General features: G+C 39.3%; 1 protein-coding gene across 1 annotated transcript; it reads right to left on the bottom strand.

The window, feature by feature from the left end:
* Positions 1 to 11,825: 11,825 nt before the first annotated feature.
* PRDM5 (PR/SET domain 5) lies at positions 11,826 to 197,849 on the bottom strand. Its single transcript, XM_070504691.1, is given in 17 exon segments — positions 11,826 to 13,738; positions 26,905 to 27,009; positions 62,151 to 62,236; positions 81,598 to 81,691; positions 84,683 to 84,843; positions 88,120 to 88,213; positions 96,280 to 96,442; positions 96,444 to 96,468; positions 97,973 to 98,057; positions 102,341 to 102,420; positions 106,297 to 106,418; positions 106,682 to 106,774; positions 108,248 to 108,422; positions 110,851 to 111,025; positions 133,876 to 133,998; positions 177,414 to 177,497; positions 197,382 to 197,849. Coding segments are annotated over 17 exon segments (1,923 nt in total). The 5' UTR covers positions 197,475 to 197,849; the 3' UTR covers positions 11,826 to 13,573.
* Positions 197,850 to 276,313: the final 78,464 nt, after the last annotated feature.

The raw sequence follows: 276,313 nt of genomic DNA on the forward strand, positions 1-276,313 counted from the left end.
CATCAGAGGTGTCCTGAGGCTCACTGGAAGGGCCTCTGTTAGTGCTCCCACAGTTGGCTTGAGAAGCATGGCTTCAGCATGAAAGCAGTGGAGGATCCAAAGGGGCAATAGCCAGAGCCACCATTCAACTGCCTCCCCACAGCAGAAGCTCCGAGTAGTGCATTTTCATGGCTGCCACAGCCCCAGTAATTCATGTTCCTTCCATCATCAAAATGCATTTACTCTCTCTCAAGACTCCAAAGTCTCATCCAGTCATGGCATTGGGCTTAGAGGCCATAATTTCAAAATTGGCATCAGGTCCAGGTGTGATTGAGGATCCTCAGATGTAGCTCTCCTTTATCTACACATCTGAAAAAGACAAGTTATCTGCTCCCATTAACCCAATATATAATGGTGAGACGGAGATGGATAACGGCAATAGATACTGCCCTTCAAAAAGAGGAATGGGGACCCACTTTTGAGAAAAATAGAATGGGAGTGTCTCTTCCACCGAATATAGCTATCAAACCTGGACAGAATGCATGGAGCAGCTATTTGAGAAATCTGAAAAGTAAATAACAGAAAGTGGATGGGGGCAGAAGATCAGAATTCAAGTCCAAACAAACCCATCGTAAGTATACCGCTTTCTTTCCCTCTGGTATCCCCGAGTGAACTGTAAGTGGGCATAGAGGGCAAGTAGAAAGAAGCCCACTAGTTCTGGTGCAAAAGCAGGAAAATAAATATATAAGACTCAGCAAGAGTATGTAAATCTGCCCCCCCTTTTTTTCCTCTATTCTCTGTTCTCTCACACTCCGACCCTTAAGTAATCCCATGGCGATGAGACACAGCCAGAAACAGGAGGCTGCACAAGCCAAAACCCTGAAGGAGTAAAAATGTGCTCCCTGTTCAGGGTGCTGCCATAGAGGGTGATCCAACCTCCATGGTTTTTCCCCCCTGTCCTGCTGATTAATCGTGGATGCAGATGACTTTGCAGAAGTCTACAGCAGAGCAGGCTAATATTGAGCTGGAAGATCAAAATGAGGAACTCTAAGGAACTGAAAAGAACCAGAAAGATTGTGGAGAGGAAAGAACTGAGAAAAGCAACCTCATGAAGTTATTTATGAACTCTTGGGCCCACCCTAAGCTGTACATGTGTAGATCCCATCCTACTTAGCATGACAAAGATTTTAAGAACCGAACTAATGATATGTCACTACCCAGCTCCAAGACTGACCACTAGGTGGCACACATATGGGATAGATCCAAACAGCACTGAGAAGACATTGAAAACTCAATTGGAACTGACATTGGAACTACAACCTACAGAAGAAAGACTGGAACTTGTGACCTGAACCCAATCAATTCAACTGACTGCTAGAACAAAAGTATCAACATTCTCCACAGGATTTCAACAAGACCCAAAGTCTCATAATATTAAAAATGTCCAGAATACAATCCAAAATTAAAAAACAAAGGACCAGGAAAATCACATGGGAAAAGAAAATGAATCAATGTCAATGCGTACAGGACAGAGATGTTGGGATTATCTTATGGCAAGCAATCAGGAACACTCCTGAAGTGAACAGAAAAACAGAAATCCTTAGCAAAGAAATAGAATATCGTATTGTTCTCCAGAGAAACAGAACCAAGAGGAGACTTTTCTCTCTCTCTTTCTCTAATCTAGTAAGAGATTTATTATAAAGTATTGGCTCATGCAATTATGGAGACTGAGAAGTCCCACAATCTGCCGTCTGCAAGCTGGAGACCCAGAAAAGCTGGCGGCGTAGTTCTAAGGGATAAAGAGGGATATCACATAATAATAAAAGGGCCAATTCACAAAAACCCCACAACATTCTTAAGTGAGTATGTACCCAACAACAGGACTTCAAAATATATAAAGCAAAAACTGACAGAATGGAAAGAAGAAATCGACAAGTCCATGCTAATAATTGGAGACATCAACACTCCCCTCTCAGTAATACATACAAGTAGTACAGAAAAACTGAGCAAGGCTACAGAAGAACTGAACAACATCATCAGGCAAAGGATCTAACTAGGGACTCTATAGAACATGCCACCCAACAACAGAATATTCTTTTCAAGTGCACGTGGAACATTCCTCAAGATACACCATATTCTGGATCATAAAACAAACATTACAAATTTTAAAAATTAAAATCATACAAAGCATTTTTCTGACTATAATGGAATTAAACAAGAAATCGACAACAGAAAGATAACAGGAAAGTCTTCAAGTACTTGGAAATTAATCAATACACTTCTAAATAACCCATTGAACAAAAAGTAAGTCTCAAGGGAAATTAGCAGACGTTTTGAACTGAATAAAAGTACAACATATCAAAATCTGTGGGATGCAGCTAAAGTAGTATTCAGAGGGAAATTTACAGCATTAAATGCTTATATTAGAAAAAAAAAGTCTCAAATCAGAAATTTAAGCTTCTACTAGAAGCAAATAGAAAAAGAAGAGCAAAACTACAAAGCAAGAAGGAAGGAAATAATAAAGGTAAAAGTAGAAATCAATGAAATAGAATACAGAAAATCAATAGTGAAAATCAATAAAACCAAAAGCTGGTTCTTTGAAAAGATCAATAAAATAGATAACCTTCTACCAAGACTGACCAAGAAAAAAAAAGAGAAAATAATTATCAATATCAGGAATGAAAGAGAAGATACCATTACCACTCCCCAAAACATTAAAAGTTATAAAAGAATACTATCAACAACTATGCACATAAATTTGACAACTTAAATGAAATTGTCCAATTGATTAGTTATTCAAAACCCACAAACTACCAATTCATCCAAGATGAAATAGATAACTTGAACAGTCTCATAAGGAAATAAAACTGTCCCTATTTACAGATGACAAATAGGAGGAATGAGAGGCACATAGCAGGTCCATGGAAATTCTAAAATCCTTGATTAGAACCCAGGTCTGTTCCATAGAAATGGTTCTCATCCATTCTTCTCTTTGGTTCCATCCTCAGGGAGGTCTTGCCATTTCCATAAGAAATAGCCTGTATCTGAATATTTTGGAATAGCAGAATAATTTTTCCAGTCTGCTTCCTTCGTTGGGGCCCAGATGCTTTTTCATTTTGAAGTGACTTAGTCCCTTTTAGTCCAAGCCAATGCTCTTTGGGTATTCTATGCATATAACTGGGGCTTACTCCATGTCCCAAATGCCATATCCATAATTCTTTCTCAGATAGACATCTTTGTACTTTGCATGGAATGACAGAGTGTCATGGAACAACACCCTTAATATTCCCAGAAATATTTTTGTCTAGCTGAACTGGGGGTCTACCAGGTACCACTTCCAGTCTTTCTGGGGTCTTAACAAAGGCTTTTGTAGACAACATCCCTGATTTTGTTTTCTCCCTGAGGCTGTTTCTCACTTTGAGAATCTATTGTCTGGAGAGATAAGCCTGGCTAGAGAGATTGGAAATGTAAAACTATTCAGTTTTCCTCAACCCAATAAGACTTGGGTCATACATATTTCTAAATTCTGTTTGCAAACTGAATTATCCTTTCTTAGTTCATCTCTTTCCATATCTTATCACACACAGCTAAAAGAAGTCAACCGTAGTGTCATCATTCTCTGGGGCAATTTCCTTAGCTAAATCCACAAGTTCATTAGGTACAAATTCTCTAATCCCATTTTACTACAGGCACAGTTATGCAATTGTTTCATGATGACAAAGCACTATTTCTCAAACCTCCAACAGCAGTTTCCTCCACACTTTTTCAGCATTCACTAAAATTTGCCATTCCTCCAGCCTCTGTCAACAGCTCACTTGCCATTTTTTCCAGCCTATATATCTGCTGCCTAGTCTCAAAGCCAATGTCATATATTGTAGGTTTTTCTTAAAGTAGAAACCCTTTTCTGTGTACTAATTTCTGTATTTGTTATCTGTCACTTTATAACAACCCACCTTAAACTTAAGGATTTACGACAATGACAATGTGTTATTTCTCAGGATTCTGTAGGTTGAGGGGGCGGTTTCTACTGGTCTTGCCTATGCTCACTCACGCGGCTGTGTTCAGCTAGGTTGGCTGAGAGCTGGCTTAGAAAGGACAGCTAGGCCTCTCTCTTCACGTGTGTTCTCACCCTTAAAGATGCTTACTTGTCTTCTTTACATGATTGAGGTTGGCAACCTTCCAAGAAGCAAGCCATATCTGCTTCATCATGTTTGTAGAAGTCCCACTGGCCAAAGTATGTGACAGGCCAAGGCAGAGTCAATTTGCGAAGAGATGTCACAAGGGCATGGATGCCAGGAGCCATGATTCACTGACATTCATTAATGTAACGATCTACCACAGGCATGTTGTGTGGAGAAAGAGCAGTTAATGCCCGACATTTTGGTGCAGAAAATTCCTTCTGAAAACATGTTGTAACAACAATTAAAAACACAAAAACTTTAGACCCAGTGAGCTTTAAGATTTGGCATCCATAACCAAGTAGAGCTTTTTATATCAGAGGTTCCAAAGCATCCAATATTTCTCTTTATAGAAGATATTTTGATTGATGAGACATCTCCTGTTAGATAACCACACCCTTGTCAGCAAGAGAGAAGGGCATACACTAACTGGTTTCATGAATATATGTAATTTACAAGGTATGAGACCCAAACAAATGGTAAGGAAAACAAATTGCTCCGGGAGCTTATAATGACAGCAACACCAAAGAAAATATGAAAAACCAGTTTTTTCCAGAGATGCTAACATATCCTCGTATTCAGAGCCCGTGGAGGCTATCGAATGCAAAACTGAAAGTATGGAAGAGACATTCCTGTTGCTTATTTCTAGCTGTTCAGGTGCCCTGTATCAGCCACAGGGACGCACTTCTCGATAATGCTTCGCTGTTGTGGTTTGTCTAGTCTGCAATGGTACTCACGTCTGACTAACATACTGTGCGATTAAGTAGTTGAAATATTAATTATATTTGTGGTATAAGCTCCAGAAAACAAGTGAAGAAAGTTGAAAGAGTAAAAGTATTATTTTGTCTTTTACCAACGTATCTCAGGATCTTTATTTGCAATAATTTCTCTATAAACTCTGGATTCTGTAAAAGAACTTACCCTTAATTGTAGGATATTTCACTACTGTTCCCTTGCTTAAGAAAATCAGCATTCAAAAATTATCTCAAAGAATCATTATATGAAAAAAAGGCCTGCTTTATATCATTTTTCAAAACATGACGTTTTTCATCTCATGGTATATTGTTTTACCTTATTTTTTCCATTCAAACTATCAGCTGAATTTAGCCATAATAAGTGAATTACTCATTTTTCTATTTTTTAATCTTCTCAGAACATTCCTTCCTTCTCTTTCAATGTGTCTAAAGAGAAAAGATGCGTTTATGTTCATTCACATGTACTTGACTTACTCCACGGGTTTTAATGCAATTAAATTATTTTGAACACCTGGTTTTTGTTACTTGATCTAACAGCAGAGTTTCATTTTGATATGAGCTACGTTATTTAAGATATGAACAATATAATAAGATTGTTCCCTTTTTTGAACATTTGGGTACTACTTTTTTTTTTTTGAGGAAGATTAGCCCTGAGCTAACTACTGCCAGTCCTCCTCTTTTTGCTGAGGAAGCCTGGCCCTGAGCTAACATCCATGCCCATCTTCCTCTACTTTGTATGTGGGACACCTACCACAGCATGGCGTGCCAAGTGGTGCCATGTCTGCACCCGGGATCTGAACCGGTAAACCCCAGGCCGCCAAGAAGTGGAACATGCGAACTTAACCGCTGCGCCACAGGGCCGGCCCCTGGGTACTACTATTTTGTTAATGAAGAGGTAGGTAGCCCAAGTTTTATAAAATCATAATTATTATTTGGATTATGTTTTAAGATAAGAGCAAAATGTAGTTTCAGCATAGTAAAAAACACCTGATGATCTAGGCATTGACAAAAATATCTTATTTATATACTCAAGTTAAAAGAATAGATAATTTTGTTAATGTATGATGTGCTAAACTGATAAATATAATATTTAAGTATTTTCAAAACATCCCAAATGAAATGCTTCTATCACTATAATAACGTCACTATATACAATTTAAATCTTGCCTATTTGACTTGTGGCAGGTTTGCTTCAAGGTATGAGCTGGAATGCTGGGCAGCAGCGGAAGTTTCTGAAAAGCATACATAGGACAACAAGGGAAATGCCTGGAGGAACACGAGGGGACTGTCATTTCCTGAGCTCCAGTTATGCGCCCGGCATCCTCTACAGAATTAAACACAGTTTCTGATTTACTTCTCACAGCAAAAGCAACAAGTTGATACTATTAAATCCATTTCACTGTTAAGGAAGTTGGCATTGCTCAGATGATCAATGGTGTTACACGTATATCATCTTTCCAAATTCACGATCCTTTCATCCATTTTCTTATGTCCATCCTTCCACTTCAATAAAGGGGAAAATAGATAGTTGTTTTCACCTCAATGATTTTCCATGTCTGAAAGAAGCTTAATTTCTTTCTTTTAATCCTTTCTCCCTTCCTTTCTCCTTTCCTCTTTCCTTACTTTCTTCTTTCCAAGTATGAGAGAATTGCAGACGTACATAGCTTTGAGTTTCAGGTAAAATATATTTTGTAACTAAATTCTCAGTGCTTTGTTACACTGTAGTACCCTTGTTAAAGTACTTCCTTAGTCAAAGCAGGAGTGTATAGGATATTTTGTGCCTATAACTGATTATTTTATGTCTAATTAAAACATGAAATTTGGTTATGTACTGTTCATTTCAATTTTGTATGTGTATTTTAAATTCCCATGTGTGTGTACATTTGCAACAGACCATCTAGGAAACAGGCTAAAAATGTTACTTATAAAGGAGGTGAAATGTACAAAAATGTGTAAATATGCTATTAATGATATTTAAATAAGCTTTTAAAGATTTGTCTCTGATTATTAACTTTATGTAACAAACATCTCAAATTCAGTCATTTTGGTCAAAGTTGGTAACAATTGCCCAGACCAATCCCTTTCCCCAAAATATCTTAATTATTTTTCTGATACAGCTAACTTTAGTCTAATTGAAAGTAAGTTTTAACTTACTCACTAAATATGATTATGCACCATCATATGTTCTTATTCATGTTTCCATATATACAGATAGATAGATGTATGTAAAATTCAGACTCAGAATTGGTGTTGTAGAAGTGTAACGTAATTGATCTCCAGTAGGAGAAGAAAGAGAGAAGTCAGGAAATGGAAGTTTAATCTCAACTCTGTCTATAAAACATAAACATTAGGAAAGACATTTGAATTCCTAAACTGCAACACTATTATCTGAAATGTTAATTCCAACATATCTATTTTTAGAAGGGTGGTGTTGTAGTCCTGTCTGTAGGACATACGCGTTGAATTCCTCTTTTAATCCTCATGACTCTGTGCCACCCTCTCTCTCAGGATTCATCATAAGCAACAAGCTACAAGCCCTTTACTGGGTCAGCATCCTTAGGGGTGAGATCTGGGACTCAGAAAACTATGGAATCGTTTTTCTCATATAAAGCCAGTTGGCTCAACTCACATATGTATTGTAATAATACCCTAATCAACTAAATTTGTCTGCCCCAATTTCATAGTTTATAGTCAGAGCAGAAAGGATACAACTTAATATCCTAAATATCATAATTTTAGTCCGGGAACAATACCAACTTGTCACTCTCAAAACCCAGCTGAAGGTGAAACTGGAGAAACCCCAGATTCACGCAGCAGCAGAAGGAGCACAAGAAATGAATTCCATGGAGAAGAGGACAGGCTGAAGTGACACTCAGAGTGTTGCACTTGACACGGCTTTATCCTATTTTCTATTCTGGAGAAGCTGTGCACCCTACTTGCCAGATAGAAGATGAACTGCAGTTACTTGACTTACGTGGTAAATCTGATTACCAAAAAGTAAGATCAGGAGAGGATTTCCTACATTCCAATAATTAGGCTAGACTTAAGACAGTCAAAAGCAGTGATTGGTTAATTTCCTAAAAATATAATATTAATAATTAACTAGTAATCCTACATACTATATGTAATATTCCATAAAAGACTCATCAGTTTGCCAATTTAAACGAAAGTTTTCGAATCAATTAAATGTGGTATCACACCCCATCTCCATACTTTCATGTTCCTACTTAGCAGAGGAACAATACAGTTTGCTTCGACTTCATAAATGTCAATTTCAGACCTTCTTTTGTCTGTAAGGCAACTTCAGCTCTCGAGATGCTAACACTTACTTTAGAAGAGAAAAAATGTAGAGTTGGAAGTCAATGCACTTCCCTTTTCATGGGTTGCGTTATCAAATATCAAAGAATGAACAGAGAATATATTGTTCCAACAACTAGATCCCAGTAAAGGTGGTGTATTCATTCAGATTTCAGCAGTCACACCTGTGTCCATGGTCTCGAAACCCTGGGAATGCTTGTTAAGGAATCTATTGCTTTCAGGTCTGCATCAGCAGCTACCTTGGGTCAGCAAGAACCATACAGAAAAGGGTCTTGGATTGTGTCTACACTGTCAAGCTTTTATCAGATTTACACGTTGGTGATGGTGAATTTCCTATGTTGGGGTAAGGAGCATGTTTCTGAGTACAGACTCCAATACAAGCCCAGTCAGCCATCCAAAGGAGGCTGCATGAGGCTGTGGGGAAGGCAGGACAAATCCATCATCACGGACTGCAAAGCACACAGGATTGTGAGACAAGATAAGAAATGGGAAGTCTTATCACAGGTTGTTTATTAGAAACATATCTAAAATTTACATATACTCACAGAACAGCCTCTAGTAGAAGAATCGGGCGGGGGGGGGAGGAGATATGCCAGTCAAACATTATATAAAAGATGTCAGAGAAAATTAACGTTAAGGAAAAAAGCATTATGTGATATTCTCCAAGTAGACAAAATATAAAAACAAAATAATGAAATGTTTTAGGTGTCACTTTGAGCTCAGATTCTTTCCATTTTTATACTGTTTTGCAGAGGCAAATGGCTTCTTTGGTGCTTTCTAAGTGTAATTAACTCCTAGTAAGTCTACAGTGTTTCTTGTCAGAAACAGTGATATTTTATACGAACTCCTTTACGTTAATCTAGATGATCAAGTTTCACTGGTCTTATGACGTTTCTCAATTTACAACATATGAATTATCAATATTACTTAAAATCTTAGATCAGTTTCCTCCTGCCATGTAATATGCCAAGGTGGCATGGACCTAAGGAATAAACACTTGTTCTAATTGCCTAAATGTTTGCAGGATTAGGCAATCAAATATGCCATCAAATATTTAGGTAGCCTATCCTGTAACAAATATAAACATTTGTTTTATAGTATCGTGTTAAGTATTTTTTAAAAAGGAAGAAAATAAACTTGGACACTGGATCAGAAGCACCATTTTAGTCTAAGATAGCTGCTGCATTCTGTATTACTTCATGGACCCAGGAAATTGAGAATATTCTGACATGGCCCAGAAAAAAGGCTCCAGAGTTCTTTTTTATTCTGTCACACAACAAGGCAACAACCTCTAGTGATAACAGTTTTGAGGCCAAGGCTGTGTGAGTGGGCTCCAAAGGACTAGCCGATCCTGAGAAATCCAGTTCAACAAATGCATCATTTCCAAATCCACTCCTGGGAGACACAGAATGATGAGGATGTTTGGTATCAGAGAAATCTCACAAGGGTGGGGCAACAGCAAAACGATGAAACACGCCTTTTTTAAAAGAAGAGTACCTAAAATATTAGCCATAACTTTTATCACTCTTAAATTATATTTGCCAACATGAGGATATTTTCGCTCAGAGATGCTACTATAACTCAGGTTTCTTTCATTCTGAGTAACGTTCCTCCTCACTGCTGTTTATCTGTGACCAAGAGGAGAGGAAGGGACGCAGTTCTCTCTTACTGTCCGGAGACCAACCTGGCTTAACTTGAGAGAGATTTCCCAGATCTAGAAATGCTGAGTAAACTAGAAAAGCATGAGGCCTGGGAGTAATGGCAGTTATATTTCCTTCTTTCATCAAAAACAACTTTAAAACATCCATTTGGATTTTACTGTAGAACTGTGTTAGTTATAGCTCTATAGTGAAATATGCTGCTAACACCAACTGTTTCAGAGATTCATATAGATCGATTATAGATTTATAATAAAATAAAAATTCTATTGAAGTTCTTCTATATTTACAAATGCTACATTTATATACATGTAACTCAGCCTCAACATTAACAGTAACATCGGAGGGTTTCAAAGAGGCACATTTCCTCTATCCATGCACCTGCTTACATTCCCAACCCCAAGGTGAGTTTTCATAAGCAATGTTTAAATTTGTGAAGAAAAAAATAAGTATTTCCAGGACCCATCCTCTCTCCCCCCCTCCCTCGTTTCCAGCTTTGGAAGAGGTGATAACACAAAGACACTAATTCACACACCAAGGCAGGAAGACCCTCTGTGATCCACGTTCACACCCACCCAGTGAGGGCTGTGCAAGGGCAGAGGGGTTTTGAGCAAAGTAATGCGTTTGCATATATAAGCATTGCATGAAAGCGATCCCCTGCAGACAGACAGAAAGACAGACACACAGAGGATATAAGAAATATGCTTTTTAAAAGTTAAGGCATTTTAACTATTGTATGTAACCACAAGAATGAATCACCAATGAATACTATTTTTTATTTTGTGAGGAAGATTGGCTCTGAGCTAACATCTGTTGCCAATCTTCCCTTTTTTTTTTCCTCCCCAAAGCCCCAGTGCACAGCCGTCTATCCTAGTTGTAGGTCATTCTAGTTCCTCTATGTGGGACACCGCCACAGCATGGTGTGATGAGTGGTGTGTAGGTCTGCACCCAGGATCTGAACCTGCGAACCCCGGGCTGCTGAAGACAAATGAGCGAACTTAACCACTCAGCCATGGACTGGCCTCAACCAACGAATACTTTTATGCTGCATCTGTTGATCATGAGTAATCAATAAAAGCTTCTATATGGCCAACATCAACCAAAACAAAACAAAAAAACAAACAAAGAAAAGGAAAAGAAAATAATATAGGCCAGTGGTTATGAAACAAGAAGGAATTCAAGATATACAAATATCTGGAATGTTAATATACAAAGATAAAAATTATAGAAGGATATCTGAACCTATCTGCATTACTGTATTATTGGACACCTCTTAAAATGACTTAGCCCTGACTTCATGGACCCCTAAGAGTTTGGCCTTTTCCCAAGAAAGTACTTGAGCCAAATCTTCTACAGCAGGGAAGAAGAGAAAGACACTTCCAAGTGGGTACCTATACTCCAGCCTGCCTGGAAGACTTTTCCTCTATGACTGACTATGTTCTTAATTTCTCAATCAAACATTAAAAAAATAAATTTTCATCTTTTGTTATTGTTGAGTGATTTAAAAGTTGCAGCACGCAAAGGCTAACATATCTGAAATGCTTATAAATAATCATCTTTTAGATAAAAGATTGCAGTAAACCAATAGACTTCCAAGGACCTGTTTTGGTTTCAGTGCATTGAAAGGCATTATGGGGGCCAAGCAGGTCTTCCGACACCAGTGCTTAAAGTTTTCCTTGACTACAGACCTTCAGCCTGACAAGGCCCAGCACCTCTTCCTCGTCAGTTTACTCCACAGCATGGTGACAACACGCTTTTAAGGGTAATTTCCGCAGCAGCCCCGTAAGTTGTGAATCACTGAGATTACACAAAATTGATACTTGGCTTCTTTTCAAGTTTCACATTCATCACATAATCGGGATATGAAGCATCCCTTACAGAGAAGGCAGCATCCAAAGGAATGAGCAGAACGTGTTTAAATAATACACACTCCCAAATTTTACAGCTGTCCTTTTATATTCAAATGATATTAAGCACAGTGTCATGTCAAATTGAAAACACTTTAAATCTAAAAATATATTGTTGAAACAGATGACATAGCGAGAAACAAGAACAAAATCTATTTTTATAAAATAAAGTCTATAATTTCAGATACAAAATGCTACATATAACCACACTTAGATATCTTCTAAATTATAATCTGGGGATTTATATTTTTTAAAGTTATCTCTGGTAAGTTTCAAATTTAGTATTTTTACAGAGTTTAAATATCTATATTGAACCTTCATGTTTCTTTTAAAAACTAGAACTGAGCATCAATATAATCTTAAAACGAGATTCCTCACTTGAAAGAACTGTGCCTTCAGATAACCTTTCTCCTTAAATCATTAGAACAAATAAATTCCTTAAAATTATACTTGCTCTCTTTTGAGTGGGCTCCACGTACAGAAGTTCATGATTTAGGCTTCATTCTAATTTCTTTCTGGTTTTTGGATTCCTCTATGCTCTTTTGAGATCGCCTTTACATTTTATCATATCTTCTCCCCAAACAAGCTGTTCATTGTATGCTGCTCTCCAGTATTTTACTGAAATAGTAAAGGAAGAAATTATGCTTATTGCTTCAATTTCCCTTAAGCTTCAGTGATAATTTCAATCATGACAATTGCCAGGTTTGTATTTTTTATTCTGGATTCCTAATTATATAGGATGATTGAGGGTAATTTAAAAGTGTTTCAGAATCACCTACTGCCAAGATTCTGGAAAACGGCTTTTGCAAAACAGAATGTCAATGCTCTGAGGGCTCTCTTATGTCTGCACTAGCATGTTCTGCGCACTTTCATGGGACGAGGGGAAATAGCTAGGCTCCTCATAACGGATGTCGTAACGCCACTATTCTGCTGCCGCTCTGTCAGTCAACAAATATTGAGAGTCTATTCTGTTTCCATTTTTAGTTGTACACATTCGTATATTGTTAATTCCTAAAGACAACTAGCATAAACTCGGGAACACCAGCTTGATGAATATTTAAGTGTTATGGCCATATTTATGTAGATTTTATAAAAGTATTCCAGATCATGAATGTCTGCATCTGAATGATGACAGGAAATAACGTTTCCTAAGAATTGCCTAAAATGAGCAATATTTTAATAGATGCTTTAGTTCTTAAATATGTCTTTACTTTAAACTGACCTGCTGTAGGGAGCTACTAAATAAGATCAACTTTTGGTCTGTTTCCCAAAACAGCAGTTTTATCCTGTTATGCTAAAAACTTTGAAAACTCTTGCTCTTATCCTTATCTGCAATGAAATAGTTGGATATCTTGATTTCTTTCTAGCTAAATTAGTAATAACCAGTTGCAATAACCAGCATGTGCACATGTGTGCGCACACACCCGCAAAGATAACAATAAAATAAAAAGGCCTAATATGGAGTATGTTAATAAACTTCTTTACAGAGAGATGGCCGAGGAGAGCCACGACTCCTGTTTCCATTTTCATAAGACAGAGCACAAGTAGTATTTGACAAGGCTACCAAGTTATATTTTTTCCATTTGTACCATTTCTTGCTCAGAGTAGGCTTGTTTTCTTCATTTGCATATGCACCCACAGACTCTAAAGGTAGGCAAGTAAGAACTGCGAGACCAGTGAATTGCTTTTGGCTACTTCTGCTATGCTAATCAGGTGCAAGAAATCTGGGTTTCATATTAGGAGCCCTTCTGAATGGTTCGATTCCTTCACAGCTCCCATTAGCTGTCAGCTTCGCCATGGATATTGTCCATGTGCACTTTGAGGTAGTCATTCCTTGTAAACTTCTTATGGCAAAACTGGCATTCTGCCAGTGGACGATTGGGATTATGAGTCATCTTGTGTCGGATCAGCATTTTCTTCAAGCTAAAAGCCAAGTCACAAACCTAGAAAAGACCCAAAGATACCAATCATATTATACTGAAAAACCTGAGATACTAAGTTATCATTTATACAATATACATGATGCAAATTTCTATTATAAAGTACGTACTGACAGGAATCAGAACAAAAAGTGCTCTTGAAATAAATGCAATTTAGCACTCAAGTTAAAGGGTGAAGAAAATTAACTATAGTTCCCAAGAGTTATTTGCATTTAGTGTGTGTCCCTCTGCACCCCAGCTGCTGTATTTAAACAGCTCTAGAGAAACAACTCTCTGGAAACAATACCTTTTCTCACCATAACGGGGTGTATTGACAAAGTCATATTAAACCTCTTAAACAAAAAAAATGCCTCATGGTCTAGATAGCATCTCTTTATATGGCATAAACAGCACAAGACATTTCTCACCAGTGATCCCTTCGATTTAGTCCCATTTTTGAAGTAAAAGGTTAACACTGCTTTAAGCATTCTAAGTTTATTACCCACTATTCCAATTTTTTCTTTCTTATTATATATACTCCATTTAACTAAGGAATGTAAAAGTTTACTTCATATAAGCTCCGCTAAATTGCCACCTGGCTCAACACATATTAAACAGCCTGATAATTAAAAATATTAAATTAACACAGAAGATGTAAGGTATAATTATTCAGGAAATGAAATGGAATTTCTTTTACCACAAATTTTCCTTCAAGGTTTTGGAGTTATTTGCAAAAATTCCATTTATACAAAACTCTATTTAATAAAATAAGGCATACTTAATGTGAAAATACCATGAAAAATGTAAAGAGTATAATGAAAGAGGAAATGGCTTGTAAAAATACTGGAAAGAAAACTGAAGTTCTGAATGAGGTGAGGCTTGTGAAAATGCTAAAGCAAATAAAAACTTGCTCTCTCTCCTTATGGGGGCAGGAGGATTTACACCCAAGAAACTCAGAAAGACACAGGCCTCAATACAGTAAGGGGAGGGAGTAATCCAATAATAACGTATTTCGATATATACATAAGTAGCAGCACAGTGTGATGGAAAGAAAATAAGCTTTAGAGTCTGCCACGGACTGGATGCTTGTGTCCTCCCCAGATTCATAGATTGCAGTCCTAATCCTCAATGTGACAGTATTTGGAGGTGGAGCCTTTGGGAGATAATTAGGTTTAGATGAGGTCACGAAAGTAGAGGCCCCATGCGGGATAAAGCCCTTATAAAAATAGGAAGAGATGCAGATGTCTCGCTCGCTCTCTCTGCATGCATAACACCAAGGAAGGCCTGTGAGAACATCACCAGGAGGGCCCTCACCAAGAACCCGACTGACTGGCACCCTGACCCAGATCTAGGAGGGCAGGGACCTCTGCATGTTTTACCCACTCATATATCCTAAGGGGTAAGACAGCGCCTACAGAGTAAGCACTCACTAAGTATTTCTTGAATTAACCAACTTGGGTTTGAATTCTATCACCTACTAAGGAAGTTTAAATGGACAAACTATGCCTTTTAACTTCAATTGCTTCACCTGTAAAATGACCATAATGATAGTTATCTCACAAGATTAATACAAAGATGAAATGAGGTAATCTATGTAAACAGATATTATACTGCAGACACTCAATAAATGTTAGTGCCTAGTTTTTCTCTTTCATCTTCTCTGGCAAGAAGAATCATCAGCAGATTTGAAAGAAGAAACTAATGTTAATAAAAGGAAGCCAACAGCCACCACAGGTGGGATTCGAGTGAAAACACAGCTATTCTACAGAGTCCCAGTTCCCTGTAATGTACAGGTGATTGTGGAAGCAAGCAGGATAGTTTTCCAGAACAAACGCAACGCATCCAATCAATCTGGGGAAAGGACATTTTTGTTTTGAAATAACTTTGTAAACATGAGCTCTCTAATCATAATTAATTAAAAACAGACTATCTACCTTTAAAGCCAGTGAAAAACAAGGCCAAGTCCACGTAGCAAAAATCAGGGGATAAAAAAATAAAGACCAGGAAATGTGAAAAGCACAAAATACAACGACAGACCACATAACATACAAGTTATGATAACTGACACGAAAGTATAAAGCACCCTTTCTAAAATACAAGATTCTGAAATTAGGGTAAAAAGGAAAATGCACACACACGCTATTCTCAAGAAATACACTTGAAACAAAATAATGCATACACCCAAACATAATTTAAAAAGGGGTCAGAATGTGCATAAAAGTGTACAAAATGATGCTGATAAGAGGATAACTGGGAGAGTAGACAGTATTATATTAGCATTTTCACAAGCCTTAAAAGAACCAGGAGTGCCATCTGTATGATGAATATCTCCTAGTCAAAGCTGTATATACAAGATGTTCAATGCAGAATTATTTATTAAAGTGAAGTATTATAAATCACTTACTTGCCCAGTTAAAGTTAATGGGTATATTCAATTTGATATACACAGATGAAGAAATACTTTTCAGCTGTTAAAAAAGATCATACTTCAAAAAATTTTTAAAGGCAAGAGAAAATGTAAAGGGAAGAAAACAGTTATAAGATTAATAATGCATGATTTAATCTACAATATTGAAATAAAGTTTGGAACTCTATCTGTATAAATAAGTCTATGAGGAAATGTCAATAGATTAACATTAATATTAGTTGACATTAGTTGGAAAATTTGGGACTGTTTTATTTCTGTCTTCATTCCCTTCTGTACTTCCTAATTTTTCTGGAGTAAAAAAGAATGCTTTTATAATTAGACAGCAAATATTATTTTGGAATGAAAAAATATGGTTGGTTGAATGAAGGTTCCATGTCCTCATCTTGCATCCACGCCTCCTGCCCACTCCTATCACACTTCTGTCTTGAGAGTTCTGCCTCTCCAAACCGCTCTGACAGGTCACTGACAACCTCCAACATGCTAAAGCCAATGGGACCTCCTGAATCTTCTCTTAACATGATTTCTCAGCTCCACTGACATATCTGACCACCTTTGGCTTCAGTAATGACCTCCTCTCTTTGTTTTCCTTCCACTTTCCTGGCATTTTGCCCCTCATTTTCCTGTACAGACTCCCTCTCCACCCTAAACTTGAAGTTCGGATGTCAGTACCTGTTCTTTAGGCCCCTTCCCCATTCACTAGGTATGTTCTCCTCCAGTGATCTTAACCACATTCATGCCTTTTGCACCATTTATATGGAGATCTCCTCCACATGTCTCTCTCTTTTATAATCCTCTCTTCTCATCTCCACAGTGGACTACCTAACTGACCACTCAGATAGCTCACTGGTACTCCAAATTTAATATGTCTAAAATTGAACTAAGAATCTTTGTCTCCCAAATCTAATTCTCAAAAAAAGTTCCGCCATCCACTTGGCACCTGCTGCAAATCTGGCAGTCAGCTTGGACCCAATGTGTCCCTCATCCCCACTTCACCTAATCAATTACCACTTCTTCCTTCTATACATTTCTCAAAGACGTGTGTCTCCATCTCCACTGTCATGTACGACCTGAGTGAAAACACTATCTGCCTAGACCAATGCTTCTCTATCGATACGAACATGTTCAGCAAGCACTTATTACTTGTATTTTTTTATTTTGAGGAAGATCAGCCCTGAGCTGACATCTGTGCCCATCTTCCTCTTTTTTATATGTGGGACACCTGCCACAGCGTGGCTTGATAAGTGGTGGACAGGGCCACACCCTGGATCCGAACTGGTGAACCCCAGGCTGCTGAAGTGGAGCACGTGAACCTAACTGCTACGCCACTGGGCTGGCCCCTATTATTTGTATTTTTAAATAAAATATACCAAATGTGTTAATGTATTTATATATTATATTAAAGACAGATAAATAAAATTTTAAGAGAATATGAAGAAGATGGAATAATATTTTTGTGTTAATAATACTGACTTCATATTTTCACTAGGCAATATTTTTTTTCATTTTTTTAAGTTTTTTTTTACCTGGGCTAACAACTGTTGCCAATCTTTTTTTTTTCTGCTTTATCTCCCCAAACCCCCCTGTACATAGTTGTATATCTTAGTTGCAGGTCCTTCCAGTTGTGGGATGTGGGACGCCACCTCAACGTGGCCTGACGAGCGGTGCCATGTCTGTGCCCAGAATCCAAACCCTGGGCCGCCGCAGCAGAGCGCGCAAACTTAACCACTCAGCCACGGAGCCGGCCCCGCAATATTTTAAGATAGATATTTAGAGTCAGTCACCTTTAACAAAAATATTGGCAAATATATATTTCAAGTGTATTCTTGATAACGACCGTTTTCTGGCATACTACTTTCCAGATACTACGGTGTCATTTTTTATCTCAAATTATCACTGACTGGTAGTATTAACTCTGCCATTTTCTTTTTGTTACCTTGTGTCTGTGTTATTAATATTATTTTCAATCTGTGGTTTCTGTACAGGCCTCTTTTAAGCCACTTGTACAGGATTACTTTATTTAAGAACAGATAACAGAATCATGTCTCCACTTAACTGAGAACACATAAAATGCAGTCCTAACGGTGTGCTGAAAACAGACCAGTGACTTGGGATTGTCAGCCAATGTCAGCACCATGGAAGTGCCACGCTTCCCTCAGGTCACATTTAGTTCTATCCATCACAAGAGACCAGCTGACAACAGCCAAGTGAGGGCAGCAAAGTCAAGCCCTCTATTCAATGATAATAAAGTTTAACTTGGTTCTTATTTTTTAAACACACAATAAGCAGGAATCAAAGCTGTAATCTTTCCGTCCCACATCCCAATGATGTGTTGTACTCCTCTTGGGATGTGCAGCTCCTCACTCTGGAAACCAAAGCTAGCTTCCGAGGTTCTCAGATGGGGGTGGTACAATTTCCCCTCCCTGCAGGAAATGTTTGGAAGTCTGGGGGTGCTACTTGCATTTTGTATGGGGGCATGCATGCAAATACCCTGTCATGTGTGGGACAATCTCACATAATGCCAAAAGGGTCCAGTTGATAAATATTATCTAAATCTCCCTGTATTCATCCTCACTCCCTCTGTCCATGTTCCACACAGTGGTTTGAAGGATTTTTTAAAAATAGAAATGTCATATTGTTACCTAAGATTCTTCCATGGATCCTTACTCTTTTTAGGGTAACTCACTGAGTTCTGGACAAACTCATCAGCTTTCCTGCAGACTCCTGCATACCACGGTCTTCTTGCCTCAGCACTTCCCCACTTCGCTTCATCTAGCTTCCGCCTGCTCTTTCCTCAGGGAAGCTCACCTGATCTGTCTGCCAGGAGAAAGCTTCTGTTAAATGCTCACATAGCAGCCTTTACTTTGCCTTCATAACACTTACCTCCAGTGTAATTAATTATGTGTGACATTTTCTAATGTATGTCTCCTCACAAGTCTTAGGAAGATGAGGGCAAGAGTGGTCATTCCGTAAACACTTGTTGAATTAGAGAAAGAATGAAAGGTAGACGGATGATTGCTAGGTGGATAAAATCCCCATGAGTAATGTAAGTACCCCAAAGGCTGTGGAATAACTCAGGGGAAATCAAAGATGTCTACAGAGATTATTTTTAAAGAACTCTAAGTTGTTTTTATAAGTATAAATTAAAGTTTGTGATCATAAATAAATAGAATTAAAATTCATCCCCCATTTTCTATTTCCCTGGCCCCTTCTCTAAACCCCACATAAAAATGAACAACAGATATCAAATTCTTCAACGGCTTCCCATTGAAACTAGATTCAAAATAAACTCCTTAATGTGGCTGAAAGGCCACCAATTTGCTTTCCAACTTTACCCTGTGCCCCTTTCTCTCTCTCTCTGCTCCAGCCTCACTTGTCTTCTTACTTGCCCTAAATCCCCTGGTTCTTTCCCACCTACAGGCCTTGATTTATGCTGTTCCCTGAGCATGGACTGCTCTTTTCCCCTTGGCTAACTCCTCATCCTTCAGGTTACTTACAGTCTCTCTCTCAGAGAATTCTTCTCTACTACTCTTTCACTCTACTTACTTTTTTCCTTTCCCAGTCTTTATCATAAAATGCAACTAGATATTTATTCCTGTTCATTTGTTTAAGGTCTATACTCCACAAGAACATGAGCTCTGTGAGGGGAGGGGACATGGCATCTTGCTCCCTGTTTTATTTCCGGGTCTGGCAGAGGAACTAGGTTCAAGGGCTAACATCAGCTTTCACTATGTGCCAAGAACCACTCCTGGCAATTTCTAAGCATTAGTGTATTTAATCCTCATAACCACCGTTTTAAGTAGATATTAGTACTATTATCCCTATTTTATAGAAAGAAACTGACACATACACTTCTATGTCTCAACCAGTTTGCCCAAGGTCACTGAACCAGGAACTGGTTTCCAGGATTTAAATCCAGGAAGCCTGGGTTCAGAGTCTATACCACCCTCTCAAGGACCAACTGTCACTAAAGGCTCTAAATTCAAACAGAGATATGTGAGCTGACCATACTCTTTCCACTTGCCTGGCTGATACCATATATAACAAATAAAAAGCTTTTTGAAAAAATAAAGGAGGTTCTCAGACAGTTCAGCTCACCAGTGTGCTGTGAGGGATACAAAGTGTAAATCCACTGATGTGGTCACCACGGGAAAACTGCAGCAGCAGATGCAGGAGAAATGGAAGGGAAGCTGAGCAAGATGCTGAAGTCATTGACAATGGCTCTGAATTAAGGAGACCTAGAAGCTCCACACAGGAGATGGCATGGGAATAATCCAACACATTGTCGAATGGGGGCCAGCAGAGAGGATTCAATGTCAGCAGAGAGTAGCTGATGTCACAGCTGTGAAGCTGACGACCTAGACATTAAAAGCTACATTTTCATGAACTTAAATGCAGTCACTAAGAGACGTCAAATTGATGCTCTGAATAAATCAGGCAAATGCGAGGACATTTGTAGTCACTTTAAAAATAGGAGAGAGCAAGAAAAAGTTCAAATAGTGCCACAAGGATGCTTCCTTTTCTTTCCTTCTACCCGTGAGTCTCATCCAACCCTTTGACCTACTTCAACTTAGTATTAATTCACATGATAAAGAATGGGAAGATATTTAATTCTTACTGTAGGCTGGAGGTAAAACTGATTTTGTTTTAAAATAAATGAAGCAACATTTTTACCATAAAGTATCTTGAGACAAGAATTAGAATTCTACACAAATATTTTCAGCTAACAAATATTTATCACATACAATGTGCCTATCACTTAAGTGAAGAACAAATAGTTTTAGAGAGAAATATTTGCAATGCTATGAATTTAGTGCTTAGAGAAGCACAGAGGGGAGCACAATCAACTCTGCCTGGATGCTTGGGTCTATCCGTCCTAAGGTCGGGAAGGACATTCCAGGGAGAGAGAAAAAGGCGGGCAAAAGGCAGAGGTGTGAAGAGCCACGCTGACGTGGGGAAGCACAAACAGTTCACTAAGGCTGAAGAACAGATGCCATTAGATAAATATCCTGAAAAAGAAACTAGAGTTGAAGGCTGGAGTCAAATCCTGGAGATCATGATGACCAAAATGAGAAACTGGAAGTAGATTCTGCAAGTGGTGGGAATTCGTCAAAGGATTCTGAACAGAGACTGAAACAAAAATATCATTTAGTCAGCAAGCTAGAGAGTATGAAACTGGAGTCAGGGAGGCCAATAGTAGTGTTCCACTCCAAGCCAGAAAGGATCCGGATGTACACAAAGACAGTGGGCGTTAACTCATTTATTCGTTCCTTTAAAAATATTCATTGAATGCTTCTTATATGCCAGGCAGTTTTCTAGGCCTGGGGATAGAGCAATGAATAATAAAGGAAAAATTCTTGCATCATAGAGCTTATAATAGATGAAAAATGATTATGCAAACAAATACATAATATTTCAGGTGGATATAAGCACCATGATGAAGAACAGGGAGTGAGGGTTAAGAAAGTAATGGAAATAAGAGGGAAAGTAATTTGAGCAGAGAACGGAAAGAAGCGCAGGAGCAGGCCATAAAGACATCTGACAAGAGTGTTCCAGGCCAGGGAAACAGCACATACAGAGACCTATTCACAGGAGTACATTTAGTGTGCCCGAAGAACAGCAAGGAAGCCATGTGGCCAGAGCGAGCTGGAGGGTGGCGGTGAAGTCAGGGAGGTTGGGGCGGGGAGGTGGGGTGTAGATCATGTGGGGACTTTCAGACCATGGTAAAACTTCGATTTTTCACTCTAAAGGAGATTAGCAGTCATTGAAGGGTTTGAGTAAATGAGTATAATACATACTATGTATATATCTGACTCAGGTTCTAGACAGATCACTCTGGGTGACAAGTTTAGGACAGACTGTTGGGAGCAAAACAGAAGGAGAGAAATCAATTAAGAAGCTATTCCACTATTCTAGGAGACTAAGATGGTAGCTGTCAAGATGTGAGAAGTGTTCAGACTCTCAATTTATTTTCAATGTAGAGCCAATCAGATCTGCTACTGGATTAGATGTGAGGAGTGAGGGAAAGAGAAGAGTGAAAGTGACAATGGGAATTAAGAGAAGGCAATAGGCTTGAGAAATATACAGAAGCGAGAAGTGTTGGGAATTGCTGGACTGAGAGGAAGTTGCATGGGTTTGAACCCTAGAATCCCGACTTGGCCAGTTCTAAGTGGTGGATGATAGGCAAGTCACTCAACCTCAGTGAGCCTCAGTTGCTTCACGTAGGTGGAAATATCACCTATATATTTCCGGGCTGTAGTGAACATCAGAGAGAATATACACAAACTGTGGATCACTGTGTCTTTCCCACAATAGAAGCTCAACCAGATGATGCTATTGGTCATGGCTTAGGGAAAAAGAGGTGCTTGGCATGGGGCTCAGATCTTCGGTTTGGGTGATTTGAAGACGGTGGAGTCCTCAGAGAGATGAGTAGTTGAAGGGAACATTTTGAGCGATAGAGAAGGCTGGGGAGCATGATTTCAGTTTGGAATATAGGAGAAGTGCCTTATATGCAGCTCAAAATAGCTGCCTAGAGTTCAGAAAAGAGATCTATGCACAAGAAAAAAAGATTTGGAAGTTGTCGCCACATAGATAGAAGCTAAAGATACTTAGAGGTCAATAGGTATGGCATCCTAGGGGAGCTGCACAGCATGGGACGACAGCGCCTAAGGGGTTAGAGTACTGTTGATGAGTGAAGCGGCACTTGAGAAAAACTGTAAAGAAGTGAGATAGATAGATAGCAGTTTTTTCTTTACAAATTTACTGAAATACCACTCAAGTGCCACTCAAATGTCATGTGTGTGTGTGTGCGTGTGCATACAGACATATATATATCTCAGACAATGGGAACAAGAGATGAAGAGGACTTTCTAGGCAGAGGAAATAGAGCATGCAAGCCACAGGGAACACGGTACTTAGATGTGAAATAGCATCACTGTTTCAGGAAACTCTAAATGTTAGTACAAACGAAATGCAGAGTACTGACAGACAAGAGATTATTAAGTCATAAAATAATGAGAATTGACAAAGACTAGAATAACTTTTCAGTCAAGTAGGAAGGTGGATTTTATCCTATAGGTTGTGAGAAGTTACCATAGAGAAGCACATGATTGAGTTTACATTGAAAAAGTGACAGAGGTACATTACCACTGACCCCACAGAAATAAAAAGAATTATAAGAGAATACTATGAACTATATGCCAACAAATTAGATAATCTGGATGAAAAGGACAAATTTCTAGAAACACAATTATCAAAACTGTATTTATGAAGAAAAAGAAAAACCTGAGCGATCTATAACTAGAGATTGAATCAAATAAAAAACCTCCCAACAAAGAAAAGTTCAGAATCAAACGGGTTCACTGATGAATTCTACCAAACATGTAAAAAAGAATTAATACTAATCCTTTCTAACTCTCCCAAAACATAGAAGAGGCGGGAACACTACCTAACTCATTCTGTGAGGCCTGCATTACCCTAATACCAAAGCCAGATAAAGACATTACAAGGAAAGAAAACTGTAGACCAATATCTTTCATGAATATAAATGCAAAAAAATCTTCAAATAAGCAAAAAAGAAAACAAAACAAAACATCCCTAACAAGCCAAATTAAAAGGATTATAAGCCATGACTAAGTGGGATTTATCCCAGGACTGGAAATGGTAGTTCAACATAAGAAAATTAAACAATGTAATACACCATGTTCATAGAACAAAAGGACAAAAAAACACAAAACATGATCATCTCAATTGACACAGAAAAGCATGTGACAAAATCCAACACCTTGGCTTGATAAAAATACTCATAAAACTAGGATAAAAGGGAACTTTCTCAACATAACAAAGGGCATTCATGAAAAACCCATAGCTAACATCATATTCAATGGTGAAAGACTGAAAAATAACGCAAAAGTATGGAGCCCTACTTCACACCATATACAGAAAATGAACTCAAAATGGATCAAAGACCTAAATGTAAGAGTTAAAACTATAAAACACTTAGATAAAAACATATGGGTAAATCTTCATAACATTAAATTTGGCAATGGATTCTTAGATATGACCTCAAAAGCATGAGGAGAAAAAGAAAAAAATACATTGAAACGTTTTGTGCATCAAAGAGTATTATCAAGAAAGTGAAGAGAGCCCACTGAGTGAGAGAAAATATTTGCATATCATACATCTCAGAAAGGTCTAGTATCCAGAATACATAAGAAACTCTTACCCTCAACAACAAAAAGACAAACAACACAATTTTAAAATGGACAAAGGACTTGAATAGACATTTCTCCAAAGAAGATACACAAATGGCCAACAAATAAGTACGTGGAAAGATGCTCAGTTTCATTAATCCTTTAGGAAATGTAAATCAAAACCACAGTGAGATACCACATCACATCCACCTAGATGACTATAATTTTAAAAAATGGAAAATAACAAGTCAACAAGGACGTGCTGCATTGCTGATGGGAATACAGAATGGTGCAGCTACTGTGAAAAACAGTATGGCAGTTCCTCAAAAAGTCAAACACAGAATCATCATATGACACAGCAATTCCACTCCAAGGTATATATCCAAAAGAATTGAAAACAGGAACTCAGATACTTGTATACACATTTTTGTTACAGCACTATTCACAATAGTAGAAACAACTCTAATGTTCATCAGTGGATGAAAGGATAAACAATCGTGGTATATACATACCACAGAATATCATTCAGCCATAAAAAAGAATGATGTACTGACACATGTACAACGTAGATGAACCTTGAAAACATTATGCTAAGTGAAAGCCAGTCACAAAAGGTCACATATTGTATGAATCATTTATATGAGATATCCAGAATAACTAAATCTATAGAAATGAAAGCAGATTAGTGGTTGCCAGGGTCCGGGAAGAATAGAGAATAATTGTTTAACAGGTAATGGGTGTGAAATTTTATTTTGGGATGATAAAAATATTCTGGAAGCAGACAGAGGTGATGGTTGCAGAACATTGTCAAGGAACTTAACGCCGCTGTTTACTTTAAAATGGTTAACCTTTTGTGAATTTCAACTCAATTAAAAAAAAACCCACCTTGCCAGACTAGAGAACATATACATTGGAGATTGGATGTAAGGGTCCAGGCTATGCACTTCTAGTGAGAATGGAAACTGAGAGGAAGTCATGGATTTGAGAACTATTCAGAAGGAGACCGACTGGAAGAGGAGTAAGAAAGGATGACTTCTCTCTGGTATGAGTAGGTTAAGAAGGAAAAGATTTTGGAGCAAAGACAGCCAGTTCTCTACTGAGCAGGCTGCATTTCAGGGAAGTTTGAGAGGCATTAAACTTGGATCTCTATCTGCAGACCAGCCTGGGCTGCAGATAAGGATCAGAGAGTTTTGAACATATGATAGAAGTAAATGGGATAGAGGCAGAGAGAAAAAATCAGGCTTGGAACATTATAGTTTTAAAAAAGTAACATCATGGTCCAGTTTATCTAGGAAGAAGTCAACAAAAACATTTAGCATAAAGTCAGGTCGAAGGTGACAGCAGGCAGATGTCCATACACAGTTAATATTGTATTTTTATCTCCCATCAGTCATTTGTGTAGTTGTACAATTAAATAATCTAAATAGGTTTTGCCTTTATGAAAATACTCCAATAAAAGCACCAATAAATTAAACCAATTGAAATGATTAAGCTGGAGCTGGACCTCTAGTTCAGGATAGAGCTCTAGAAGTGTACATTTCTTTCTCTACAAGAAGTTCTTTCCTTAAATAAGTTCACTGTTGATAAAAGTGTTTGATGAGTAGGCCCACTGGGAGAACATTGTTGCCTTAACTCTAAAACACAGTTTCATGGAAGGACAAGGAAGACATCTTGTGTTTGTGAGTTTCCTTTCATATGGACTGCTTACCTCAGGTCTTGTCCATTGGGATACACCATTGGGAATCAGTACTCAAGTTTCTCACATTTAAAGAGAATTCTGTACTGTGCAACTTCACACAATACAACTTTGATGTTTCTTCTTACATTGAGCTATATTAATATTCTTTTTGCTATTTTTGTGTTAGAAGTAAGCTTCCAAGTGTTTTCCTTAACACCTGTGTCAATTTTCTGTCAATTGTCAATCTTACACAGGAGAATGGTGACACTGTTCATTGAGAAACGAAGTTTTTTCCCTAAATTAATCAATGCTCAGATTAATTTTACTGACAATGGTAGGATTTTTTCCTTTCACAAATAAGGTAAACAACTATGTTGATAATTTCCTTTCAATTCAAATGTCATAAGTGGAAAATCTACACAATTAGCAATAGTGTTATTTAAACAAAGGATTTTATGCATGTTTTAGAAATTCATTATTTGGCTTTAACAAAATAAATCACATCTATGAACAGTTAAATCTCTGCTTTAACTGTCATTAACCTGTCAAAAGACTTGGGCAGACACATGAAAGCTGCCTTGAATCATCATGCATTTATACTTGGAAGAACAACTCAATTGCATTAAAACAGGATGTAAGTATATCTTAAAGAAAATCAGAATTTATTTGCTGCCAATAAACCAGAATGAATAAAATTACAACAATGTGTTACATGGATTATGCAATCAAAAGGTATAAACAGCACAAGACTAACAGACACAGACGAGTGCTGCAAAACACACATTCATACATACACACACACATGCACAGGTGCACACACGCACACGTGCGCACAGACACACACCACTCCTGTTATTGGAGGACACTAGGAAGAGAAAAGAGAAGCCAAACTCACATCACATTGGAAAGGCTTTTCTCCGGTGTGCGTCCTCTTGTGCTCATCCAGGCCTCGCTTCTGGCTGAAGGCCTTGCTGCACTCTGAGCACTTGTATGGCTTCTCCTGCAGTCAGAGAAAAGAGACATGATGAATTCGAGTGAATGGGTATGTGGGGTATTTTATCTAGTTCTGCAGGATGCTGCAGCAAATTCACAGGGGTGCTGTGAGTTATTTTAAATTTTCAGGGGAAAACAGTGACACTCCCAATCTCTGTAGGACAGTCTGAAAACTACCAGCTCAAGGTAGTCCACACTTCCAACATTAGATTATGGTACATTTCTTCCCATGAGGTCCTATCTTGGCAAAGCTGGATTCTGAATGATTGCCTGCTCTAGCTACTTAATGAACTGAACGCTCAGGTTGCTTTTGGTCCTAGGGAGCCATAAAAATTTAGTGAGATATTAATGGCATTATGGACCAAGGAAGTTTGGGACCCCTAATCTAGATGGTGCAAATTATTAACTGTCTCAGAAGGATTCCCAGGAACGAAAACTTCAGAACCAAATTTTCAACAGATTTTGGGTGGTAAGTTTAAAAAGCTAGAGCTGAAGTGTGATTTAAGTATTTTCATTTCTATTGTCCACTTCTCTTTTCCTAAGTAGGATGTTCTTTTATAAAATCTAAATTACTTTTTAAAATGAGGCAATTTTTTTTATCGTTGGTTACAGACACTTAAGAAAACGAAACATCTACCATAAGAAAAGAAAAAAAATGTCCAAATTCCTTAGCCATCTTTGATACCAAGAACTTATGGCACCATCTTTTTAGCTTGGAATGAATTGTAAAATAAGTCAATTAACATTGTTCCCTTAAAACAGCTGGCCAGTTACGAAATAGTGTATCAATAAAAAGATTTGTTTAAAGGAAAGTTGCAATGAGTTCTTTTTTAAATATATCTTCAAAAATATTGTTATAAACACTTATTTGGATTGAGGTAGTATATATAAACGTTTTTAATTTCATGTTAGATAGACAAGTTCTATTTATATTTTCTTAGTATTTAAAAGAATATTAAAATTTTTAGACATACAAAACAATATGAAAATAACCAAAGAGAAGTGCGTGTGCCCACCAGCTGCCTTAAGAAATCGAACATTACCAGTACAGATGTACCTCTCAATGCACCCACCACTCGACAGGTGCAGCACCCTCCCACCTCCGCAGAGATGACCACTGCCCTGGATGTGGGACTTACCGTCCCCCTGCCTTTCTCTACATTGTTACTGCATATGTATGGAGGGATCTCTAAGCAGACACAGTATTGTTTTGCCTTTTGAAATTATGTAAACAGTATTATACTGTATGTATTCTTTGTGAGTTCTTTTCGAATTAGTTTTGCTCAGCATCATCTTTATGAGCGTCTAGTCCCCTTCTCCATTTTGTGAACACATGTAGCTCCTACTCATTCCTTTTAACGCTGTACAGTATCACACTCAATGGCTCTACCATAATTTGCTTATATACATTCTCCAGTGATGGACAGTTAAGTGTTTTCCAATTGTTCACTCTTACAAGCAATGTTGCTCTGAGCATTCTTGTACACGTACACTTGAGCACAGATGAGTATAATCCCCTACCGCACGCATACCTAGAAGTGGGACGGCAGCTTCGACTTTTCTAGGAATGGTCACACAGCTCTACAAAGTGAATAAACCATTTTACACTCCAATATCCAGTGGATTCTTGTAATTCTATCACTGTATTTTACAAACTTTGAGACTCTCATTAGGTACATGATGAGTGTATTTAAGTTTAAAACTATTATGTGCCTGGAAAATAGGACTTTTTGTCATTTCAAAGCGACCTTCTTTATCTGTAATAATCCTTTTTAGCTTAAAATTATTTTGGTCCTAATACAGCTATAAAAGCTTTTTAAAAACAGTATTTGCTGGGGGGTGGGGGAATTGGGGAGACGTTGGTCAAAAGGTACAAATTTGCAGTTAGAAGATGAATAAGTTCTGGGGATCTAACGCACAGCACTGTGATCATAGTTAACAACCCTGCAGTATATTCTTCAATGTTGCTAAGAGACTAGATCTTAAATATCCTCACCACAAAAAATAAATGATAATTACTTGACATGATGGAGGTGTTGGCTAACACTGTGTGGGGCAATCATATTCAATTTACAAATGTATCAAATCAACATATTACATAGTGTAAACTTATACAATGTTATATGTCAATTTGATCTCAATTTTTAAAAAGAGGTCAAAAAATAAACAAAATAAAATTATTAGTTGTCTGGTATATCCATCGTTTTAATTTCAAATAGTCTATATCCTGAGGTATGAGCAGGATCTCTTGGTTAACCACACACATCTGGGTTTTTTTAACCCAAACATATCACTTTTTTTGAGACATCAAGTTGCGCTTCTTAATATTTATTGACATTTATTATATTGTTATAACAGAATAAAATTTTTATCATTTATTAATAATATATTTTAATATATTTCTAACATTTTATTTTACCCATTGCTTTGATCTTGCTTGTTTCCTAAGTTTTTACCCCCAATACTTTGCATGTTTTGAACATTTTCCCCCTGTACCATTACAGAAGTTATGAACTCTATTTCTATCCTTTTAGCAATTATCCTTAAAGTTTTTGACCATGTACATTTAACACAATCTAAAGTTCATCTATGTTTTCCCTTCTACTGAGTAATACATCCTGTAGAATGCTCCTGCCTCACACATTATATGTAGCAGTATTTTACTTGTATCTTGATTTTTAATGCCCAGTATGGAATCATTATTATTTTACATAATCAGTGTGGTTTACCTTTACACATGTCTAACAATTTCTTTACTTTTCATGCTTTCTTACATATCTGACCTTCCAAGGATCTGTTGATGGTAAATTCTGTTTTTATTTAACTGAAAATGACTTTGTCTAAAGTCTACAAATCCAATTAGATATATAATAGACTCTATTTTTCACGTCTCTTAAGCTCTCTTAACCATTTCCATCTCTTTGTATTGCACTTTATGTAATTTCTTTAGGATCAATTGATTAATTCTCTTCAGCTATGAATAACCTGCTACTTAATATGATCATTTGAGTTTTTAATTTCCATTATCACATTTTTAATTTCTAGAAGTTGGGGTTTTTTTTTTATTCTTTTCCATTCTGCTTAATTTTTTGATATAATCTTAGTTTCTAGTCATGTTGCTTATGCCCATTTAAAAATATTCTAGGCATTTATATAATTTTCTTCATTTGATAAATCATTACCTTAAGTTTTTTGGAAGTCTAGTTCCGCTATTTGCGGTTTCTCCTGTCTCCTGCTCATGGCTTTTGTTTCCATGCCTGTTTCTGGAATCTGGAATCAAGAGCTCATATTTGGTGGTCTTTATCTGTTAAAACCCTGTGACCCCTGGGTTGAGGGTAAGTCCCTCCAGAGAGCCTTTGTGTTTGCTTCTGCCAGGCACTCTGGGATGCCATCAATCAAAGACCATTTTAAGTTTATTTCTTGCCTTAGGTTTTTCTGGTCAGGCAAGTATTTTACGTCTGAACTCCAAACACACTTGAGGGAAGGACTGTGGTTGCAAAGTCTAAAGAGAACTCTCTTCCTAGCCAGCAATTATTCCCAGACAGTTAAATGTCCCAAGCGAGCATCTCTGTTTGCCAAAGGTAGATTACTTCCAGTCCCTGATTTCATTTTGAGGATAGCCCTTCGAGGGTCCCAGTATTATGGTGGGATGTGCTTTCCATCTAGCCCTATAACCTGAGCCCAGAGCTTGTCTCTTTTTCCGTCACCTTTAAAAATCAAGTCTTGGGGGGGCTGGCCCCGCGACCGAGTGGTTAAGTTCACATGCTCCGCTGCAGGTGGCCCAGTGTTTCGTTGGTTCGAATCCTGGGCGCGGACATGGCACTGCTCATCAAACCACGCTGAGGCAGCGTCCCACATGCCACAACTAGAAGGACTCACACCGGAGAATATACAACTATGCACCAGGGGGCTTTGGGGAGAAAAAGGAAAAAATAAAATCTTCAAAAAAAAACAAAAAACAAAAAACAAGTCTTGGAGCTGGTCCTGTGGCCAAGTGGTTAAATTTGTGTGCTCCACTTCAGTGGCCCAGGGTTTCACCTGTTGGGATCCTGGGCAGTACATGGAGATTCTGGTGGTGCATAAGGGCTTTGTAGTTATCATAAGAGGTTCAAAAACCCAAATGTGTATTATGCATTGGCTTGCATTAAATAAATAATGTCTGATACACACATACATTCACCAACTCACATACTGAGATTTTTCAAATGCTTACAGATACTATTGGTGATTAATTCAATATATTTCATTTACTAACTTCACTCAAACTATATTCCCTTCACTTATTTATATTCTCCTATAAAAGTCACTAAAAATACAACAATCATTGTGTGTTTCTACGTATGTTGGCAGGAAAGTGAAGGGTGAAATTTATAAAGTTAGAAAGGTCGCTCCACTTCAAAAAGTTCCAGAAGCACAGTCAGAAAGGGACTCATTTGATGAAGTAGTGCTGTATTTGCCTGCATCCCCTCTTCTCTACCAGAGCCATTTGAAGCCAGGAATTCCCCCGGGGTTTTGCTCTAAGACAAGCTCACAGAGGACTCCACAATCACAATTCTACACCAGTCTAGAAAGAAAGGTTCTCTGAGCCCTAAGCCGTGGTGAAGTGCAGCAAGAAGAAACTGCCTTCAAATGTCTGTCTGCCTCCTGCATCCCCAGATCTCACACAGTCTACACTTTTCCTGAAGATATCGCAAGGAAGGATAGAATTCCTGACAGAAATTGGTCAGAGTGCCTTACGGCACTCCTTGGAAGGCCCTTTAAGGTCCACCCTGGAAGGGATTCCAATTTACAGTGGACGGGGCCAAAGCCGGGGGAACTGCTGCTCCAGGAAACAGCTTTTACCCGAGGCAGAGCCAGGAGGTCACAGGGCACTCGTCCCCAATTTAAGAAAACCAAATGAACTGAAATAAGAGGAAATGAACGAATTTTCTTTCTCAGAAAGGAAACCCTCAACCCCCTTCCTTACTAATTTCTTCCCATTACTCCTAATCAGTCATGTTAAAGAAATACCACCCCTCACATGGTAAACACACTGTGGCAGAGAGTAAGCTGAGTGGTAAGGGGTATGCTATTACAAAGACACCTACACCTCTTCCTGTCCCTTTCTCAGACAATTGTGAAAAAATCTTTGTTGCCTCTAGCACATTCCTGAGCACACTTAGCCCTAACTTCCCAGTCCAGAAGAATCCATGCTTGTGCGCAACGGTGCAAGAGAACTTTAGTGTCTAATCTTCACTGCCTGCCCTCACCATAAGCTTCACCGAGGATGACGGTTTTTAAGGAATTACATAGTGGTTGATACAGCAAGGGACATGTGACAAAGAAAGCTCAGGAGGCCATAATAGGCTCTGACTTCTTACTGTCAGGTTAGGCGGCGGAGCTGAGGTGGAGCTATCTGCTACCTTCCAAGGTCACATAGGATACAATCGGCAGGCTGGTGTGGCTGGAGTGTGTCAGCAAGTCTGCATACTGCCGGACTTCCAAACCCCATCACCCCACCCCCACAAAGAACTCACACACCATCATCATTTTACCATTAATCATATCCTAACTCCCTTAATTCTCTTCCTCTATCTTTCCCTCCATCACAAAATCTTTAATATGGACACAAAATCTGATTCAATAAAGCATTATTGAAATTATTTATAACACTGTTTCAGAGTGGAATATGTAGTATACATTACACATTTTAACTCATTAGCTGGCTCTAACTAGAGACAAAATGATTAGGTTCTTGATTAATTCTGTTCCTGAATGATTACATAGTTTAACTGACAAACAGCTTGTCCTTTGTCATCATAACTGGGGAACCATTACTAAATGGAGGCAATCTATTTGTCGGTTACACTGTGTAATCTATCAACAGCAGAGTTCATCAGCGGTCTAATCAGTCCAGCTCTAATCAGATGGCATTTGGTAGAATTCATTCAGATGGTCGGGTTTCTAGAGCTCTACGCCCTGCACCTTGTGATGGAGCTTTTAATAAAAAGTCCTATTTTTATGCAGTTAATGCCCATCTATATAAACGAACAGTAACTTCAAATGTTATATTTTTTGCCAGAAAAAACTGAAATAATAAATCTCAGCATCATTTGAGAGGGCTCTGTAGAAACAAAGTCACATTTTTTATAAATCTTGGAGGGATCTGAATGCTGAAGTTCTTTGTAATAGAAATCTATTGGAGGCTTCTGATTAGTTTAGCTAAGGATTGCTTGCCAGGAAGTAAAGAAGCATGCCCCCCATCACGCAGACGACCAAGGACAAGGACGGATCATGGGTAGATTAACTACACGCCCCAGGTACATAATCCAAAGATTCCCTATGGCGGTTTTCATGTTAAGCCACGACCAACAGAAACAGAAAATATAACAAATGAGTTTCTTCCCCTGTAGTCAGGGGTCAAGGTAAACGGTGTCAGGAAGTCACAGAATGATGGTCAATAAATGTTCTTTCATAACAATAGTAGCCTGACCCCAATAAAATTAAGAAAAAAAGTAGTCAGCAATTGAAAGAAACCAGGCAGACTAGCGTGCGTGGTGCGGACTGTCAGAGCCTGCAGGATTGTGAAGATACAGAAACACGGTTTGCTTATGAGAAGGTTCAACTTGTGACTGAAACACTGGCTTGAGTGGTTCTAACTTACATGAATGCACTTTATGGACAAACCTTTTCTCGATTTGTCTTGCTCAAAGCTATAACAAGACCAGAATGTCTGGGCTGGTAATGAAATAACTTCCATGTGAGCAGCTTGGATATCAAACACAGTTTGAGAGAAGGAACTCACCAAAGAGGAATCAGATACAGAACAAGTCTCTTTGACTCTCTCACATACACACACAAAAGTGTGTTAGGATGTAAAAGTCATGTTTTGTTCCAAATTAATTTCATTTGATTACTTTTTCTAAAGTATTTCATAGCTATTAACATTTGCCCTATTCATCAAAAAAAGATGGCTTTTGCTGGATGATCGTTTCTTATTTCTAAATTCAAAAGAAAATCTTAAAAACCTCATGAGGCAGAGATTCGGTATGAATTTCCTAAATATGAAATTTCTAAATAAACAGAAATTTTATGAATTTCCAGTTTCCCATTTTCTCAGGGCTACTGCGGTGGTTCCTCCTGTTGGACACACTACAAACTTTGGCAGAGATGAAATGGGCAACTTGTAACTAAAAGGGCTGCATTATATTTTTAAAGGATTTGGGCAAAGTCATTTAACCTTCAAACATTTCCATCTGCAAAATGTCTCACTAATTTCCAAAGTGGAATACGGAGGCTCAGGTGTAAGGAAAGATCACATACAGACAGTCTCAGACTCTTTCCAGCCTGCACCCTGGCAAGACCCATTTGCCAAACCTTCCTTAGACAAGGCACAGAGCAGCCTAAACCCTCCACTGTGGCCCAGAGCAGAGTTTCTCAACCTCAGCACTACTGCTATTTAGGGCCACATAACTCTCTGTTTTGGGGAGCTGCCCTGTGCACCCACTAGATGTCAGCAGCATACCCCGCTCCCCCACCAAGTTGTGATGACTCAAAATATCTCCAGACACTGCCCAATGTCCCCTGAGGAGTCAAATTCCAGAAGCACGGTACACAAGAATGCTGCTCCAACTATCTGTAGCCACAGATCCCATTTCCCCCAATGTGTTGCTAACTGATCCTTTTGTAAAATACAATAAAAATGAATTACTAAGAAAAACGATCATGCACTTAGATGCGCAGCAAGGCCAAAATGCTACAAAAGTTCTAAACGCTTCCTCACAATTTCTGTCATTATCTCATCACAGACCAGAAACAAAAGCATCTGCCGGCTGGTACTGTTCTTTGAGCCACACTGAACAGCAGTGGTCTAGAATAAAAATGTCTTTGATCACAGGATGTCCGTGATTCAATTTTATCATCATCTAGGTGAACAAATTCTATAATACACCTTATATAAAGGATACTTACAACAGAATTACACCTAAATCTTGAGTTAAATATTATTTTAATATTATATATAAATATTCCAAGTGTTCTGGTTGGGGGTAGTGGGGAGGTTATAAACAGAAGAACTGATACTTGCTAAACCTAGGTGAGGGTACACAGAGATTCATTAGCCTATTCTGCTTCGGTAGGTTTGAAATTTTCCATATAAAAAGTTCAAAGAAATTTTTTAAAAATTGTTTTCATGTTATTCTAAAACTTAAAATATCACCATTCTCTTTCTGCTTCAAAGATCTTATCCTTTTTTAGGGAAACCATTTCTGATATGAGGAAGGTGCATTGTGTAAACAGTAATCGGTCTCAGAAACTAGAAACACTGTCTCAGAAATGCCCGCTCAGAGATGACTCGGGACTCCAGTGACTGGCCCTGCTGTCAGCCCCAAAAATGCAGCCTGGTGAGCAGCGGATTTCTGAAACCCAGCTCCTCTCTCTCCCAGCCCAGCAGCCCCGGGCTGTTCACTCAGATGAGTGTCCAGAGCAGGGGGTTTCTTGTGCTCCTGTATAACGGGGTCATCTGTTTAATTGAGTCAGCATCTGTACCTCACATGGCACCTCACATGATAGATCCTCCGAGAATAAAAGCGAGCTCCAGGCAGCATCCTGAGGTGGCCCTGACCACTGACCAGAGGTCAGCCTTGACATGTGCTCCTCAGTGTGGCAGAGACTGTGAAGCCCATGCAATGTTTCCAGATTTTTTCATGTTCCTAGGAGCCAGCCACTTCTCTTAGTAAGACTGGCTTTGTGACCAAAAGATGACTACCTGGTTCTATAAAACATCCAATTCGCAACAGACCTGCAGATGAAATTGGAGGAGGGTTTGTGAGCGTGGCCGCCTGGGTTGCCATTACACACAGCTAAGGGGATCTACAGCCCACAGGACAGCACGCCATATATCTAACAGTTCCTCTTAACGGCCCCGTTTCTGAAAGTGCATGTGCCACCAGCTGCACACCATCAAAATGCACCGAGTTTCCCTCTAACAAGGAGCCTTGCCTAGAAAACTTCTTTTACAGATGTTTATAGCTTTTGTGGCTCTTTACTCACCGTCTTATTTTTATAGCTGATGTGATCTTTCAACATATGACAAAACATAACCATGGCCTAGTAAACAATGCACCTAAAAATTATAACTCTTAGGGAGGCCGACAGAAAGCTAGGGGAATATTTAAGGCAGGTTTCTACATAACACATCCATAATTGGTTTTACATTGTAGCTAATGGAAAACACACTTTCTATAAACTGGAAAATGAATTGCACAATTCACATACAGAAAACTAAAAATAAGCACAGCAAATAGCATATAATTTTTATATTAAAGTATTGTATACAGACTTTAAATAGAAACAAGAAGATGCTCGGTCCCTTTATAATTAACCCACTCTTGAGGCCCACAGAATAATGTGTAGAAGAGAAACGGCTGGAAGACAGTCCTGCCACTTGCACAGAGGGGGCGAAGTGCTTGTCTGGCATAAAGCAAGCACAGAATCTCCCAAACTAGCTCAAAAACTTCGTTTTCCTGGGGCTACAGGGGTGACTCAAACTGGTCCATTGGGAAGAGTCAGGTAAACTGACCAAACCAAACTTTCCTTCATATTCTCCTAATCTCTAACCCAGTGGCTTTCACTCCTGCCTGCACATCTGAATCACTGGGGAATGTTTTTGAAAATACTTATGTTGGGGCCAGCCCAGTGGCATAGTGGTTAAGTCCACACGCTCTGCTTCAGTGACCCAGGCTTTGCGGGTTTGGATCCTGGGCACTGAGCTGCACACCATGCTTATCAAGCCATGCTATGGTGGCATCCCACATATAAAAAAAGAGAGAAAGACTGGCATGGATGTTAGCTCAGCAACAATTTTCCTCAAGTAAAAAGAGGAAGATTGGTAATGGATGCTAGCTCCAGCACAATCTTTCTCACTAAGAAAATAAATAAATTAAAATATTGATGCCTGGGTCCCACCCCAGAGAGTCTGATTTAACTGGTCTGGGCTCCCAAGATTCTAATGCGCAACCAGGACGAGAACTTCTGATCTGTCCACCATCCTCTCAAGTAACAGTTGTAATAATAATACTAATTACAACAACAGCGACAATAACTTCTATTTCTCCTCCTCCTATTCCTTTACCTCCACGGCACTACTGCGCGTGCTAACAGACTGTCTACTTCGTACTGGCTGGCAAAGTGCTAGAAACTTTTAAGGATTTTTTTTTCCATTTAATTGTTAAGCAATGCTGCAAATTTGGTATGGTTATTCTCACTTTGCAGATGGAGAAACATAAATTTAAAAATATGACCAAGGTTACAAAATCAGTAGAGAAGGCAGACCTCAAAATAAGGCACTCTTACTTCAAGGCCTGTGTCGGAAGTTACTTTGTGGCTTCCTACCCACCCCAACACCTTCCCTTTTCTCCGAGGTCCCTGCTGGCACAACCCTGACTCCGGGCACATACCTTCCACCTGGTCAAGCACCCTGGAAGAGGAGACCCCCAGCTCAGTCCCAAGAGGGAATCCTGATCAGGCCAATAAGCCTTGGCTCCCAAACCTGCCTGCACATGGAATCACCTGGGAGCTTCGAAAACAGCTGATGCTGGTGACTCACCCCCACAGAGAATGCGATTTCACCACTTTGGGGTGTGGCTGAGGCCTTAGCATTTTTAAAACATCCCCAGGTGATTCTAATATACAGAGCTGTTTTGGAACCACTGGGCTCAGCCAGTGATGGCAACTGCATTTCCTTTGCAGTGATGGGTTTAGATGAGAGCACGTGACGTGACTATGGTTACTGAGAAGAGAAAGTAAGTCTATGGGGATTCTGGAAGAGGATTCTTCTGCCTGTTGAGGCAGACCATGTACAGAGGACGCGTGAGCTGCTGCAGGCAAGTGGTGAGCATATGAGGAGCTGACTCAGGACGGCAGGAGAGATGAGAGGAACCTGGCCATGGAAGACATTGTTGAGATACTGCATTAACCAACCATGGGATGGGTCTACCTCTGAAATTCTTATTATGTGACAATAAATATCATCACATAAGCCCCTTTTAATTAGGCTTCCAGTCACTTAGGCATGAAAGCATTCTACTGTCTCTATCTTCCCAATCATCACGCTATATTCCAATGGCCTATTCTAACGAAAGAAAATATCTCTAGCTACAATGGAAGCATAACACCAGGACAATGAATAAAAAACCCAAAGTCAGTGGCTGGCTATTAAAACGATAATGTATATCACAGTCTAAGCACCCCACTCAAAAATAGGAATGAGTGCTCTTTTGGACAGCAGCATTTTTCTTAAGACGCATAAAGGGAGTTAAAAAGGAGCTGAAAATATATTTGCTGATAAGAATTCTGAGAACAGTGAGAATTGTGCATTGTAAAGAATGTTCTTTCTAATTCTTAGAAGAAAAGGAAGGCTGGTTAAGTGAAAGAGTGTTATTATTTAAATTATCTAAAGGAAAACTACTTCCCTGCATAATAACTAATTGTTTAGATATTTTTTCTCAAAAATCTTAACAAAAGAAGACTAATTGTATGAACAGGAAAATTTTATAATAAGGAAAACATTATGCTCACCATCTTAAAAAAGTGAGAAATCAAACTTTGAAACATAAATGTAAATTATAATGAAAATAGAAGGGAAATAAATATGATCAAAATTATAGAGAATATAAGGACAAGATAAAAACATATATATACACACAGACATATATATAGCGTCCAAGGCAAAAATGTGGAGTTTCAAATAATAATCGGAATGGAAGCCAATTAGGGAAACAAATCGTCTGAGTTGTGAAAGCACAGGTTGCTAATGCAACTGCCTTATTCTCTTGTCATATACCGTCTTCAACATTTTTGTTTGTTGTATCCTAAAAACTTGCTAATGAAAATCAAAGTAAGTCTTACAAGTTTAAGACAGCCTAAACTTCTTTTGTATGTTCCAGGGAGCTTTATTTACCAACGGAATGTTCTTGAAAAATCTGTAATCTCAGACACAGTAAACCACCACCCAAGGCACTGAGGAAGAAAAATATTAATTACTTCCTCTAAAAAGGTCCATTCCTAGACTTGAACTAGTACTTTAAGCTTACAAACCAATTGATTTAAATGTTTCAAGTTCTATTTACAAGCGAGCTGACAGCAATCAAGATAATTCCCACAATTAGATGATGACGTAATTGAAGGTAAATTCAGGAGCAAGTCTCCATGGGTATTGAGCAGGACATTGCGTCAGGAACTGTGGGAAACACAGCAAGGCTTAAGACGTGGCTCTTATCCTAAAGAAGAGTCCAACAGATTTGAAAAGCAAAGACAGGGCAGATGGAGTCAGGGTATACTTCTTCACCAACCTTAGCTTTCACGGCTGCACAATTTGAAAAATGGTATGTGGCACATACCAAATATCCCTGTCGATTTAGGGGGCATTATATAGCGGTACAAAGAAGGATGTGAAAGGAGAACTCAATATAGTCACAGACTCTTACATGTAGGAGGCAGATCCAATCAGTCCACAGGGAATTGATTTAATTCAACTTGTCTACTTCCAAAAATAACAAGCATGCTTCCTGACATATGTGATGGTGGCAAGCGTAATCCATCTTTGAATAAAACCATAAAGTTTATTCGGAGGTCTGTAGGAGAAAGGAATTATGGAAATGTAAAGCCTTAGAAAAGGGATATCTAATTCTAAAGAAATAACATACTTATCCCATTACACAATTTTGAAAATAATAAGAACGTAGCAGAAAGGTGCTATCACATGTGCAACTAATTCAGCCACGGCCAATGGAGCATTCACTTCAGCCAAGTTCATGTCAACAGGTGAAACACAACCATCATGGAGCGGGCAGAAGTCAGAGGAAACCGTATCATCAACATAAATTACATCTCTGCATCAACACACTGCACAGATGGCAGGGAGCTAGTAGCATAAACCTGCCCTCTTCAGACCTCAAACATGCTGGAAAAAAACATCCTGTCTATTTGCACAGGTGAGGATTCCACGCACAGTTGTCCTGGCAGAGATCTTGCTAGATCTGAATGTGCTCAAGTCATAGAATGTTTGACAAAAGGTCAGTCAGCATAAAAGGTTAAAAAAAAGAAGATGACACAACAGGATTACTGTAATAAATGGGGACATTTTTGTTTTCCAGATTTGAATATCATTAACCTCTTTTAATCCCAAAGGTAACTACAGAATATTATTTTTATTCATAAAATTAGCATCTTCACTCTTTACCCCTTTCATCCGATACAGTTTTGTTCTGAAAGTAAATTTGAGCTCAATCTTCTTTCACAAATGGGTGAGGGTTTTTTGTAATCTCTGGTGGTACTACACAGACTCCAGCAGGCCGATGTATACTTCAAACCTTCTGCCAAATACCATTCCCACCCCGCCAAATAAACCCACATACTATCATCAGCAGTAACCAGCAACAAATCAGATTTCACTTTTTTGGGTAAATAACGGTGACTTTTTACCTACTAGCTTCTGATTCTTTTGGGATCAGCATGATCCTTGAGAAGGTACTTCTCAGTAATTTATTTCAAGAACCATTACTAGTATGACCAACCATCCTCATTTACCTGGGATCAGCCCTGTTTTAGCTCTCAATGTCCCACATCCCAGGAAACTCAGTGTGGGGCAAAAAGACAAGATAACGCCACGTTGGTTTCTATATTAAATAGCAACACCTGAATTTAGAAATAACAGCCCATTGTAATGTCCCATTTAGACACCATCCAGGGAACTCTATGGACCATCCCTGTAAATTTACTCAGCAGTCACGTGATAGGGCAATATACTAAAGAGGAAAGATTCTACCAACAGGAGGCCGCCTAAACTCCCCCGTCCTCTCTCCTGGTCTCCCATACCACCTACAAAGTCAGTCTATATTCTCACTGGCAGAATGAACTCGGCTACCCAGGAAAAGGACTGACGATCCCCACTGAGAAGAGTGGCTTCCCCCCCCAGCTGACAGCAGTTATGAGTCCTGGCGGCACAAGGACGAAGGATGGAAGGGAGGCTAAGAAAACCAGGGCTTCAGGGGGAAGGGCCAGGTTTTTGCTCAAGCCAAACAAAATGCTTTTTCCCTCAAGAAAGTGGTTTTTGTTTTGTTGTTTTGTTTAAAGGAAGAACACTTTGACAGAGAGAGCTACTTAGGAACTGTCAAAGTTACTCAGAAATTGTCCAACTCACTCCCTCAGAATATAGTAGGTAAAAGAAAAGACTCTTTGAATTGAGGCAATTTCCTTGTTTTTACTAAACTCCAAGTCACAGAGAAACTAATGGAATCACAGATCTCAATTCTGAACCATTCCTTTGCATACTGAGATGACCATGTTTTATTGTTTTGATTCTTTACATTTATTCCTTGGTGTAGATATACCAATCATTCAAACATGTAAGAAAAGAACTGCAGTATACTCTGAGAAATTTGTTCTCTCTCTTTCTATAACTGCAGTGACATGGCTTTTCTACTAGTAGCCGATATCCTCTAATCAAATCAACATAAATAATACACTTGGCAGAAGACTCAGTTAACATAATTCTAATTTTGCACACAAAGGAACTAAGCCACAATGAGGCCCAAATGCTCAGAGCAAGCTCAGTGAGTGCATGTGTTTTTTTTCCTATCAAATAAAGCACAGAACCAATCTCCAAAGACCTCTCTCCAGACAGGGATGAAAGGACATACACTGGTCATCTCAAGACACAAAAATGAGAGTGGGAATGGGGACTAAAGCAGGTCTCTGGGGCCTCAAGCCCAGAACTGCACGAAAGAGAACAGACATTTCACAGGCAGCAGCCACAGCCCTGGCAACAGCTCTTAACAGGACAGATGTTGGAGAACTCACTCATGTCCTGCCAATGGGGAAATAGAAACAGAATTTAATACTTAAAAAATTCGAAAGTCAGCCATTGAGTCATAGATTTCTTGGTGATAAACCGTCCCGTATGTTAAAGACTATATTGTAGATGGTATGTCATTTTTTGGGCAATGACTTGGTACACTGTTTACATGTCTAAAAACACATGTTAATCTTAGTTCTTTCCCTTCTGTTGCCTTTACAAAGCTAAATATATATAATAGATCCAAAGCAGTCAGGCACATCACTTTCCAGCAAAATGCTAATTTTAACTTATACTGGCACAGTGAACCAAATACGTCCATTCACTGAATAGAAGGAGTAGCTGGAACAGCAAACCACACACATGAGAAAGGTGCATGTATATTTGTATATGTATATATATGTGTGACATATATATATATGTGTGACATATATATATATATAGATTTGATATATATGATAATGACAAAAATTTGAGTTAAATGGAATTAATTTACTGTAACGCATATTTATTGAGACCAGTCCTTGGGAAACCTCTAGAATTGTCCCCAGTGATGTGCCAAGTTCTGGGGCTGGGATCCAGCCTGCATCTAGCATGAATATTCGGGGACGTTTGAGACCTGGGTCAAGTCCAGTGCCATAGGCTTTAGGGCCGGGCAGCCAGGCACTCAGGGGGCCTCAAGGGTAGTCCTAACACTTAAGAAGGTTCTCAAATGTCTATCACTTCTTACTGAAGCAGAAAGTGCTTTACACTCTGAAAGTACCACTGAGGAACCTCAGACCATCAGTTTTCCATCATGGTAAGGATTGGTCCTTGGATGAGTGGTTTATGTCACTCACAACTTGCCCAAGCTCAACCACTGACCCAGGAGTGAAAAGCTTCAGATCTGATTACCAGTCCCCAAAGGCTCTTGCCCATTCCTCCTGCTTCATGATCTCCAGAACACCACGTCTCGAATCAGTAATCCATCCCATGCATCTGTTACAATCCCACATCAAGGTCACAAGCAATCAGCACTATCATAATCACTGTAAATCAGAGTTTTATAAAGGAAAAGAAAAACCCTAGGAACACAAGCCATCTGTCTGATATGTCCTTAAAGTATAAATAACATTTAGTGACAAAACGTATTTGAGAAATTGCTCTCAATTCTGGTTTATATTATTTCTACTTACAATCTTGAGCATAGAATGATATAGGAAACTAAATTGAAAAAAATAAATATACGTAAATATTATATATTTATATATTTTATATATTTATAAAGTTATATAATGTTAAATATTTATTTTATATTTAATTATATATAAACTATATCTTATACAATTATATACTTATCTTCTTTCTGATTCTGATTCCACACAATAATGATTTCAGAGAACACTTAGTTACATTTAATGGTATGCAAATATTCATAAAAATAAAAAGACCGACTGGTTTTTTCTTTAAGTGAATGTCTGCTTTCATTTTGCTAGGACATGATATCACAGAACTTGGTATATTCATTTCTTTTGTACAAACTCTTATCTTTCACTTTCCCGCCAAGCAACATGCACGCCATGGACATATTCTGTCTAGTGTTGCGTTAGAGGCATGGCATTAACCCTTGAATATTCATCCTTAAATACCTTCTAGAAGAACTGAAGGCACAAGAAAGGGGAGCATCCTCATTACAGATTTCCCATAATGAGGAGATCAACTAACTAAATAGAAAATATACACGAGAAAAACGATTTAACTGGAGCATACCTAAATCTGTGACTACAAAAAAAAATTCACAATTGAGAATAGAACTGAAGGTAAGATGAGAACAAAGGTAAAGAGTGGAATTTTACAAGTACGTGTTTAAAGATTCCTCTGAAGCAGCGGAGCTCAAGCCTGCCCGGAAGCTATGACTCTAGGACCCAGAAAGGGGATTTTCTCTCCAGTGAGTCGGGATTGTCACCAAGCATAAGGATTTAGTCTTAAGCACAAACTGAAGAAAGAGACAGTCTCCACGTTTCTTGGGTAAGCAGGTTTTTACTTCAATATAAGTACAGTTTGGGTCAGTCAAACTGTAAATGATATTCACATTCTTAGAAGCACTAACTGTCTCTTTTGAAGTGAAAAAATAAAGAAATCAAAGAATAAAGCTTCTTTTATGGAGAAAAAGGGAAAATCCATAACTATAACTTAAACTGAAACCAAAATAAACGACCTCTATCCTAAAGGCCCTCTGTTTCTTTCAAGAATTTAAGAATATTTTTCACTATAATACCCAGAAATATTGAAATCAAAGCATTTAAAAAACAGTCACAACCTCCTTGAGATGAAGGCAATATGACTGAAAGGCCCGATAGCTCCTTCGAAGCCACAGTTCACACGGCCTGACCGCTGACCTTGATATCAACCTGCCATGTGACCTACTGTGAGTCCTGCTTGGCCTAGATGTATCTTCCTGGAAAAGAATTATACCTAAAATAGCCATCTTCAAGGATCTGAAACATTCTTACACTGAAAATGCTGTTTTAATCCCAATGATGCAGAGAAACTGCAATATGAGGGATTTAGGTAAAATGTGAGGAGCGAATCTCTCTCTACAGTGAAATTTCACTTATTAAAACGGATTCCAAGGGATAAGAAATATCCCTCCCTGTTGGCTTTCAAAATATTAACAATATTTTACTGAAAATAGCTTAAAAAATGCAAGTGAAGGGAAAATGCCTGTAGAGGTCATACTGGTACTGCTGAATAATTTTCTATGAGGGGTGTCTCTGTGACAGTCGTCTTGGAGCATTCTCCGGTAAGACACTTCACAGCATGGATCCTGGGGACCCTGCAGTGGGGGGCGGGGCAGGTGGGGTCCAGTGGACTCAGGTGGTGCTGCAGCAACAAAGAGTTGTTTTTGAACTGAATGAGAAATCAACACCAGCTTTCTTAGAATTCTCGTAAAAGATTTGTTCATACAATATGGGACATAATCCTTTGGAACTTCTGAATAGCTATTTACAAAATAATAAAGAATATGGTCTTTAGTTATGAAGAGATCTAACTTCCAATCTGTGTGCTGCCCATTACTAGCTGTATGACTCTGGACAAGCTGCTTCACCTCTCCCAGCCTTACTCTCATGTGTAACGTGAGATATTATACCTATGTCGTAGGATTTTGCTTATCATAATGCTTGGCCATAATAAGAATTCAATAAGCATATTTTATATATTATATTAACCTGCCTTCTTTTAGGTATTATCAAAATATGCATAGGAATAATACAATTCAAAATTGAAAAAGGCACACAAATTTTGAAAACTTAACTGGGGTGATTTTATGAAGAAAGGAAATTATGTATGAACCTCAATACAGCATTGTTCTTGAAATCTATTAATGAGACCTTCATAAAAACAGGGTCCTTTATTTCAAGAGTCTTATGATACTTCAGTAATTAAATCTCCTGAATAGAGTGCAAGATGAATATAAAATTCTCTGAGAGAAAATAGTATAGAAAATATATTACTTTTCTAAGAAGAATGGTCCTACTTCTTTTAAAAATTAATTGTATATTGCCTATCTTAAAAACAAAGAAAAATTCTCTTTATTCATTTCAAACAGCACGTACTTTCCTCTAAATCCTGAAGTATATTATTAAAGTCTAAAGATAATATTGTGGTGGCAAAGCAGCAATCAGCTTAAATGCTAAATATTTATAGAGATTTATTTTAGCTAAATCTGAAACTGCTCTACATATCCTCTTTGTTGATATACCAAGTTCACAAAGGGGTTCAGCAGACATCTCTGAAACAACTACATTATTACTACAAATAGGGCTACCCAAGCCAGGAGATGACACCACCCAATGCCAGCCCTTACAGGAACAGGTTCAACTGGATATAGGAACCCCCAGACAATGTATCAAGTTTTCACTGCAGGTGCCATGGGAAATGAAGAGACAGTTGGACTAAAATGCCACTGATTTAAAGTCCCATGATTTGCACTTATTGAATTGACACTGAATAGTCAGTTCAATAAATACCTAATGAGTTCTTACTGTGTGTCGACTAGGCCCTGCAGTTCCACCAAGGCGCGAGACATTTTCTCAAGGGCTGGGTAATCTGAGGGAGAAAGTGACACAGAGGCAAGCATAGTACAAGGTGGAACATACAATGACAGTACATAGGAGCCCTTGGTCATCCAGCTATGGGATGGATGGTCAGAAAATGAGGGAGGGGTCAATTCAACCAAGCAGAGATCTTTTTAAAAAATCTATTTACGAGTAGAAAGCCAGGTGACAAAGCAGACATTCCAGTCAGAACAAGCGTAAAAGCACTGCATCGAGAAAGAGAACGGCATGAAATTTGGGATGGTAGGTAACATTGGGAAACACTCTGCCTTGTATTTATTCCCCTTTTTTAGTAATAGAAACTAATTTTATTTAGTGTGGCAACAAGCTCAAGAGAAGAAGATAGCTCCAGAATCCCTCATAGCTATGTGTGGTCATGCGACATAATTCTGGCCAGTAAGAGGCAAGTGGAAGTTGAATGGGACTTCAAGAAAGCTCGTAAATGGAGGTGAAATCAGCTTGGCCACATCCCCAGGTCCCTCCCTGCCTCCTCTTTCCTGTCGCCTGGAATGAGGATGTGACAGTAGGAGGACCAACAGACATCCTGAACCTCGGATCCTTGACATTGGAAGCCACGTGCTGTGAACGGAGAAGCAGAAAAACTAAGGCAGCCCTGATGATTTTGCGAAAGCTGCCAAACTACCAAACTAGTTCAGGACTGCCTACCTCTGGACATTATGAAGAGACCCCTACTTGTTTAATTAAGACACCGGAGTTGGGTCTCTGTGACCAGCAATGGAAGCAATTCCTGAACCGAGGTTGCTGAAACAGTAAGAGAATAATTCTGTGAGTGGGAGGTTGAAGCTGTAATGGTCACTACAGCTGAGACATTCAAGAAACTGACTACATGCGTATGTGTGATGAGGTATTCAGATTGATTTTCAACTGTCTGAAAACAAGGGTAGGAGTGAGTGAATTAAGAGGAACTTCTCAAGTCTTCCATGAACTCATAGAGATTATCTAAAGATTGGTAGCTGAAATTAAAAAGGTAGAAGTTACATAGTCTATTTTCTATTCTTAATACTAAGTATATCATACATAGTTTACATGATTATTGGGAAGATTTCAAGATTAGAGTACAAATATCTAAGTATCCAACTCAGTGTACAGTATATAATGGTCAATAGTCATTCATTCTAAAATGTACTTATTTAGTAATTACACGATTTATGTTTTATATATTTTTAGAAACTTCATCCTTCCCACATTAATAAAGACTTATTTACAAGGTTTCCAATCTTTACAGAGAAGATACATTCCAATAATAATAATAATAAACAATACGCAGGTCATTTCACAATAAGATATTTTTAAAAGAGGTAATAATTTTATATGAAATATTACTAAAACCCAAAATATAACAACTGTAAAATGATATACTATACCTACTCTATGACCGAAACCATTACTGTTTCCCTTTAATTTCATGACCAAATGGATTTGAAGCAGGATAACGTCAAAAAAGACCTCAGAGAGAGAGAGGTTTCTGGACTTGTGGATAACTAGCTATACCAATCTGACTTAAATTTGCTTATTTCTAAATGAGAGAGTTGGATCACGGCTTTCCAGCCATAATATTCTGTGATTCCAGACTGTACTAAAAATAAGTCACGAACTGCGAAGGAATTTCAGACATGTTGTGCCCTATATTTTGTTCTCACAGTAACAACTACAGCCTTAGCAATTAAGTTATAATTTATTAGTCTTAACCTGCAAGATAGTTTTTGTAATGTATAAAAAGTGAAAAAAGATGTTAGTTCAGGGGATAGAGTTGCTTGGAGTGAACATCTGTCTTTATTTCACAGTTTTGTATTTCTAATAAGCAGGAGATGCCCAGGATATTTTTGTTTCTCTTCTTCCTTCATTCCCTCACTGGGGAAAAAGAAAAGCCTGTGCTGACTCATTACGACCCACAGCATCAATGGTACCTCCCTGTCTCAGCACAGAAAGCTCCTCACTCTCTTATGCAACCTGCCTACGCCCAACCTACGCTCCCACTCTGTCCAACACACACACTGGGTTCCACACTGAGTTTCTCAGCAACTCACACATCACAACTTCACAACTTTGCACATTGCACTCAGCTGATCTGGCACGGCCCACCCCCAACTCTGTTGCTTTTCCTAGAAAACTCATAATCACGCTTTCTGACCCAATTCAAACTTCTCCAGTGAACTCTCCCTGCTCTCCCCGGGGAAAGTTAGCTGCTGTGTTGTCCATGTTCCAATGTTCCCATCACACATTGTGCCTCTCTCTGAAAGAAGGTCTAATTTAATCATGTAAGTGTCCGTCTCCCTTCCTCGGTACGCACGGAACTCCTGGCGGCTGAGACCAGGTCTTAGAAATTTTGTCCTTTCAACATCAGGGAAGGTCTATTTAGAAAGTCCATTGTGACAGGAAAGATACAGAAATACTAATAAGGATAAGTGTACAATTATAAGACGTACAATTACATTGCTGAATGACTGAATGAATAATGAATGAACTAACTAAGGAAAAAAGAACATGAAAACTATGACACAAAAGTGAAAAAACTGAGCTAATATAGTATAATTAAGGTATCAGTAAAAGTCCATGGCAGAGGTGGCAGCGAAGGCTGCACAGAAAGTGATGGCTGACTAGCTCTAAGGAGAGCCAGATCTTCACAAGAGGAAGAGGGAGAGGATTAAAAAAAAAGAGGCCAGGAAACAGGATTATGTTATGTGTACCCTTAGGAAATACTGAAGCAGATGTTCAAAAACGTGGCAAGCTTTGGGAGGACACGTGCTCCAGCCTGGCTGAAGCCCAGAGTGTGTGTGTGCTCACGGAGAGAAGGGCGGACATGGGCAGGCGGCCCGGCCAGGAGGGCACCGGGCACTTCAGGCTACGCCGTCTGGGCGCCAGTCTGCAGGCCTTGAGGAGCCACTCTGGGGTTGCTTCTGTTTGTTTCGTTTTCTTTAGTAACTGAGACACATCAAAGTCGACCTTTTTAAGTATTATTGTGGCAGCCGGACATGGGATGGATTAGACTAGGATTTCTTAAATTGTGTTTTGTAGACACTAGACCCAGTGAGATGTAGAAGAACGAACACACACACACACACACATACACACACTCATATACTCGCTCTGCTGAAATTATCTTGGCAAATACTAGGTTACACAAACTGTGAGAGCTGTCTTTTCTGCTGGACTTCTCCAAACCTGTAACATGCTTATAGACTGCGGGCCTCCAAGAGGAAGACGGCGCGTGTGACCTTCCGCGAAATGCTGCAATTCTTCCTCCCCCTTGGCTTTGGTGCCACCTCTTTCCCTTGGTTCTCCTTCAGCCTCTCGGCTGCTCCTTGGTTTCCTTTTGAAGCATCTTCTGCTGCTCAGCCATTTTCTGTTCATTCGGTGGAGACTTCACGAGTGAGCTTTCTCCTCCCGCGGAATACCTCTCATCCCTGTCTCTCCTGACAGCTTTCTCGGCCTGCGTCTGTCTCCTACAGCGAGGCAGGTGCCCTGCTCTGTGGGTTTACAGCTCCCTTGGGTCACTTCTCTCAGGGTCCTTGCCAGGCGCTATCTGATCAGCTTCTCCCCCCAAATCCTTCAGGGCCAGAACTTTTTCTAAACCCTTCCTTGAATACACAGCACGTAACACAGAAGTTGACTCAATAAAATTATTTGGCTAACTGAGCTCAGTAGCTCGTCGAAATCTTAAAAAGTTGTAATTAGAAACACACCACATTACTCAAAGTTTCTTTAATCAGGAGTTCTCTACATATGCAACAACTGTTTGAAGTCACTGTTAAGCAAAGTTAAATAAAAACTGTCACAGAGTTCCCTAACAGAAATTCTTTTTTTAGATTTTTAGACATTATGTGAGATTATCAAGAAAGGCCAGATGTCATCATAAGTATTTGCAACTTACAACACAGGGATCTGATTTCATTTCTATTGTTCAGGATAACAGCAACATAAGTTAACCCAATATTCCATAAATAATCCCTTCAAATGAAATTGTCTGAATTTTACATTGCTCATAAACGCAAATGATAAGCAGCTCAAAGCTTCACCAACACTTCAGTTAAAATATCATGTTGATCCCAGCTGTGGTGATAGTCCCTGAGGACTTGTGACAGATGACAATAAAAAAGGGCACTTACATGATATTCATCTTTGTGTTACTGTACCCTACTGGAGGAGGAAAGAGTGGATCACTTAAGTTTGGAAGAGCCCTCCAGTCAGGTCTGGAAGGTAGGTGGGAGATAGAGCCTTCTGATTTTAGACACAGATTTTTTTTTTTTTTGCATTTTGGTGAGGAAGATTGGCCCTGAGCTAACATCTGTTGCCAATCTTCCTCTTTTTGCTTAAGGAATATTGTCTCTGAGCTAACATCTGTGCCAATCTTCCTCACTCCTTTTATCTCCCCAAAGCCCCAGCACATAGTTGTATATCCTAGTTGCAAGACTTTAGGCACAGTTATTTAATTCCTTGCTCTAAAGCAATGGGAAAAAGAAGGCAGACCAAATGCTGACTAAGAAAAGGCCACTGGAAAAGTCTTCACTGTTTCTCCAGGGATGGTTTGCCTGGGAGTATTTTCCTGAAACACTCTCTTATCCCTGCCCCAAACTACCTGGGCAGAAAAATCAAGAGTTATCAGCAGGCTGAGGAGAGTCCAAGGGACCACTGAGCGCTGAGGAGAACCAAAGAACAGAAAAATCTCTAAGACGGAAGAGCAAAGTTACTTGATGATCAGAGTGGGGCTGGAACTGGCCAGTAGTCAGCGAGAAGCAAAGAACTTAGCAGGACCTGAAAAAGCCAGAACTCTGAGGCCCCTGACCTTCAAGGGCTTCTCAACAGCCCTGACAGTTAAGTCCAAACACTTTCCTCCTGCAGCCAAAGAGCCGTCATCGTGTGTCCTCTGCTCACCTTGAAAGCCTCTTTTTTCACTACATCCTCTATATACACCGAGGTCCATCACATGAAATTACCTGAAACTCACAGGCACCTTGTACTATATATATTCCACCATGTACCCCTGCTGCCTCATACAGCCCTGGCACACGGTACGCTTCATAAATACCCAGGATCTAAGAGGGACAGCTTTAGATCTAGGGTCACAACCTCAAAGCCTTGGCATAGCGATATACTGTGAATAGCTGTAAAGTGATTTCTCATTAATAATAAAGTACAACAGCTTGTAAATGATCTACTTCCTTTTCTACAAATGAGTTGGGTTTTCATGTTAGCCTCTAACAAAATCATACTCACTCATTTCCGCCCCAGATGCTGTCCTGTGTGAGCAATAAGCAGCAGCAGTTAAGGCTGGAGCTTGAAGAAGTGCAGGGTCCATGTGTGGCCTGAGGCACACGGCCCACCTGAGCTTCGTCTGTCAGGTGTGTCAGGGCAGATAAACTGAGTGGGAACGGCTCCATCAGAGGACCACAGACCTCTGAGAACAAAGTCTTTACAGCCAGATGACAAGAACAGCCAAAGAAGGTAACAAGGGAAAAGTGGGCCCAGTGCACACGGAACGTCAAGCACAGAGCAACAGGCGTGCAGTCACCTATTCCTGGCCCGACAGAGAGAACTGCCTCCCTCTCATGGTGACGTGGAGACGTGCAGAGGAGCAGATGTGACAGAAGAAGACAACCAGCGCAACAAAGAAGAACCACTGTGAGACAGGAGAGGGCCATGCCAAAGGCCCCAGCACCTCAGGACTGGTTTGGTGTCCGGTTGGATACTGGGGACCCAGTACTTTCCCGCTTCATCACTTGGCACACTTGTTATAATTTATTATTTAAAATAATGTCTTTAGTGTTCATCTCTGCTGATGGATTCAAGGCAGGGCCTCGGACACTCAGTCTCCGGCACAGAATGGGCACATCACAAATATGTGCTGAACGCACCCACTCTTGTCTTCTCACAGCTTCTGAGCAAGGGAAGGAATAGCTGATGAAGCAAGAATTACACTTACTGTGATAAACAGACTGTGAGCTCCACTGAGGGCAGGGACAAGGTTAGGTCTGTTTATCACTATATTCAGCTTGTTGTGCACTGCAGTCATTCAATAAATGTTTGTTGAATAAATGAATGAGTGAATTCATACACCTTACTTAGCTATATTTAGGTATATATTTGCTGAGTTAATTTGGTAAACTTAATATAGTTTACTTCGGATATAATTCCACTTCATTCACTCAAAAAATCTGATAGCCCACTAGGTGCCAGGCACACAGATGCTGGGGGAAAGGAGGTGTAAGAATCCTGTCCACATGGAAGGCAAACCTAAAAAGCAGGAACATAACAACAAACCATAACAATAAATTTATTAAATTCACAAACAGAGTATTTAAACACTTAAACCCATGATTGCATTTGCCAGACCACTAGCCCCCGCAATAAGAATTACACACCAAAGGGCCCCAAACAGGTCTCATTCCTGATTTTAATTCTGATGGATAACTCAGTTTTAGACTTTCTGGTTGTCATTTAACCTTCTAAAAAGTACTGAAGAGACATTGTTATGATGGTGATGAGACTATTTGCTTCAGCCATCCCAATATCACACCAATTATAAGGCCTACTATTTAAAAAGACAGCTCTTAATTGACCTCCTTTATACAAATTAGTGGTACACAAGCAAATCTACCATCAGACTTTGGATCTATGAATTCAATAGTATATAAAGTATCACGAGAGCCTTAAAGTTCACACGTTTCCAGGTCTCTAGAATCTTTTTCAGAACAGCATATGCCTTTCTAAACAATTGTTAGTAGTATTTTTTAAACTGAATCTTAAGAATTACATTTTTCCAGTCACAAAATCCAGCTCCAATTGCTCCAGGATGACGTCATGATCCAACAGCTAGCTTCTGTTTAGGAACATTACGTAAGTGCTTGCTTTAACACTTTGTCCAGAAACGTCAACCACTTTAAAATACAGGAGCACATTACACACTGAAAATTGTACTTATTGAGTATTGTGCAATATTGAGCACTTGTTCGAGTTACCTCCTGCTGCATAATAAGCCACCCCAAAACTGAGTGACCTAAATAAGTTACTATTTTTCAAGGTTTTGTGGATTGATTATGTATTTTTTTGGTGGGGGGTAGTGTTTATGGGTTTGTGGACTGACTGTTACAGAGGCATCAATTCTCTCTCTGAGTCTCTCTAGTAGTTGCAGTCTGTTGGCTGCAGCTGAAGCCATCTGAAGCCTCAACTGCCTTGGTGTCCAAAAAGGTTTATTCACATAGCTGGCGGTTTGTATTGGCTGTTGCGTGGAGTGCAAATCTGTGGCCTCTCCGCATGACTTGGGGTCCTCACAGCATGGTGGCTGGTTCCAAGAGATGCAGGTAAAAGCTGCAAGGTTTCTTATAACCTAGCCTCTGAGGTCCTAGACTATCACCTCTGCTGCATTCTACTAGTCAAGCAAGTCACTGTGGCCAGCCCAGACTCAAGGAAGGGAAGCCAGGCTCTACCTGTTGATTCGGAGAGCAGCAGGTGCATATAAGGAGGGAAGAAACTGATGACAACCATTTTGGAGACGACCTTATCACTCCACTATTATAACTAACGCACATTCTGTTTTAGATGGATAGCACTAGCTTTTTTTTCCCCCCCAAAATCAAGTTAAGCATAAAAAATATAGAATGAAAATCTAAGTGCCATTAAAAAACTCTGCAGAAAAATCACATTTGATGCTTAGGTCCAGTTCAATCCTTCACATCAATGTAACTCTACTCTTGTAACCCTAAAGATAGTGAAACAGAATTTAACTCCACAAAAGACTTTTGTCTATATTCCTATAGGATAATTTACCTACCCAATAAATTTGTCGAGAGTATGAAATCTAATTTATTTTAAGTTTTCACCTCTTTCTCTCAAAGCCTATGCAAATTCAGGGAACCACTCATCACATTTAGAATGCCTGGACCAGAAGTCCTAATCTTAGGAATGTTATTTGGTGTGCCAGGAAAGTATTCGTAACCAGGGACCTGAAAACTTCTTTGCTGGTGATTTTAATAGCGCTGACTAGCTCAAGAGCACAGTTGCACAGAGAATAGGAAGAGGGGCACTCTGCCAAGTGGGTTGATGACCATCAAAAAGAATTTTCACAAAGAAGAAAATGGGAAAAGAAAAGGAGAAAATGATGCTGTCAATCCCCAAAAAGGAAGTTATTTTTCAAATGGTCTGATTTCCCCTTTTACAAAGGAAAGGCAGCTTACTGTGATAGAATAAGAATGTTCAGTTTCATGCAGGTATAGTTCCTGAGCCAAATAAAACACAATGGGATCTTAAAGCCATTTATCTTAAATGATTTGTTTGCAAGGCATATAAAATTCCCCAAGAAACATGCAAGTTCTAGAAACAATAAAAGTTTTATTAATTCCAAAACCAAATTAAAGATGTTTACAAAATAGTGGCAATGAGCCACATCCTCTTGTTCCCACAGCACAAAAGCTGACGAAGTTTAGAAAAATAAGAAATGAAAACAAATTTCAAAGTTTCCTCTAAAATCCTAAGAAGCTTTTGAAGGAAGTTACTAAATTTGTTTTAATCTCTTCCTCTTATCTAGATGTAAAAAATAGCTGAGCATGCTCCTCAGGCACTTGACCTATGCAAGCGCGACCCCAGCGCCCCCTCCTCCTCTCCCTCGACCTCTCTCTAAATCTACTAGCTACTCTTCCTGTCTCTAGTGCAGCATCACCATCCCCTGAAGAGCCCCTTCTAGGCATCCCAAGATCATCCGGGACTCCTCCCTATCCTCCACCACCTGTATGCACCACCCGTCCAAACCTCATCAGTACTATTTCAAAGGTGTCCCTCACATCTGTACCCTTCTTTCAAATCCCATTGCCACCTAGTATGGGCTCCTATCTAGCTCACTTGGCTCCAGCACGCCTCCTGACTGAGTGTCCCTGCCTTTAGTCCTGCCTCCTTCAACTCACCCTCGAGGAGGATGACTTCAGAGCAACCTTGCCAAAAGAGAGCTGATCATGTCACTCCCCTGCTCAAAACAAAACACAACACACGAAACGGAACGTGCTTCCAGGATTCATACCAACTCCTCAGTCCTAGCCTGTCTCAACTGCAGTCAGACTTCAACACGCATCCTCAGACAGTCACAGGGACCGGGTCCCCCTGACTGCATCGGGAGGTACCTCTTTCACTTTGCCCCTGTGGTTATGAGCACCCAGCATGCCCTCCTCCATATTTCTGAAAGCTCAACTCAAATACTACCCACTCTCTCTAGCATTTCCCAGAATCAACTCACCCACCCCCTACCTGATTCAACAGACTCGCTTCTGCATCTGTCTCCTAAGTTTTATGTGCCAGCCTCATAACGTGTTCATGGGGATTCCACGCTGATTGCCGCACTTAAAAGGCCTCTTTCAATTCTCAACCAAGGCTACAGAAATCCTACACAATGTCTGGTAGCTGGGGAAACTCTTCTTCCCGCTTCCCTTAGCATCCACTCCTCGCTCCTCCTCCTCCAACATACTCACCCATAATGAATTAGCTCTTTTCTTTTTCCTTCAATATCTTGCTCACATTGCACCCACAGGATTCACGAGGTGGATGCTCTGGTTAGATTTTTTTTGCATAGTTTACAAATCGCTCCATCAGTACACCCCTCGAAAGCCTCCGGCTAAATCCAGCAGTGCCCGAGGCCTAGGAAATCGGAGACTACCCCCTACCCGCAGTCTGGGCTTAAGGACCGGGGTCTCGCTGCCTGGTGTCAGAAGAAAGTGCAAAACGCACAGGTTTGTTAATCCCACCAAAGATCTGAACTACCTGAGGGTCGGGGACAGGAAGTTTCATGAAAGAAAATTAACAAAATACAAAACAACACAAAAGACTTGCTGTTCCTTTTAACCACTGGCATTTAATGTATTTAATTAATTGCATTTTAATGTTTGTAAGAACTAATCTGGCTGTTCCCATAAACAAGGCTGGAGAGACAGCTGTGATCTTAGAACTCTGAAACTTGTGTAACCTAATTTGGTTTTTTAAGTGGTGTTCAAAAGGCAGAGTTTCTGAAATAACTTTCTAATTGGTGCAGGTGTTTTCCATGTCGACAATCAAAAGTCATTAAACAAGACATGAAGCTTTCTGTGGTAAATGGTTACAAACGATAATTTCTTTTGAACCTAATGTTTACAAAACAGATATTTACGAGCATGTGCCCCAACTCACTAAGAATGAGTGTTTTGGTTCAATGTGTCTAAGACAATAAAAACCTAAAGTCTGTAATTTCCAGATGATCTATTGTTCCCAAGTATAATATCCTAAAATGGACTTGAGACATTACACACAGAGAGTTAAGCAACTTACATTTATCTCCCTTAGACAGATTTTGGGTGGTCAAAAAGACCTTTTAGACAAAAGACAACAGAGATAAGGAGGGGAAGGTCTGGCAGTATGCCAGGAGGATCTCCAAGCCTAAAAGCCCTGGGAAAACTCTTATTTCCTTTTAAGGTTATTTTAAAAAGTCTTGGTTTGAAGCCACAGTGTCCAAAGTAAGAAGATTGTCCCCAGAGAGGCCCTGTTCCCTCCAAAAAGCTGTTTCCTCCATCACCCAAGCAAGAAAAAAAGCCCGTGAGTGGGAAGGAGAGAAGGTGAAGGAGAGAGAACCTGGACCGAGATGAGCAATGGCTCACGGCACAATGCCCTGAGCAGAGCTGGCCAAGCCCAGCCCGACGCCAACTGAGCTCTCACCCTGGGAAACAGTCCCTTTGTAGAAACCTAACATATTGGCCTGGACCACATGGGGCCTGTAAACATGGATGCTTCCCTGACTGAATGGAGGTGCTAATTGGACAGGGAGTGTAAGAATTTCTGTTTTTATCAGCTCCCAAGCGGAAAATGAATCTACAGCCATTAAGCAGAAGAAGTTGTCCTAATAAACTTAGACAGCTAACAATAAATTACTGCTGTTAGGACGTGGAAAGCGACAAAGAACGTCACCCCTACCCTAACAATGGGAAAAAGCTGGATAATCGACATCATCGTTTTGAACCTAAAGTCATACGATAGTTTGTGAACTGAGGTCATCAGACAACCGGGTGAACCGAATGTCACAAAGATGGAACACAAGAGCTGTTTCATCTTTGTCAGAGAACAGAGGAAGAGGCAGCTGCCACAAAAGGGGGTGGGAAGAAAACAAGCAAAAGTTTAAAGAATTCTCAAAGGTCCACTGTAGTTTACAGGGACAGTTTAGAATTATGGGGACCCAGATACACTGGAAGTCCACGTCATCCACCACCTCTTTTCCACTGGCTCCACCGGGTGCTCTTGACAAAGATGGGGCAGGCCAGGAGACCTGAGGGAGCTCCCTCAGCGACACAGAGGAGCAGGGCCTGACAAGGGGTGATGGCGGAACAGGAGGACGAGAAGGAACCCATCTGCATACTGGTCCCCACGTGAGTATAAGGCGGCGACTGGCCACCACCAGGGAATAAGCACAAAACCACAGAGGCCACAGACCCTTCCAACACAGGAAACAAATGCCTTCTGCCTCTGAGTGAGGAGCAAGACACCTGCCATGCCCGACATCTGACCTCCTGTCAGGAAGCAAAAGTCATGTGCTGCTGGGGGTGAGGCAGGAAAGCCTCGGGTGCTCTGGCCCAGGCAAAGGCCTCTGCCTCTAGATAGGGGCAGAACTTTGCCCACAGCCCACACCCTGCACTGACACGCAGTGGAAGGGCTCTCACCCAAGATCTGCTGCCGCTCAAAGAGAAGCAGGACCCTCCACTGGTACAAAGCCGAGTTCAGCCTCCTGGCCTCTAGACTTACACTGTATAACAGAACTTTCTGTGACAAAGGAAATGTTCTATGTGTTTGCTGTCCAATATGGTAGCCACAAGTCACATGTCCTATTAAGCACTTGCAAAGTGGCCAGTGTGCATGAAAAAGTGAATTTTTATTTAACTTCAATTAAATTTTAAATAGCCACATGTGGCTAGTGGCTAGGACACTGCATCTCTAGACCCTGAACTGAGGCAGAGGCAGAAGTTGCCTGCCACCAGGGTAGGGGTAGGATGCCGAGAAAGCCCCATCCTAGAGGCTCAGGCACACAGCACCTGCCTCGTTCTAACACTAGAGCAGGAGAATCAAGAAAGCCCTCTGCCCCACTCAAGTCTCGTGCTGAGTAACAAGCACCAGATGACCATACCTGGCAGAGGGGCAAAAGCAGAGGCAGAGAGAAAAACTTCTTCCGTAGCAAGGGCATGAAGGTCTGCTAAAATCAGACAGAGCAGAATTACTGTGGAAAACCCCTGGCCATGAGAACATGGAAACAGCAGTCCACCACCAGAGCCCACCCAACTCTAGCTCAACTGCTGGCTAGATTAGTTCAACCCCTTACATTAATGGCCTGGCAGAAGAGGTGTACCAATTTCCAGGCATCAATAGTATCTACCTCAGTCTCTATCATTCTTTTACACACAATAACAGCATCAAATCAAAATTTTATGTGACATCCAAACAGCAAACCCTCCCAAACCCATTATCAAGAGACAGAATAGACGACACAACGAGATAGAAAGATGGCCCAGATGGGGAACTACCAGGGAATTTTAAACAACTATAACTAACGTCAAAGAATTCAGTGAAAGGTGGACAACATGCAGGAACAAATGGGAAATTTCAACAGAGACATGGAAACCATTAAAAAAAAGCCAAATGGAAATACTAGAAATGAAAAACTATCAAAGATGAACTTCTTCAAATAGGCCAACTGGGCATAACAGAGGAAAGATCAGTGAAATGGAAAATTTGTCAATAGAAATTAGAAACACAAAGATACAAAGAGAAAAACACCACGATTAGAAAACAGAAGGCAACTAAAACAAAATAAAAATGAACAAGAACTACCAAGAGCTATGGAACAATACCAACCAATGTAACATATGTAATTGGCATCCCATGAGAAGAAGAGAGAAAGAAAGGGACCAAAGAAATAGGTGAAAAAGAAACAGCTGAGGATTTTCCCAAAATTTAACTAATAATAACAAACCACAGATATAAACAGGATGAATATATAAAAAGACACGTCTGGCACAACACAGTCAACATGCTAAAAATCAAAAATACAGAAAATATATTGAAGGAAATAAAGAAATTACCAGCGTTGGCCTCTCCATAAAAGACCAACAACTGTTTAGCCTTTTAGCAAAATTAGGATTTTAGCAAAATTATCTCCCACACTTGGGGCCCTTGCTAGACCCAATGAACAATGCCCAAGGGGAAAGGACTTTGTGTTCCTTCTCAGAAGTGTCCATGCAGTAACCACAGAATGCAAACCTGGGGACGCAGGCATAGCACGGCATTTTACGTAGACCCACCAAAACTTCTTAAAAATGTAACTGGCTGGATGATATAGTATTTGTTATTGTTGTTGTAATCGAATTAAAATTTTCTTTTGAAATAGGATAAAAACTGTCTGGAATTAGAGCTATCTAAATACTAAACATTTAATATGAATAGAAAATTAAAACTGAAATGTGTTACAGTCCAGATGTACTGGTATCTTTTTTGAATTGATATTTATAAAACCCAAATAATACTGAGAAAATAGGAACTTGCAGAGATTGTTCCTCTAGAACTTTCTTCAAAAAGTCTCTTGGTTCTTGATATCACTCTGATTGCATTCGCTGATAATCAGCTTTCGAAAAGTTGCAGTAATATGCACAGAAAAATCTCTATTTATCCAATGCTTAGAAAAAAGGATTTTGAAACTAAAGCTGTCTGGGATAAAATATAAATATTGCATGAGAAAGAAAAATTAAGGAAGAGTTTGAGGCAAAACTTGAAAGGCTTGTATCTATTACTCTGTTCCTTTGCTAGTGCTCTCCATGAACTGTGTGGGATTCCATCTAAAACCCTGGGTCCTTCCAGCCGCACTCTCTCTGCCGTCCCCTTAGTCAAGCCTGGGGTTTGTCTTCTCTGTGCAGGCAGGACTGCTGGAGAGCTGCCGACAAGGTTCCACCTGCACCCAGACACCTCGAGGCAGCTTCAGGATCCTCGAACAAGGCTCAAATAGTCACATGAACATGAGACTTTGGGGTCATTGCTGCAGTTCGTTTAGTTTGAAAATACACAGGAAAGTATATCAGAACCAGTGGGATTAGGAAACCTTTGAATGAATGAAAGGCAAATGTGTGTAGTGAGGGGTGTGGTCTCTGCAGCCACCATCCAGGTCTCCGCCTGGCTCCCATGCCGACGGTGCTGCTCACTTGCTTGTACCTCAGTTTCTCACTTTTTAAAAAGGGATCATAATAAGACCTACCTCACAGAGACTTAAGTGAATAGTTAAGTTCATCAATGAATTGGTGTGAGGCTTCTTGAACGAATGGACAGACGTGAAGGTCCAGAATAGCACCTGGCATGTAATTAGTGGTCTTTGCATTTATTTTAAGTATTTGTATTAGGCTCATTAATAAATTTTATATTAAAACAAAGTAAAAAACAAATTAGCTGAATTGGAAATATCACACTTTCTTGAGAAACCCTAAAAGGTATTTTCTTCCTGCAGTGATTTAAGCAGCCTCCTCTGTGGTGTGGTCACGACCGTCATCAGGAATCACGGGAAACAATATAATATGCACCCATAACGCCCAGATTTGGGTTAACATCACTAGTTTCGATGAGAAGAACCAGGGTTCCTCTGCCTGTAAGTTGGCATCTTTAAAACGCATTATTGACACCTCTGTAACAATTGTATACATATAACATAACCTTCTAAACTACACTAAAACTAACTTAAAACTCCTTAATAATGCCATTATGACATAAATATTTTAAATATGTACATTTAAGTCATATTATTATGAGCAGTAATATCTGTCTAATCCTTTATTGCTTATGAAGTAATTTTATATTTAGTAAATACAGTCATGCGCTGTTTAATGACGTTTTGGTCAACAAGGGACCGCATATATGACGGTGGCCCCATAAGATCAGTAGCATACAGCCTAGGTGTGTAGTAAGCTATACCATCTAGGTTTGTGTAAACACACGCTATGATGTTCACACGATGAAACTGCCTAAGGACGCGTTTCTCAGAACGTATCCCCTTAGTTAAGCAACGCATCACTGTACTCCAGTTCCTAATATTCCAGTAGGACGACTATGACGGTATAAACCACACAAGAAATCTGCTCTCAATTTGCTTAAATGAGAAGTTGCCTCTCTCCTCCATCGCAAAGACAGAAGAGCATTTTCTTAACAGGCCCTCGGAGGGTGTCTTTCATGGCCCACAGAACTGAAGCAGAGGCTAGAAGACTATTATGCTGGAATGGATATGAGTATTACATGCTGTCTCTAATGTCTTTATTTTATAGCTAAGGTAAAAAGGGAAATCCAGGAGAGACTGAAATAAGAATTGCTCTTAAGGAGATTAGGTATGTCTCTTAAAATTTGAAAAAATACATCCTTTATATACAGACCATAAGCACTTTTAAATGCCAAACTGAAAAGGAACCGTGTGAAAGATAATGCAGTGAAAAGATGAAGAGAACAAAATCAAGCAGCTATTCAAAACAACATATTTCCAAATGGAAAGTTCATATAAAGTGTCTAATTGTGCCGTAAACTAGAAATGTATCTGGATGGAGTGTGAGCTGCTCACATTTTCTGGCAGATGCTTGAGTCTGGAAAAGTCTCTTATACCAGAATGACAATAGTCCAGTGAGAGGTGTTGACAGCAGAGGAACAAGGGGCTCCCTCGGCAAAAGAATGAAAGCAGCGCCAGGCACACCCTGTAAAGCAATGAGCTGTCCTACTTGTTTTCCATCGCTCCCAATAATTTACACTATTTTCAATGTCTTTCTTGCAAATATACTTGCTCATATGTATTAATTAATGGTCACATGCTGACGGACTTGCCTCTGTTCAAGAATGTTCCTTTTACTAGACAATACTCTGCAAGACAGCATCTTGACATTTTTTAGAATTCAGACATTACAACCTATTTATTTGACAGTTTGTATTTTATAACACCTATTATGTCACTTATAACACCTAAAAACTGACTCACAATTCAGAGGATGGGGACCCTTTTTTGGTTCGGATTTTTGTTTCTTTCATTGTCTTGTCTTTAAAAAAAATTTTATCCCCAAATGTCTATCACAAATATAAACAAAATTTCGGATACATCACCTTTATTTTCTCATGTAAAGTTAAATGTCTTTTTAAAAAAATAAGTATGGTTTTCATAATCGGTGTTAATGAGACAGAATATCATCTTACCCTGGTGTGAGTACGAATGTGCATCTTCAGTCCGTCATTTTTACTGAATCCTTTTTCACAGTAAGGGCATTGATAGGGACGCTCACCTACAAATAAAGGAAGCCACCAAGTCAGAAACAGAAAGCAGTAAAGCAGGCAGTGCGCCACCACTCCTCCCATCCATCACCACGCACGCTCCACGAACGCCAAGGACAGGCTCCGGGCACAGCTGGGCCACCACCTCAGGGGCAGTCCAGGGCAGTAGACCCACGCGCCCTCTTGTGGGGAGGGCCTGGGCCTGGAGCACTTCTGGTAGCGGACACAAACAACATTCGCCAGCGGCCGGCTTGCCTCATTTTCCTTTTAATACCTGAATCCAAATTACATCTCCTAATTTTAAGAATTTGTTGAAAGGATTTTATATTAATCAATTTGTTCTGTCACTGTACTGCTCATTATGGAGGTCTTTATTTAATTGGCTTACTGATTCCTTGTTCTAAAAAAAGATTTCGGGGTGGCCTGTGACACAATGGTTAAGTCTGGCGTGCTCTGCTTTGGCAGCTCGGGTTTGTGGGTTCAGATCCCAGTTGCAGACCTACACCACTTGTCAGCCATGCTATAGGGGTGACTCATATACAAAATAAAGGAAGATTGGCACACATGTTAGCTCAGGGCGAATCTGCCTCAGGAAAAAAAGAAAAAAGATTTCATATTCTTTCTCAGGGTGATGAGTTTCAAAAGAATTTCATAAAGTTGGTGTATGTTAAACAGAACCATGTGTAGTTAAGCTAAATAATAATTGATCCATACTTTCTGATATAACAGAGTACCTGTCATCTAGAGGTTATTATTTAGAAAACAGCCAAACAATTTTTTTAAAACAAGCAAGCATACATATATACTTCACATTTAAAAGAATTTCTACTGTGAAATGACAAAAATGTGACAAAACTTACTCTCCAGGAGGAATGTGAAGCTGCCGTCTGGTCAAAGCTTAATTATAGAATGGACAGTAACTCAAAATGACTAATTTATTTATTCTTTCATTTAACAATGCATTTACATAGCAGGATGCTAAACCCTAAGTGCAATCAAAGATCAATTCAATAAAATATCTGCCTTCAGCAAATGTAAACCTCCTCTCCATCCTTCCTTCACCTCAGAGACGGGCCTTTGGACGAGTAGTGTGTGCTCGTCCTCTCCTCTCTTGTCCTGATTCTCACTCTCATTCAGTCAGGTACCACCTGCATTAGTCCAGTGACCTCCCTTCTCAGGTCAACAATGAGTCCTTGGCGCTCAAACCAAAGGTGACTTTTCATCACGGCCTTCCCTGCCCCCTCCCCAGTCCCTGACACTGCTTCATGAAATGGACAGCTTCGTTCCTGGTTTGGAGCCCCTGTGGCACAGGGGGCCTTGCTCTGGGCTATGAACTTTGTGTTTTCAGCAGTAACACAATGTGGGAGCAACCGCAGCAATGCGCGCCCCGCTCCGGTCCACCCAATTCATATGCTGAAGTCCTAACCCACAGCACCTCAGAATGTGACCTTACTTGAAAACAGGGTCATTGAAAATGTTATGGAATAGTGTGGGCCCCTCACCCAATGTGACCGGTGCTCTTATAAGAAGGTGGCCATGCGAAGACAGACACACAGGGAAAATGCCATGTGAGGCGTGGAATTATCCTGCCACAAGGCAAGGAACTACCAGAAGCCAGTTGAGAGGCCTGGAACAGCTCCTTCCCTAGCTCCTTCAGAAGGAGTGTTTCCCTCTTGACACCTTGATCTTGGACTTCTAGCCTCCAGAACTGTTGGACAGCAATTTTTTATTGTTTAAGTTCCTCAGTTTCTGGGACTTAGCTGGAGGAGCCCTAGCAAACTAATAAATCCAACAACTCCTAACAGCTGGCAATTATTGTTCTCGCTGATGACTATCTATCTGCTTCCCTTGAGGATTGTGTAGACTGCTCAGAATAGACACTGGGCCTCTAGAGGGTTAGTATTTCTCTCCCCCATCCCCAAGACAACCCTGAGATCCAGGATACTGAACTGATACATTTAGAAAAGTTGGCTAAGTTCAGCTCCACTCATTTATTCTACCATCCCAGAATATAACTCCAGTTTTAAAGGATGTCACTGGGTAAATGCTTTGATAAACAGAATGTATCTGAAAACTACAGTGTGTGGTTTGCAAATCAGCTTAGACTCTACATTTATCTGCTATTCTGTCTACTCCTTTGGCTGGAGCCCATTTAGGGCAATGCTGCCTTTCCTAGACTCTGCGGACAAAGCCATCTGCTGTCCCACACAACGCGAAGCTGAAGTTTACCTGTGCAAGTTAATATGTTAGTAACTATTAAAGTCATGTGCCCCATTCGCACATTTAAGCAAGCTGTTATTCTTAGGGTTTTTTCTCATTATGCATAGGATACCTTCCTTATTTCAAGTTATTGTGACGAGTATGTTTCCAGGAAATACTTCTGTCCATATAGAAAATTATCCTGGTATGAACAGGAACTTTCAACTTGAGTTAACTCTCAGAACACAGATCTTTCCTTCTTACTTGAACGCTGCCAGTGCATTGGTTCTGATGTACAACATGATGCAAATCCAAATAGCTACTATTTTTTAACTTTGCTGGTAGATTTAGGGGCTGTTTTCATTTTGCTTACGCTAATCACAGTGTTCAAATTCTGACACATAAAAATCAGCTAATCTGAAAACTAGCTAATCTGAAAATTAGCTAAAAACATGGAGCTAAAAACAAATCTAAATGAAAATAATAATAACAAAGGCCGAAACACATAAAGCCTACCACTATTAGGCTCTGCTCTACTGTTCACAATGCTTAATGCACATCAGCAATTTTAATTCTTGCAGCAACATCTGATCTAGGCATTCATTTCCCTAACTTACAAATGGGGAAAATAAGGCACAGAAAAAAAAAGCAATTTGCTTAACATGACACAGCTATTAAATGGTGGAATCAGAATTTTAACCCGTGACTCACACTGTCACATAAATTAATAATATGACTAGTATTTTGTGTAAATTAGGTTAGACTTTCTAAAGTTATTGACAAAAACTCTGCTGCTTGCAATAACAGTTAACATTAACCAGATCTTTCTGGCTGGCAGATTCAGGCATTCTTTTAGTTATCAAAGCTCATCAGGAAAAGGTAGGAGGCAGGTTAGGCATGTGTTGTGTCTCAAAGCAGATCCCAAGTGAACGCAAACACTGACATAATATTAAACAGCACCTTGAGAACTACATATAGGTAACCACCTTCAGTATTTAGAGGGGAACACAGTATCGACAAGTGTCACATACTACACTCTGAGAGTTAGCTACCAATAGTCAGATTTACCGAGCGTAGTAGCATAAATAATACTGAAGTGGCCATAACAGTGAAATACTTTTCACTGAACTAAGGAAAATAGATGAGTTCTTTGCATCTGCTTCTTTCTTTGAATCATATTCTGACACTGATGAACATTAAAATCCACTTGTGTTTTCTTCAAACACATCAAGGAAAAAACAAATGTAATGGCAACTGTAAAAGGTTGACTTCAGGTTGACTTTAAAAGGTGCCACAAAGTGGATATTCCATGAAGTGAGTTCATTCATTAAACAGATTTTTTTCTGAGCACACACCATCTTTTAGTGACTGTCCTAGGCTTTAGGAATGCAGTTGCCAATAGATTCACAAAATCACTGTCTCTTCAATGTTACTAGTGTAATGAGAAAGACAAGAAAACATTAAAGAAAAGACACAAGATAATTTCAGATACTGATAAATTATACAAAGAAAATAAAGCAAGGAGATAGGTTTCAGAAAGACCTCCGTGGGAGTGGGCAGGAGAAGGACTTCACTAAGGTCATCAGGAAAGGCAAAAACTGAATGAACACCGTCCCTGCCTGTCAATCTAGCATCATTCAAGCACACTTTTCTGTAGCGCTTCAGCTTTGAATTAAAAGCATTTTAGCTCACTGGGCTTGAAAGAAGCCTGCTTATTTCACTGCTGGCACACCTGAGATGGAAGCAGGTTAAAAGTATTTGAAATCTGTAGGCCAGGGAAATATTCAGAAAAGAGCACCAGAGAACTGGAGATGGCTTTCCAAAGTCAGCTCGTGGTAATGAAAGGGGACGTCGGATGCCACCTGAAAGAACTTAACAGAGTCTAGCCTGGTCCCCCAAAAAGTTACCCTGAGGTTTTGACAAAGAAAATACATTATGACTACAACTATGCACTGGCAAGTATGGCTAAAAACAATAGGAAAAAATCAGATTCTAGTTTAATATATGCCACTAGGATTATAATTTATTGGCATTATCTTTATTTTATGCAATATAATTTTAAAGACATCAGAAGAACTCTAACCCTCACCAAAGGATTAAAAGACTAATATTAAAACAGCATCTTAAAATTTGTGACCTTTCAGGTTAGCATGCATCTTCATGATAAAAGGATCCTAAAGCTGCTAATATCCATCTATTGCTACATAACCACCTCAATGTCCAACATCCTGACACAAATGCTTTCTAAAGATCTATGTTTACACAACATGAAACTAATAAAGAAAAACCTTGCCAACTTTGATATTCTTAAATTAGACCACGGATTTAACTGAAAAAAAGCACTTGACCAGTCTATCAGAGGGCTCAGTGATCAAATTTTATTTCATGCTACTAAACACATCGAATGCAAAAGACTTAATAATAATGGCCACTATTGGCTAAACAAAACGGCTAACAGATTGTATGTTATATTTTAGCACAAGTAATATAAATTTTATCTTATATTTTACCACAATTTTTTTTAAAAAGTGTACAGCCAATGAGCCCTATGCTTTGAAATATTTTTAAACAAGCAGGAAAGTTTTATAATATATATGTTTTAAGAGATTTTGATTAAAATGAAAATAGCCTATTATCAGAAACTATTTTAATAATTTTCCCTTTTATTTTGTCCATATATTTTCAAAACCTATGTAGATTTCACAGAATTCTCATAATTCTCTGAAAAAATGAGAAGATGTATGCACATAGAAAATGTAATTTAAGATGGAATAAAGTCAAACTTTTATTTTCAATGAATCCAAACTAAACAATGTCTAAATAATTAAATTAGTTAATGTTTAAAGATTTTGGAGCCATAGTTTTACTTTTTCCTTTAAGTTTTCTAACAAAAATCAGTTTTGGAGGTACCAACTTTCAAATGAAAAAGCAAACCTCAAAAGGGCATGTTTCATGAAAAGTTAAGATGGTTCCACAATTGAGCTTTAAAATACATGTGTTATATGGGAATTGTTTAGAAGAACTTTATATTTGTTTTCCACAAATATTATGAGACTAGCTTATTTTGCTTTTGTGACTAAGGAAATTATTACAAAACATCAAAGTGACTCATTCTAAGTGCAAATTAAACCAAAAGATATAATTGTGCAAGCACCACCCAATCACTTTTCCAGTTTCACCATACCAATCCCCTCAGCTTATGGAGCATCTAATAAATTAGAAGTATACCGCAGAGAGAAGTGAAACACTACACCGACAAATGGGAGTAGCTCAAGTTCATTCCTGGCACTTTTCTGTGAATTGAAATAGGTTTTTTTTTTTCCTGCAGCAAAAAGAGCCCTGAAACCCCACTGATCTCACTGAAGCCCACAGTGTTACTCTTGGAGAGCTCTTATTAATCAAATCCTGCGAAATCTTACTTGATCTAAACAAGTTAAACGCGAGGACAGTACCTCTGAAAGACAGACAGCAAAAATCTGAACTTGACATTTACTCCTTGAATATTTCAGAGATACTCTCTCTTTTAAAAGTTGAAAAAGTTTACTATTCTAAGGAAGTGGGCAATAAAATGTAAAAATCAAAGGGTGACTCAAGGAGAGGTCCTTCTCAAAATACTTTTTGAATCAAAACAAATTCAGTCTTTTTGTTTAAGCAAGGTTCTATGGAGCTACAAAAAAAGTAAAAGATGTATCCTTTTCCTTAAAAATCTCAGTTACAGTATCCCTCCCTCATTTCTGAGGAGATGCCAAATAAAATGTGGTGAGGTTCACTGGGATGCAGAAAAACGGGGAAGCCATGTGCTCACTAACTTTCTAGTCTGAAATAATAAAGATCCAGACCTATTTATGGATTGAGGGCAAAACAAACAGTGAATTTTACTGAGGCAAACAAAACAGAATATGAGATACAGAATAAAAAAGGACAAGAGTTAAAGAATAATTTTAAAATAACGAGCTAGGAAGAGAACATAAAATATTCTCTACTCAGGATGCCCTTGCTTCGGCCAACCAGGTGTATAAATGCCGCCATTATATGTGACTTGTCTCAAGGGAGCAAGACACCTACGAGAGGTCCTTGATGTGAGTGCTGACAGAAGCAAAGGGGATTGTGTCACAAATGGAGAAACATCTGAACAATCCAGACACTGGCAAAGTTTAATGGTTCTGAGCAAGAAAGAAAACCTCCTACGTGAGTTTTCTGCACTGCTATGTTAAAGGACACCCTAAAGTGAGATGGGTAAGCTAAGTAAGGTAAAGTAATTACATGCTGACTGTGTGTTGTTGTTAGGGAGTCAGACTTTGGTGGGAAAATCATTACTCTTTTCCCCCAGCAGTTTCCTGGTTTCAGGAATTCCTACCTGGAGTTTTATTTAACCCAGCATTTACGAGCATTGTTCATGAACAGTGGTGGTGGAGTGAGGAAGCAGCTACACCTCAGGTGCCTGAACACAGAGGGGTTTTCCTGTAAATAGTGCCAGCAAGGAAGAATCAAGCGTATATACCTTTGATCAGCAAGAAACCTAGAAAATAATTCTCTTTACCCCAAAACTAGAGTAGCTAGAAAATCTTCACCAGGCCTGGAGCACAATCCAGAGCTGCAGAAAAACACAGAAGTTGTTCTTGGAGGGAAATGAGAGTAAGGGTAGAAGAAAGCACACATCAGAGAAATCAGATCTCCTTTAGCTTTCCTAAACAAAAGGAAAATGTTGGTGTTCCAAGGTTAACAGAGGCAGCTATTAATAATATTATCCAATAATTCACCAATACATAAAGCTGTTGAAATACACTTAATGAAAACTGTTGCCTAGGCCACTTCCATTTTTGAGGATTGCAGTATACCAAAAAAATTGGAAAAACAAGGCACTGGCCCTGTAGCTGAGTGGTTAAAGTTCCATGTGCTCTGCTTCAGTGGCCCAAAATCACAGGTTCAGATACCGGGTGTGGACCTACATCACTCACCAGCCATGCTGTGGTGGCACCCCACAAACAAAATAGAGGAAGATTGGCAAAGATGTTAGCTCAGGGCTACTCTTCCTCAAGCAAAAAAAAGAGGAAGATTGGCAACAAATGCCAGTGAAGGGCAAATCTTCCTCAGCAAAAAAAAGAAAGAAAGAAAGAAATGATGAAAAGAAATTTACCTAAATGACAGTAAATTTTAAACGACCCATTTATTAGTGTCTCTGTGATTATATTATTAATTCATTTGGTGATTATTCATAACACTATATTCCAAAACAAATGTTACTCCCTCACTGTTACCCTCTGTGCCTCATATCCCAGCCTATGACTAACCTTAATGTAAGAACTGTAATTTCTGCATTGAAAACTAGGGCCCTTGATATTTTTGAAAAAAGAAAAAAGTAGATAATTATACTACCAATGAAAATCAAAATGAATGTTTCTCTCTCTTAAGTTGCTATATATGCTCATCACTACCCCAAAATCAACAGGGAGGAGCTGACTACAGCAAAAAAAATAAATAAATAAAAGAGGACGAAATAGTACGTTCCACCAATGTGGCTGGTGATCAGAAATCATTTGAATTGTCAAAATAACACTTAGCAAACAAGAATTATACAGTTCAAGACTTTACCTACGAATAAACTTCTTAGGGAAAACCTAAAGCTCTTCAGTGTGATGCTCAGGAAATCACTTATTTCTATGCAAATTCTGCACTCACCTACTCTGCTAACTCTTACATTATCTGTAGGCAAAAGACCATTTGATTTGACCCAATTAGTAATTAACTACTTAGCAAATAAATATGGCAAAATAAATTCCGTCTCAACATATAAAGGTTATCAAATTCTTAAAAAAATGTGAAAAACTGCTTTAAATTTTCACTTGTTTATAATTACTTTGCTGTCTATTTTTATTAATAATGTCATTATCGTCATACAGCTATTTCTAATTATTTATAGCTACTATTTTTATAACTTTGAACAAATATTCTAAAAACAATGAATAAATTCATTTAGAAAAAGTACTGGAGAAGGAAGAAAAACAGTGGATAGATCTGAGTATAACCAAGTTATAATATACCAACCGTTTATTTCTAAGCTGATCACAGGTATTTACCAAAAAATTAAATATTTCCTAAGACAGTGATTTATTACTACATTCAAGTAACAGTGTGCAAGCAAGCCTAGAACAGAAGGGCCAACACAGCCGGTATCTATTAACACAGAAAGTTGGTTGGAACTGTAGGCAAGTAATTAACCTTCTGGCCCAGAGCTTTAAAACCCCAAAAGCAGTTCCTAGAATTTCTTTCATAATTTATGAACAACTGATGGAATTCATGTCACAGTCCGTGGATTCTCTTGCGGAATTAACCCCAGCTCTCACTGACCCTAACAAGCCATAAACCAACTGGAGAATGTGCTCTACCATTTCAGCTGACCCACAGAGTGCCATCTCTGTCATGCTAGCCTAGGAAATGGATGATAAATTACAGAGCTGCCTGCCAGGCACAGACCTAAGCATTCACCTTCATTGATGCTGACAGCAACACACAGTACATGCACCCTCATTCACCCCAAACCAGCCCTGTTTGACTGCAAACCCTCATCTATGTTCTATAGATGATCTATACTCTGCTGCTAAAGGTTATAAAAAGATGATAATGATGACACTGGGAATGGAGGGTCAAGCTGTATATTAAGGCAGTATGAATACCTGTGATTAAATACCGACTGCAATAAGAAAAACAAAACACACGGCAACATCGGCAGCAAGGCTCACGTGATCGCACGCTTACCCTGTGCTAACACCATGCAAAGTACTTTACACACACCTTCGTTTCTTCCTCGAAACAACACGAGAAGTTGGGACTATTATTACATAGCCTGTTTTGCAGGTGAGGAAACCAAGCTTTGAAGAAGTTAAGCAACTTACTAAAGCTCATGCAGGGAGGAAATAAATAAAATGGAGTCTGAAAGCCTGAAATCCGACGCTAGGATCCATACTCTGGATATGAAGCAGGTATTAAATAATAAGATATTATAGATAGGCGATTTTGTGGTGGGAAGTTTCTCCATATCTGGAGTTCAGTTCTCAGTTAGACCGTAAGTAACAAACTACAAACTCTCAAGCTTCCAAGTCGAGATTATTGTCCTCAACTGGTTGATGTATCAACATGGCAACATCATCCAACATTACGGAAGGAATGTATGGGATTCTATGGTGAGTTCAAGAGTAACAGTAAGTGTTAGGAGGGATGTTAAAGAATAAGAAGCAAAAATACCAGCAATGTGATATACTGGAAAAAGTTTAAGCTTAGTTTAGTTCTAGATGAACCACATAGGAGTTGTGTACCTTGGCAAATCACTCTATTTTACTGGGCATTAGTTTAACTAAGAGGCTTGAACTAGATAATTTCTAAAATTCCTTTCTAAAAGTCAAGAATATTACTTTTTAACAATCTTTAAAAGCAGCTGTCTTCTGCATACTTGCCCTGCATGCCCTTCACCTAATCATCTAATTATGAAGAATAAGTGGACTTGAGAAGGTGGATACGAGGGTTATGAAACCTAACATTTTCAAAGTTCATGGAAAAAATGAAGTTTTGTCAAACTTCTCCCCAGCAGTACAGATGGTGGTAACGGGAGTAGAGAAGGGAGAGGAGTAGACAGAGGAGAAAGATGGTGAGCAAGAACACAACCAGCTGGTTATTTAAGGTAGCAAAGGATAAAATAAATCAAAATGTGAAGGAACTGGAGAGATTCAAAAAAGAATTTTTTAAACACTGTTAAAAAAAAAGTTACAACACAGACATAAATACTAAGATTTCTCCGCGAAATAAGATACAGGTAGTAATCCAATAGCTAAGTTATCACTGTCTTATAAAATGACCATTAGTCATGAGCCAATAAAATAAGACCTGTTCTGAGAAAAGTAATACGAAGGAAACTGCCTTTAATGCTACACAAACAATACTGTCACTATACTAGATAGGAAATGATGAAAGACACCAATTGGCATACTGGAAGGAAGAAACATAAACTGGAGTTATATTTCCTCTTCATAAAACTTAGTGTCATCTGATGTTATAAAAAAGAGAACTGACTTCACAAAGTATTGATGGACAGTTTGAATACCATAAGAGCCAAATGAAATTGACTCTTTCAACATAATGGGAAAACAATGAAGAGACTATTAACCCCATAAAAATCTCATCACATTGCACTCTAACGTAGATGCACCTCACTAAAAGGCCCAACCATCAACTAATTACCATTTCCTATAAATAAGAAAAGTAATCTCTCCAACTATGATGTTCTGGAAAACAAAAATTTATGGAGATAGGAAACAGATCAGTGATTGTGAGGGGTTGAGGGTCAGGGTATGAACAGGCAGAGCACAAAGGAATTTGAGAGCAGTGAAAATACTTTGTATGATACCATAATGATGGATATATGTCATTACACATTTGTTCAGACTCAGAGAATGTACAACATCAAGAGTGAACTGCAATGAAACAGTGGAGTTTGGGTGACTATAATGTGCTAATGTGGGTTCACCAACTGTAACAAACATACCACTCTGGACGAAGACATTGATAATGGGGGAGGCTATGCATGAGTGTGGGGAGGGGTATTTGAGGAAATCTCTGTACCCTCCCCTCAATTTTTCTGTGAATCTAAAAATAAAGTCAATTTAAGAAAAACAGAATCGGGTGAAACTAAATTTAATCACCATTTTCTCTGTATGCTATTGCCCACTATAAAGACGACGCAGGAGTAAAAGAACCAGTAAATGCTAAAAACCAAATAAAATAAAACAAAATAAAACAAAAACAAAGGACCTTTCATTTGGCTCTAAAGCATAAAACTTTCATACTAGTGAAATAATACAAGCCTTTTAAAATTCTATTGCTCATCTTTTATCCTGGGTAACTTACAGAATTTTTGCAATTCTTGTAGTAGTTATAATAGCTGTGTAGCTGTGTACCAAAAAAGAAGAGATAAGACAATAATAAAAAAGAATGTGAAGTCAAAAGTTTTGGGTCTTACTACCTTGACTGGATAGGTCATTTCCTTCTCTGAATCTCAGCTTCCTCATATAGAAAATGAGAACGGTCTTGGAAAGCTATCACACTGGCTGCAAAAGGGTTAACTTAGTATCTGAGAGAGCGTCCCTCCTTCAATAAACTTGACTAAAAACCTGAGCCTGATTTGCCCTACCTGCCAGCTTGAAGTCTAGTTGTGGAACACATAAACAAAGTAAATATAGCGTCATAACTGAGAAGAAATAGTTATATATAATAAACAACGGCAGGCCCCCAACCTCCACTAGATGAGAGGCTACAGAGGGCAAGAGAGCATAATGTACGACATAACGGTTTGTAATTATTTCAGTTCCTATAGACTCGACCGCGTCAAACAAAATGGATGTGGCATTTGTTGAAACTGTTTCCTCTACCTTTTTTCTAATGAGGATTTTAACAACTAGGCAACTCCAAGCGAAAAGCAATCCTAGTCAATCTGAGTGCTGGTGGCCAAATATTGATCTTTATTCCTTCATTTGAGCAGTATAATTTTACAGGCATTGGTAAGCTAGATCTTGAAACATGCTGTTACCTATGTTTGGTTATGCAGTCTGCTATGCCACCAATTGTGTGATGAGCAAGGAGGTGAAGGAAGGAAAGCAAAGCAAAAGGTCTAACTTTACATTGTGGATGGGCCCAGCTGATAAATTGTGGACTTCAGAAATTTGATTCTTTGATGCTAGCATTTCTCAAAGTGAATTCCACAGATTTTTTTTGTAGGTATTATATGAAAAAGTGATTTTATTGTCAATGCAATTTGGATTCCAATCCAGGACTTCTCACTATGAAGCCAGCGTACTTTTTATAATCCCACAGCTACTGCAAAGTATTTGTAGGTTCTTTTATTCATTCAAGAAGCATTTGCTGGGTTTTTTCTCTATGCCCGGCAGTGATCTGAATAGAAAACAAGTAAGCTATCAGGTATGGCACAGCTCTAAGGGAAGAGAACCTACAAACCACTGAAGAAGTGCAAGCGCTCGGACGGGTGCTGTGTTGAGAGAAGAACAAGGCAGAGCATGGTGGCCTCCCGTGGTCGGGGTAGGGGACAGTCAGGTAACAAGCATGGAGAAAATCAATTTAACTGGCGGCCAGAGGAAAGTGAAAGAAGCCCAGTAAACCAGCCTGGGGTTGGCAGTTGATGAGTCTCCTGAGACAGGCAAGGGCCAGGCATTCTGCACAAGGGGAGGGGAAAACACTGAAAGGTTTGTAAGGAGGATAATAACACGACTGGGTGATCCTCCTCAATTCTTTACACCTTCTTTTATAAAGAATACATATACTTTCCAACATATGTCAAAGAAAACTACTGAAAAATCCATGAGAATAGCAAATTTCATGGAATTCCTTTTTCAAGAAGACTAAGCATAAAGCAATGACACTCAGCTTCTTCAGAAGAATCTGCATTTTCTCTGAGCAGTATAACTGTAAGAAAATAAAACAAGACAATGAAAAGTCTGTATAGATTTAAAGAATGTAAGTCTTTCGGTTGAAGAACTAGGCTCTGAGGGGCACATGCACGAGACGCAGCTACGACGCTGGACGTTCAGGAAACAGTTTCCAGCCGCACTTAGGGGGCATCTGTGTCCACTCAGTTGTTCTCAGTGGAAGAAAACACTCCCACTTTTAACATGAAAATTTTCAAACATGAAGAAAAACTGGAAAAATATTACAATGAAATTATATACCCTAACTTGAGTTTAATGTTACCATATTTGCTTTCTCATTCTCTTTTCTCTCTTTCCCAACACATATTTTTATCTGCACTTCTTCTTCTAGGCTCTATGAGAATAAGACGCAGAGACATGTTACCCCTAAATAATTTAGCATGAATCTTCTAATAATAACATTTACCTGCATAGTCACAATATGAGGTTAATACACTTTAAATATTTTATTATACAAGCAAGTTATTATAGAAAAATTAGAAAACACAGAAAATCATGAAGAAAATTAAAACTATCCATAGTTACAATACAAAGAAATAGCCAAGTTAATAATTTAATATTTAACCATTAAGATCTTAATATATAAATGTTTTATCCCTACAAAAATATACCACTTTGTTTTTGTAACTTATCTTTCTGATTTCTTTCCATGTTAATTAATATAAATTTCAATGTTGTTTTTATGGTCTACATAATATTCCAACTCATAGATATACCACAATTTAAGCAACATCCTCAATGTTGGATATGCAGGCTCTATTTCCAATTTATTGATATTATAAACAGGTTTTCAAGGAACAGGACAATATTTCTTTTTAATAAATTTTATTGCCTATAATCTCTTTTTGGACTTAGAAATCAAGCATACTTTCAGTTTATGCCTAATAAAGAAGGTAGTAATAACTTAAAAAGTCAAGGACAAATTTTGATGTGACAAGGCAAACTAAATTTGTGAAAGGTTATTTGGAGGTCATTGTGATTTAATTTCAAGATGAAATTAGTGAGAAATACATAGTTCAGAATTTGAAATACCACCAAAAATGATTTTTCCAACTGAGTTCTCCTTTAAACATTTATTAGAAAGTAAAGCTTAATCAGGAACGTAGCCATCTAAAATGCATTTTCCAAAGGTTTACATTAAGAAAACCCATGATTATCATTATGCCGGACACCAGGGTATCAAAATAGCTCCTCATCAATAGTCAATCGAGACTGTGTTTATAAACTAAGTTATCAAACTTTCAGCATAGTCAACATTTTAGGATCTTGATAAAGTTGGAAGAAAGAAAAAGAAAAGATATTGAACATAAAATTCTAAAAATGGTATCCTGTAAGAAAGAAAACCTAAGGAGAAAATGATAATATAAGAAATTATATCATTCAATAAAGCCTTGACACCCAAGGTTAATGAGTACAGTTCATTTAACTTTGGAAATGTAGTCTTAAGTGGCAATATTAGAGAAGAATTTCAGAGATTATACTTCTGACTATTAACTGACCATCTACTATGACCCAGGACTAAGTATTTTACAGACATGAATTTATTCTTCACAAAGGGCCTATGAAGTAAAATGGGGCTGAGAGAGGTTAAGCAATTTTCTCAAAAGTGCACAGCGAGTAAGTGGTGGGGCCAGAATCTGACCTTGAGGCAGTTGTCTCCAAGGCCCCTGTCCTTTCCATTATGTAAGGCTGAGTCCCCCGGCAGAGGAAGGTAGAGTAGGAAACACACTGACACAAGCTTCTACTATGCAGAGCAACTCTCTACGTGGGAAAAGTTATTTAATTCATTATAACTCAGACTTCTCTAAACTTCAACTACATGATTTCAAAGATCAGTAAAGATCTTACTGACAGGATAACCTTTCAGCAAGGTTCCATCTTTTGGTATCTGCAGGCAAATTTTAGAGATAAGTCCTGCAGTATACCCACAAATATGCCTAAATTTGGAAAACCTTAAATGTTTTTCTATTTACAATCATAAACATAACACTATCAGCCCGACAACGAACGTACCCATGAAAGCACAGCACTGGCAAACATCCTACGCATCAAGTGCCTTTTTAAAATCCAGAGTCCAGCAAAGGCAATGAAGATAGACACGAACATGTCTCAGTAGCAGCAGCAGCAGCAGCGGAAGCTAGAGAATTTACTATCGAGAAGTCAGAGTAACAGCTGGAAGCAACAGTGGTCTGAGCAATCAGGAGAGCGATGGTCCCAGTTAAACAGGGCAGCCTCTATCAGCTGGGTCCTTATTCACGTGGGACATTCTTCTCTGCCCCTTCTACCTCACCTGGCTCCAAAACACACATATGCACATGTGTGCACAAGCGCACACACACACACACACTTCTATTTTCCTAGACACTCATCATTGACTAGACTAGGCTAGGGGGTCCACTTAGAGCATTATTTCCCAAAATATGATGTGTGCACTCCTCGGGATCCCCAAGACTCTGTCATAAGGTCTGCAAGGTCAAAACTACTTTCAGAATAATACTGTCAGGCTACTGACCTTTTTCACCATGTTGATTTTGCCCTACTGGTACAAAAGGAATGGTGGGTAAAACTGCTGGGCCTCGCTATAGATCAAGACAGTGGCATTAGATTGTACCAGCAGTCACTGTATTCTTCCCAGGCACACACTCACAGCAGAAATATATGCCAGGTTCACCTAAAAGTCTTTGATGAAGTAAAAATTATTAATTTTATTAAATTCTCACTCTTGAGTGCCATCTTTTTAATCACCTTTGTGATAAAATGGGAAGTAAGTACTTGTAATGCATTCTGATGTATGAGAGTTGTCTCAGTGAGAAGCACTTGTGTGACTGAGTTGCAAGCTAAACTGGCAGCTTTTTTCATGGAATACCATTTCTACTTGAAACAAAATAAGTGACAAATTATGGTCATTTAGACTTGGTATTTTGTGAACATTTGTTTTTCGAAAATAGAAGTGAGTGTGTCATTTCCAAAAAAAAAAAAAGAAGAAGAAATAAAGAAATGATAGTATTTCTTACCAAATTTAGAATTTTGAAAACTTCTATCTGCTACCACGTGCTTGAAGGTTTCCAAATACTTAGACTTGCCTGATAAGATCAGTGATGACATCAACAGAGGAGGAAGACCTGTGGTCACTCAGGGAGCCAACACTGCCCAAAAGATCTGTGCATCGTGGTGCAGAATCGTGCATGGGTACAAGACCACTCTCAAAGTTCAGGACACACCAGTGGATTTTAACATGACAAAATAGAAAAAGTTCATTGAGATGATTTTAGGTTCCCCATGACAGTGCTTTAAAAAAAAAAAAAAAGACTACCACCTTGTGAGTTTCAGTATAGTAACACATAATATCTAGAATTGTTTGACAAAAGCTATTAAGAAACTCTCTTCTTCTAACTATATATCTATCTGCATGAGGCCAGGTTTTCTTCAAATTCTGAAACCAAAAGAACATACTGAAGGAGGATGAATGAGGAAACAGATAGGAGAATCCAGCTGTTTCCTCTTGAACCAGAGCTTAAAAAGGGATTTTCAGAAATGTGAAACAAAGTCTCCCTTCTCACTAAATTATTTCTATTCAGGAAACGTAGTTATTGTATGTAAAAATAAGTTGTTTATGTTAATATGTAATGGGCTTATTATTTTTTAACAAATATTTTTTAATGTTCTCAGCTTTACTTTTTAATATAGTAAACAGCTACAGATATAACACATATTAAAAAAAGCTTCCCAGGGTCCTCAATTATTTTTAAGATGATATGGAGTGTTGAGGCCAAAACGTGAGCACAATAATCCAGAGGGCCCTGTTCCAGAATCTACATCAGCTGTCTGTCCTGACCGTCCCCACTCCATCTTCACTCACGGTCTTCCCACTTCACTGTGCACGCTCTAACAGTTCTGCAGAATAGGTCTCAACCCCTTACCTATGTCATGCGATAGCACCAACAAAAACTGCTAAATCTAATGTGAGAAAGGGCCGAATAAAATCACACAATTTAAGAAGGAAAAATGATAAAGAGAGAGAAAAAAACGAATTTATAGAACTCAAAAATAATGACAGTTCTACTGTCAAAGTAGCAAAATAACTACATAACCCATCTCATCACTGAGCCAGGCTCTAGCTTGGGAGGGCAAACGGATATATATGATTTCTGGGACAGGACAAAGCAGATAAAGGAGAAGCAAAGCATCATTTGACCCTGTGGGAAAAGAAACCCATTCTAGGACCATGGGGAAGCCCAGAGAGCAGCAACCAGCCAGGTCTCTGTAGTCACCACCACTGCTTGGCACCTACCAGTTCAAATACAAACCCAGCCATGCTGCCAGGCAGTGTCACCAAGGACATAGGCTTGACATCAAAATAACCCAAAGAAGAACTGTGAAATGTGAAAATGAAATAAGTCTGAATTTAAACAAAGAAATCTAGTTATAAGTAAATAACAACCATAAAGAAACAATTATACAATTATTTGTATGGACATATGCAAACACATATACCACCTTTATATTTTTATTTTATTTATTTAAATGTATGTGTTGGCTGACTGTACCTCGGCATTGTTGTCTGAATTTCGATGGCCAGTTCTCTTGATCAGAAACCACATTCAAAAGGCTAGAATCTGTACAACATTTGGCACAGATTCATGCATACGATAAATAACCAAATCATACACAAAATGACTAGAAGTTTAGAATATTTTTTAAATGATATATAATACAGAACATAATACATGACAACAACAGAAAACCACTACACGTATTTAATATTTTTATCATAGAGACTTCTTGGAACTCAAAAAAATAATCTTATCATTACAACTTTGTAGAGAATAACAATTAAATTTTAGGGGCAATTACTAGTTTAAGTACTTTATTCTCCTCCACTGCCCATCCTTCCTTCAAGTAAAATAAAATGTAGGCAGCACACAGGATTCTCAAGGATGGAATTATTTTGAATAATCAAGTGTTCCACTTGATTGAATTCATCTTTTCTGTGCTAGAATACATTTTAATGCATTCTGAACAATATAATCCTTGTCTTTTAAAAACACACTATACCGAGCATAATTCAATTACATCATGATGTCTAGGGCACCACTATAAACTTATTACCATGACATGCAGAAATAATACTCTTTTGCCATTTCCTACCTGCCCTCTTTCCATACACAAATTCTATGCACAGACATACAGACAGGAAATCTGCTCTGCAAATTGTAAGTTCTGTTTCCAGGGTGGCACAAAGACATTTTCCAAGAATTACGATCCAGACCGGAAGGCTGACTTCACCCTTGTCCTCACCCTGCGCCACCACAACCCCACAGAGGAGCGTGGTGCCCGGTGAAGTCAAAGCCCATGCTGTTAGGTCGCAGGGCTGGCCCAGACTTCAGAACTCTCTCCTCCCCCTTCATCACTGACCTGCTTCTCTGTGCCGTCAGGACATGGTGCTCACAGCGTCTGGCACTATTTGAAGTCCACCTGCCCTCAACATGGCTCTCTGCTGCCCTTTTCCGTTTGCTTCTCTCTACTTTCCTTTTTGTTGTTCTCTGCTTCTCTTACACATATTGGACTTTATCCTGACAACCTCACTCTCTCTAGATACTTCTAAGCAAGAAGATCTCCTCTCTTTCTTCAGGGCACTCATTATTCCAGAGCCATCATGTACAACGGTTGATCTGTTCTTTGCTATATGTTCCATTTAGAAGTATTTAAGAGGCTATTCTAAGATAACAAATACTGTTAGCACTATGCCTTTTAACTTTAGCCAGAAATTTTCTAATATAAGAAAGTATGCTCCACTGCTGTCCTTCCCTCTACTTATAATAACCATGGTATTGATTCTTCAGTCTGCTTAAACTAAAGATTCTTCATCCACAAAAGAGTTAGTGTGCTAGACACTGCCCTAGGTGCTGGGGATACAACGGTAAAGACTCAAATACTTTGGGTCTTGAATAGGAAGCCTCAGCAATATAATCCAGTTACACAGTTGACCATACACAGGCCAGCTACCGAAAACCATTTAAGATTCATGTAAAATCAGCCGGCTATGAAAATTAGGAGTATTCTTTCAAGTCTTTTCAAGTGCTTCTCTACGTGATAGATAAAATCTAGGCAAGGTTCTTTCAAGAATATTTAGCTGTTCATTCACTCTCCACAAGGGCACAGCCCTCTTTCATGGGAGAAATGACACAGGAAGTCATAGGAAATGGAGGGAACCCTGTAGGAAGCAGTCCACAGTGTAACACATATTATGGGCATATCACTCTCGCATCCAATAAAATCCTATAGTGTTCAAGCAACATTCCAAAGACATTCTAAATTTTAAAAGGCCACATTTGATGTGAGTCACAGGTGGGATTTTTAAGAGGAGGCCCTTAGCCTTTTATAAAAAGTGAAACTGCTATTCCCTATTGCCTCCATTAGAATCATGTACAGAGTAAACCACAGTTATAGCACAACTAAACATTAATCAAATTATTTCCACTTTACAAATTTAATCTAGTTTTGGAAAGTATACTTATTCAAGATTTTTCTGGAGTAAGGAACTGGATGTTATAAAACTTTGAGAGAAAACAGTCAAGACTAATTCCTAACCTGGGAGATATTTTGTAACATTACGATATTCTCGGTCTTGGAAGAACTTGATTTCTCTAGGTCGTTTATATCCCCAATTACAATCTACATACCTGTGTGGCTACGGATATGAACTCTCAGGGTCCCACTGCTGGCAAATTTCTGGCCACAATATGGGCAGATTTTCTCCTTTTCTCCTGTATGTGTCTAAATGGAATGGAATAAAACGGGTTCAGGATAAATATAAAGAATTAGGTGAAAATGATTAAGTGCCTCTGACCATGGTAAATCCTTTTTTCCCAGGATTATGTTTCATTAAAATGATTTAATATCACAACGAGATCTTAAACCATTTATCATGGGTATTCCCACTGGTTCAAAAAAACCTTAAAATCATGCATTAGTGTTAATTTGAAAATAATTGTATGGTTTACTTTTTAAGCCTTTATGGAGCCCCCATGTAAAAATGATTAAGTTATCCAAAACCAGCATATGCTAGCAAAACCACATAATCAAAATGAGGCTACAACTGCCCTTTACTGCTGCCAAGAAATATTTCCTTAGAAGCATTTTTCACATTCTTTGCGTGTACTTAACTCTTGAGAACAGAATTAGGCTAAATAAGGTGATCTGTTACTTGCATTATCCTTGTCTGATTGGACTGATTTTGCTGCACAGCAAAAGGAAATATATTTGATTTGACCTTTAAAATCAGCAGGTGTTAATTGAGGCCTCCATTTGAAAGGGCATTCCTGCCCTCAACATACCTTTAATCTGGGCATAAAACTGCCACATAAGGAAGGGTGAATGAGTATCATCAAAAGCGAGTTTTGACAAAATGTTAAAGAAAACAGTGATCTCCAAAAAGAGGACACAGCTGGAGTGTTTTAAAAACCTGTCTCATAATCTCATCAGGAGACCAGTTATTGCATCAACATCGAAAGCGGTCACTCCAATCAATGAGGGTCAGAGTCACCTTTCAAGCTCCTTTGTTTTTCAAACTTACGATAAGGGAAAAAGAAGGGAGAAGCAGGCAATTACTTCAGGTATCTGCACATTCTCTATGAAACTGCTTTTAGAATTTTTTTTATTTCAATGATAATCTAAAAATTGATAAAAGCATACAGTATGTCATCTGGGTTACCATCACAAAACAGAGCTCCAAGGGCCTGTGTTTACCTTTGTTTTTATGTAAATTACTGGCAAGTATTATTATTTGAATTGTCATGGGCTAATGGAAAAAAAATAGGAAAGGTTTTTTAAAAATTATCCATTCCTAGAAGGGAAAGACACACTGACTGGAATAAAGAAAAAAAGGGTAGGGCAATTACTTTCTCACCTGACAACCTGAAAGAACCACCAACTCAGCAAATGTTCTCCTCACCCAGGTTAAATTGTTAACGTGACTATAATCGGTGTCACAGCCTTATTGGGATTGAATTTGTAAATGTTCATATTTGAATTACAATCTGTATTTGGATATTACTACTGTATTTGTAATTTTTAAAAGAGCTAGAAACTAAATATCTTAGTCAACACAGTTAGATTTTTTCCCTTGGAAAGGATTTATATTATATCCAAGTTTGAGAAATATAGCCTAATCAATTGCCGCTCTACCCAGTGACCCTCCCTGTAACAGACATCTCCTTGATTCCACATTTGGCAGCCACTTAACTTTCCATTTTCACTGCAAGTTCTTATACAAAACAGTTCCACATTCTTTACACCTCAGTAAGAGCCGTTACTCCCGTGGTCCACATTATGGCACAATTTAAAGGAAATGGCATAACATTTTAACATATAACAGACCTATATTCTTCTCATTCCCTGACAGAAAGGGCAAAATATGGCAATTCTTTCTCGATTCATGTAAGGTTGTTTAGAAATTGTATATCCATTATTACAGCACTGGATTACTCCAAACAGGCAACTACCCATTTATTTGTAATATCTTTATAAAATCCACAGGATTTCTTTTGCTGCTACATAAGCATTTCACTACTTACTGACATGGCCTAAGTTACTTGTCAGTGGCACAAGTTTCAAACTAAAGGACATTAAGGCTATATGAACTGAAAAGAATTTAAAAATTCCCTTGGCTTAATTCAAGAACATATCTTATTATTAGGTACAGAATTTGGTTAGCTGGCTTTAAAAGATATTGAAGGTATAATACTAAAATGTCTTAAATATGGATAACAAAGCATGGAAACATCACTATAAGAACAATATTGGATAAATATAAGAGATGAAAACAACGCACGGCAAAATATACTCTGTGACAATCTGTTCTTGATTTGAAAACTCACTATACTTTTCCATCATTGACTAAAACACAACAAATATTTATTAAATACATGCAAAAAAGTCATTCAAAATTCAGTTTTAAAACAGCTAAATAAGGATAGGTAGCAAAATAAAAGTCACAGTGAAGCAGGAGTCACTTCCCCGCATTCACTGAGCAGCGCACACTAAGCAGCAGAAAATGACCACACTGCACAGTCATTTCTAATGTCAACCTTAAAACCTTGACCTCCGTTTCTTACCATATGAGTTTTGCTATTTAAAAATATACTTAAAATGGATTTACTCAACAAATAAAAATAACCTGTTGATTTGTTTGACGTCATTAGCATAACACAAAAAAGATAACCTGCAAATCACCCTCAGTAAGAATATTTTATTTGAGTTGAGCGAACACTTATGAAGCCCCTGATCTGCACAGGAACGTCCCCGGCCCTGGAGAGGCAGGATGAAGACGGACCACTCCAATCCTGCAAGAGCGCAGTCTAAGACCTTGTCAATAAACACCTGAATGAGCTTTGAGAAATAAAATTATTAAGGCATATTCATATGTGTTTTAAAAAGAAAACCTATGTTAATCCAAAAATGTATAAAAATTGATAAGCTCCCACTCCTCAAGTACACTGTATGGCCCACCTATCAGCTTAGCGAGGGCTGTGCAGAGTCCACGTCTAACTCCAGGTTCCCTTTCATATGAAAAATATGTTTCTTCTGAAAAAATGAAGAAAACAGACATTCTCTGAAGAGCTGATATAAATCATGCATTCCTTATTCGTCACCTTGAGTAAATAAATGTAAATAATTTAACGTAAAGTTGATTATCACATGATAATCAACATATATGCCCACACTGCATATGGAATCTATTCAAACTCGCGGGAGGGTTCCACTTACTTTCTTATGACTTCTAAGCACGGAAGGTGTAACAAACGCCTTATTGCAGAGCTCACATCTGTATTTCTTGTGTCTTTCATGGACCACCTGGACATGAACATTCAATGTATCCTTCCTTTTAAAGGTAGCATCACAGTGATGACACTTGAAAGTTCTCTCACCTTAGAGATGAAAAAGTCAAATAAGAGAAATGTAAGTTGCACTAGCAGGGTCCTCTTAACTCCCTCATGTACGCCAGATTTAGCATTGTTTTCTCCAAAAAGTTAGTTTTATAACTCAGCCAATTTATCATAACCAAAAAAGGTAATTTTTCCCAAGAAATTTCATCTTCATATTTGCTAACTCACTGTATGACCAGGAGGAAGTCCTTTAACCTTACATTCTCAGTCTCTTTAACTAGAAAATGTGGGGATTGAATTAGCTAGATTTTCTAAAGGTCCTGTGAACTTTAGCAGTATGTGTTTCTACGGCAGTGGCTGGAGTTTGAGCTAAGTGCACTCTTGTAGTGACAGAGCCTCTGTCAAGCAAAGTGAGTTGCCTTTGGGACTCCTCCTGAACCCCCCTCAATTCCACCATTAGCCCCCCTGCCTTCGGTGGACAGGGCAGAGGCAGAACTGGATGACAGGCAGCAAGATGGGGAGGAAGCCCCAGGGGGCAGACAGAATGAGTGTGAGCTGGCCCTCCCATCCCGGGACCGCGGAGAGGTAAAACCGCCCCCCCTTCCTTCCTCAGCACCAGCTCAGGACCTTGGACTGGAGGCTCCCTAATGCAGACCCTGGTCTGCTCTGAAACACCTCCCAGGCTCTCAGGCAGTACAGGCGCTGCCTCTCAGAGAGGCAGTTGGATTGGGGCGGGCGGCCCTGAGGGCAGCTACCCTTTCTACCCTGGAGCTCCTGGGTACCTGTGAAGGTCTTCGCCTTCTTCTCAGATACCACCTAGGCCTGCAGGGAAGGCAACTCTAGGAATGATGCTTAGGGAGCTTATGGCACTTGTTAAACTTGCATACAACGCTATCTTTGTAGCTCTTCTTAACACGCACACTTTGTATGTTGCCTTTGTGCATTTTTGTTGCAGGGTGTTACTGCTGTCATCTAGTCTGTCTTTATATATCTTTTTAGATTTATTTAAACATTTTATTTGTAGGAAATGTATAACCAGTGAGAGTAAAAGGAAATATCAACTGACACAAGGTTGTAAATGTTAATGATACCAAATCTACCAAGGCACTGAAGGAAATTAAAACAAAAAACAATCCTCCAACCTTGCTCCTATCGAAGCATTTCCATTAAACTATCAAGTGAATCAAAACACTGGTTCCTGCGCAAACACTTCACCCAGCTATAGCAAGGGAGGCCTTACCTTTCTTCTTTCATATTTTAATTTCAGATTTCTTTGCTTCAAGTTTATCAGAATTTTTGATATCTGATATGAGATTTTATCTGATTTTATCAGATTTCTTTGCCTTAAATTTATCAGGATTTTCTCCTTTCTTAAAACAAAGAAGCTAGCTAGCAACCTGCCTTTTAGTTTTGAGTGTATTAGGAAATAGCAATAATTTCCAAAGTAATTATGCCAACTTATTCTTCATATTTTGAGCCAGAGTGCTAATGTAAGATTCCGAAACAGCCTTCGTGTTTTGAAGTTAAACGGGTTTTAACTTTCATATTGTGTAAGACAAGATCTGGAATTTTGTCCTCTCTCTTTCAGCCATTTCTAATTTCCCCATCCTTTTAGCTTACTAGTCTTAACTGATGTTTACCTTTACCTTGAGTAACTCACTCAATGACAAAGTTGACTTTCCCAGCCAAACATCTTGATGCAGCTACATAAAGCCTCTGATTAATGTGCTCATCAACATTATAGTAAATACAGAAGGTACAAGCACAGCCTACACTCAGTCACGTCAAGCTTATATCTCAAGTTCGTGAGAACCAACAAGCTGACATCAAAAGTATTAGATTCTTTCTATTAAAAGTTTCTTGCTGTTACTACAAATAAAATTTCATCTTTCCAGAGAAAAATTTCCAGAGCATCCGACCAAGTTTAACCATCTAAGTCTTGAAAGTATGAATGAGGTTCACTTGTCTAAATCTCTATTCTAAAACCTGCTCGTCTCATAACAGTTATTTTTCTTAATCGAATGGTAGTGAAATGGGATGGAAATCCCTGCTGCCACATGACAAATTTCACTTCTTAAATACATAGTTGTTCTATATAAGGAAAATGGAAAGTGGTGCTAACCACCTCCTCAGAGCCGTCAGGTGGGTGGAGAAAGCCATGAGATCATTATCACTGTCTTTTCCACAGCAGAGGAAGCATTTCATCATAGTCACTACCACTCAGTATTTATAAAAACTTTAATATCTTTATTAGCTTGAATTTTAGATACTTCTACTTGACCAGAGAAAATTTCTTCCAAGATACTATCTTATCTGTACAATCACTTGTCAAGTTTGATTGATTGTTTTGCTTTCCACAGAAATATTAAAAATTTAATCAGCAGTAGGAACTTAGTGTGTAGAGGATCTTCTATGATTAAACGACTCCAATGAAAATCAAGAAACATAAATATGACATAGGTCTGATCTGTGTCATACCATTTGTTCTTTAATTTAGATACAGTGGTATAGTCCATCTCTGGCTACTTCAACACCTGAACAGAGAACCCACTTTAAAACTTCACTTAGCAGTAACATTGTCTTCTCTTCAATAAAGTGGGGTCCTTTGGTGATACAGCAATAAATTCTATGGTATTCTACAAATAGCTCTAAGTGTAACTGATCGACAGACATTCATGGTGTGCGTGTGTATAACTTAATCCAAAAGGAAAAAAATGCCCCTGCCAGAAGAAGTAAGAATCAGAGGCAATGGTAAGTAGGCAGGTAAAGCCCCTTACTCTCCGAGACCTGGCAGCTAACCCTCAGCGCAGTAGAACCTGGAGGATGTCACTGTTTATCTGACACAGTTTATCCTATTTAATCTGAGACAGTTTATCCACTGTCTCAGTTCCTTTCAAATTAAGAGGTGAAATTAGATGTCTGATCCTTTCCAACTTTAAAAGTCTGTGAGCTAATAAAGTCATGCCAGATATCTGCATGTTTCAGAGAGTCAGGCATGTTTCCTTAATCATTACATTTAAAGGGGAACAAAAATGTTTGTTTCAGAACAAATTTCAAAGATAACTTACTAAACATAAAATAATTTTGTATACAAACTAAATAACGGGAAGAAATGATATAAAATGAAATGTCTCATAAAAAAATTAATCTTACTGTGGGAAAATAAAGCAAGGATAAAGGAAGAAGAGATGAAGGGCAGAATTATCAGTCCTCTTCACGTGTGAAAGCAGAATACACAACTACTAGGTCTGCTTCTGTGATGCTACACTCTCAAAGCGCATACTCCTCTTATTCTCGACTCCCTGTCCTGTGACTTACTGTTATGTATGAGCAGGTGTCTCTGCAGAGAAAACGGGGTCCGGAACAGAGCCTTACACTCCTCACACTGGAATGGTCTCTCTTCAGAGTGGGTCTGCAGAGGAAAGGAACTGGGTGTCAGGAGGATCTAGAAGCAAGTAGCCATTACCATAACTGGAGCTTGGACTCATGACGTCAGATGAAAGAAGGGAAGGTAGACAATATCTTGTTTCCTCCAGTGACATTCTTTCACCATAAAATCATAAACACAAATATGCTCTGTTCACAGGAGAAAAACAACTGTACTTTTATATTCTCACAGTAATTATAAATATGATAAACAGAAAAGGAAATTGTTCCTATAATCTCACAATGCTAATGTGAATACACACTGAGATTTCTCAGGCTCGACTTTGCAGAGTAAAATGATGTGTAATTTCTCTAAAGACAAGCTCCTTTCTCACTGGTCAGTCTTTCACTAGGCTGGGAGAACATTTTCAACACAGACAAAAGACACTGGTAAGAGGGAGACTCTTTCCACGTTTTCCCACAACTTCACTGAGTAACTTCAAATAATTTTCAGTCCTAGGTGCTTTTCCCCTAAATTAAAGAACATTTACTCATATTATAACTAACACTAGGTAACATTCATTAAATATTTATTTGGTGTCAAATGCTATGCTAAACACTTTATATGAATTATTTCACTTAATTCTAAGAGTAATATTGTCCCCATTTTATAGATGAGAAAACTAAGGCTCAGAAAGTTTCAATAACTTGCTAGAAGTCAAACAACATAAATGCAGCAAGTACTATCGAACACATGACAAACAAAGATAGATTGATCAACAAAAAACAACGGAAAACCCCTTGCTACATTTAAAACAAATGGACGAAAAACATTAAGCTTATTCCCTTCACCTGTTTTCCATTATACGTCAGTATTAACCCATTTGGCACTAATCAGTGAGTAAAATCCTATTCTACTATGGATGGCAAGACAACAATGCTCACAACCACTAAAATACCAAAAATTGAACTGTGTTCTCTTATTACAATACAACAAATTATATAATAGATGAGTTTCTATGAAACATGTGGTATAAAAATAAAGGGAATAGTTTAAAGGAAAATCACTTTATTCACAGCGTACTGATTTACACATTTTCTTAGTCTAATGGACATTCTAATACTCAAGATACAAGCATTGCCTGTTAACATAACGTTGCTGAGAAAGGGACTCTTGTGCCTGCTTTCGGTTGCGAAAAAGAAAGAGAATGGATGGGGGAACAAATGTGTAAAAATCAGGATAAACTACAGATATTCAAATAAGCTATCTAGCCTCAGATATAAAAATAATAGCAAGGAATAAATGATCAAAAAATAGAAAAACGAGTGGATTTCTTTCATTACCTAAAATATATGAACATTTAGTACAGGAAAATATGGCATTTCAATTTGGTAGGAGAACAGTGGGATGGTCAGTAAATGATTTCGAGGCAGCTGCATAGACATTCAGGAAAAAATTAGGTTGAGGCTATTCCTCACTCCTTACAATAAGATAAATCCCATTTCAATTCAGGTGTTTTTTCAAGCACGAAGAATAAAACTCTAAATATACTAGAGGAAAATATGAGTGAGTTTTCAAATAATTTTTGAGTAAGGAAAGGCTTTCTAAGCATGGCAGTAACCCAGAAATTCAGATGAGAGAAAGAATTAAATTAAAAACTGCAGGGCAAAAATGTTTGGTGACAAATAAAGAAAATATTTGCAACATAAAACAAGAGTTTAATATTGCTAATAAAAAGAGTTTGAGTACATCAATAAGAAAAGAAAATGGGCAAAAGGACCCTCCTCTAAGTAGCTCTCTTAAAATTTCATTATTTATTTTGTGCCAAGTCTATGCTATGCACTTGAAGCCGCCAAGTGTCAGTTCAATTTTAGATGCTGGGGATAGAGCAATGGAAAAAAATTAAAAAAGGACAAAGTCCCTCCATCACAGAGCTCTACTAGCAGGGAGAGAAGGACAATTCACAAGTGGTAAAATACAAGACACATGCTATGGAGAAAAATAAAGCAGGGAAAGAGAATAGCAACTTTTACAAAGAACGCGGTAGCAATTTTAAACAAGTCAAGGACATTCTACCAGAGAAGGTGACATTTGAGAGAAGACGTGATGGAAGTGAGGCAACAAGGGTGGGTCTCTTTCTGGGTGGTCTAGGCAGGAAACACCATGGTGACCAGCGCGGCTGGAGCCGAGTGGAAGAGGCAGAGAAGTGGCGAGATGAGGTCACTGAAATGGGAGAACTCTGGGGAGAGAAGCAAATCATGCAGGGCCTGTAGGCCACTGCACGAATTTTGTCATTTACTGGGAGAGATGTAAAATCTCTAATGGGTTTGAGCAGATGAGCGGCATGATTCACCCGACATTTAAGAGGATGCTAGAGTGGCAGCGCAGAGAAGAGTATGTAGCGGGACAAGGGAAAGCAGAAAAACCAGAGAAGCAATAGCAACCAGCCAAGGAAGACATGACTGAGGCCTATACCAGGGCAGTCGTCACAGATGTGGAGAAGGAGCAGGCTTCCGGATACAGCACTGGAGGGAGCAGGCCTGCAGAGGGACGCGGATGCAGCATGCAAAGAGAAAGGAGGAAGCAAGCAAGCCTCCAAGGTTGTAACCTGAGCAATGGTGGGATGGATTAGCCATCAACTAATACACAAAAGAGCAGGTAGGAAACAAGTTTGGATGAAAGATAAGCGGTTCGATTTTTGGATGAGTTTAAATGACTATTAAAAGGTGCAAGTAGCCAGGTGAGTATTTTGAGTCTGGATTATAGGATATAAAATTTGCAGATGTGAGATCATATGTGGCATTGATATTTAAAGCCATGAAGACAATGAAAGAATAAAAAATCAACAACAAAATACTATCTGTGGTCTATCAGATTGGCAAAGGCGAAGAAAACAGATATTGTTCAGTGTTAACTAAAGGGTAAGAACAGGCAATCTCATATCCTGTCATCGGAAATGTCACTTTTCTGAGTGGCAGTGTGGCTCTATGTACCAAAACAATAAATGTGCATACCTGTTGACTAACCCATTCCCTTTACAGAAACATATCTGACAAATTCTTACACAAACAAAAATTTATTTTAAAGAGGAAAACTCCTAAATGCACATTAATAGACAGAAAGCTGGTTAACTAAATTAAAGTGTATGTTACATATTTATCTTCCTTGATATGAAAAATCCTCCATAACATATTTTGAGTGTCAAAAGCAGAATGTAAAACGTTATATATAGAATATCATTAATGCCACATACATATACCCACATAGAATGGGGTCTAGGAAGATGTTCTACAAAACGGTGAGAAGGGTTTTCATAATAAAGTGGAGAATGGTATTTGACAGAATTTTTGCTGTCATTTTTTTTTGAGGAAGATTAGCCCTGAGCTAACATCTGCCGCCAATCCTCCTCTTTTTGCTGAGGAAGACTGGCCCTCAGCTAACATCCGTGCCCATCTTCCTCTACTTTATATGTGGGACTCCTGCCACAGCATGGCTTGACAAGCAGTGAATAGGTCCGCACCCGGGATCCGAACCGGCGAACCCCAGGCCACCGAAGCAGAACATGCAAACTTAATCACTGCCCCACCAGACTGGCCCCTTGCTCTCTTTTATATACCTTCCTTTGATGTTTGAATTTTCTACACTGAGTAGACAATATTATTATACAAAGAAAGAACCTCTGTCATTTGTAGAGCATCCAGGTTGGAACATAGGGTTGCTTTAGTCTTCCAAAAATATTATATCCCACCCTAACCTATGCTTTCTCTTTTTCCAAATCTAGGACAAAACAACTTGTGGATACAGCTTAGTAGCTTGACTATGAAAGAACTTGGGAGAACTTAACACCTTACACATATGTCAACCAAACCAAAGCCACCACATCTAGACACAGGCCTGAAGTCCACAGCATTATTTCTAGCATCAAGCTGTTAGCGCTGAGCCAGGTGGATAAATACTGAGCTGTGACGGCAGGACTTGTGAAACTCTCAGCAGAGAACCCACGCACTGAACCCAGAGAAAGAGTCTGAGACGCCAGCTCGGTTAAGTCAGGTGGGAGTAAAACGCTTGCGTGTTGTGGATAGAGGACTTCTGTTTCCCAGATATATTTTATAAGTGCCAGATAAAATTAAGCTTTTTTAAAGGTGACTTAGCCTTCAATTTATCATCTCTAAAAGGTGCCAAATATTTCACTGACTTATTAACTGCATTATCCTCGAGCTGTAGAATACACCCCAGTTAAATGCCAAGTCCCTGATGACACCAACATCTGCCGACATAACAAATGAACTAGTCCTACGAAATGTATCTTTTTATGCACCAAATCTTTTTATGCACTAAGTCTGATTACTGTTGCAGATGTAGAAAATAGGTAAGAAAATTTGTTACACTATTTATAACACTTAATGAAATGCTTCAAAAATACTTCAGAAGGCTTTTAGCATAATTTTTATACAATAATTACCAAATTAGCACATTTCTAGGTACATAAACCAAATGTTAATTTCATGAGAGCCGAATAAAATTTTCACCAGGGCCATTCACAATTAAAAATGATAACCTTGACTATCAGTAATATATATTGCTTCATAGTAACAGTATTACTGGAAAGAGTATTTCTTCTTGGGGTCATGTGCAAAGCAAGAAAACCATCCTAAAATTCAAGGGTCATAACTAGAGATAAAATAAATTTGGAGAAAATATTCCAGAGATAGATGTGGTGAAACTATTCTTTTTTTAAAAAAAGAGTTTTATTATTAAAGTCTCAAGTCTGCATAACATAAGCATATTTCTGTCCCATTGGGTCATATAATAAACCTAAAGCTGCATAAAGTGTGTGTCATCTGGCTGTTTACAAGGCCTGTGGATCACTATCAGCTTAACAACTGGCTTCCTTAAAAGGCCTTCTCAGAAAAATGAGTGGAAACTGGAGAGATATCAAAGAAATCAGCTCAGTACAGGAAAAGGTAGCTCATTCCACACAGAGAAGTTGAGATTTTAGAATTTCGGTGATGTTCTTGCAGAACAATAGCCTTGCAGAGGCAAGCCCAGCCTTTCCATTGCTTGAAAGCCACACCTCCATTAGCGCAAAGCCATAACCCCATCGAGCCAATGACTGAAGTAAGTATACCCTGATCAGGGCGAAGGGAATTTGCTAAGAGAAGGAATAATCATGGACATTCAGAAGTCTTCCTTCAAAGGAAGCAATTAGCTTCCCACTCAGAGGGAGCTTTCCCCTCTACCACACTGCTAAAAGATGGCCTCTCATATTTCTAATCAAGGATGCTTCTAACAAACACTGCTTCGAACACATGACCTTTAAGGCCAGCTGACTGACCATTAATTTAAAAGTTCTGCCTCTATGATGGCCCTTGCTCTGTAGGGCAATGAAGCGCTATGAATACATGGAAACAGCAACCACATCCCTTCACAAACTGTCCAGATAACAGACACTTGTAGCTTCACTCACAAAGGCACAGCTTTCAGATGCAACACAGGAACCATAAAGCAGAATGTTCTGCATAAAAGTAGGCGTCCTAACTTTTATTACTCATGTGTAACAACTCATAGCAACTATACTAGCTCCTGTAGTGGATAACTTGTTTGCTAGGCAAAATGGCTAAACAAATTGGAAATTTTGTATTGACCTTTAGCACCTAATTAAGTTTTAGAAACAGAAATCACTCCTTCAAAATTTCACTATACATTGTCATAATCACAAGGAAAGATAATACTACCTTCCAAGGAAATCTAAATGTTAAAAGAGCAAAAGTGACCCCAAAATTAAAAAAGTGTAATAAAAACACATAGGTCACATAATCAAAAAACCAAAAGAATAATTAATTTATTTAAAACAACCACCTTTGGTCATGCTGCATGATGAAGATCAGTCTGACTCTCAATGGTTTTTTTCTACTTTCCTTGCATATGCTCATTTTTCAGTTTCCAGACTGGCCATTAATGAATAATGATGGCAGAAAAAGTTGATTTTCTTTTTCCACATGACTCTTGGAGATTGTTTCAGACATTTCCACAGAACCATATGAAACACACACTAGGATCATAACACAGTGAGAAGCACATTTGTCTAAGACAGAAGGATTCAGCATGCTTTCCACTTTTGAAATTATAGGCATCATTGTTTCTATCCTTCCCAAGACATCACTATTACTTTCATATGATTTATGGCTGAAATTATGAGAGATGGTGCAAAGATCCTGTGCCAAATTCCCATATGGCATACAACATAAGCCAAACTGTGAAAAACTTGTAAATGTGGGTAGATCAGTTTCATCAAAGAAAGGAGCAAGAGGGTTCCAGAGACTGAGCAGGAAAGTAACCAGATAATTTTTATAGTCATATATTTCCACAGCAGCAGTAACAAATGTGGTCCTGCCCCTGAACCTATAATGCTTCAGTTAAACACAAGGGCAGTCAGCAAGAAATTAGGAAGAGACGATGTGGCACGCTATCAATCAACCCTGTTTATCCTCTGGTAAATGTGCCCTTTTTTTTCTTCTTTGACTGAAGCTGAAATTGATATCATAACTTTTTAAATGATCTCAAAAGAAATAAAATGATGTCTTTGAAAAGTCCCAATAAATACTGAAATAAATATAACTCCAACGGAATATTGAAAGTGAAAAAATAAGTAACAAGTTATTTTAAAAGATATTATATATGTGTTACTTAATAGGATGCTAATATATATCAACTGAAAATTTCTAAGTAAATATTTATCACATCACAAATACATTTTAACACATTTCTAAGATGATGAATATCTTTGGGGAAATTTTCTGAATTTCATTCAAACATTATTTATTATCTATACTAAGTAGACAAGATCAAACTCACATATTCTGAAACAAAAACTCGAGTAAAGGTAAAGTGTAGGAAATGAAAACAAAATCAACAGGAAGCTAAGAGACTCTAACTTGAAAGGAGTCCTGTTGGACAGGAGGGAGGGGAAGTTACAGAGGTCGTGCTGAGCAAAGGCAGAAGTCCAGATGTTTTAGGAACAGCTAATGCAGAGGACAGTAGGATAAAAAGCTGGAAAATCAAGTGGAGGTCATGGTGTAGACAAGTCTGAATGAAGGGTAAGGTGTATATACTATAACTTACAAGGCATTGAATAATCTATTCATAATACTAGAGTACAAGAGTGATAGATCGGAGTTGTGTGTTGGGGAGATCTATCTGATAGATTGATGGATTGTAGCAGGAAGTGATAAGTAACAAGAAGGCTAATTAGATGGATATTGAAGTGATGAAGATGAGCAACAGCCAGGAAGTTGGAACAGTAAAGGAGTGGATGATTGTGAAGGTGATGAGACAATGTAGAGGGTAGATTCTTTAAGAATTGATTTCTAACTTTAAAAAGAGGCTAAGAGTAAATAAAGAAAGAGATAGAGATAATTATATGCTTTTGTCATTAACAGAAATAGGAAACTCTAAAAGAGAGGTTATCTGAGGCAAAAAGAATGAACTAGTCATCTTGGGACATGTTCAATTCATTAGGTCAAAAAGATGCCCAGTTACGTATCAAACAAGCAGTGATAAATGTGGGTCTGAAGCTTGGGATTAAAAAAATAGATCATTTGGAATTCATCAGTATAGAGCTGACAGCAGAAGTCACAGAGGTATTGACACAGACAACAGAGAAGGGGTCCATAGCTAGAGCATCCAGGATAAACCCCTCGGGGAGGGAAGACCAAAGAAGTGTCCAGAGAACTTAGCAGAAGAACTAGCAGAGTAGACCACAACGATAGCAAAAAAGGAAGAGGATTTTAAAAAGGTAACATGGACAAGGGTGTCAAACTCTATAGAAAGAAGGAAGCGAATAAAGACTTTGCAATTAGTACAACATTAGAAACGCTGGATGACACTTTGCATGTGAGAACAGTTTCAATAGAGAACGGAAGACAGAAACAAGGCCACAAGGGGTTATGGCCTGAGTGAGGGGTCAGCAGGTGAAAGCAAGATCTTCTCTAATTACTCCACATGTAGAGACAGCACGCCTCAGATATACAAAAACTTCTTTAAAAGATAAACATGGAAATCATTTCAACAAATCAGAAAAAAATAAAATAACAATATTAATAAGCTATTACCTTCTTGTGATTCTTGTAAACATTTCTGTGGGCAAATCCCTTTCCACAAAGCTTGCATTTGTAAGGTTTATCTTCACTGTGTATTACTTTGTGGGCACCCACTTGATCAAGCCTCTTGAAAGACTTATTACAAATCTCACAATTATAGGGTCGTTTTTCTGTGGAAAATGAGTGGAGACAATCTCATATCTACATAAAGGTAAAGGATAAAAAGGGAAACAGCCTTACCTTATATTACTTCTTATGGATAAATCAACTAAAACATGAGCCAAACAACTGAAAGAGAATCTACTGCCCAACCCATCTCGGTGAGACGTGAGCCTATTCACAAAAGAAATGTGAGCTGTTTCTTCTATAGACCCACTTTGTAAACTAAATGCATAAAGTAGCTTAGATACAAAGATGAAGTTTAAATTCAAGGAAGAAATCCTACTTCCAGATGAAAAATCTCCTGATAGATGTGGGTTTAAAACAGGGTTACAACTCTGAATGCTGACAGGCCTGACAGCGATGGAGTTGAACGACAAATCTGCCTCCTGCCCAGCCTAGTAGAGCCATCTGGGCAGAGCTTCTGAGTCTCAGCAGAAACCACACACTTAGATGGTTGTGTAAGATCCATATTTATACCATATTCATGTAATTTTGACAACCAGATAAAAAAATATAGTTTGTTTCAAACAAAGTATATCTGAAGGCCACCAGTTTTTGATCTTGTATTTTCATTTGTTAAAATCTCTATATACGTCTCCAAACAAAGTGGCTATTCAAAACCTTCCTGACTTCAATGGCCTCCAAATTATAGATATCCTAAACTCCTAGAAAGACACTTCATAAAGGAAAAATTATTTTCAGAGCAGTTTTTCTTAAAAAAAAAAATCTGTATAACAGAACTGTTACTCAAACTTGCTTCAAATAAAACTATGGCTTTAATAATTTATATTCTCAAAATGTAGGGGGTGACCCTTCGGCATAGTGCTTAAGTTTGCATGCTCTGCTTTCACAGCCCAGAGTTCACGGGTTCTGAGCCCAGGCACAAACCTACACACCGCTCATCAAGCCACACTGTGGCAGCATCCCACATACAAAGTAGAGGAAGACTGGCACAGATGTTAGCTCAGCCACAATCTTCCTCAGCAAAAAGAGGAAGATTGGCAACAGATGTTAGCTCAGGGCCAATCTTCCTCACCAAAAATATTAAAAAATTTAAAAAAATTTATGTACTCAAAAGGTATTTATAAATTTCTCACTAACGTTTATTAGTACCTTAGTCAGAATGTAAAAGTATCTAGAAATGTAGGAACTATAACTGTTGAGTCTTTCCTAAACATCAGACACTATACTTGCACAGTAAATGTTCTCATTTAAGCTTCACAGCAATTTTGAAAGGCAAGAACCAGTATCCCATTCACAAATCCCATTTCACAAATGAAGAATACAGAAACTGAGGCTTAAGAGGAGCAGGTAACCAATTAAATGGTGACTTAGAAGATCTTCAAGATATTTAGTCCAACCTTTATAAAAACATTGAGATCTAGAGAAGTTAAGTAAACGTGTTCAAAATCACATGGCTGGTTAATGGCCGAGCTGGAACTAACAGTCAGGTCTCCTGATGACCACTCTCAGAGCTCCCGAAAATGACAAAGTGGATCTTTTGTAGTGATTTCAATATAAATGAAAAAAATATCTATTTTACCTGAGTGGGTGATCATATGACGTTTTAGCTGATTAGCTGAAATAAATTTCTTCATACATTCTTGACAATCAAATATCTCATGAATCTGCAAAAGGTTTAAAAGAGTTAAATCAACTGTTAAGGCCAAATAAATTGTATGGAGCTCAAGCAAAAGCATAAACATGTGGGTAGTTGCTATGCAATACTCAAACTAAGTATTATAATTCAGCCCTAATTTGTTTATGCTATCCTATATAAATTAAAAATGCAATGAACATAAGTTACCTAGTAAAAACATATCATTAAAAGAAAATAAGATTGCACACTATCTAAATATGTAATACAGCTGAATTATTTAGTGCATATTTGATTTACACTCTCTGTAAGAAATTATACCCAGTATATATTAACTCTTTCAACAAATTTGTCATGCATAAATTTAACTTGGAAATATGTAACCTGCAAGTAATAAAATTCCCTTTACAGTAAACAGTATTTTAAACTTAAATGTATGTAGTACAGAACAAAACATTAACTACCATGAAAGACAAGAAGATACATGATTCTAAAAAACATTTAGCTCACAGTAAAACTCTCGCATGATATGTGGAGGACCACAATAAATAGAAACGATCAAAATGCATAATAAGTAGGGGGTGGGGCATAACCTTAGCAAACAATTGGCTAATATAAATATTACAATTGAACATTAAGTTTAGTTCTTTCCTTCTCAGATACTAAATCAGAGAAGTTGGATAGGTGGTACGAAAAGGATATCCTCAGTTTATTACCAGAAACAACACACAGAGTTCTAAGAGGAGTATATCGCATGAAAGTTTGTATTAAAACGTTAAGCATCCCAATGAACAAGAGCATCACACTGTTTTGCTGAAGATTCAAAAATGGTTTTGGTGAAGTCACGTTTTTGTTTCAACCTCATTAAAGGTAGAGCTCACATACTAAACCCCAGACAAGCAAAAGCCATTCTGCAGGAAGCCCAGACCCCACGGTTAGCCCTGCAGAGCCACTCCAGAGTAAGGACACCGAGGGATCAAGGCAGAAGGCCCTAAACTGGTACAGCAAAGGAGAAGGGGTGGAAGACTGGGCTGTCCCGTTACATGGTTCCCTTGATCTAAGTGGCCATGGAAGAACTCAAGGCAGGGGGGGTGAGGAGGGGAACAAAAGCTGGGGCAAGGCTAACAGATCCCGGATCTGCAGTCTATGCCAACCACATAGCAGGTCTGCAGCTGCCCACTGCCTTCTGCGCCTGTCAGATCTGACCCTTGGTGACTAAGTAAACTTTTCCCTGTGACAAGAGGGAAGGCAGGGAAACCAGGCAGCAGCAGAAAGACATCATTCCACTGGAGTCTGACTTCTACCCCTGCTTACATGCAGTGGCGTCTAATTTTGATCAGGGGCTATATGGAGTCCGGAGAGTTCTACAGCCCCCCAGAAAGCAGTGTGGGATCTGCACAAGTACCGAATAGTACCGAAGAAAACCTTTCAGCCTGAGACATTTTAAAGGCAGTCTCTTCAATCATCAAAGACCCTTACAGTAGCTTCGGTTGAACATCTTTGTTTAAGGAGCAATGACATAATGTGCAATGTTTATTTAAAGATAGCAAGAACAGAGTTATATTCTTAATCTCTGTTTCTGTAACACGTAACTTTTATAATAACAAGATACTCTAAAAAAGATGATATGCCTTCTGAGCCATACATAAATGAAAACATACTTAGTTCATTTTCATTTTAATGTTAAATGTTTATTAGTTTATAAAATTTTTAAAGTTATTAGTCCACAAATAAAATGGCAATTGTTAAATAACATACTGCAAAATAATACTCATATCTGTTCACTTCTTAACTCTCATGAATTCCGAAACATGAAACATTTTTAAAGGTTGAATTGAATTGACATTTCCCAAATTATAAATAGGGCATTTATTGTACATGAAACTATTTCTTCACTGACTATTTTATTTATAGTGGAAAATTCAGACCAAAGCTATTTTCAAAACTCCTAAAAAGGCTTAATGAACTAATCAGATTTAAAGTGAAATGACAGGTAATGCTATTTGTTTATGCCAAATGCTAAGTAAAGCACATTTTGTAAAATGTCTAGCTTTCCAAATTGATATGGAAGATAATAATTTACAATTTGAAGTCTCAAATAAAGTAATTTTCAAGAAGGATCATAATATATCTTATTGTAATATAGGATAGTATATAATAATGTAAAACACTCTACTAGACTATAATGTAATTTGGCATATTCATAAAGCACCATCTACTGGCAAGGTGAAATACTGCAACCAAACTCTATTAGACATTTGCCATAGAGTCAAAAATGGAGTCAGTAGTAGGGGCCAGCCCGGTGGCATAGTGGTTAAGTTTGTGTGCGCTCCACTTTGGCAGCCCAGGGTTCACGGGTTTGGATCCCAGGTGAGGAGCTACACACCATTCATCAAGACATGCTGCGGTGGCATCCCACACACAAAATAGAAGACTGGCAAAGATTTAGCTCAGGGACAATCTTCCTCAGCCAAAAAAAAAAAAAAAAAATGGAGTCAGTTAAAAGCTGGCTATGGATTGGATTCAGAAAGGCTAAGTTAGAGGATCTACACTGTAACATAGGGAGTGCTGCATTGGGCTAACATGTTACTAACATTCTGTAGAGACAACTTAGGTGCTGTGTTCCATCACCACCAAGCAGGATTTACATGTGCTGAGATATTGCTTGGGAAAAAAGTTCTTATAAAGAAAACAAAAGGAAAAGAGGACATTCTCAGAAATATACCCCATGACAAACTTTGCTAAAACACTCTATTGGGTAAAATCTCAAATATGGTAAAATATCTTAAATTTCAACCTCTTAACATTTAAATAGGTCAGGGAAATAAATCATAGAATTATAAAACAGGATATCTAGAAAATATCTATTCTACTGGACTTAGTCTTTTTGTCTCAGACTAGGGTTCTGCTTCGGAAGCCATAGGGTGATGGGAAGAGAGAAAGAGACCTAAAAGAAGCATCTGTCTGGAGTTCTGTGCAAAATTTCTTTTACAAGTAGTTTCCATGCTGCCTTCTGCAGCACAGACACTGCCACTGGAAGGACGCAAAAGAAGGTTACCATGGCAGGGAAACCAGCAAAAAAAAAAAGCAGTTTCATGGCACTTAGAGAAGAAATTTAAAAAAACACTGATCAGGTCAATGTCACGTTTCATAAATGAGAAACCAGAGGCCCCATGTTACATGGAGCGTTAATCACAAAAGGAGAAGACATCTACTGTTCGGACTCTCAGTCCAGTGCATGTTCCATTATTTCCCCCTAAGGATCAAAATCACTCAACATATAGGACATAACCTCAGGCATCTTAACAATTTAACTATCTGATACGTTATACATTAAACCCGCAGTGCATGGTTGGAGCTACTGGATTGAATATCACATGAATTTTCAGGGCTGTGAAGCTACTCTGGAATACATTTATATACAAATAAAGAGACAAAATTTATTTTACAAACCTCAACAAAAGTACCATCACTAGTACCATTTCCCCTCTTTTTTGGTATTAAATCACTAAAAAGAAAATATTATGTGCTCCTAAATATTCTGAACAAAACAATACATGAAATTAGGAAATAATCACTTATATCTTTGTTGAAATAATATAATATGAATTTTTTTGGACTCTGCCATGATACAAACAAAAATCTAAATTCTTTTTAATTCTATTCCACTACAAATTGTATTAACTAGCTGATAATGTTGTTAGGGTTAATAACTGCCATTTATAGTTCAGACTAATTTTTCACATTAAAATCATCTTAGCAAGTTTTATACTTATTACAAAATGTATTAAATTTATTTTCTCCCAAAATAATCATTGTGTCTCCTGAAAACAGTTTGACATACTCTTACATTATTCTTAGCTCTTCAAAATAATGGAGTTCTTCTCTTTGTTTTGCCAGACTTAACTATAACATATATCCATTTTAACAGCTAAATGCCACTGCAGAGCATATTACAAATATACTAAAATTTATGGTTTCCTCAAATATATGGTATTTCCTAAGCAAACAGCAACTGATAAAGCCTAACACCAGGGTGAGATGTTATAGTGAAGGACTCGGTTAGATATGACACTTTCCAATGGAGAAATATTTCTAGTAATTCTGAATAAGCAATTCAAAATATTCTTTCACAAGAGTTTACTTTTCTGCATATCAGCCTTGCGTATTACAATATATTAGTATTTAAATTAATGACAAAGTTCTCTCTTTATGATATGAAAAAATCAACTATAAGTTTACATGGCAGACACTATAAATGACTAAAGGATCATATGTTATGCACTGATGAGCATTAATCTTTATCCTACTGACCTTTCTATGTTCCTGTAGGCTTGATGTTGAAGAACACTTTTTATTGCACACTGAACATATGAGCTTTTTCTTAGGATCTCCTAAAATAGAAACAAAATACCATCATGTCTCAAATGAGGATATTAAGAGGAACATCAGATACAGTGTTTCTAAGGTGATATATAATTTCTAAACAGGTATTTATTTCATCTTCATAATTTAGAGTTCTAAAATTTTCAGTTCAATGAACTCAGGAAAAGAATGTTATATTTTGAACCCTCTCTTTTTAAATTTGAGAAATATTCAGCTTGATATAACACTTCTCCATGTATAAAATAGGCCTTTCACCTTTCCGTGTACTAATTTAGTGTTAAAAGAGAAAACCACACTTCCACAAAAAATTCAAATCAAAATTAAAATTAAGCAAATGTGTTTATAAAAGCAAAAACTGGATTTCTTAATTCATAAGCTGATTTTGCTACTGCCTTTAAATTTTAACAGAATATTTGATTTAATCAGCTGAGTTTTTTAAGGTGGAATTCATAGATTATTCTTTCCAGTACTAGACTCTTGCAAAATCTATGAGCATATGCTTTATCACATTAACGTTAAAAATGGAAAATGGAAAAAAAGTGAAATCAAGTACAATAAAACATTATATTGGATTCATAGCATTAAACAAATCAAAACAAAGCCAGATTTGGTCAGCTTACTTAGTGATTACATTTATAGTAGTTCATTTCGTTTTTTAAATTTCACAGCGGTTACAGAATGAAAGACTCAATAAAAACATTTTTTTCAAATGTGATGTCACAACACTATCATCTGCATTACCATAAATAACCACAGAATGGTTTTTTCAACTTTGAATTGACCGATTCCAAACATACAGAAAGTAAACAAGCAGTATAATGAGCCCCCGCATCCCTGCTACCTGGCCCCAGCAATCATTAATCCACGGCTATTCCACCCACTCCCCCACTTATCTATTTGTTTGAAGCAAATCCAAAACAAGTCAGAAACAATAAAAACGATTTGATCTTATTTTAGGACTGTGTTTATGAAAGAAACACTTTTAGAAAAAGGAAAACAGAAATTTTCATCATATTATTTAAGATATTTATTTTATTAATGCACTTTTTTAACATGCTAAATATTATAGCCAAGAAAATTTTTCTTGGTGATTGACAAGTAAATAGCTACCAGAGGAGAAAATTCTCCCAAGCAAAGTGAACATTGGACGACAGCAAGTATTCGGTCACCAATTTCCTATACATATCTATTATAGATGAAGAGCCACAGAAAGAGAATATTCCGTCTTTTCCAGCTCCCACTGGCTGGGATGTCCCGCCTTCAATCCATAATCCTTTATCATCCTAGCTTATCCCACAAACCTGCTGCTTCTTGAGACCAGAGCCTCTCCTTTGCCCCCAGGTAGGTCAGAGCCTGAGAGAGAGAAGAAAGAGAGATTTCCCCACCACCCCTCTCACTTCATCCCCGCCCCCCTGCCACTGCTCCTTCAGCGGCATCACAGGCAATACACCAAACCCTTCAACCTTTTCTCTCCTCACGTCTTCTATTCTTTATCCTAGAACTGGAATCCTATCTCCTTTGAGAAGAAATGAGAGAAAAGTTTAAGACTGTTTGCCTGAGAACACAGACAAATGTAATCTGCCATCAATACGAAAACTCTTGGTCAGCATCCACAGAATCTAAGCAAGAGAGAAAGATGGAAGTAGGTTAAGAAAGTTAACCACTGCAGTCTCTGTTTCCTCCTGGGTAACTATGAAGGTTCTCGCCACCCTACCAGCTTCCCTAGGTTCAAGGACAACAGCACCAACAAAGCCATAAACAGACTTTATACCATTTTAGTTTTCTTACATTCAGGTAAGTCTGATATTTGACTTGCAGATTCAACTTTCAAAAATATTCAGGAACACATTACTTACAAAGGTAGGAGATGCATGAGAAATTAATACAACTGTACTGGATACGTAAGCCCTTAAGCATAACTGTTGAGTTCAGCACAATGTGGGTTAACTATGTTTCTAGGGCCTGCTCTGAGAACCTACCCACCACATGTTACAGTTTGTATGGAAAAATGTGATCCAAATTTAAAAGTTCATCTTCTCTCTTCTCAGCATCTTCAATTCATATCACCTAACAAGGAACATTTGTCATCATCAGTGGTAAAAACTGCAAGATCTTCTCTTTCCCTGAATACTTCCGCCTTTCTACAGAAAAGGATTCTACAACCATACGTGTGAACACTGCTGTTCTCACTCTTCTGAACATGAAATATTCTCTCCCTAAAAGTCTGTGTAGCTCACAGGGGGAAGGGGAGAAGCAAGAGAGAAGCTATGAATGAGTGACAGACTGTGTACCAATCCCGGCAAAAGGTATGTAGGGTTGACCTCTGGCTGAAATAAAGGAAGTTTCACATTTTATATGATCCACAACATAGAAAAATCAAAAACTTCCTTTCATAAATTATTTCCTAGAAAATCACCATGAATTTCCAGAATCAGCAATATTATAATATCTAAGGCCAATTACAAGAAGCCTCAAAGTCATGATACTTAAGCACAGCCTGAAGACCACATGCCCAATAAGAAGAAAGCAAGTTTCCAGAGTTTCAGTGTGCATCTGGTTTTTCACTTAGTTCAGCAAAGTTGACTTTAAAAAATGACATGAAAGATTTGTTATAATACATTGCAGACAAAGATGGAGAAAATTAAGAACAGTATTTTAAACATAATGGCTCTTCGTGAAAAACAAAACAAAACAAAACTATGAAGACAGGTCTATCAGAAAGTTATGCTTGCCTTTTGCAACCATAGGGAGGCCTAAGTATAACGAATTCAGAAAAATGAGATCTTCCCTAAATCAGCCATTTATTCTTCAAAAGGAAAGAAAGAATCAGAACCCTGCAAAGTCCTAGTAATGCACACCATCCTGAGGCTGTATCTCGCAGGCCATACTTCCTGCCATGCAGAGCTTTCATATCCAGCTCACACTGAATGTGCAGCCCAAACCAATGGTACAAAGTTGGAGCCAGCAGTCATCTCATACCAGCCTCTATAGCTTTACCATAAAGGAGATGCTTTCTGGACAATGAGAGAACAGGATGCGGAAGCTGAGTACCGATTATCCTTTACTCCTGAATGTGAGAATAAACAAGATGGGAGAAAAGGAATCCACTTTCCTCATATCCAGAGACACATTTCCACCACCTCCCAGAATCCAAGGGCAAAAGTAAACACATGAGAAGAGTACACGCAGAGGAGTTCCGGGAACCTCGGCCTCTCTTATGGAGAAGACATGGAGGAGGCAAGAAGTTAACTCTGACAATACAGCCATCTGTTCAACTCAGCGCAGTAGACCGAATCCCAGAACGAAAATATATTTACCATGTGCTAAGCAGACGAAATCTAAGTGACGGTCAAAATTTGTTTTATTGTTTAGCTATCCATTAGAGGGAATTCAAATAGTATCTGTTTTATTAATCTAAACATGTTCAATTCTCGTGTCAAAATGCAGTCAGGAATTTTCCCAAATATAGGAGAAATATCAGCATTTAAAAAAATAGAATTTTATGGTAAAAATATTAAGGTAGGAGGACATCAGTTAATAGTTTTAAAATACAGCCACTAAAAGAGAAATGTCATATGCTGAAACATTAAGATTATTATTTAAAAATATTAATTCTTAACGCACCTGACTACCAAACACAACTAAGTCCAGCTCAGGTTTCCGTTTATGATTAATTCAGAGAGAGCAAAAATGACGAACACTGCTGAAATCAACGTGAAAAAGAAATAACGTCCAGTGAAAGAAAAGACCCACTGCCAGAGCTCCACATCTGGGTGAGATACAACGGAAAAGCAAGCTCTCTCCTCAAGAGTGAGAATTAAAACCAGATCATTCAGCCTGAGAAAAGGAAGCTCCTTTAAAAACGCCTCCCCGTGCCTTCTCACCAGTGTGGACATTTTCCTGGTGTCTTCTCAGGGCATCCTTGCTCTTCAGCCTCTTTCCACAACTGTCGGCTTTGCACACGAACCTGGCATCGCCACGGCAAGTCTCCTGGTGCTGCTCAAAACTACAAGACAAGCAGGAAAGGGGAAGAGAGAGAAGAAATGGTGAAGACACACCTACGGAATGCTGCCCTCACGACAGCGTTTGCCCTGCATGCCCCCTAGTAGCGTGTCAGCGTCATTTCATGCATGACCTAGGCAGGTAGGAAGGAAAGCAGTTTAATTCTGTAGCCATGTGAGACACTAAGGCACTAAGAAGCATGAACGCATGCACGCCAAAAATGACCCAGAGCTGCATAACAGCCATCGGATGACTCAGACACAAAACCTCGATGCTGAACTGAAGGGAGAATTGCAAACAGGGCACTGAAAACTTCGTGAAGAATCCTTCAGACTGCCTTTTGCTGTGCACTGAAGAACACTGAAGGGAAATGGAGAAAAAGAAAAAGGAAACGAGAACTGGAAGTCTAAGACAAAAACTTAGGAAAATACCTTTACTTTCAATAGAGTCATGGTCATGATCTTTTCATTCTGTCTTTTGTTCTTTTAATTTTTTAGTAATACCGAATTTAATTCTAAGACTCAGCTCAGCAAAAGTATCTTTTGCATGAAATAACTAATCCTAAATTGAATAAAAGTTGATCAGAATGAGATTTTAAAGTCCATTCATTAAAAAGAACATAGCCTCAGGGCTGACTAGGTGGTGTAGTGGTTAAGTTCCCTCGCTCCACTTCAGTGGCCCAGGGTTCATGGGTTCGGATCTCAGGCGTGGACTTACACACCTCTCATCAAGCCATGCTGTGGCGGCATGCCACATACAAAATAGAGGAAGATTGGCACAGATGTTAGCTCAGGGACAATCTTCCTCAAGCAAAAAGAGGAGGATTGGCAACAGATGTTAGCTCAGGGCCCATCTTCCTCACCAAAAGAAAAAAAGTACATAGCCTTTTCTTGTTTTTTTTTTTAAAGAGCCTATAACTGAATTTCCAAATGTTAAATCTCTTGCTATCATAAAAGTTTTAATTTTTAGGTTTAAGTTTTGAACACAAATGTTTCATCTCATATTTCATAAGCAAAAGTGGATGCATATGAAATAGGGAAAGAATCTTAATATGAAATGTAGCATATTTCAGAATCTAACTTAATGAATAAGAAAATGAAACATTAAACCTACGTTAAAAATGTTTTGCTTATATGCAAGATGACATTTTGTTAAAAATAAAAATTTTAAATATATGTATCTACTTTCTTACTTTCCATAATTCACGATACTGTAAAATACTTAAGTAAAAGAATAATTTTATATGTTATTAATATAAATAGTTAAGATAATAAAGGGTGCAGAGCAATGTGCAGGGTCATTTAATTCATCTTATCCTCACAGCCTATACCCATCCATCTTTAAATTAGTCCTCCAAGGTTGCTGTGAAATAAACAGTGCTTCCCAAAATGTCCCTGTTGTTCTTTATAATCTGAACTCTCTCCCTTCTTAAACTTTTCCTTTACTGCTTTCAGAGGGGATATTGAATGCAGACAACTGAAACTTGATCTGTCACCTCAAAGCACCAGCTAAATCATGCATATTTGAATTTCAGATTAGGAAACCACTGAGCTTGATATTTGACAGCAAGTTATTAAATGGACAAAGACTGATTAGCATAAATAATGTTTACTTGTTAAGTTTCATCACCAGAATGTTTCAAAAATCAACATACTATACTAAGAAAAGATCAGTTAACGACAATGACAACACGGGGCGTGATTAATCTCTTCCTCCCTCCCTCTCTCTCCATCTCACACACACACACAGGTTAGAAACTGGGGGACAAAACAAATGGAAGAGGTAAGCAACGTGTTAGCTTATCATTTTAAAGATAGTCGTTAATGTACGCACTGTCTCTGCAAAGCCTGCTTAACTGGAAATTTCTTCCCACAGTTCTTGCACTTAAATTCTTTCTCCTCTGTGGGTTTCTGGTGCAATGTCTGAAGATGCTCAGCAAGAATTTCCTCACTGGTAAAACTCGATTCACACTGGGGACAGGCATAGTCCTCTTTACAGCCAAAATGATCTGCACATTTATAAGGAAACAGATTTTAAGACAAAAATTAAGAGCCAAAGACTGCTCAGTTTTGCCCTCACTTTAAAATCAAAAGTAATTGTGTTTAATGATATCAGATTAGTAAATTCTTATCTCCATGAATATTAATAGCATTGTCCATGAAAAATAATAGGCTGTGTTACTAGAAATACATTATTTTTTAAATCATTTCACTTGTGTTTCACCAAATTAATACAAAATCAAAGTCAATTTTTAATTTCCTCTGTAATGTTAACTTTTAACATCAAAGAGTTATTACAAATGTTGAATTGGAAAGCAAAGGCTTTTCCTGAAATGGGTCATCTTGAGTTCACTTTTAGCTGCACGAAGAGGTGAAGTATGTGGAATTACCAAGGGGAATCTCACATGTATGTGAAGAAAGCCCACAGTCATAACAAGAGCAGGTGCCGTGGGGTTCCCCTGTCTCACTGGCTTGCCAGTACCATATGGACTGTCACAGCTCCACCGAAATTTCTCAAAGCGCAGTATTTAAATTACATATTTTGTCTAATTATCAAATGAGATTAGATTTAGGAAATGTAGAACATAAAAATCACCAATAACCCCATAATGAAGAGATAGCCGCCGTAATATACTTCCAAGTCTGACTCGTCTTATCTGCAGTCATATTTTATGCACGTCTAAGAATAGCTACATTTATGATCATACTTCTTATGCAATTTTGTGTCTTACTCTTTTTTTCCTTTTAACATTTTCTCAAGTCAATTTTTTTTTTGTAAGGAACATTCACCCTGAGCTAACATCTGCTGCCAATCCTCCTCTTTCTTTGCTTGAGGAAGATTAGCCCTGAGCTAACATCTGTGCCAATCCTCCTCTACTTTGTATGTGGGACGTCCTCACAGCACAGCTGATGAGTAGAGTAGGTCCACATTGGGATCCGAACCAGCAAACCTGCACTGCCGAAGCAGAGCACACAGAACTTTTTAACCACGCAGCCACTGGGCTGGCCTCCAAATTTTTTTTTTTAAACTTAAGGTACCATAACTTATTTAACTAAACTGTCCATTGCCAGACATTTGGGTGGATTTTTTTGTTTCTTTTGCTGGTCATTTGGTTGTTTTTGTTTTGGGGTTTTTGTTGTTTGGGGGGGGGTTTCTTTCATAAACAAAACTGAATTCTAAAATAAAAATAGCAACAATGTAAGTACCTGATTCATATGTTTTAAAAATCTGTTTAAGTTTCCGTTGATTCTTTTTACAAAAATAATAGAAATTGCTACTTTGTTAACTAAAGAAAAATCAGGGCAGTAATAGGTAAATAGGAGACTTTCTAAGTTAAAATAGTGCACATAATAACAACATGTCCCGGGGAAGTTGAGAAAAACAAATACCAAAAAAACCCCCCACAGAATAATACGGAAGTAATTCCTACCACCCAAAATCTGATGTTCCAAACAGCATTACTCATATTTGAAAGACGGAACAGACAGCCTGTCCTCATTTTCCCCTTAAATAATCCAAATAAAATAAAGAAACAGAAGCACAAGCTCACAATGCTGGGAATGCTCTTACTGTCTCAGCCAATGACACACAGTTAGAATAGAAAATTCATATGAAAGACATTACTGCCAGAGCAACTAAAGAAACGAGCGTCACTTCTGAAGTGGCTTTGCGAAACAAAATGGAAAGATACTCTATAGTAAGTATCAGCCTATTATAAAATGTGAATACTTACAACATCACTCATACTTCCCTGAAACCCCATCAGGAGTAAAACACAACATAACAGAAACCAGGCCCAATAATAATTGATTCTTCTCCAACAGATGACAAATAAGTGACAGATACCTCCTGGGTTGAAGGACTGATTTAAGCAGGTCTGACCTACAGTCATCACAAGTTTTTGGTCACCCAACTAGAACAACTAGCAATCCTGCAGGCCTCAGTGATCAGAATGGAAAGAGAGTTCCAGAAGCTCCCGATTCTCAAAGGACCTCACACAACAGCAAGGCCCAGGAATAATCCCGCAGGACCAGCAGGCCCGCTGCACACCTCTGCACTGGCCTTTCCCCACGTGCAGACGAGAAAGTCAGTCTCAGAGTCAGGGACTTTCCCAGTTACAAGACTGACGAGCGACAGTTAGGGTTAGAGCACAAAAGCCCTCACTCCTAGCCATGCCAGTGCACCAGACCAACAAGAGCCAGGAGCTGCCCTGACCCTGGCCGTCCTACAGGGCACACCCATCACCCACGCCCAGCACTCTCCTCCTCCTGAAAGAAAGAACAGGCACACAGCCGGATACCCTCTGAGAGCAGTTTTGACAAAAACTAACTTTATTTTGAGAATATCCTATTGTAATGCAACGGTAATTCAACCACAGTTCAAACTACATTTCTCCTACAACTCTCGTTCTCTCCATCACCAATTGGAGGGAATACCTTTTCTGCCAGCTGTTGACTGTCCTTTAGAATGTTTAACTTCCCCTTCTTTGATCATTGTCATAATTTGCTGCTCTTCCTCGTCAGCCTCCATGTCGCTGTCCAGGTAGCCAATCAGAAGCTCTGTATCTGTTTCTATATCTTCAATTGCCAAATAGAAAATGTTTTCTCCTTCCTGAGACAAAATTAAAAAAAAAAAAAGCTGAACCACTCATTTGTTACTGATAGTAATTAAGAAATCATTTCAAGACACATCGAGTACCATGTGCCCATAAAAACTTAATTATTATGTTTCTTATATCTCCAATTGATCTGGACACTGAAAAGTGACAATATCAATCAACTAGCAAATAAAATGCAAATATATACTATATAGAGACAGTGACATTCACACATATTAAATGAAATAAGGATAATTATTTAAATTTTTAAAAGTGAATCTTGCACCATTAATTGGCCTTAGGCAGTAACACCTTGTGGAGTCCCATAAATGCAGGTGAAGCTTGTTAAGTAATGGTGTCATTCCACACCTAGACAGAGAGCAATGATTTCGTTATGATTAATATTAAATGCAAAACTGGAAGACTAAAAACTTCCAAGTTACAACACAAACCAGAGGAACTGCAAACGAACCCTGAAAGAATTTCCAAAGAACCAGACCAAAAACAGAGAAAACCCTAGCCCCTCTGGGAGGTTCAAAACATTCACTAAGTCATCCTGTGCACCTCACCTCTAAATCCCACTAAAATGACAGAATAAAGAAAAAAGAAAACACGGTCCACCACCAACATACCGAATTTTTAAAGAAAATTCTAGAAGACAGAAATTAGACAGGGTTGAAATGACAGATAACTAATGCAGAAGAAATCTCAACCCATAACGGATACAGAGAGGAATGTTGCAAAGAACGTTCTTCCCAAGGAAACCCCAGAGAAACTTCACACTTGGAATCAACAGGGAGAAAAAGGCCCTCTGGGCCTGGGGCCAATCACCAGGGGAGCCAGAACTGGGGCTGCTCCGCTGGCCGTCCCCAAGAGAAACACCCAGAATTGCTGTCATTTACAGAGTTGAAGATTTGTTCTGGGACGGCTCCTACTTTGGCTGCTGAGGATAAAGAGAAGCAAAGCACAGCCTGAATTTATTGAACCTTCGTGGTGGGCAAGGGGAAGAAAGGATGGGGACAATAAGCTTCACCAGGAGGGAAACTCAGTAAAGCACAGAACACAGAACAAAGCCTTCTCTCCCTTGGCAGTAACATCACAGCATTACGTTAAGGAGGAGGACACAGAACTGGAGGAGGAGGAAGGCTGAGAGAGAGGAGAAGGGAGAGTGGAGGAAGGGAGTGTGTAATGAACATATATGGAGGGATACACAAGCAGAACCCCCACGAAAAATTGGAAAACTGTGCAACAAGCTTGATACAGTTATCATTTTGAGGCTGGGAGAGGGGTAGTCTATATTCAATATTGTTTTACTTTAGGGTTGCCTTTTTTTTTTTTTTTACAATAAACAGATTACTTTGTAATTTTAAAAACAATATATATTAGAAAATTCCATGGAAAAGACAGAAATGATGACTGTATTCTTCAAATACTATGCAAGGGAGGCTCGATTCAAAAGTTCAAAGCACTGGAGCAAATCTAACAATTAGCTACAGTTAATTAAAGAAGTTTCTATAATATGTAGAGCATTCTTGGAAGTTTTTGAATTTCATACCCCTAGAAACATAAAAAGTTATTTCTAATTAAGAACACTGAATTAACGTCTATACAAATGTTATTCCTAGTGCAACAAAAACAAACAAAAATATAACACTCAGCAAAAGAGACGTCTCTTTAAATTAACTCAGAAGTGGTACTTTCCAGGGTTTGGAAACCACTTGCTAAGGTTACCCAAAACAACAAAGGACTCATCTAACGAAGACTTCAGAATCCCATCGTAAATCTTAGTGCTTATCTGATCAATATCCAAGAAAGTTAATTGAAATGTCTTTCTAGCATATTAGTCATTAATTTTGTGATGGCCTTCACAGCATCAAGAAAAGATAATAATTTTTAATTTTAAAACACAGTAACATTAACTTAAACTGCAATCATAAGACACAGCATGCCTATTTAGGGGCTCTGTAATAAAAGAAAATTTTAATATACCAGTTAAAACTTTAATTTAATAAAAGTAATGGCAGCATTACAGGCTTCAAGGATCATGTTCTATCTGCATGTCAAATATGTGATAAGAGGAAAGTTATTACAGGCATTCCTCCAATCTATTTATTTAATGGAGAGATCTAGATATCTTTCTACATATCATTCCTACCACAGCCCAAACCAAGCATCTCTTCCTTTTCATTTGCTACCACAATAATCTTAAGAAGTATCCTCTTCCACTGCTTCCTTGCCAAGACTTCACTCATATAGTCACAACAACTCTCCTTACAAACCTCAGATTGTCAGGACCTACCAAATTCCTAGTCTCTCCAGCTCTGTGGGGTGATTTTCCCCATTTGTAGGCTCATCCCAGGCCCAGTCTCCTGCTCTTTGGCAAGAAGGATCTACAGAGTGTTGACCCAACACTCTGGGACTCAGCATCAAGCCCCTGTTGTCATTAGCCTGGCTGTGACCTTGTGCTCCAGCTTTGAGAACGGTTTTAATATTCTGATCCTGAAACCTACTTCTTATTCCAGCTATCACTTCCAGTCACTTGGTTTGTATCTTGCTCCCCTGGACACGCTTAATCCCCAACAGACTCACTCGTTGTATTTACATTTCAGGGATTAGCTGCCTTCCTGGGACTCGGCCTGGCCTCGGGGCTGGGGTCCTGTTTATCGTTCCTGTCGCCAGCTCCAGGCGATGAACTTGCTGAAAACACCTTAGCTGAAAGAAAGTGTTCAATGTCACGTCTGTTCAAAAGCAAATATTCCTCAGCCATTGGTGTTCCTGGTATTGGCAATCGGGATACAACACAGAGTGAGCAATTTTACAACTGTTATTCATCTCTTGCATTACTGTCCATTGTTCTAATTTTTTTGTGTTTTTTAGTATTATTTCATTTTGCTTTATTTTATTTATGTGTCATTTTCAGCTAATTATTTCTACTGTAAACTTTGTAATATCAAAAAGTTGCAACAGTCTAAATGCTAAACAATGTAAGTTGAAAAAAATTAAAGGTCTAACAATTCGTTTTAAAAGATTTATCAAATGTCATTTTTATAGAAAAACACTACATATATACACACACACACACACAACACAAAAGTGTTGATATAGCTTGTTTCTAAGTAGAGGGAATTGCAAGTATTTTGCATAGTCGTCTTCGGCTAGTCTATGTTACAATTTTTCTAGAATTAACATGCATTACTACTTGTGCAGTAAAAGGGAATAAACAATAAATAAAGCGTGTTTCCTGATACCAGCAAGAGGTATGGTATGGCAACTAAGAGCACAGGCTTTGGGACTCCCAGGGAGCGCGTATCACTCACAGCATAACACATACTCATTAAAGTTGCTCAGTATTTTACAGACAATGAATAGTAAAACAATACAAAACTGCTTGTGTCTACAGAAGAAAAGCAATTAGTAGTAGAAAGTTTACTGATATTTTCCTTTATTCATGTACAGCTGGGAGGCTATGACAATAATCTAGGTCATAGAGAGTGGTGACTTGGGAGGATTATAGTAGGAGTAGTGGAGGTGGTGAGCAGGAAGCAGATGCTGAACATGCTTTGAAGGGAAAGCAGATGCCATTTCCTGACGGGCTGTATATGGAGCTGGAAGAAGGAGAAGTCCAAGAATGAGTCCAAGGTGATGAAGTTTTCTCTCAGGCATTCACAGATGCCAGTGTACTAAATAATAATTCTTCTTAAGGATTCAAAATAAAACACCAACTACAAATTTGTGCTTTGAATCTGGATCTTCTCTGTGTGTATAAATATATTTGCACATGGTCCTTCACTCAGGTACCCAAGAATATCCATCAATTCAACCATTTTTTTTTACAGTTAATTACTATTCTTTAATAAATCTGCGAAGTAAGAGTCATTCACATTCCCCAACCAAAAAAAAATTATTTTAAATCATAAACTACTTGCAAACATTTCCTTCGGACAGCCAATGCATTGTTAAGAAAGTAGAACTCTGATCTGTTTCTTTGAACGAAGCTGAAAAAAACAGTAGTGGCGTAGATTTTATTAGATTCATCATTTTGGTAACATCACATATTATGGAATTCAAATTTACACACACAAGAGCTCCTCTGAATATTCTGACTGTCAGGGTTTTCAAAACAAACTTATGTAAGAAAGAGAAATAAAACTGTAAAAAAAAAAAAAAGCAAGAATCTGACTGTGACGATTCAACAGGAAAGTCAGAGGTAGTGTCATGGGGTACGGCCACTACAGAGCATTCTCTTGGGGCTCCACCAAAATTCTTATGCACCAAAATAATCATTTCTAAATTCATAAAATATAGCAGGGTAGCCATATGAATATAGTTGTATTCATCTGTCATGAATTTGGAATGGTTAACTTTATGTAAAAATTGTCTTAAAAGAAATAGTATCGATATCTCATCCCACACTAGTAACCTCTTCTTAGCCTACCAGGGTATCTTAGTACACTAGTTGGGAAGTTGCATCATGGGAATCAGTCCATAGGCAATGGAATCCCAGGCCCTGGGCCAGAGCAAGAACCCAGGCCTAGGCAGGAACACGAGGACGCAGCCAGGACGGTGGGCTTTAGAACCAGACTAGGAACTGATACTACTCTGTCACCTTCTGTCTATGTGGGTGTCTTCCTTACCCCTATGGGCCCCAATTTCCTCATCCATAAAGCAGAAAAAATAATAGACTTATTTATACCTTAGACTTCACTGTTAATTTCTGATAAGTGGCTAAGAGCACTTAGAAAAAATAACAATAGCTTACATTTATATAGCACTTTGCAGTTTTCTAATGCTTTTCATGTACTTTATTTCATCAGATCATCAGAGTAACCTTGTAAGGTAGGATGGAAATGTCAAGTACATTGCACAGATAGCCTTTGCTTTGGAGTCAGACTTGAATTTGGATCCCAGTATACAACTTATTAGCTAGATACCCTTAGGAAAGGTTATCTTAATGTAGTCTCATCTATAAAATGGGATTAGTAGTAAGTGTCTACCTCAAAGAGCTGTTTTGAGGATTAAGTACTAAAGAATACAGCAAGTATGCCTGGTAGACAGCAGGCACATAGGAAATGGTTAGCATCAGGGTCCACCTCCAACAAGAACTCCTCCAACCAGCCCGACTTTGACATATGGGAAACGTGAGGCTCAGAGGTGATAAATAAAGTGTAAAGATCACATAGTAAATCCCAGAGACAGGCGAGAACTAAAAGAAGAGGCATGGCAGGGTCAAGGAAGAAGTAGAATTAGTTAATCTATGCAGCTACAGTTTCAACTTTCCTGGATAAAATATTTTCCAAATGAGCCTGAAATAACCAAATGTATTGGGTTAGTATATTTAAGGCTCAAGGGAATTTGGCCTCATATAGTGTTTTACTCTTTCTGTTTACTTTTCAATGACTCACAAAATAATTTTCTCTTTTTGATCAGGCACCGGGCTTTGAACTTATTATTTACTATGTTGCCTCAATTTCATGTACAGGAGAAACTTATATTCATTGACTATCGACATCTGATATTACTATATTCCTGGAGTAGCTACGTAGATGTAGTATACAATAGGAAGAACACAATTAGCAGTCAAAAGACAGCTCTTCTGGCTTTGGCTTTCCCACTCTTGGGCACTGTCACCTCTGGGGAGTCTGACTGTCTCTAGAACTATTTTTTTCATCTGTAAAATAGGAGAGTTGGGCTTTATTATCTAATCCCTTCCAAAGCTAGACCCAATCACAAGTGATACACTCATCTTCACGAGCCTTGTCAATGAGCCTAAAGGGAAAAGTAGGATACAGGCTAATTCAATCATTGCTCTCCCCCTCAGACCCCACCCTACTAAAAGGAAAGTTGGTATGGAATTAAGAAAAACTTTTAACTAGGATGTCAATGGAAAGCCAGAATATACAACCTTGTAAGGGTGGGGGGTTGGGGCCTTCTCTGAAATTACACAGACTAATGTAAGCTGTCATTTGATAAGATTCTATCAATGTGATTCCTTCTGCATTGTGACAATAGTTAGGACCAAATGAACTCACGATGTTTTTCAGTCTAATTCTTTCTGATTCTATCATTATCTCAAAACATTTACTCCTGCACATTGAGGAGACGTTTATCTACTATTTTAAATTCCCCATCTCCCTTCGACATCCAGCATTACTCACAAACCTCAACTTTCTCTGACAATTTGCCCACCGTCCCTCCTCAAGTACCATGCCTCACTAGGATAGATTTCATAAACTCCTGCATTTGAGGTTTAGTTCTGTTACTTCAAAACAGCAAAAGTAACTGTCTCCTGTTTTTCAGGGAAATACTAATCCCCACTGTGTGTAAATAACTATAACTCCAGAAGGGGTCATGGGCGATTTGGTATTTCAGCTGTGTCTGTGTGTTACTTAACCTGGTTTTTGTTTACTTGTTGGCAGGCTGTTGTCCACATGTGGACAATAAGAGAAACCATGATTGTGCAATTGGCAAAGACACAATTCATTGTACCGAAAAGGTAGTAAGTTGTGAAAATCCAGACTATCCAGCTAAAATGACTAATGAATACTCATCACAAAAAGAAATCATCTTCAAAATAATTCTTGGGCTTACAGATTTAAACAATCTCTACTAGTGTGGGGGCAAAAAGTCTGAACTCCTACTCAATAATCAATAGAAGTAGATGATTGATGAATGTTGAGGAGAAAAGAAAAGAAAAGAAAATAGTAAGATTTTCATATTGGATATCTTCTCACTTAACTCTTCTTTACTAAAACTCAGTCTAAACCTGTATATCAATATCATTTCTAAAGAGCTCAATATACAAAGCTGATAAACATCAGGGAAAATATCATGGCCACAGCAAAATTCACAAAATATACCTATTAATATTAATCTAACAATAAACCAAAAACCTCCACAATGAAACATGACTAACAGATCATAGCATTCCAATTTCTTCACTCCATTCTCAGTGGGAGGAATGGACCAAGCTGCCATGTGGCTCAGAGTGCTGCCTGTGGAGGGCGTGTTCTGGGAACAGGTCTGACAAGGTGACTTGCACTGACCCGTGAAATGTGATTAGAAGCAAAGTGGACCACATCCAAGTGAAAGCTTTCAGTCATCACAGGTCTGGGCCACTGCTCTTTCCTCTCTGCCAGGAAAAGGCATGTCCCTCATAAGGCCTGGTCCTTCAGACACCATGTGGAAGTGAGCTGTGGAAAGAGTCGCAGTCTCCAGCAGCACGTATTTGTGTGAACGAGAAATAAACCTTCGTTGCTAACAACCACTAAGAGTTTAGGGTTATTTGTCAGAGCAGTCCTCTTTGCAAAAGTTAACTGATACAGTAACTTATGCAAAATAATATTTTTTAAAATTGCTTTCTTTGAGAGTAAGAAGAAAACATCTCAAAATCACGGAAAATAATGTAAGGTAGAAAAATGGCAGATGTATTTAAAATAATGAATAGTGCAGGATGAGCTAATTTCATGTATAGAGTGCATTAATCAGGTCCTACAAGAAAAATGAAGTTTCAGACAAATGCCAATAAAACTGTCCCTTTTCTAATCACAGCTCATCATCAGCCACACGGCAAGGAAACAGTTTAATATGATTCCTAAGAATGAAATACTACATTAAACAAAAAATGAAGTCTATAAATAAAGACCATCAATTACAAATCACTAACATACATACATATCTTTCTCTGAGGAGATCGAGCAAAGACAGTCATATCTAAAGCATTTTATGAAACAAATCTGACACCATGGAGAAAAGAGTCCACAGAAAAGTTGAGAAGAATAAAAAGGAAAGATGCTACATAGAAAGGAAGTGATGTGATCCTGGGAAGCAGTGGCTCTTGATGGAAAAAACAAACAAAAACAAAAATCATACTTAACCTTTTTGATTTAAAGATATCAATATTGACAGACCAAGAAATTTTAGTAGCTTTTTTATACACAAGTGATTAGAGGGCAGATTGTGTCCCCATAGCGTATCTCCTCTATTTTACATCAGACGCTCTTGGAACTGACCTCCACTTATTATTCCCAGACCTACCTGCCACTCTGCACACCCTAAACTCTGCTGAACGATGCCTAAGGCAGAGTCTTCCCAGTGAGGAGCCTGCACACCTCTGTCCTCACCACTTGACTTGCATGCTTGTGCCCCAAGAGTCAGTTGTGTTTGTTCCCGCATGTTTATGCCACTAGTACAAGTTATCGTAATTATGTAACTTCACTAAGTATTCCATAAACCAAAGATATATGAGTAAGAAAAATTTAATTGTTTCTAAGAAAATCAAAGAGAAGTCTGTAAAAAAGACTGTCAAGTTACACAAGACAAAGTAATTATAAAAGATGTGGGAAATCATAAATCTGGAAGGATTCTGCACTCAGCTTGCTTTGCAAGAGCCTCTACTTTAAAAATAGCAAAATTGGATACTATATGGAGTGGTTATGAAAACATATGGTAGCAAACTCTAGTGAGAGAACCTAAACTCAGAACCAAGAAGGCTTTGGCCATAGATCAAAAAGTTGGTGACTAAATGTATATTTGATAAAACAAGTTAAAATAAAATGGTTGAAGCATCAATTCTATGCTCTCCTACTAGGACAAACTTTTTCTATTAACTGCTAAGTCTGGTCCATATCATATCAGGAAAGAGTTTCAACCAAATTATTATATGAGCAAGTCTGAGCAATAAGTCCCCACACATTTCCCTAACCATCTATGATGCCCCCATCAGAGTGTTCACCATCCGATCTGTATTCATTTAGCTGAATCCCCAACTGGGCTGTACCTTCCACAGGGGAAGGGATTACAGCCCCAAATTATATATAAATTATCATTCCTAAAATACTTATTATTCTGACTTGCATAAGAATTAGCTAAACACAGGTCTCTCTTTTCCCATCCCCCTGTTTCCCCAAAGATTGTGATCTCCCTGAGGGCAGGCACTACATCATATTCATCTTTGTCTAAATCTCAACACCTGGATCTGAACTGAACACACATCGCTCATTGAAAGTTATCAACAAAGGATCTGCTGAATTGGATTAATAAAACAGCAAAGGAAAGAGTGTCATTCAGGAAAGTGGAACTCGCTCCAAAAAGGGTTGCAGAATCAATTTCCCAGTGCCAGCAAATTCTTAAGAAACCAAAAGTTAGTCAACAGTTGGAAGTATTCTAACCCACTGGAAATCTGAGAACAGGGAAGACAAGCAGATGTGGACCAGCATGAGGCCAAGCATACCTCACTTGATATTGTTGTTGTTGTTAGTGCCGTGGAATCGATACTGACTCCTAGCGCCCCTGTGTACAGCAGAGCGGAACCCTGCCCGGTCTTTTTGCACCATCCTCTCACCTTCTGGTCTTGTGTCAGACAATGCTCCACTGCTCTTCACAGGGTTTTCATGGCCAACTTTTTCAGAAGTGGGTGGCCAGGTCCTTCTTCCTAGTCTGTCTAGTCTTGAAGCTCTGCTGAAACCTGTCCACCATGGGTGACCCTGCTGGTATTTGAAAGACTGGTGGCATAGCTTTCAGCATCACAGCAACACACAGCTGCCACAGTATGACAACCGACAGACGGGTGGTGTGGGTCCCTGACCAGGAAAGGAACTCAGGTCAGGGTGGTGAGAATGCTGAATCTTAACCGGTAGAACCCCAGGGCTGGCTTCACCTGATATACTGAAAGTTAATTGAAAACCTATGAGAAAAACTGAATATTCATTCAACCCACTTACTGCAGCACATGACGTGCACAGCACTGCAGAATACCCACATTCACAAGAATACTCACATGGTCCTGCAGGATTTTACATGCTCTCGTTGGAAATAGAACAAATTGGTTAAATGACAATAAAGAGCAAAAGGGCCAAGATAGTTGCACAGAGAGTATCAGCTGTAGAAGTTTTGGAGGCATTTTCACAACAGCATTTGAAATTCACTCTGAACCTTGTAAACTGGATACGTTTTGGACAAGAGAAGATCAGGAGGGAATGGGTTCATTAAAGTAGAGAAAACAACTCAGCAGGATCAGGGCACTGCAAGGGACAGATCTGTGCCATGGAAGGCAGCAAACCCAGCTGCAACGTTGGCGATCAACAGGAACATTGTGGAAAATCAGACTGAAAAAGCAGCTCCAACATGTGGAGGGACTGAAAAGTCAGGCGGAGATTAAATGTGCCCTGTGGACTGCCGCATTTGAGGAAGATTATAACCACATCAGGCCGATCTGACAGGAAAAAAGATGGAAAGCAGAAACCAATAAGAAATGCTGTTCATTTGATCAATGTGACAGTTAATTTTGTGTCAACTTGATTGGACCACAGGGTGCAGATACGTGGTCAAACACCACTCTGGGTGTTCTGGGAGGGTGTTTTGGGATGAGATTTCCATACGAATCGGTAGACTGAGTAAAGCAGATTGCTCTCCACAGTGTGGGTGGGCCTCATCCAGTTGGGTGAAGGCCTGAACAGAACAAAAGGCTGACCCTCCCCCAAGTAAGAGAGAATCCCTCCTGCCTGACAGCTTTCAACCCGGGATACTGGGTTTTTTCTGCCTCTGGACTCAGCTCAAACATCCATCGGCTCTTCCCATGTGTCAGGCCTGAGGGCCTTTACACTCGAACCACACCATCAGCTCTCCCGGGTCTCTAGCTTGCTGATGCATCCTGCACATCTGGGGCCTTGTCAGCATCCACAATCACATGAGCCAACTCCTTATAATAAATCTCTTTCTGTGCACACACACACACACATACACACACCTTATTGGTTCTGTTTCTTTGGACAATCCTGATAATACAATCAAACTTGAAATTTAAGATGTTAGTTATATTGCTACGATAGAATCTATCTGAAAAAAAACTAAGTGCATTTGAAATAACTTCTGGTGGAAGAAAACATATTAACCTAGGCAAAAATGTAACATCAAATAACCTATAGATAATTTCAGAGGAATAATCCTTCACTATCAATAATTTTTAATTCTGCATTAGTTTTCATTTTAACTAAGATGGAAATACTTCTAAGAGACATAAGTAAATCATTTGAAAAAGAAAATTTTGTGCACTTATGTGCCAAGAGCTATACCAGGACTAAGTATAACATAGTGAAATAAAATAGATACAGTACCTACCCTCCAAGAAGTCACAGACTAGGAGTGGAGACGCCATTAATCAACCACTAAAGAAATGAAAAATAACTTGATGACTGCAAGGGCAGAGAAGAGCATGGTGCTAGTGGAGTATATAACAGACAGAGCTGACCTGGTCTAGGGTTCAAGGACGGCTTCCTGGTAATGTGACAACTGAGCTCAGACTGGAAGGACATGAATAGGAGGAACCTAGCAAAGGGAAAATGGTGTGTGTGCATACACATGTGCCTGCACACGCATGCATATTTGATAAGAGTAGAGCAAACAGAAGGAACGCACACATATAATAAAGAGTATAAGCTGTAAAAAAGAATGAAAAAGAGTGGCTAAGATGGAAGGTGGTTTCAGAGAAGTCAAAGGAAGAGAGAGTTTCAAGATGGGGATATTTGTCAACACCTAATGTTACTGAGAAGATGTAGTAAAAGGAGGTCCAAAAAGCCTCAAGTGCTTTAGTAACATGGAGGGCAGTGGTGACCTGAGAAAACCACTAGAAGGCTGGAGGGAGGCAGAAGCCAGGTTAGTGTAGGCTGCAGAGTATGCTGGAGGTGAGAAGAATGGAGCTCAAGCATACAGACAATTCAAGGAAGGAGAAAGAATCCCTGCTGGAGGGGAATATCGGATCAACGGGGAAAGATTTAGAAGAAAGAAAGAAAGAAGGTTTGGTTAAAATCAATGAGAAGAATCCTGTTGAGAGTGAGAGAGTAAATATCAAATGCAGAGAAAGGATAATCTAAAACTAAGTGTTCATCAGAAGAGAGCACAGGCAGAAGGCTGACTTGTAAGAAAGAGGAAGGGACACTTCTCCAGGCTGGGAGAAAGGAGAGAGAACGAGTGCTGTCATAAGCAGGTGTACATGTTTGATGTCAGAAGTTGAGGAATACGTGTTACTTATATCGCCTTTCTTAACATGCACAAAAATAAAGAGGAAATGTACCTTCTTCTAACATCATCTTAATTTTCCTGTCTCGCCAAACATTAAAACAGTCTACTTACAATCTTTTACAGAAACATACCCTTAACCACTGAACCCCTAGATAAAGTGTCTTCAATCCCCAATGACCTCTATCTGTGATTTCTCCTGTCTCACAGGGAGCTATTTCACTAGCTTTGGCATTAGATCAGTTGTAAAACTCACCATGATTCACTCTTCAAAAATGTATTAAACCATATATTCATCACTGTTCTAAAATGTACCTGTATTCCTCTGAGCCTTCTAGATAAAAACTGACTACTGTGCTCATCATCCTTCTCTCTCTGGAAGAATCTGGACATCAAAACTGCATGTGAGACTGCCTGGGGCGAAAAGCTCTGTCTACCACTTCCAGGCTCTGTAAACTTGAGCTCAGTTTTCTCGTCTGCAAAATGGGGAAAATACTCCTACTTTGGGGGAAACTACTAGAATTAAGTGAGATAATACTGATGCAAAAAGTTGATAAATTTTTATAATGGGCCAAAGGGAAACAGTTTGAAATCTCATTTGATAAGCATGGATAATCAGTTTTTATTTGTTTTGTTTTGTGTTTACTTATTGATTGCCTTTATAAAAGTAAAATTTATCGTGAGGTTTCCCTGTTGGTTTTAGATGATGCCAACAGAGTTAAAAATCACGTGTTATTCAATAGTAAGGTGCAAAGTATTGCAAGGGATTATTATATATCCCTTCGTGTACAACATGACATTGGTCCTACTATGAATTGAAACATAGCAGAATAAATTGACAGAGTGCCATATAATACAAGCATATAAATGCTTGATAAGCATTTTAAATTTGATAAAGTAAAAAACAAGCTACATATGAGCATGCTACATGTCAAAGTCTAGAAATGGGCACGGAACTAAGTCACACAGTGAAAATCGAAAGCCTAGCGGGATTCACACGCTAGTGCTCCGAGCAGAGAAGGGTTAACACGCAGCAAGAATGACCACGCCCCCTCTTGTTCCTGTCTCCGGTCTGAAAAACTAATAGAACAGACAGATGTGTAAACCACCATACAACATACACAACCGTATCTCAAAGGACTTAATTAACCACAGGAAAGGAAACCAGGAAATGTTGTTTTAATCTCCACCCACTGAGGTGATTAAATAAAATGTTCATTAAATACCAACTTAAGAAATCATAGACACATTAGTCAATTGATTACTCATTTACTTAAGCATAATAAAAAGACACTGTGTATAGTTTTGACGTAAGTCAGCCATGATAATGATATATATAATTACTTTCCAGACTCTCGTCAAACACAGCTCCAAGTAGAAGGAAAGGCCACACTCAAACCTCAGGACTTGCTCCCCGGGACTCTGTAGCTTCTCGATGCTATAAAGCATCAGAGATGCAGCCCACAACACAGTATCTCCCTTTTTCCTTTCCCCAAGCTGTCATGTTTTAATTATGTGAGATTTCCAAGGAGGACTAAGAAATAGTTAAGAATGATTAGGTTAGGTTCTCAGATAACATTTTTCCTAAGGTTGTGAGCCAGTTTTCTCAAAATTCTCAAAATTTAATATACTTAGATGAATACAGTGTAACTTTGTTGTGCAGGTTACACTAATTGAAAGATATATAAATTATAAGAAATTCCATATCTCCTTTTGAATAGTATTTTACTAATTCAACGATGGAATGTAGAGCTTCACATTTTACTTGCTTTTGCTCAGTAGGGGCTGAACTTTTTATGAGAATCTGCTCATGCACTGGATGGAGTACAGATTTCTTTGAATAGAAATTTCCTTAGAAAACCCAACTTCCACTGATAAAGAACTAAATATAGCTAATTCTAGCGTTCTGTGCTATAGGTACTAAGTAAATTGACTTCACTTTTCAGTTTGCTTATTGACTATTTTAATACGAATCATTAAAAACTAATCTAAAACTCATCATAAAATGTACGTCCAATTTTGAAAAACAAAATCAAAGCCATTTCTTTCTTTACGTTCACAGGAAAAAATCTTGCCTAGCAACAAGTGGTGTGTGTGTTCAATTTCAGGTGTCTAGATTTTAGCTTTAACACTTGAAATATATATATATTTTTGTTAGTTTAATTTCCTCCTCTGATAAATGAGGTAATCCTGTTGTTTCCTTCACTGCATCTATAACAAATGCTTCTTCTTCTCATTATATTTTTTAACAACTAAAAGATTTTAAACTTTCTTCTTCTTAATTTCTACCATATCTCTTCTTAAACCCTGTAATGATGTAGTCCACTGCCAGTGTATTTAATGCAACGTAGATGAATTCTTAAATACTCATCTTTCATTAATACATTTGTTAAGTGTGAGTTGAAAGCACCCCATCACTTCACAGCACATACCTCCTTTCTCATGGACCTTTATTTGCCATTTCAGTATTCAGTATCCCAGGTTTCTGAATTAGTCCAGACGGAACTGTCCGCTTGTTAATCAACAGAGTATCTGAGTGTAAGGCTCTGAGTGTCTGTGGTCATATTTGTAAAGACTTTTGACATAATGATGAGGAGTGGTTGGCCGCATAGTTGTCTAGCTTACAGATAAAAATCCTTACACAGTAGACTGAAATGTGTACACACACTGGTACACACTCAGGATTCAAAGTAAAACTGTGACACTCTGCCTGACCCAAGACTCCCAAGCATGTAAACTCAGGCCAGAGTTCAAGTGGGAGCATTTGCTCTCTGTTATTGCAAAGGAAACAGACATAGCTTTTTCCAAACTGACAAGGCACATTCACTAGGTGCACCACATCAGCAAGGAGGCCAGAGAGTGAGCCAAGGAGGCCAGGTCAACAAGCATGCATAAGCCCCCGCTACATGCACCCGTGCTGGGCCGGCAGCGGGACAACGAACACAACTGACCCAGATGGTTCCTGAGGAGCTCCATCCAGTGACTGAAACACATATGTAAATAAACCATTTCTCTCAGTGAAACCATGCATCTATCAGGTAGCTTGGGTTTCTCTTCTAGAGGTACTGGGAATATTTTAAATTAAATATTTTTTTAAGTTTTGAATTTTAAAGGCTTTAAATTAAATGCAAAATAGAACTTAATTTTAAAATAATGATAATAATAAATTTAAATTAAATATTAAATCTAAGACTCGGCACTTTTCTCCCAGAAGAAGCATTTCACAGAATTTCTATTTTCAATTCCACTTCATACTTTCCCTATCACCAATCCTGTTACCAAAAGCCCCAAATCAATTAGGAAACAAACATTCTTTGGCCCTCTATAGCTTCCTTTTGGTTAAATGCCACAGAGCTGGGCTTTGCTGGGTTATGAAATTAAGAAAGCATAGGATTTAAATGATTTCTAGGGACACTACCTACTTGTATCCAGCATTCCCCATTCTAGAAGGTACCTGAGAGCAAGTAGAACATCGATGCATTCTCCAAGAAACAATCAGCCTGCAGAAAACTGGCTTCTTTAAAAAAGCTGAAAAGTAACTTGGCATAAACACTGATAACAATCTTAACCCTCTGTCTCAGGTTGCCAAACCACTGGATCTAACAAAGGTCTCTGCAGAGCACAGTAAGACACCTTCCCCACAGCACACTGCTGGTGTCTATCAAGCCCTAGCTGTCTTTCCAAAGAGAAGACAGGCCACACAGCCACAGCCAGGACCATGTCACAGTAAACAGCACTCAGAGACCTAAGCAGGCTTCCCTGTGCATCCGACAACCGAGGAGCTCAGGAGCAGAGAGCCAGGCTGCTGCCGCCCCCGTCAGCAACAGGCCTGCAGGATTCGGTCATTCTGTACAGCAGGTCGCCCCTTAAGGGGTGAATATTTACTGAGACGTCTTCTATGTGCTTAGAATTACACTAGCTACCTTGAAAGGAACTTAGAAGAAATAAAACAGATTTTGCCTTGTTTTATATAGAGACAAAACTATAAAACCAAAACTATAAACTTGGCAGGGGTAGAGATAATGAGAACACTTGCTCACAGATACTGGCACATATAGGGGTCAGGCGTTTTGCATATATTATCTCATTTAATTTAATCCTCACAAAAACCCAATGAGGTAGGTATTATTACCATTAATTTACAAAGAGGAACAGAGTTTTAAAGATTGTTTTTACCGCTATGAAGACAAGAACTAGTTTATCTTTTTAACTATAACGTTTCCAGGGTTCAGGACAGGCCCTGGCATGGCAGATGTTGGGAGCTGTTGGGTGAATGAATGAGTTGAGTAAACTGCTCAGCCAGCGAGGATCAGAGCCAGGAACCTAGCAATGAAAATTGCCTTTCTTAATCGTATCCAAACTGGGCTGGGTTCTGTGTTCCTTCTGATTCTACACCAACTGCCTGTATTGTCTACTGATTCTAACCATACCCATCCTCTACAAAGAAAATTTTCCCCATCGACCATTGCAGTAGCAAACCTTGAAGATGGCACCCAACGATGCCCCATCTCCTGGTATTCACACCCTGGTGCAGCCCCCTCCTGCATGTACCAGGGTGGGTCTATGTCTGTGTCTGTGTGACTAACAGCATCCTAGAAAAGTGATGGTATGGTATGTCACTTCCAAAATTAGATTATAAAAGATTGCTGCTCTCTCTCTCTCTCATATCACTCTCCCTGGAAGAAGCAAGCTGCCACGTCACGAGCAGCCCTAGGCCCAAGTGATTAAGAACAGAAGCCTCCTGCTACAGCCATGTGAGTGAGCTTGTAAGTGGAATCTCCAGCCATAATCAGGTCTCCAGAGACTTGGGCCAGCCCCAGCTGACTGCTTGACCACAACCTCGTGAGTCCCTGGGCCGAAACTCCAGAACCCCCCAGCTAAGTTGCTCCCGAATGCCTGACCCTCAGAAAATGTATGAAGTAACAAATGTGTGTTGTTTTAAGCTGTCAAAATTGGCGGAAATTTGTTACACAGCAATAGATAACTAATGCAATCACAAATACATACAGAGAAGATAGGCTAGAGGAAAATCATTCTGAAAAACAGCTCCAAGTCAAGCTGTAATAAAAGTGATTCATAGAACCTCATATTAGTCAAAGGACAACAACACATTCTATTTCACTACTGGGCGGGACATGGACACTGGGGAGCAGGGTGGTCTTCAACGGAGGTAGCAGAGGAAACCACCTGCATGGTTTCTGGATTGAGAGGCACAAAAGTTCACCTACCCGTCCAACCTGACATGCTCTGATTCTGAAATTTTACTACTATTAATTTCATGAGATCTAAATGTTAACTTTAACACATTTTTAACATATTAGCTAGCAGCTAAGATGAGAAGAAAGGAACCAAAGGGGAAAAGAGGCATGGACAGATCCTGCCTAGGCGCGACCTTTATATGAAAGAAAAGAAGATGCAATACTTCATCACGAAGGAAGGAGAGTGTGGGGACTCAAAATACATCAAGGAAAGCATGGTGTAAATAGCTTTACAATATATTTTTAAGAAATTAAACTGTTTTGCAAATTGTCAGCAGTTTCAAAAATAGTAAGTTCAGAAACAGGGAAGGTTTTTTAAAATCTGAATTTACGCTTATATAAACTATCTTAACTCCAAGATATTAGAGCACAGAGGTTAAGAGAGCAGACAGGAGAGAAAGATCACCTGGGTTCAAACCCCATCCAGATGCTCCCTGGCTGTGTGGCCAGAGGCAAGTGACTGAGACTCTGCGTGTCAGTGTGCGCATCTGACAGAGGGAGACGGGAATGACAGTGCCTTCCGCATAGGGCCACAGGAAGCACTTAGGTTAGAATACATATAACCACTCACCGGCACATGGTAAGCATTGACTAAGTGTTAGCTGCCATCATCATCATCGTTACTAAGGATTAACACATATTTCAAGGTTATCGCTATATATAATGTAAGGATTTTTCTATACTTATTTGCCCTGCCAATAAACTACAACCTGAATGGAAATAACAAATTGATAAGTAATATAATTCGCCGGCACCCTACAAGAACATACGGACACAGTAGGGCTGGTCCTTAAAACCTTATAGGACCAACTGCTTGTAATTTTACTTTAGTTTAAACTTTTACCCTAATGAAAGACAAATATGTACCTCACTGGAAGATAATCCATTAAAAGATCTGATAGTTATTTAACTGATATTTTTATGGTATTATTGAACAAAATCATTACACAATTGCATCTTACTATTCTGTAACAAATTCTAGAACATATTGTATAAATACCATTTGTATAAATCTGATATGGAAAAAGAGAAATAGAGAAGAAACAGAATTGGAAGAAAATATAATTTTGGGTATCAGTGATAAATCCTTCTGATATTTCTTTTTGTTGGTTGCTTGGTTATACCACAGCTATTTGAATTTCACATCAACCCTATTGTGGGTCTCGGTGGCTTGATGACAATGGACAAAGTCCTCTTCGTGCTTTAAAGACATCCAAGCTGCTGCTCTCTTTGGAGATCCACATTTGATCTCCCAGCTCTGCCATATTAAAACATCACATGTTGCCAGAAAGACTCCAGGATGGACTGCCTAAGAGGGTCCATCTTCATACACGGCAGAGGTAGGAGAACAAATATATAACAAAACAGCCCTCCTGGTAATGGAGAAACCAAATCAACGTGGGAATTGGGGCGGAGCTGTGTTACTATCATAAGCTGGGCCTAACGCCCAGGGCCCTCTTAACTTATTTAGACCATCCCCACAGCCTGCCACCCCTCATAAGGCAGACCAAGACCCAAATGCTTTTCCAATATGCTCCTTTTTCTGAGGACACCAAATCACCTTTTTCATTTACATACAACATATGTTATGTTGATAACATATTGTGAAAAGTCCCAGGGACGATATGACTGGAAATGTGTTCTTAAGAAAATGAGTTGTAACCCTCTCTCTCTGAAATGTCCAAAGAATTCAAAGTTTCAACTTTAAATGACATAACTCTATTTTAAACAGTTTTCTATCAAAAGATCAGATATTTTTAAAAGTCTGAAAAACATCTTAGCTCAAATATTTTTTTAAATTTTACAAGATATATTTTTCCTTTAGTGTAACAAAATTAACATTTAATAAGAATCACCCATTTCTTACAGAGCTTAAGAATTCTGTTTATTCATTTTAAGCCACATCTTTCACATTTAGAATTTTCTGGTTTATTTGGAAATATTTTTCACAAGTTTGAAAATACAGTTCAAATGATTATTCTGAAATGTGTGCATGTGGGAAGAATTGTTTGCTTACGAGATCCTTCTTCAATAATTCAGATACTTAAATTATCATTTCCAAAGCAAATTTTCCAAAATCAAATAAATTGCAAAACTAGAAATATAATCACGTCTCTGAGAAGGAGTTGCAATCTTTTGCCAAAACAGACCTCAAATTCTTAATCCCTTGTCCAAAAAATTGGACCAAGTATTGACGTTTTCCACCAAGCAAGCCACATAGCCACAAATGTTTCTCATTTACTCACTCCTGGGACATACAGCTCAAATAAAAAATTTCCTGAATACCCCAAATTTCAGATGCAAGTTGGAATGCAAGTGATTCATAATGTTATGCAGGAAACATTATGATCTTCCCTTACCAGCTCAATGTTTTTGGAATACAAACCTCAGGAGATTATCCCAACCAATGAGAAGGCTGACATCACTGTCAACCATGTGACCCAACAATTATGCTCTCCGCCCCTAGCTCAGATGTGATTCTGAACCCTGAGCACTGTGCGACTCCAGCTACTGTTCAAATAAGAAAGACACTACCTCAAAGAACCCAGCAGAGACCAACACTGTGCTCAAGGCAAGAACCACGGTCACAGTGCACTCGACCCCCTCCTAGGAAAGGTAGAGTCAAAGGAACGAAGGGCACTGTCATCTCTTCTGCCCTGAAAGACTCTCAGTATGCTCTCTGAACAGACACAGATTGTAATTAAATTCAAGGTGAAACTTCGCGGAGCCTCTCGTTAGTTTATGAGTCCTGTTCTAACCCCATCCCCACCTCCCCTCCTGTTATGAAGTCAAATGACGATTTCTTGGAGTACCAAAGTTGCAACAGTCATCTTCCGTAGATTCCTAGTTTCTTTCAAGGAAAGAAACACAGCAGATAGAGAGGAAGAAAAGCACTAGAATGAATGCACAGAATGAACATAAAAACTGTATACGTCTTAGCAATTGTGATGACTAAAAAAGAGAAGTGTAGGGACCGGCCTGGTGGCGCAGTGGTTAAGTTTGCACGTTCCACTTCAGCAGCCCAGGGTTTGCCAGTTCAGATCCCGGGTGAGAACATGGCACCACCTGACAAAAGCCATGCTGTGGTAGACGTCCCACATATAAAGTAGAGGAAGATGGGCACGGATGTTAGCTCAGGGCCAGTCTTCCTCAGCAAAAAGAGGAGGATTAGCAGTAAAGTTACCTCAGGGCTAATCTTCCTCAAAAAAAATTTGAAAAAAAAAAAAGAAGTGTAGGGGGCTATAATATGACGAAACACATAGAGCACAGAATAGCAAATGTGGGCAGTAAAAGATGGAGAGAAACACTTAGATAACCATAGAGAGCATTATAAGCAAACGTACAGTTAAAAGAACTCCTAGACGAGGATGACCTGAGAGTGTCTGAGGCAAAACTCAAAGCTGAGCATATAACGCCTGCAAAGTCGGGGCAAATAGAGAGCCACTGATACTTCAGAAATAACACCCAGTAAGAAGGAACTTCTCAAAGTAAAGGATTTTGAGGAAAGCTTAAAATCATTATTTAAGTACATGGAGAAAAGAATCTAGTTTAAACAGAATAATATCCTGTAAAACACAATAATGAAGAACCTACAAAACAATAGATTTGCCTAAAGTACAGCTCATGATTCTACAGGCAATTTTGATATTGGCAACATTTACAAAGAAACACTCAAACTGAGTCTGTAAATTAAAATTGTCACATAACTGAAGATCCTGTAGATGAGTTTGTCTCACGAAACCATGAAAAAATATAAAATACTTGAAAAAAATTTCATGTCTACACAAACAGAAAAAAAGACCAGTTTAACTTTGTAGTTGGATCAAGGCACATCATGAATAATCAAAAAAGTGCCTTGAATTATCTCTAATTGCCAAAAGATTCTATTTTCCATCCCAACCCAGCCTTTTGGTAAGAGTCATCTCTCATTTATCCATACAAAAAGAGACAGTAATCACATTGGTCATCCAATACTTACTTGTACTGAAAAAGTTTCGTTAGCTAATAACACCAGGAAATGGAATATTCTAGACAACTCTTTTCTGATTGCTTTAAAACCTAATTCAGTGCATTTTCTTTCTTGCCAGTGTTGGTTTTGTACTCAGAATTGAGTGAAATCAGCATAACCCTCAACAAATTATTAAACTCTCAGAGTTTTTATGAATAAATGACATGATGTATATGATGCTTCTAGAACAATGTACATGGTTAATACTCAAAATGTTAGTTCTCTTATTCTCTTCCCTCCCCTCTTGCTTCTGCCAATCATAGCTTGGCTTTCTTTTCTGCAGTTTCGGATCCAGGAGTTCGGTTTTCACATGGGATCAGTCACTTCCCTGACAGAATGCAATGTTTCTCTATTTTCTTAATCATCTGATCAATGACTTTTAATTATAGGGCCCCTCTAAAAACTTATTGCCTTAACTTTTTCTCTTCTTGCCCTAATTTCCACTGAGGGATAATCTAAGTTCAACTCATCGTTTACATCAGAACTTAACGTTATGTGCAGCACTATACTAGGATACAGAATTCAATAAAATATGGTTCCCACCTGGGATGGTCAATTTTATATGTCAACTTCTCTGGGCCATGGGGTGCCCAGATAGCTGTTCAAACAGTATTTTGGGTGCTTCTGTGAGAGTGTTTTTGCATGATATTAACATTTAAATAGACAGACTTGAGTAAAGCAGATTGTCCTCCACAATGTGGGTGGGCCTTGTCCAATCAGTTGAAGGCCTGAATAGAACAAAAGGATGACCCTTTCCTGAGTAAGAGAGAATTTTGCTGCCTAATGGCCTTCAAACTGGAACATCTGCTCTTGAGCCTGACAGCCTTTGAAGTAGGACATCGGTTCTTCCTGGTTCTACAGCAGCCTTCCAGTCCTCAGCCTCGAACTAGTACATCAGCTCTTCCTTATTCTACAGTAGCTGTGGCCTTTGAACTCAAGGTGGGACCATAGGCTCTGCAGATTTTGGACTTGCCAGCCTCCATAACTGCATGAACCAACTTCTTATAATAAATCTCTCTGTGTGTCTCTGCCCCACTGTCTCTGTCTCTATAGATATAGATACAGATATAGATAGAGATAGATAGATAGATTCTGCTGGATCTGTTTCTGTGGAGGCCGTGACTAATACACCACCCTCAAGAAGCTCAAAGTCTAGTCATGAGGATACACCCACATAAACTTTCTCCGTGAAGCCTTTCCCAATCAGTAACACAGAATATTGTGTGATGAGCCAAATAAACCATCAAACAAAAAAAAATCAATAAACCTTCACTGAATGTATTAAAAGGACTTGAAAGCAAGACCTGCCCAGGACAATATCAGATCATGTAATTCATGCCCTCAAGAATTCTCGTAAAGTGAGTGATCTGGTGTCAATTTACAGTGAGGCCCACCCTGTCCTGAATATACTGACTAGATGAGATTTCTCTGCTTTTATGATTTAGTTACTGTTATTTGAAGCAGGTCGTTGGGAAGTAAATTTAAAACACAGAGTACAGTTACAAATTAGTTCACTCCCCTCACAGAGCAACAAGAATAATAAGCAGCATCATACTAGTAACTAATAGGCAGCAGGTAAGCTCACTTGAATGGCAGCCAAGTTCTTCTGCTCCTGAGATGGTGCCTCGTGAACGAAGCGAAGCCAGTTGGAGTGTCGTGGGTTGGTAGCATCCAAAATGTACAGAACTTCTCCCTTACTCCCACGAACCTGCAACATAAAAGGCTCCTGAATTTGTACTTGAAGTCAGGATTGGCCATTCTAAAAATCTCCAGGCTAGAACATGATATTTTTCATAAGCATAGACCTTTCTTATTAATAGGGTTGAATAGATGCTGGATTAACATCCATTCTTCCCCTTAGACCCTACTATTTCATGTGGCAGATGGCTAGACGACTCACAATTATGACCAACTCCCAGAAACAACCTGTGCTGATCGCTCTTTACTGGCGAAAATTATTTCTTTGCATATAAATTTTTTAATCTATGTGTTAAACTGCAATTGTTCAGGGGATAACCATAACGGCAACTCGTGCCCTTTCTTCCACAGAGAAGGCAGCACTGTTCTCCAATTAAAGGGGGTGGAGCTGGAACAATCCTTTCAACTTCCCTCTCCACCTGCTTATCGAGTCCTTTCCATGTGAGGAGAATTTGCCAATCTATCCAGTGGAATCTGACACCCAATGAGCCACAATTTCCCATTTTATCTAGTGGATGAATATAATCCACTTTGTCTTTTCATGGTCTGCTCATGGCTTGCTGTGAACAACAGTGGGCTCTCTGCCTCTTGTTTCATGCCCTAAGCCCTCCTGGTCAGATCTACTCAACTTTCAATTCAAGGGAGGGGGTAACTGCCAAAGGAGCAGGTCACCACTGGACACTCTTGAATCCAAGCTGCTTTGAATCGAGCATCTCTAGAACCCCTGTGCTGTAGGGTACTGGGTACTTGCTCAGCTTAATAAAACATATACCAATCTCTATCCAACACTAATTTTGTGTTTATATTCAAGTGCAACCCAGGAGAGGAGAGGAGAAGGAATGAGTGATCAGCACTCCACATCTCCAACACCAACTGACACAAATGTACCGACTACAAATTCACCTTCGCAGACCTGAGTTGGGGAAAAACAAATTCCAGATTTCCAAAATCTTATTTTATAAAATAAAGCACAACCAGCCTAATGAGGTATGTATTTTCATGATACATTTGGACAATCGTTCATTCACTCAACAAATACTTACGAAGTCCCTACCGTGTGCCAGATACTGCTTAAGGCACTGGGACCCTTTCAGCGAATGAGATGGATGAAGCCTGATGTCACAACACTTAAGAATAAAAAGAAAAAAAAGCATAGAAGAGAAATTCAAGTAAAGCTAAGCGCTTGAAGACAACTAAAGCACTAGGAGGACACAGAGCGAGGATGTGACCAGGGAACCAGGCAAAGAAAGGGTTACTGAGGATCTAGCACTAGGAGGACACAGAGCGAGGATGTGACCAGGGAACCAGGCAAAGAAAGGGTTACTGAGGATCTAGTTAACAACTAACATAGTCTGTCCAGCGTTTTGCAGTCAAAGAGAAACTATGTGTTCTGTTTTGCATAAATTGATGTCCCCGTTTTGCAGATGTTGCTGTTTTGAAGAGAAACTCACATCTTTGCAGGACTCCCCAAATTGTTCCAGCACCAAGCATCCTAAAGTTACCTTAACTCATTAGCATCTTAAATTCTCTTCCTCTAGGAGGGTCTAAAAAGCCATTTTTAGATGATTAGATGTATGTAATAACATGTTTACCTGCTACGCATGTGCCTTAAAAGAGTACAGTTGTTACGCGCTTATTACAAATAAACCTGCTATGCTCTGCTCGCTTGTGTATAAAGTCTCCGTTGGCACTGACCTCGGGGAGATGCTGCTTTGGCAGCTATCCCCGGTGTCCTCCACTGTTTGTGCAAGCAATAAACCTCTTCTTCACCTACTTCTGCCTTGGTTGTGCTTTTTAGCTCTGAACTCACCAGGAGACAAAACCAGTGAGTTCGGTTCAAGGAGAGACGGGCTGTCTCAGAGGAGGTGGTCAGGCAGCGCCTCCCTGATGAGGGGAGGTGAGAAGAGTTCCAAAGGGAGGGAGGGTACAGGCCAGTGGACAGCTGAGGAAAGAGTGTTTCTAGGCAGAGGGAGCAGCAAGGAAAACGCAAGTAGAAAGGCCCTGAGGTGGAAACAAATTAGGTCTGTTCAAGGAACAGCAAGGCCATGGGGCTGGAACAGAAGGAGCAACCGAGAAAATGGTGGGCATTAAGATAAGACAAACAGGCACAGGGCAGATCACCCACCGCCATACAGACCAGGAAGCCATCCACAGAGGTCAAGTTACTCAAAAAGCTGTTATATAAAAACATCTGCTACATGTACTGCAAAGACTGACATTTCAAGATTCTAACACCCAGTGTCTACAAAAAAATACATTTAGCCTGCTCCTACTGTCTTATATACTACCATGCTTCTCAAACAATTCTTGTTTCCTTCAACGCCCAATAAAAATCTAATGAAATGCCAGACTATCATTGGGAAGCAGGAATTTAATTTTTGGTATTGTAATTGCCAAAAAACAAATTTAGGACTATAACTAACATATAACTAATCTTTCTATGTCCCATGTTTAGGTGTGAAGCGATGAGCATTTGTAATACTTGTCACTAAATAACAAACTCAGGCTGAGAAGATCTGCTTTGGGAGGTGCTCGGGAATTGTCCTGCCCACCCTCTGCTCAGAAGCCTGGGTGCCCGCTGGGTCATGGCACAGACGTCCAGCAGCGCTGCCATGATAGAGAGAAAGGACCCTGGACGCCTCTCCTCAAAGAGGACACCAGTCCACATTTCTCTAAGCAGAGTAAATAAATAATCTTCAATATTTGGGTATAAAGTCTCCTTTCCAGTTTCCTCCATAGCTACACTAACAAAACTATTTATATTAACGACCAACTAAATTAAACTGAGCAGGTAGCAAAGACATTAGACACTTGAAAGAGAATCCTTCTCAGAACTGAAATTGAAAATCTACAACTGTTGTTGAAATTGGCACAATCCAACTAATTTTCTGTGGGGAAAGCCCACACGTCTCCATTTGAGAAGACAACACTACTTACAGAAACTAGCTAACAGCCTCCGTCATACGTCTGTTAGCCAGTCTGAAGTACAATAGATATCAGATGTGTCTGACATTTGGAATTCTTTCTTCAAAGACGTGAAACATAACAAAGATGTCTCTTGGCTTATTACCGGAGGCACACGTACCGGGGGCACTGTTTCTTCGCTGTGCATTTCAGCCTTTTCCCAGGCCCTTTGGCTCCAACTATGTCCAACTACTCAGCATTAATGTCCCATTGTCCTTCCCTGTCCATTAGATGTAGGCGCTTTCTGGTTATCTATTACCTTCTCACACCGTATTCCAGCTTCAAAGAAATGCACGATTCAATTTTACACTGAAATCTTTATGAAATTGTCACGTTCAATACATCCAAATTTACAAACTGATTTACCTACTTATATTCTCATAACATCGCTATCACAGGCAGCAGTATACTCTAGTTGCCTATACATTCATATTTGAAATAACTTTTTTGTTCATTAACAGAGCCACTGCTCATTCATTTTATTCTAAACTCCCTTACCCAAAGGACTTTTAAGTTCCTACACAGCCTTTGCTGGCTACCTGTTTTCTCCAACTCTCGAGTGGCCGGTGGTTTCCTTACTGCACCACCCCAGTCTCCAACACTCAGTAAAGCTGTTAGATTCTGGTTCCCTGACTGATCTTCCTATCCTAAGCACAGCATTCTCTTCACTGAAGTGTCTAGAAGAGACATGCAAAGATAATCTAACCCATCCTTCCTCTTCCCAGAGAAACCAAATCAAAACAACTTCAGACAGATGGCTATTATTAAAGTCTTCATTTGTCTATTTCAATTTGATACTGAGCCTTGAGGTAATAAATTGAGCATTTTTAAAGTCTAATGAATAAAGAAGATTCAAAATTCATTCGTATCACGTTCCAGCATCTAACTAATCTTTGCAGCCAAAGTGTATATTTTTTTTCTGTCAAAACTAGTCTTCCAAATACCATCTTCTTCCATCTGAATTTTCATGCAAATGAAGTATATTGGATACTGTCCCCCTGAGGATCGTCTTCCGCATACCTGGGGCCTATAATGAAGTCAACACTGTCATCTTGCAGTCAAAACCATATTAATTCCAAACTCTGATTTCCACAGCCTTCCTAAGCCAGTTAGTTACACACAAAAAAGCTAGCTAAACGGGGAAATGGAATGAAACCCTCATGTGAAAATGAAAACCTTTACGCTTCAATAGTCGTTCACATCTCTGTGACTTTGCTACTTCATATTAAATGAAAATGATCACGGTGTGGAAACCCGGCAGGTTCTTGTCCCTGTTAAACGCTACAACACCACTTTTCAAGTGTCCGAGAGAATGTGGCACCATGGATCTGTCACTTTGTCCAGAGTCCAGATTAGCAGGATTGCATATAAGTCACAGTAGATTCTGTCCTCCCAGCCCATCAAGGACAGAGGGGATCACAAAAAGACTCAGCTCAATACCAGAAAACCCTCATGTGAAAGTGAAAGAAAAAAACTGGAAATAGGTCATCAATACAAATTTTCTTCCCCTAAATTTAAATATTTTCTTTTTTTTTTTTGAGGAAGATTAGCCCTGAGCTAACTGCTGCCACTCCTCCTCTTTTTGCTGAGGAAGACTGGCCCTCAGCTAACATCCGTGCCCATTTTCCTCTACTTTATATGTGGGACGCCTACCACAGCATGGTGTGCCAAGCAGTGCCATGTCCACACCCAGGATCTGAACCAGCGAACCCCAGGCCACTGAAGCGAAACGTGCAGACTTAACCGCTGCACCACCGGGCCGGCCCCTAAATATTTTCTTTGTTAATTGGGCCCACTATAGATAGAGAAGCTTCTTTATTATTTGGAGGGTTAATTTTCACAGGAGAGGGGTTTACAATGTTACTTTATTATTTCTGTTCAATCATTTTGAATGCCCAAGCAATTCTTCCCTCACTACATACAGGCCATCAGGGTTTCCAGGGCAAAGCTAATGAGACAGATTTGTTCCCGGATGTGGTGCAATGTAACCCATAGAATTTTATTTAACATATGGTGAAATTTAATGCAGTGAAATATCATCAGTTCCAAAAAAGGTAGCAATAATGTCCTTAATAAGAAGTCACAATATGTTACATTGCAGGATTTATTTCTTAAAGAAAATATATTTCTCTTTTTGTCAACAAGACTTTTCAAAGGTAGTTTTTTTTTTTTTGGAGGAAGATTAGCCCTGAGCTAACTACTGCCAGTCCTCCTCTTTTTTTTTTTTTTCTTTTTTCGCTGAGGAAGCCTGGCCCTGAGCTAACATCCATGCCCATCTTCCTCTACTTTATATGTGGGACACCTACCACAGCACGGCTTGCCAGGCATGCCATGTCCACACCCGGGATCCGAACCGGTGAACCCCAGGCCACCGAGAAGCAGAATATGCACGCTTACCCGCTGTGACACGGGGCTGGCCCCTCCAAGGCAGTTTTAAGCACTAAGATTTAGAGTAAAGATGTCTTTAGAGTATAAAATGTCATCATATTTTTGTATTTAAATTACAGGCATTCTTCCTGCAATTGTCGTCAACCGAAGAAGGCCAGGTGCCTTGCCTTTGGTGTTGAATTCACCAGACTTCAGGAGATCTTTGGGAGCACAAAAAACCAAGTGTGCTCAAGCAATCCACTCTGATAGCACACTGCTGTGAGATTTAAATCAAAGGGACAGACACTTTCAGAAATCAGCAAGGATCATCTCTAGGAAACTGTAGTGATTTATAGTTTCCAAGCAAAGGGCAGGTTGTTTGTTCCTTTTGATTTTTCAAAGGATTCTGTCTAAAATTCTTGCTCGCTTTGGTGGTTATAAACACACCCTCCCCACATACATACACATCACTGAAACGTATCTGCTTGTATATCCTCCCCCCGATACTATCTAATAATAGGATATATTAGACCCAGGGATTCCCCGGCCTTCAGATGAGAAAGCAGAGGGAGAGAAAACACAGGCTCTTACAGATCCTTGTCTCTTTACTGACAAGCACCCAAAATATACACACGAAGTTAGGTAAAAAGACTGACGAGAAAAATAGTCTCTTTTTCATTACATATTCAAGCTGAAATGAACCTCAGGAAGGCATTCTGGAATGGATACAAATGCTGGACTAAGGGGCTGGCCCCGTGGCTGAGTGGTTAAGTTCACACATTCTGCTGCAGGCGGCCCAGTGTTTCATTGGTTCGAATCCTGGGCGCAGACATGGCACTGCTCATCAAACCACGCTGAGGCAGCATCCCACATGCCACAACTAGAAGGACCCACAATGAAGAATATACAACTATGTACCGGGGGGCTTTGGGGAGAAAAAGGAAAAAATAAAATCTTTAAAAAAAAAAAAAATGCTGGACTAAGAATCAAAAATGTGTTGATTGCGCCCAGCCCTGTGACCGAGTGGTTAAAGTTCCACATGTTCTACTTCAGCAGCCTGGGTTCACAGGCCCAGATCCTGGGCACAGACCTACACACTGCTCATCAAGCCATGCTGTGGCAGTGTCTCACATACAAAATAGAGGAAGACTGGCACAGTTGTTAGCTCAGCAACAATCTTCCTCAAGCAAAAAAAGAGGAGGCTTGGCAATGGATATTAGCTTAGGGATAATCTTCCTCAGCAAAAAAAAAAAAGGTGTTGATTAACCTTGATAATCTGGTTTATATCCACGTGTCATCCAAGCCCTGACTGTATCACTTTGAGTGAGTCATTTCCTCACTCAGCTGAGGCGCAGTCTCCTGACCTCTAAAATGGGGACGACAGTCTCTGCCCTGCGACCTCACAGAAGCTGTGCAAGCATCAAAAGGAATAAAACCCATGACAGTTCTGTATACCAATGGATATTATGCAAACATAAAGCATTAGGAAACTGAGGCTCACAGTAGAGTCTTCGAATTTCTGAAGGTGGCAGTCTCTCCTCCGTTTTCTCTTCTACAAGACAAATAACGTTTTCCTTGTCTATGTGATTTTAACTTCCTTCACCATCCCGGTTGTCCTCTTAGGGACGAGCACTAATTTGTCAAAGCTCTCTTAACATGGGACAGAATACAGCACACCAAGGACTATTCTGACCCATGATCTGGGCATGCTTTCTATTGATGCAGCTTCAAATCATAAAAGCTTTTTCAGTTGCCATACCTTACACTTAGCTGAGGTGGCCTTTGTCATCAAGCAGCCTGTATTAAGGAAGTCCACGTGATACCATCCAAGACACAAAGACAAGCTGAACTGAGCAACTCAGTCAGGTTTAAGTGGCTGAGCAAATCCTATCCTTGGGTGATGGACTACTCAGTAATGGAAGCCTTTTATTGGATATGGTCTCAATAAATATTTTATTCAATGAAAGTTCAGCTAATATGTCATTCTTTTTTAACTGCCATTGCCCTTATTTCCTTTAAAAGTTCAAAAATATTTTATGAGAGGTAATGAGAGACTTACTGTAAAACTTTTAAAAGCACTTCATGTCTTACTTTTCAAAATACTTTTAAAATTGGGCTAATTTTTTAAAAGAAGAAATAACTGAAATAAACGGAAAGACAGTGAAAAGTATATCGTTTTTCCACAGTAAATTTATGAGAAAGTCTTAAGTATAGCCACTGTCCCTTTCTAGTTTTACAGAAGTGTTCAGGTATTCAGATTTCAGTGACATTTTTGGACAGGCAAGTTTTTTACGGCATAAATAAAGTGAATTTAGTTGACGTCAGCTTACTATCCCTATTACTCAAGGGGTTTTCTTTAAAGATCAGGCAAGGGTTAGCGCCTGAATACTGTGACATCTATTTTGACTACTTTCTGGCTTTTTTCTTTACGTGGATTTTTTCAATATCATAAGGCAGATGAGTTCTCTAAGGAGTTGGAAAACCACATCGCTCGAGTCGGCATGTCTTGTCACAGTTTGGTGGCATCCATCAGATCCATCAGAAATGATTCAAGAAACTCTAAATCTGGTTAACGTTTTATGAGTCTATCGTGTTGCCCATTTTTTTCATACGGACTTGAGGCCTGCACAGATCTCAAGCCTTACAGTCGGCTTTTGCAGAACACTCCCCGTGGCGTACGAACACGGCACACAAACTGTGCCAAGTAAGAAGTAAAGTTTAGTAGCAAAACTCTCATCGTCGACATGAAAGCATTTGAAAGAGTGGGTTGTGATAATCTCCGAGATCCAGAGATTATAGTTTTGGTGGTGTTTTTCAAAGAAGATGCTTTGTATCTGAAAACGTCTCTGTGAAGGCTACAGAGACACTGAATAACAAAGAGCACTGTGCCGTCCACAGGGGAAAAAACGGGAAAAAAGACGCACTTTTCCTTTGATCCTGATCTCCTAACCCAAATTCCATGGCTGTAGTCCTTGTGTTTTCAGATTTTTCCTAAATACATAGTTTTTCTACAGCTATTAAAATTGAAACTGCCCATTTAAATGAACTGTATTCTCTCCATTCACATCTGCAAAATGCATACAATTCGCCACAGAAACACATCAGTTATCTTAGTATATGAATGCACCTAAGGCAGTCAATATTTCCCAGTTACTAACGTTCATCCTTTCCCTTCTCATCACCATCCAAAAATCACAGTTCTGTGCTGAAGAATTCTAAAAAGTCACATCAGTTATCAGTAAACAACACTGATTGAATAACACTTACTGTATGTTTCTCTACTGGTTATTTCAAAATGTGTTATGAAAAGCCACAAACGAAATTCTAGAACACAGTTCCTTTACTCAACATCTTCAGTATTAATGAGGAAACAGAAAACAGTAATTAAAAAAAAAAAAAACGGGGCCAGTCAAGTGGCAGAACAATTAAGTTTTCAAGTTCCACTTTGGCGGCCCAGGGTTCGCTGGTTTGGATCCTGGGTGCCAACCTATGCACTGCTTGTCAAGCCATACTTGGTAGGCATCCCACATATAAAGCAGAGGAAGATGGACAAGGATGTTAGCTCAGGGCGGGTCTTCCTCAGCAAAAAGGGGAGGATTGGCGGCAGATGTTAGCTCAGGGCTAATCTTCCTCAAAAAAACAAACAAACTCATTCACAAAGCAAGGTACTGATTATTACAAAGTAGATATATATATATGAACTTCATTCATTCATTTCAAAAACATGTAGTACACACGGATGTCAAGTAACATACAGTGCCAGGTCCTGAGAAGGGACCAGAGTGAAAAGTCAACGCTAGAGAAGAGTATGTTATGAAAAGCTTCCAGGAGAGAAGGCAGGTGCTCAGAAAAAGTAAAGCTAGCAGGCCTGAGGCCGATATGCTTAGAAGGGCCTGCTTGTAAGTCTGGCCCTTGGCTGGCATGTGGGCACTAGGGTTCCCAAGCTGTCCTCAGTCAACAGTTAACAGATAAGGATGGTTCACTATGCCAAAACTGTGTAACAATATGGTTTAGGCTGAACACACCTGCTTTTCTTCTGGGAATCTAGAATTTTGATATGTGCTAAGCAGACAGTAGCCAGAAGCCCCCAGTAAAAACCTTGGGCACTGAATTTCTAATGGGTTTCCTTGTACAGAAACATCACATGCAGGTGTCTGTATTTTCATTACTGGGAGAAGAGCGTGCTGTGTGTGACCCCTCACGGGAGGGAGAAAGCATACGGAAATCACATAGGTTCCTCCAGACTCTGCCTGTGCCGTTCTCCCTTATTATCTAGCTTTATATCCTTACTACATCACTGTAGTAAGTGTTAGCCATGAGTACAACCGCATGCTGAGTCCTATGGGTCCTTCTAGAAAATCTCTGAATGTGGAGGTGGTCTTGGGGACCCCCAACACACAAGATGAGTTTAGTTCCAGGTGATGAACGAATGGGATATAAATTTGTCAACAGAAGAGGCAGAAGGTCATTTCTAGATCAACAGTTTCATCATATACATATTTAACTTACACAAATTAAAGTACATCCATTCAACCAAAGGAAAAAATAATAAAAAAATCATAGAAAGAAAATAAATTTAAATAGTAAGGACCATTCCTTTTCATGGCCCATAATTTTAATTATATGAGGTTGCTGTCTTATCAACTGGTTTCAGAACTTAAGCCTTGCATAAGATGTGACTCCACTGTAGAGAAAGTCATCTCAATGAAAGAATGGTAGAACAGCTTAGTCATTTTGGGAAGAGGAGGCAAGATGAATGATATCAGTAAATTTGGTTGGGAAGACACAGTTAGTAAAACAACAACGGAACTTGGGGCCAGCCCAGTGGCATAGTGGTTAAGTTCACACAATCAGCTTTGGCGGCCTGGGGTTCACGGGTTTGGATCCTGGGTGTGGCCCTATGCTCCACTCATCAAGACATGCTGTGGTGGCGTCCCACATACAAAACAGAGGAAGACTGCCACAGATGTTACCTCAGGGATAGTCTTCCTCACCAAAAAAAATTCAAAAAACAAAATACAATAGAACTCAAAGTTGCCAGTTCAAGTAGGAAAATCAGAGAAACAACAGGAAATAAACAGGAAATGTATGAATTAGGATGTTTTGTCCTTCATCTAACAGAAACTTCAATGGCTAAGACTAATCAGGATGCACCTCCATGGGGGTCATCTTCTTGCATATAATATACTGCTGCATGGAAGACAAACGGAAACTTGGCCAACATCTTGATTCAAGTGGGAAAGATGAAGGGGGATAGATAATGGTGGGCAACCAACATCTCTAATATGCAGGATAGATTATGTGTGGAGGGAAAACTTTGTGAAACGGGAAAAAAACTAAATAGGCTATTACAATGACCTAAATTTGAATTACTAAGGCTCTGGAAAGAGGTAATGGCTATAAAAATGAAAACGATGGGTAACTGCAAAATAAACATCTGGGTATAATCTGTTTAAGAAACTGATATGAGGTACAAGCCAAAGAAAGAGCTGCAAATACTCCAGAATGGCAAGCCTGAGTGATCTGTATCATTGATGCTCATGGGAAACTGAAAGGCCACATCTATTTGAAGGAAAACAGTAAACAGGAAGACAAAAGCCTGGCATTCAACTTGGGAATTTTCATAGATAAAAAGGAAATCTAAAAAGAAATGTCCTTTAAAACTAAAAAACAGAGCCAAGGAGGGAATGAAAGACGAGGGTGGGAGGTGTTGATTTAGAAGCCTTGAACACAAATAAAGCTGGTACCTGATATCTGAAAAGCAGAGCATAGAAGGAGAAAATCAGACAGGCCAACCTTGCAGGACATATGAATCTGAGGCAGACAAAACCAGAACAGACACGCACATTTAAGGCAACCACAGAAAGGAATACAAGCACAAAAATTAAGTGAGATTTATGCTATATGCAAGCAGAGAGGAAAGTAAAAAGTTCCTCTCAAACCTTCCTCCCATAGATGTAGCGCATCAGGTGGCTTGGCCAAGGATCCCAACTCTCCATCTCCTAGCAGTGTCACAATACAGTGAAAAGACGTGAAAATGAGACCATCACATATAAAGCACAGAAGGCCCCTTGAGTGCCAAAGAACGGGATCAGCAAGGGCAACTGACATTGTCCCCTCGAGTTAAGGAGTCTTCAGAAAAAAAGTCTTCTCCAAGAAGCTGATCTCTACTTGCTCCTGCAGGATTTAGGCTCCTCACTCACAATTTCTAGCTAAAGCTCTTATTTCCTATCATCCAAATGAAAACCGAAGGACTGGCTCACAAGGGGCCACAACATCCATGTTGTACACACTTCTCTCTTACCGTAGCTCATTTTCTAGAATTCTGCCAAAAGGTTTATGTTGCCAGGAGGTGGGATCACTGGAACAGGAATCTCTCCCGGCTGCAGACCAAGTGAATCTGGCACCAGTAACTGCTCTGGCAGCAAAAGGCCTGGCAAGGAACACTGGCCGAACCTAGGGCGCAAACACCGCAGCAGAGGGTGTTTTCTGATAAAGAAAGCTGGGGCTCTTCCCTCCATCTGATTTTCTCGCAGGTGGCATTCTAGGCCTGGACCATGAGAGTCCATGGGAGCGAGAACTCCCCTGGAGGCGGAGTCCTTCACAAAAGGAATCTTGGGCGTCCCAAGGGATCCTTCAGGAATGTGGTCCCTTCCAGAGATCTGCAACTTGCTGGACTGAGGCCTCCGACTGCCACTCAGGCCACTTAATCCTCACTCTCAACTCCTCTCACCTCCGAGGCCAGCTCATGGACTGTTTAAGATGAATACGGGTGGACGCTGCGATTATTCAGTGCTTGCTATTGCTGAGTCTGCCATGACATCAATCCTGCTCTGACTACATTTGTTATTTGCTCTCCTGTGGGACAATCTAGTGTCTCCTTCCCGACCTAGTGCCTAAGTGACTGGGTTCCTACCCAGCTTATTTTACACCCAATGTAGTCACTCTGTTCCCTGAATTCCTTTTCCTCAATCCCGACCTTTTCCTGACAGGATCACAGTCTCCCACTGTTGGAATCGCCCAAGGCCAGATGGAGACCAGCCCCAGGCCCTACCAGCTGGCGCTCTCTGGTCCTCTACATGCCAGCAGTCCCACTCTTCTGGGATGGGTGACCTGGATGGTGGATTATAGTTCCTGGGCATTAATTCAGACACTCCTCATAGACGGATCTCCTGGCTTCTCATCTACCCTCGGACTCAAATCTCACCCAAACCTGGACCTGGTTCTGGCTCAGATGCTCTTCCTCTTTCTGAGAAAGAACACCCACCAGGACTTCTGGTCCAGACTTCCCTAGTCTGACCCGCCCTCACTGCCATCAGAGCTTCCTAAACTGTTCTTGCTGAGATGTCAAGAAAAGCTCTTAGATTTGGGGCATGTTCTAACAAGGATCCATTATCTGAACATAAACTGCATTTTCATAATTGAATGTTTTCCACATTGACTCAAAATCTATCTTCAAATCCATGGTCCACACTGCCGTCAGAGTTCTCTTGGTAATTCACCCATCTCCTCACACCAGTGCCTGTTTAGAAACGCCCATTTTCTGCCTAAGTCCAAACTCCTCAGCATCACCTAGAGGACCCGTCACGTGCTGGCCACTCAGCTCAGGCCCTCTCCCCATCTCCCACTGCACTGCACACAGGTACACACCCCACACACCTGGCCCCGGCCAGCCAAGAACAGACAGCCTCTGCCTGCACTGCACACAGGTACACACCCCACACACCTGGCCCCGGCCAGCCAAGAACAGACAGCCTCTGCCTGCAGCAGAGGACCTGGGCCTACATTTCCACCTGAGGGGTGCGCGCACGAGTCAGATCCATAACGACGAAAGGCTCCGGTTTGGGGTAGAGTCAGGCTACTTTTACTGAACATATGCTTTGGATTTAGTCAAGTTCATTCTATGAAAAGTGAAACATGAGAGAAAAGGATCCTGCTTTAAAGAACAAATAACAGTAATAACAGCTAGCAGTTATTGAGTGTTCACCATTTATCAGGCGCTTTGCTAAGCACCTTTACTCTCAGTATATAGCGTAATCCTATGAGGTAGCTGCTACATATTAACCAAGTTTAACAGGTGAGGAAACTGAGGGACAAACAGAATAAATAATTTGTCCAAGGTTTCACAGCTCTTTAAGTGTTGCAGCTAAGGTTCAAACCAAGACAATCTGATTCCAGAGCCCACAGTACACCAGCTCAATATTCTTATAATTTTAGGCATTAGTTGCCAACTAGTAAGCAGAATTCTAAGAAGGCCTCCTCATCCCCGCGCCCTCCTAGAATGCCCTCCTATTTGTGAAACCTGTGAATATGAGGCGATATTACTGCTTGACCGTTTTGTACCACAAAACGGAGATTAGCCTCAGGGGGCCTAACGCAATCACACAAACAGAGTTTTCAGAGTTAAAGACAGAGTTTTCTCTGGCTGGTGAGCAGAGAAGTCAGAGAGCTAGGAACATGTAAGAGATATGACATGAAGGAGAGTCTCCCTGCCGAGATGGACGGACCACAAGCCGGCCGGAGAGTGGCCCCTGAGAGATCCAGGGCCTACAAGCAGTCTCCAGCCGACAGCCAGCAAGCGAACAAGGACCTCATCCCACAACCTAAAGGAACTGGATTCTCCCAGCAGTCTGAATGAGCTCCTACCCTCGAGGCCTCCAGGTAAGAACCCAGCCTCGCCAACCCCTGAGGGGCCTCGGAAGACCCTTCAGCAGAGAAGGCGCCTGTACTTCCCACCTACAGAACTCTAAGATTTTTATCTTGTTTTTTAACAAGGGTGTTGTTTTAAGCCACTAAGTTTGTGGTAATTTGTTATAGGCAACAACAAAAAACTAACACACACTTCTGGTACGAAAATCTCTATGGGTTTTCTACTGCTGCACGATTACCACCGACAGAAGAGCGGACAATCCCCGCTCCTTGTCTCCAGTTCCAAGGGCAGAAGGCAGCAGTGCTCTGCTCAGGGTTTTTGCAGATGGCTCTTTGTAGAAATCTGCCTCCATGCTCATTCCGGTTGTTGGCCAAATTCCAGTTCCTTGAAGCTGGAGGACCAAGGGACGTCTTCATTTTCTTGTTTCTTTCACTTTAGATGAGATGATAAATGATGATTTATAATCTACAAATCATGTCAATTATGCAAAAAGAACACAAATGCCTTTAAATATTATGTAAACGTATGTTTAAATGTAAGGAACTTAGTCTTATATTAAATGAAGAAAGGGGAAGAAAAGAATACAGAAAGGACCTACAATGTATTCTTTCTAAATTTTAACGCTAATTCTTGGGTTAAGAGATAATCAGCTCCTCTTATAAAATTAAAGTATATATGTGTATGTTTCTACATTTCCCATTTCATCAGTTTTCTCCAAATCTTAAACGTTAAATTATGGTTTTTTTACAGTTATTATACAGCCGCCTGAGCATCTTTCACTAGTGTACAGAGATATCAAACTTGTATCAGGAATTTAACACATAAGGGAACTAGTGACCATAAACATTTTTCTATTATTTCTTCACCTCATAAAGACATAATAAACCATTAAAAATACAGATTTAGGGGCCAGCCCGGTGGCATAGTGGTTAAGTTCACACACTCTACTTCAGCGGCCTGGGGTTCATGGGTTCAGATCCCAGGAGCAGGCGTACACACCACTCATCAAGCCACGCTGTGGCAGCATGCCATATACAAAATAGAGGAAGACTGACATAGATGTTCGCTCAGAGCCAATCTTCTTCACCAAAAAAAAAAAAAAAAAACCACAGGTGTAGAATATACTCAAGAGAAGTCAGGGAAACTGATGCTCAAAGGGTATTATGTAACATTGGTTTAAGTTTTTAAAAGTGTGCTCACAAATCTAGGGCTTTCCCCAAGGGAGTGGTTTTAATTTTGCAAGAAACTACCTTTCAAGATAAGTCATCTAAACACACAAAGTGACAAAAACACCTTCTTTGTCAGATATATCATTTCACTGGCAGCAGTTAGCATAAAAGTGAGAAAAACTTGTCCTGTGCACATACAAAAACTCTAATATTAAACTCGAATGACCAGCTCACTGGACTCATGACTTCACCTTCCAAATGTGTTCACTGGCTGAAATGGAAACAAGACTGGAAAGTTGCATGCAATGAACTCCTGCAAGACAGAACAATGTATACATGTGGGTATTATTATGTTCTGTCTCATGAACATACATAACAATTTTCTTTCATAACAAAGCATCCCTCACTAACCATAAAATCTACTGCTTTACTCAGAGATTGCTGCCCTGTTATATTTACCTTTCATAGTTCTCTACTACGGAAATATCCACAGTTCTTGGGCTCTCACCTAGGCAAGCACTGGAAATGTCCTATACAACATCACAATTCTTTAACCAGATGTTTTGGAAAGCTGATTTTGGGGGCGGGGAGGGGCAGTGGTGGCCCTGAGCTAACACCTGTTGCCAATCTTCCTCTTTTTGCATGAGGAAGATTGTCACTGAGATAACGTCTGTGCCAATCTTCCTCTATTTTATGTGAGATGCCACCACAGCGTGGCTTGATGAGATGTGCTACATCTGTGCCCAGGATCCGAACCCCCGAACCCCCGAGACCCAGGCCGCCAAAGCAGAGTGCTCGAACTTAACCACTACACTACTGGGCCGGCCCCCAGAAAGCTGATTTTTAAAAGTTTTATTTTAGAAAGGTAATATGGTGCATTTACAGTGTTTACATAATATTTTCTACAGGATTTGGAACACCATCCCATAATCAAACACATTCATATTTCTCCAAATAAAAGTGTGAACAGTCATGCTAAGTAGGATAAAAACAAAAGGCTACAAACAGCCTTACGTAAGTTCAAGTCAGGTTTTACTGCTAAAGTTCTTAAGAAAAGATGTTTGGTTTTCAGAGCTTTTTTGGATTTCAGATTTCCAGGTAAAGGTCTACGGACTAGAGCTTAAAATGAGTAATCAGACAACCCATTAGAGTCCTTTTTCTCCAAGGGGCGAGATAAATTTATTAGAATGATGACAGGTGCTCTGGCAATAGTACCACGGGAAAGTGCACTGCCACAGAATTAAAGAAAAGCATGCTAATTCACCTGGCAACAGAGATCTTTCACGTGCTAAATCTAGACAAGGCTGCCGGACAGTAGGCACTCTATAAAAGGGCGGCTGGCACTACGACCCCTAAGATGACAGATTTTCTCGGTAGAGAATTACTCCCACAGTCTTTTGACCTGGAAGTAAAGCCCATCGATAAAAACAGGCCTATAATACTAAGACCTACAGTCTCGTCCATACATAAGAATAAATTCGTCTTTGGGTCACCTGCAATCTACTTATTAATACGCAACTTGGAGACAACATGCAAGTCCTGGGGAACTGTCAACACAGCCCTCCTTTGGGTTTTGAAATGTCTGAGATTTGTAAAACACAAAATTACCATCTTAACTGCAGACAAAAGAACATGTACGTGTTTCAATTGATCTCTAGGGCCTGATGGAAGGAAAGATTTTTTACAAACGTGATTCACTGGTCAAAAGTTAAAAAGTAACAAATAGGCACATCAAAACATTAATTAACTAAGCCGTCCTAAAAATTCTTCAAAGAACAAAGTACTTTGAGAGTAGTGATTTATCATACAGTAAGGAAATTATAGGCCAAATCATTAAATGGAATTTATTCAAGTCCATGAACATCAATCTTCTTTATATAAAAAGAAAACATGGTATTCCTCAGGGAGAATTTTATGCAAACTTTCAGCAGCGTTTGCAGAGTCTCCACTGGATGCAAAGAATTTACATGTGTGCTAGTGTTTTTGACTTGTAGGAAATGCCACACCTAACTTTAGAAAAAGCTCATTGAATCCACTTTTTATATCAAAAATAAATTAGAGCTACAATTTGTTACTAAAACGGATCAAACACTAAGTAACCACACAACAGCTTACATACTCAGATAAAATAAATCAAGCTGCTCATAAAGAGACTTCTAGCCCGCCTGTTGTTATTCTCACATTTAATTCACTACATAATAACAGCAAAAGGTCTTGGCAAACATAAAAATGCAAACTACCCTGAATACAAACACAGCCTGTGCTGCTACAACATGAAAGAATCAACAGATGGTTGGCATCAGGAGACTGGCACAGATGCAAAAAAACTAGCAAGGCAAGTAAATAAAAAGACAAACGTGTAGAAATGGAACAAGGTATGTTTGAACCTCATTTGCCATATTGAAAAAACAACCCTCATGTCAACACACAAGTGATCTGGAATTTCTGTTAGGATCTCTGCATCTGAGGTCTTGGGAAATGCTCAGGCTCAGTTGGCCGGTGCAGGAACTACACAATTAAAAAAAGCCTGCCAAACGGTGTATGAGAACACTGTGCAAGGAGATTCGCAGTTTAAAGGGAGGTTGGGGGGGGAGGGTTGGAAGGAGCGGGGAGGATGGGGGAAAAAGGAGCAGAAATGAACAAGAGGAGAAGGTGAGAGGGGAAGAAACTGAAGGGAGGAGGAGGAGAGAAGCAGGGCCTGGCAGCCCCCACTTTGAGGTCAGCCTGCACATCCAAACCCGATTAAGGTTTCTAAAACCATATGATGATGTTATGACCTACAATAGAGAAGGACATATATTCAACTCTTCTACTATTCCAAAAGTCATGAGCAACTACAACGTGTCAAGCGTTATACAAGGCCCTGGGGCACACAAAGACTCCATCACTTTTTCATTTCATTCAATCAACATATTTCGTTTGTGTGGAAATTAATAAACAGAACTCTCATTAAATTGGAGTTCGGAGGCCAAAAAGGGGCAGCTCTTGTGCCCCACGATGATTGCAGAGCCCAACAGGAAGAAAGTCTTCCTCCTCTTGACCAGCAAGAAGCTCAGCCAATGAGAGACTGTCACACCTCAGCCAATGCAAAGCCCTACGCCTGTTTACAATAGCCATCCCAACTTCCTCTTCCCCTCTGAGTTTCTCCTCCCCTTGTTGCAGGGACTTGCATGTGGCCTGACGTGGCTACAGACCCTGAACTGCAGGTCTTTGCTCACCCCGAATAAACCCGTTTTTGCTGGAGAAAACTGGCTGGCTATTTGTTTAAGGTCAACATTTGCACTAAGACATCAAAGATCAACAACATTCAGTCACTGTGACTGAGCTCACAGTCCAGTGAGCTGGGACCCTGACATTCAGAAAATGCAGTAAGAGCACTTGTCTCAGGTATTCAGAGCGCAGTGAGGAGCGACCCCTGAGTCAGTTAGGCAGGAACAAATGGGTGACAAGGGAGGGGACAGTCCAAGGAAAGGAACTAGCAGGAGCAAAGGGACACATGTTGGGGGAATGAAATGTACTATAAAAGAGTTAAGTCTGAAGCAGGAAACATTGAGAACAAGGGTAGAGAGGTCAGCGGTGGGTCAGATCTTGGGCTCCGTATGACACTTGGTGGCACTCTGGAAATAGAATGTAACTCTTCACTGCCCTCGAGTGGATTCTCAGCAGTCAGGACAGCCAGAGTTCCAGACTCTTCCTAAGGGGAGACTGATTCACTCAGTCTAGGTAGAGCTGAACCTGGGCAGGCAAAAACGGACACTCCTATATTTTAGGCTTTTTGTGTAGAGAACTGGTTTCGTCTAGCTTCTCACACTCTCTTGTGCATTGAAGAAAGCACAGAACAGTTTTGACAGATCCATCCTGCCAGGCTGCCATCTACTAGAGAAATATCCTTTACAGCAAAACTCCTACCTTCATCCAGCGCAGCGCAAACACTCCCCACAACAGGAACTCTCCAGCCTTCTGACTGCCAGCAAGGTTTTTCTCACGCTGATTAGAAACAGGCTTCTCTCTAGTTCCACATAACGTTTTGTTTTGTTTTGTTTTGGAGTTCTGTCCTCAAACAGGAAAGCTAAGTCTTCACCCTCTCCCACATGACAGCACTCTAAATCGTGTGAAGACAACGATCCGATTCTGCTTCTGCTCTTCTTCAGGTTAAGAGCCCCAGTTCCAGTTCTTCTTCAGGTTAAGAGTTCCCTCAGCTGATTGATTGACAGGTCAGTTTCCAGACCCTTTCTGAGTATGGCTGCTCTCTGTCCAATGGCAGCTCTTTACCAATTTCCAGATCCACATCTAACACCCAGAACTTGACATGACTCTCCTGATACGGTCTGACCAGTACGCAGAACAACAGAACTATTCTCTCCACTGATCTCAACATTCTACTGCTTTTATTGAAGGCTGGGTTTTTGATCTAGCCACCAAGTAATACTGCAAACCAAAATGTCCATAGAAATCAAGTACACTCAAGACATTTGTAAATAAGTCAAAATCAAGTCTGATATCCCCCATCTTAAGCTTCGAAAATTGACATTACATTTATCCATGCTTAATTTTGTCATATAAGCATTTGGTCCGTCACTGTTTTTACTAACAGTTTTTAAATACTGATTATATATCTTAAAATATTATCTATCCCTCACACTCGTCATGAGGGCTACTATCAAAAAAAAAAAGAAAATAACAAGTGTTGGCGAGGATGTGGAGAAATTGGAACCTGTTGTGCACTGTTGGTAGGAATGTAAAATGGAGCAACCATTATGGAAAACAGAATGGAGGTTCTTCAAAAAATTAACAAATAGACCCAGTAACCTCACTTCTAGGTATACACCCAAAATAATTGAAAGCAAGGTCTCAAAGAGATATTTGCACATCCACGTTCATAGCAACACTATTCACAATAACTAAGAGGTGGAAGCAATCCAAATGTCCATCACCAGATGAACTGATAAACAAATGCGGTCTTTACAAACAAGGGAATAATAATATTTGGCCTTTAAAAGGAAGAAAATCCTTTCACATGCTATAAGATGGATGAATCTTGAAAACATTATGCAAACATTAAGTGAAATAAGCCATTCAGTAAAAGACAAACCCTGTATGATGCCACTTATATGAGGTCTCTAAAGTAGCTAAATTCACAGAAACAAAAAGCAGAATGGTGGTTTCTAGGGGCTGCGGTGGGGGGAGGAAAAGAGAGTTGCTTTTTAATGAGTGTAGAGTTTCAGATTTTCAAGACAAAAAAGTTCTGGAGACCGGTTTCAAAGCAATATGAATACACTTACTACTGAACCGTACACTTTTGAAAAAGGTTAAAGTGGTAAATTTTATGTTATCTGTTTTTTATCACAATAAAAAAATGAAAAAAACCATTATCTATCCCCTACTCTCACCCCAGCTCATACATACCTTGGACTCAACTGAGTATGTACTTAATTTCCATGAGATTTTGATAAAAACATGGAGCAGGAAGGGCCAAGACAGAGCCTACTTTTTAATTAAAACTCAACAACACTCTGGCCATCAGTGGTCAACCATCTGTCAATCATTCTGACTGCAGTATCACCCACCCACATTTCTCCATCTTATGCGCAAAGTTACCATAACAGCCACGTCAAACGTTTTACTCAAATCAAAGCCATTATGCCCATGGGACTCTCTAGGACTTATATAACCATTAAAAACCTTGTCTGACCTAATTCAGACTCTGTTACACCCTACTGGCTTCTAGTGTTTGCCACTTTCCTAACTACTCCCAAATAATGTGTCTGGCATTTCATTCCAAAATTTTGTAGTTGAAGAATTTGATAAGCTCAAAAATCTACCTTTTCCCCACTAGGGACTTCATTTGGCCTATTCTCCATAATTGAAAATTAATACAAAGTTTCTGCAGGAACAGCTATTTTGTTTTTCAGTGCCCAAGTATATAGCTTTTCTGGGACAGGAGTTATGAACCAATTTAAATAGGGACTTTTTTATTAGCTCCTCCTTCATGCATCTTGGGCTATTATGTATACTTTATAAAATGTTTATCCAGATTTAGGATTATTTTCATTAATGAAGATTTTCCCAATCAACTGACCAAGTAAATCAAAATCAGGAACTCAAAAATCCAACAGTCAAAAATTCTACTAATGAAACAGAAGATTTAATGTGTGAAGTCCATAATAAAGGACTTTAACCTCAGATCAACAAAGCCTGGAAAGTGGGAGGAGGAAGCAGGGAAAGTGAAATGTATTCTTTTCTTTCTGTCCCTAGTTACTAGACGAACTGGAGATAAATATGTAGAATTCAAAATGGGATCTTTTCTCTTTTTGTCTTTACTTATTAGATGAAAGAGATTAAATATGTATAATTTAAAATGAGATTTCTGCTTCAGAGTCACAAGAGAAGATTAAAGCAAATGAAATATCATCTGAGTTAAATCCATTCGACTGGTTTCACTTCCTACTACATTCCTAACAGAAAGCCTTAGGTTCGCCAAGAATAAAAGATATTATTTTAATATAAAAACAATAGCCAATTTAAATCAAAGCCAATATACTTAACGGTGAAATGCATAAACACTGACATTAAAATCAGGAGTAAGACAAGATTGCTTATTATTACCAGTATTATTTAACCCTGTTCAGAAAATTCTAGCCAATGCAAAAAAACCAAATACTTTCTTTTTCTTGCCCACTGCTGAAGCACTGTAGGTATCCCGAGGAAGCTGCACCCTGGCAGCAGATGTCTATGTCTTTCTGATGCATATGAGCCTCTGGCCTGGACAGAAAATGTGTACACTCATAGACAACGGCAGTGCCTTGTAGGGAGGAGGTAGGAGATGGCTCCTGCTCTACCTGGCCTGTGGTCAGGCTACATACTCACCTGCCTAGCTTTCAGGCAGCAGGTCCCCACTGAGCTACGGACGAGCTCCCTTCTCTATGAGGCAGGGATGGACAGTGTTCTCTGCCTATGATAATGTCAAGAGGGAGTGGACTGACCCTCCCAATGAACTGACCGGGATATCTCAAGTGGACTGCTGGCCAAATTTGGTGACCTAAAGCATGTGGCCAATCTTCTGCATCTACCTGTGAGCCCAGCCAGGGCCCTGGCTCAGGCCACCCTGGAAGCCAAGGCTTACACCACACAAACACAGAAAACAGATTTAAACAAAGATAGGAAAAAGGTTTCAATGTGCATGCGAACTCCAACTGATCAGTGGTGGCCGCCTAGAGCGCTGTGCTGAGAGTGACTCTGAGACTGCAAAGGGGCCAGGAGCCCCAGTCTTCTCCAGGTGTCCAATGGAACATAGGGTAGGGGTTTCTTCCTAAGCCAGTGTCAGCCCGGCACAGCACTTTAAATACCTCATAGGGCAACCCTGAAACCAGCAGTTCACTTGTGCCCAGGAGGCAGAGCAGCTGGGGAAGGCTGCCTATGACTATGGATTCCGGGGGGGCCAGGTCAAGCTAGAATGGGAAATCACCGAAGTGTCTATGAGGAAACTGGCAGTATAGATAGACAGAGCCAAAGTCAGAACTCAAAGAAAATGGTGGGAATACAATTAATCTAAGGGCAAGAGGAAAGTATAATGCGGACAAAGCAATGCAGTTAGTGACAAAATCAGTAAAAAGCAGTGTAGACAAGGGGAAAAACACAGATGGGTAAGTATTTTGGTAGCTACTCCTTAAATAAAATGCTTCCAGATATTTCCTTTTGCAGAGAATAGCTGCTTGAAAGGGTAGGTACCATGTTGGTCTGGATAAGTAATTTAAGCCAAGTTGTTTCTAAAATACTATTTTATAAAGTTATAAAACCATCAATATTTCAAAATTGTATACAATTTGATCTGCTATAATGTTTATTTTGAAAAGTTCAATGACACAACTTGACTAACATAGTAGGAAACAATTTGAGCATAACACAAATTTTGCATTTGCTATGCACAATTTTGTCTCCCAGAAACACTAGGTGAATAAAGAAAACTACACCCAGTTGAACTGAGCCACACAGAAATACACAAAACACACCCACCTCAAATATACACTACCCTCCTCAGTTCACCACGTTATAAGACACACACACCCACTTCAGGTGTTACAACCTTCCATCTAATTTCAGATAACCCTCCTTCCACCATTTCATAAGAACTCACAAGCTGCAGCCCTTCTGAGTGTACACTGCCACACCAAACTTCAGGCCCTTTTAAAGGTAAACTGACATTTATTGCAATAGTTACGTATTTCTTAACCATTTAACAGGTGTAAAACTGTGCTACCATTTTTATTAGACTCCTATCTTTTATTTTATGTGTCACTGACAAAGTTTTTGTATATCCTGTCCCTAATGCCATGATTCTTATTGAGCAATTCTGCAGGCAGACTGATTTTTAGGAACACACATATCGCGTGATAGCAGGACTGACTGTAGAGCCAAAGAGCTAAAAACAAACAAGGTCTAAAAACATAAAGACCACACAGAGTAAAAAAGTTCAAAACACTTAAGACCATGAAATAAATTCCAAGTCTGATGTATATTCCAGGATAAGATTAAAATTTTATAAGCTTTACTTATCGGAGATACATTTGATGAAAAATCCAAACACTCTATTTACTACAAGTCTCTGGACTCCCCAGGACAGGAAGGAATGCATGCAAAATTTTAGAAAAATAAAAACCACCTCATTCTCTATTACTCTAGGAACTAGGATGTATTCTGCTTTATGTAACTTTAGTAAAATACAGACAGAAATTTACAGTGCCATGTGGGATCAGTCAAATTCAGAAGAATCCTGAAAAACAAAGCAAAACAAACTCTTACACAACATTCTCTTGCAAAACGCAAAATAGTCGAGAGTCATCAAGACCTATCCAGAAAAAATTCATGAGAAATACCACATATAATTTACAATAAATGGGGGAAAAAAAACCTTTTTTTTTTTCCACAAGAAGCATAAAGATTAGCTTGCTGAAAATGACCCCAATGCTAACTTTGAGACAAGGTAGGTTCAACAAGTCAGAGTTCAGAATCATAAGCTTAACAAGCAAAAGACCATGAGGTGAGTTCAGCTATATTTTTATGGCATCGAATAAATAGAGGACTTTGTTCCTGAAACACAAGTGACCTTTACAGGTAGCAAATAGTTTCCTCTTCAAACCCCCGTATTTCTGACCAGGGACCGCAACACTCAAGTTGGAATTGCCAGTGAAATGATCAAGGTAACATTTGTTTAGCCTGGCAGTCATTAGGTGGCTAGTACTATGATAATCACATTCTGTTCCCGGGATAACTTTCCAATCCCACAATTCGGTTGCTTTTCCATGCCTGGTACCAATTTTTAACTCTAGGCTGTTTGAAGAATGATTTCAATTAAAATGACCTTGTCTTTAGACCAACTTCATGTTTACCGCCCAGGATATCATAAAATGTGGTATGTAAGAATCTCTGGTCACATGACAAAGACAAAAGAAGAATAAAATAAAGAACTAGTTTTTGAATCTTTAAAAAAAAAAACTGACCACCTTGTTTTAAGATTGGATGTCAGCGAAGTCACTCAAATATTTGAACTCTCTAATAAATAAATAATACGTGTCCATAATGGTAACTAAAAATTCCAGAGAGAATAATACAATTTTTGAGCAACTAACTTCTACAGACCTTCATTTCTGTGCTTTACTACACCTATAACTCCCTAAGAAACAAACTCTTTGAAGTCACCTCTTGATTAAAAAGCAATCTGCAAGAACTTTCATTAAAAAATAAGCTGATTAACCCAAGAGTAAAAGTGATTCAATGGAGAAAGGACAATCTTTTCAACAAATGGTGCTGGAATAACTGGACACATACATGCAAAAAATAAGCTAGACACAGACCTTACAACTTGCAAAAAATTAGATTTTCAAAATGAATTACAGACCTAAATGTAAAATGTAAAACTTTTATAAAACTCCTAGAAGATAACGGACGAGAAAAGCTAGATGGGCCTTAGGTTTGGTGATGGCTTTTTCAGACACAATACCAACAGTACTGATCCATGAAAGGAAAAACGGGTAATTCAGACTTCATTAAAATTGAAAACTTCTCTAAAAAAAGATACTAGGAAGAGAATGAAAAGACAAGCCACAGACTGGAAGAAAATCTCTGCTGGGATCTAAAAGATACAAAGAATTCTTAAAACTCAACAATAAGAAAACAAAATGGGCAGGTGGAGGAATTGGAACAAGGTGGTCAAAATGTACAATTTTCAGTTATAATAAGTACAGAGGACGTAACGTACAACGTGATGACTACAGCTAACACTGCTGTCTCACGTAAAGGAAAGTTAAGAGAATAAATTCTAAGAGTTCTCATCACAAAGACAAAATTTCTTTTCCTTTTTTCTGTATTTTCTTTTTATCATAGGTATATGAGACAATGGATGTTAACTAAACTTATTGCAGTAATCATTTCACAATATAAGTTAGTCAAACCATTATGCTGTACACCTTAAACCTACACAGTGCTGTATGTCAATTATATTGAAGTAAAAGTGGGGAAAAAAGAATTCTTAAAACTCAACAATAAGAAAACAAAATGAGCAACAGATTCAAGAGACAGCTCACCAAAGACACAGAGATGGCAAATAAGCACATGTGAAAAAACATGCAACATCATAAGTCATTAGAGAATTGCAAATTAAGACAACAGTGGGATACAACTACACACTTATTAGAATGACCAAACTCCAAAATTCAGACAACATCAAATGCTGGGAGGATGTGGAGCAACAAGAACTCTCATTCATTGTTGGTGGGAAGAGAAGATGGTACAGTCACTTTGGAAGACAAGTTTGGCAGTTTTGTTTTGTTTTGTTTTGGTGTGTGCGAGGAAGATTCACCCCGAGCTAATATCTGTTGCCAATCCTCATTTGTTTTTTGGCTTGAGGAAGATTAGCCCTGAGCTAACATCTGTGCCAATCCTCCCCTACTTTGTTGGTGGGATGACTCCACAGCATGGCTTATGAGTGAGCAGGATCTGAACCTGTGAATCTGGGCTGCCAAAGTGGAGCACATGGAACTTTAACCACTCAGCCCTGGGGCCAGCCCAGTTTGGCAGTTTTTAACAAAACTAAACATATTCTTATCATACAATCCAGGAATCACACTACTTGGTTTTTACTCAAATGAGATAAAAATTTATGTCTGCACAGAAACCTGCACACAAATGTTTGCAGCAGCTTTACTCATGATTGACAAAATTTGGAAACAACCAGGATGTCTTCCAATATGTGAATGGATAAGCAAACTGTGGCACATCCATACAATGCAATATTATTCAGCAATAAAAATAAATGAACTAACAAGTCACAAAAAGACATGAAGGAAGCTCAAATGTACATAATTAAGTGAAGGAAGCCAGTAATGGAAAGGCTACATACGATATGATTCCAACTATATGACATTCTGGAAAAGGCAAAACTCTGGAGATAATAAAGATAGTAAAAAGATCTGGACTGGGAGGAGGAAGGCAGGAAGAGGAAGAGCACAGAGGATTCGCAGGTCAGGGAAACTATTCTGTATGATACTGTAACACACCTGTCAGAACACACAGAACTGGACAATACAAATAGGGATAATGTGAACTATAGACCTCAATAATAATATATCAATATTGGCTCATCAAGTAACAAATGTACCACACTACTCCAAGATGTTAATAACAGAGGAAACTGTATGCACGAGAATACACGGGAACTCTGTACCATCCCTTCAATTTTTCTGTAAACCTAAAACTGCTCTAAAAAATAAAGTCTATTAATTTAAAAATACACACGAAACAGAAAAGGAAATAAGCTGAAGCTAAGATCAAGTGCCAAATGTATGTCACAACAATGAAATAAAAGACACACAAATTAAAATGTTAAAGTTTGCTTTCTCCATTAATTTGATCTATGCTACTATCCAACTCTGCCATGAGCAAAGTCCCCAGGAGGAGCTCGGGCTACTCCTGACACCGTCTACGCCAGCACTATCCAACAGACATATACTCTAAGCCACAGATGCAATTTGAATACTAGTCACATTAAATAGGAAAAAAGAAACATTAAATTAATTGTAACACTATATATCCTATTTAACCGAATATATTCACAATATTATCATTTCAACATGTAATCAATACAAAAATTACTAATGAGATATTTTACATTCTCCTTTTTCATTCAAACTCTTTGAAATCACACTTAGAGCATACCTCAATTCAAATGCTAAATTTTAATCAGAAATAATCTCGTTTAGATACGGATTTCATAAAATTTATAATTTGGAAAATAGATTCACAAACCAAGCTGTTCCAAAATACTTAAAATTTTTCCAATAACTAAATCAAGAACCAAAAAGTCACTCAGCTTTTAATATGTTCACATCCACATTGACATCTCCACTCAATTCTCCATCACTTGCAAACTTTATATACTTAAACATTTTTCCATACTGCATTTTTATACTAAAAAGCTAATGTAATGATACAGTAATTAAAATAACCATCTTACAATATATATAAGTACACATAAAACACTATATATATAAATACATGTGTAATAAGTATTTCTTTTTAATTACTAATTATAAAGGTATCAGTAATTCATGCTGTCTGCATAAAATATTCAAATAAACACAATACAGTTATACAAGTGTGTAGAAAAGAATCATTGGATTTTCAGAAAATCACTTGAATTTACTCCACTGACACCAATTAAATCAGTGACATGTTTCTATAAAATATGAAAAACAATGCCCGTGCCTGACATACACCTACAACACAATGGTATCTCAACGAGGCAACAGTCAAGTAAAAGAAGTCCCACCAGACAATCAAGCTGTGTATAATGGAAAAATATTTTACACGGCTTTAGTTTTTTTAATTAATTAAAATTAAATGAAATTAAAAATTCAGTTCCTCAGTCATACGAGCCAGATGTCAAGTGCTCAGAGCCACATGTAGCCAGCTGCTGGCATACTGGACAGCGGGGCTCTGCACATTTAAAGTAAAATAAGGTTATTTCAAAGTGTTATTTTAGCAGAGATCTGAATGCAAGTACGTTACTTAGATTTTCCCCCTTGGCCCTCATTTTTTTTTAGCTCTCCATGCAAAGAAAATAGAATTATTAATTATTATACGGTTAGAAGCTAATAAAGATCGGTTACACTAATCTCCCTAGCACAGCACTTTCTTAAAGTTGATTTTCTCTTATTTTGCTAAATGTCTTCTTTTTCTATTATACAGTTAGAAATCTAAAACAGAGGAAACCTGATTACCTCCAATTTCATGATTTTTAATCTATGCAATAAACACCAAAATTTATACCAATCCCCTCTAAAATTCCCTGCACTGCTAAAGGCTTTACTTCAAAAATGCATACATTCATTGCTCAGAGATCTTTCTAAGGATCTGAATTATTTTCTCTGAAACTAGTCCTAAGGAGTTAACTGAACTTTTGGTATTAAGGACTAAATGTGTTCAGAAAATTATTTAGAGAAACAGCGTTCTTTAAAATGTAATGTCTCACAAGATATCAATGGGTACACAAAATATTAAAAAACGACTGCTAATAGGTGATATGAAAATGTTCTAAAATCAGTGGTGATGAATATACAATCTATGAACCTACTGAGAACTAATGAACTATACATTTTAAATGGTGGATTTGATGGCATGTGAATTATATCTCAATAAAGCTGCTACACAAAAATTCACAAATGCCTCCTACATTTATGCGCAAACTATTAGTGAGAAGATAAGGTTCCCTCGGTGACCACATATTAAATATGTAGTATTACTGCTGCATATGTTGAAATAAGATATGCATAAAAAACTCATGTCACTCCTGTTGCTCTTAAATATGCATGGAAATGGTCACTAAATGCTCTGCAAGATCAGATACACAGAAAAAAGACAATGCGGGACATTAACTTCATGTATATTGCTCTAATTTTTTACATCATGTAGTCGTATGTGACTTGCATAAGAAAAATAAATGTTTTGAAAACATAATAACCTGGTTAATATATGCAACTCCCTTCAGTTACACCTTCTCTCTCCTTGAAATACTTACCCCGACCTCTAGAAGCACTGTTCATTTAACAACTCTAATAACCAAAAAGACTTTTGTTAAGGCTGCTTTCCATGCTCCCCAATCAAAACATCCAGAGAACATGAAAAGAATGGAAGATATAAACACTGGACTTCTTCCTAGACCTTGAGCTGTACCTTCTCTGCCAGGTTTTTTTTTTTTATCTCTCTAGGTAAACCCAGCACCCAATACAACATCTGGGACAGAGTAAGCATTCGAGACATAGTTGCTGAATGAACAAACAATGAATGTGGTCATTCTCATGGGGGACACTGCCTCTGAGTACACGCCCTGCCCATCACCCTTCCTCAAAGAACACTAAACTTGTTCCGACGTCCTACCCCAGCTCCAGGTTCCACCTGCGTGGGTAAGAGTAATCTCATGCCCTTCGCCAGTTCAAGACTGGATATGAGATATATCAGGGGACATCTGCTACAGGAAGAGGGTTCTTGAAAAGGTGTCATTGCTTCTTACGGACACTACCTTGTCTGAAACCTACCTGGTACCTGCCACCAGCCTGAGGATTAAGCCACTAATCCAGTCAGCAAAGCAGAGAAATGGAAAGAACTTGGGTAATATTAACCTAATTAATCAACCATCCCTGAAGCTTCTTAGACCACTGAATTTCCTTATTTGACATAATGTCCTCATTATTTAAATGAGGTGGAGTTGCTGCTGTTTGCAGCCAAATGCATCTATTTGATAAAATTCCTATGGTGCTGTAAGTTGTGATCAGAACCACAAATATGGGGGAAGTATTCCAACAATACAGATACTGGGTTTTTTTTTTTCTTTTTAACCAAACCACTGGGCCTGGATTCCCAGCATTCTTCTAATCATGCCTCAGGTTGAGTGAATGGCCAGAAGCTGGCTGACATACTCAGATAGGAGCCGTTTTGACAACCACAAAACAAATGTAGAACTTCCAGAAGACACGTAACAGTCAATCGCTTTGCTTTACCCCTAACTAGAGGACTAGAGTCAGGGGGGATGTGCTATGACATTGCTTTAGGATTCCCAGCATTCTACAAGGCTTCCTAGGAGGTATTTTTCCACTAATGTCTACACTAAGTGGTTCCATTCAGAACCTAAAACAAAATGCTATCGTCTGCAAAAGAAAAACATTTGGTAAAGAGACCTCTTTGTTCCAAACACCTAAAAGGACTTACATAAACAATAAAGAAAAACAAAAGATTCTAAACAATTGAAAACATTTTTTCCAAAAACTAAAACACATTGGAAACATGGTGCTGAATCAAGTTCCCAAACAGCAGGACAGCTGTAATCACAAAATAACTGCAGAGAAAGAGAAAAACATCTAAACAAAATGTCCAGTTTAATATCCAACCAATCGGCTCCTTTAAAAACCATATTTTGGTCAAATCACCATCTTCAAGACAAAGAAAAGAAAAATGTCTACAAAGTGGGCAAACACAAGGCAGTAAAGTAGTAAGGGAATCAGCAGGTTCCTTTCCTCTAACCTTTAAATTACATGTTTTCTAGAATGCCATTGGCAAAAATAATTTATATATTTATTTAATGTATTTAGAATATCGGATGTTAACTAGATTATTGTGATCATTTCACAAATATCAAATCATTATATGGTACACTTGAATCTAACAGAATATGTCAATAATACCACAATAAAAAATATTTATAGAATATGAATGATTTATTAAATATTAACTAAAGAAACTGAACTTTTATTCAATTATGTTTATGTTCTAGGTACTGTGCTAAGACCTGGGGAGTAAAAGTGACTACGACAATGCCCGTCTTCAAAAGTGTACAATGCAGTGGTCCACTCCATCCTCCCATCGCCTCACCATCACTCACCAACTGCCCTGTCTCTCACAATGTCACCACCTTCCACCCATATGGCTCATGACAAACAACTAAAAGTCATTCTGGACTCTTCCCTTTCAACAAATAATCCATCAGCAAGCCCTCTCAGTGTTAGTTACCCCCGACAACATACACCCAGAAGCCAGCCACTTCTCACCAACTCCACTGCTGGGGCCCAGTTCCAAGCCGCCACGGAATCACTCCTCAGCTAGACTCCTACCTGTGTCCCTGCTGCACTCTCGCCGCCCTAGAGCCTGCTATCCACACAGCAGACACAGTGCTCTTCTCAAGGCACGAACAGCATCACATCATTCTCCTGATTAAATCCCTTCAATGACGTCCTTCTGCCGCTAGAATAAACCTCATGATCTGACCCATCACCACCTCTCTAGCCCTATGCCCTACAACTGGCACCTCATCCACTAACCACTAGCCTCGCTGGCTTTGTTTCTGTCCTGTGAACAGGCCAAATTCATTGCGTCTCTGCTACTCTCTGAGTTCTTCATCCAGGTCTTCTTCATATGGCTGCAGTCTCATTGTTTAGGTCTCAGCACAACCTGACAGCCCAGCTAGAAACTCATGGCCTAGGCACTTTACCCCACTGTTCTGTTCTATTTTATAAAGTAAACTTTTTGTTGAAGTATAAAGCAATTCCAAAAAATGCAGAAACTTAAGTGTGCAGTTCAGTGAATTCTCATAAAGTAAACACACCCATATTACCAGCACACAGATCAAGAACAAGCACGCTAGAAGTCCACCCAGGTCCCCACTTCCACTCACTATCCTCACAATGAGGTGACCACAAATCCTGAAGCATAATTTCATAGATTAGCTTTACCCGTTTCTGAAGTTTCTATAAACTGAATCATACAGTATGCACTCCTGCCTCCAGCTTCTTTCAGTGAACGTTATGTTTTTGAGATTCGCCCACCTTTCCAGTTGCGGAGCATAGTTGTAATGCAGTCATTATCATAAAGCTTTGTAACACTTCATTTCATGAATATACCACAATGCATTTGTCCATTTACTTGTAGGTGAACATCTGGGTTACTTCCAGTTTGGAACAACATCTCATCATGCTGCTATGAGAATTCTTGTATGAGTCTTTTAGCAAAGACTCATGAGACCATGTCTAATGGAATTGCTGCATCATATCATATGCATATATTCAACTCTAGTCCGTACCACTTAGGTTTTCCAAAGTGATTGTACCAATTAAAAAAACCCAGCATAAGTGTATGAGAGTTCCAGATAATCCTTGCAAATATTTGACATTCTCTCTCTTTTTAATTTTGCTCATTCTGGTGAACATATCTTGGCATCTTGTGCTTTTGGTTTGCGTTTCCTAGACAACTAATGGAGCTGATCATCTTTTCACGTATATTGGCCATTCGGATATCTTCTTCTGTGAAGTACCTGTGCAAGTGTTTTGCCCATTTCAGACATATGCGTTATAAACATCTTCTCCCCCTCTTTCATTTGCTTTTTCATTCTCTTTATGGTATCTTCTGATGAACAGTTCTTAATTTTATGGTTCTCCAATCTATCAATTTTTTCTTTTACAGTGTTTCTTATTTAAGAAAACTCCACCTACCTTAAGATTATGAAGGTATTCTCCTATGTTTTCTTGTAAAGGTTGTTTTTACCTGACATGTTTATATTTACAATTATATGAAATTGAATTTTTATTTATGATGTGAGTTAGGGGCCAAAATTTTTTTTTTCCATAAGGATATCATTTCGACCCAACATTATTATTGAAAATATCATCCTTTCCCCACCATATTATTAATGACATCTTTGTCAAAAACAATGTCTATTTGTCCATCCTTGTCTCAAAACTATAGTATTAAATTAGAATTCCTCTATAATAAGCCTTGCTATCCAATAGTGTGAGTCCTCCAGTTTTGTTCTTTCACTTCAAGGCCACCTTGGTAATTCATGGCCCTTTGGATTTTCACCTAAATTTTAGAATCAGTTTCCACCAAAAAAAAAAAATCTTGCTAGGATTTTTAACGAGCTTGCACCTTTTGAAATCTATTGACTTGTGCTTTATGATGCAGCATATGGTTAATTTTGGTAAGTGTTCCATGGGCATTGTTTGATCAACTGTCATTGGGTACAGTGATCCACTAATGTCATTTAGGTCAGATATATTGATTATATTGATCAGATTATCTATCCTTTCCAGTTTTTTTGTTTTTTTTTTTTTTAAAGATTTTATTTTTCCTTTTTCTCCCCAAAGCCCCCTGGTACATAGTTGTGTATTTTTAGTTGTGGGCCCTTCTAGTTGTGGCATGTGGGATGCCACCTCAACATGGCTTGACGAGCAGTGCCATGTCCGCGCCCAGGATTCAAACCGGTCAAACCCTGGGCCGCCGCAGCAGAGTGCGCGAACTTAACCACTCGGCCACGGGGCCGGCCCCTATCCTTTCCAGTTTTATCTTCCTGCTTCTTCTACCAGCAATTGGGAAAGGCATGTTTAAGTGTTCCATTGTGTGTTTGTCTATTTCTACTGCTGCTTCAAGTTTTGCTTTCATATTTGGAACACATATATCTTCTGGTGTATTGACCCTCTTTTGTTAGTAATGCTTCTTCCTTAAAGTCTACTTTGTCAAATACTAGTAAGGTTACAACTGATTTCTTTCCATTTGTATTTATTTATCTTTTTCCATCCTTTTATCTTCAGGCTTTCTGTGTGTTTATATTTTAAAATTGTCTGTTAAGGGGCATCAGGTTGGTTTTGGGATCCAATCCATTAATAATAGTCTTTTAATTGAAGTACTTAGTCCACTTAAATTTAATATAACTAGTGATCTAGTTGGATTGACAGCTACCAACTTAATATATACTTTCTATATGACCCAGTTGTTTCTTTTTCCTCACTTCTTTCCTGCCTTGTGCATTAATAAAATTCTTTTATTATCACATTTTTTCCTTTAGTTAGTTAAAATAATCTTTTACTATTCTTTTTGATAATTTTATTAGATAAATTTACTTGATAATGCTAGAACCTTGAACTCTTTCATTCCATTTGCTTCCTCCTGCCTTTCAAATTGTTCTTAACATTATATAAACTGCATGCATTTTTAAACCCACAAAACAGTACTATAACTGTTTAGTACCATCGATATTTACGCTTACTCACCCACATATTTACCCTTTGTTGCTCTTCACTCTGTCCTGCATTTCCATCAGGATTCATCCTCCTTCTTCCAGAAGAGCTACCTTCACTTTATTATTTCTTTGGGTGAAGGTCTGCTGGTTTTTGCTTGTCTGAACACATCTCTATTTGCCTTTAATTTTTTTGACAGTACTACTTATGAAGCAAATCAAATTTGAAAGGTCTGAAATTTATCTGTTCCAAGGGAAAAGCATCAAATCCCTTATATATACATTTATAACAAAGAAATCTATATATACTTTTAAAGTTTAGAGCTGAGTATTGTCTTTCCTTTCCCATGAAAGAAACACAAAATATAAAAATGAACAGGAAGAAAATAACAATGAAGAATATCAATTCCAAAATATCTTACACCTATTGGATGATTCTCCATCAAGTGGTAGAGCTCAAGTCATCATTAGCAGAGAATTTTATTTTAAAGTTACCACGTTAAACTTTAATTAGGATGCCCAAGGAGAAGCCATATTAAGCCATGTAGTCAAAATATCCACTTAATGGATCATCTTTTTAATTTCCTTCTGCCCCATTCTCTCTCTCCTCTCCTTCTAACACTAAAATGCCTAACATCTCAAACCCATCCTTTCCTCATTTGATATAATTCCATTTTATTAGATTTTTTTATTTAACAAATTGCATGTACATGGTGATAATGCTAAATGTCCATATTCATCTATAGACACAGTGTAATTTCTAAGCCCCTTAGAGAAAGAAGTAAAAATCAAGAATTTTAAGCACAGGAAGAATAAACACCCTCCAACTTTCAGCAGAGCAAAGGGAGAAAATTTTCATTTTCCCAGAGTGGGTAATGACGTGTTAATTCCATATCACTATAGTCACAATTTCTGAGACAAGAAGGGCTAAAAAGGAACATAGATCAGAAATGGGTAGAGATTTTTTCCCATTGTATTTTGCTCAAGATAGTCTCCCACAAAATAAGTGGAGAATCCCATCATAAAGAGAAGAAAAAAAATAAAGAAACCTCATTAGAACAAGGCAGCTGAGCAGGAAAGGGAAAAAAAAATAGGAGAAGGCAACTTGTTCCCAGAGGATATAAAATTTTAAAAAGTAAAATGAAGGTTGGAATCTATTCATATTCTACTAGTCATCTTCCTCTTCAACCTTTCTCCTTCTTCCACATCATCACCATCTTCTTCTTCTCCTTTATCCTCAGCCTCTTCACCATCAATATCTTCCAAGTCTTCTTCAGCATTATGAACATCGGCGTCCTCTCCTTCTGTATCATCCACATAAGGAGCTGCATTGTACTTTATGAGATTTAGCCAAATAGTATCTTTGATGATACTCTCCTAACTCACCTGCATCAGCATCCAAATCATTGGTGAACCAGAGGAAGAAGCTCAAAGAGTTTTCATGCTACTTCTTCAAGACACGTTTATTTTATGTCTGATCAGAACATTTTATCAAGTCCTTCCCAGATTCCCATCTGATTTCAGTCAACTTGGAAGATGAGTCGCCACTCTTACTGAGATAAAACGTATTGGAAAGAACTTTATTTTAAAGTAAGAATTTTCCTCAAACTAAAAACCTATTCTGTAATAGGATTTAAAATCTTCAAATTCTGTCACTTCAGTTCCGACAAAATAATTCAGCATCTCTTCTTCCGCATCCCCAAGGAGGGCAGTCATTTGCAGATGGTCAACAAACATCACCTCTAAATTTGGGAATTGGGAGACCAGTTATGACCTCTTTTGAAAAGACTGAAGAGTTTGTGACATTTTTGTTCTACTCTGAAAATTTCCTCACTGGTTTGTTTGTAACGTCCATATTTCAACACATACATCTGTGTACTTAACAACTATGTATTTAAATGCTTCCTATTGTTCTTTCCTCCCCTTCAGTGAATCCAGAGTAGCAAATTTTTCTTTTGGCTAGGATTTGGAAGTGGTCTTGGTTTCCTCTTTGGAAGAGTGAGGGAAGACTTACGTTCAGGGCTAATGCTATGAGAAAGTCCACAGCACCAGTCCCACAGAGGGATGGTCACAGATGGAGAGATTCAGAGAACTACACCTTCACTTTTCACTACTTCCACTGGGTACAGAATTCTAGATTGGCAACGACTTCCTATCACTTTAAATATACTATTCAGTTGTCTACTATATTTGGCACCTTTTTTGCCTTCTCTTTAAAAGTCAGTTATCAGTCTTTACTGTTGTTTTCTTAAAGGTAATGTCGCTTATTTTTTTTCTGGCTGTTTTTAAGATTTTCTTGATTTTCAACAGATTTACTAAGATATACCTAGGTGCTGGTTTTTTTATATGGATGTTGCTTGAGGCTCACAGAGTTTCTTCGATTTGTCAGGTAAAGCTTTTTAACAGTTCTGGAAAATTCTCAGCCAGTAGCTCATCAAATTTGCTTCTGCCTCATTTTCTCGCTCTTTTTCAAACACTAAAAGATCCTAACCTTACAGACAGATTAGATATTTTCACTGTCTCACGTATCTAGTTTTAGTCTCTGTGCTTCATTTTCAATATTTTCCATTGACTTCTTTTCCGCTTTTCACTACTCCTGGCTTTTGCTAACATCTAATTCTAACATCTAATTCAAACACTTAGTTCTCAATTTTAGTTATTATATTTTTCTTTTCGAGGATGTCCATGATACTTATACATCTCAATGTTTTAGTAAAATTCTCCATCTTTTCATCTGTTTCATCTTCTCTTCCATTTGCTAGAACATCTCAATCATGTTTATTTTAAAGTCCACACCTGCTACTGCAATCAATATCAGCATCATCCTACGTTAGTTTCCATTGTCCAGCTTTTCTCTTGGTTTTAGTCATATGGTCCTATCTCTTAGCATCTAGTCATTTTTTATTAAGTGCTGGACACTGTATATTAAAAAATTTTAGAAAATCTAGATATATTTCTCCAGAATAGGTTCACCCTGACCTCTGAAAGGCAGAGGGAAACTGTTCACTTTAAGCCAATCTGGGAGTGAGCTGATTCAAGGCTGGGTTGCAGCTGGCAGGCTTCAGCCGGCCTCAGTTGAGCCTCTTCCTACAGCACAGCCCTACAGTGCTTCCAACTGAAAGTCTGATGTGCACTGATGGTCCTCTGCAGCAACGTGAGACTGCAGAACATTTTGCCTCTTGGAAATGTATGGCTTAACTATATAGCATTCTACCATGCCACTTCATAATTCTTGCAAATGTCTTGAGGAAGAGTTAGCAATATTTTTGAGTTCCTTTGGGTATTCAATATTGTCATTCCAACTTCACAAGAGCGCCAAAAGTGATACCTGTTTCTCCATGCTCCAACACTAACCCTCTACATGGGCCGAGGTCAGATTTTCAGCCTCTTGCCCACATCCAGAATCAGCACAACTCTGACCACCTCCCCAAGAGAAAAGAGGCTGTGGATTATCACTTCACATCTCCCCAGCTTTCTCCTCTCTCAAGCTTTAGTCACTCTGGGACTTCTTGCTTTCACAACTCTTTGACGGCCTTACACAAACTATTTTTATACTTAATCCGTCTTTTGTAATTGTTCTCAGCAGTAATATCAATGTGTTCAAGTTAAGTATCTCTTATTTGAGATAAGTTTTCTTGCCCTATTTTCTTTATATCCATATCACTACCTATCATTTTATTACTTTTTAAGGGTGTTTACATCTATCTTTCCCTACTGAAACATAAGCCCCAAGAGAACAAGGGCTTTACTGCATCCTGAAGGCACAATCAGACTGAAGATCCCTTGACTCTGGTATCCTTCCTGTTTCTATCAGCCTTCACCTACCCGCCTATTTTTGTTTTGTAAAGAACTTCAAATGGCCTCATCATTTTTCAGTAGGAGAAAAGAGAGAAACGAACTCTACATGCACGAATTCTCAGTCAAGAACTCTTACTCCTCCTGTTCACATTTCCTCACTTTCTCCTCCAGGAGACAGGGTGTCTCTCCTTCACTTCCTTCTCTTCAGCTGATTGTCGAGACCCTGACAGTCATTCCTCTCTATGCCCAACACCCAGCCACGTAGGAAGTAGACCCGCCATCAGACTCAGGGTATGCCTTCCACAGCAGGCTGACACCTGTCCTTCTCCCACACTCTCTGGTATCCTCCAATCTAAATATGCTGTAAACTGAGTCTGTGAGTCAGGCCACAATTCTCCATGCAGATGAGGAGCAAATCTATTCAGAATCTCCTTTGCGGGCCCAACTCTTGCCACATGTGGTACAAAGATCAAGAATTAAGCAGCAGAGTATAAATTTCACACTCTGACCTTGGATCCTAGTCACATTCTCCAATCCAGCTTTTCTGGAGCCATGAACTTAGTTATTGTGTGCTCATTAATGAGGTAGATATTTTTAAATCATCTGGCTCCTATCTGTTCTTCCTTGATTAGAACTAAGGAGAAAGGGGTTACTAATTAGGGACCATCACCAATGTATAAGTGAAGTGGGGACTAGGGGTTGGGAAGAAAGTTTCCAAAAACAGAAGAAATATAGTTTCCCTCATCAACTCTCAAAGGGATAGATTTAGAAAAATAAATTAACATAAAACTTTTTAAGCACCATTAAGTCAGCCTCATGCAGGTAAAGCAGACTGCTCTCACTGCACTTGGTGTGTCCCACAATGTGTTACTTCTGGAACCCTTCCAAGACCACAGGCTCCTTAAAAGCAAGAGCTTAGCCTTTTTAAAAAGCAAAGTTAAGCCCTGTTTTGTTGTTTTCCTAATGTCCTTGTGTTGAGACAGATACTTTTCTACTAAGTTATCAATGACATAATTGTAAGAAATCAATCTGTATCTAAGTAAAACAGATTTATTTTTTCCTATAAAAACATAACCCAGAATTTGGATATTTCACTTGAATCTCAAGTATTTATCTGGCTCCTTGGGATTCTGCATGCGAGTTCTTAACTGGCTAACAGCAAGAACTTTTTGCCCACAGGAGACCATCCAGTATTTCTAAACTGTGGCATGGGTTCTGGCTCAACCTGCATCAGATCACAGCACTGAAAACCCAACTGCACCAGCTGAACTGCTCAGAGACGGAGAGGCAAACACGGGTCCAGCAAGAGTGGAGGAGACAGACAAGGAGAGGGTTGAGACCTTCACGATCTCAGAATAGATGCAAAGTTCAGGAATGAATGACTCGACTGGAAACGTCAGGACAATGCCAAATTCTGAGAACTTACCAGGCCAGTTTCTACACAAAAACCTCTTGCAGGCAATGTAAGAGGACGCTTTGGAAAAAGAAGGGAAGACCCACTGCCAAAAGCAGAGCTGTTTGGAGGATTCAAGCAAGACTGGATTCACCAGCAGCCACTTTGGAATACCTGAATAATAGGCTAAGAAGGTGGCAAGGAAAATGTACAATCTGTGTGCATTCCATAGGTGCCAAAACTTAAAGGTCTGTGCTGGAATCATAAGAGCCAGTGCCTGGAAAGGTGGTATTTGAACTGTGGTTTGAAATACAAAGAAAATATTATAGAAAGAGAAGGCCTTGGAGATTTAAAAACAAAGGATCACCGAGAGTTCTAGCAACAGGACATGAATGGATTTTGCTCTTACAGCAAGTGTGAGGGGTAGAGAGTGGAAGGAAACGCATCCCAAGCTCCAAACCACCTGGACAACAGCAGACAGACGTCTAATCAAGGAAAGAACAGAAGACGATACAGACACCTGGGCACATGCCACTGAGTGATCACTGGAAGCATTTAAACCAGGCTCTGGTTTCCAACTTCAAGCTCTACAATTGGCCTGAGGCCTAAGAAATCCAGAATTGTTCTGCTAATACACTTAATTTTAAAAGAAAAGTAAAATTCTGAGGTTATCGCGAAGCCTTAAGGACAGAGGAGTCTGAGTCTCTTCAAGGCCCCCATCTCAAATCCTGCGGCCAACACAGACAGAGGCTGAGGTGCTGGGGAACGCTCTGAGGCGGTGGCATCGGTAATGTGCAAGCTGCACCTTCAGAGGCAGAGCGGGAGGTTACAGCAGACAATGTCACTGCTCCCCATGGATCCCCTCAGATGCCTTTATTCCCCATCCCAAACTAACACACGCCAGGAGGCTCAATGCTAACTGGCGCCTCCAAGTTCCCTGGTATGAAATAGCCAGCCAGGGGTCCCAGCCCTGTCCACCAGCACTGTTGGCACCTCAAGTATAAAGTGAGGCAGAGCTATGCCATACGCTGTCTCACATGACATCATTTTGCAGACACTATCCCCACTATCTGGCTCATGTTCCATAACCACAACATAGGTAACTATCGGCTTGAGGAGGACGACTCCCACTAGAGAAGTGCAGGTGGTGGCTTTGTAGCTATGTTATGGGGCATACTGGAAACGACTTGAAGCAGTCCCAATTCACCCACCAGAAGCCGGGAGGCTCATTACCTCCCTACGAGAGGCCCCAAAGGGTCCACGAGGGGAAGACTGTAGTGGAAACATTCTCCCTTCTCTGTGCTCCCTCTGAATCCTGGCACCTCCAAAGCTAAAATAACAGAAAGGACTTTAATAGTATAGCTCAAGGCTGGGAAGCAGCTCACTCAGTTAACATAATAAGGACTAGGATTACAGCAGGCAGTAACCTTTACAGTTCAATCGGTGCTGATCTTTTGTTCAGTGTCCCCCCAGAAGACATACAAAGCGAGCTCTTTCCCCAGCCCTGGCCAGTGGCACAAGTGGACCAAGCAGAGGATGGCTGACAATCCACACGGAAGACCAGACTACGAGGAGGAAGACCCAGAGGACAGAGGGGAAAGGTACCCGAGCCAAGGGGTTAAAGGGATCAGAGGTCTTAGGTGAAAGAGCAGGCTTGAAGGGGTCAAGAAGACTCTTCATCAATATCTTTCTAAAATATGTACAAAGCACAAATATGACTTACTCAAAACGAATATTGATTTTATTAACATGAATATTAAATAAGGAGTAAAATAAAATAGAGAACAGCAATCATTATGTGAACGTAACACTGCCTGAACATAAAACGTATAAAATCAATAGCTCCTTGGGTGGCAGAATGAGAGAGACTGGGGATATTAGTGGCAAAAACGAAATAATAATGTAAAGACATTAAAGAACCACGGGACTAAATGACGCAAAACTGGCTGATCTGCTGCTGCACTGTCAACTATGTAATAGTACAAAACCAGCCTTCTTTTTCCAGTTTTATTGAGATTGACATACAGAACTATATAAGTTTAAGTGTACAAAAAAGTCGTCTTCTTAAGTTTCCTACATGCAAGTCCTTCCAAAATAAAAATTATAATCATTATCTGCTTAACAATGCTTCACAAACAGCTGTGCAAAACATTAGCCTGACCATCACACTAAAATTTTCAGAGACAAAACAAATATCAAAAGCCATTAATAGCCTCTTAAATAATTGCTATTTTCATCATTTATGACTTACTTAGGTGGTATCAATTTTTTTTAGCCACATAAATGTTTGATTTCTGAAAAGCTTCACGGTAAAAAAATTAACTGCTGAGAAAATTAACACCTTATAGAAAAATAGTGAAAACCATTAAAAATATTTTTAGACTCATAAAAAGAAAGAAAACAGCACGAAGGCAATATCAATAACATTTTCCATTTGAATTATGAATTTCCATTTTCCATCACCTGCACTGCAGAAATCTTTCAAGAATCTTTTAAAGCACACTACTCTCCAGGGGCCGGCCCCGTGGCCAGGTGGTTAAGTTCTCGCACTCTGCCTCGGTAGCCCAGGGTTTCGCCGGGTTCAGATCCTGGGTGCAGACATGGCACTACTCATCAGGCCATGCTGAGGTGGCGTCCCACATAGCACAAACAGAGGCACTCACAACTAGAATATACAACTATGTACTGGGGGGCTTTGGGGAGGAGAAGGAAAAAAAAAAATTGGCAACAGATGTTAGCTCAGGTGCCAATCTTTAGGAAAACAATTTAATTGCATTTTTAAAAAAATAAAGCACCCTTCTCGCCACCTCCAGCAATATAGGTGATGCTTAAAAAATATATTTTGCTTGTGGATAATACACTATGACAGATTCAGGGGTCCACTTGGCTGGGCTGGAGTACCCAGTTATTTATTCAAATACTAATCTAGGTGTTGCTGTGAATGTATTTTGTAAATGTGGTTAACATCTGCAATCAGTTGACTTTAAGTGAAGGAGATTACCGTCAATACTGTGTGCGGCCCTCATCTAATCAAATACCTTAAATGCAAAAACTGAGGTTAGCCAGAGAAGTTCTGCCTCAAGACCACAGCACCAACGCCTGTCTGAGTTTCCAGCCTGTGGGCCTGCCCTACAGATTCCATCCTGCCACCCCAACAATCATGTGAGCCAATTCCTTGAAATATATATAGATTTCCATGCTATTGGTTCTGTTGCTCTGGAGACCCTAACTGATAAACACACACTCGGAGAGACTTTTTACATGTAGTTCTCTATTCCAGGATTCTACCCCTTTCTGATTTCATGATCCCCCTTCTCTTGGCCCCACCTACACACATCTCAACTCCCAACATCCTCATGGAACCCACCAAATACAATCTTTGGGACTGAGTTTTCTTTTCCACTTTTTTGTTCCAACAATCTCTATACCTTTACTCTTCTATTTCCATCCCTCAGGCCCTTCTTTTTCTAATGACTAGAAAAGAACAGCAACAAATATGATGAGCACAAACTAGGATGAAAATTCTCCTAATATACAGACACACATTTGCATATATAGATTAGAGAAGCTTTAGATTGTAAAAGGTAAGTGTGATAGTTCTTTAAACACATGTTTTTAAAGGTAAGAAACATTTTAAGGTGAGATTTTCATTCCAACATGGAGCTCAAAATTGTTTCTATGCAATTAGAACCGCAATAGGGAAATAAAAAGTTAAAGTACAATTTCATCTACAGAAATCAAATTCTAAATCCAGTACAAGAACATGGTTATTTTGAAATCCAAACATCCTTATGCATGGAAAATTTCCTTTTCGATAATGAACTAAATAAATTTCAGAGTTCTAGAAGAATTGTCTATTAAGGTATATCAACAGTACTTTTTTTTTAGTGCTTAACTTTAAGTTACTCAGTTTCCTTAATGGAACATTTAAATGTTTAAATAGTCAACTGGAATCAATATCTATTAACGCAGGCTTGTAAATCCATTAAATAGTGTAAAGAGAAGCATATTTAAAATATCAACACATCCTCACCTCCCACATCAACCTGTAATCCATATTTTCATCCAAATCTTCAGGCATTCTCTTCTCTCCAGCAAATGGTCCAAACTTTTCACCCTGAGTAGTGATAATTATATTGAAAAAGGATTAGTACAATAATCAAGTTACTAAAATTACTATTTGTCTTCTGGAAAATTGTTTTTCTCCAAATCTTCATGCCCAATGATTAAGACACATTGAAAATATTAACTAATTTACATAACACAAAATATTTACATAGTTAAAATCCAGCTTAATCTGTTTTTAGCCTAACAGCTTAAATCCACAACACAGGAGCCGACAGAAGAGGGTTAAACTCTTTAACATTCAAGTTCTGACAGGGCGCTGAACACTGTACTTACGTTTCCATCCTCTGCCGCCTGTGGCAAGTGGTCCTAAAACCATAGGCATTCAGTTTTGCCTGACTTCAGAGACAACCCACCAGGCAGAAAATCACCTGGTTTCCATAAAAATTATAAATTCACCCCAATTATGAACAAGAAAGAAGTAGGCTTGCCATTCTCCAAGGAAGACTGTTCATTAATAAGGTTTCAATTCTCCTGCCAGTCTTTGAAACAGCCAAGGGGGCACACTCTAGACTAGCGTTTCTCCAAGCACGTACCAGGGTTTCTCCAAGCGTGTGCTTTGAAGCCCACCTGCGTGAGATCACCAGTGTCTCGTGTCAAATACAGAAGCCTGGGCTTATTAAAATCCGGACCTCTGGGTCAGCCTCGTGGCCGAGTGGTTAAGTTCGTGCGCTCCACTTCAGTGGCCCAGGGTTTCACCGGTTCAAATCCTGAGCACGGACATGGCACCACTCGTCAGGCCATGCTGAGGTGGCATCCCACATGCCACAACTAGAAGGACTCACAGCTAGAAATACAACTAGGTACTAGGGGACTTGGGGAGAAAAAGCAGGGGAAAAAATAAAGATGATCTTTAAAAAAAAAAATCAGGATCTCTGGGAGTGGATGTGGGAAGCCGCACTGGACAAGTTCCCAGGTGAGACCAGGAGTGGCTGGGCCCCAGGGAAGTTCAAAGGGTAAACAACACTCTTCTCATTATGGCACCCAATCCAGGGACTGGAGAGACAAGAGTGGGGGTGTGTCTGTCCAGCCAGACGGTGCAGAAATGCATGCAGAGGATACAAACCACTCGGGCCTTTGTGAGCATCCTTCAATGACTGTTCTTCAGTACGACCCTTCTCTCCACAAGGAGATGGAGGAAGAAAAAGCCAGAAAATCTCCAGGGGAACTTTTGATGAACATTGTTAGGGGAAAAATAACCACCAACGCAATATTTCAAGGAATACAAATTACTTAATGAACAACAGAAAATCCAACTCCTGGGAATAGTAAAATGTTCAAGCTCAAAGGAATTACAACTAGCTAACCCAGCCCCTTATTTTACAGATAAAGAAAGAGGTCTTGAGAAGCCACAAACAATGGCAGAGTCCCGAAGATCTATTCTTTAATGGTAAATTGGGGGCAGAAAATAGCTACAGAGATTCCTCAAATGAAGACTATAATCCTAAATAACCCAAGCACAAGCACACAAAAGAAACAGGGAGACCGTTACTTATAATAACATAGAGTCATTGATGCAAAGTTTAGAGAGCAAATTTCAGAGAGGCTGGAGCTGGCTCTGCTTCTCCATCCTTCCATGCCTCACTAGCCACTTCATGCTAAACCTGGCACTCAGCATCACTTCTCAGACAGACACAACAGCCCCAAAGATGCTTTCTTTAAAACATAACCATTTCGCACATCAACATGGGACCCTACCAGTCTTTAATGGCCTTTAAGCAAAGCTGTTTAAGAATCAAAAGAAGAGAGGAGGGAAATTAATACTTACTGAAATAGTATGTGCCATGCTCCAAATAATCCTATGTGAGAATAGCCCCTTTTAACAACAAAAGAATCTGAGACTCAAAGAGTTTAAATAACGTGCTTGATTAAGGTCAACGACCTACGAAAGGTCAGAGAAAGGATTAGGAACCAGGGGTTTATCCTGAGCAGACAGCTCAGGCACTGTCCCCTTCCCCAAGCCCCCTGACAAGTAGCTGGATGACCCGGTGCCCAGGCAGCCTCTCCTCTCAGCTTTCCACCGACTACAACGTTCAGCAATTCCACGGGCGGAGCCTTACTTACCATAGTCACTCAACAGGGTGACTGCTGAACTGAATGAAGAAACTGACTGCCTGATGTTAACACCAATCTGGAGGGCCGACAAGAAAATAAGGTGTGTTTTTGGTAATAAATTTGAGCATTTGATATCAATGCACATAGTTCAACTTTTTAGTCCACTTTGTCATGGGTAAGCCTCATCAATAACTGCAGAAGGTAAGTAATAACCTGAGTACACACTTCCCAACGCAACTGATCTATCCATGCCAGAAAGTTCCTCGGTGAGTACAAATTTAGAGGAAAAAAAATTGAATTGATCAATTCAGTAGTGTTCAAAAGACTGCAAGGGGAGAAATGGAAACCCAAAGAAATGCACTGGGATCAGAAAACAAGCCTGCCTGGATGCAGGCCTCTAAGATTATTAGAGGACTCACAGCTTTGAAAATTCAAAGTAAGAATCAGGAGGACTCTAACTTTAATGACATTATTAATAGTGAACAATCACTCTAGCATAAACTCAAACTACCAAACTATAATAAATATGGCTTTCAGGTTTTTCCCTACTGCCCTTACCCTGTACAACATACTCCCATATTTTCGACTCTATTTTACCGCCCTTTTTGAAAAATACTACTTTTGACTCAATAAATTAACTTCACAACTCACCGGTGGGTTGCAATCCACAGTTTGAAAGACAATGACATAAAAGCACAGACAGAGGGGGCAAATTTATAAGGATATTTAGCTCTCTGGATTTGATGAGATTGCCTTCAAAGCACACTAGTGAGTGTGTGTTAGAATGATTTAACCAAATAAACTTAAGATTTCGTGGCTGCAAGATTACAAAAATGTTAATAGCCAACTCTTATATATCCACAATACTTGTGGTAAGAGACACGGAAGATAATTGAAACAAATTATATTTGGCTTTTCATGAAGATTTTATACTTGGGACACCCACCGTCTCTCTGAAGCCTTCCCTGAGGGTCCCAGCACCCGCTACCCACTCCTTTCTATAACTCTTGGTTCATTCCTGTTTCTGCTATACAAACAGCAATTTCTTGTAATTTTACTGTACACATTGTTTTATTGACTAAACATTTCCCATGGAAATTCTAACCTAAGAGTAAGCTTCTTCTACCTCAGTGGGCTTCAGACCTGCTTGGGTAACACATCCCGTGAAAGATTTGGGGCACACACCCCATATATATGTAATTATTTTTTCTTTTAGTTGAATCATATGAAATAGCCAATATTTGACCATCTTCAAGGTAAAAAACGAAAATTTTTCATATGATTCATTATAACATAATTTATATAGACACATGTATTAGCATATTAAACACCTATGGTAAGGGTCATAATTAACCACAGAAAGAAAACCAATTATTTTGAACTATCTTCTTGAAAATTTCAAAATTTTGTAACTGACTTCCTGTCATCGGTTTTACTTTCTGTGTTCAAGCTGCCGAAGATCTCAGACAAGCAGCAGGAAAACTGTCAGCTCTACCATTTTCTTGCTGTTCGCGTGTGCCTATATGATTGATATCAGCTTCAATCTGTGACTTTGTTGCAAGAACCTTCCAAGAATTCTTCGCTTTTAACTATCTAAAGGCTCACTATCTGAAATGCTCACCAGGTTAGGCAGGAAAACAGCACACCACCAGACATCCAACAACAAATATGTAAAGGACATGTTAGGGAGCGGCCAGGAGGCAAGCTGGAAGGGCATGCCCATTTAATACGCTTTTCCACTCCCACTGACTGCTGCTACATCACAATGGGGGCCCAATGTTGCCAGATAGCTGCAAATATTTTAGAGATGCTAACCACTCAAATTTGTATACGAAATCACTACTTTTCTATAATGGCAATGGATTCCAAATTTTCAAAACTCTGTGTGGATCAAGGAAAATGTGACTGCAAGACAAATTCAACCTATAGACACCAAACTGTCCAAGCCAAACCCACCTCTCAGACGGCCCACACCCAGCCTACAGCAGTGCTGCTTTGCTGTTTCTGAACAAAGCAGATAATTAATCTATTCAATTTGCCACCCACTGGACTAGACAATTTCTTTTTTCTTTTTTTTTTTGAGGAAAAGTAGCCCTGAGCTAACATCTGCTGCCAATCCTCCTCTTTTTGCTGAGGAAAACTGGCCCTGAGCTAACATCCGTGCCCATCTTCCTCTACTTTATATGTGGGATGCCTACCACAGCATGTCGTGCCAAGTGGTGCCATGTCCGCACCCAGGATCTGAACTGGCGAACCCCGGGCCACTGAAACGGAACGTGGGAACTTAACACTGCACCACTGGGCCGGCCCTAGACAATATCTTTTAATACAAAAAATGTATGATTTCAAACAGGTGGTCCATTTTCTTTCATTTTGCTTAATATTATTGGTAAGAAGTCAAAAGCAAGATTTCCTGCAGCTCTCTCTCTTAGAACAGTGGGGATAGCACCAGCTGTGGCTTCAAGAGACCTGGATCCTAATCTCTGCCCTGCCACTAACTAGCTGTGACACATTAGGATGTCACAAACTTCTGAGCTCAGTTTCCTCACCTATAAAACAGGGATTTGGTTTAGCTGATTTCTAAGATTCCTTCCAGCTCTTAAACTCTATTAGAAAGAGCTTCCACAGGCCAAATTTAGAACAATGTGAGAATCAAAGAGAACAAGAGTATAATTGATTGGAACACATTAACAAATTCATAAGTCCATAACGATTGTCAGAGTGATAGAAAAAGAAAAAAAAATTTAAAACCTCATTTGCCATCATTAGACAATAACTTATTAAAATTAATAAAGGGAAAGACCTACATATTTTGCCCTACCTTTACAATAATAATCCTAATTCAGGATAACCAGACAGCAGCAAACGATGAAGGAAAGCTGTTCTTTACAGAGTGATGCTAACTTCTGAATAAAGGAGGAATATTTGAGTGAAATCACCATATTGAAATCTCTAAGAATATAACTGATTCAGGCAAGGATCATCAATGGATGCTAAAACCATTAGGTCGGGGCCAGCTCAGTGGCGCAGCAGTTAAGTTCACACGTTCCACTTTGGTGGCCCAGGGTTCACTGGTTCAGATCCCGCGTGCAGACACGGTACCACTTGTCAAGCCATGATGTGGCAGGCGTCCCACATATAAAGTAGAGGAAGATGGGCATGGATGTTGGCTTAGGGCCAGTCTTCCTCAGCAAAAGGTAAAAGCATTAGGTAAAAGGTTGATAGTGAAACAGATATCCATACTGTACCAGCTCACAGATTACTGTAAGCACAAAGTACCCTTACAATGGAAAAATTACGTGAACCCAGTGTTAGCATTACTAACAGTGGGAAAATCAGAGAGTATTCTCTACCCCTTGCAAAAGGCCGTATGGAGTAAACCATTCTAGCCCTTCATTCCCCAGTGTCTGCGAGAGAGGTGCTTGCCAAACTCTCTAGGCACCTCCAGAGGTGAAAGGGCAAGTGAGCACGCACAGACCTCTTCCCCCAGGCCTGTCTCTCACCCAGCACGGGAGAGATCAGTGCCGCCTTGGAAGAGAGCACATGGATAAAACACAGCCGAGGGGCCGGCCTCGTGGTTAAGTTTGTGCGCTCTGCTTAGGTGGCCCAGGGTTTCACGGGTTCGGATCCTGGGCACAGACATGGCACCGCTCATCAGGCCATGCTGAGGTGGCGTCCCACATGCCACAACCAGAAGGACCTACAACTGAGATATGCAACTATGTACTGGGGGGCTCTGGGGAGAAGAAGGAAAAGATCAGCAACAGTTGTTAGCTCAGGTGCCAATCTTTAAAATAAAATTTTTTTTTAATTAAAAAATTAAAAAAACACAGCCAAGACGCTTCCCACGTTCCCCCCTGTTTCCCACTGCTAACGCTGCACTATTTATTGCGTGCGATCCAAATGCACCCTGAGGGTGGGGAGGAGATTACAATATCAGTGCATAAAAAGTAAAATAATCTAAAGCTAACTTCCAGATTCGAAGAAATACACAAGAAAGAGAAACACATTAAGTAAAGACCTGGGAAAGCAACCGGATAAATCCAGATTGTGAGATACTCTCCAATTAGTCTGAACTCTTCAGAAAGTCACTGTTATTAAAAAAAACGGAACAGGAAGAGGGAGCCTGTTAAAGAGATTGAACAGACATAACAAATGTAATAGGGGGTCCTTGATGGGATCCTGGCTCAAAAATAAACAGCTATAAAAACATTTTGGAGGCAATTGGAGTAATTTGAATATGCGCTGGAATTAGAAGACATTAGGAAACTATGGTGATTTTTGTTGGATGTTAAAATGATATTATGGCTATTTAGGAGAATGTCCTCATGCTGAAATATTGAGGAGTGCATTGTCATAATGTGTGTAATTTACTTTGAAATGGTTCCGCAAATAAAAAAATATACATATAGATGAAATAAGTTAGATTAAAGTGAATCAATCTGCAGCTCAATCATTTATATGTGAAATAATGATGATTTTTCACAGAAGGAGTCTAGAGTCCCCACTTAGAACATAATTATATTTCAGCATTGAACTACTGTGCATGTGTGTGCTCTTGCAATACAATTAGGCCTTCAACAAAGTGCGTTTCTAAAAAGTTCAGTATGAATAATACCCAATCTTCTTTCCCTACTGTGACTGCCCGGCCAGACATGCTGCTTCCCTCTACCCATTCTCCTTAGCACTACAACGCTGACCTTGCTGAGGGTACTAATGTATTCAAGTAGAAAAACTACATTTACCAGCTTCCCATTTAGATAGGGAAGAGAGCTAACAACCTGCAAGCAGAAATCATTGGATGGACCTACCACAAAAGCTCTTAAATGAGAGTTAAGTCAGCTGGCAAATACACCCTAGTGTCTTGGTTACTTCCTGTTTCTCACTACCTGAAATAAGAGCATGATAGCTGGGGCCAAGACAGCCATCATGAGGCCAAGAGAATGGCAAAGACTTCTCCTTTGACATTTTGAGCCACTGAACTGACAGCAGCAAATGCCCGCTTGCCAACTTCTTGTTATAGGGAGAACAGAATTCCCAAGGTCTAGATCACTTCGCTTGTCTCTATTACTCTCAGCTGATACAGCGGATGTCAGGCAAAAGAAAGGCACTAGTGCCCAATTATAACAGAACTATTCTTTATAAAATGCATCACTTATAAAATAAATATGAAACAGGAAATGCAGAAGAGTTGTGGGGAAGAAGAGATTCTGGGTATATGGTGACCTGACTGCAACACCTTTTCCCTTAACCCCAACACTAAGCTTCTTGCTTCTCTTGAACAAAACAACTGATACTAGCATGTACGGGCAACTGTGTGTAAGTGAAGCCTTATGTTCTGGCACAGAACTGTTGTGAGGCATTCTCTCCAGTGGGCTGAGTAATAAACTGGAAAACAGCAGAGGAGCCAAGGCTAAGGACTGGAAACCAGAGGATCCTGAAAAGAATCTGAGTCAGAGATGGAAGGGGGGCCACAGCCCACAGCCTTTCCCATCCTTGCAGACCAAGAAAGCACAAGAAGAACAGAAAGCTGAGGGACGAGGAACTGACCACCTGTCTGCCAGTGCAGGCCCAAGGTGATACAGGCCCCTTTGCCTACAGGGCAGAACTGGCACCACAGAGGGTTCTCCAATAACCGGCCATGGGCTTCAATAAAGCAACCAAGGCAAATCGCTGAAACAAAGGACCCAGCTGCCTGAGAGATCGGGCAGAAAAATGAGAACCCCACTCTGTGAAAGAGAACTTCTGTAGGAGACAGAATGCTTAATTAAAAGGAATGCCTCAATTACATGAGGGAATTTAAGGAGATTCAAGTACGGACACTCAAAAAAATAAATAAAACTTTTAAGAGAGAAAAAAACATGATTTCCCAACTAAATACTTTTAAAGAATGAACTGAAAGAGAAACAAAACAACCTGAGAATCACTTACCCAGTCAGGAAATCCCTTAGAGGCAGGTGGAAGGAAAGCTACTTGATGACACACACAGGTTCAGAGAGAACCATATCCACATGGTTTAACGAGAAAAAGAACTGTGAAAAGTCTCTAACTAAACAAATGAACCAGAACAAAAGTCAGAAAATGGAAGAAAATGAGTAGCTGGTGTATATACACTCAAAATGAATCTATGACAATGAACTAGGTGTGTGGAATATATGAGCTAAATAACGACTCTTAAAACAACAGGGATATACTTTTAAAAGAAATTCTATTAAGTAACACACCATTTCATCAAAACTTAGGAGTAGCTGGGGAAGGCAGGCAGGAAGGAAAAGCATCTCAAAAGTTGCATGGCAGGGGGAGGTAGGGGCAGGAGGAAAGGACTAGAGGGAAGCAAGAGTGACAGAGCATCTTGTGGAAGAAACTGTGTGTTTTTGTGGGAAAAATGGCTGAGTTCTAGCTGCCAAATAAAAATATCACGTGCATCTGATTGTGAAAGAGGGGGAGAGTAAGTAAATCATTACAGAAAAAGAAGAGTAGAACCAACAAAGTAACAAGACGGAAGGAAAGGAATAAACAGTGACTTAGACAGCAAAAATAAGGAAAATTAAAAATAGGTTACAACAACATAAGTAACGAGCACAATGAAAAGATGATAAGAATAAAATCAACTTTATCAGCCATTACATTAAATATAATGGAGTTAACTCCTCTCATTGAGAGAGACTGTAACACTGCATTATGAAATATAACCTAGCTACATACGATTACAAAAAGATAAAAAAAATGACAAAAAATGAATTAAAACGGGTAGACAAAGAGAGATAGATAAAAGCAAAGAAAGCCAACAGTTTTAATATCAGACAAGGTTAAGTTAATAGCTGAATGCACTAAACAGAATAAAGCAGAACATTATGGAATGACAAAAAGTTATTTATGAAGAGGATATAGCAGTGAGAAACCAGCAACAGAAAAATGTTAGAAATGCAAGAACTTCAGTGGGCGATTTTAAAACATCTCTTTCGAAACTGGACAGATTTATTAAGTAATAAAAATAATAAGTAAGAATATAAAGAAAATGACTTTAATTTTAAAACTTTTAAAGTTCAACACCCAGCAAGGATTTAGAAAGAGTATCACCCCTACCCTAATAATAAGAAAGGCCTATACAATACAAAATCATAACTTTTCTTGAGGAGAGCACTGGCTTACCTGTCACAGATGACAGAAGGAAGAGCTGTCAACCACCATAGAAGCAGGTAAGAAATCAACGAACATTTAGATGGTTTGCTAAAGGATGCATTTGAGACAGCTTGACTATACAGAACCACTAGAAGCCCAAGACCCAAGGGGAGTTCACACACACTTGCAGACTCTTGTCCCACGACCTCCCCATATAAGAAAGATTGGGGGACAGAAAGAACAGAGAGACTCACTCAGGGGTGCAGGCATGCAGGAGTGAACTGCAGCTGCTGTAAGAACGGCACAATACCCCACAGCTCCTGCCTTGAGCTTTGTCTCATACAAGGAGAAGCCTTTAGCCCCTGCAAGGAAAGCAGCAAACTGTCATGTCCAGGACACAGGCAAAGATCCACTGCTGCTGGAAGAAGGGCAGGAAGCAGTCCAGGCTCAGGAAGATAGACCACAACCGTCAAAGGATGCCTCTCGTTTGGTAAGAGATGGGAAACACTCTCCCACAAAACACCAACCACTGATACAAGGCAAAAGTTTGGTTCCCATGGGGAAGAGAGGTAGGAATGGTGAGAAAGCCCAACTCCCAGAGCTCTGGCTGATAAACCCTAGATAAGAGTGCAGCTGGACCCAGACAGAGAACAGAGAACCTCAAATAACAACACACAGAGCTCTACTACTGGGGGAAGGGCAAGAGCATGGCAGCGTGGGTAGAGAATCCCTCCAGAGCACAGGCATTCGGGACAGAAGAAAGCTGAGAGTAGAGTATAAACAATGAGAAAAACCTCAAGCACCCCAGCCACCACCCTAACCACTGGCTACTCTAGAAGAATCTGAAGCACGTGGTGTGCTGAAGGTAACAATAGCAACATCATAATGCAAACCCATCTTACCTCCCAACTAGATTGATCCAAACTCCCACACTAACAGCCTGACAAAATAAAAGATGTGCATATTTCCAGGCAAAAATACTACTTAACACACTCTTGATTGTTTCACACATGATCTTGGCACTCAATCAAAATACCAGACATACAAAAAAGCAAGACAAAAAACTAGCCCATTGTGAAGAAACAGAGCAATCAACAGAACCAGATTCAGAGACAACACAGATATTGGAACTATCAGACAAGGACTTTAACAATAAATATGATTGACTTGTTAAAGAATCTATTAGAAAAGGCGGATAACATGCATGAATATAGGGGAGATTTCGGCTGAGACATGGAAACCTATAAAAGAGAGTCCAAGATGAATTCCCTTACAGATTCACCAGGAAACTCAACACAGCTGAGAAAAGAATCAGTAAACTTGAAGACAAGGCAACAGAAATTACCTAAACTGAAAGACGAAGTGGAAAAAAAGGAAAAATAAAAGCAGAACAAAGCATGAGTTGTGAGACAATATCATATCAAATGGTCTGACATCCGTGCAATGGGAGTCCCAGAGGAAGAGAGAAAGATGAGGCCAGAAGTAATATTTGAAGAGATAACGGCTGACAATTTTCCAAAAATGAGAGAAGACATCAGACCACATAGAAGAGCAGCAAGATTTTCAAAAAATTTTCAAATTTTTGAATATGAATACTTCATATTCAAACTGCTAAAATTCAAAGAAAAGTAGAAAAATCTTGAAAGTAGAGGGGAAAAAAGACAGATTATGTACAGAAGAATGTAAGACTTAAGATGACTTTGTGGCAGAAACTAGGTAAGCCAAAAAAATAAGTGACATCTTTAATGTAATGAAAAAAAAAACTGTCAAAACTGGAGAACATATCTCTCAATGGTAAAAGCAAAACACTTTTCCGGACAAACAAAAGCTGAGAAAATTCATTTCCAGCAGACTTGTGATACAAGAAATGTTCAAAGAATATGGTTCAGGCATAAGGAATATGATACCAGGCAGAAATTTAGTTCAAAACACAGAAATGAAGAGCTCCACAAATGGTAAAAATAAAGATAATGAACAAAGACAATTCGTCTTATTTTTAATTGCTCTAAAGGATAATAGATAGCCTAAAGGGAAAACGGTAAAAATGTACTGTGAGGATAACACAGAACAGATGAAAATGATGGCTAAAGACGGGAAGGGGGAAGTGCAGCTATAACAACTGTATCTCGCGGCCCCTTTGACATCTCCCCGTTGTCTAACAGACATCTCAAAGTCAATGTGCCTTAAGCTGAACTCCTCATCTTCCCTCTTCAAACCTGCTCCACCCACAATCTTCCCCATCTCAGTTGTTGGTTGACAATCCATTCCTCCCAATTGCTCAGACTAAAATCCTTGGAGTTACTCTTGATCTTTTTCTTTCACCCTCATGTCATCAGCATATTCTGTCACTGCTATCTTCAATCTGTACTACCAACATTGCCACCATCTTGGTCTAAGCCACCATCATCTCTAACATGGATTATTGCAACAGACTCCTAACACGTCTCCCAGTTTACACACTTGCCCTCTGGCTGACTATTCTCAACCCAGCAGTCAGAATGATTCTCAATAAATTCAAGTCACGTGGTATCACTCCTCTGCTCCAAACCCTGGGGGGCTCCCCATGTCACTCAAACTAAGCCAATGGCAGTAAAGACCCTAAGCAAAGTGGCTCTTCTGCTAGCACCCTTCCCTTCACTAACTCTCAGACCTCCTTCCCCAGCACTCAGACCCCTCGCTCACTCCCGCCAGCCTCACTGGCCTCCTTGTCCTGGAACCCAACAGGCAAACTCCCAACTTAAAGTTTTGCTCTCGCTGCTGCCTGGAATGCTATTCCCCTACAGATATGTTTGGCTACTTTCCTCCCATCCTTTCAGTCACTGCCCGAGTCTCCTCCACTTAGTGAGGATTAACTGGACCACCTCTTCATAACAACATTCCCACACACGCACCCACACACTCTGCCAAGTAAACAATGCCTCACTCTACTTTTTCTTTCTTCCATAGCATTTATCACAGTTTAACATAGTACAAAATTTATGTAATATATTCATTGTTTATTTTCTGTCTCCCCCTCACTAGGACACAAAACCCACAAGAGCCAGAATTTCTATTTTGTTCACTATTGTATTCCAAACGGCCAGTACAGATCTTGGTGATAAAGATGTATTGAATAATTGTGTAAAACAAGACCTGAATAAATGAAAATTACAGCACATCCATAGCAGAGAATATATTCAGTCATAAAAATAATAAATTACAGCCAAAGTAATTACCTGGAGGATTTCCACAAGATACTGCTGAATGAGAAATGCTAAGTGATGAAATGAGTTTGCTCTTTTCTCATATTTGTAAAATAATTTTTTTAAAGTGTGAGTAGTTGTGTATCTGCATTTGTGGTATATGAGCATGGATACAGCATTTTATCAGTATGGGGGAAATTTTTTTGGTTTTTTTAATGATACGAATATATGGAATGATCTGAGTTCAAATTCTGATTAATCGACTCATTATTGATATAACCTTCCTCAAAATCAGTTCCCTCATCTATAAAACAAGAATAATAACAGCCCCATGCAAGCTTGTTCCAGAGTTTAAACACCAAGTGTGACACGCATCCAGTGACTGCTGTCTGTCACTCACCCTGTCACTAGCACCTTGTCCAGTGCCTAACAACTGTACACGCTCCATACACATCTGATGAAACAATTAACTGTAGCTGTTATTATCACAAAAAGCAAAATATGAAGTTTCTGAGAAACCATTGGTTTAAGTGGATTAGTTATACATTTTTTAAAAATCTGTACCCCCACCAGGAGATACAAAGCTGCATTGAGTCAGTCTCGTGGACTGTAAATGTGTGAACACAGAGAAGAGATAGTGCCCATGGCAGGCACCGCCGGTGATTATGCTCTCTCTGATTATGTTTCCAGGTTAGTTATCATCAGCCACCAGGAAACATCAGCAAACACCCACTGGCAGAATTTCAGCCCAGCATAAAGATCCATTGTTTCTTCACCAGAGTCACCTTCTGAGCTGATCAACAAAACACCTTATTCCACAAAATATCATCTTCTTGGATTAACATTTATGCATGATAATTTTTCTCTACGCTTTCACTTACTTTTCTTTTCAGGTTTCCTCTTTCCCACGTTTTGCTAACCCTATATGACTTGCCGTTTTTTTTAGCTTAATGTATTTTCACAAACTCAGATTTAAATCTTTATTTCAGGTATTTCTCACTTGGGATTCCACCTCACCAACCGCCTTTACTACAATCCCTCAAAGACAACCAGGTGCCCGCCTCGATGTGAAAGGGAGGGAGTAGGCAGTGTCGAAGGGAGAGCAGCTCGAGAGGCAACTGTGAGCTGCTGGGCTCCATGCAGAGCGTCTCTGGGCTTCACTGGCCTCGTCTGTAAAACGAGAACGTGCACCTTAGATTACCACTGAAGCTCTTTTAAACACTACCACTCAGAACACTGTCAGAATCCACTCTTTCCTATTCTATTTCTCAGGCACATACTGTCTCTTTCTCTTTATAAGGGAACCACTCACCCAGGTTTTACTGCATGAATGCCAACTCTAGCCCTCTGCCAGAATCAGTACTGAAAACAAGGCAGAATATTCGTCAATATGGTGGATTGGCAATGGGTACGTTTTATCGGGACCAGAATGTGGAAGGACTCACCCCAGTCGGTCACTGTAAAATGCTCCACATAGTCTAGGCAAGGAAGAAGGATACTTCGGAGCCGTGGTAGGATGAATGATGGCCAACCAAAAATGTTCCCATCCTAGCCCCCAGAATCAGTAAGTTACCTTACACGGTAAAAGGGACTTTGCAGATGTGATTACATTAGTGATCTTGAGATGGGGGGATTATCCTGGATTATCCCGGTGGGCCCCATCTAATCAGAGGTCCTTTAATCAAGGGTCCAAGAGGAGGTAGGAGGGTCAGCGTCAGAGAAGGAGGCATGATGACAAAAGCAGACATCGGAATGACGTGGGGCCATGAGCAAAAGAATGTGAGCAGACTCCAGAAAACTGCAACAGGCAGGGCAGTAGCCTCTCTTTAGCACTTCCAGAAGGAACCAGGTGTGCCCATTCACTTTAGATCCATATTCTCCAGAACCATAATACATTTGCCACTAAATTTGTTAAGTCACTAAATTTGTGATAATTTGTAACAAATTAACAGAAAATTAATATCCCAGTGCTGTCACTAAGTTTTGCCCTGAGAAGCAGCTGGGGATAACATGCTAGGGTATCTGGCAAGCTTGAACTAGGAACCTGCATTTGTCCATGAGAAGGGCAAAGTGTAGTGACAGGCTGCCCTGGGGTTCATGCACACAGGATGCCACTCAGGAGCCCCCAAGGCAAAAAAGCACAGGGTTGAGAGGGAAGGGAGCCAGGAATAGGGCTAGCTCAGTGGCTCAATTTGCTGTAGCTGGTGTGAATTAAGGCAAGGAGACCCGGGCCCCAGGCATGCTCTTTACAGCTTCTACTGGAATTAGGGGACCAGAAATCCGGGAGAAACATAATATTTTATTTTATTTATATTTAGTTATTTCCCTTTCTGCTTTTCTTCAGTTTTCCTTTTAGCCTTTAGTTCTTTTAAAAATACCAACCCAGCTCAGCTATGCTAAGGGTACTCAAGTTAAAGGCTTCTAGATATAAGGGAAAATAACTATACATCTGAAGATCGGGTAAGGTTTTAGCCGGCTAATGAAGAACGAATTGGAAAGAAGAAAAAATAGTCAAGGTCAACATAAGGACAAAAATTTTGACATAATTGGGCAAGTGTGTAATGTGTAAATTAGGGATAATAATAAACCTTTGAAGATTGTTGTATGATAAAATGAGATAATATGTGCAAGAGCATAGTACGGAAAACCCAGACTTCACAGAGTGTGACCGCGTGTGGTGGCTTCACCTACCCACGGGCTCCTCCACACAGGGTGGTGCCTCAGTGGAAATGTTCACACCACTTCTTTAGTCTGAAGTTAGGTCTGTCACAAGGTCTGACTGGTTACTTCAAGGGCTGCTTCAATTTTACTTCCAACAATTCTACCTACAAGCCATTCAACTCCATCCAAACTGATTAAGAGCACAAAATCTGGTCAGGGTCACTGAAATCGGCATCACAGGTCCACCACTCAGTCTGTGTCCCCCAGGCAATACTTGAATGTGTCACACCAGCCAACCTCTCTTTGCCTCAACTTCCTCATCTGAGAATGGGTATACTAACAGTACCTACTTCACAGGGTTAATGAAAGAGTAAAATGAAACAAGACGTAAAGTGCTCAGTAATAAAGAAATTATTAATAGTAATAATGTGGCCCCATGAAATTCAGCTCCTCCCTAGTCGTCTTTGATTCTTCCAGCATTTTCGGATGACTCAGTGTCATGATGACAGGGGTTCCTCCTTCTTCTGAACTCCTATAGTACCTCTTAGCCCACACAACCTCACAACATCATACTGTCGTCTATCATAGCACTAGTCAGACTGTATGGAAACTGTCTACTTTTCTGTCTCCCTGACCAGACTAAAAATTACTATAATTCTGCAATTCCATTGCCGAATAATGCCTAGCAAAATCAATCCATATATATATACGCATAAATCATCTTGGCATCTTCCCTTTACTTGTTTACTGCTTATCTCCCTACACAGGAAAACAAGCTACTTGTGGACAAAGACCTTGTTGGTCCTGCTCACCTGTGCATCCCCAGGGCGGAGCACAGTGCCTGCCACATATGAATGATGAAATGACTGAAAGTCATCGGGGAAGAAAAACCAAGAGCCTGCAATAAACCTAAAGGGAAGGAAGACTGCTAGGAGTGTATTTCCCACCGTAACCTTTTCTGCAAAATCACAGATTCTAGAGCTTGAAGGAAGCTTATGGTTTTCCTTTCCACTTTTAGGGTTCAAGCATAATGTCAAGCACCAGCACCCACAGATTAATCATATAAACCAGCAAGGGAAAAAAGGGTCATGATATAAAAAATGTAACATAGGGAGGTGTTTGCTTAACTTTCCTTTTTTAATTTTTTTTAAAGATTGGCACCTGAGCTAACATCTGTTGCCAATCTTCTTTTTTCCTCTTCTTCTTCTCCCCAAAGGCCCCCCCAGTCCATAGTTGGATATTCTAATTGTAGGTCCACCTGGTTCTGCTATGTGGGATGCTGCCTCAGCATGGCCTGATGAGCGGTGATGTCCACACCCAGGATCCGAACCTGTGAAACCCTGGGCCACCGAAGCAGAGTGTGCAAACTTGACCACTTGCCCACGGGGCTGGCCCCTTGCTTAACTTTTTACTGTATATATACTTAGTGCATTAGCTTTGAAAAACTAGTATTAACTTTAATATCAATCTGCATAATAATTAACCTGCAAAGTACTTGTTAACCTAGAATTCTGCAACTTTTTTCAAGCATTAAACTGTGCTCATAAAATAACACATAGCAAACACTTAGAACAGGGTCTGGAGACAGCCCTACTGGCCTAGCAGTTAAAGTTTGCCACGCTCCACTTCAGCAGCCCAGGTTCTGTTCCTGGGCACAGAACCCCACCACTCATCTGTCAGTAGCCATGCTGTGGCAGCAGCTTACACAGAAGAACCAGAAGAACTTACAAATATACACAATTATGTACTGGGGCTTTTGGGGGGAAAAAGGAAGGGAAAAAAAGGAGGAAGACTGACAACAGATGTTAGCTTACATGGAATCTTCCTCTGCAAAAAAAACAAAAACAAAAAACAGAACAGGGTCAGGCACATGGCATGCAAAAGTGTCCATTTTATTATTCTTCTCATTAGCAAACTGCAATGGGTGTAACTGCAAATGAACTCAGGCCTCCTTATTCTATTCAAGGGCTTTCCAACAGACTCTCATCCATTCTTTCTCCAAAAACAATTCATGGCTTACACAGAAATATCTACCAGATGACCCTCTCCTCATCCAGCCTCTAATTTCCATAATGACAACAAAAGAAAAGGAAAGGAAGTCTTTTCCTGTTCTTCTTGTTGTCACTATGTAGATTTTCTACCAAAAAAAGAGAGAGGCAACAGGCCTGCAAAAATGGATAATTGCCAAAGAAAAACTTGGCAGGGCTAAGGTGGAGCCCGGCCATTAGGTGATTCTGCCGCAGGGAGAATCTAGGAAACACTGCACAAAAAGGGGTGAGTCTAGAAAACGGTTCAGGGGTCCTATTGGTCAGGGAATCTCAAATCAACCTGGTGAATGTAGTGAGGGTAGAGTCTCTAGCAAGACCCCTAATCTCAGTACAGGTCTGGATATGATTCTCTGAATCTGAAATCAATAGACAGCTTGAATTACAACTGTTCCTTAAAACAGAAGTGTTAGACAAGCAGACATGTTTTAAAGGCGAGAAAACATCTGTAATTTCCAACATATATATCAAAATTTGTTTAGAACAGAGAACATGAAAACTTCAAAGTAACGTCCTTAATTTAACTGCTGAAATCCTCTGTCTTCTCAGACCCCTTAATTTATGGCCAGAGTTAGGACTGCTACAAGGCAACTGGGAAAATATCTAAGAATTGAGGAACCATACACAAGCAAACAGGTAAGGGAACGTGGTTACCCAGCTTTCGCCTTACCATTCAGCCAACAACCTGCTACTCAGCTTCAGCTTCGTCCTCAGCCCTTGGAAGGCAAAGGAGCTGAGGGGCTACTTCAAGGTCATTTCTGGCATCAGTGAAGCTGTCCAGGAGCAATGACCTTATGACTGAGTACCTTGTGCTCCTAACTAAACCAGTACGTCACTAATAGTACATCATTTGGATTTAATGCAAACATCTGCATACTGACTTGAACTCTAAGCATCCCACTAGGTGTGATCTGGAGGAAAATTTCTATCTTTTTTACATGTTGAAGTTACACAAGCCAGGAAAAGATAAGGGTCTATCTAGTACTGAAATAGTAAAATGCAACAATATATGATGATTTGGGAAGCTGTTCATTCTATGCCCAAAAATAATAAAAACGTCCAAACAGTCTTGTATATGGGAAAAAAAGTAGGAGTTAATAAAAATATCAAAAGAAACTACATCGGCCAGCTGTTTCTAAAAACCTAAATAAAAATATAAAAAAAATAGGGATTAGGTAATAATTCTAATATTTGTGAAACTTTTTAATATATTACTATTAATAACATTAAACAAAATGATGTTTAAGAACTGTTTAATTTCTAACTAATTACATTTAAACCTGAGGTCTTCAAGAAAAATCCATTCGAGAATTTTCATATCTTGCGAGAAAAAATCAAAAGCGGAATTTCAACTTCTGTTTTGAAAGAATGTGGATTTCAACATTTATTCATTTGGCAAAAAACATCTATTCAGTACACCTTGAATTCAGATAAAGTGTTTACTCCTGGTTTGCACCTTTGAGCATTCTTCCAAACTCCCATTTGAAAATACATGGGGTTTGTTTCTTCCAATGTCACCCTGGGGGATGCTTACAAGTCCCGCTGTCGATGAAGCCTCTGAAGGGCCCGTCCACCCATCTTCACCTGCTCGGTAGCTCAGGGGGTCGGGGGAGGTTTATACTCAGATGACCGGCATCCTGGGGTCGCCCTGGGCATCCCGTGAACCTCCTGTTAGCAGACCTCACCTCAACAAGCCTGCTCTTGCCCAAACCACCATTTTTCAAGATATCTGTTGGGGGGTGGGAGGTGGGAAGAGGGTGCTGGAAAGCTGGCAGGGATCTTTCCGGAAAGAACGGGAGCTTTAGACTCACAAACCATAGGTTTAAAGCCTAACACTAAGCAGGAAATTGAACCTTGCAGTACTTGTTTTTTCATCTCCTTCATGAGGATTAATACCGTTCTCAGGGGAGCGTTGTGCCCGTCAAGTTACTAACGTAGGTGAAGTACCAAGCAGGGGTCCCGGTACCAAGTAGGGGGTCCCGGCACAAAGTATCTGCTCAGTAAACGGTGGCTCTCATTACCCTGGGCGCTTCACCCCTACCTTTGTGGTGCAGATTTTACATATCCTGCGAAACGGCTATAATACAAAATCCAAAAGTTTGGAATTTTCCAGTAATCTCTCCTCCTAGGCCTTTGCTTTCAACAGCCAACATTTCCAGGCTGTTTCCCCCCCGTACAGCGCAATGTGTTCGCCTTGCTCACTTGCCTCTAAGTGGAGATCCGGGTCAGAGAAAAAAGATGAGAGATTTAAAGACTATCCAGTTGGCACCTCCCAGAATCCACAGGACACTGTGGGAAGGAGGGAAAGCGCCCCTGGGCGTGTGCATGAGAGCCCGAGGCCTGCGTGGACCTGCGCTCCGGGCGGCTGTCCATCCCCACCAGCAAGCGAGGCGGTCTGGCCACATGGCTCCATCCGAAAGGAGGAAGGGCGGCGGCGCTGCGGGCGCACGGGAGCCACCCGCCGGCGCGGAGCCGCCGCCGCCGCCCCCGCCGGGAAGGAGGGAGGCCCGGCGGGCGCGCTCACTTCCTGCGGCCCGGAGGAAAGACGTCTTGCCGCAGGGCGGCCGGCGGCAGGTCCGCCCCGGGAGCGGCCGGCTGCGGAGCGCGCCCGGCCGACACCTACGTGGCGCTGTCCGCCCGGGAGGCGCGGGGGGCCGAGGCCAGCCCCGGACAAGCCGCGGGACGCCCGGCCGGACGGGCGAGGAGCGCCGGGGGACAGCCCGCGCAGCCCCGGCCCCGCGGAGGGGCGACCCCGGAGGCGCGGGCGCGCGGCGCCAGGGGCAGGGGCGCAGGCCGCCGCGGGTCACCCACCTTTGTCACTCTGCGGGCCGTGTAGAGCCCCATGCCGTCCTGCACGCGGGACGACTTCAGGGAGAACCTGTCCGGCACGTACATGCCCAGCATCCTCCCGGCGCGGCGGCCGCCGCCTTGCTCAGCACCCGCGCGCGGCGCCCGGGACGCGGCGCTTCGACATGGGGGTGCGGGTGGCAGGAGCGGCCGGCGGCCCGGAGGAAATGGAGCTCTCCTCCCAGAATCCCCACCTCCCCGCCGATTCCGGGATCCCCCGCGGCTCAGCCCCTCCTCGGCCCGGCCCGGGCCCGGCCCGCAGCCGCCGCGGCCACTGCTGCCATTGCTGCGGGGGGCGCGGGCCGGGCCGCCGCGCGCTGATTGGCCGCCAGCGGGCGGCTCGGACCCGCGCCCGGGCGCAGAGCCGGAGAAGGCTGACCCCGCGGCCTCGAACGGCGCGCGGAGGCGACCCGGCCGCGCCCCGCGCCCCGCGCCGCAGCGTGCGGACCCGCCCTGGGGGCTGCCCCCTGAGCTAGCAGTTCTGCCGCGAGGCCCTGCAGCTCTCAATCGTTACTCCCCGTCGGGAAATTTTATTCTTTTCAGATGCAAAATGAAATGGGCCTTGACACAGCTGGGGACATCCTGCAAAACAGCTTCACCAAGTTCCAGACTCTAAAGCATGTTTGTCGTAGGGCTGCTGAGAACGATCCCTGAGGGCTAGGAAATTTTTTTCCTTCTTGCATCTGAGTTAGGCATCTTTCGTTTTTTCATGCCTCTTTCAGATAGGGCACCAATAAGCATGCTGATTTACTTACAGAGAAAGGGAGTGTACACGGCCGGCAACGAATCCATGTCAAGTTTATTCGAAATTCGTCGCGAACAATTTAAGTAATATTTAAATCGAGTAGAAACTAGTTCTTTTATGATGCCCTAACCCCTGGGAAGTTCTACACTTCCCAAGATAAACTATTTCTGAGACCTCTCTTGCTTGAAAATCATCCAACCTATGATAGATTTTCAGACATGCCACAGTGGAGATGGGGGAGACAGCAGAGAACGCCCCCAAAATACAATTCGGTATCACAACATTGAAATAATGCTGCAAGAGTTGTTTGAGTGTTTTTTAATAAAATTAGTAAGCATTGCGGTGTGCTCAGAAGGAACTTTAAAAGGCTGTTTCAGCCTTCAAGACGAGCCCAAAGCTTTCTGCTCATTTCTCTTGCTGTTCTTGGTAATTTTCTACTCCGGGGTCTTGTCTTGGAAACCATTTGATGTTCCCGTAAACGTTTTATGTTCCTTATAAACCGTTAAAAATAATAATAATTTTGACAGTTACAGACCTACACAGTTAAAAAACAAAGTTCGCCTGAATAAACTTTAAAGATCTTATTGGCTTTATTCAACGATCCATGAATCAGGCAGCATCCAATCTGGCAGCTAGAAAGCAACCCCCAGGGGCTGGACGAAATGAAAGGCTTTTATAGGCAAAAGGGAGCAGTAACAAGGAAGTTATACTAGGCAGAAAAGTGGATTGGCTGTTGTAAGGTTGTTTCCTTTAGGGGATGGCCCGGGTCTATGGCGCAGATGCCCATCAGGCATCTCCTGTTGACTGGTTTTAGATTTCATTTCTAGGAGAGCCGAAATTGTACTTAAGATAAGTCTCAGTTTGAGGACGTGCAGCTTAGCATAAGTGACTCCATTTGAGGCCTGTTGTCCTGTTTCTAACAACACACACTGCATGGAAATGATTCCTGTTTCTTCAGGACTAAGGAAAGCCTTGGAACACAAACAGTTCCTACTTTCCTAAGTAGATGAATTTTATTAAAATTTAGAAAAAGATTTGTTTTTGTTTTTTTTGAGGAAGATCAGCCCTGAGCTAACATCCATGCCTATCTTCCTCTGCTTTCTATGTGGGATGCCTACAACATCATAGCTTGATAAGCCGTGTTGATAGGTCTGTATCCGGCATCCAAACCGGTGAACGCTGGGTCACCGAACTGGAAAGTACAAACTTAACCATTGCGCCACCTGCACAGCCCCTAGGAAAAGGTTTTTAAAAAAACAATTATGAAGACAATCATGTAATAAGAATATTTGGAGATTTTAAAGAATGGAATAAACGATCCTCTTTTTGAAAAGTTTAACGTGAGCTTTGCCAGGGATGGGATAAACAATGTCTTAATCTTTCTCTGAGTTTTGATCCCTTTGACCCACCATACAAGATGGTGTCTAACTTTCTGTAGGAGAAAATGAATCAATAAATAAACAGAAAGTTTGTTAGGGGGAGGATTTGGAATTAGATGGCCTTGAAACACAAAATAGGTGTTCAATAAATATATCTTAATTAAAAGTCAATTCTGAGGCTCATCTGAGATTTTCAAACTAGTCTATGGTGAGCTTAGAATTCACTTGCTGTGCCTCAAAGAAGCTGGACTAAGTAGGTTTTCTTGGCGTCCTTTAAACCACTGCTAGAGCCAGGCCAGACCGGGTCCACTGAGCCCAGCTGGAACCAGACCACAATCCAGAGAGTGACCCATGGCTTTTTCCCAGGGCCCTCAGTCCTTCATCAGACACAATCTTTCAGTCTGGCCCTCAGGCTGCCCTGGCTTCTCAGTCAAATGCTCTGCCATGTCTCTTTGGGCAAAGAGGTTTCCACAGCTTTTGATCACGAGAGAGAAAAAGAAATGTTTTCTGGTGTCATTCTGAGACAACCCTCCTTCACTGCTGACCTTTGCTTTGGCGTAGCTCCCTTTTGGTTGCGTGCGATGTTTCCGGGGAACAAAGTTGCCAACTTAAGAATGCTCATCTTTCTGAATGTAGGCAAGTTTACTAATCAGGAAATGGTGAAAAATGAATGTTTGTAAAGATAAATCTGAAATTAATAAAATGAGAAACTTACCAGATCTCTTATGATTCTCCATCAGAGATTTTGTTACAACTGGCACAGTCTATTTCATTAAAGCATGCAGTCTTCTTTTCATCCATTTGATGGAGTGTTCTAAAGATCTACTACCTAAAACATGGAAACCAGCAATAAAAAGCTCAATAATAATCTCTATTACAACACATAAAAAAAGATACATGTTTGCCAAATCAAAATGCACAATACTGACCGGAAATTTGATTTTGAAGCCCATAAGACAATAGTGGTACAATGAGTCATTTCTTAAAACTTTGAAAGCTAAAAAGTGACCTTTCAATATTATCTTTGAAAAACGGGAAATTAAAAGTCTGCTTTATATCAAGAGTTTAAATCCAGTCTTAAAAAAATAAGTAAGAAAATAAAAATATTGATGTTAAAGTACTACCATGCATCTGATTGACTTATTCTAGAAAATACTGCAGTATCTTGACACAATAGAAATGACTCCGAACACATTCTCTCTACTTTCACAGTTGCTTTCGGAGGAAGTTTTTTTCACTGATATACCTAAAACAAGCTCTACTTATTGAACTCAAACTTGTCTACTTGTTTTCTCATTACAGGAGGAGACTCGAATTATGATTCAATATTAATTATTTTACCACACATACTGTCAAATTCTTTTGACTGTGTCCCGGTTATTAATGACTGTTTCCAACTGCCATGGTAGAATAAAAGCCTGATAGAAAAAACACTGAGGTTTACTTGTCTTTAGTTTCCTGAGAGTCAGAAGGATTTTGCAGTGAATGAATATAAAACCAAGTTTACTGAGCAGAAAAGAATGAAGATTTATTTGGCGCGACTCAAAAAAAGAAAAAAAATCCTTGAAAATAAAATCCAGAATGGAGTTGTTATATTCTTGCTCTGAAACCATCTCTCCTTAGCATGGATTCCACAATAGCAATAGCACCATGAAAAGACAACCTTGAAAGCTGAAAAGAATGCTCATGAAATTTTCCTTATTCTTTTGGTTTTAAGTGATGACACCAAGGACTTGACAGGAGTACCAGAGAATCATAAAATCCTTTAATTAGAAGAAACCTACAAGTTGTTGGGACCAGAGTAATGTTCTAAAAAGAAAAGCTGAAGGATAAATCAGTGGTCATCTCACCCCAAAAAGTCAGTGCTGTTCATGGAGCAGAGTATGGAAGGATAACAGGAAGCTGAAGGAAGACGGGAGGAGGAAACCAAGAAGGATAAGAGTTTCCCTTACTGAATACCTAGTATATGCCAGAAACTGGACTAGGATCTTTGTATCTATTAACTTAAAACCATAACAGCCCTGCAAAGTAAGTTTTAATAGCCCCATTTTATGCACTAGGAAACTGAATTGCAGAGAGGTGATTGATCTTAGTCAATTTCACATATCCATGAAGTGGTGGAGGTAATTCAAACCTAGGATTGGCTGATTCCAATGTCCTTGATTCTATAGCCTGCTGACTCAGTCCAGCCCGCTTTCCAGTGACACTTCCCATGAGCCTTAGCAGTTGCTCTAGGACAGGTGGAATGCTCCATTTCTCTCTCCCTCTTCTTCTCTTTCATCTCCTCTCTCAATCCCCCTCCAACTCTTCCTCTAGAACTGGGCAGAAAATATGATTGGCCAAGGTCAATAGAAGAACTGCCTTGTGATCAGATGCTCCAGTGTGGTCCAGTCAACTGTGTCTAAGAGAAGACAGAGTCATGTGATTCTCCAAGGATATCTGTAGATAAGACCCTGCCTTTACAGAAAATTTCTCTGAACCTGACAGATATTTTGAGGCTTGACCTATTTATAACCATAGCCTAGCTCACCCACAAATTTTAATACACAGAAATGATAACATTAAAAAACAATGGCAGGGACAGGCCCGCTGGCATAGTGGTTAAGTTCGCAAGCTCTGCTTCAGTGGCCTGGGGTACGCAGGTTCGGATCCTGGGCGCGGACCTACACAGCACTCAGCAAGCCATGCTGTGGTGGCATCCCACGTACAAAACAGAGGAAGATTGGCAGGGATGTTAGCTCAGGGACAATCTTCCTCACCAAAAAGACAAAAAACAAAAACAAAAAGCAATACCAATGTCCCCATGTTTGTCAGAAACTCTGAATTTGTTCTGCTGGTTTCCTTTCTCCTTTATTAAAATAAAATGGTGACTTTGGAGCTGAACTTTTATTTTATTTTATTTTATTTTTTGGGAAAGATTAGCCCTGAACTAACATCTGCCACAAATCCTCCTCTTTTTGCTGAGGTAGACTGGCCCTGAGCTAACATCCGTGCCCATCTTCCTCTACTTTATATGTGGGACGCCTGCCACAGCATGGCTTGCCAAGCAGTGTGTACGTCCACACCCGGGATCAGAACCAAGGCTGCCGAAGCAGAACGTGAGAACTTAACCACTGCATCACTAGGCCGGCCCCTGAACTTTTATTTTTTTAAAAAAAGAGGTCACGTTCTTAACATACTATTCCAAATAAGTATGGAGGAATCTTAAATGATCATTTTCTATAAACTCTCTGAAACTATGTAAAGAGTAAAAATAATAATCACATTAATTATTATAGCTTCTCACTAATTACTTAGCACAGAGGCAAGAACTAATTTTCTCCTTAGAAAATGTTATTTCCAATAAACATCACAGTTGAGTGCTGATGTCTTGCTCACCTCCCAATAAAAAGGGGTACATACACAACCAATGGTATCATTCCCTTCTGCATTGGGGTCTCTGTAAGACCTCCTCTCTACCAACTGTCTCTTTTATTTTTTTATTTATTTGTATTTTTTCTTTTCCTCTCAAAGCCCTCCAGCCCATAGTTGTGTATTTTTAGTTGTGGGTCCTTCTAGTTGTGACATGTGAGATGCCTCCTCAGCATGGCCTGATGAGCGCTGCCATGTCCATGTCCAGGATTCGAACTGGCAAAACCCTCACCGCCGAAGCAGAGCACGCAAACCTAAGCATGCTGCCACGGGGCCGGCCCCCAACTGTTTCTTTCTTCTCGTGTCTGGCAGCTTGAAGTTTCACATAGTATTTCATACTGAGAAAGGTAAGCTTCTTACTCCATCCTGTTATGCTGAGTATGCAATCATAGCCAATTAACATTGTTTGAAGATCATTAATTTTAGAATTTCTTTCTGTCGTTTCCAATTGTACTGTATGAATGAATGAAGAGTGTTATTTTTCACTTCGCCTCTCAGGGAGTTCAAGAAAATAATGTTCATTAACATTGGTTTACTTTGTTTTAAAAAGTCTTTGTAAGAGAATAGATTAGTGGCTACTGGGGGAAAGGTGGGGTGGGGGTGGGGGGTGGGCGCAAAGGGTGAAGGGGTGCACCTACAACACGACTGACAAACAATAATGTACAAGCGAAATTTCACAAGGTTGTAACCTATCATTAACTCAATGAAAATTAAATTTAAAAACATAAATAAATAAAAATAAATAAAAAAATAAAAAGTCTTTGTAATTAGGCAACAGCATATTAATGTTACTCATTTCTAACCCCAACAAAATTTTCTGTTGCTAAAATAGGTCTGTAGAGTTTAAGCTCTTATATCCAAACCTAACTTGTGCAGTATTTAAATCCTATATGTGACCAAATAAGAAACAGTATATTATTTTGAAAGTTACTAATACTGTTTGCCCTAAAGGTAACTTAAATCTTTTGTTATAAGAAGCTCGTCAACATATGGAAAACCAAATTGGAAGACTTCTGGCTGTGTGACAGGTGTATTCTCCGGAGAAAAAAATACCAAAAAATTTTAAATAATCAAATATGGGAAAAGTGACAGATTCTCTTATACCATTGGGCCAAATGTTTCCTCCATGAATTATAATCCAGCCAGCCTTTGCACTGCTGTTCTCTTTGTTGGAGGAATTCGGTTATTATAAGTCTCTGTTTATTGAAGGCCACTATGCAGCTGTGAAGAAAGAATTGGCATCATGCTCATTCCCCAAGTCATCAGTTCTGATCGTTTCTGCAAAATTGTAGCACAAAGAACCTTAGACAAGAAGGAAGCAAAAAGACTTTAAAAAAATCTCAAAGACCATGCCACAGTCTGTGCTAAATTATACAGGTTACCCACAAAAATAGCTCTGGAAACCTCTTGCTCCAGACACAACTGCCAGGAGAGTCTCCCTCCAGCACTCCTACTGTGGGGAACTCCTTTCTCTGAAGAATGCTTCCCAGTCTTTGGAGTGGCGAGGGCCACAGGAACAGCAAGGATTTTGGAGTCAGAGAATAGGGAGTTTGAATCTGAGACGTATTAATGTGAGACCCTAGGAAAGGTTAATAAGCATTCTAAAACTGTTTCCTGTCTGTAGGATGAGAATGATGATGCCTACTTTGTAGAGCCCCAGGCACAAAATAGGTTCAAAATAAACAGAAGTTATTGTTATAATTGCCATAGATTAGGACTGAGTTTCATAGCTATAGTTCAATGTTCTTCACCAAGCCACCGGGGTTAGCTACAATTACACAGAGGTGAGGCTATTAACTTGCACTAAGGCACAGGCAGCCCGCGATCATCCTTCTGGGGCAAGAATGATGTCTTTAATATCTGTATAATGCTGGCTGTGAGACAATGCTGCTTCCACAGAGGCCAGCAGAGTCCTACAATGAGAGCTCGTAGGAAACTTTTTTCTTCTCTGGGCTCATAGATCACTTGTGTCTCCCAAAGGGGGAGAATATAAACCTACCAGTAGTTAAATTGTGTTAGCCATATTTTATCAGTTTGTTGTCCTTGATTATACACACAATTTATTTAAAACTTTGTAAGAAGTTCTCCAATTTTTAACTTAAATTATGTGGTATCTACTTAAAAAATGAATCTTTAAGATCATCATGTATTCCTGCAACAAGTATTTATAGAACTCCTAATTGTGTGCCAAGCACAAAGACTAAGCAATACAAGTTATCAGACTTGGCAAATACAAGAGTGCATGAAAATAATACTGTAGTAGACTCTACTTCAGGGTAGGGAAGAGGAGAAAAGGAACCTGTTCAATGTGTTACAAAAGATGTCCCGTGCAATCTGTGTTTCTGCCCAGTAGGAGGCAGAGTGACTTTGTGAGGAAACGACGTCTTCCTAACAAGGAGGCCTTCACAGCATCTCTGTCACTATAGCAGCTATTTCACTAATAGGAAGAGAACACGGATATGAAGCAGTCACATTAGAAACAGAGCACTAGGGGCCGGCCGGGTGGTGTAATGGTTAAGTTCCTGTGCTCTGCTTCTGTGGCCCAGAGTTTGCAGGTTCGGATCCTGGGCATGGACCTACACATTGCTCATCAAGACATGCTGTGGCAGTGTCCCACATAGAAGAACTAGAAGGACTTACAACTAGGATATACAACTATGTACTGGGGCTTTGGGAGAGGAAAAAAAGAGAGAAAGGAAGATTGGCAACAGATGTCAGCTCAGGGCCAATCTTCGTCACCAAAAAAGCCTGCAGAAAAAAAAAGCTGGACTCTCAGTTATTTAAAAAAAAAAAAAAAAAAGGAGGGGGCTGGCCCAGTGGTGCAGGGGTTAAGTGTGCACGTTCCACTTCAGCGGCCCAGGGTTCACCCGTTCGGATCCTGGGTGCGGACATGGCACCGCTCGGCACGCCATGCTGTGTTAGGCGTCCCACATATAAAGTAGAGGAAGATGAGCATGGATGTTAGCTCAGGGCTAGTCTTCCTCAGCAAAAAGAGGAGAATTGGCAGCAGTTAGCTCAGGGCTAATCTTCCTCAAAAAAAAGGAAACAGAGCACTATTATCTCGCACAGACACAGCAAACATCTTGCAGAGCTTACAGAGGAGAATCAAAGCCTTTTCTAAGCATCAGTTGATAATCACCCAGCATTAACATTTTGTGTTTGAGCAAGAGCATAAGCAAAGACAGACTCAGCAGCAAGGTTCCTGAAGCAAAGTTGATAGGACATTTTAACTTGAAAAACAATTGTAAGAAACATATTAATATGTTAGACACAGAAAAGGATTTATAAGGGCCGAAATTGGTTCTTTACATACAAGCTTAAGAAATGGGGAGACATGGGACAAATACCAAAACCCAGCACATATAGTATATGTAGTCAATTGTACACATAGCAAATTTTAAATTGGTATGAGGAATGAGCTTCAGATTGTTCTGGAGAGGATGAGCACTATCGTCTTAATCAAATCTTTCATTAGGTGCTAAACAAGTTCCTCTAAAGTTAATCAAATATCAAGAGCAGAACTGAGGACCTTTACTTGTACTTTGCCATCAAAAGTCTGATGCCCAAAGTGGGCAAGGCACAATAACCAGCATTCCTTGCACAATTCTTTCTACATAACACTGAATTTTGTCTGGGTACACTACATTACTCTGATATTTAGGAAAGATAATTAAAGTCAACGCCAACAAAAAGTACTATTTGAAATCTTTGTAATAGTTTTCAGACAATAAGGATGTAGAGATGAAATAATATGAGTTAATCTTAAAACCATTCAGTTCATTTATTTTGGATTCCTGAGTCCAATATTTCACATACGTTCCCTTCTTCCATCCCTCTATTTTTTTCTCTTTTCCTGCCAGTCTCCTGCAGCTCCAGTGTTATTATATGCTATAAAAAATATTTTACTCAGGCAATTGCCATGCTTTTTAACTTTCGCGCTCAGTAGGGGAAAATGTGGAGGTGTTTAATTCTCCAGTTGTATTTTTTTTCCGTGGGAAATGAAAGTCAAAATCTGAAAAGTAGCAACTTGCAGTAAAATGTTATTTTTCTTCTTTTCCGAATGTGTCTAAATGGCATCAAGTTCAAATACTTTATTACAGATAATCCTAGCCAATTTAAATGTCCAATTTCTCAATAAAACATGAATCAGGAAAAGTCAATATCCTTACAAATGTGATTCTAAATTTTGCCCTCAGATAGTCTGACTAAATTTCCACTGACTTTCAGTGGGAGTTATAAAAAGTACATCTGAGGGGAGAATTTGGCCCAAGAAATTTAAAATGACTGTAGAGTAAGTAAAATGTTTCTTATGCTTATGATTATATAGTAGCTGTGGAACTTCCAAAAGGAAGACATTAAAAACCCATAATATAGCAAAATTCAACTAAAAAGAAGTTGTTAATTTAACTAGCTTTGAAGAGTTTTAACTTATTTTAAAGAGCACGTCTAATAAAGAGTGCTTTATTCATTCATTCAAAAATATTTATCCACTAATATGACCTCAACTAAAAAAATTATTCATACTAACATTACTTTTTTAAAGGGTAAATATTTCCTATTCCAATAATAATCCATATGACAAATGGCTGTAAAGTAAAATTGAAAAAGCTTCAAGTATTGCCTATATTATGAGAAAACCATTTCGATCCATGTAATATATTTAGGTGCAGCATATGATTCTATCACTTGTCCTGAGAAGAAGAGACAGAGACAAATAGTAGATAACTAAAATAACCAAACAACTATAAAAAAAAAATCTGGCTTTAATTATTTTTTTCACGGAATTCGTGAGCCACAATGTTTTTTAGACCTTTAGTGACACAACCTCAAAATGTTTAATCACTCTGTTTTTCCTCCTCTAGAAACAGTTCTGCCAGCATCTGTACTTGAAATACTAATGCCCTACTTGCCAGATGTCTTAGATTTACATTCATTTCATTCTCGTCTTGCCTCTTCCCCTATGACTGGCACTATCTATAGTTTAGACCCTCAAAGCTCCACATCTGACTATTACAATATTTATCTCATTTCACTGCTCTAGCTACTTTTTGTTCGAATGCATTGCATTGTAGAGATCACTGCTAAGTTAATATTCCTTAAATATTGCCTTGACACTCCCTTTCTTCAATAGTTTAAACACGTTCACATATCAACTGGATATTCCAAAATTCTTATCCTGAGTCAAAAGGCCGTCCACAATCTGTTCCATCCTACCCTTCCAACCTTAACGCCCATTGTTCTTTTGGAATCCCTCATTCAATCAAATTGACTTATTCTCTTTTCCCTCACTTTATCATACCTGGATCAATGTTGTGCTTACATCTTTTCCGTTGCTTGAAATGTCCTCTTCATTATTTTCTCCTTATTTAACTTCTACCATCCTTCACAGTCCAACCTATGTTTCATCTTTCCTGTGAAACTGTTTCTGATCACCACAACTGAAAGCAGTCTCTTCTGCTTTTATATAGTCATAGATTTTGTTATTTATACATTCACTTGATGCTTAACAATCACTATCTTACATTGTTGGGGGGGGGCTGTTATCTACTTAATTAGATTTTAAGGTCTTTGAAGGCAGACATTACGTCTTACATTTTATATCCTTATCTATCTAGCATCCCACTTTAAAGATAGTGCAACAGCACAGAGTGAGGTGGGTTATGCATTACACACCTCAAAGGGGCTTCAGTCATACCGTAGTCAATGTGAATGGCTCCCTCTGGAGCTGTGCAGTACACAATGTGCCTGGTTATAAATGGCCACCTGCTTGCATATGCAAAAGCTTAATATTTATCCATGATTTGTACCTTTCTTGTGTCACTTCTCGAATGTTTTATAACAAAAATTTCTCAATAGTTCATAGCCCCCTCTGACTTCTTGCAACTGAAAGGGAGCAGAATATGCACTCCAAAATATATCTTTTTGGCATACAGAATTATTTTGAGCTGATTGTTTTTGAGAAACAGCAGACATAGGAGAACCTCTGAAAACAAAGTAGAAGTTACTCTTCTGTAAGGGAAATTTACATTTATAAAGGAAATCTGCATTTGTAAGATGTCTGTCTCTCTCTTGGTACCAGGAAGAGAAGGGTGACTCTACATCACAAGAGACTTAACAAGAGAGACCGCAGCATTTGAGTCTGCGTAATAAACCTCCCCCTTTCCCTGCTTTTCCCGGTCACCTCCCATAACTGGCTTCTCCCCTCCTCCCTCAACATCTTTCTTTTGCCTTTAGCTGAAGGTGGTATTTTAAGGTGATGGCTTGGGCCATCTTGGGGAGTTATTCACTTTTCCTGGCTATGTCTCATGTATACATAAGGAAACATGTAACAAACTTCTGTTTGTTTTTCTCTTGTAAATATGTCTTTTATTACTGGGGGTCTCAGCCAAGAACTCAGAGGGTAGAGGAAAAATTATTTTTTCTCCCCTACAATTTTGATGATAAGAAAAGGACCCTTTGGAACACCCCACTTGCTCAGGAGCCTGCAGGTGGTGTTAAAAGATAAACTGAGGCATATTAAAATTTTTAAGAATTTATTTGAGCAAAAAATGTTTGAATTGGGGAGTGCCAAACCCGTAGTGGTTAAGATTGCTGCACCGATGGGAGCTGGGAGAGACTGTTCTGGAGAAGAGGCAGAAGCAAACGAAGGAAATTATTGATTGGCCGTGGCTAAAGCCTAGTTGGCTGTTTGTGATTGGTTGTCCTTAGCGTTTTGGTTTCGTAACCTTGAGGCATTTACAGGCTGAGATTTTGGTTTGCTTGTGTAGGCCACCAAGGCATTAGAGCGGCCTCCGTCTCATGGCCTCCTTGTTTAGTTAATTTAACAATGGGATCCTGGAAAACTGGCGGAAGTGGTGAGGGTAAGAATTCTTACGGAAGTCAGCTCTCCAGGATCGCTGTCTGTAGTGCCTAGTGGAGAGAGAAAGGTAAAATTTCCCTTTGACCTTTCCTTTCCAAATTCAGATTAGGAGGAGAAAACATTTGTAAGAATTAGTTCTTTGAATTGTGACTCGTAAATTTGGTTTTGGGGTTTTGGTTTCTGATCCTTTCCCTCCCAGGGACAGTGATTGCTTTCCTGTTGGTCTAGTTTTGTGTCCTGAGAACTTGGCTTGGCTGTCTGCCTTCCCAGGGCATGCAGGTCATCAGTTCTTGCATGTGCAGGTGGCTCAAACATCAGGTTGGGGGTCCCAAAATATGGCTGGACAGAAATGTGGATTGCATCCAATTTGAGACTAGAGCAAAACTGACTGTTACCAACACTCAGGGTAATTGCCTTTCTTTCATTTGGCTATCCTTGGAGTGGCTCTGGATCTTGGAAGGACTATATCTTTTGCACTGTAGGGGAGGAAGACATTTCCTCTATCTTCTCTGGGTTCGTCTGGCTGGAGAACGAATTAAATTCGCATGAGACAGAATAGCAAGAGAAAATTAAACAAAGCTTTATGAGGAACCATGGCCTGGGGCCTTTCTTCCGGAAGGAAGAAAGGGCACGGAAGAAGTGGGGTGCACAGAGTGGTTATATACCCCCAAACAGGATGTTTCACATATGGTTGAAATGTCCCTCCCACAATAGTCACAAGATTGCCCTGTCGGCACAGCGCTTGATGGACACAGCAGGTAGTGGGTCTGCTATCTCCGAGGGTGCAGCAGGAGACAAGTCTATTGTCTCAAGCCGGGTGGTCAGAGGTGAGCGCAGCAATCAGTTCCTAGCCTAAGGAAAGATGCTTAATCTAAGGAAATGCCAATGTTGGGAGGGGGAGGGAAGTTGCACCTTTATCTCAATGGCGTTTGTTCTTGCCACAGTAAATGTTTTAAAGCAGATATACAATGCATGCTCAACAGCCTCGGTCAGGCCCTTTTGGAAAGACAAGTTCAGGCTGAATTAGGTTTACACCAAATGGCTTCCTCATGTACTCCAACACATCCCATTGCTTGCCATTTCTATTTGTCAATGTATAGATGGGAGAGGCTCAGGCAAGCCAAGCAACTCACCAAAATGGCTGAAACCACCACAGCTGAAACATCACATCCAGCCAAAAGACAAAGGAGGATGCTGGGGGTCGGGGGAGTCAGTTACAGGAGGTTACCAGACAAGCACAATAAACAAATGCAGATTTAAGTCCTTGCCTTCCCCATTGATTAGGAGTTTCTAGAGATAAGGTCATCTCCCCTTCTTCCTAGTGGAGGGAGATATCTTTCCAGATGGAGAGTTCCTTTACAATGTAAGTGTCTCTTACAAAGGGTAAGTAAATTCTACTTTTCAGTTGCTTTCCTGTCTGCAAAGTGATGAGCCCCAAATAATCATCATGCCAAAGAGACATATCTTGGGGTGGCCAATTCTAGGCCCCCACAGCACCTTCTTCGGGGATGCCTCTTACATCCATGGCTAAGTCATAAAAGGATTATTGGTTTTGGTTTTAAGTCACTTGATAGATATACTTTGGGTTTAAAAGAAAAAGGAAAAAAATAATTTGAAAAGGAGTTCAATACTCCCAGGAATATTTACTGTTTGTCCTGGCTGAAACCTGATAATGAGATATTTGAAAGGAATTTTTTTAAGGAGCTCTATGGTCAGAAGTTGGCCTAATTAGAAGCTAATATTCTGAGCCTGATAGGAAATATTTGGGGGGGGGGCACTTTCTCATAAGCTGAAATTGAACTATGCACCCAGAGGGAAAGAAAACATTCTGAAGCCTTTATGGAATGATTTATTAAAACATTCCAGACACCTAGCTCTAAATCTAGAACATAGGAATCTTTGATTTCTATCTTAGTTGGAAATATTCTCGCTGACATAAAGAAACAAATTGAAGAAAATGTAGTTGGATGGGCAAGTCAGCCACTTGATATCATTCAGGCTGTCAATATCATACACAATCAGGACAGGGGAGACAGAACTGTCCTGCACCTAAGAAAAAGAAGGAAAATTTACACAGTGGTTACCTTAGACCTCTGATAGTGGGCAAACATGCTCCAAAACTCCTTGGAGAAAACTTACATCCTTTCTCTGTGCCTTTGAGATAAATTTTCTACCATGTCTTCTCTAGGACCCAAGAGCCATCTTTTAGAAATGCAAACTTTAGGGGGATGATACTTATCAGAAGTAAAAAGAAAAAAGGAGCTCTTTAGAAACTAAATAGATAAAAACTCAAAAAGTCTCCACAGGGGCCGGCTGGTGGCACAGTGGTTAAGTGTGCACATTCCACCTTGGTGGCCCAGGGTTTGCTGGTTCAGATACTGGGCGCGGACATGACACCACTTGGCACACCATGCTGTGGCAGGCGTTCCACATATAAAATAGAGGAAGACAGGCACAGACGTTAGCTCAGGGCCAGTCTTCCTCAGCAAAAAGAGGAGGATAGGCAGCAGTTAGTTCAGGGCTGATCTTCCTCAAAAAAAATAAAAGTCTCCACAAATATTAGTAAAAAGCTTTAGCCATTTGAGCAGGTAACTGTAACTTATTCTATCTGCCAGAAACACAATTTGCATTCAATTCTTCTTTATTTATCAACTAGTGAGTTTTGTATTATTGTACTTATCTCATGACTACAATCTTTGAATGAAAGCTATAAGATCTCCTCCACTATACTCCCATTATAAAGAGCATGAGGCTGAGTTGGGAGAGGTGATTTTGTCAGTGGCCAACAGGATGATCTTGTGAATACCATAAACTTTTAGATCAAAAGGGCCCATTGAGTACCTACACTCATCATAGTTAAATTCAGAAGCTAATGAATGAAGAAATAATATTAAAAGAACAGAACACTGTATGGGAGGAAGGCAAATCCTCTACCCTCTGCGTCCTTCTGGCTGGGCTATGAATTAAATTGACATGAGACAGAATAACAGGAGAAAATCAAACACAGCTTTATTACATGTATGCATGGGAGACACTCAGGAAAACTGAACAACTCGTCAAAATGGCAGAGGCTTTCATCTTAAATACCATCTTCAGCTAAAGACAAAGGAGGATGGAGGATACTGGGGATGTGGGATGTCAGTTATGGGAGATTACCAGAAAAGCATAGTCAACAAGAGTAAGTTTATTATGCAGATTTAAGTCCCTGCCTTCTAAATTGATAAGAGTTTCTAGAGAGGTTATCCCCCTTTCTTCCTGGTACAGAGAGGGAGATATCTGTACAGATGGAGATTTTCCTTACAAATGTAAATGTCTCTCACACAGGGTAAATCTGCTTTTGAGAGCTTCTCCCATGTCTGCAGTTTTTAAAAGTAACCGGCTCAAAGTAATTCTCATACCAAAGAGACACGTTTTGGGGTGGCAAATTCTGATCCCCCACGACACAAAGCTCAAAAAGGAAAGAGAATCAGGTTCTCATGAGTCCTCTCATTAGCAACATTGCACACAGTAAGGCAGTGAAGCAAAATCTTTAAATTGATGATTGATAAAGGAAAAGAAAAGAGAATTGAACCTAGAATTTTATATCTAACCAAACTATCATTCAAGCCTAAAAGCAAATAATGACATTTTCAAATATACATAGATTCTCAACATTTATTACTCACAAACTCTGAAAGATGAAAGATGTAATCCAAGAAGAAGAAAAATAAAATTATTTAAAAAATCAATCTAGACCTATAATTCTAGACATTACTGACATGGCAAATGGGAGGGATGTGTGTGTGTGGAGCATGCAAAAGAAAGCAGAGGGGGAGTCAAAGCCTGTTAAGGTTTGGGCACTTATGTCAATTGATTGGCTCTAGATGTTGTTAGGAACAAGTTTAGGTGCATGTGCAAAATTTTCAGGATACTCAGAAGAAGCAGAAAAGATAAAAAAGAAAAAGTAGTGGAGAGAAGAGAATAATGAAGAAAAAACACAAAATAAGAGGAAAAAATCAAAACATAGACATACTTAGAATCAATATGAATGGGTTTAGAATACTCTGTAAGAAGTGGAAGCAACCCAGATGTCCCACAGATGAATGTATGAACAAAATGCAGTATAAACATGCAACAGACTATTATTCACCCTTGAAAAAGAAGGGAACTCTGGCACATGCTACAACATAGGCGAACCTTGAGATCGTTATGCTAAGTGAGATAAGCCAATCACAAAAAGACGAATACAATGTGATTCTACTTATATGACTTATCTAAACTGGTCAAATTTTGGAAACAGAAAGTAGAATGGTGGTTGCCAGGGGCTGGGGAGAGGGAGATATAGGGAGTTGTTTTTAATGGGTATAGAGTTTCATTTTGCAAGATGAAAAATTCTGGACATTGGTTGCACAACAACGTAAATATACTTAATGCTACTGAAAGGCAGACTTAAAAACAGTTAAGAAGGTAATTTTTTTTAATAGATTTTTGCTCTTCTCTCATGTGACCCCTGCATAGTGCTTGAAACTTTTTTTTTAAAGACTGGCACCTGAGCTAACAACTGTTGCCAATCTTTTCTTCTTCTTCTTCTTCTTCTCTCCAAAGCCCCCCAGTACATAGTTGTATATTTTAATTGGAGGTCCTTCTGGTTGTGCTATGTAGGATGCTGCCTCAACATGGCCTGATGAGTGGCGCCATGTCCGTGCCCAGGATCCCAACTGGCAAAACCCTGGGCTGCTGAAGTGGAGCGCGTGAACTTAACCACTCGGCTATGGGACCGGCCCCCTAAGATGGTAAATTTTATGTTAAGTGTTTTTTATCACAATTAAAAATTTTTTTGATTATTTAAAGAAACTATAAAAGATAGAGTCACTGATGAGACTCAAAAAATAAAAGCCAAAGCATAGCTGTCTAAAAGCACAGGTCCAGAAACAGAGTCCCTCCTGCAATGGCCTAAGCGTTAAACTTATTTGAATGTATATTAATTTTATAAAACCCTGAAATTGGGGCTGGCCCGATGGCACAGTGGTTAAGTGTGCACATTCCGCTTCAGCGGCCTGGGGTTCACCGGTTCGGATCCCGGGAGTGGACGTGTCACTGCTTGTCAAGCCATGCTGTGGTAGGCGTCCCACATATAAAGTAGAGGAAGATGGGCATGGATGTTAGCTCAGGGCCAGTCTTCCTCAGCAAAAAGAGGAGGATTGATGGCAGATGTTAGCTCAGGGCTAATCTTCCTCAAAAAGAAAACCAAAAACTGAAATTATGTCACACAGACTGAACAGAGCAGTAAAATTAAAAATGAGTAATAATCAAGCATTTAGAGCTTACCATTAACAAAGAAAGCACTACAAACCAAAACTCAGAGTGGAAGCAAAGTGGTACTTAACTGGAAAAATATACAGCCTTGATTATTAAGAAGTAATAATAGTAATAAGAGTTGAAAATTAATAAACTACATGTTGTAATAAGAAAACAATAGGGTGGTAAAAAGGTAAATAAAGAAAGTGGAAGCACGAACACAACAGTGATAAAAGAATAAATTAATAAAACTCAAAACAAAAGAATGAATAGAATTGATTAAAATAAAAGATGATATTTGAAAAAACTAACAAAAAAGACAAATTTAGGGCAACTACAATAAGAAAAATGTAGGGTCATAAAAGGCAACATTGCTGATTGAAAGAGTTTTACAAGGTAATGAGATTTTGTTTGCTACCGTCAGTATTCTTGTACCAATGAATTTGGACATCCCCACATGAATTGGATAATTTTTCTTGGAAGATATAAATTATCAAAACTGGTCCAGGAAGTAATAGAAAACCCAATGGAGCAACAATAAAATTAGCTCAATTGGTAATTAACAACCTACCTATACAAAAGACACTTGACTCAAGACAGATTAAAAATCAGGGAGCAGATAATTCCCCTTTTATGTAAACAGACTGAGAATTTAGAAAAATATTAAATCTAATCAACTAATCTAACAGCCTACAATATTCTGATTTAAAAATGAACGAAAATACTGCAAGAAAAGAAAATTATAGTTATATTTCACTTTTGAACATGAATATAAAACTCCTTAATAATATACTAATATATTAGCAAATAGAACCCAGCAATGTATTAAAAGAAAATATGTAACACTATGTCAGATTTAAAATAGGCTGCAAGTGTGATTCAGTATTAGAAAATCCATTGTTTTGATTCTCTACATTAATAACTTAGAAAAAAAATTTATCTTAACAGTTGCCCCTAATTTTTCAAATAAAAGCCAACATCTATTAATCTTTAAAAAGAAAATTATTAGTGAGTTAGAACTCAAAAGAACAGTCCTCAATCTGAAAATGGATAAAAACTAGAAATCTGGAACAAATATCATATATTAGCATAGTCATTTAGAGGTCAGTATAGGGGTTGGCCCAGCAGCTGAGTGGTTAAAGGTCTGTGCTCCGCTTTGGTCTCCCGGGTTCGCCTGTTCAGATCCAGGGCACAAACCTATTCCACTCGTGGGGGCATCCCACCTACAAAAGGTGGAGGAAGTTTGGCGCAGATATCAGCTTAGGACTGATCTTCCTCAAGTGAAAAAAGAGGAGGATTGGCAACAGATGTTAGCTCAGGGTGAATCTTCCTCACCCAACAAAAAAAGGAGGTCAATATGGAAGTCTGACGGCCTGAATTTGAACAACCCCATGTTTTAGATGTTGGATTTGTGTCTCTGGCATCAGGGAGTGGAGAAGTGGACGTGATCTGTTTCCTACTCTCCGTTTGTTCTAGTTGAACAGCCTTCTCTTCTCCTCACTCTAAGTCTCATACAGGCCTCTCTCTCTCTAGCCTGTGAGGTGAGGCGGGAGGAGAAATTCAATCCATGTGACTGCTCTCATTTCCCTGCCTTGAGATCGATTTTCTCAAGGACTGATTCAGCTTTACCTGGGCTGCCTCTGTGGCAGATGACGCCCTGCCTGCAGAGGGGCAACCTGACTCTCTGCAGCACTCATGTGGGGTTCAGCTGCCAATAGAGATCTCCAGGTGGGGTGTACACTTGCTTGGCTGAGGGACCCCCTGGGCAGTCCCATGACCTCGGTCTCCTTCTGCAACTCTCCATCCTCTTCCGGGTGAGGCCATAGGGAACCACTGGAGATCTCTTCCAGATATTCAAAGGCTCATAGGGAAATAGAGTGTTGGCATGGCCTTTCCAGAATATACCTTTGGACTCACACATACTACATTCTGCTCCCTTCGTGACTAGCAAGGGTGAGTTACCGAAGCTATCTCTTCTTCAGAAATCTTCAAACAAGAAACCCTCTCTAGTCTTTATGTTTAAACATGCCCTTAGAGTTCAATAGACATACCTCTCTTTCACTGCCCCCAGCCTACAGGGATGAGAACGAAATGCTGTACTTCTAAGCCTGTAAAACACTTTCCAGCAAGTACCCTTTCTTTCCAAATTCCCTCCCCTGTCTCTCATTGGCTAAGGCTGTCCAAGTAGGTTACCCTTACTGGCAACTTGGGTCAGACTAGGAATCTTATGCCAAGGACCAGGCCCTATTTGAACTTGACCTTGGAGAAACTACTAACTTTCTTCTCAAAAGGACTCATCTTGCCTGTTAGTCTTATACTATTTGGTAACCTCAAGCAACAGGAAAGATTTCAATCAATACTTCCCATCATCATCCAACATTACTATGTATAAAAATGGAAACTACTAGGAGAAAATATAGAAGAATAACTCCATGACCTTGCTGTGGAGAAACTCTTCTTAAAGAATACTTTTTTTTTTGAGGAAGCTTAGTCCTGAGCTAACTGCTGCCAATCCTCCTCTTTTTGCTGAGGAAGACTGGCCCTGAGCTAACATCCATGCCCATCTCCCTCTACTTTATATGTGGGATGCCTACCACAGCATGGCATGCCAAGGGGTGCCGTGTCCGCACCCGGGATCCGAACCGGCAAACCCCGGGCCACAGAAGCGGAGCGTGCGCACTTAAGCGCTGCGCCGCTAGGTCAGCCCCTACATTCTTTTTAATGTAAAAAGTTGATACAATGGAGCACATCAAAATTTCAAGCTTTTAAACAATTCAGGAAATCATCACCATATTAAAATCATTACCATATTAAGTACAGACTAAGAAAAATATTTGCATATATGTAACACACAGCTATCAGTATGAAAAACACAAATACCTAAAAGAAAAATGGACAAAACAGAAAAGTAATTCATGGCAGTAAAAATATAAATGGCCATCAGAGAAAGTCAAATTGAAGCAACAGTGAGAGAACATTCTAATCCCATCCGTTAGGCAAAAATCTAAAAGCTGAGCACAGCCCCAAAGCTGGTGAGGTGTGGGGAAATGGCGGCTCTCACACATTGTGCAGGGATAAACTGGGAGGTCCACTTTGGGGAGAAATTGAGCAGTATCTATAAACCTAAAAATGCACATACTCTTCTGCCCAGCAGTTCTTCCTATAGGTCCCACTCTTACAGAAACATTAGCACGTATGCTCAGGGAGAATTGTAAAAGAATGTTGCCACAATATTCATTGTAATTGCTGCGACAAATTGAAAAATGATAGAGTCACAGATGGACAAAGCAGTCAAAATGAATGAGCTAGACCTGTTTGTCTCAGGTGGGTCGGTCTCAAATACATCCTGCTGAGTGATAAAAGTGACTTGTCCAATTATCTGTGCAAGATATTACTTATACAAAAAATAACAAAACACACCAAACCAAGTTATACCTTTTTACGGGTACATATATGTAAGTAAGAGATTTTGAAATTCTGAAAGATACACATTAGATGCATAAAATTATTTATTTCAGAGGAGGGAAGGAGACTATGATCAGAGGTGGCTTTTAAAGGGACTTTAGCTTTAACCATAATATTCTAGTTTTTTACAAGGAGAATGAATTTTTGTATTAGTTGTGTAATTTTAAAAAGTAAAAATGAAGGAAAAAGAGGATAGTCTTTGGAGCCACACAGATCATGCCTTGCTTCCAGTTTCACATTGAAAAATTATTTGATGTCTGAATATTAGTTTCCTCTTTCACTAAATGGGCATATGTACTAATAGATACATAGATAGACAGGTAGATAGATAGACAGACATAGAGATATATGTAGATATAGAGAAAGAGTACAGAGTGAATTGATGTTTGTGACACACAGAGTACTGTGTCTGTTTACAGTGGGTGCTCAAAAAAATGCCAGTTTTCTTCTCTTTCCATTCAATGAAAACAGAGCATGCACAATGGTGCTGAAAGCCTTCTAATGAGGGTGCGCCTCGTTTGTGGGTTCCCAGTGTATATTCAGTCCGTCCGAGAAGCACTTGACCAAGAGGTTGGGAGAGAACCCAGATCTAAAACCAAAGAGGATTCATTAACCTGCATGTAGCCCAGACTTCTCTTTAAAACTCATCCAACAGTTTTAAAACACTGTTTTCTGGTCAACGGAACTGGAACATTATTACATTAATCACCTTAGAAAACTAGAGAAAAGAACCAAAGGTCTTTGAAAAAACATATTTTGCCTCTTTGACAAATATTTCTAGGCATAGTAAAATTAAACATATCTCATTGTAAAAAGATAAAGTGCCCCCAACTGGGATATTACTTTCTGAATAAGCCTGTGGCTATTCCCAGTCTGAGTGCCTGAAGGTAACTCACTCTCGGAGGTTTGTGAGACTCGTAAACTGCCAGAGTGCAGTTTTATGAAGGACAGAAGGACCTCAGCCTGAACTTGCCCGATTACAGATTAAGTTGTTGCTGTGAATTCAAGCCAGGGCCACGCATTATTGTTTTACTGCAGAATCAACATAAATTTTCCGAGGCAGTGAAGCTTGCAGTTGGTGAAAGTCCACGGTTTCCCCAATGGAAACATTTATTTATTTAAGTCAGATTGTAAAGCTAAAAAGAAATCTAATGGATCCAAGGCAGAAAAATGAAGAAAGAAAACATCTGTAACTTGGAGATAAATATTTGGGACTAAATTGATTCTCAGTTATTTGTGAACTATTTTCATCCGAGTTAGATGCAAGTATTTGAGGCGCATAATTCCACCCAGCAATAAAATATACCTTAAAACATGGTGTATCAGTGTACAAGTAGCAATGGAGATAATATGTCTAGAAAAATATTTGGCCTTAAGAAACCCATGTCCAAATGCAATTATTGATGCAAGATGAAGTTTTTTGGCTTAAGTTGGCTCATGTATTTTCTTTAAAAAAATAAAGGTAGTAGTCTGAAAAGAACGAGAATAAATTAGTATATGTAAAATCTTTGACAGTTTCGGGTCGGGGGTTAGGAGGCAGGTCACAGGCGTTATTTATAAAGATTAAGTGTTATTGCTTTACCTTGAGTTTGATTAGTCCTTGATTCAAAAATTAGTCATTTTTCTCACACAACTTAAGGTATCATAAAGTCATTGACACCTCATCTTGTGATAGCCTATATATATGCACGAAAAAGCAAGGCACCATGATCTAAGTGGCTTGTAAGGAATACTTGCAAGGATAGTATGCTAAATATAAAATTTGTACATTGGCATTGCAAGAATTCTTAATGCACATGTAAGTAAAATGGCTATTAATGAGGAGTTGCACAATGTAAAATTTCTTTTAGTATTTTCCCCCTTAGAGATGTACAAGGATAAATAGATATAATCCCCTTCAAGAACCACTTCTACCTTTTGGGAATATTGGAAGTTACAAACATTCTGTGTCAAAACACACATGGCCTTAAGAACTGTGGTTCACTTTTTCATGGCATTCTAGTGCCCAGAAAGGCATGAGATCAGCTAGAACAGACTTACACTTTTTGAACAAATATATAATAATTTGGGGCTTCACTTGGGAGTCTCTTTCTTGTGCACATAAATATATAAGCACACACGCATTCACTCAAATAAACAAGTTCAAGGAATCAAGAGCATGCAGAAAATTATAGTAGTTCCTGGATGCTGTTACAACCAAATCTGAATTACCCATGGACAAGTACCTCCTGCCAAGGAGCAGAGTAATGAATCCTGAGAGATGGGATACCTGGGCTCAAAATCAAAGCAAATTCCCTCACCCGACAAGGTCTAATGGCGCTCTCCATACAGCATGGCCTTCCTTCCCCGCGCTCTGACTCTCGGCAGCAGATCTTCTGCCACCTTTCCAGTTTTGTTTACTACTAAACCTCGTAGGAACCCTATCCAGCAATTAAACTGATCTCTCACCTTTTTCCAAACATAGCTGGTGTGTTCATGACGCCACCCAGAGTGCTCCTACTGTCTTTACCTGAAATGTCCTCCGTTCACCACTCTGCCTACCTATTTTGCTGATCCTTTGAACCCAAAAATTAAAACAAAACACACACACACCCCCTACTTCCTCTTTGATGCATTCCTTGATCTTCCCACAAAAATTATCTTTATCTGATTTGAATATCAGATACACACATCAATATTGTCTATTTTACTTATAGTCTTTATGGACTTTGATCATAGGTACTTTCTCTCTAAACATGACAAGCAATTGAGAGAAGAGGACCAGGAATGGCACTCTATGGATTCAAACACTACCTTGTATGTACTACAGAGTTCACCCTGTAACTCAATTTCATCAGTTGCAGAAGAAGGGAATTGGGACAGTTAATCTCTAAAATATCTTCCAATTCTAAAAATTAGTAACTCTATTGTGTTGCTGGAATCTGTAAGTTTTTATTTCTTGATTTCACATTTTTTACTCATTGTATTAGTTTGCTAGGTCTGCTGTAATAAAGTGCCACAATTTTCTGCTACCCTTGCCTTCCATACTTAAGTATAATTGACAGCCATAATCACCTGTCTCAAAAGAATGTAGTAAGAATGATATAATAAGGAAGATTTTAAAGCACATTAGCGAGCACTTCTCAGGCCCTACCAATAAACTCTTTGCATTTCAAACACAAATTAACTCTTTCAGACCATAATAATGTGACTAGTAATATGGATCCTGATATTGAGCCTAACCCTAATGATACTTAATCAAAAAGATCCCTTTGAAAATCTGATCCCCTATGAAAAACGAGTGTCAAGTTATATTGCATTTCTTTCCCCAGTCTGATAGCTCCCTTTTAATCTCTTGGAATTTGTAAAATGCAATATCTTTGTGGAGCTAATCTGGTAATGAAGATTTGAGAATGGATTTAACTCAAATATGAACTACATTTCTCATGTAATAAATGTAACATTGATGGATTTTTAATAAACATTGTCAGAATACTATGGTTTCTGTCTTTCATCTCTTTGCTAAATCCTTCAAGCCCATCTCTAAGCTTGTGGACTTGATAAATCCACATTAAGTTCTAAACCTAGAGAAACCAAGCCAAGACTCATACGAGTGTCTGCCAGTGTTCCCACAGCCCTCAACCCTTGTAACGAAGAAGGCAAATTTTGATGTCAAATTCAGGAAGTTGTGTGAAACTCTTACTGAAGGCTGGACAGGTTGTCAGTGTTTTCTTAGGAAGAAAAATCTGCATTCTGAATCAAACAGATTCTGAAAATAAATTTCCCCAGGAATTGCAAGGTGCCAGAGAAACTGGGTGTAATCAGTAAGAAAAGGCGATGGGTTCCGCAAGTATGGAGTGTGGGTCCAGCTCCCATGATCTAACTGTGGCTCAGGATTGCTCTTTCCTTGAATCCTGTCCCCACCACACATCCCACCCCATCTGCCTGCCCCTACTCTTTACTTTCGCAGAGAAAACTGAGAGGTGCTTCCTTGCCAACATCACACAAGTGGAGTTCTGTCCTCTCAGCTGGTTGCCCAAGATGCCAATATTCCTTCAAGCTGGCTTTCTTAAATCATTCGCCCTGGATTCAAAGAAGTTCATAAAAAAATAGAATAAAATATATACTCTCACATGTGCAAATATACAACTCAGCATTTCAGTTTTACTAACCAAGTAAATATGTATTGATATTTTGGAATGGAGTAAAAGTCACCCATTATTTGAAGGACTAAAAGTAAAAATGCATAGACTTTTATTCAAATACCTTAATTTTCAGTAAACATATTTTATTTCAATATTAAATTGTACAAATCACAGCACCCATGAAAGGTGTCAAGTAGAATTTGAAAAATGATTGTCAATATCTATTTTCAAGTTTATGGTTAATGGTATACTGAACTTGCTGAAGACAATTTTGAGGTTAATTTTCTTTCTAATTAAAACCTTACAATATGTGTCATGTGTAAGGATTTTAAAATTCACTTCCATTCTGCATTGGTAAACAGATGACCTAATAGTGATTGACAATTCTATTAACTACATGTAAAGCTACTAATTTTTCTTGCTTTTTCTTCTCCTAGTCTTCAAACAGGTTTTGTCACGAAGAGTGTTAGAACACAAACTTGCAGCCTCTCCTGGAAAAGCACAATCAACTATTTCTTATTATTCAACTAGAGACATTGCTCACCTAGACAATCCTGGGTGAAGTGGTACACTCTAGAGAATAATTTTTTTATTGATACGTGTTATTCTATATTTACTTCAATAAAATAAATTTTGCTTGGTAATGTAAAAAAGCATTGGTTAAGGTTTTTGTTATGCTTGATTCTACGGTGAGCAAATGTGAATGATCTTTCAGAAGTAAATCGTTCATTACCTTAGATAATATAAACCAGATTTACACAAGATTTTATCACTTTAAATTCTCTGTCATTTTCCCTCCAGGCAATAGGAAGCAATTTCAGTAAATACGGTATTTAACTTAATGGATTTGCATCTAAACATCCACCCCAAGTGTTCTTCTTATGGCTCACATCACAGTGTACCAATATAGGTTATTTTCCCTAGAAAGCACAGGTTTTCCAGAACCATATATTGCTTTCACAGTCAGTGATAATTCAACGAACTTCCCAGAACCTGAGGAAAAGATAGCTTCCACACATTCGAGTGTATGAATGTTGGGGAAAATTAATTGCAAAGGTAAACTCATCTGTTATATCAATCTTTTTATTCAACAAATGGTAAGTGCTCATTCAATCCATCCTTCTTAAGCGAAACTATTACAAACAGTAATTATAAATGTCAAATATTAATAACCTTTAAGGATTCATGCATTAATATGACTGGAGGCACAGCCCTTCTAAAAATGGTTCTAAACAACCCACTTGCCATTTCTTCTCCTGTTTTCCTTTAGGCGCATCTTCTCATAGTTATGTGAGTCTTCGTTCTTTTCTTCTTGTCTTTGCTTATCTAAATCCAGCAATCTGGAACACTCTCTCCATTTGTCTTTTCCAATCCAAACCTTGAAGCCTTCCTTGATTCATCAGACCACATCTCCTTCTTAATGTACAAGTGGTTTTAATATTAAAACAGCTGCTGAGATGTGAACATGGTATCATTACTCTATTTCTACTACAGACGATCCATTGCCATGTATAAATAGCATTTTGATTATAAGTATTTTTATATTTATGTAGATATTGCACAATCTTTCGTAAATGAAGGTTATAGACATCTCCGAGAAAGAAATCACTCTAACCTGGAATTTGCTTCTTAAAGTTTTTGACTCTGCTGTCTACAAAGCCAGAGACTGATTTACAGATACAATATGATATTTATGCATGATATTTGTTAACATTTAAGAAGGTTATCAAAAAGAACACTTACTCCCTTTAAATATTGCACTTCTGTTCAGATTAACAGACTCAAATACATTTCACACATCTCCCAAAAGGAAGTCCATAGCCACGTTTCCTTGCATAAGTTACTGGAACATGTATACAATTTCTCAGATGGCTCCACATATTTAAAGCCTAACATTATCTTTGGTCAGAGTTTAAAAGGATGAGGAATTTTATTTTAAAAAAGATTCTTTCCTTTCCCTTCCCTAATCAAGGGCTATTCTCATGTTTGAATTTTACATTTTTTTCTTTAAACCGTTAGATTTAAAACCATTAGATTTTAGTGTCTTTGTATAAAAACACATACAAATTTATCACTCTGAAAAAATTTAAACAAAAGAAAAATGTTCCTCTAAGAACAAAAATGGATGAAGAATTCATTTGTCCAGAACTCTTTTATTCATCATTTTCCCGTGTGGGGACAGTCCTGTGTAGGTGTCGCCCAATGAGTCTGCCCCCTCACCACCAGTCACCACTTGGTGCCCATTCCCAAGCAGGCCTGGCTCTGCGTACTGCTTCCTCTCCTAGTCCCCCTTTGTAAGTTCTCCTTGCATCTAACACGACTCTTTCCTCACCTCAAGCCCACAAAGTCATAAATCAAGATATTTAGGCTCAGAGTCTTTGTCTGAATCTGTAAGATACCATTTCTGACCTTTACTCCTTTAAGAAACAGAAGGATGGGGGTCAAGAGGCATTGCTCAATGGTTCAAAAGAAGGCAGCATCACAAATTCCCCAAGAGTCCAACTTGACTCCTAACAATTCTTGGATGGGCAAATATCTGGTCTATGCTACCATTCCACTCATGATAGGTGACAAGTGTGAAAAGCTGTCATCATCTCTGTCTTTGGTTATAGATGGTTGGTATTGATGTTTTGGATACTTCCCCCTTACTCTCCTTTAATTGCATCTCTATGAATAATTTGTCTGTATTTAAAAATTATGAATGCAAGTTTCAGCATTGTTCAGTGTTAAAGCCCTCTTAGTTACTCTTTTAGAGGAATAGCTAACTTAGAGTAGGTGCTCTATAAATATAGCCAAATGAATAGGAAAGAGAGTAACATTTTTAAAAGGACTGTCAAATTGGTTAAAATTACAGACAGCTTCTCAAAATACTCATAACACCCACAAGCAGAATATAGTAATAAGAAATAACAACAAGCATTATTCAGAAGTTGCTACTATTGTAAAACTCAGTTTCAGCCTAGTCCTGTCTTACAAAATCTTCTCCCCTTATTCATGGCCAGACAGGGGTTTTTGTTTATTTCGCTCTCTGCTGTATTTGACTCCTTATTGCCTAGAACAGTATCTGGTACATAGAAGGCACTCAATAAATATTATTGAATAAATGAAAGAATGAATAACAAAACAACAGCAATGATAGAAGCTAATATTTATTGAGCGCCTACTAGTGAAACTCTGGTTAAATTCCCACATGGACTTTCTCATTGATCTTTACAAACGCAAGAAATTTTGGATCACTTAGAAAAACTATCCAGATACAAAAAATTGAACCAGAGCAATTACCTGGATGATTCAAACACTCATAAATGTGTGCACATATGTCTACATAGAAAACGATTCATTTTAGCTAGATTTACATAACTCAGTAAAATACAAAATAGGTGTTTTGCCTGAAATACCTTGTTATTGTTTGGAGTTTCCATATTATTGTCTTACTTTGTAGCAAACCTTGGTTAACAAGTGGAAAGTTAAATATTTACCCTGAATTGTACTTATTAAGGTTGTTGTGGAAAGTATATAAGATGATGAATATAAAATAAAGAGTGAGAGCCTAGTATATACTAACTGTTCAAAAAATGTTAGTTATTCTTATTATTTCCCAAAATATTGTTACCCTAAGAACACTTCTAACTATAAGGTAAATCACTGGGAGACTATTGATGGTTAAGAGTTGTATTTCAATTAAGAATGTATGATTGTGATAGTGTTGTACTCTCTCCAAAGTGATTCATACTGTTTTCTTCAGAAAAATCTGGAGGACTTCAATCATGGGCAGATCATCACTTTACTCATGGTTGGCCCGCTACAACTTATCCAGGGAAGGGGAGATGAATGTGATGGACTGGAACTCAGTGGAGATATGGGCAAGTGCTAATAGCCCACAATAACCCACTTAAGTAAATATGAAATGAAAATGAAAAATGTAAAACAATGTGCAATTTTCCCTCGGAAAGGTTGGCTTTACTTAGGTGTGGATAAAAGTGTGATGGGCATACGCTAATCCTTCTTTTGCAGAAGACAAGTAGAAGAAGCATATGGCTTCCAAACTTCGGGTCAACACTTTTGACAAGTGTGCTCAGGATAGATAAGACACAATACTTAATGTCTGGCTTTATAAGGTGTTTCTTGAAGCTGAATTAAATGAAAAGCCCAGAATCTCAACTCTCTTGCCCTTTTAGTATCTATGGCCAATGGACTACATTTATATGAATATGTGATAACGACATTAAGAGAAATAATAAGCTGGAGGGGAGAGTCTAAAGATTGCGTCTTTGAGCCAGCGAAAGCAAGCTTTCTCCTCTTCAACTGAGAGAGCCAGTGTTGAAACCGAGGGCTCCTAATGCCCTCTCTCTCTGGATTTTATTCAGGCAACTGAACCATTATATTCCTTAACCTCCCAACAAATTTCTTAGGGAGTCTACTAGTAAATGAGAGTTAGTGATTAAAAAAAAAAAAGTGTGAAGAATTTCCAGAGTTCAATTCAGTTTTAACTTGCTATTCAAATTTATTTGCTTTTGAAAAATACTCTGAGAAAGATAAGACAGAAATCTCAGAAGGCTAGGATCCTTAGTATAAATGCCAAGCTGTGAAAGATGTTAGGTTATTAAAATACACATCATACTGCATCCTAATATTATCTCACAACACTTAATCCTTTACTGTTGTTAATATTCATTATATAATAATAACTTTCTCTTTATTGACCAACTGGCCAAAAATGTATACCCCGGGGAGAAAGCATTCCGTAGCAAGAACCATAGGAAATATTGGAATCAAACTTTTCTCCCACGCTTACCTTTGCCTTTTATTTTAGTGATTGGGACCTTACTGATAGAGAAAATCAGAGAAGGAGTATCTTATTTGTATTCTTAAAACAGAGGTGGAGATCCTATGTGCACTTCTCTCACAACATAACGGAAGCTACAGGTTTGTGACTTTTGAAAAATTGTGTCATTTCTGCTATATCTAAAAGAGCAATGTAAATAATATCTTCAGCAAATATGTGAATAATACTTCCTAACACTGGGTTATGTTTCCACTCACTGCTAATTAAAATGACAAAACAAGTAAAGTAGGGCAAGAAAATTGTAAACCTGGAAGGAACTCCTGGAAGGTTTAAGCTAATGTTCAAAAGAAGAAAATTAGAGCCAGAAGTTGCAAGACAAAACCTCGCTAAGCCCTTATAATGGGCAGCAAGTTTCCTTGGGTGCAGGTGAGAGTAGGTAAAACTGCTGGACCAGTTCTTGGCTGAGTCTCAGGGTTTAGGTCTGGAAGGTGACATCCTATTTTATGAAAATTGCCTTGACAGCTCTTCTACTTCCACAGCAACAGCTCAGCATGAGGGAAGTCCCCTTGAGACATCAGGAGGGATGAGGATTATGGCGAGGATGTGGAGTCACTGCAGGGCATGGGCAAGGTCATAATAACGTCCTATGTACTGCATTCTGCTTCTGAAAGATGGAGCGTCATGACTCTTTTTTTCCTTCACAGTCTGGCGTTGATAGGAACAGGACAGTTGGAGATACAAGACCTGGAACGAATTGCGTGGACATGAACTCAACACAAACCACATGTTCACTACTGATTTCGTACTTGCGTTCCTCAAAAGAAATCAAAGACATAATCTACTTTCTTAAGCAATTAAATGGGCCTTTCGTCAGTATTTAAGAAGGCCCTTCCACCCTTAGGGAAAATGCTAACCCTCCCCCTCCCCAATTCCATAATATTGTTTTCTTTGTCTATACTTGATGCGAAAAACATGTTTTTTTCTTCTGATACATTTTGATTTGCTACAAGCAAATGATTTATAATGATAAAAGCTGGTACCGTTTGCATCTAGAAGTTATTTCAAAACTGTTTGACTTTAATCAGTATTTCAATCTAGTCCATTAAGTTCTTAACCCTCAGAAATTACAAGAGTAACATCACCTCCCACCAAGTTGAGTCAGGTTTGGAGAATTTATTTTTGATGAGCAGAAAGATGCTTATGAAAGTGACATTACGCTGCCAGTTTGCTACCCTCACATGGAGGAGGTTTTCATTAAAACGATTTCTCAGTTTTCCAGTGTTTTTCCCTTATCCTATTCATATTTTAATTAATATTACAAGGAATATTGCCTCTCCTCTCTTCCCAGATTCTCTGACTCCCACTCAGCCTCAAAAATACATAAATAAATACAATTTTTAAAAGAACCAACTGTGTGGGTCCTGGAGAAAGGACACACGCTCTGCTGTTTCACCTGACTTTTATTTTCAAACGTGCCTGCTTTCATTCCTCAAGCCATTTGCCTCCATTCCAAGCTCTTTCTCTATACCTTATTAAAAAGCTCTATTTTCTTTCCCATGGAAACATAGACAGTTAAGATAATTAATTACTATCCTCATTATTTCTTTAAATAATACCAGAAATTACGAAGCAATTTAATACAGGGACTCATCTTTAAAACACTTTACAACCTAAGCTAATTTGCCATTGTAATTCCCCAGGAGTGGCCATTATCCTCTCTTTACAAAGGGTGAGCTAAAAGGTTAATGAAGAGCTTCAGACTACTGAAGAAGTTAATACCATTTCTGAGAGTAGATCACAGGAATGCCAGGTTCCTGCCTTTAAGCTCCAATTAGAACACCAGGTTCATAAGAATGGCCCATTGGAAAGTCTTAATAAGAGCACATTTTATTCAAGGCACTTTTTCCTCTTTAAAAATAACTAAATAAAATATATCTGATCTATTTAATTTTAAGTATTTTTTTCTGGATAAATGTTAACTATAGAACTCTTGGAATATACAGAAATATGTAAAGAGTAAAATAATAACCACAGACCATTCGGAGCTAGTCATTAGTAAAATTGTGTGTAGATGTATGTTTTCTGTATGTAAATTTACTTTTATTTTACATAGTTGAGCATATGCTTGAGTTGAGATTTTTAAACATTTTTTCATGAAAATATACATATATGCATACTATATTCTCATGTTAATTAATTTTTTCCTAATTGATACAAAGGTCAAGTGTCAGCAGGGAAATGAAAACAAGCAGAATAGAACCAAGGACACAGCCTGAGGACCACAGCACGTGTTTGCATTAGAGGGAGCCTAGAACGGGAAAAATGAAGGCTTGGAACACTGAGCAAGGGGATTCGAGTTTGATAAGTGAAACCGTCACTCCCAAACCTGAATGCCCCCATCTCTTGGTGCACGATTTCACCCACTGCCAAGAGAGGTAAAACGTGAGGACAGCAATCACAGTGAGCCCTGAGCAAGAGCTTCCTACGTGCCAGGCACTCCCCCAAAAAGTGCCCTGGTGCATCCAGGTTTTGGGGGAGGGAGGGCAACTGCAGGAAAAAGAATAGAAAATTAAGACACAAAATTAGGTATGAAAGTGAGAATTCATTCAGAATGAGAAAAATAAATTATAAATTTTAAATAGCTGAAAGTACAGGTAAGGGCATTTTGCAGTATATAAACTATATCTCAAAACAAATCTTAAAAAGCTAATGAAACCACAAACATCCCCAAATCCAGGAAAAAATATGCAACATGCTGGACACACTTCTGTAATCACTTTGCTGCCTCATTTGTCGGTGCCCTCCTTTTGAATGCCATTTCCTATGCCAGAGATTTAGAGATATGGCTTTCCATAAAGAGAAAGATAATTTAAACTTTCCTTTAGCATGGTTACTTGAAATTTGTTTTTATCACTAACAGTTTAGAAAAGTATTTTGTAGCTTCACAACTCATTGGTGAAGTGATAGAGATATTCAGATCTTTTGTCAAGTCTGGTAAAAGCCCCACTTTTAAAAAAAATTATAAAATGTAGGACTTCAGAGAGTTACAAGTTATATGTGTGTGTTAGTGTGCTCAAAGGGAGTGATCATATTCATTAAATTGATGACTAGCGCGTTTTTATCAGTGTCTTTGGTTGTAAGAGTGGTTATGAGTGTGTTTTATATTATCTCTGTCACTGTTGGTGTTTCCCATCCAATCATCAAGAAGTGTAAATCTTTTTTCACTGTGTATATGATTCACTTCTCTTCATGAATTTGATTATCAAACAATAAAAGGGCCTATTTATTATTATATTCAAACCTTGTCTCTTCCTTTTAATTAATTGCAGCTTTTGAAATGATCTAAAGTATTTTTATTATAATTTGCTTCTCAACCTCAGAATAATTTATATTGATTTCTTCACTCACTTTAACACTTTTGTTTCATGTTTCATTAATTTTTATCTGAATTTTTTTCACTTAGTTCTTTAACAAGTAAATTTAAAGATAGCAAAAGATATGACCAAATGAGAAGTTTATAATTTTTCACTTACTTTATTGAAACATTCCAAAATGCCTTTCCAACTTCCAGTTAAAGTGTTGTATTAGAGATTTATTGAATATGACATATACATCAAAAATGAAAAAAATTTTTCTTTTAATTTTCTATAATTTTCATGGATTGGCTTCTGGTTCTGCACATTTCAAACCTGGTTTCTCCATCATTATCCACAAACTTCAGCACTGGGCACTATAGAGCATGCCCATATCGTGACCTCTGGCCTTGCAATGTTTTGTCATGGCACAGGCTGGGGTCTCAGTATTCCTGGAAATCATTTCTACACTAGGGACAGCTAGCAATAACTTAACTATACAGAAAGTGCTGTGAAACCAGAGGAAAAAAATCCCCATGAACCTAGACTAAATGAATTCCCAACTCAGCCTCACTTAGTTACATCTCTGAAGTGCCATGGGCCACTCTAACCTCACCCAGCCAGAGGGGAACTGTCATGGAGGCAAAGCTGGAGGAGAAGGAACCATCGGTCTTAACCAAGTGTGGATAAAACATCTTATTTTTATAAATTTGATAAAAATATATAACCATGAGAATCGATTTCTAGCTGTCCCACACCACCCTACTAAGTCTTGAGGTCTTGGAAGGAGCCTGTGGAAGTGCGAGGCACTGAGAGTTAAGCTTCATTAGTTTCATGATAAATCCCCCTCTGATTCCTTTATTTATCCCTATGGCAGTCCTATGAAGTAAGTATTATCATTACCTCCAGAGGAGGGAACTCAGATATGTTAAGAGACTTGCCCAAGTTCACATAGCTGGCAAAGGATGGAACCAGAATTTAACCCCAAGTGGTTAAGTGTGGAGTCCAAAATATATAACCGAGTGCTTACCATGGGCCAGGAGCTATGCTGAGCACTTTACATTCACTACTTAATCCTCATAACAATATTATATTACAGGTTCTGTTATTATCCTCATTTGGCAGATGGGGATAATCAAGGACCAAAGAGATTTCATCTGTTCAAGGCCACCCAGCTGGTAAGGAGAGGAGTGGCATTCAAATACAAGTCTGTCTACGGAGACCAAACATCCAACCACTTCAGCATCCCCCACCGCCAAACATTGTCCTTACATCATGGCTATTACATGGATATGTTTTGAAGTAAACTGAAAAATCCACTTTAAAACCTTTTAAGAGAATATTTGCACTTGCAGAACTCCTTGGACTAGGCTCCCAGATGTCTTGTAAGGGGTAAGCACACACTCTTTTCATCTATTAGATCTACTTGGATGAAAGTTGATATCGAAAATAAAAGCATTGCAGATTTTTATACAGGAAGTGGCACGACAAAAATACTGTTTTAGCGGGCTGGCCCTGTGGCAGAGTGGTTAAGTTCGTGCGCTCTGCTTGGGCAGCCCAGGGTTTTGCCGGTTTGGATCCTTGGGCGCCGACATGTCACCACTCATCAAGCCATGCTGAGGTGGCATCCCACATAGCATGACCAGAAGGACCTACAACTAGAATCTACAACTATGTACTGGGGGGCTCTGGGGAGAAGAAGAAGAAGGAAAAATAAAGAAGATTGGCAACAGACGTTAGCTCAGGTGCCAAATCTTCAAAAAAAAAATTTCATTAAAAAAAATACTCTTTTAGGAAAGGCATAAAGGCTTATGTTAAGAGGAAAAAGGAGGAGCCAGCCCCGTGGTTGAGTGGTTAAGTTTGTGCGCTCTGCTTCGGCGGCCCAGGGCTTCACCGGTTTGGATCCTGGGTGTGGACATGGCACCGCTCATCAAGCCATGCTGAGGTGGCGTCCCACATGCCACAACTAGAAGGACCCACAACTAAAAATATACAACTATGTACCAGGGGGCTTTGGGGAGAAAAACGAAAAATAAAATCTTAAAAATAAAAAACAAAGAAAAGAGGAAAAGGAGACTAAATTAGAGGGCAGCTGAGGTGGCAGAGGACAGCAGCACTAGGAATCCGAAGGAAAGACACTTTTAAAGAGAGAAAAAGTTGGTGAAAGATGATTTAAAAGATACGAATGAGTGCAAAATCAAATGGGACAAAATGTGGAGAGTTAGATAAGAATAAGTGCCTTGATGTAGAGGGAGATCAATTCAAATTTGGAAATGAATTAGCATGTAATCTTTGGAATTGCTTGAAACTTTTGAGATCATCTGGTCCCACCACCTGATTCTATAGTGGAGGGACATTGAGACGTAGAAGGTGGAAGGACTTATTCAAAATTATCAAGTGGTGAGAGCTATGGTGACGTCCTCTTGGCACCCAGGAAATAAGGAGTCTAGGCAAAAGTCAGGAAATGTGATCTTCATTTAGGAACTTTCTGAAGAGATGATCTTTGAAACCCTGCAGAGGAGAGTAGCACTGGGAATCTAAATTAGGCGAGCTCATCAAGGTCAGGAGTTTACAGAAAGATGAACAGATGGGCTCAGATACAACGGGGTACAAAGCCAGCATGGAAGGCAGAACCAGAGTTGTGGGGGAAGGAGGGAGGAGGTATCAGTAAAGAGAATAGAAGAGCTAGAGTCAAAACAAAGGGGAAGTTCAAACAGTGGAGAGAAGTGGAATCCAAGCCAAGAGAAGAGAAATTTCAAGAAGATCTGATGGGTCCAAGAGCCAAATCTGCAGGAGGAATCAAAGATGGGGACTGAGAGAGGACCCTTTGAATTTTTCCAGAAGGGGTCAGAGCGGTTGTAATGACATTAGGTTCTTAAGAATTGAGAATCAAGGCATTTGAGAGTCCATTTGCCAGAAGTTATACTGGGAATGTTCATGCAAGCTTTTAAAGACTTCCTACTCTTTAAATTTACCACTTAACATTTTTATTTGCTTCAATTCTAAGAGGCACACAGAGGCGTGTAGGAAATATTTTCCATAGATATGCCAAATATGAGGCATCACTGAGAAGAATGCAGCCTTGGGGTCTTTGAGGGGAGGGACCGTTTACTCTATTTTTGTATTTTCTGTGCCCAGCACAGAACTTGGTACATACAGGGTGCCCAGTGAATGGCAGGTAAATGAACTGTGCCTGGTCAGTAATGGAGAGGTTAGTACTAATAGAATCTTTGATTTCTTAGTTGGCTGTCTCCTGCACTTCATTTAGCGCCCTAGGACAACCACCAAACTTGAAATCGGTATTTAATTATTCTGTTTACAGAGTACCAGAAAATAATATGAGGTTTAGGGGTGAAAACAGTCTGTTAAACTGTGTAATGAAATACGTTAAGACTCTCTCCCCACCTTCTCTTCTGTAGTAGCTATTCAGTTTGGATGGGCTTACCTCCAAACGCCGGGAGCGCACCCTAGTTGGTAAATCAGTCAGGTTAATTCCATTTCCTTTCCACAGGGCAGCTAATTCATGCTTAGGCCAGCTGGGTGCAAAACATTTGCCTGGCCACGAAGATTATTGCAAGGATGGTCTAATCGGCACAAAAGTTGGGGAATTTTCTGGGGATTCTGGCATCTCTCTCCTCCTTTTGGGATTGTGATTGATGACGTAAGGCAAAAAGCACAAGTTGCCTGCTTGATGCTTCCTTTTGTGGCTTCACTTTCCTAAAGTTTGAGCCAGCAAACAGTATCCTGGAGGAGTGGAAAGTAGAGAAAGTGATCCTTCTAGACTGGGAAAAACATGGAAGTCTGTGGGGTGCAGGGGAACTGCAATTTGTTCCCTGGAAGAACCCGTGTGAGACAGAACACTTGTGAGCAATGGTTGCATAGTACACTGAGAGTTTTTTTGTTTTTCACCTAAAGATTGGCACCTGAGCTAACAACTGTTGCCAATGTTTTTTTTCTTTGGGTTTTTTCTCCCCAAAGCCCTGCCTAGTACATAGTTGTACATTTTAGTTGTGGGCCCTTCTAGTTGTGGCATGTGGGACGCCACCTCAGCGTGGTCTGACGAGCTGTGCCATGTCCGCTCCCAGGATCTGAACCAGCAAAACCCTGGGCAGCTGAAGTGGAGCACGCGAACTTAACCACTTGGCCACAGGGCTGGCCCCACACTGAGAGTTTTGAGCCACAAGAGCTTCCCCAAAACATCCATGCCAAACGGTGGAATAGCAGGATCAGAGTGCCCAGCCCTGTTGGGTTCATTTAGGCTATAACCATCAGTGTCTTATCAATGACCAGTGTGGAAAAATGACCAGCAGTGACCCAAAGGACTTCTGTGATACATTGGAGTGTATATAAAACTCCAGGACCTTTGCACAGCTTTGCACAGGGGAGCCTAGTAATGACTGAAGCTGAATTATCTTCCAGCGTGACAGGATGAAGCCTTTAAAGAAAATAAAGGAATGCAATTTCTTATTCTGCTTACTTGAGTAAGAATCACACTCTCTTCAACTATTTTCTACATTTTGGTAAAACCCATTACACCTAATCTATGATGGACGGATGGATAGACGGAGACATGGCTGGACAGCACTTTAGATTTGAAAGCTAGTGCTGTAACAGAGGCTATAATAGTTTCTGTTCACTAACTTTGAGGATAATGAGCAATGATCAGAGATTATCCAAATTCGTAAAAAGTTTGTAAGAGTCAAACTGAGGTGGGTTATTCTTCCAGTGTACTGAGTGTTATTAAAATATATAAGCTTGGTGTTACACTACATCTGGGTCACTGAGGCCAAACAAAACTGAGTAGAAAAGAAAACAAGAGAAGTCTAAATTGCACAGAGCTCTTGATGACTTGAGTCCGAGCTGTCTGCTCTGTCATCCAAGCACAACAGAAGTGCAGGTGCAGGCACGGGGATGGAAGTCACACAAAGAGCCCGTGCGATCTTGAAAGTCACAGAATTTATTCACTGTGGAGGAGAGTTAGCCAAGTGATTGAGTGGCTCCAGTGTGTCTTAGAAGCCTTGGCTTATTTACCCTACGCGGGGATTGTCCTTTTGGAACACTCTATAAATTAGATTCTGATCTAGGGACTTCTTTGGTCTATCAGTTACCTCTCTACATTTGGCAGTACAACTGTACAATAAATTCATTATGAACTCTTGAAAGAAGCTTAACAGTCCTAAGTGTTTTTGTAATGCCATTGAACAGGACACGGAAATTTAAATTCCATGTTGGGAATTTCCCAGAGAAGGGGGTCTGTTGGAGAACTGAAGCTTTCCTAATTGACAAATGCCACTTGACCTATGGTCACTGTGAAGTGTTAAGTATTTGGGTCAACCCAACATTTATTAAATTATATCTGGAAGTTGATAAATAGCTATATAGGATAGATATAATTCTTAAGAGATCATATTATAACTGCCAGAGAGGTAATATTCTTATTGGCACGTGAATGGACACATTCTGAGTGTTTTCATAACTAATAGTACATTGGAAAAAACAAACCATCCCAATTGAAGATATATAATTTCCTCTGATATTCCCCACAGAGCCAGAGCAATGGAAGGCCGTCCTTAACACTATGCAGCTGATAAGCTTGCTCTTCCATTTCAATTCTTTTTAGAGGTATCAACCACTCCAAGGTTGTTATGGAGTTATTTAAATATTTCTAAAGAATTTCTTTCTGTCAGTATGCAGTAACTCTACACTTCATCTGTCATCTAGAGAAATCTATCTTGGGGTCAATTTTGCATGATACTCTTCATCATGTATAGAAGAGAATGTAAGGGTTTGAGGTAATTTTTCTACATGACATCCTTGAAATGTTTCAAAATCTTTGTCTATTCAAGTCTATTCTGCTATTGGCCACTAAGCCATGTTGTGCAGGGCTTATTCGTTACTCATAAAGTTCAAAAGATAGAGGTGCCAGAACCACAGCACAGTGACAGGAATAATGGCCCTCTACCAGCAGACCTAGTTCTAATGGATCCTGTGGCAGGGCTGCCCAGGCAGTGTTCTTGGAGTGTGTACTTCGCCATTGTCCGTCAGAGGGAGGAAGAGCGAGGAGAAAAGAGAGACTGGACAGATAGATATATTTCCCTGCTCTAGCTTTGCTTACAAAATTGATCAAGGGCCAAGGGAGCCTTCAGGTCACATTACCTCTATCTTCCTTGGTGTCACTTTTTCTCCTTCTTCCCCATGGTAATGGAGAAAAGTTTTAACTCACCAAGAATGCTGTGAATGTCTCAGAATAAGGTAAAGTTATCATGGTAAAACGGCAATAGTTCTCATTTTTGGAGGTTCCTTCTGCTGTGACCTGACTGAGAGGTCCTTGGCCCCGAACATGCGGGCCTCTTCGAAGTCCCCCCACTCCATCTTTCCCTCTCCTGTTCTCTGATAGAGTTATCCTTTTCAAAAGCACTTTAGGAGCTGTCACCTCACCTAATTATTGTCCAATTTATCTCTGGAAGCAGTAAATTCATTATGACAATAATACAGCATAGCATAAGATCTTCCTGGTCACCAAAACTGCACCAGTAGCAAGAAGATGGAAGGCTTCAAGGCCATCTCTCAGAGCCGCATTTCGTTATGTGCCTGGGCTTGCCTCAAGTCCTGGGAGGAAATAGCTCAACAATATAAGTGCTCTTATTCCACGAATTATCCTAGTGTTTCCATTTCTATATCCAGCTGTCTTCGACAATTTCCTGAACTAACTTTGGTCTAAGGCTTATTAATTTGCATAGTAGAAACTTCAAGACGTTGTAGTGAAGTGCTGGGATACACGAAGTCAATGGAACATGTTGAGTCTTTTCAGAATGTCACTTTTATTCAAAGGTTTGAAGAAAAAGTATTTTGATGTTAGAGACTCCCAAGAAATTTCACCTCAAGCAATGTCTGCATATTTCCTTTGCTGGGCTATGCCAGGTGGCCATGACGACTTACCTTTGTGAGTATGTAAATGAAGACAACGAACCTTAAAATTGGACTCACTTTTCTTCTGGTGATTTACATTGAGGGAAATAAAAGAAGAATGTCAGAATGACCAAAATCGCTTCGTGTCCAGGATGACTCCTTGCTTACAGGGACTGAGAGAGGAATTAACCAGATGGACTCATTCAGCACACGGCCTCCAGGAGGTACCTTGGAGAAGACAATGAACTGTGGCCTCAAACTCCTTTATTGCCTGGTTAGCCTCTGGTTACTTGGTAGGATTAAGCTGTGGAAGGTGCTGATCAAAACTTTTTGAACTCATGGGGAAATTTTCAGGGGTAGAAGAAAAGATAGAGGACAAAAGTCTTGAATAAGGGGAATTAATTCATTGTTCATCTTAATGGTAATGGTTAGCTCATTAAGTTGATTTAACATATTTTTAAAAAATCTCTGATAGTATTTTGCTTTATGTAGCAAGACTGCTTCAATGAAAGTGAAGTTCAAATATCGGATAAAGAATATCGATTATAGGGCATATAAATTTTCTATTAAGTTATTTAAAATATTATTTTAATAGTAAAATAAAGGTATATCTTATGAAATAGAACATAAAATTAGACTATATGTTTACGATGAAATAAGAGATATTAAAGATTTTTTGTTACTATAGTAAGCCACTTTGTAGTACGGCCACAGAGTCCTCAAAGTGGGTTCTCGGCTACGTTGTGCTCACCTGAGTGTTCTTGTGTGTGAGCAGACCTCATAGACAGATGATGGCCAAGAGTAAACGACTCATGTTAAATACTTAGCACCACGCCTGATACACATCACAAGCTTGGGTAAGCTTAATCACTGTTGCTGCTACCACAACTGCTGTTATCATCTGCATCATCAGCATCATTGCTATCATTGTCATTACCAAAGTAGAAAAGATTATTTCCAGAGTGGGTTTTCGTGTCTTAGCTTTGGTCATTCCCTCAGTCTCCACTGAGGGAAAAGTTTCCATTCTCTTTGAGACCCTTCATTCACTTCCTGTGATAGCTCATAACTGTCTAAGATGAAGAAAGTAAGAGTAAATAGAATTTTACTCTATCACAATAGATGATGTAGTTCACTCTAAATTTAGAAAGATCCAAGTATGCTCTTTTTTTTTCTTTTTCTCTCCAAAGCGCCCCCGCCCATAGTTGTACATTTTTAGTTGTGGGTCCTTCTAGCCATGGCCTGTGGGACGCCGCCCCAGCATGGCCCGATGAGCAGTAACAGATCCGCACCCAGGATCCAAACCAGCGAAACCCTGGGCTGCTGAAGCGGAGCGGGAACCCAACCATTCAACCTTGGGGCCAGCCCCCCAAGTATGTATTCTCTTAATGCTTCAGAGAACAAAGAGGATTTCCCCTAGTAGATATTTCGAGAAAATTAAAATCAAATAAACTTATGTGATTGTGGCCTGAAAGTCTGCATACCTTAAAGTTGAAATATTTAGATGTGTACACTAGATTCCTTCTAATTATAGTTATTGCTGAAGAAAGTGAACCTGCTTTTGGAGCTTTTCCCCTTTGATATGAAATTGAACTCCAAAACTATCTCTACTCTTTAGAAAATCCATGACATTAAAACAAATTGTTTTGAAGAGTTCTTACATATGTAATCAATACTTTTTATGTTGTAACAAAAAATTTGACTCTGTCTTAGATAATGGCAAATGGTTTTTATTGAAAACTATACTTTTCACTTTTGAGATTTGCGTAAAGCTACATGAACGCTTGCTCACCAACAGAGGATCGCTCCAGGTCTCTGATCTCCCAAGTACTTTTGAGAAGGTATCATTTTGTTTTTCTGAACAATGGAAAAGAGGAAGGATTTGGACTATAACCCAATGAATTAACTTGTGAAGACAACCAATGTGCATACCACAAGCCAAAGAAATCATTTGAACATTTGGATTATTTCTAGAACTGTCTGAATTCAGTAAGAAATAGTTAATTTTCTTCTGCCTTTTGCATTGGTTTTACCAAGAAGAGAAAGAGAATTGGGCCTTTGAGCTTACTTAGTAGTAAATGACAGACAAATCCTAGCTCTGGGAGTAATTCTGTTTCTATTTCCCAAATCTAATACTACAGAATGATATGGCCTCCTTCTCACCCTGTTGCATGAAAGCGCTTTTGGGAGTTACCTTATCCAAGTTCACAATGGAACACCTCATTAGTCATGAGCAACACCTAGGATAAAGCCAAAGATTCTTAGAATTCCTCTATAAAATTACTCATCTCAGAATTTTTATTTTTGACTTTCAAAATACACTTTCAGGAACTCAAATTCCAGGCCAATACTAAATCCCCATGATTTGATTCCTTCAACTCCTCAGGAAAATACATTCTCAGCTTCTCCCCATTGTTTGGTGGGACAGCCCAGGCATGATGTTTGCATCTCATGGCTCAAACTTCCCCAGCAAGTGAGATGAATAATGATACAAGTTACTGCCCACAAAGGTAAGCTTTGAGGAAACGTAAACGTTCAAAACAGATATGGGATATTAAAACATTTAATTATATATGCTTCAAAATCAGTCATCTGAGAGAAAAGCAGTCACTAAGTGTGACCATTAGATGAGAAGAACATGGGGTTTACATACAAGTACGGCTGGCGCTAGAAACTACAATCCTTACGATCTGCTCTTCAAAACACTCCGGTCAGCTTTTCAACTCACAGCAGGATGTGTTCAAATTATGAAGCTGCCAACTAGGCAAGCCAAAGTCATATGAAACAACTAAGGAAAATACCCTTAAATCTTGTTTTTGGCTGCAGTAGGTCATCATTAATTTCGCTTTCAGTTTTAAGAAGAGTATTTTTTCCCACTACAAATTCAAGTTATGTATTTAAAGTTAGACTTTTGGATTTAAAATAAAATTTTAGTGAATATCCTAAAAGTGGAAAACTCACACTTAAAATCTGAAAGAAGTCTAGGGGCTGGCCCCCTGGCCGAGTGGTTAAGTTCGCGCGCTCCGCTGCAGGCGGCCCAGTGTTTCGTCAGTTCGAATCCTGGGCGTGGACATGGCACTGCTCATCAAACCACGCTGAGGCAGCGTCCCACATGCCACAACTAGAAGGACCCACAACAAAGAATATACAGCTATGTACTGGGGGGCTTTGGGGAGAAAAAGGAAAAAAATAAAATCTTAAAAAAAAAAATCTGAAAGAAGTCTTCTAAGCGTCATTCTACGTGAACCTCACTCTCTGCCTGATACTGCTCCTATGTCCAAGACTTCGTTTGTTTATCCCTCACTTGGATCCAAATATGACAGAAATCAGAATAGAAATAGAACTATTGTAAACCTATATTATGCTGAAATGGGCAATCCCTCTTATTCTACTGTGGGACATTGTAATGTACCTAACAGAAAAATAACGTGGAACTTGCAAAGAGATTATTGGGTGTTCTTTCAGTGTAGCCCTGGGCTTCATGCTTGATTGCCTGGGGTGTATTACTGCTCTGTAGGGGCAAAAGTTAGCTTACAGATTTTTGTCCGTTAGAGCTATAAATACTTTCCGTCTGATGGAACAGATAACCACAGAAGTTAATCACCCTTTAAGATATTAACCATTTTAGTATCTAAGCTGGCAATTTTGTCCTAACATTTCTTTTTAAACTTTCAGATAGATATTTCTTAAGTGTGCTTTGAACCAATTATAACATCTTATTGGTCCTTCATTTATTAATGAGTTAAATAATATCTTTGATACATGTTCATTTTATATTTTCCTGATAGTATAATTTTAAACTGCTTGATAATTGTATTTAACATACCCTAAATTGTAAGATTAAAATAATAATAATAACCACAAATAACAAAGCTATCAGTGCATAAACTTAACATTGCAAAGTTACGGAATTTTAGAACTAAGCAGCCTCAAAGATCTCCTATTCTATTTTTCCTAATTTCAGTTGATACTCTTGAGACAAGATTACTGGAGAGAGAAAAAAAATCCTTGATATCTCTTCTGCTCCCATCCTCACACCAGGTCAGTCCCTAACTTCTGGGGATCCTACCCCCTTACCACGTCTGGAGCTGCATTTCGCTGCAGCCACCCAAGCCCAAGCTCCCATCATCTCCGCGTTACCACAACAGCCTCCTGCAGTCTCCTCATTTCCATTTATGTCTCTGTCCGTCTATCCTGTACGTAGAAGCCAGAATGTTCTTTTAAAAGTATTTACCTGTCGTGGCACTCCCTGTTTAAAACACTTCAGCAGCTTACCATGGCCCATAACATAAAATCAAAATGGTTTAGCCCAAACCTTCAGGACCCTGCGTGACTCAGGCTCTATTTCACCAGCCACATCCCTGGCTAGTGACTCTCCATTCTCTAGGTCAAAAGTTAGCACACTTTTTTTCCCCTACAGGGCCAGAGAGTAAATATTTCAGGTTTTTCAAGCCATACAGTCTCTTTTGCAATTACTCACTGTGCGTTTGTAGCACACATGCCGATCTCTAGCCAATCCCTGCTCTACGTCATAGAGGTCTTCTTCCAGCTCCATCAATAAATCGAACTTACACCTATCCTGGGATCTTTGCTCACACTGTTCTGTGTCTCTCTGCCTGGAACACTTTCTTTCCTTCCTCTTTACTTTTAAAGAGGTAAAAGCAACTTACCATTGCTCTCTCATACCTGTCCTGCTTCACACCTGTATGTGATTAATTGCACGCCCCTGGCAGCATCTGAATGTAATGGCCCTTTGTGAAAGGTTCACTTCTGGAAGGTTCTAGATCAAGTTCTGCCTTCCTCCCCTCTCAGAAAGAACAGTGCCTTCCCAAAGACCTAGGGCGGATCTGCACCAGGCTGAGTGGGATGGAGCTTTGCAATGACTGTGAATATTTGGGATTTCCAGAGCTGGGGTGGCTTTGGGCTTTGGGCTAGGAAATTGGTGCCAATTTGCATAGTGTCTGAAAACCTCTTCACAGCCAGGCTGATCAAACTAGTGCAGCAAAAATAATATTTTTCTTTCTAAAAATCATCTTTAATGTTAAAAAAAAAAAAGCACCAGATCTCCTTTTCTGCAACATGGATAGTAGGAGATCCTCCTTTGTGGAAATCCTTTTGAGGAAATCAGAGTTAAAACAAACATGAAACAAGCAAACAAATGCCCTTTCCAGATCAAGACTGAACGCCATCTTCAATCATTTCACCTTTGGTTTATTGTTTTTGCTGTGAATCCTCAGGTTTTCTGCTGTCCTTTTACATAAGGTGGTGTCCAAAAAGCTATCCTGACTCAGTAAATGACAATTAAAGGTGCTAAAATCTGGTCCTTCTTGGGAAATTATGTCTCTGACATCCATGCCTAAAGCAAAATGCTGTATTTTCACATGCGCATTATTGTCATCCAAATTCCCAGATACCAACAAGAATGAAACCCTGATTTTGACTTTCAAGCAGAACATAAAGCTGTTTTGAAAATTCTGTAGGAAAGACTCTAACCCATTTCTTAGAGAGGAAACAATGGGTATGCCCCACGAGGTCAAGTTTCTTTTTAGCATAGTCTATGGGAGGTTGAAGATTTGCTCATATGGCTCTGTGCTTAAGGTTTGATAAATTGGGGCAACAGCCAGGGTCATGTATTCTTTGCTAGACAAGGGAAGTAATACTGCTATAGAAATCAGGCAGACTTTAGGAAGAGAGCAGCTGGTGTTAACGAAAGACCTTAGGGACTGATAAATGTCATGCCAAGCACCCCGTTTACAAAGCTTTCCCCATTTCTCCTACCCTTCTTAGATGGGGTGCTCCTTTCTGAGACATCCCCTTCGGAGGTCTCTTTTTCTTCTAAGTTTGATATTATTGATCATTCTCTTCAATCAAATTTAACCCATACTATTTCAGAGGTAAAAGAGTGAAATATATAAAGTGTGAATTTGCCTGCTCCTCCCTTGAAGGTCATCTCTCAACTCAGGGCTGTCCCTGACCCACAGGTTTCTCGTTTCCCTTCCTAATTTATCACGACATTGACTTATGATTGTCTCTAACCTGGTTTGACCCAGATTTGTATTTTTAGCCTCTTGTTTTTATTCCCGCTCAGTACGCATAATACTACCAGCCCCTTGCTGCCTTGCTGGGAGAGGTGAGATTTGGAATGTATGTTTCCGCCTATTGAGTTTTCTTTCCTCTCCCGTGGCGTACTCCTAGTTCTGTTACCATGTACAGCAGATGACCACACTTAGCGGTCCTCAAGATATCCTTATAAATTCAATTTGATTGTTTTCTCTTGAAATATTGGATTTTTTTGCATATACGTTATTTTAACAATCCTCCTGACACCGAAGTGTGGGTATTCCTTTGTAGAGAGGGGCCGTGACTTCTTTTTTCTTCCTTTTTGTGAATCAGGACCCAGAGTAAATTTGGAAAATATGCATGCATTGGTGTTTTGAGGATGACACCAGTGAGTATTTTCTCTATTCTTTTAACCACTTTTATGACCAGGTATTATACTCACCAGTTTCGAAATCAGAATGCTATAAAAAGATCTGTATAGAGATGTGTCTCTCCCATCCTCTCAGTTCATGTAATTCTTTGGTGCTAATCACTTTTTGTTAGTTTATTGTATATCCCTCTAGTACTTATGCACACGTGTTCTATTTCCCCCCATTCATGCATAAAGACGGTACACTGATGCTGCTCTGTTCTCTACCTCACTCTTTTCACTTAATATATGTTAGATAGCTTCCCTTATCGGTAAAAGAAAGTGACCATATTCTTCTCTTTTCTCTCTCCTCTCCTCTCTGCTCCTTTACTAAATAGGAAACTCTTAAGTCTCATATTTTACATTTAAAATCCATTTGGAATTTATCCCATAGAATCCTAAGAAGAAAGGATTTAATTTTACCTCTTTTTGCCTGGCTATCCAGTTGTTCCAATACCATGGCTGTCTTTACTCCATTAAATTAAGATAACGCCTTTGACATAGCCTAAACACCTGTATGTTTTTGAGTCTATTTCGAACCATTGATTTGTCCTTCTGAAAAATGGGGATGATGTTTTCCCCTTAGATTTATATGTATGATAAGTTATAGTAATATATTTTCTTTTCTTTTTTCTTTTTGAGGAATAGTAGTTCTGCCAATCTTTTCGCTGAGGAAGATTGGCCCTTAACTAACATCTATGTCCATCTTCCTCTATTTTATATGTGGGATACCTGCCACAGCATGGCTTGATAGGTGATGCATAGGCCTGCACCTGGGATCCGAGCCCACAAACCCCAGGCTGCTGAAGCGGAGCATGCCAACTTAACTGTTGTGCCACTGTCAGGCCCCTAATATATTTTCTAACATGGAACCATCCTTATATTCCTAGAGGAAGGTGAGTTCAACTTGACCATTACATATTATTCCTTTAGTGTGTTTATGGATTCTGTGTGTTAATTATTGGTGTAGGATTTCGTCTTGAGAGTGGTGATCTTGGACTATAGTTTCCCATTCTATGCACCCTCATCAGGTTTTGGGAATCAATGTTATACTTCATGAAAATAATTTGAAAGTTTTCTTTCCTTTTGTATGTTCTGAAAGTCAAATAGTTGAAATAATAGGAATTATCTTTTCTCTAAAGTTTTGATGCAATTCTCCTGTGAAAGCATCAAGGCCTGTGTTTTCTAGCAGGTGGTACTTTTAGAACTTTAGTTCTTTTATAGAAAATGGTCTGATTCAATATTCTATCTCTTTTGGAGATATTGTTGGTAAATTATATTTTCCTGGAAAATTATCCATTTCATCCAGGTTTTCAAATAAATTTGTTTATACTTGTGAAACTTGTTTTATGATTTCAAAAATTTCTTTCCATTTCTGTGTTAATTTCCTCCTTGATAATTCTTATATTGTTGCTTTTGCGATTTCTTCTGTTTTCTTGATTAGATTAATTAGCAAAGTCTTTATTTTATTCATATTTTTAAAGAACCAGCTTTTAACATATTTTTGGTCAATTTTTAAAATTTGTTTTCCAGCTTATTGGTTTCTACCTTTTCTTCATATTTTCCCCCAATTTAGTTATTCCTTACTTAACTTTTAAGCCAAATTCTTAATAACTGATTTTTGTTATTTTTTATATTGATATAAATATTTAAGGACTTTAATTTTTTCTCTGAGCACAGTTTTAGCTGTCTGCTGTGTATTCTGATGTGTACTATTTTTACTCTTATTGATTTCCAGGAATTCTACATTTTGGGTTTGTGTCTTCTCTTTGTTCTAAGAGTTAAAAGAGAGGGTTTTTGTTTTCTTATTTGATTATTTTTCTGGTATCTTTACATTGTGACCAAAGAATGTTATCTGAAATATTTTTACTTCTTGAAAGTTATTTATTATATTTGTGGCCTAACATGGTCAATTTTATAAATGTACCATGGGCACTTAAAAAATGTATTCTCTATCATCAAGCACAGAATCTACTAAATCTATCTTATTAATGATGATGTTATTTAGGTCCTCTATATCAGATTTTCTTTTCTATTTGACCTTTTGGTAAATAATTAAATATGCCCTTACCATCCCCATTCCATCCTCAATTTTATTTGGAGAGGTCGTAAAGCTAAAAATTTCTCTCTCATACTCCCTTGTGCCTAGTGTTCTGGATGTGAATGAGGCTTGACCAGTGCAATGAAGTGAGACAGAGCCATCTTCCTGTTGGTGGCACCTGCCAGGGAAGCATCGGCAGATAAGAGCGCTTGTGGGGCTAAACTCAGGGTTTCAGGGTGTGAGAGGCGGCAGTGGCAGTGGCAGCAGTGGGAGCAGCAGAATGGTGACTGCCAGGTAAACCATCCAGTGACGGCGCTTGAATTCTGCTCCTTCAGGCCTTCTAATAATATTACACACACCTAATTCCCTGTTTTAAATTTTCGTCCACACGTACCTAGAGTGGTTTCTGTTTCCTGTTTTGAATCCTGACACACAATCTATACTGGGCAGAAAGTAAGGAATTGGCTTCCATTTCCCATTACTTCACCTGTAACTTCTGGTTTATAGAAGTTGCTTTATGGTTATTTGGTGCAAAGATATCATTTATTTCGTCACTGTGAGTTTTGCTCTTTGACTTTATAAATTGCCAGTATTGATCTTAATGCTATTTGACTTGAACTCTAACTTCTGTAATGTAAGATCTTAACTCCTAATTTCTTTCTACTTTCATTTGCCTGTTTTACCTTTTTTAAAAAATATGTAACTTTTCTGAATCAATTTTTCAATCTTTTTAAAAGATGTGAGAATAATCCATTTATACTTATTCATATGTTGGGTCTTAGTTCTTTGTATGATTTTCCCTATGTTTCTATAAATGCTTTTCACTGTGTGATCTGCTTGCTTTTTAAAAACAATACAGTTCTGGGGCTGGCCCCATGGCAGACTGATTAAGTGTGCACGTTCTGCTGCAGTGGCCAGGGGTTTCACAGGTTCGAATCCTGGGCATGGACTTGGCACCACTCATCCAGCCATGCTGAGGTGGCGTCCCACATGCCACAACTAGAAGGGCCCACAACTAAGAATATACAACTATGTACCAGGGGGCTTTAGGGACAAAAATGAAAAAAACCAAAAATCTTTAAAAAAAATTAATTAATTAAAATTAAAAAATACAGTTCTAAATCTTAGAAAGCTTTTTTTTGTTCCAGTGGTTTCTTGAGCTTCTGCTCAAAATCTTGAGCTACTGTTCAAACTTGTCTGCCGTCTCTTGGTTCACTTCAAATTTTCAAATTGTGGTTACCCTCTCCCTTTATGTGCCTATCTCCTCCCTTAGTTATTGTACTTATGTTCTCTAGTCTTCTATGAATTATCAAAATTTCTGTAGCTTAGTTGGATTACAATTTTCATATTTTTCATGGCAATATTTTTAGGGAGTTTTCATTATCTATCAAAAAAATTGAGTCTTTCTTTTCCACAGTTTTCTTTATAATATCTTTGTATGATTCTATGCTTATTTATTCTTTTTTTTTTAATATTTGAATTTTTTGGTTTTCCTGGACCATTAGCAGGAGGTTCCAATGGAGGAAGAGATGACCCAAGGCAGCATTCTAAAGCTCACAGCTCAAGAGCTCTCCTTTCTGCTCGTAGAGCAGAGTTTCTCAACCTTGGCACTGTTGTCTGTTGAGGTTGGATGATCCTTTATCAGTGGGGCTGTCCTGTGCACTGTAGGATGTTCTCTAGTGTGACAACCAGAATCTCTCCTGACATTGCCAAATGTCCCCTGGAAGACAAAATAGCCCACAGTTGAAAATTGAAGTGCTAGAGTGATGGACTGTTGCTTTTTAATCTCTGCAATCACACCTCCTCTGACAGCCTGGGTCATATCTATTCAGGAGGGCTTTTCCACCAGCCCAGAGCTTTCCCAATCCTCCCTTTGCTGACCCCAGAGGCCTCCTCTTTACCATCATCAAAAGAGGCATCACTTTGCCTTCCAAGGTGACAAATGGGTGCACTCCCAGATCTATATTTTGCTAGATCTTTTAAAGGCCTGCCACCTCTAGGTTCTATTGGCTATAGTTCTCACCTTTTATCTTCTCTGTCACTCTCCTCTTTCTCTGGCTGAATACGAGCCTTATTCAGCCTTGAGCCCTATTGGATCTCAGCCCAGCTCTCTGTAGCCCCTTCTCATGATGATGCTGTCTCCATCTGGGATTGGATATTTTCTAGAGATCTCTGGAATCTGCCCCCACTAGCTTCCCAGTTCTGCTCTTCTGCCTTGTAGTTCTCCTGTCGCTGCCTGTGACAATACGTCTTACACATAATCTGTAGTTTTGGGTTTTCTACATTTTCTAGTTTTATCGATAATGCTGTTTGTGAGAATTTTTTGTTTGTTTCCATTTCCCCCCCTTATTTCTCTGTATAGATTTCAGGGGAAATGGGAAGATTCAGGACTAAATTGCCCATGTTCTTTCTAGAACCAGGAGTCCTGAAAATATATTTTAAATATTTTTTCTTCATAGAAAAATATTTTTCTGTGTTGGATAGAGTGGATTGGCACTTAGCATCCATTTAATCTCTTTCTACTGAATCTTTCTATACTCCTTGCAACAATGTCTGGAGGCTGGTTTGAGGTTGTGGTTATCAGAGAGAGCCATGCAGTGTTTTGAGGGCCAGAGAGGCAGAAGATGTCTGCCTGCTGTTCAGCTTTTCTGCTAGAAAGCACAATCCCTGGAACACTGGGATTTTTGTTCACTGGAGATCCTGCATCCAGTCACTTGCTTTGTTCCTGGCAAGATGCAGTTATGGCAGTAACAGTGTCGTGACCACATCCCTAGATCTCAGCTACAGCAGTGTGCTTTTTTTAAAAAGCAATCTCCAGGACTTTTTCATCTTGCTAATCTGAAACTCTATAACCATTAAACAACAACTCCCCATTTCTTCCTCCCCACAGCCCCTGGCAACTATCAGGCCATTTTCCGTTTCTATGAGCTGAACCACTCTAGACAGGTCACAGGTAGCCTCATATAGTATTTGTCTTTTTGTGACCGGCTTATTTTACTTACCATAATGTCATCAAGATTCATCCATGTAGCATGTATCAGGACTTTTTTCCTTTTTAAGACTGAATACTATTCCATTGCTTGCATATACCACATTTTTTTTGTCCTTTCGTCCATCAATGGACGTTTGAGTTGCTTCCACCTCTTGGCTATTGTGAATACTGCTGCTATGAACATGAGTGTAGGCAGTGTGCTGTTGAAGTCAACAGTTCTGCTGATAGCCTCCTGATTCCAGTCTGGATGATGAGAGCAGACGCAGAAACACCTTTGGCAGGCCAGTTCTGCAGTGTTATTCGGAAGTGTGCTTCTCTGGCTCTTCCTAAGAGGTTTTTTTTTAAAGGTTCTTAAACAACTAAATCCTTCTCTCTTTATGTCTCTAAGAATAGTTTTGGTTTCCTGCAATTGGATCTTGTCTCATTCAGTTGTGAGTTTCAAAATAGTTACAGGCAACTAAACGTCAAGAATGGTAAGCTAAGTTTGGTGATCTGACTTCTTTGAGTTTGCAGTGGGGAACAATCTAGTTATCAATGGAAAAGGGGACATAGCAATAGCAATATACAGTCATGTTCTGCATAATGACATTTCAGTCAACAATGGACTGCATGTATGATGGTGGTCCCATAAGGTTAGTACCAAATTGCCTAGGCGTGTAGTAGGCTATACCATCCAGGTTTGTGTAAGAGCACTCTATAGTGTTCAAACAATCTTGAACAACATTGGAACAGTGATGCATTTCTGAGAACACATCCCTGTTGTTAAACAGAACGCGACTGTAGTTATTTAAATTTTCCCTTAGAATAGAGGCTTTTGAAGGCAAGGCTTGGGCAGGATGGGTGGCTGCTGTGATGGGCCACTATGGAGGAAATACAAGGACTTGAGGGTGAGCTGGCTTCTGATTTCTGCAGTGATTTAATGAAAGAAGGGTAAGGCCAGGGTTTTAAATTCTCTGTTCAATGAAGGGCAGAGAACCAGGGACCTTCTATGAATGCTTTAAAAAATGTGATATCCCTTGGCACTTATGAGCTGGTATAATGAAAAGTCTGATATAGAGTCCAACCTTACAAAGTAAATTGAATTCTTAGTCTTTTCTGGTCTCTCATATGAAATTTAGAATATTGGTTGGGAGAGTGGGGGCTGAGAATTGGAATGGGGACATTTAGGGGAATTTGGATTAATCATAGCACCCTGAGCCCAAGCTTCACTGCACCTTGCTTGTCAAAAGAAGAGGCTCCCCTTTCTTTTCCCTAGGGATGAAGGTGGGAAATATTGCTACTGAAATGTGCTTACTGATTTCAATGCAGACGATGGTGGCAAAGACTGAATGGCAACAGTCAGTCACCAGAGCTCGGACAGGTGTGGTCATCATAGCAGGCGGCAGGGTAGGAGTGGTCATCAGAAAGGCTTGACCTGCAGGGAACTTTAGCAATAGCTACTGGATCAATGAGGATCTCAAGCCAAAATAGAAGGGCAATGGACCCCAATCTACAGTACTCTAGATCTAGCAAACACAGCAGCCTGACTTGAATTATCATGATAAAAAGGCATAATTTCTCATGCAATTTCCAGAGGTCCATTAACGAAGACAGCATTCAAGGAAGAGCACCATGAGAAGGCCTGAAGTTTGTTTTGTAGATATTTATGCTGTACTTCACTAGAGGGACCTGTGACCATTGCTGAAGTTGCTGTGTCCCTAGTCTTTTCAGGGATTCCTGGGCTCCACTCTGACGCTGAGGCTTGGCACTTAAATACCACCACCTTCTACCTATTACAGTGGGGCTTATGGAGCTCAGGTGATGAATGGAGTTTTGGGGGGAGGCTGTCTCATAGTGGACACAATGGCTCCACAAACAGACCCTGGTTATTTCCCCCATTTATGGGTGTAGATTTTAAAGTAGGACTACTTGGCAATTAGCAGATTGTGTACGTTGCCTCAATAACTTATGAAGTAAAGGCTATTTAGATGACAGTGCCAAGAGGAAGCATTTGTAACTACCCTTCCCTATCAAAAGAGTTAACCAAAAGTCATAGCGATTTTCTGGGCAATTACAGACATTAATGTCATCTTCAAACACTCGAAATAAGTCGAGGTGGTGTTTCCTGTCATGTTCCCTTTTAACCTGGTTTTTTGTCTTCGAGAATAAAAAGGGATTCTTTTTAAATTAATAAGGTGGTGACTGAAATCGTAATTGCTGTTCCAGATGTGCTCAATTTTCAACAATGCTGCAGCATATGGTTTGCAGCCATTGATTTGGAAAATGCTTACACAGAACCAGCTGGAAAGACTTCTCCTGCCCAGGGCCAATCAAAGGCAGCTTTATGGCTTATGTGTTAGAAAGAAACATATATATTTGTTTACATATATATACACATATATATGTACGTATACACACACTCACACATGTACATTACAAATGTGATGGATGTCACTTTCAAAATCCAAATCCTTTATAAATGTCATTCAAGCCTTATGCCTCTTCTCACTGGTGGCAGTGGGGAATGGGGCAAGGCGCAGCAATTAATGTTTTATACCTTAATTTTAGAAATCATATTCTGATACGTCCCAGACTCCATAAAAACATCGTAGATATAAAAAGACTGCACTTTCCCAAGTTATATCTGTTTCTGGCACATAACTATTTCACTAAGGTGTTTACAATGTCTGCTACTTCCTGCTCATAATGGCCTATTGTAATGATATCGTCAATATAGTTGGCCAGCAGGATGTCCTGTGAGGTTGGTGATTCCATTAAAATGTGGTTGCTAGTTTAATGTGGGGCACAGAGTTTTATCTGTTTTATTTTCAATTTTTTTTATTGAGACAAAAACCCCATAACATTAAATTTACCATCTTAATAATTTTAGTGTACATTCAGTGGTGTTAAGTATATTCCCATTGTGCAACAGATCTCTAGAACTTTTTCATCTTGCAAAAGTGAAACTTTATGCCCACTAAGTCCTGATTCCCCCTCCCGCCTTCCCACAGCTCTTGGCATCCATCCTTCTACTTTCTGTTAATATAATTTTGATTACTTCAGATATTTCATATGAGTGGAATCATACAGTATTTGTCCTTTTGTGACTAGCTTATTTTGCTTAGCATAATGTCCTCAAGATTTGTTCATGTTTGTAGCATGAACAGGATTTCCTTCTCTCTCAAGGTTGCTTGATATTCCATTGTATGCATATTTCACATTTTCTTCATCCATCCATCTCGCTATAGACTTTTGGGTTTCTTGCACCTCTTGGCTATTGTGATTGATGTTGAAATGAACATGTGTGTGCAGATAGCTCTTCAAGAGCCTACTTTCATTCTTTTGGATATATACCCAGCAGTGGGATTGCCAGATCATGTGGTAATTTTATTTTTAATGTTTTTAGGAAACTCCATTCTGTTTTCCATAATGGTTGCGCCATTTTACATTCCCATCAACAGTGCACAAAGGTTCCAATTTCTCTGCATCATCACCAACACTTGTTATTTTCTGTCCTTTTGATGGTGGCCACTTGATTTCTGTGAGGTGATATCTCATTGTGGTTTTGATTTGCATTTCCTTATGATTAGTGATGTTGAACATCTTTTCATACACTTGTTGGACATTTGTATATCTTCTTTGGAGGACTGTCTATTAAAGTTCTTGATCAATTTTTTTTTTTAAAGATTGGTACCTTAGCTAACATCTGTTGCCAATCTTCTTGTTTTCTTCTTCTTCTTCTTCTTCCCAAAGCCCCCCAGTACATAGTTGTATATTCTAGTTGTAGGTCCTTCTGCTTATGCTACGTGGGACGCTACCTCAGCATGGCTTGATGAGCGGTGCTAGGTCTGTGCCCAGGATTTGAGCCTGTGAAACCCTGGGACGCTGAAGCGGAGCGTGTGAACCCAACCACTCGGCCACAGGGCCGGCCCTTGATCCATTTTTAAATCAGGTTCTTTGTTTTTTTGTTGTTGGGTTGCAGAAAGTCCTTATATATTCTGGATATTAACCACTTATCAGATATATGATTTGCAAATATTTTCTCTTATTCTGTAGGTTGCCTTTTCACTCTGATCATTGTTTTCTTTGATGAACATAAGTTTTTGAGTTTGATGTAGTCCCATTTGTCTCTTTTTGCTTTAGTTGCCTGTGTTTTTGGTGTCATGGCCATGAAATCATTGCCAAATCCAGTGTCCTGAAGCTTTTCCCCTATGTTTACTTCTAAGAGTTTCATTCTTCTGGGTCTTACACTTAGGTCTTTAATCCATTTTGAGATAATTTTTGTACATGGTGTAGAGTCCAGCTTCATCTTTTCGTGTGGATATCCAGTTTTCCTAGCATCATTTGTTGAAGAGACTGCACCACTGTGTAATGTTGGCTCCCTTGTCAAAAATCATGTGGCCATACATGTATCCAATATTTTATTTCTGGGCTCTGTTCTGTTCCATTGGTCTATATATGCCAGCAGCACACCATCTTGATTACTGTTTCTTTGTAGTATGTTTTGAAATCAAGAAGTTTGAGGCCTTTAGCTTTGTTCTTGTTCAAGATTGTTTTGGCTATTTGGAGTCCCTTGAGATTTCATAAATTTTGGGATGGTTTTCCCTATTTCTACAAAAACTGTCATTGGGATTTTGATGAAGATTGCACCGATTCTGCAGATTGTTTTGCACAGTATGACCATTCTACCAATACGAAGTCTTCCAATCCACAAGCACAGGATGTCTTTCCATTTATTTGTATTTCTTTGATTTCTTTTAGCGATCTTTTGTAGTTTTCAGTGTATGTCTTTTACCTCCACGATTAAGTTTATTCCCAAGTATTTTACCCTTTTTGTTGCTATAGTAAATAAGATTTTTTTCTTAATTTCCTTTTAGGATTGGTCATTATTAGTGTATAAAAATGCAACTGATTTTTGTGTGTTGATTTTGTATGCTACAGTTTTGCTGAAACTGTTTATTAGTTGTTTAATAGTTTTATTTTTGTGGAATCTTTAGGGTTTTCTGCATATAAGGTCATGTAATCTGTAAACAGAGGTGATTTTCCAATTTGGATGCCTTTTATTTCTTTTTCTTGTTTAATTCCAGAGTGTGTTGAATAATAGTAGTGAGAATGTGCATCCTTGCTTTGTTCCTGATCTTAGAGGGAAATCTTTCAGTCTTTCACCATTAAGTATGATGTTAACTGTGGGCTTGTCATATATGGCTTTTAATATTTTGAGGCAGTTTCCTTCTCTTCCTAGTTTGTTGAGTGTTCTTATCATGAAATTATCTGTTTTATTTATTTACTTTGTTATTTTTTGGTGAGGAAGATTGGGCCTAAGCTAACATCTGTACTAATCCTCCTCTATTTTGCATGTGGGACACCATCACAGCATGGCTTGATGAGCGGTGTGTAGGTCTGTGCTTGGGATCCAAACCCGTGAACCCTGGACTGCTGAAGCAGAGCGCGCAGACTTAACTACTACACCACCAGGCCAGCTTGATGAAATTATCTGTTTTATTTTTGCTGAATATATCAAGTGCTTAGAACTGTGCTGGCACATAGTAGGTACTCAGTAAATATGGGAGGGGAAAAAGAAAGAAAGAAGAAAAAGACAATGGTGAGAGGAAAAGGTTTTTAAGTGTGAAAAGCCTGAATTTTGAGAATCAACAGCTCAAAATTCATACCATAAAGTGTATTTTTGAAAGACTATATGATGATATGAGATAATTTTGTGACTAAAAATGAAAGAAAAATATCCGTAGAGCTGGGTTGAGAAAAGAAGAGATGAAAAATAAAGCAAGAAAGTTAGTCTTTGATGAGTATCTCAGCATGAGTTACCCCCACCCCTGGGTTAAAGTCTGGGAAGTTGAGGCAACAAAACCATGAAAAAGTTGAGCATCTGAGAAGAGATGAAACTTTGTCCTATCTGAACTTTGGTCTTGAAAAGTGACATCACAGCTTTCCTTGTGCCAACACAGCGCAGCAGGGTAGAGTAGACCTGGCTGCGCAGATGGAAGAGCCTGGACCCTGTGGGCTCCACATACCCTGCAGATACAAGGCAGGGCCACTGATATCTCAGTTCTAGATTCCATGAAGAGAGGCGATGACCTCTGAGCTGAAGACATGACAGGACCCAGCTGAGACAAGTTCATTACTGGGTACAAGTGCTCCCATCTGATGCCATGATGTCCTTACAGAATACCTATAACTTAGGTGTTTTCCTAGGGAGTTCAAATGTTGGGTTACAACCCATTAGAGAGCTATCAATTTGTGTGTTGCACCTAGCATTTTCAAAATAAATTAAATAAATAAATAAAATAAAATACAAAATACCATAATGCATCATGCATAGTAAGGGTAAATATTATTTTAAAGAATTCCTTTTCAGGTTTACACATATGCATATGGATACTGTGTGACACAATATGTAAGGATACACATTGTAACCAGAGTTTCAAAAGTATGAAAACTCTTATTTTGAAGGATAGATAATTGATTCCAAGGTACAACTTTATTTACTCTTCATAAGGGAACTGGCGCACAACCAGAGGCACTCACAACTAGAATCTACCACTATGCACTGGGGGGCTTTGGGGAGAAGAAGAAAAAGAAAAGATCGGCAACAGTCGTTAGCTCAGGTGCCAATCTTTGGAAAAACAAAAAGGAACTGGAGATAATTACTAATTAAAAAAGGGGTAAAGAAGAGTCCTTTGTTGGTATTTCTTTCACAGAACAAGGCCATTCCTTAGAATGAGGCATCGAATCACCTGGTGCTACAATGGTTGTGCAGTAGCGTTGAAGATTCTGGAGGGGCCAGCCCCATGGCCGAGTGGTTGAGTTCAAATGCTCCACTTTGGTGGCCCAGGATTTTGCCGGTTTGGATCCTGGGCGTGGACCTAGCACCGTTCATCAAGACATGCTGAGGTGGCGTCCCACATAGCACAACTAGAAGGACCTGCAACTAGAATATACAACCATGTACTAGGGGACTTTGGGGAGAAGAAGGGGAAAAAAAAGATTGGCAACAGATGTTAGCTCAGGGCCAATCTTTAAAAAAGAGAAAGATTCTGGATAGGTTGCATAAGCTAACTGAAATACAGACCATTACAAGAACCAAAATGATGATTATTTATTATAAATGACTGAGAAGTCAGGAAACTAGATTGCTGCATCCAGACCATGAAAACGAGACCCATAAAACAGCTGGGTCTGTTCCAGAGCAACAGGTGGGGCTTCCCTTAATTCTAGTCTCAAACTTTCCCACCTGACTAGTGGTATTTATTCAGGTGCAACAAGAGTGTTCGTCAGTACACATCCTGCCCCTTGTGTAGCTGACACAGATCAAGGGCTCTATGAGTATCCGTGATAATCCTCACCAATGAATTTCAGTTAGTTTTTGGGCAGCCTCAAGAGTATTTGCAATGCTACTAACAACTTCTTCTTGGGTTAGAAACAAATTTCATTCATTTTACCTATTTTAATTATGCCTACTGTTGGAATAGCAGTCCACACACTGCACATGCGCCCGAGTGGGAGCCTGACTCCCTCATGTACCCCTTCATATAGCTCCCCTGAGAAGTGCTTATTTTACCCATTTTGGAGGTATCTAGGTGTCCTCTGAAAGTCTCTAGCTATTACAATGTATACACAAGAGAGCTGTGCATGTTAAGTAATTAAAAGTCTCGTGTCCACATAAAAAGTAATATCTTAGTAGGGCACAGGTTATCATAATAAGTGTGAGTTAATTATTGATCCTCTGCACTGGCTGGCAGATTTCTTGAATGGAATTAAATAGTTCCTGCAAAGCTGGCTGGAGAATCTAAAAAAAAAAGAAAAAGAAAAAGTAACAGATTAACTACTGCAGCCAAAGTCATAGATCCAATATCTGTTCTCAACTCAGGTGAGGTCAATGCCACTGACGTGCCTGTATAGGTTTCAGTGGAAGTATTTTGTTGATTTCCCTAAAGCTAAAGATGGGTTTAATAATGTGAGGAAAATTCAAGTACCTGACGGGACCAGTAAAACGAAATATGCCTTCTGATATTTCACGTGAGTAGTTATCAAATTTTTTTAGCAGGATCAGGTCAGGGATTCCAAATCCAGTAATCCATTAGATTCTCTCTCCTTTGGTGGTAGCGAAAGGCTAGAGAAGGTCAGGCTTCTGAAAATGATATATATGTGTAAAAACATATTGATAAACCTTTTGGGGGCAATTCTAGGGGTTACCAGTATACAACAAGTAAGAAAGGATAAATAGTCCAATGGCCCAGGGAAGATGATTTGTGGTTTTTAAATTAGAAAATATGGATCCAAGGATCAATGCCCAGAAGCTTACCATAGTACTGTTGTGATCAGTATCTGATAAGGTCTTTTAATCGAAGTTTGAGGACAAGCTTCTTCTGGAAGACTAAATCTCTGGGTTTTAGGTCATTCAGAGTCCGCTTAGTAGGATGTTATGGGGATGCTGCTCATACTTGCTGATAATAAGACCGAGCATGTGCAGGAGTCCGTTGCACTACTGGACCATATCAGCTTGCAGCAGGGAGGGAAGGTGAAATTCCTAAATACATGGGGCAGTCTCTTATTAACACACAACGTGAAAGCTGATGAATTCCCCAACATAGTTGATCTCATTGTCATTAAAGCTAATGAAAAACTTCAGGGCAAGGGAAGTTGAGTATTTCTGAAAGCACTGCTAATCTTAGTCTTAGAATTTCATTTATTGGCTCCACTTTTTCTGAAGATTGGGGATGAAGTTTTTGCTAGTAAAAGCCAAGTCTTTGCCAAGTTCATTAATAAGAGTGCCAGTGAAATGTGTGCCCTGTTGCTGGAGAGATGGGTTAGATTTCCCCATATCACAAATTTTTCACTACCATCAGAGCATTCCTTTCCAGCAGCAAAAAGCCTCAATGCATCCTGAGAATAAGCAATGAACAGAAGATAGTTATCGCCCACTTGTGGAGGTGCAGTGGGTTGGATTCCTATCCATGTCCCATCTTCACAGTCCTGCCGGCATTATGTTGTTGGCAAGTAAGATGAGCACTGGAAACATGTTGGGCAATACTCTTAAAATTACGCAGCTGGTGGTGATTCAATATCACAGCCAATTCAGGTATAGTCTCATGGGCAAAATAATGAAGCATTTTTTCTAAACTCCAGAAGGTCATTTTGTATGACCACACAACACTTTTGTGAACACCACAATTATCTTCAAGCAGTGTGCATTCTCACCTTCCCCAGTGTTATCTCTCGGAATCAGGGGCTTACCTTTGGCGATTAATGATGGCCTCTTTGAGTCTCTCCAAGACTTTTCCTTTGAGTGGTATGGAGGCAATAATCTTAGTTAACCATGCCTGTTTAGCATAGTGGCCAACTAGATTATTATTGTAAGGTTCTTGATCATTATGCTTTGAATGAGTCGCCACTTTTATTACACTAAAAATTTAATTTTTCCTTTTTTTTTTTTCTGCTGATGAATACTTGCCCTGAGCTAATATCTGTGCCAATCTTCCTCCATTTTGTATGTGGGATGCCACCACAGCATGGCTGACAAGTGGTGTAGATCCATGCCCAGATCTGAACCCACGAACCCATGAACTCAGGCCACCAAAGCAGAGCATGCCGAACTTAACCACTATACCATGGGGCTGGCTCCAATTTGTTCCCATTTGTAATGTGAGTTTCTGCAGAGGTCAGGACACCTCTTTGATTCCAGAGCATTACCTACATCAAGGTCCATCCTGCAAGCTGACCTGCTGTTGGTATAAACATTTGCTCTCTAACTCTTGTGTCTTGGCTGTCTCAGAGGGGAGCGATCAGTTCAGCCACCTGGTGGATTGAAGGTTCGTAGAAGCTCATATTCTAGTGGTGAATCTCAGTCTGTGATAATACAGCCTGCTTAACATTTTCCATTTCTTATTTTTAGGTACAAATAAATTTAAATCAGGGTTATCCAAGGGAATTTCCAAAAAACTTGTCCCACAAAGGCCAAACGACTATGGGATTCTCCTTCCTTAGGTAGAGAAAGGAGAATTGCTGGGTTCCAGGTGTTATAGCAATGGATAGAGATATTTCAAAGGGAAAGTATCAGCGTTCGCTTGAATGTTGGTAAGGTGCCTGGTTGAGAAGTGCTGGCAGTCTGCACGTTACAGAGAATCATCATGTTTGTGGAGATAACAGAACTATATCAGCTGAAGCTTTCTCAGACTCTGCCACTGCGGCCTTTCCACAGGTGCACATGCAGTGGCCAACGGAGTGCCATAAGTAATAGTATGAATAGTCCATACTGAGTTTTTCACTAGTCTCCTATTGGTAGATATCTGGGCCATGTCTAGTCTTTTGCTACCAAAATAATGATTCACCTCAAAAATTTCACACATGTGCCAGTCTATCTAGAAGAGGAAACGGCTTCAGGAATAGCTAGATCCAGGGCAAAAGAATGCTGGCAGGCCCTGCCGTGTCCATCCCAGGCTCTCCTTCTTTGGCATTATTCTCAGGAAGGCTCTTCCCACATTGCCTGGCCTGGGCTCTGTCACCAGACCCCCATGTTTAAATCCTGGCTCCTTCACTTACTGGTTGTGTGATTTGTGGATTTGCTATTTTTTCAATGTTTCAGTTTCCTCATTTTAAAAATGGAATTGAAAATAATTACTATTTTATAGGATTACATGGGAGAATTCAGTGATTTTATATAGAAATTATTAACACCTGTTTACTAGAGTTCTTGTAACATAGTAAGCACTGAATAAATATTAGCTATTATTATCATTGTTATTTTTCTAAATGATTATGGAGCCAGTCACCATGACCAGGGTTAAACCCCTGTAAACTATATGGATTGAGAATGGTGAAGTTTCTCAAAAGAGATGCTAGGAAGAATAAAAAGTTTATATAAATATAGAGATAAATAAAATACATCCTATCATAATCACAAAGTACCACATAAAACTAAAATTTGAATAAACGTGCATAGAGAAGAGAATGAAAGCTAATTTACCAGAAATGTAATAGTGATTATGTTTGAATGGTCGGATGTTGGTACCTTTTTTTCAACTCCTATGTTTTCAAAAATGTCTCTGTCAAATATGGATTGCCTTTATAATAATAATGTAACCAATAAACCATTCAACAAAATCTTATTGAGTGCCTGCTAGCTACGCATTCATCTGGGCATTAGGCATGGAGGAGAGAGTCAGAGGCAAAATTCCCTGCCCTGTGGAGCTCACATTCTGACAACAGCACTCTGCTAAAAATTAGAAGAGACACAGACCTGGATCTGACAGTAGAACTGTCAGCACAGTTTTAACTCCCCTACTTGCAGCTGTGTGATGGTCAGGCAGTCACAACATCTCTGAGCCTCAGTATCACCCAGAAGGTAGGGATAAAAGACCTACAGAACAAGGTTACTGTGAGAACTAAGCAAAACAATGGGCGAGTACTATAAAATGTAAATCATTGTATGAATATAGAAGTTGTGATTATCATGGACTTTTCTAAGTTAAGAATAATACCGTCAAATTATTTTTATGACAAATTGTGTCTATAGAAAGTATTAAATGATGCAATAGCTAAATCCTTTTTGGTGGAATTGCTAATAGTAGGAAGAGCTATCTGAATGTAAAATTGTGTCCAGTTTTACGTGATGAAGAAGCTGGACTTTAAAATGTCCAAGATCTCATTGTTTATAATAGGAAACATGAAAGTATCTTTGGATAAAGCTGGTAGTTGAAGTTTTATCTTGGAAAGGTATCAGATTTCTACCACTCCTGAAATGCATTTCCTAAATCCTGCCTAATTTGCTAAAAATTCCATTAAATTTAATCTATAATGAAATGCTCTTAATTTAAATATTATTGAATATGTAAAATATTGCTTTCTGTCCTGCCATTTCATTTTCACCAAATAGTATTCTTCAGCAATCTCATCCAACTAAAGCCTGCATGGAGTTACCTACATTACGAATCATAGAATTTTAAGATTGAAAAGAACATTACGGATTCTCCAATCCAATCCTGAAAAGCTAAATGACTCTCGCTCACCGCCGTGAGGTTACCATGTGCGCAAGGCCCCTCGGTTTTGACTCCCAGTTCAGCCCTACCAGCTTAGGGCTCCTCCCAATGCAGCCAGAGCTCGCCACAGTTTACGCCCTTCTGTAAGTTTCCACAGATCCTTGGTTCAGAGCACCCAGCGATGTAGGAAACGAAAACGTAATAGATATATTGTTAGATGACACTAGTGTTATTTTTCCACAGAATAGTTACTATTTCTGTGGTTGAATTTTGTAAAAGTTTGCTTCATTGAACTTGTGCTTTCTCTCCCTCTTGGTCCAGGTCGTATTAATTGTCACCCGATGCGTCCCTTCTAACAATCGGGCTCTGGACTTGGGGAGCAGAGCAATAACATACTTTGCCCTCAACTTCTTTCAGGTTACATCTAGATCTTCATTTCGAAGGAAACAAGAGGATACCTTCTGTACTGGAAACGTTTATACTTATTTTTTTTTACTATCAGCATTTTAATATTCATTTTTATTTATTTTTTTTATTTTTCTCCCCAACCCCTCTCCCCCAGTACATAGATGTATATTTTAGTTGTGGGTCCTTCTAGTTGTGGCATGTGGGCCCCCACCTCAACATGGCCTGATGAGCGGTGCCATGTCCACGACCAGGATCCGAACTGCGAAACCCTGGGCCACCCAAGCAGAGCACGGTAATTTAACCACTCGGCCACACCTGCCCCTATACTTACTTTTAAAGCAGCTCATCCCATTATCTTATTGCTAAGATTGTGATTTGACCCACTATTCTTATTTGAAATCCCCCAAATCTATATCTTAGAGACAGAGAAAACAAACAAAGCAGACAAGAGAACCTTCCAGTTGTGCTCCTGTTTACAATGGTGTAAGAGACTAGCGCTGGTCTGTTTCATGCCTCCCACTGATACTATGTGTAGCCCGGGAGACTCAGACTCCCCTAAGAGCCCTGTACCGCCTTCATCCTGCTCCTGCTCTGTAAGGGCTGGCTTCTCCAGAAGCCTTCTGCCTTGTTCCACTTGGGGCAACACCCAGCGGCAGCATCCCCTCCAATGAGTCCAGCTTCTGCTTTTGTGTCGTTTGTGGCTTGTTCTTACTTTAAAGGATGTCGGGATGGAGAATTTCTGTTTCTGTACCAGCTCTGGCATTTATTAGTCCTCATTGCCTGCAGCTCTGTCAAGTAGTGTTTTTAGTTTCACCCAGAGGCTTGCAAACAACTGGTACCTCGTAAGTTTCACACAGTTGTTATTAATGATTCCTGCTCCTTAGCACCTCCATAAGTAAGAGTTGGTCAGGACTTGTTTACCAAAAGAAGATAGTCTTTCATTAGACAGGGAATGTCTTAAAGTGCAGCTAAAAGGAGAACAGATTTATAGGCCAATCTCTCATTTTAATGTTTTTATTGCAAATCAGTAAATGTGATTTCCAAAGTAAAGCTTACTGTAAGTATTTTTAATGATCAATGTTGTTGCAAGTTGGAAACATGTAGAGGAGTAGAAATATATACTCCTGACCAGCACTTTCACCATTTAAATCTGAAGTTTATATTTGCATGGAGTTTTGATCATTGAAAATAATTCTAAAAAATACTTACCATGATCAGGTCACAGTTTGCTAACTAATTTTGAAGTTGTGCCAGAGAATGGAGAAGCTAAACAAAGGAAATATTGTAGAAAAAAAGACTGGAGTAGGACTCAAGGAACAGCCTCTGTAAATTGCTGTATGACCCTGGGCGACCTGCTTCCTCACTCTGAGACTGTCTCTTTAACTTTAAACTGAGAGTGTTTGACTGGATTAGCTGAGAGAGCTCTTCCAGGATTAATTATCTATAGTGGTCTCTATCTCTCTAGTTTTATGACTTGCTAGAAATTACTGGGTGTGTAGGGGGGAGATTGTTTCCATTCTGTTTCTGAATTGTTGACAAGGTATATTGTTCATTTCTCATCATTTGAGCCCATCTGTTTCATAACATTGCAGATTTACAACCCTTATTTCAAGGCCCCCACATTATCTATATTGCAAATGTGGAGGGTCACAGAGTATTTTTAATAAGTTAGGACTGAAACAGCAGGACCATTACATAAGCTTCCTAGAACAGGCATGTGTTGAAGAAACTAATCACAGAAGCTCAAGTCATAACATTAAGCAGACCCAAAAGAGGGGCATTTACCCTCTATTGCAAACAGTCGTTTTTACTTGGCCCTTGGCAGAGTGTAATGTTTGGATAATACACTTAAATGGTAGAGTTTGCCAACTCCTGATGCATAGGTTATTATTAACACATACTTTTTCTTCTTTTATCGAAGTGATAAATTCTCCACGGTTAGTTTGTGATGTAGGCAATGGGAAGTCATTGAATTTTACAGTTTTAAAACGCATGTGCTTTCCAAGACTCTGTTGTAGCAGTGTTTTCCACGGACTCCATTCTGGTTTATAAGTAGGCAAAACCTCTGGTTTATAAGAGGAAACTTTAGTAAAATTAATGTCAACAAAAAAAATTTGAAGGCTGTTTTTCTTATCTGAAATTAGGTTTAGTTTCAATGCAATTTCCTCTTTTGATCCTGATGTCTGCAATGGTGTCAGCAACCTTGAGTTTATTTATGGCTCCCGGGTATAATCTAGCTATGTGTGAAAGCCTGGTACCAGGCTTCCCTGAATGCCTTGGGGATAAAGGTCAGTCAGAGCAGAACTGTGAGGGGGAGCAGCTCTCTTGACTCTGTTCTGTTTGACCTAGCAATAACACATTGAGCTGGGGTTAGAAGTGGGCTTCTACTAAGGAAGAAAGTTTAGAGATGGATATAGAGATGTGTATTTTATAGACATAGACGTATATACCTAAATAGGCATTCAAATACGATCTGGTAAGTTGAATTTGGGAAGAGATGGCTGAGGTCAAAAATAGTAAAAATCAAAAGATTGCAGCGGCCCCAAAGCAGCAATTTTCAGCTGTATCTTAGGTCTACAATCAAGGCTAATGCCATCACCATGGAAAGAAAGTCAACAACACAGAGGGAGTTTCCACCTTCTTGAGTTTCTGGCACTTAGATTCTATATCTTCTAGAAAACTCAACTGACTCCCCTAAAATTTTGACTTCACATTTGTAAAGTTTTCTTAAGCAATCAAGTCTTTACCTAAACCTGAAGATCAAATGTTAAATACAGCTGAAATAACACCCTCAAAGCTTATTTTGTTTAGTAGCATCTTTCTTTTATCCATTGAAAATGGTGAAGAAATATTTGTGTGGGTTTCTAAATTCCATTTGCTCTGTTAAAACAACATTGCAGCCAAAAGACCCTAATGAAAGTTTCCCTGTGACAAGCCTAAACAATGATCCATTAGGAAAGAGAAACCAAACTAATGAGAAAATGATGTAAAAGGCCAGCTTTCTGCTCTCCCCACAAGGATTTTAATTACAGAGAAATCAGCAGCTGTGCCAGGGGTAACACAGGAGTGCTGGCCATGCAAAATAACACCTTGGAGGGGAATGAATTTAAAGTAAATGGGCTGGAAATATTGGCTTTCCAAGCAATCAACAACAACGCATGAGGGGAAACATGGAGCCTTTAATTAGGTTAAGTGTGCTGATCCCAGACTTCTCTGTAGCATCCGATGGCAGGGAGTGCAGATCCTTACTTGCGATCCCTGACTAAATGGGAAAATAATGGCTCATATAAACTGCCCGTCACAGGTCTGGGAAAGCAAGATGACGTTCAGCCCAGGATCTCCTAGGCCATTGTATACTTGGTCCACTTGGGAAAGTAAATGTCCTCTTGACTCTGTGACACACCGCAGGAATAGAATATTATCCATTGTTGCCATTGTCTTTTTGTACAGCTCACTTTACACAGAATATTTGAAATAAACACTTTTTGTCTCAGTTAAAGAGGGTTTACACCTTTTTCTCTTCCTGCACCTTTCTATGTGAAGGTTGTAGTTGAACTTAGAGAAATTACCAAAAAATGCTCTTATTAGTCAGCCCACTAATGAGAAGTCCGATAGGCTGACCAGTACCTGAAATACCCTTGTGTCAACCAAGAATGTCACGGGTTTTGTCAGATGGGTTCAACATGGTAAAAAAAGACAAAATCCAAAGGAAAAGAGAAGCTGTTTTTAGTTTTTGTGACTAGACACTAATCCTGAGCTTTTATTAACACTTTGATTTTTTACATGAGTATTGTGATGCGCTTGACCGACTACTTGAATGTTCTGTTACACATCACGAAATGAAAGAGAATCCCCACTGCTGAGGGAGATAATAAGCACTTTAATTCACCAGTAAGGAGTGTGGCAAGGTGTGGCCCTGTTCACGCGCTCTAGGCCCTCCTTTCTTGGGGACAGGCAGCTGACCATGTGTGATGACACTGCCCTGTCCCGCAGGGCTTTCTGCTCCGAAAGGGCCTGTGTGTTGGAGTCAGATGTGAATTCAAGGTTCCACTGTCCAGTCCATGCAGTTTGCTCAACCTTCCTGAGTGTTGGTTTGCTTAACTAAGCAACTTGTCCAAATGACCTTGTTAGTAGGTGAAGGGGCTGCCATCTGAACTTAAGGCTGACTGACTTTAAGCTTGTGCTAATTTTCCTTTTTATGGTGAAGATGTGTCTATATGTAGTCAATAGAGATACGTTGAAACCTAGACGGATTTCATTAGAAGGCTCAACTTCCTGAATACTTTGCAAAATTCTGGCTGCTGCTTACTTGGTATTAACATGGCTCTGAGATGCCACAGCTCTCGGCTTTCACTGGGTGTTCTGTGGCTGTGCTCTCTCTGCAGCTCCCATCTGCTCCCGTGGCCCAGGTTCTGCTGTAAGTTGTGCGGATAGGAGAACCCAGAGGGGAGGAACTTCTACCTTTCAACGTATCTGCAAATATCAGAGGCCAAGTCTTGGTCTCCTGATCCATGAAAGACAGGCCTGCATTCTGTCAATTCTTCTTACTTCAATTTATATCTTAATGATTGCGATTGCTTCTAAAGAATTGGATGCCTTCTTCTCCCTTTCCTCCCAAGCTAAAATATTTGGGACTCAGAAAATGTTTGGGCTTCTCTCTGTTAGCTGTACATTCTGACTGCTGGAGCCAGGAGTAACCTCGGTAGGCATTGCCTCAACTTGGTTGTCAGAAAGAATAGTGTTTGCTAGACAACACTTTCTGGAAAGGCAGGGACCATGTCTATCTTTTTCCTTTTATGTACCCAATACCTAGCATGATGCCTGGTCCATGGGGAGCACTTGGTAAATATTTGCTGAAAGAATGAATGAGTAAAAAATAGTGACTTTAGTTTTAGAATGATTTGTATACTCATTCATTCATTCTGCAAAAATCCAGTAATCTCATACAGTGGACACATTCATTTAGATGCTTAGGAGTGTATTTACACCAAGAACACTCTGTTGGATTAACTAGAAAACTATATTTTTCAATACTAGACATGTGCTGGAAGCATTTTTGAGATTTTTCTAAGGTCATGAAGCAATGTATATTTCTTTTAATATTCTCTATTTTTTAAAACAGCTTTAGATTTACAGAAAAATTGTGGAGATAGTACAGAGGGTTCCCATATACCCTACACCCAGTTTCTCTTATTATTAGCGTGATATATTAGTATGGTACATTTGCTATAGTTAGTGAACCAATATTGATACAATATTATTAATCAAAGTCATACTTACTGATATTACCTAATGTCTTATTTCTGTTCCAGAATCCCATCCTTAAGACCACGTTACATTGAGTCATCATGTCTCTTAGGCTCCTCTTGGCTGTGACCATTTCTCAAATTTTCCTTGTTTTTGATGATCTTGACAGTTTGGAGGAGTGGTGGTGAAGCATTTTGTAGAATGTCCCTCAATTAGAATTCGTCTGATGATTTTCTCATGATTAGGTTGAGGTTATGGGGTTTGGGGACCCAGGAAGATCACAGAGGTAAAGTGCCATTTTCATCACTTCATGTCAAGATACTTGCTGTCAAGATGGCCTGTCACTGTTGATGTTGGCCTTAATTAGCTGACTGAGTGAAGGTTTGTCAGGTTTCTCCACTATAAAGTTGCTCTCTACCCCCTTCGTCCTTTCTGTTCTGTACTCTTTGGAAGGAAGTCACTATGCATAGCCCATGCTAGGAGTGAAGAGCTAGGTTCCACATCCTTGAAGGGAGAACATGTACAAAACTTATTTGGAGTACTGTCTGGGAGATTTGTCTCTTCTCCCCCAGTTATTAATTTATTTAATCATTTATTTATGTCAGTATGGATTCAGGGATTTTTTTTTATTATTTATTTATTTATTTATTTTGAGGAAGAGCTAACATCTGCTGCCAATCCTCCTCTTTTTGCTGAGGAAGACTGGCCCTGAGCTAACATCCGTGCCCATCTTCCTCTACTTTATATGTGGGACGCCTACCACAGCATGGCTTGCCGAGTGGTGCCACCGAAGTGGAACGTGCGCACTTAACTGCTACGCCACCGGGCCAGCCCCAGGGATATTTATTTTATACTTTGGGCTTAATCCAATACTACTCTATTAATTTTTTTTTCTCAAATTGTTCCAGGTTTGACCATTGGAAGCTCTTCCAGCTGGCTCTTGTGTCCCTTTGACATACCTCCATTCCCATAATTTTTAAAAAAAATAGTTGGCAGTCTGCAACCCTTATAAGGGCCTTCACCAGAACCTGACCATGCCGCCACCCTGATATTGTTCTTTCAGCCTTCAGAACTGTGAGAAATCAATTTCTGTTGTTTATAAGCCATCCAGTATGGTATTTTGTTAAGTAGTCTGAATGGACTGAGACAGAAGCTAAGATCTGGGTGCTCGCTGTGCTTATTGCCATGGGGGTGTCATTGCATCATTGCTTCCAGGTCCTCTCAGCTGGCAGAGCATGGAAATATATGTGTGCATACTAATCCATGTATATACACAAATTTTTCCATATGTAGCCATCTATATCTATATTAATCTAAATATGAGTTTATGCTGCTGTCTCTAATTCTCTTCTATTACCATGTGGATCATTCTAGTCTCTTCTCCTTGCTTATCAATAAACTACCATTCTAACAATGATAAACCTGTCTTCCTCCATCTGCCATACATTTACCTAATAGTCCAATTCTAGTATACGTGTATAACAGTATCAGACTTGCTAACACTTACCCCCTGGGAAACAACTTTGTCAACTGGACTACAGTGCTTATGTACAGTTTCTTTTGCCCTTAGTCTCACGAACCCCGTTCATTTCCAGTTACTTAGGTCAGCACCCTTTCCCCCTTCCATCCCCTCCAGTGAGCTTGATTCATGCATTTGTAATACAATCACATTTTCTGGGCAAAATCTGCCTTCTATTCTGGGATTTCCCGACCTCCTATATGATTTTTTAAAAATTTGCATACATTTATTTAGAAGAATATTTAAAAGAAACCTGAAGTTGCTTTCTTTGAGAAAAATAAAACGATAGAGCAGCTCTTGGGAAAATTTAAGAAAATGAGACAATTTTTAAAATAATAAAACAAACAAAAGTATAAATATGTAGAATATTTAAAGGTCATAACATAGTACTACAAACAACTTTAGAGCAGTGCCTTTGAAAATTTAAGTAAAATGACAAGTTTTAAAGGAAAATAGGAATTACAACTTTGAGTCAAGAAGAAATAGAAAAAAATCTGAGTAGAATACAATCAGTATATAAATAGAGTAAGTAGTCATAACACTTCAAAGGATAATAGACCAGATGGTTCACAGGTGTGTTTTATCAAATATTCAAGAAACCAATAACCCCTAATATTATACAAGTTGTTTCTGAGGATAGAGAGAGGAGGAAAGCTCCCCAATTAATTTTGTGAGGTAAAGATAACCTTTATAAGAAAACCAGACAAAGGCAGTATGAGAAAGAAAAATTAGACGGCGTTCTCATTCTGGAACATGAAAGCATAAATCCAAGACAAATATTTTACAGTTACTATATTCTATATAGGGTTTCTGTAAATAACTTTATATCCTCTGTGTATATGTATAAAATAAACATCATTTTTTTGTAAATACATATAAAATCAGGACTTGTACAACAAACCAGATGTTGGCATTAACTGTATGTTTTATCTTACCCAAAATGCAGATGTAATGATCATTTTTATTATATACTGTTTAAAAATGCTTTTCAATTCTTAATTTAGTCCTCTATAGATCCCTTGAGAGTAGCTCCGTTTTACTTTTTTATGGTCATTTCGTTGAACCAGAGTTTGGAATGAGCATGAAATGAGGATTTTAAAAGTATTTGTTCGAGCTCTTGTCAGAGAAGAGTGTCATGCCATTTAACCCCAGACGACTGAGACACTAAGCCCGCGTCTCAGCCCCTTCTGTTCCGGCCGTGTCAGTCCCCGCCCTGAACACCCCAAGGAGCAGCGTGCAGAGGAGGAAACCTCCAGGTGTCTTAAGTTGTCCGTCATTTCCCCCTCTGCCAGAACGGTTGGCAGTAATGGGTGAAAAGATGAGAGACCCGCCTTCCCCAGCAGTCCCTCCCCAAACAGGAAACTGATTTGTGTTTCCAGACACATGTAGAGTGAAGACCTGCTTTGAAAGGATTTGGTTGCTTGCTCTTATTGGATTAAGAGGGTGGCGGGTCGAGGTTTATGAGGGGGATAGTAAAAGAGAAGCCAGGGATGACCTGCTTTTAACCCAACCTCTGTGTCACATGGACTCAGGGACAATTTCTGCCTAGAACATCAGCTTCACTTGCCAAATGTCAACTCGATTCGTGTGGAGCAGAAACATGGGTCATCTTAAACAGTGTTCATATAAATGTTAATATAAAAATCACTTAAACTGGGCTTTGGCAACATTTTCTTTGAACTTACATTTGAATACATTTGTCCAATTCTTAGAATTGCGTGTGCATTAACCTCTAAGCAATATTCCATATTGTGGGGTGAAGACTTTCTCAAAGATACTGGTGAGACTAAAGGTGAAGCGAGGTCTGGAAGTATTTTACTTGTGTTAAAGAAAAAGTTATTCTGACACTTGTTAAAATGGTAGGGCAGATTTTATTCAGGACTATCGCAATAGGTGTAGAGAATACTGCCATGGGGTTTTCCAGTAGGGGAGAGAGATTGGGTTCGACTCTGGATATAACAAAGGAAAGTAGAGATTTATAGCCAAGGAGGGATCAGTGGATGGAACGTTTCTATTGGAGTGTGGCAATTCTTGCTAAACTGAGCTAACAAGATTCTTGCAGAAGGCGGGCCAGGGTGATAAGATAATCCCTAGGAGGTGGTAAGAGATGAGGAGTTTGGTCATACCTTGAGAGTTATTAGATATATAGGGTGGAGGATTCTGGCTAAACTGACTTAGCAGGACTCTTGCTAAAATTGGGCTATGTAGGCCCTATAAGGATGAACACTGAAGATCCAGGCATAGATGGTTTAGAGGAGCCTGACTAGAGTTAGGTCAAGGAGAGAGGCATTGTCACTTGCTGGGAGAGGAAGCTCGTATGAAACAGTGAACACAGGAGAGGTAAGTGATGGTTCAGCATTGAATTCAAGAATGGTTTAATATGTGACTGACATAGGCCACCCCTGGGTTTATACTGATACACACTTTATACATCCGAGGAGGATGTCTGGGATGACCCAATGTTTTAAAAAAAAGAACGAGATCAAGCTGACATGGAATGTAGGCCAAAATATCAAGTTCAATGAAAAAAGCCAATTGCAAAACTGTGTATTTAGTATAATTCCATATTTGATAAAATGAATGGTAATATGAAATATTAGTTTAGGGGGCTGGTCCTGTGGCCGAGTGGTTAAGTTCGCACGCTCCGCTGCAGTGGCCCAGGGTTTCACGGGTTCGGATCCTGGGCACAGGCATGGCACTGCTTGTCAGGCCATGTTGAGGCGGCATCCCACATACAACTAGAAGGACCTGCAACTAAGATATACAACTATGTACCGGGGCGATTTAGGGAGGTAAAGCAGGAAAAAAAAAAAAATTGGCAATAGTTGTTAGCTCAGGTACCAATCTTATAAAAAAAACAAGAAATATTAGTTTATATACAGAAAAGGAAAAAGTATTAGAATGTAACCAGAATTGTTGATAGTTTTCTTTGGGGAATGGAATTAGAGTGAAGATTCAAGTCTCACATAACGTGTTTTAGTAAAGCTGTAGTTTTTTGTATAACAAACATTATCTTAGCAATTAGAAAACAGTATTTTCAAAGTGGGGGAGGGGCAACAGGGCCCTCATCTCTCCTTAGCATCGTCCGGGAAAGAATTCAACCAAAGGAGCCACATCAACGATCTCACTGGCCCAAAAGGTGACACCTGAATCGTGTCATCAGCTTGCTTCTTCCCCATGCAGGGCACACAGTTCAACTTTCAGCCTGGGACTCACGCAGCGGCTGTGTGAGCTTCCTAGATACCAAGTACACAGGAAGAATTTAGATGGGAACCCAGGTATAATAAAGTGAATTAGAAGAATATCAATAGCAAGTACTCAATGTGCCAACAAAGCAAGTCCTTAGTAGAATGAGCACAAGTCCAATAAACTTTAAAGGTAAGTTTGTGCCACTGGATCCCAAGGAAAGCACAGTCAGAGGAGATTTCCCAAAGGCAGGGAATGAGAAGCACCCCTTCCAACATTGGCTTTATCTATAACCCTGGATTTGACACTGGGCTGCACCCCTTATTAGCTGTGCGATGATGGGAAAGTGACTTAACCTCTCTGACTCTTGGTTGCTTCATCAGTGAAATGTGGAAAATAATAGTATTTACCTCGTAAAGTTGTCTTGTAGATTAACAACATAACCCCTTGGCTCAGGCTATAACTCTCAGCGTGGGGCTTGACATATCATGAAGGCCCAGGAAATATCTGCTGTTAAAAAAACTATAGTAAAAGAAGGTAGATGTGTATACGGACAAAACAGAGACAAAACCAAACAACCACAGACAGCTCTTTATATGCTAAAACAGAAAAGCATTAAATAAAGCTTTATTGACATCATATGACAGACATTATATCACGTGTAAGCATTACAGCAAATTCTATATAAGATACACGAGCAAATACCAAGCAAGGTTGTTGTGATATAGAATAAGACACCATGAAAATGGGGACATTCTACACAGTAAGAGGAACTTAGAAGTACTTTGTGAATTATTTCTCTTTTGTCTCTAGCTCTCCATATTTATCCGTGTCTAAGACAATTTGATTATAAACGTTCAGGCCGAGCTTGAAGGTATTTTAACTCCTCCCCATTTTTTTCACTCTGCTCCCCATGTATCCTATTCTGGTGAAATTCTGGTTCACTACTAAGCGCTAGAGCTCACAATCATACAAGTGGAAGTAGAAAGACGCGGACATTTGGAGCCAGCTGTATCCACTTTGTTTTCGCTCTGTGACCTTGAGCACATTATGTAATTTCTTTGTTCTTTGGGTCCCTTGTCTGTTCAATGAGAATAAAATAATGTCTTCCTCTCCAGGTTGTTAGGAGGATTAAAGAACAGTATTTCCCAAGCCTGGCACTCAGGATGTGCTTAAAGGTTGTTAGTGTCCCTGCTTTTCCAAAAGGAATTTTAGAGATCATTACTCTTCTCCTTTTACAAATGAGAAAGCTCAAGTCCACAGAAGTTATGAAAAAACACTCACCAACAGTCCCACTTCTACACTCTCTCCACTGCTGTCCTTTCTCTTCTTCGCTTAACTTCAACAGAGGAGAGGAAACTCAGTGGAATCAAAAAGTATTCTCTTCCTCTTTTTAACATAGGTAAGCCACCAAGAGACTTTTAAAGTAGAAGCGAGTTTTATGAAAGGTAATAAGTAGTCTAAGAACTGTTTTAAATCCTCAGAGATATTAAAAGCAGAAGTTCTGTTCTTTCAAGATTTCCATAGCAGAACATAAGTATTCTGTATGCTTTGGCACCAAAAACTCCAGAACTGAGTATTTATCTGCACATTTCAACTCAGGCCTCCCGGAATGCTTGCCCACGAAATTGGCAAAGGAACCGGCCTTCAGTATTTAGAGCGGTCAAGTTTGCTCAGCACACAGCTGTATTTGAAGCACAGCTCTCTGCCATTAGTCAACGGAACTTGCACAAAACCCAAGTAATTTAAATGTAAATGATGTGACCTTACCCTGCTTTCACATCTCTGTCATCTTTTTCCACATCTGAAGATCACCCGTGGGTAACCCAAGAGAACCCGTGATCATGGGCGTGATGGAAAACAGCAAAGTTCAGCAACCTGTAATTTAGATCTTGGCCTCTTTATTTGAGGAGGAATGGCAAGCTTTATTAAGCAGGAAGGAGATATTCAATACTACCATTTAAAAAATAGGCAAAAGAGTCTGTTATTTCTTTAAAAATATGTTTTAAAAATGACATTTTACCATAATAAAACTGGTTGAATTTTATTTGGTTATTTAAAAAATATATGTCTACTTGTTTGTCTCTCTCCCTTGTCTCACTTGCTTTTTAACTTGTCTCAAGTAAAGTTCTTAACATATCCAGAAAAAGCTGGAAGCGTTCAATGTCGCCAAGGCTACTTGTGGCTGCTATGATACGTGGAAACTCAACCATTGGAAAATGGGCCGTTTTTGTGACTCCACCAGTTGCTCTTAGCAAATTGCTCATATAGCAAACTGTATCTGTTGTTATAACTATTAAACGGTTAAGCCACAATCCAGTGATTTTAGCCATATGGATCTGCAGGCTAGCCTGAAATGGGTCAGAAAAATGCAGAAGCCTGTGAGACATTTCTGTGGCTCTTGAGAGTAACACACTGCTTCAAAAAACGGATCGTTGATCTGGCATTGTGGAACTTTTCCAGCCTGCATGGGAAAAGTAGCTAATGCATTAATTTTATTTAATAGGTCTGAGTTCATTTTATAGGAAAGGATGAGACTGAACAGTCAAACCTCTAACCCTGCTATATATTAATGTATTTGGTTCTGTTTACTATAAACAGTTTTTCTCAGAAGTAAAACCTGTCATAGTTAGAATTAAATATGGACATTTCTGGGTCTTGTCAAGTATAGCTTATACATTTATAGTCTTCTGTGCTGCCCTATTTATATAAGTTGGAAGGATTATACCAAGAGCTAGCTATAGGCAAGAAATGGGTATTCGCTTATTTCCAAATTATGGCAATTGGATTGAATACGAATCTTGGCAGGTATTTACACAAGAAGAGGGGGACCGGAAGCGATTTGAAACTGCTGCTTAAAACTCATCAGTTCCTGACAATAATACTGCACACAAAAACAAAGCAACACATTAACCACATCTCTTGGTTGTAAGATGGTTATTTTTTCTAGACTGTTCTGTCTGGATCTCATCATCCATAATGAGAACCCAACTGATTTACACCACAGTCTCAATTCAAAAAAATTATTTCAAATTCTGAAGTCTTGGCATGCGTCCACATCCTGGGAGGCTGCTTGGTGTGTCCTTGGCTCAGAGTCTCTAGAATCTACATTTCTAACAAGTTTTGAGAAAATCTTACGCTTCCCTGAAAGGTCCCCCCTCTACCATAATGGTCAGGTGAGTTAGATTCATTCTCATTTCTGCTGTGTAATGGGTCTTTTACTAGGACTCGGTCCCTCCCTGCGCTTCTCTCCTCCCCCTCCCACCCTTATCAGGTAGCTCTTCCCACTGTGCCTTTATTAGCATTGGAATAATGACAATATAGCAATGGAACTATGCCTAAGGCCTTGTACTCTTCAAGCTTAGAGCCAATTATTTTTCTCTGGTGGCCATCAATAGGCTTCTATTTCTTTTACACTTTGAAAGAATATTTAAAAATATCTTTGAAAGAGGTATAAGGGCGGATACGAAAAGCCATTCTAAGTAACTTCATCTCTAAACTTTGATTACTAAGTGTGTTTCTCAAAGGTTGAGAAGGAGGAATGTAAATAAACAGAAACGAAGGAAATCTACCCAGATACATGATCCACCATTGCTACGGAATGAGAATGTCCATCGGTGGGACACAATTTCAATCGAGGGAATGGTGACTAGACCAAGTTTTCCAGTGTAAGGGTGCATGTAGGACAGAATCCAAGACCTTCATAAAATTAGGCTATGTTAGATCTCTTGCTTCCCTTGATCTCTCAGGCTCCTTAGAGAAAGAAATTGGATTAAACTATACTTTTCTCCATGTTCCAGTTCTCTCTCTGCTCTCTTCTCTCTCACTTTCCACCTTCAAAACAACAACAAAGGCCCAAATCCCAAGCGACTGTATATTTTTCTGGCCAAAGCTCTCTGGGGAAAACACAAGGCTGAGTGTGCCCTGATGCCTTCCAGGTCCTGCGGCCACTACAAACAGAGGCCAGCTGGAGTCTGGCAGTGGTCACTTCGCTTGGTCTCAGGGAGAGAACCCAAGGGCAAGTTCCCCGCTGATGTTATCTGGATCACACATATCAAAGGGGGGAAGGAAGTGACTGGAGATGCTCCAAATGACCTTGTTCATCAAGCGAGATGCTAGTTTTTGTTTTGTTTTGCTTTGAGGCCAGTGAATAGAGACGAAGAAGTATGCTCTGGGTGGGTTGCTGCACGCTTTCTGGAGTGAAGTGCTTAAAATGAAGTCCTGCAGTGAATGTTAAACTGGGAGCACAGGAATCCGGGTTCTAGTTTTAACTGGGCATCAATTTCCTCATCTGCAAAAGGTGGTGGTAGAACTGGGTGATCCCTAAGAGGGGCTGGCAAAGTATTGGAAGAAATCCTGATTGGTTTCAGGTGCACCAAATTTCTTCGAATTGTGTGCAAAACTGAGTGAGCGTATGTGTGTGTGTTTTCATTGAAGGTGTCTGCACCTCTCAAACTATTAAGAACCATTAAGCCAATTTCAAACTTTAAAGTTCATTTAAGTGATTTTTTTTAATTAGTCACTTTATTGAATTGAAGTCGCCTTTTCAAGGTGCCAAAATCATAATTTTTTCAAATGTATGTGGAGTAATGAAAATAAGGAAGGCGTATGTCCTTTCCAGCACTAATCCTTTAAGGCAGGTTTAAAAAAATCAATCTAGACATTGATTATAAAGTAATTTAACCAAGAAAATCATCTGCTATAATTTTTTATAGATTCTCAATAGTTTTAGATTTAAAAAATACAGGGCTTATCAT

Source organism: Equus asinus, chromosome 3, assembly GCF_041296235.1.
Source record: "Equus asinus isolate D_3611 breed Donkey chromosome 3, EquAss-T2T_v2, whole genome shotgun sequence".
In the NCBI taxonomy this organism is placed as follows: Eukaryota; Metazoa; Chordata; class Mammalia; order Perissodactyla; family Equidae; genus Equus; species Equus asinus.